Raw genomic sequence first — 280954 nt, 5'->3', positions numbered from 1 at the left:
GGGTCAAAGTCTTTTTAATGTGTGGATGGTGACAGCCAGTTTGGGGTATGGAGAGAACTTCCACAGGGCTCAGCTTTGTGGATTCATGTGTCTACAGTATAAGAAGAAAAATGACGGACCTGAAAGAGCTGTAAAAACCAGGAACTGCTCCCAGAATCACCTTGTAGGGAAAGATTTGAGGAGCTCAATTTGTTTAGTTTATCGGAGAAAAGGTTAAGAGATAATTTCAACACCATCTGTAAGTACCTGTATAGGAACAGAAACTTGGTGAGAGCTCTTTATTAGATAAAATGTACCAGGATCCAGTGATGGTGGCAGGAGAAAGATAACTCAGACCAGAAATAAGGCCCAGATTTCAGCAGTGAGGGCAATTAACAACAGGAACCACTTACCCAGAGTGACTGTGGTCTCTCTGGCATGGACAATATTTGAGTCAGGATCAGATTTTGTAACAGATCCATTGTCATTCAGGCAGGAGAGACTTAGAGGCAGACCTGTGGTGTGACTTGGTGCTGTGCAGCCAAGTTCAGGCAGTCTGAGGGCTCCTTTGGCTGCCCCTGGCTCCCAGTCCAGGTGTGTCCTCTCTCTCCCAGTGGACCTGCCTCTTTCCTGACCTCCCTTGGCCTTGGAGCTGCTTGGTGGATGGACATGGGGAGCCTCAGCCTGTTTCATGGGCTCTGCATGGGGGCTTGGTGTGGGAAGAGCTCATGCTGGAGAGGCCAGAGGAGCTGTGGCTGCCTGCAGTTTCTGGGCTGGTGATGTGCTCTCAGTACAGGACTGTGGTGGGCAGTGTCACTGAGGTACCTGTTCCCAGGCTTCTTCAGTTTGCTGGATCTTGTAACTCTTTATGAGGGGTTGTCCATCCTCTGAACCAGAGGTAGGTTGGTGTGTGGGCTGGAGAACTCCTGGCTTATCTCATGTGCCCCAGAGCTTTGGCTGGGAGGCAGGAGGTGTCATGGCCAGCCCAGGCTCTCAGTCCTTCCAGAGGCATCAGCACCACACAGGGCAGAAGTTTGTATCCACCATGGGTCAGCTTTGGTTGGAGCTGGGGTGTCACATAGTCACTTAGCACATGCAGATATCCAAAACGGTGCTCTCTAAAGGCAGCACTGAGAGAGGAGGTGGATTCCCTGTATCAGAGCATCTGCAAGGCCCAGTGCATGGCAATGGCTCCTGCTGTGTGCAAGCTGGCAGATCCTGATGGCCCTGCTATGGAGCTGGGCTGGGAAACCTCAGTCACCCACGGTTCGGATCAGGGATTCCACACAGATCCTCACTGTTGGCAGAGCTGGGAAAGACATCTGTCTGTATGTCACCCCAGAATGTGCCCTGCCATGCCTAGGGGCTGTAGGGGTGCTTGGCCAGCTCCTGAGCAGATCATAGAGGTTGATGTCTTTCAAATGACACATCTCCATCCCTGTGCTCCTGGGGGCCATGGCACATGTTTTGGCCTCATTACTAGTGGGAATTGTTCATGAGGAAGGACCTGACGATGTCCAGGTAAGAGCATGGAATGCTTCTTCACAAACCTGACCTGACGGAGGCTCCTGGCTCCAGAGTGGCTCCGGGGCATGGATGGCTCTGGGAACAGCAGCCACAGGGGCTCCCAGGGCAGCTGCATTTGTGCCATGTCAGCTGCTGGCCCAGTGACAGGGAGGGGTGAGTTATGTCTTCTCCAGCAGGGGTTTCACTGGCGGACAGCTCTACCAGCCTCCTTGGCTCTCACCTCCCCTCAGAAACCGGTTGGTTTTTGGGAGTGGAGGAGTTTCCCACCAGCTGGAGGTGGGTTCCTATCCAGCCCTGTGTGTTGGGGTCCTACGTAGCCATGGCTTTAGGGGAGGCTTTGAGACGTGCTTGGCTGCAGGCACCAGCAGAGCAGTACACTAAGGTGACTCGCAGTAATCCTGGTTCTTCCTGGGAATAAATGACCATCAGTTGGCAACCAGTGCCCTGAAATTTTGGCTGAGGGGCAGCAGTGACTGATGACTCCTTGGGACACCGTTTGGCAGACAGTCAATAGCATTAACCTGCACTGTGCTGTTGGCCTCTGCAGTACCAGAGAAAACAGGGTTTGCTCCATGCCAAGGTATCCTCACCCTGTCCTGGAACACCTCCATCACCATTTCGTGCCTCGTGCTGACAGCCCCTCTGTGCTGTGGTGCAACAGCAGTGTCCTTCCACCTGTGCTGGAGCAGGGCCTGGCACTCCAGAGGAACGGCCTGTCCTGTCCTTGACCATAAACCCATCGGGATCCCCAACTGGTGCCTCTTTAAAATTCACCATAACCCATTCTCCCTGACAAAGCCACGTTCCCCTGTGCTGTAACAGCCTGGAAGCAGCATCCAGCATAATGTCACCAGGAAATTTCACTAGACCCTTTGCATTATTTTGCCAAGTATCTACATTAAAGAAACCCTAAAAAGAGCCTTAAGTGACTCTGCAAATGTTCTCTTTCCCAGCTGATGGTGCCCTTTTGGCTAACTCACCTATATCCTGTTTCCTGGACTGCCACCCCTCAATGAAGAATTGCCAGTTTACTCTGATCCAGGTGTCCAGGCTGCCACATGTCATGCCTGGGAAAAGGCCATTCTGATTTCAGGTCTTTTTCCATCCACTGCCACATCATCAGTTGGGCTGTACTAAAAAGGACTATGGAGGCTTGCCCTCCGGTGAGGTAACACCGATGTGGCCACAAGAGTCTCTTTTGTGGGGTTTGAGGAAACAGTGACTGGAGAGGGACTTGAGGGGCTGTCAGCAGGTTGGGAGTTCAGCCCCTGGAGGTATTGGCTCAGGAGCAGGTGGCATTTGCATGTAACTGTCTATTCACCTGCCACTTGGCTTGCTCAATTTACAAGGAACATATCCAGCAGCAGCCAGGGTGTGCCTTCCAAAGGGACACAATTTCTGTGAGCTCTGGCCCTTCTGGGGCCACCCAGCATCTCCCTGGGACATGCCAGGGTGAGGTCCATGACCTGAGCGAGTGGACAGACTGTAGGGGGGTTTCTGCACAGCTGGGTGGCTCCAGGCAGCTGGAGTGAGGTGCTGGGAGCTCTGAGAGCCTGCAGAGTCTGATGGAAACTGTTTCTTCTTTCAAAATGGAAATCTGGGCATTTGTGGCAGCCTGCCCTGCTTCTCCGGAGGAATGATGGATAGGCACATCCTGGCACACTGGGGCTCCTAGCATGGCTGGGTGAGGGTGCAGGGTGGAGATCTGAGCTCCCTGGAGCCCTGTGGGACTTTCCCCTTTGAGAAATCAGCTTCTCCCAGGCCCTCCTGCTTTCCTCTCTTCACCTTCCTCTCCTCTGTACCTGTGCCTGTGTACCTGGGCTGTATGCCTGGGGGCTTGGGGCTGGCAGGCACAGGCTGAGTGCTGAACAGCCTGTTCCCATCCCGTCCCATCCCAATCCCATCCCAATCCCATCCCATCCCATCCATCCCATCCCATCCCATCCCATCCCATCCCATCCCATCCCATCCCTTCCCATTCTGTCCCATCCCATCCCATCCCATCCCTTCCCATCCCTTCCCATTCTGTCCCATCCCATCCCATCCCATCCCATCCCATCCCATCCCATCCCATCCCATCCCATCCCTTCCCATTCTGTCCCATCCCATCCCATCCCATCCCGTGCCATCCTGTACCAGCACCCAGCCCATCCCGGTCCCAGGAGAGCAGTGTTGTCCGTGCTCCAGCAGCAGCAGGCTCCCTCCCATGAGGAGGCAAGAGGAGATGGATGCAGCAGTCAGGAGCAGAGCGCCAGCTAATTACCCTTCCGAGTGTGTCTTGTAAATTAAGGGCTAATTAGAGGCAAAGTCAGTGTCATGGTTTTACACGTGTTTCTGTGGCGCTGAAGAAGGGGAGGGAGGGGGAGCATGCGGCAATCAGGCTGGAGGCAGCAAGACAGGGGCTCTGCAGGGTCCTGGCATCTTGGATTGCAGGGTGCTGTGGCCCTGGCAGCTTGTGGTGAGAGTCCTGGCAGCTCAGGGTGCAGGGCGCTGTGTCCCAGCGAGCCCCGTGTCAGCACTGCTGGCAGGCAGGATCTGCAGCCCAGGCTCACAGGTGATCCCTGCACAACATGGCAGGGAAAGGGGATTTGGGGTCCAGAGTCAGTACAGGGAAGAGATGGGTGGGAGGCACCTGCCATGCTGGTGATACGAGTGGTGGCAATGATGCTGCTGCTGACGGTGGCTGGCAGACATGACTAGTACAGAGCTGATGGCCACGTTGCCCCTCTGTTCAGCACACGACTTTGGAGGAGAGATTTGGGCTCTGGAGCTGTCCTGTCAGGCACTTGGCAGCCCTGGCTGTACCCAGATACCAGCAGTATCTGAACAGCATCCCTTGGGTTTTCATGGAAACAGCAGGGACCAAAATGTACATTTTATCTACAAACTCTGGGACTCTGCTCTTTGGGGAGGGTGGCCCAGCATGGGGAAAGGTTGCCCAGGGAGGTTGTGCCATCTCCCTCCTCCAAGATGCTCCAAACCTGGTAGACACAGTCTGGGGCCACTGACTCAGGGAGACCCTGCTTGAGCTGGGGCTGGACAGGATGATGCCAGAGCTTCCTTCCACCTCAGCCATGCTGGGGTCCCTGAGAGCCAAGTGGGGCTGGTTTCACGCAGGTGAACTGCCCTGTCTGTAGCAGCTTCCACTGGGAATCCACTCCTGCAGGTGTCCATTTGCTTCTGTGGAAGGCTAACACTTCCATACCAGTCCCATCAAACCTGTGGCTCAGTTCCTTGTAGCCTGGCTTTGTCCTGGCCATGGAGGGGTCGTTGTGCCGGGGCTGGAGCTGTGGATGTGCAGTATGGATGTGCCCATTCCACTGCCCTGCCCTGGGCCATGGCCAGGTAGGATGCAGTGGGAGTCCCAGCTCAGCTCAGCATCTGCGCCTCCGAGCGTGGAAGGAAGAGACTGTAGCTCTGGAACAGGGAAGGTGCCCCTTCACTCCACCCAAAGCTCCCAGAGCACTTCCTCTGCAGTGGCTGGAGCCAAACGCCCTGAGGGGAGCACAAAAAAGGGCTGGCAGTGGGCAGGTGCAGTAGAATCCCTCGGGGCAGTGTCCTCCTCTATGGCAGATTGCCTGCAGGCTGAGCAGGAGGGTGTGTGCTCCCCATCAGAACTGCTCTGCTGTTCTGGAAATATTAGGTTCTTGTAATCCAGAAACACTTGACCCACTTTGAATTACTGATTGAGCTTGTTCTCCGTGACAGCCTCTAATCCCAAAAACACTCCTCTCTCAGGGGTTCAGATTCCTGGGCACAGCCCTAGAGCTTTCCCGTGGGTGGGAAGAGGCATTTCCACCTGCTGTCCCCACCCTACAGATGTCTGTTCCCCTGCTTGTCCCTTTCACACCCGCTGTTTGATTTTCCACTCTCTCCCAGTGCCTCCAGCATAGCTGGATTTCCTGCCAGGGACACACAGGGAGTGAAGTTGAGGGGTGAGGGTGGGCATGCTGGCCATGGAGTGATTTTGGATTTCCCCAGGTGCCAGGGACCATAGTGAAAATCACAAACAGACTGTGAACTCCAGCTGTGGGGAAGCTGCCTGCCAGGATCCCCAGCTATGCATCTTGGGGTGCTGCAGTGCAACCCACCAACTGGGGTCCCTCTGGGAAGTGGGGAGCACTGGGCTCTTCTCTCAACACTTTTGGGGTGATGCACCAGCCCCCCTTGGGAGAGGAGAGACAGAGGGAGCCTGTCCTTATGCAGGGTGACCAGGGCAATGTGGCATCCGGTATGGGACACTTTGCTTTCTCCCAATGTGCTTCAGGGCAGCAGTGGGTCTGCTCTCAGTCCGTGCCTCTCTTGCAGGTGCTCCCCACTCGACCAGCAGCACATCCCTGCACTCCGAGCGCTCCATCAGCGGCATCAACCTGGTGGGCTTCAGCTCCAAGCCGGACGGAATGCACCAGCGCTCCTACTCTGTCTCCAGTGCAGACCAGTGGAACGAGGCTGTGGCTAACCCTGGCAACTGCCCCAACCCCTGTGAGTAGCCCTTCTGGCCCTGTGCCCTTAGCTGTGGCAGGTGGGGGCTCATGTTATCGATGGGGCAGTCCTGAGCTCTGCCAATGGCTGCAAGTCTGGAGTTTGCTCACAGGTGTCACACAGAGCCTCTGAGCCTCCTTGGGGCTGTCCCCCTTGGCGAGGGTTGGCTGGCAGTGTCCCAACCAGGGGAGAAGTTCTTGCTGAGCACAGAGAAGCTCCAGCCAAGGGACGCTGCTCCACAGCAGGATGGCTCTGACCTCTCTGCTCTGACCCCACTCCCAGCTTACCATGCCTGGGGTGTCCGCTGGTTTCCCCGTCTCTGCTCGTTATTGGCACCCGCATTTCCCAGATTTTGGGACAGTTGAACGAATAGGAGTGATTCCTGTCTCTGGAGCACACACTGAGTATGGCCCGCCCCCTCCCCCCACGCTCACTCGGTCTCTGTGATGTTTCAGGACAGTTGAGTGAATTAAAATAATTCATACATTTCCCAACGTAGCCACTTTGCCGAATTGGAAAATAAATGCTTTTGTGCTGCATTCATCACTCCTTCGTTCCTGGCTCTGCCGCCGCACTAAAAAAGCAGTTAAATGCACATCAAGAGTGGAGGAGCCATTTCCATGCCTGCTCGCCCCTTGTAGTTCTCATTAGCGCGGCAGCCGCCCCCCCGCCCGCTCCCAGGGGCTTTCGCAGTTTAAAGGAGCCTCTTTATGATCATTACCGGAGTCCGACTGTGCGGGCGCCATTTGCAGCTGAGGAGGCTCCTCATTTGTAACTGTGAAAAACTATCAATTTCAGCGCGCCTGATGCAGCGGCTCCATCATTGGCCCCATCAGCTCCCTGCTGGAAGCGAATTAATCAGACTGTTACTGCTGATGGGGCAGCGCGGGCGAGGGGAGCGGAAGGGCGCAGCGCTGAGCGGGGATGTGCCGGCAGCCCCCTCGCCTCGGACACGGGGACGGGGGGCAGCCCCTGCCGGAGGGAGCACGGTGCGAGTGGGAACCGGACACGGGGGCATCTCCTTGTCGCGGTGCCAGGAGAGAGGCTCCACCGCAGGCGGCACCGTGCCCTGCCCATGGGACCCGTGAGTGCAGGCGTTGGGAGCCTTTGTGCCCCGGTGTGCACAGCAACGGGTCTGACACCCTCTGCAGCACCACGGCGCACGTAGTACCTTGGCACAGGTGAATTCTGTGGCACAGCCCCTCTGAAGAGCAACTCCCTGCCCCAGTGCCCTCCGGCCTCAGGAGCCCTTGTGGCAGGTCTCGTCCCTCCTCCTGGCAGCCCCACGGCAGAGCTGGGGGCTGGTACGGCCGCGTGGTGCATTGGCCTGCCCTGGCCTGGCCTGAGTACCACAGGAGAGCCAGCCAGCCCCTGCTCCCCGTCCCTCTGCTCCCTGTGCCCCTGCATCCTGTCCCTCTGCCCCCTGTCCCTCTGCCCACCCTGTCCCTCTCCTCCCATCCATGGAGGAGCTGTCCATGCTTGCAGCACCCAGGCCAATCTGCCTCTTCCATGCACAGTAACTCGAGACTGACTAACAGGAGCTGAGCTGCAGGGTCTGTTGTGGCAGGACAAGAAATAGCATTTTTAAACTAAAAGCGGGTGGATTTGGACTAGATATAAGGAAGAGGTTTCTTGCTGAGAGAGTGGTGAGACACAGGCTGCCCAGAGAAGCTGTGGCTGCTCCATCCCTGGAAATGTTCAAGGCCAGGTGGGATGGGACTTGAAGCAACCTGGTTTAGTGGAAAGTGTTCCTCGTGCCCATGGCAGGGGAGTGGGACTGAATGATCTTTGATGCCTTTTAATCCAAGCCATTCTGTGATCCTCTGTTACTGCTGTGATGAGAACGGTGAGATGTCAGCTTGGTGCTAGGCTGTTTTTCCACTCTGGTTCCACTGCACTGTGCTGGACCCAGAGCCCTGTGGTCACTCCTGCCTGGCCATGCAGGCCATGTCTGTGTTAGTGCTCCACAGACAGTAACAGGGCCGGCTGTGCTGGGGGCACCCTTGGCACACAAGAGGCCACTGTCCCAGGGGTTCCAGGCAGCTCCCAGGGCTATGCCCCTGGGCTGTGCTGCCCACAGCCACAACCAGGATAAGTGGATTCTCAGCATCACAAGGAGGAGGGCATTTGCAGGGTGGACAGTGCTTCCCACATGGCTTGGAGTGCCAAGATGAGCAGCACGACCACCGCCCCACTAAGGGGCCAAGCAGTGTGAGGGGGTCCCTGCACCACACCTGAACACCAGCTCTGCCAGGGTCCAAGCTCTCTGCTGTGTTTCTAGCTCTGAATGGCCAGGCAGGTGAATATTCCTCTGCTCAGAGCAGATTTTGGTCACATGCTGAGGGTGTAGGCTGCTTTCCCAGCTCCTGAGGATAGTCTGTCTGCTCCAGCTGTGCCCTGGAGTGCGCACAGGAGACGGATGGGATCGGGATGTACGGTCATGCAAACATGCTCCAGCACATTCTGTGTCTGTCCCTTATGGAGGAGCTCTGTGACTCACTTGGGGTCCCAGGGCCGCGGGTCAGACTGGCTGGTCTGGAGATGGAGCCCAGGAGGTCTCAGGTGTGCCTGTGTGGGGTTCCCATGGTGAAACAGGGACTCGGAAGTTCTTGGGTGGATCAGAGGGGCTCATTTGCCCTGCTGGTGAAGGAGGGAGAGTGAACAATGCCTGATCATGCAGAGGCAACATGTTCCACATGCTGCCCGCACCCCTTTGCCCTCCTGACCCCATCCCACAGAGGCCCTGGAAGCCCCCAGCTCTGGTGCTGGGCAGTAAGAGCAGGAATGTGGATTGTGATCCCTTGAGGATCAGGAGGTGCCGGGCTCGAGGCAGGCTGCAGGAGCATTGTGAGGAGTGCAGAAGTGCAAGCCCTGCTCACTGAGCCTGGAGGGGGGCAGAGTGCTGGCAGCATGAGGTTCAGCCCCAGGGGCATCCTGGTGAGCAGGTGGACAGCAGAGGGAGGCTGGAGGCACCACGTGTAGCCACAGACAGGAAAGTTCAGGTCCCCTGTGACATGTGACTGGGAGCTGAAGGTGCCTCACACCTGGTCTCAGCACAGTCCTGTAACTGGATCAGTAATTTATATTTATAAAATTGGAGTCTGATTTTATTAGATTTATCTCTCTTAATTGTCAAGGGTGAGCTATTTCCCTGTGGATAAATAGCTTCAGAAACACCCTACTAGTGTGTGTCAGTGCAGGAGAAGCCGGAGTTGGGATAGATCCAGTGCTGCAGCCTCTCCCATCCCTGCGAGGGGGACACTGACTGCACCCCAGCCCCTGTCTGGGGCACGTCCTGGGCTGTTCTCCATGTCCCTGTATGCCTCTGTGCCCCTTTCCACCCCACCAGTGGTGTTTGTTAAGACAGACCAAGCCCCACGGAGCCAGCCTGACCAAACTGGGCTGAACTGGGAGAGTAGAGGCTGGGCTGGGGTGGGAAAAGGGCTTGACAGGTCCCTGCAGCCCCACTGCTGGACCTTGAGCCCTTGAGCAACACTGTGTTTCTTTTCTTAATTTCAGATGCCACACAACATGGAAATAAATGGATGGTCAGGGCTTGATCAGAAACACTGGGCTGTGGCAGAAAGGATGGCAAGCTGCCCAGGGCAGAGGAGCTGCCATCTATGCCCTAGGGGTGGGTGGACACTGGAGAGGCAGGAGTGGATTTAGGAGAGGGTTAACAGTGCAGTGAGGGCTCCTGCGCCTCGTTGCCTTCCCCGGAGTCTGCATTTTTATGCTGATTGGAAGCCTGCGCTGTGTGTGCTGCTGAAATTGAATGTCAGGCTTTTGATTTTGTTGCTGGTCTCTAATGAAATTTGACATTTAATGGTGAGTGCAGCGGCAGCGTGTGTGTGTGTGATCGGAGCTTGATTAGCGCACTCTAATTGACAGTAATTAGGCAGCTCCCTGATTGTTTCTAATTCTGCTATTAATTGTAAGGAACAGTATGATTGAGGATAAATTTGGTGCGTTGCTGCTGGGGATGCAGCTTCTTCAGCTCCGTATCGGAAGCCTATTGAGCCCATCATGCTCAGGTTCCTGAGTGCGGCAACCCCAGTCACCTCGTCTGGCAGAGCAGTGCCGGGGGGGCCAGAGCTTCTGCAGAGCTCCTGCCGATCCTGAGTCCTGGATCTGCTCCAGGGGGGCCAAGAGCACCTCCTGGGCCTGTCCCTTCCCAAAACGCTTGTGCAGCCTTGTGAGAATGCTGCTGCTGCTGAGCTGTTCCCCCAGGGACACGCACTGGGGGTGGCACGTCAGGCTGCCTCAGGGATGCCACTGTGTGTGTCCTGTCTGTGTAGATGCCAGCGCTGCCTCTGTGTGATCATCCTGCATGGATCCTGGTGCAGAGCTGGTCCAGCTGGACTCTGCCCAAGTTGCTGCCAGCCATGAGCTGGAGCGAGTGTCAGAGCAGCCCCGTGCCATGGGGCTGAGTGGGTCCTTCCCTGTCTTGTGGGGCCATGTGGGATTGAGCCAGGAGTGTACTGGGGCCAACTCCAGGACACCTGGGTGTCTCTGCAAAGAGCAGACTGTCACTGTCCCACTGTACATGACTTGCCTTATCTTTGTCCCCAGCTAATGGTACCGCTGACTCACTCAGCTCCAGCCCAAACATTTCCAGTGCCGCCAGCCCGAAGCTGGAGCCGCCTCCATCACCACATGCCAATAGGAAGAAGCATCGCAGGAAAAAGAGCACAGGGACAACTCGGCCTGATGGCCCCAGCACGGCAGCAGAAGGTAGGAGGGGTCTGGCAGCACTGCCAGCTTGGAGCACCAGCCATCCAGGGGTCCTGCTGGGTTTGGGGGGGATTTGGGGCTCAGAGTGCTCCTCATCCAAGACTTGATGGGGATCTGGTTCTCAGAGCTCTCCTTGTCCAAGCAGCTTGTGCTGAGGAAGGAAGGAGAAACCAGCCTCTCTGATCTGCCCTTCCCTCTATTTTTCATGTGCAGTGCAGGCAGGACCACCGTGTCATGCCTGTGCCTGCACAGACCCTCAGTCAGTTAAGGTTAAGGTGTGCAGACAGTTTTCACCACAAGAATCTGTTTGTGTTTTGGAGATTGGCCAAACTTTCATAATTTAAAAGACCTGTGAGGGACACCTGCCTCAAGCCAAAGGTCTTCTGGGTGACCAGCTGAAGGCATGTGCACTGCTTATCCGACACTCAAAGTACTGATGGTTTTTGTCTTGAGAAATTCTGATGTCTGGGGTTGCTGAAGAGGAATCCAAAGCTTGGCAGGAGGCTACAAGGCATGGAGAAGCATTCTAGGAAAAGCCACCCAGATTTGTCCAGGTAGAGATGAGCCTGGCAACTGCTTTCTCCAAGGCCTGCATCTGTGATTAGCCTCTGGAAAAAATGGTCCTTGGTGTGAGACTTGACTTTATCCTTTCTCATCCTATCCCACAGCACTCAGTAAGCTTTAGTAGTGAACCAAAGTAAAGATGTAATTCATATGGGAGGAGAGCTCAGTACAAGTGTAGGAAGCTGATGGCTGCTGCAAAACAAACTAGAAAATGTTAGTCTGTACCTGAAGCTGCTGTGGCTGTCCTGGCACCTCGCTTCATCACGGGCCCACCTGCAGCCCATCAGTCCAGGTGTCTCATGGCAGAACAGCTCTCCTCAAGTTCCCTCTCTTGGAAACATTGCAGTGATGATGTGCAAAGTTAGGCAGCCCTGTTGTGTTTTCTTTGCTGTTGTAATTGTCTACATCTGAAATGCACCACGTCTAGGACAGGCTTCCCCTTCACAGTGGTTGACTGAGTCACCTTAAGCATTGTTTGGGTCTGTCATACCCAGTGGTCTCAGGGATAGCAAAGCATGGTGTGGGATTCTCTTTCTTCTTAGCTCTGGGTGTGTGTTGCCTCCTCAGATGGATTGGTTTGCAGTTCTCAGCTGAGTGCCTGGCAAAAGAAGAGACTCATTCTTTGTATGAACAGTGAGATAGCAAAGGGTGGAATGACTTTGCACCCACATCTGAGACTGAGAAAGCAGGTGCTGAAGTACCATGTCCATCCTTCAGTAATACTCTCAGGAGTTGTAAAGAAGGTCCCAAAGCCGCCCTGGGTGTGATGGCTGGGTTTGTGATGCAGACATGAAGGCACTCAGCTAATCACAATGAAAACCAAAAAGTGCAGGACTGATGTGTCAGTGCTTGCAGAGGAAAAGTCTGGTCCTGTGGCTGATCAGTGCAGCTGATGGGATGCAAGAGGTGGATGCTGGGGCCTCAAGTTACACTGAGTGGAATGCAATTTTGTAGTGGAAAAGGTATTTGAACTTGGGAACACTTTTATGAAGCAGTAATATGAACTAACCACTGCTGAAAGTCTTAAAATTTGATTAGTTCCTTTTCCACAACACATGTGGGATTGGCAGAATTCCCAGCCCTCTGCTCCCAGATGCACAGACTGGAAGACTGTCACCCTCCTCCTTGGTGCCCAGGCCCAGAGTCTTTGGGTCATCCCAGTTTTTCTGTCATTTCATAGGCATATCTTTTCAGACATGCTCACTCTCACTGTCCTTCCTGGTATTGTACCATCCCTGAAAGGCGGAGTGACAGAGGTGGAGCACAAGGGCATCCAAGTATTTTCTGTTATTCCCTGCCCGGGTCCATGGCCATGGCAGTGAGCTGGGCAGAGGTCTCTGTTACCTGCGGTGATACAAGGCCTTGTCTTGGCTTGATATGGTTATTTTAGAGCCCTGTCAGTGGTTGGAGTAATGTCACTTTTTCCTACAATGTGCATTCCTTTGCTTTTATCAACATGGAACTATTTGCCAGCAAAGTGTCATTCCCAAACTTCATCCATCATTGCACAGACCTTGCACACCGCGGATCCTCCTGTTGTCAGAGCCTCTGGCACTGGCACTGGGAGCAGGAGGAATCCCTTGGCTGGGATCTGCCATGCAGCTGGTGCCAGGACATGTGGCAATGGGCAGCTGAGCTGCCCCAGTGTGAATTCAGACTTTCCAAACCCCTGTGTCCTCGAAGTGTGAATGGGTACAGCACCTGCCAGCTCAGTGCTGTGCTCGGACAGAGGTGACAGGAACCACTTGCTCCTGGCCCCATCCCAGGGCACAGCAGTGCTATGAGGTGTTGCATGGTGGGTTTCTGCCTTTTGCATTTATTTTTTAAGTAATCTCCTGTTTTAGAAAACTGATCTGATTGCAAAATTGGACTTCCAAAGGCAGGGTCAGTTCTGTTGCGCTCCCAGCTGCATCGGCAGTACCCATTGCTGTGGGTCGAGGGGCTGCTGGCAGTGTCTGTGCCAGCAGAACCCTGCTCCAAGTCCATGAGTGGCCACTTCTGCTGCACATAGAGCTTCCCAGCTCAGTCCTGCTATAGTCAGTTCCAGCAGGAAAAAGCTGTATGCTCCATTTTGGGCAGAGCGCAGCCTCTCTGTCAGGAGAGGGTCTTTGTGCATCCCTGTGCTCAGTACGAATTACAGACTCCTCTTCAGGAGTCTTACACACTCCCCTTCAGGCAGATGATCCCGTGCCTGCCATGCACCTGCTGCCAGGTCTCTTGCCTGTGGTACCTCTGTGGGTGACTTGGTCGGTCTCTCTCCTGCCCACAGCACTGGGACTTCTCCAAGAGCTGACACAGCTCTGGGTTTTATGACAGCTTGTAACCAGGACTGGCACCCCAGGGCAGAGGCAGAGGAGCAAGTGACTCTGGGACCAATGCTCAGGTGGTCACCCCTGGATTACTGTCCTGCATGAGAAGGAGCGACTGGTGCAAGCACAAGGGGGTTCTGAGCCTCCAGATGAGGTTCCATCCTGATGTCTGAATGGATGACAATCAGGTCCAGCTGTGAACCCAGGGCTGGGCATTGCCCCACGTCATGGGCATGGCTGATGATGTACCTCATGGACTGGTGTCCATAAGTATGCCTGATCCCCTCTTGAATCTTTTTTAGCTGCTCTTGAACAGTTCTAGCAGTTTTTTTCAGAGCAGGGTAATCTGAGCTTTTTGCTTTCACATGGTCAGCACAGTGAGTGTGTGAAATCACTGTGCTGGATGTGGGGCTGATGGGCCCCGTGGCAGAGCAGCAGTCCCTTTTGGCTGAGCTGCCATCCCGTGTGGTTCTCATCCCTCTGTGAAGGGTCCACTGTCCGCACAGGAGCATGGGGACAGCCCAGTGATGAGCCATGCCCTCCATCAGCTCAGGCCAGTGGAGCTGTGCCAGTGTGGGGAGCACTGCAGTGGGATCTGCCAAAACCTCCTACCTACGAGGAGCTGCGTGGGGCTGAGTGCAGTGTTGGGCTCAGTCTCTGTCACAGTGTCCCTCTGGGCAGGACAGAGTGGGAGTGCTTGGGGGAACAGGTTTGGGCAGTGCACAGACTGCCTTCACGTTCCTGTGCCCACCCCACACCTGTGAGTGGGACACAAGCGGCTCAGGTTAGCATCCTGGGAAAGCTGGTGAGGTCTGGGGATAAATTGCCATCAGTTTATCTCATTTAGGAGGTAATCAGAGCCAGGGACGTGCAGAGCAATTGAATCTTAGTTGTTCTGAAGTATCATAAATCAAACTAGCTGTTGCTTTTTTACATGGGCTCATGTTAAAGAGAGCGCAGTGTCAGGCTGCCAGGGAGCATCCACAAACTATGGCAGGCGTGGGATTGGGCTGCCGGGGATGTCACCAAACCAGGGAGTGCAGCTCGGGCTGTCAGGGAGCACCCACAGGCTGGCAAACGTGTGTCAGCCTGTCAGGGGATGAAGATGCTCATCACCACAGTGGGGTTGTGGAATCAGCCTGTAGGGACCATCAGGAAAGTCTGCGCAGATCAGAGCACAAGCAAGTGCTGTGGCCAGGAGTGACCCATCCTGCCACAGAGCAGCCTAGAGCTCCCCTGCAGCCCTGACTCCTGTGCCTGGGACTCTCAGCCCCTGTCCTGGGAGCCGGGAGGGCCCAGGAGCCACCAGCCATGACTGAGGGCAGCAGCACCTTCGCGACGCTCCCTGCACCAGCCTCCCCATGGCTGCCAGAGCTCCGGGGATAATGAACTTCTCATGTGCTTAAAGAGTGATGCAGGGTGCATGGCGAGAAGCTGACAGCCCCTTAATGTGCTTCTCAGTGGCGGCCAAACGACGCGGTTTTGTCTTTGTTTTTTAGTTTTAAAACCCACGGGAAATTGATGGCCAGTAAAGAGTTGTGTTGGGGCGATGTGCGTGATTAATGCCAACTGTCAGGGGCTGTCGGAGGCCGATCGCGGTGAGCCGGGAGCGCGGGGCTGAGCCGCGCTCACCAGATTGCTGGGGATTCCAGCTGCCATCGCTCAGCTCCCGCCTGCCCCACACAGCTTGTGTCACCCGCCCGCTTCCTTCTGCCAAGCCTCTTAATTCAGTGCTAACAAGTCACTCCTGCTCATTACAGACCCTGGAGCTCCCTGCTCCATCCTGGTGTGAGGGAGGCAGCCTGTGCTGGGCATCACCACACCACAGCCAGTCCTCCATCTCCATCAGCTCCCACGCCCTCCTTCTGTGGCTCCTAGGGGACCTTGCACAGCTCCATTGCCCTTCCAGAGACCCTCATGTGCATACCCCTGACCCCACCACAAGCCTCCACTCACACCACAAAACCTGTGCTGTCCATGCCCTCCTGTGCCCACAGTGTGACCCCCTGCCCCAGTGCCCGCACACACCCCCATGGCCCTTCTGCCACCTCCCAGCCCTGACATGCTGTGCTTACGCTCCACCTTGTATGGCATCCACCCCCATGTACACAGATATGACACTCTTTGACCCTTACATGCCCCTCTTGCACACCCCTGTCTACCTACAGTGTCCCTAAGGGGCACCTGCTCCTCCTGACACCGTGTCCTTCCCCCCCCTCCCACACACATTTGGGACCCTGCTGTATGCCCTCTGTTCTGCAGCTCTGCCCATCCCTGCCTAAGCCCTCCACTGCTGCCACCGCCCTCCCCAGTGCGGTTCCCAGTGGGGACATGCCAGCTCAGCCTGGGTCACCGCAGGATCTGGGGATGCTGGGACAGTGGATGGGTGCTGGGGGGTCTCAGCGCTGTTCCTGCTGTGCTCTCCTGGTGGCTGTCCCCGCGGAGGGGCCTGTCCCCGTTGCACTAATACAGGTTGGGAATATTGGGTTTAATGATCTGCAAAATGAGGAGGCAGCGAGCTGACATTTACGAATGGTGCTGCATCCTTCTCTTCCCAGACGCCTGCTAATTTGTTGATATCCCAAACACCTCATAATGATGTGGTACAGTGGCAGCTTGCAAACAAGCATCCTGAGGCCGAGGGCTGCTGGCTGCCCTCCTCCAGGACCCTCCTGACGGGCTTGGCAGCCAGAGAGCGGAGCAGTGGGCCAGGGTGTCCTTGCACCTCAGGTGGGACCTGCCCCTGGTTCCTGCCATGGACCCCACACACTGGAGGCATCACCTCACCTCCCTTCCTCTCTGTATGACTGCCCACTCACTGGGGCTTCTAAAGACACTTCTGCTATGGCAGCACAAAAAGAGGAGAAGGGATGGAAGCTCTGTGAAGGATGGGACCAGCCTGCCCCACTGCAGCTCCCTGTGGGGACACACTGGCCTGGGGTGACCTGCTGCACCTCAGGGAGAAGCAGGGTGTCCATAGGAAAGGCAGTGGGAAGTGCTGCTCCAAGTGGTCTCTGGGCTGAGCACTGATGTGGGGTGTGTCTGGAGCCCTTCACAGAGCAGGACCGAGCCCTGCCCTGTCCTGCACTGAAACTGAGGGGTTTTTAGCCCCCTGATGTATCCCTTCTGCGCAGAGCTGTGCTTCCCACCACTCAGAGCAGAAAGAGGGGGCTTGACACAAGTTGTGAGGGCAACACTCCAGGACACTGTTGCTCTGCTCTCCCATGTTTCATGACAGACCCACCATTCCACTGGGCACCTTGGCTTCATGGCCCCCTTGGACAGCAGGACTGTGGCCCTCCCTGGCACCTTGGTGGGCTTTTCCTTACCCTTCTCCTGTCCCTTTGGGCTGGCTTTCACCAGGGCACACAGGATGTCTCTGTTCCCTCGTTTCTGGCCAGCCCTGTGGTGTTCCTCTGCTGCCCTGAGGACATGATTCTGCCAAAGCTGGCGTGCTGGGGCAGGGACTGCTGAGTGCCTGCCCAGCACAGCAGCCTGGGGCAGTGATTCCCCCGGGCTGGTCACCTGGCTGCAGTTCCTGATGGAGCTGGGGCTCCGCTCAGCTGTCAGTGGGTTCTGGGTGGCCCCACTATCCTGGCCACTCTGCCGTGCCCTCCCTAATTCTGCTCCTATTTGGAGCCCTCTTTGCTGGGTGGCGTTGGAAGGGGGTCGTGGGGTTAACACCCATTAGCAGAGCTGACTCCCACCAAACTCTGCTCAGCGACTCTTCACAGAGCTCAGTCTTTAAAACATCATCAAAAAATCATCAAGAGAGAGAGGCAGCGTGTTCATTTCCACTGCCCACTAATTCTAATGGAGCTGGCATAATGGGCTCCCACCAGTGTGCTGAGGGGCAGCTGGGGGGCTGGGGGATGGGCTCTGCTGTCTGGTCCTGGGATAGCCCCTCACCCTGAGGTGAATGGGAAGGTCTCCCCACCACTGTCGGAGTGGCTTCCTCTGGGTCCTGAGACCTGTCGAGTCAGAACCAGCAAACTCTAGGGCTCCTCTGGGCACTGGGAAGGAGCCTGTGCCCACATGTGGGGCAGGGAAAGGATTTCTGCTGGCTCTACTTCAGCAGAGGTAGTCCAGACCCTTCTGCCCACATCATCTGCTTGGTGCTACGCGTTCATCCTGCTGGAAATGTCCCTGCCACAGTGAAACCTATACCTCTCCCCAGAAAAGGCTGAGAGTGCCCTGTACTTTCCCTAAAGCAATGACTTGAGTCTGATGCAACTTGTATGGGTGCCTTGGAAAGCTCAGGAACTGGTCCCAAACTGTCTGAAAAGCTGAGTCTGCAAAGTGTTCAAAGCTACTTTGAGTCCTTGATTCTCTTCCCAGCTCTGCAGAACCCCATGTGTGAATCCAGGGGTGTGATCCCACAGTGCCCTGCTCTGCTGCCGTAGCCAGGCTGTGCCTGGGCCTCCAAAGCAGTGCTGTCCTGTGTTGCTGCAGGGAAGAGAGGTGGGGAGTTTGCCTTAGTGTGGCAGAAAAGCCATGGTCCTTTATTAGCTCCTTCTGGGCTCTGAGAGCAACAGACCCTTTATTCAGCATGAAGCTGGAATCCAGGAGGCACAAAGAAGGAAATGAGTGGAGGTCCTGCAGCTTGCAGTGCTGGTGCCAGGGCTTTGGTCAGACTGGGACCACTGCCAGGACTGGGACCAGGCAGCCTCAGGGCTCCAGGATGTCCCTCAGCTGTGACAGTGCAAAAGTCCATCCCAGTGGGGTTGGAGCCCCCTTCCCCAGCACAGTGCCTGAGGCAGGAGGGTTATGCCCCGGGCAGGCAGGGTGGGCATTTGCTTCCACTGGGAAGCGTACAGGTGCAGGAAGGCTGGGGCTGGGATTCCTGCCTACGTGTTTGTTGGGAAGGTCCTGGGCAAACAAGAGACAGGAACAAGGAGGATGAAGCCATGTGAGCCCATAGCAGCAGTCATTGCCATGTCACAGGGACCATGGCATCCTGCTTCCTGCTCTGCAGTGACAGCAGAAGTGGCTCGGCAGCAGGGAGTGCTTGAAGTGCATCCAGTGCTTCCTGGGTCCAGGCAGCTGGCTCGGGCACTGCAGCACAGTGATGGCAGCCATGGGTGGCTCAGACCAAGGAAGAGAGAGATTTGAGAACAGCATGTTCTGATGTGTCAGGGTATCCCAGGAGTGGTCTCTGCAGATGCTCCCTTCACACGTGGGCAGTCTCAGGGAACTGCTGCTCTCTCCTGGCTGGTGGTGCTTGGCCCTGGGCAGCCACTGGTCCTGCAGCTGTGGGGGGCTGATCCTGGCTCCCCTGTGGCCTGAAGGCTCCCTGCCCTGGCTCCGGTCTGGGAGCAATCACAGAGTCTGGTTCCAGGGAACCAAGGAGGCCTGTTAGCCTGGCTGTTGTCTGGTTATTTCTTCTTCCAGTATTCAGAATTTACCAGCTGTGTATTTTCCAAGGATCTTGTTCTTGAGCTGGGATTTGGTGTCCTTGAAGCCTCCACAGCAAACATCCCTAGGGAAGGAGGGCCCTCAGAGTGGAGGCTGTGGGCTCTCTCCTGCAGCTGAGAGCTGGAGGAAGGGGCAAAGTGCTGGACAAGTGGGATGTCCTGGTTAGGCCAGTGCATCACAAGAGAGGGAAGAGTCCAGCAGTCTGACTGACTGCCTGCTCCCTTCAGTGTCAGCCTCCTGAGGGCCCAGAGTCTCCTTCCAGCAAGAGAGAGGCAGGTGCAGACAGCTTCCCCAGAGGAAGAGTCCCAGGCTGATTTAGGGTGAAATGAATGAAATATCCTCTCCTTCCTACCTGGGAAGGGAAAAACAGGAGACCCCCACATGTTGAAGTCATTCCATCCTCCACAGGCTCTGCTGGAGTGGAGACCCAGCCTTGCATTCCTGCACCAGGGCCTGAGCAGCATCAAGACAGTGGCTGCTGCTGGGATCCATGCGGGACACACCATGGAGTTCCCAGCGCTGGCAAGGGACAGCACCTTTCCAGCCTGATGTCACTGACACGTTTAACTGTGGAATGCAGGGCCCGAGGCACTCTGCACCACAGCACAGGTGCAGGAGGGCGGCTTGCCCTCAGGTTGGTGTGGGATGGACACCTGTGCATGATGGAGAGAGATGGAGTAGGGTGCTGTGCCTGATACTTATCAATGCAGGTGGTGCCTGTGAGCCTGGGAGAAAGAGCTGTGTTTTCACACCACTCCCATCAGAAATGGCTTTCCTAGGGAGACTTCCCAAGGCTGCACCATGTTCTGGGGGTATTTGTGGGCACAGCCTGGCTTCAATGGGGCCAGCTGGCGGCCACTGATGGCCTCTGCAGGTGGCCCAGCTGGTGGCCTCTGCAGCCATTCACAGCCCTGACTGTGGACTGTGGCACCTTCTCAGTCCCTGCCCTCCTGCTGCTTCCCTCCACTAAGGGACTTCTCCACCACAGAGAAGTTGGGCAGAAGAGAGGGCCCCCTCCACACTCCCCAACTCACCTCTCCACATCAGCCCCAGTGGGCACAGACCTTGCCAGGCTCAAGGCCAGTGCAGCTCTGCTTTGATGCAGACCGGGGGCCCCTCGGCCTCTGTGCTGTCTCTGGAGCTGAGCAGTTGACTCCCTGCTTTTAATAGAGAGCTGGGAAGGCACATTATGGAGATGAGGGTGTTATTTGCATAACGCTAATTAGGTAATTACAAATCATTTTGCTATGAGCTGAAGCGTGTGCTGTGACATAACGTTTATTAGTCATTCCATTCAGGCCCCGCTTAGTTAAGTCATTTACTGCACTAACTACTGAAGTTGGCAATAAAAGGTAAATGCTGGTGCTGGGTGTGAGGCTGAGGCAGGGCACCCCATGAACTGTGCCTGTGGGGGGCTGTGGGGCAGAGCCTGGGCTGGCAGGTGTTAGAGGGGCAGAACACATTCTAAGCCTTGGTGAAGAGCTGCCTGAGCCCACAGCACGGGCCCTCCTTGCATCGCCTCACTTGGTGTGTGGGGCCTGTCCCTCCAAAGCCACTCGTGGGCTGGGTCTCTTTAGGGCTGCTGGCTCTTTGGAGGGGCTGATTTCACTAATCCAGAGATTGGCAGCTTTCTCCAAGGGTGGGACATAGGGCAGAGAAAGAGGGCACAAGCAGCTTCCAGGGGTCTGGAAGCCTCCTGGGTTTCTTGGACCAGATGGCAGAGGAAAGAGGCTGCAGAGGTGCGAGCCCAGGCCCATGGAGTTGTGTGAGCAGTGGGAGGGAGGGCTGGCACGAGCTTTGGTTCCTTCCTGAGGTCACTTGCCTGTCTCAGCCCCCCAGGCTCCACTGCTGCCAGTGACCCTGCCTGTGTATGGACACAGTGCTGGCCTGCAGGAATCTGTCCGGTGGCAGGCCCCCTCTTTCTCAGCCCCTTACCATGCCACACCTTTCTCTTTCAGAAGCAGATGAGCCATTTGAGTTCATTATAGTGTCGCTGACGGGCCAGACATGGCTCTTTGAGGCCTCAACGTTGGAGGAGCGGGAGCTCTGGGTGCAGGCCATCGAGAGCCAGATCCTGGCCAGCCTGCAGGGCTGTGAGAGCAGCAAGAACAAGGTGAGAGTCTTGGCCAAGGTCTGCTTTGTTGTCATCTCTCTGGCATCTGCCACGTCCCTCCATGTCTCATGTTTCCCTCTGTCCAGTCTGGATCCTGTTTGGATCCCTCTGCTCCGAGTCAGCTGCGTCCCATCACTGGGACTGTGCAGCTCCCCCCACGTTTCCTGTCACCTCTTCCCAGCCTGGCTCCATCCACACGGAACATTCTGCATCCCACCAGGCTGGATCCTGGGCTGTTCCCTCCCTGGGCAGCTCTGCCCTTTCTCCCTGCTATGGCCCATGTCTCCTGCTCCTCTGGCGCAGCCTGGCCATGGCGTGTGGTCCCTCCAGACCCTGCTCTGTGAGCTGCTCTGCTGGACACCTGTGGGTGCCCCTGGACTGTGGTGCCAGCGGGCTCTGGGGGGTGCAGGGCACGTGCCAGCAGTGAAGGGGGTGTCGTGGGGTGTGTTCCAGGCTCGGCTGGGCAGCCAGGGCGATGCGCAGGCCATGCAGGCCGTCCGCACAGCGCGTGGGAACAGCTTCTGCGTGGACTGCGACGCTCCAAGTAAGAGATGCCACACTGAGGTTGGGGCTCACCCAGGATGGGAGGGGGCTCCAGCCACCCCCTCTCTCAGCCCAGAGAGACCTGCTTGTGGGACTGTCCTGTTCTCTCCTGCAGTGGACCTGCTCCTGCACCTGCCACGCTGGCCCATGACCCCTCGCTGGCTGGCCTGGGGTCCTGGCCTCTCTGTGCCCACTTCTCCCAGTGATACTGGGATGGGGAGAGTTCTGGTGGGTGGGTGCCTGCAGATATGGGTCTCCTGAATCACAGGAGACAGGCTGGTGAGTCTGTGCAGGTGTAACTCTCCCCTACTGATTCTGCTCCCCTCAGATCCTGACTGGGCCAGTCTGAACCTGGGTGCCCTCATGTGCATCGAGTGCTCTGGGATCCATCGCAACCTGGGCACCCACCTGTCCCGCGTGCGCTCCCTGGACCTGGATGACTGGCCTAGCGAGCTTCTCATGGTCATGACAGCCATTGGCAACGCCTTGGCCAATGCTGTCTGGGAGGGAATGGTGGAGGGCTACCCCAAGCCCACCCCTGACAGCAGTAGGTAAGGGAAATGGGGAACCCCAGGGGTGCTTCTTGGGCACTACACCAGGAGGGTTGAGGGCACCACAGGGGTTTGGGAGCAGCCATCAAGACTGGATTCCTCAAGGTGCTCCAGTGCTGGGGGTCCTGCATGCCCTCGAGGCACTGGCCAACCTCTCCCACCATCTGGTGAGTCAGCGGGGCTCCATGGTGGCCACAGCTTCATGGTGGCCACGGCTCCATGGTGGCCACAGCCATGCGGTGACTGCGGGAGCTGAGGCTCGCTGCAAAGCCGAAGGGGTTAACAGAGATGGCTTGGCAGCGTTGTGTGGGTCTCCAGGGTCTGTCCCATTCAGGCCCTTGTCTGTCCCTATCGGAGCCGCTCTGCTGTCACTCATCCCAACAAGAGCCCATTCTGTGCCTTATCAGTTCTGGCGGGTCAGGGGCCGGCGGCAGCGAGCATGCTCAGCGCGGGGCATTGATGGCCGCCCGCCAGATGCAGATGGATAGAATGGCAGCAGATAGCGGCGGGACGGCACACATCGATCCACCGGCCCGCAGCCCCGGCGGGACGGACGCGGACACAGCCTTTGTTTGCGCCAGGCGAGACGGCGGCAGCGATAAGGTGCCTCCTGCAACACTGGGCTGGCGTGTGCAGCACTAACCTTTTCCTGCCGCTGGCCATGGCCCACACACAGGCACGGGACAGGGATGGTCCCCACACTGCATGGCACAGGCATGCAGGGGGGCTCCAGCATGGAGAGACAGGTGTGGAGTCTGAGTGCAGGACGCTGCTGCGGTACAGGCATGGACATAACCACACAGGGTCTGTAGGGAGCTGTAAGGAGGGGCAGTGAGCTGAACAGGTGTCAGGCAGGTGTCCAGAGTGGGATGACAGAGCCCCAGTGACTGCTGTGGGTGCAGGGACAAAGCAAGGGGTATGTGGGACATACCTGTGTGTGACAGACACTCACTGCTCACACGGGTGGGTTTGAGGACAGTGCTGGTACTCATGTGCTTCCGCATGTGGGGCCCAGGCAGGTTGTCCCACCTGTGACAGTGACAGTGTCCTGTCTGGCAGGGAGGAGAAGGAGCGCTGGATCCGGGCCAAATACGAGCAAAAGCTCTTTCTTGCCCCACTGCCCCAGTCGGACATCCCACTGGGGCAGCAGCTGCTGCGGGCTGTGGTGGAGGATGACCTACGCCTCGTGGTGACACTCCTGGCCCATGGCACCAAGGAGGAAGTGAATGAGACCTACGGGGATGGAGATGGGCGCACAGCGCTGCATCTTTCCTGCGCCATGGCCAATGTCGTCTTCACACAGCTGCTCATCTGGGTAAGAGGGGACCTGCAGCCTCCACCATGGCACTCCTGGTGCTACCCCAGTGCTACCTCACCTTCCTGCTCCCAGGGCATGAGACACCTCTCACCCATCCTTCTGCTGTGGGTTCCCCCACGAGCCCACTGACACTGCCCTGCCTGCCCTCCTGGCTCCCTCTCCTTACCCATCACAGAGCCCCTCTGTTCCCTGCCACTCCCGTGCCTGTGGGCACGCGTCACCCGGATGCCGCTGACCGGCTGCTTCTCTCCCACACAGTACGGAGTGGATGTGAAGAGCCGGGATGCTCGGGGCCTGACACCGCTGGCCTATGCCCGGCGAGCGGGCAGCCAGGAGTGCATCGACATCCTGCTGCAGCACGGCTGCCCCAGCGACAGCGCTGCCACGCTGACCCCCAGCCTGCCCCGCCGCAACGCCAACGCCAACAACAACGCCTGCGCCGTGGCACCGGCCGAGCTCAGCGCCAGCCTCGGCTCGGTGTAGCCCTACGTGGGCTCGCGGCATGGCTGCCCTGCAGCCCTGCCAGGGACCAGGCCACAGCAGTGGGTCTGAGAGAGCACAGCCGGGCCCCCACGGTGCTCGCCCCATCGGGACTCCTGTTCCAGCCACAGGAGGCTGGGAGCTGGCCAGGAGCCACCATCCTGCTCCTCTGCACCAGTTCAGTGGACTCTCCCCATGCAGCTGGTGGGACTGTGTGGTCCCAGTGCTGTCTGCTTGCCGAGGGCTCCTGCCCCGTCGCTGGGGCGGCTCCAGTGCATCACGTCCTCATGACCGGTACATGGAGGGGGAGCTGGTTTCTCCTGACCCCCACCAGACACATCTGTAGATAAAGCAGGGTCGGGGGGCAGTTCAGGTGTGTGGCCCCACCCTGCACAGTGGTACCAGGGAGGGTGATGTCTGCACTCACTCTCCCAGACAGGTCGGTTTGGGCACTTCCCTCCTGCCCTCCCTCTGTGTCAGCATCACCACACACCCAGCTGCAGTGGGGAGGTGGGGAGCAGCAGGAGGTGCATGTTTCTCTGCTGCACCCTCGTGCTTCTCTGCTTCTGGCTGGTGCAGGAGGGATGTACTCGCTGGTACCACTCCCCATGTGCTGATGTAAGGGCAGCATCTCCCCCACGCAGTCCCCGACTTCTGGTGACCTGGAGGGAAAAGAGGATGGTCACCCCGGGATCCCCAGCTGTGTCTGTCTGTAGAGTCACTGTCCTTCCAGATTCAACCCGGAAGCCATATACAATGTCTCCATCAGAGCCTCCTGCTGGCTCCCGCTGCTGCCCAGGCGGGGCTGGTCTCCGGCTGAGCGAGGGGAGAAGAGAGGAGAGGAACATCTCTCTTTGGATTGGGGCCAAGCCTGCAGCTGAGCGCTGGGACCCCAAGGCTTTGGATGCTGCTGTGGAATGTCTGTCACTTGTGTATAAAATGTACATTGGAAATATTTATATGGACACTCTGTATATACGGTTTCTTTGCCATGAGTTCCCCTCTGTGTGTTACCTGCAGCCAAGGAGATAAAGGCCAATAAAGCAACCCACCTCCTGCCAGGCCAGCGTCTCAGTGTGCTGCCTCTGGGGCCTCTGGTGCAGCCCTGGTCTGCAGTGGGGTCTGGTGACTCTCCAGCCCAGGCTGACCAGCATTCAGCTCCTTGTCCTCTCTCTGGCTTGGGTGCTGGTATCAGCAGTCCTGTGCCACACCAGGCCTCTGGGACATGGCTCCAGAGGGATGCACAGCTCTGGTGGGTTGGGACATGGGCACAGCAGAGGGTATGCCAGATGGGACATGCTGGGGCCGACTAGTCCCTGTGCACAGGACTGTGAGTGTGAAGCTGGGGTGGGGAAGGCAGAGGTGGGCAGGGAGTGACAGGCTGTGCCAGCAAGTGAAGAGCCTGGGTGCTCAGCTGTGGCTACCAGAAGGCTGGGGGTCACGTAGTTCCATGTCATGAGCAGCCACAAGCAGTGAAAGAAGCTGTGGGTCTGCACTGCCAGCCCTGAACCCATGTGTTTCTCCCACCAGGAGTCTCCAGTGCTGCCAGTTCCTCTGGCTGCACCCCAGGCCACACCACAAACAGCAGTTCAGGACTCCTGTGTCTCCTTGTGCTGTGCCATGGTTCAGGCTCTGCTGGGCCTTGGTCCCCAAGCCTGTGTGGTGGTGCTGCAAGGAAAGCAGGTGCCAGCACACACCTCCTGCCACAGGTACCCCTCTGCCGTCCCCACCAAACCCCTGCTGCCTCCTCCCCGAGCCACTCCCATCAGCCCCTCCACTCCTTGCCGTGTGGTAGCTCTGTGCGCCCATGTCATCACGCTCATCCCAGCCCTGGTCCTGGCCCCGTCCATCCCTTGCACCTGCATCACCCCTCATTCCCATCCCCTCGTAGTGCCCGTGGGTGCCCCCTCACCGGCCCTGGCCCCAGCCTGGCGCTGGGTTTGGTTAATTTCCTGGCGACTGCATTAGCGGGAATGGAAGCCGAGGGACGGCAGCTCCTCTGGGGCCCATTAATCATCCCCCTCAGACAAGCTGCCTTGATTACAAGTGGCAAGAAATTCATTAGGGCTGCGGCTCTGACAACTTTTATCTGCGCGGCTGGATCTGACTCATTAGGCAGCCAAATTAAAGCCATGATGGGCCCTGATGAAATTCACTGCTTGTTTATCTTGTGCGATCTGATACATCTGCCCATACATCATCTCCCGCGCGGGATCCCGCCCAGCCCAGCCCTGGCACCTCCCTTCCCATCCCAGCCCTGCCCAAATCCTGGACACAGCCTGGACCCAGCTCTGGAGCCAGCCCGGGCCAGGGGCTCCCAGCAGACCCCTCACCTGCCCCTGCACTCTGCCTGTGGCATTGGAGCTGGGGTCAGGGCTGGATGCAGTGGCTGTGCCACCTTGAAGCTTTGTGAGGACAGCTCTGGAATCAGAAAATCCTACAACAATCCTGAGTTGGAAAGAACCCACAAGGATCAGTGAAGTCCACTGCTTGGGGCCACATGGTCCTGAGCAGCCTTTCATAACCCACAAGGTGCCTATGGCAGGTGCAACCCCCTCAGGGTGTCCCCAGCCCTGGCCAGGTCCTGCTGGTGGTGGCACCACTGCCAGCACACAGCCCTGCAGGGACAGATTCTATGCCCTGCTGCTGCTGCTCACCCCTTGTAAACAGGTGCTAGGGATTCCAGGGCTGCCCCTCCACTGCCACCAGCTTCTCACAGGCTCTGACATGGTCCCGAGGAGCCAAAAGAAAAGACTGTACTTGGCAGTGGGGCCAGAGGCCACCAGCAATGGCACTTGGGTTCCATCCTGCCTTGCCCCAGCCCAAGGTTACCCCAGTGCTGGAGCATATCTGGGTGCCAAGGTGGCCAATGTGGCTTCTCATGGCCCTGGGCCAGGAAAGGCTGAGGGAGGAGCTCTGTGTTTAGAGACAGGAGCTGTGTCCATGTTTAGAGACAGGAGCTGTGTCCATGTCTAGAGGCATGAGCTGTGTCCATGTTTAGGGGCAGGGTTGTGCCCATGTTTAGAGACAGGAGCTGTGTCCGTGTTTAGAGACAGGAGCTGTGTCCGTGTTTAGGGGCAGGGTTGTGCCCATGTTTAGAGACAAGAGCTGTGTCCGTGTTTAGGGGCAGGATGTGTGTGTCTGTGTTTAGGGGCAGGACTCATGTCTATGTTCAGGATGGTGCCAGGGAGGGCCCAGGCAGACCCTTTGCTCTGCCCTACACCACAGGAGTGTGCCAGGGCAGCAGCACAGGGGGACTGCCCCTGTGTAACATGGACCCGAGCAGCAGGTGACATCACCATGAGGACCCTGCCACAGGCAGCTGGCAGCGCTCACACCGTTAAGCCAAGGCAGTGGCTGCAGCAGGGGGATTGTCAGTGCCACAGAACAGGAGCCAGGGATGCAGACTCATGCCATGAGCACATCCATAGTGTGCTGTCACTCTGGAAACCAGCTGTACCTCAGGTCTGTAGCAGTTCCCAGAGAGCCTGGAGACCCAGGACAAGCCCCATGGGACACAACTCACAAAGGAAGCCCCACAGGCCCTCTCACAGCCTCAGCTGAGGTGGCACAACTTCCTGGGTGTCTGTAGGTGGGCAGCAGTAGTGTGTGGGGCAGCACTGTCCAACCCTGAGGCAGCTGGGACTACACACTGGGCACATGTGGAAGTGCTTTCACAAGCAATGGCCAGAGCAGAGATCCTGCCATTGAGCTGCACCTTTGTATGTCCAGTCAGCCTTACCTCTGGGAGAGCGTGTGGCACAGGTGTGACACAGTGTCCCAGCTCCCTTGGCCTGTGCTCACCAAGGTACAGCACCAGCATGCTCCAATTCAGCATCTGCACCCAGTGCCCCTTCATGGGTATCTGCCCTGCTGGTGGGTGCAGACAGGCACAGAGCTGGACCTCACAGAGCCCTGTAGAGATCCATCCAGCCTGGCAGGTGAGAACACTGCACAAGCTGGCAGGCTGTGCTAGGTCCAGTATAGGTGGCAAGTGGGACACTTCAACCTGGGAAGGGTTTTACAGCCCTGGTGAGCTGGGAGTCATCAGCTCTCCAGCCTCATGAAGAACTTCACAGGATCCAGTGAGCAGCAGCACAGCAGTGTGGTGACAGTCTCTCTCCCCCTCTCTCTCCTCCCCATCCCCACTACCATTATGCCCTTGGTAAGTTCTTTTAGATCTTGATCATTTTTCTTTGGCACTGAAGGGGCACCTACCATGAATTTGGACTGTGCTGCTGAGGCCATCATGGCCAGACTCACTACTGCATCTCCTCTGCAGCTGCACCCAGAACTCTGTGAGCCACTGTGGACCCAGCTGCAAAGGAACTGGGCAGTGGTCGGAGGGAGCTCATGACCCTTCCCAGGTGCCAGTCAGCAGGAGATTGTTTCTCTCCTGCCCATGTGCAGCTTGTGGAGAGGTGCTCTGTGAGTCACCAGCAGGTTAGCCAAGCATCTGAGCTAGCCCTGGAGCTGCTGGCTGATGAACAGCACCAGCACCATGTTGTGGGCCATCACATCTTCATACAAGTCCCTTGCCAGGGAATACTGAGAACCAGCTTTGTTGCACTGAATGAGTAAACATCCTGTGGGATGCAATCCCTGCTTCTTTTTCAGTTCTTTAAGAACTACTGTCCTGACTAGGCAGGTCTGGTAGGGAGAGTTCCCTTGTAAATTCTGAAACTCCCATCCTGAGGGCAAAATAAGTCTTGTTAGTATCAATGTGTGTATAAACATATATACAGACAAATGCATGTTTGTGTATATACATATATTGATGTGTCTGCATCTGTATCCACCTTTTACTGTGTGCTTGTGTCTGTGTCTCTGCCTCTGCCTGTCTGTGTGTACGTACACATGCACATACATGTGCACCAGTGTGTGTGTTTAGGTACCCACATGACAGTTCCTCCCCCGACCAGTTCCTACCCCAGGACACAGGAAACAGCCAGAAGCTGGTAGATGTGAAGTTCCAAATAGATTAAAGGAAAAAATCATACTAGGATGGTGCTTGGACACTGGCACAGGGGCCCAAAGAGGAGGGATTACCCATTCTTGGAATACTGGAAGTCAGATGGACAGCATCAACTCAACACCCTGATCTAATGGGACTAACTTTGAGCAGGTGTTGGAGCAGAGCCTTCCTGAGGTCCCATCCAGTTGCACGGCTCAGTCACCCAACCTCTGTCTTTACTGCCCAGTTGTTTGTTGTGTCCCTCTTCCTCCCACCCACCCCAGTTTGACACAACACCCAGAGCTCCAGCTTGTGGGGGCCCCTGCAGGTGTCCCTTGTGGGGAGGGGCTGCAGCTGCTTGGTGCAGTCAGTGCACCGTGATCAGTGGGGTGTGCAGTGCCAAGTGCTGCTCTTCCCGGGCCCTGCACTGAAATCAGTGCTGTGCTCTGTGCTCACGGTGCGGGGTGAGCAGTGCTGTGCACCACACTCTGTGGTTTGCTCTCCGCTGTGCAGGAGGCACTGGAGCTATCACAATGCTCAAGGTTCATGGGGAGCTCTGCTGTGCTCTGCTCAGTGCCAGGAGCACTCTGCTGCTCTGCAGCTCTCTCCAGCAGTGCTGGTGACAGCATGAGTCTGTCACCTACAGCAGCACCAGACCGAGCAGCACCTCTGCAGTGCTAGTGGGGAGTTTAACACGGCTGTTTGTAGGGTTGAAGTGTTTAAGGGCTCTGCGACTGGTCTACTGCAACAACAAAAAAACCCCCAAACCCCAAGTAACTTCCATGCAGCTGAATGCTCCAAGTCTTGGATCCACCTCAGTGGCAGCTGATGGATGAGTGTGCAGAGGAAGAGTTGCTCCATGACTTCAGGTGGGCAATGGCCTGCACGGTATGGGGAGGGTGGGTTAAGGACACAATAAACTGTTGCTGCTTGCTATGTCCTACTGGGGCAGGGCATATCAAACCAGTGTCATTCAGAAATGCCCAGTGAGAGTAAGAAGTTCTTGGACCCTAAAATAAAACTTAACTCCCTTCAATGGCACTGCCCTGCCACTGGAGCTGTGGATACTTTCCGGAGTGTTGTGGTCAGCATGCACTGCTATGCTGTGCTCGGCTGCTGTGGCACAGACCCCTCGTGTGGACACATTTGTAGTGGCAGAGTCCTGTTTGTAGCTGCAGAATGGCTTTACCCTGCCCTCCCATCCCACCTGGCCAGAGGTGTGTGCACCAGTTCCTGTGCAGGAACTGCTGGAGTCACTGCAAAAGGCTCTGTCCCCTTTGCAGCTGTGTAGCACAGGTAAATTCAGTCTCTGTCTCAGACCAACCCCCACCCAGGGAGGGAGAAGGGGGGAGCAGCTGAGATGAGGTTCTCAGGTGCAGGCAGCTCTACCCCAGCATGTTGAAAAGGGACCTGACAGTTTTCCTGATGACAGGGCAGTGGGGGCTGCAGAGGACATTTACCTCCCCTGATCCAGAGCAAATGCCAACAGGTGTTGGAACCTGAGCAGGCCAAGCCCATGCTGGGGATGCTGTGAGCAACACCCAGCCAGGCGGTTCCAGGTTGGTAGTGGAGGGACAGAGGTAGAAAGTGTCCTGCAGTGGAAGCCAGCTGTGCTCAGAACTGTCTCAGGACCTGCAGAAAACATTTCTGTGGAAAGAGGCACCCACCAAGGACATCCAGAAGTACGGCTTTGTCCGCACCGTTGCTCTGCTCTGAGCTGTCCCCACACAGGCCAGCTGGAGCCAGTGGCCAGCAGGCAGTGACAGCCACCCGTAGTGCTCTGAGGTGCCTGGGTGCTGCAGGAGGACTCAGCTGTGCAGGCTGAGCACGGGCCCCACACTCCCGTGAACAGAATGTACCTGTCAAAATCAGAAGGAACACTTTCCCCTCAGGCAGCACAGAGATGGCCCAGCCCTTACTGTGGGATCAGGGAGGGCACCCAAGAAGATGAAATTGGCTCTAGCTGTCAGGGATGTTTCCTGCTCTCCCAAGCTGTCTCTCAGGGAAGGTGACAATGGCTAGCTAGACCCTGTTTGACCCAAACTCCCCACCAAACCCCAGAGCAACTGGCACCATTGGAGAGAGCCTTTTCCCTATCCAGGAACCTTGGATGGGATTGCCATGGGTGTTGCTACCACGACATAGGTGCAGGAGCTCCCTTGTCCTATGGACTCACTGATGTTTGACAAACCAGGGCAGAGGCTGTCATGGCTGGACACCCGGAGAGCAGTGGCACCACCCAGCCCTGGCACTGCTGACTCGGTGGGGAGCTGTGCCCGTGTACAACTGCATCTTCATAGGGTTCTGGGGTCAGGGTCAGTGTCTGAGGTGGCTGGTGGCAGGACCAACATCTCATGTGATAGCTCTCAAGAGCAGAGAATTACACGCTGGCTGGCCTGGATGTGTGAGCCTCTGTCGTTGTTGCTCCTGTCCCAGGATCTGAGCACCAGGGAACCGCCTGTCCCGGTGCAGGACAGGAGCCGCAGCCGCATTGGGAATCTGGGGCAGCGCACACGTCCTCCCAGCCCGCGGTGAGATGCGAAGGCCGTCGCGGCCCCAGCCCGGCGGGAGGGCGGACCTGGAGATGCTCCCGGGCGCTTCCCGGCCCTTCCCCGCCTCTTCCCCCTCCCGTGTCTCGGCACTAACACCGCACCGGGTGCGATGGCGCCCGCAGTGCCACCGCTGCTCCCCCCAGAGCCGTCGGATCCGCGGGCCCCGGTACCGGCACTGGCCAAGCCCTGAAGCCTCCCTCCCTCCCTCCCTCCCTCCCTCCCTCTCGGGCCTCCGCGGCCGCTCCTCGGGGTCGGCCCGCTGCCCGTGCCCTTCCCATGCTTTTGTCTCTGCCCCTGCCCCTGTCCCTGTTCCCATCCCTCTTCCTTCTCTGTCTCCCTTCTCTGCCTCCTGGGGCGGGCACCGGGAGCCCCGTGACCCTGCAGCGAGGAAGAACGTGGCCTTGCTCCATAGAAAATAATTTATTGAAATCACAGCTATACATGGGCGGGTGCCCGCGGTAGCGCGGCCCCGGCCCGGCCCGGCCCGGCTCGGCCCGGCTCAGCCCGGCGCGGCGCGCGGGACCCGGGCGGCCGCACTCCCCGTGCCACGGACAGAGGGACACGCTGCTGTATGTACAGAGTTTACACGGAATAAATAAGGAACATGTACAGAGGAGGGGGAGCGGGCGCCGCGGCCTCTCCGCCGCCCGCCCCACGGTCCGGGAGCCGCGCCGTGCTCAGGGCCGGGCGCCCTGCTCGATCTGCTGGTGCTGGCTGCGCACGGCGAAGCGGTTCACGTGCACCGGGATGGGCACCACGATCTTGGGGTTGCGGACGGGCTCTCCCGAGCGGTTGCTGACATTGCCGGCCTTGATGCGTTTCCACTTGGCGCGGCGGTTCTGAAACCAGATCTTCACCTGCACCTCGCTCAGCTTCAGGGCGTGTGCGATCTGCGAGCGCTCCGTCAGGCTCAGGTACTTCTTGCAGTGGAACTCCTTCTCCAGCTCCAGCAGCTGCTCGCTGGTGAAGGCCGTCCGGCGTCGGCGGCTCTTCCCGGTCCCGGAGCCCGGCGGGGGCTGCTCGGCGGCGGGGCCGCTCTTGCCCTTGCCCTTGGTGCCCAGCGCGGTGCCGGCGGCCGCCCCGTCCAGGAATGTCTCCTCCTCGCTCTCGCCCGCCGAGCTCTCCTCCTCCCGCTCGCTGCACGGCGTTGCAGCCGACTTCACCTCCAGCTTCTCCTCGTCCGAGCTGTACGCCTTCCCGTCTGCGGGGCACACAGCGTCAGCGCCCGCCGGCGCAGCCCCTGCCCTCCCCGCCCCGTCCTTCCGCGCCCCGGGCCTCGCAGCCGCGGGGGAAGCCTCCTCCGCCCGCTCCCTCGGTGGGTGGCTGCAGCTTCTTCCGCAGTCCCGGACCCTGCCACCACCACGTCCCGCAGCCTCGGGGTGGGCAAAGTAGCGGTGCCGGTCTCCGCAGCAGCCCCGCACCGGGCCCTGCCGCGGCCAGCGCCAGCCGTTCCCGTCCGGGACCCCAGTGCCCTGCTGCCCGCAGCCTGCCGGACTCCGAGAGGCAGCACCCACCAACCCGGCGGGCACCCTGAACTCTGACCTCCCCAGCAGCTGCCCCATCCCACAGTTCAGCTGTAGCAGCATCACAGGCTTGGTCCAGCAGAGCACATCACAACCCTTCCAGGGTTTGTCCGGACCTCCACATCGGAAAGAACATCCGTAACTTGCCCTTCAGGTCAGCACTTCTGTCCCTTCCTACTGCATCAGACCATCGATGCTGTTCAGAAAGAAACCAGCCAAGAAGAGCTGAAGGACTGTCCTGGAAACAGCATCCAGAGCCAACAAAACTCTTTGCAGGGCTCTACAGGACATGGAGTGTCCAACTGCTGGCTCTCCCTTTCTAATCCCAGGACCCACCACTGGCTCCCCGTGCAGCCAGGGAATAAGGTGCTGAGACACCTGATGCTCCAGGCTCAGCTGCCTCTGGCAACATGCAGAGGGGCAGGACAGAGCCTGCAACATCACACAACAGACAGCACCTCATCCCAGGCCACTGGACAGGATGCAGTGCTTGGATTACCCCAGACACCTCTGCTATGCTGCCTGTGAGGATATTGATATGGTAGAAGGGTATGAATCTCCTCCTTGCAAGCTTCTTGTGTCCCAAACTGCCAACTGAATGATTAAACAGCCGTGGAGCAAGGGAGGACATGGGGGGAAGACATGGGGAGGAAAGACGCCTGAAAGGCAGTCACTTCCATGGTAGAAGGGCTCAAAGTGAGAAGAGATACCTGGTCACAGACAGGGATCATGAAGGGAGGACCCAGAGCTATGCACAAGCAGGAGAAGAAGCTTTTCTGTCATGTTGAGACTAGAGGGGACCTGAACATTCTTCAAGTGTGACCCAAAAGCACAAATCACTGCTGGAAGGAGATGGTCCTGAAGCACTCCCACTCAATATAATCCAACACAGAGAAGAAGCAGCAGCTCTTCAAAGTTCTAAGCAGTGTCCAGCTACTGGCACATGTGACCTGGGCCACTGGATCACTGGCCACCTCAGCTCACTTGTGGGAATCCCAGAACAGCCCTCAGAAGCCTGACAGTGCGGAGTTCAAATACACAAAGAGCTACTGCAAGAGCCTATTTACGCCCTGAAGACAATTTCTGGGATTCTGGTGACTGTGGAACCCCCACATTCCTGGTCCTGGTCCTTGCTACAGTCCTGTAGCAAGTCTGTGGCTTCCTGAGAGCAGGTAGCTGGCTTTGGAGTTCTGGATTAATTTCTCTGCTCCTCTTGCTTTGCACAGTGGAAAAGAACACCTACAACAGTGTCCTACTGCAGAAGAACAGACAGTGATTTCATTCATCATGAGGGTCAGGGATGGGGAAGAAGAGACCCCCTGTGTGCATAGTGGGTAAAGACCAGAGAATTTGTGCTGGTGGGGCTGAGGATCAGCAGTGGGTGGTGAGGAGCATTTTGGCTCTGAGCACTTTCCTGAAGAAAAGAAGAGCTTTCTCTTCTATGTACTATCTCTGTGCCTTGGAGCTCAGGGCCTGACGAGATAAGAGCTCTTATGAGGAAATCAGTGTCTTCCCCAAAAGCTCTTGTAGGCACTGTGATGACACCCCAACAGCCACACCAGCCAGCAGTGCTGATGAGGCTGTTTGCTCCTGTCAGTCCAGGCTGTGCCCCAGCAGCCTGGAAGAAGGCTCAGCTACCTCTGCAACATGATGATTTATAAAGCAGGTGCTATGTTTGGATACTCTCTTCTTAACTAGACCCCAAATTTTAAATGGTCTCTCACAATTGTGTCTTATAAAAGGGCTGGATTTGCAGTAAGAAACTTGAAACTATTTGATGGCAGAGTCTAAACCAGATGTTTTCACAAAGCAAATTGGTATATTGGCTTGTTACTCACCTACTATGTCCCCAGTGACAAAGGAATGGAGGCAGCAGATACCACATATAGTGTAGTGGATGTTCACTGAGATTTTCAAGGCCTTTGAACAGGAAATGAAGCTGTCATGAAGCAAAACATTGTGACTAAAAAATCAACGAGAAGCAGTAGATGAAGAATAGGGCTGACCCTCTGGTTTGCTCTTCACAAAGTCCCAGCTGTACATTGATCCTAGGAAAGAGACTGAAGAGGGTCCAAAGGAGGTCACAAAAATGCTCTGAGGGCTGGAGCCCATTTGACTGATCTGCTGTGAGGACAGGCTGAGAGAGTTGGGGTTGTTCTGTCTGGAGAAGAGCAGGATCCAGGAGACCTTATTATAGGCTTTTGGTACTTAAAGAGGACTTATAAGAAAGACAGAGAAAGGCTTTTAACAGGCCCTGTTGCAACAGGACATGGGGTGATAGTTTTTAGCTAAAAGAGGGTCAGTTCAGTTTAGATATATGGAATAAATATTTCACAATGAGTGTGGTGAAACAGTGGCCCTGGTTGCCCAGACAAATGGTGAACACCACATCCCCAGCAACATTCAAGGCCAAGTCAGATGAGGCTCTGAGCAACCTGATCTAGTTGAAGATGTCCCTACCCAGGGCAGAGAAGTTGGACTAAATGGCCTTTAAAAGTCCCTGCCAATCCAAATTATTCTGTGCTGCTGTGATTATGGATGTGGAAAGCATGGTGTGTGTCACAGGTGACAACGTTATTCAAGCAGAATCAGAGAAACCTGGATCAGGAATGGGTGTTGTGACAGCCTGAAGAGCCCTGTGTTGGTAAGCACACAAGGAAACAAAAGAAAATTCACCCAGGCCCCAACTGAATGTGCAGTCACTACATCAACCCAAGAGAGGGTCTCAGACCACTGCCTGGATCTCAGAGGAGACCTGCACAGCTCAGGAACAAACCTGCTCTCAGGAGAGCTGTGGAGAGCTGGGTGTCGAGTACCCTTATCCCAGGGGTCACACTCTTTGTTGCAGCTGTAGTAACAAACCAGACTCCAAGCTTTCCTACTTCTCACCACCAGTTTCCCTACACTTCTCTCCCCACTCAAGAAGGGTGGCAACAGCTGGAAGCAAGTTTGGAACCCAGTGGGTGCAGGGAGAGGCCTAAATAGTGCATTGACACATTTGACTTATCCAGCAAGCAAGTGATCTTGTGTCCATAGACACCTGCACGATGGAGAAACTAGCAGAGCCCAGGGACAGAAACAGTCACTTCAGGGTATAAGTCATTTCATGTCAGTGAAACAGAAAAAAGAAGGCCTTTATTCTTCACATGGTTCTACAGATAACAGGTCTGTGGAACACCTTGCCCTGGGATGTGGCTGATGCCAGGGTTATCCCTCCTTTCTGGTGGACTCCAGGGAGATTAAAAAAGGTCAGAGAAGACAAATTGGCCAAAGTTTACTAAATATACAGAAACAACACCTGGCTCAAGAAGCTCCTGATGTGCAGATGGTTGGATGTGAGGCAAGTGTCATTTTTGAATTGAGCTTTGCACAGATTGTGCTTTCTTGCTCTTCCCTGGACAATTACTTTTGACCAGGGCCACAGACAAGATGCTAGCACAAATTGCATTATTGACAGTTTTTGATGACTCCTTTTGACACAAATCATCTTTCTCTTCCTTAATACTGGAAAAAACCCACAGCAATCCTCCTGGGTTTCATCGGAGATAGGTGGCAAATCAAAAACCACTCTCCATCTCTTGTACAGTCAGGAGAAATATTAGGTAAAGGAGAAGGTGGACACATTTGGCCTGACAAATCCTCTCAGACCTGAGCAGCCCACAGAGTTGGGTCAACATGGCCACATTCCTCTGCAGAAGGACAAACATCCTTCATGGCTCGGGAGCAAGCACAGTGCGCAGAGGCAGCAGGGAAGGAACAGTGACAAGACACCTTCCCTTCCATCATATCAGCCAGTTGCAAAAGTAGAAGTCTTAGAGGTAGGATTTCTCGGATTCAGAAGTGTCCACTGTCTGGGACAGTTCATCTGAGTCTTTCAGGGGATGGATCGTGTTGGGCTCAGCTATGGAGAAGCCACGGAAGGAGATCAAGCACAGCGTTTGATCATCTGCAGTTTTTCTGCTCACAGACTGGGAAGATGAGGTCATATGCACAGGTGGTTTTGGCCAGGGTAGTGCTGCCCTCGAGGAGACTTTTACAACAAAAATGAGATCGTGTTGGGGTTTTGGCTCAGCACAGAGGCCAGGGAGCACCAATGCCCCAACAACCCACAAAGGCAATGGGGAGGCAGAATGTCCCCAGTGTCCTGCTGAGGGGTGAGGTTCAAGGGGTACCTGAGCAAGCAAAATGCTCTTCTGAGAGAGGAACCAGGCAGGTCAAGGGAGATACCTGGGTTTGTCCAGGAGAGACTAAAAGGAGGATGGTGAACACACAGCCAAGCACTGCAAGAAGCAGCAGAGACTTCTCAGCATGCAACCATGCCAGGAAGCCTCTGAGAAAAAGGTGGTTCTCAAGACTGGCCAGGGCAGACAGCTCAGGACAGGCCATGCCAGAGAAGCAGCAGCTGGCTGGTCTGGGTGTTCCGCAGACACCCCTTATGCCCCGCGCTGCAGCAGCAGAGGGGGAAGAGGTGAGCGCTGGATCCAGCTAAGAAACACGGAGCAACAAGTCCCCGAGGCTGATGCCGGCGCACTCGGGGAGTGGCTGCAGCGCACAAAGGGAAGGAGCTGCCCCCGCCTGCATCGAGGGGTCCCGGGACCGGAGCTGCCGCCTGCCCGCGACGTCGGGCTGGGGCGGTGCCGACGTGGCGGGCGCGGCGGGCACAGCAGCGGGCACGGCGGCCGGGACGGAAGGGAGTGGGGCTGCGGGTGGTAGCCTCGGTGAGGGGTCTGCCCCGTCGCCGTCTCCGCGGGGCGGGCTCGGCTGGGGGACGTGGAGCACCGGTAGCCGCAGCACGGCGACGCCGGGAGGCACCCGCCCCTGACGCGGCACCGTGCTGGGGGCCAGGGGCAGCCCCGCGCCGGACAGAGCGGGACCGTGTCCCGCACGGGGACCAGGATCGGAACGGGTGGGGAGGGCTGCGGCTGCCCAGCGCGCCGGGCCGTGCGGCGTCCCGTCGCCTTGAGCCTCGCTCGGCCCGGGCCGGGTGCCAGGACCTCGGAGAGCTCCGCGTCGCTCTGGTCCTGCCGGGCGGCCCATGGCCCGCCATGGAGGCTCCCCTGACGGTCCGCTCTCCCGCCCCTTCTGCCCCACGGCCCGGCCGAGGCGAGCGGAGTTTGTCTCCCAACCGCAAAAGCTGCGGGAGCTGCGAAGGCGGCCCGGGACGGCGGGAAACCGTCCCGGTCTCTCGGCTCAGCCCGACAGGATGGACAGGGAGCGCAGCCGCGGGCAGATCCAGCCGCCGTGGGCAGATCCAGCCGCCGCGGCCCGTGGCGACCCCGCCGTCCTGCCCGCCGTGCCCCGGCCCCCAGCACCCGTGGCTCCGCGACTTCTGTCCTGGCGAGCTCGGGACCCGCGGGGCAGTCCGTCCCCAGGAGCCACCGGCGAAAGCCCGGGCAGGGACCCCTCGGGGCTGCGGGCGAGGTGGGCCGGCTGCTTTCCACCGGACGGGGCGGGCCCGCGCTTCTCTTACCTGCCAGGCCGGGGAAGGGGTCCGGGAAGTGCAGCGGCGGCTCGGGCGGCCCCTTGTCGCGGCCCGGGGGCAGCTCCTCCGCCTCCAGGCCCTCGGCGCCCCGCCGGCAGCCGGCGTCGGGGGTGGCGCGCGGCGGGGGCAGCTCCTGCGGCGGGTAGAAGCCGTCGGGGGGCTCGGAGAAGCTGGGCAGGGCGGTGGTGAGCGCCACCATGGAGGGCACGGCCTGGCCCAGGCTGGCGCAGAAGGTGTTGGTGAGGCGGCCGGCGAAGGAGGCCAGCGGGGCCAGCGGCGGCAGCCCCGACTGCAGCGGAGCGTGGGACAGCGCCTGCGGCAGCACCAGCGGCCGGTACGGCATGAACATGGGATACCCGGTGTAGAGCAGGTGCCCGGAGCGCGGCGGCGGCGTCCCGATGAGTGAGTCGATGGAGAAGGCGGTCCCCTGGCCGCCGGGTCTCTGCATGGCGAGCGGGCGCCGCCGGCTCAGCCGGCACCAACTTTCCGGCGAGCTCGGGCCGCCGCCAACTCGCCGCGATCCCGCCGCCGGGACCCGTCGCCGTCGCCGCCGCCGCGGCCTCGGCCCGCGCCCGCCGCCTCCCGTGGGCTCTGGCGCCCGGCGAGAGCTGCCGCCCGGCCGCCCGCTCGCTGTGCCGGCGCGGCGGAGTGAAGCGCGCTCGGAGCCGCCCGCCCGCCCCGCCGCGGGGGGGCCGGGCCGGGCCGGCGAGGGGAGGGGGGCGGAGGGGAGGGGAGGCGGGAGGGGGTGTCGCCCTCTGCTCTCATCCATCTTCCGCACATCACGGTCGAGTTCCTCCTTCAGCGCCCGCTCCGCCGGGGCAAAGCGCCCCGCTCCCCCGGAGCGGCCGGCCCCTGGGAAGGCACCTCCCCCTCCCGCCTCATCAGCTGTTATTAATGGTGATTGATGATTAGCAATTACGGGGCCAACACAGGGGTGCTTTTGTGGGGACGGGACGGGTCGGGTCTGCGCCGCTCAGCACTGCCTTCCTCGGGCCCGGGAACAACGGACGGGGCGAGCCGGCCCCGCCCCGCTCCCGCAACGGGCCCGAGCAGGGCCGGCGCTCCGGCGGCCGAGCCTGCGGGAAGCGGCCCAGGGACGCGGCGACGGGCGGGGTCCAGTGTCCCGACGGGCCAGCCCTGGCCAGGCAGCGGCCCCGCCGCACTAGGGCTGTGCCGTGCGGTGCCGTGCTATGCCCGCAAAGCGTCCGCCGGGACTGCCTCTTTTCCGGCCCCAGAGCTTCGGTGGGCTCGGAGCGGTATCTCCGTGATGCCGGCGGGCTCGGGGAGACCGCGGGGCCACCCACAGTCGCATTCGGGGCACGGCGGGAGCGGAAACACTAGAGAAGCTCCCCCGTCCCCCCTTGCTGCTCCTCAGAGGCGCCCGCGCCGCGCCCCGCTCGGGGGTCCCGGCGCTCTGTCCCGCCGGCAGGAGCGAGCAGGCGGCGCGGAGCCGGGGGCGCAGCACAGAGTCCAGCGCTCCTTCGGCCCCGCTGCGCAGCACAGAACCCAGGGCTCGCTCCTCCTGCACACGCGTGTCACACACGTCCCCCGGGTGGCGGTCGGTGGCCCTGGTGCGCATCGCTCCGTCTGCAGAGCAAGCGAGACCCCTGTGAGCCGAAAACTCGAGCTGCGGCGACAGCTCCGCGGCTCCGCTGCGCTCTTGAGTGTTCGGGGAGCATCGCCTGCCCCTTGTGGGGAGTCTCCACGCTGAAACAGAGGACTTCTTCCCCAGCTCAGCATTTGGCATGCGCTCCTGTTTACAGGGAGCTGCTCACCTGGCCTGAAATATGCTGAGCATCAGGCAAACTAAAGCCCTGTTTTAGAAGAGCATCGGGATTGCCACATAACGCGCTTGGAAGCTGAGAAATGCCAGCACTAAAGTCGTGTCTATGTTCACTCTGACTGTATTTTCAGTGGCATAGTGACACATCAGACCTCCAGCTCTCACCTAGGGGTATTCCTCTTCCCAGGCCCCCTTTTGTTTTCCTGCCTGCGCTCTTCCTTTAACCAGGGATGCAGCACCTCTGGCTGCTTAGCTACCCAGGCTCTTTGGTGGCATTGATATCTGTGTGAACACATGGATTTCTGAACCATCACCTTCTGCTCTGTCTCTGAGGAGGTCTGGAACACCACGTTGCTGCAACCTTGAAGTGTGTGTTTTGTATGGCACATGACAGCCCAGCTGTAGACCTGGACACTTGGATCCTGTGTGTAGCATGTGAGGCAAAGTGGGTCTGTCTACCAGGCACTCAGCCTTCCTCCACTAGGGAAAGAATAGCCATGTGTTAGTGGATCTCAAGACTACACCTAAAGGGGCCCAAATCCAGGCTGTGTAAGCAGCTTCCTGACTCCTGAGCAATTACAATTTGATCACTTGTTCAAAGAACCTTTTCTATGTAACCTTCAACCCACACCTCACACTCTCAGATAGGTTAGCAAGGTATTTGAAAGCAACAGGAAACTGCTTTATTCCATGACCTTGTTGGAAAACTGAATGAGCTGGGGGTGGACTGTGTCTTCCATGAGGGAGGATGGTGGCCTGCACCACAGTAACAGGTCCTGCCTGAAGCCAATAGCACAAGCTCCATACTGACCTCTACAGATCCCTACTTATGTATCCAAGATTAAGCTTCTGCTTACCTGATCATGCAGTTGCATTATCTACAGACCCCATCTCCCTTCAAACATTGAATCTCTGTTCCATGCTTGGAGCAGCAAGGAAAGCTGCTTTCACAGAGGGATGGAAGACGGGCAGCAAGGGCTGCAGCAAGACAGAGGCTTCACTGACCAGGATGCAGTCCCACAGGACCTGAGGAAGGTGAGCAGAGCAGACCTGCTGATGGACAGCTGCATCAGCTGAGCTGGCCCTGATCGCAGAGGGCTGAACCACCACGAGGTGGGAATGTACTCACAGCCCAACAACTTACTCCACTCTGGTTTACTTTGTCTCCTGAGACTTTGTAATAAAGAAAGGTAGAAACTCATGTGCCAAATTGTAAAGCAAAGATTTAGAGAAGGACTGGTTGAAGTACTGCAGGGGAAAAAAATGTTGCAAGAAAAAATAAAGCAAAGATTGTGCTGCTGTACTCCAATGTGTACATGGAATGGGACAGAGTTCCCACACACACCTTTCTTACAGGGTGATCCAACTCAGAGTCAAGGGTCCAGGCTGCACATGATAACTCCATTGCTCCTTGGATCTTCATGGGCTTTCCCAGTTTCTGTAGCCTCTGTCTAATCTTCCACAGCTTCTTGCTATCTCTGAACTGCAGTTTCCATGGCTTCCACTTCAGGCTCAGTCCTCCACTGCTCAGTTTGCTCCCTGGACATCTCTCCCTCTCCACACACCTTCTCTGCAGGAAACCTGAAGATTCTGGTTTGTCAGGCTCCATCCCTCCCTTGCAAGGAGCCGGTGAGTTCCCTTAATGTGCCTGAAATATACACTGTCCAACGTGCCAGGTACAGCAGAAATATTAATTGTGTGTCCAACTTGTAAAGCCCCTGGTCTCATTGCACTCTCAGCTGTTGACAGAGATCTCTCAGGACTTCACTGGGTACATTATCTGACACTGAGCTAAGAAAGAGTCTGAGGAGCACATGTGCTCTCTCCTTCTGTTTTGTGGTCACTAGGTCATGGTTCCTGTTTTTCAGCCTCAGTGCGTGGTTCTGAGTCTCACCAGGCTGGACCCCAAATTCAAGTCCAGCCTCTGCAAGCAGCACCTTCAGCAATCGCAGACCAGTCTGACCCATCTTCTCTTCCATCATGCTACCATGTGAGCTGCTCCTCTGTCCTCAGTCTGCCTTTGCTTCCCACCCCCTCTCTAGTTTCTGCATTAGAACTGTTGAAGCTTCTTTCTCCTCCTTCTCCTCTTCTCTGTTCCTTGCTGCAGACACATGATCATGGATGAGTCCATTTGCCTGTTTTTCTGGGGTCAGTAGGCAAGATTGGAAAGTGTCCTGCTCAACACTTGATATGTGGGACACAGTGTCTGCTGAAGATCATACATGACCTGTCTGGCCAGCACAGAGGACCTGCCCTAACTTCAAGCTGCTCAGCATAGGCAGAGGCTTCCTAGGAGAAAACCACCAACCTCTAAAAATGTCCTTGCTTGGAACACACAAAGGGGGATCCTCAGAGGTTGGTAATTAGGAGAAGTTGATCCTGGGCTACTGGGCAGAAAAATAACAATTCAGGCCATCTCCTTTCTGAGGTGGGGAGTCTAGAGTGCATTACCAGTGCACCAGCTATTGGCCAGGTAGAGGCCAATTAATTTTTGCTGTATCTGTAGTGGGAAAAGTTTGGAGACAGGCACAGCACACTGCAACCACAACTGCAACAGTTAAAGTGTAATGACTGACTGGCAAATGAAAGCAGCTCTTCCTAATGGAAACTGCTATGCAGCCTTAACTTTATGCCTCTACCTGCTCCACTTACGATCTCTACATGGAATCTAGCACAGCGAGACTAAATCTAGTCACAGCCTCTAGGCATTCCTGCAATACAGCTGCTAAACATACTAAAAGCAAGGGTAACGTTGCAAAATTATTTACTCAAAAAGTTTTGGAAGTGGACAGATTAGTCTGGCTATGGTCATGATGATGAAGGTGGCCTTCTGCCAGGCACAGACTCTGCTATTGGACGTGCCCATGACATGGTCTATCAGACTCTGCAGCCACACACAGCCTGGAGTGCAAAGAGCTCATGTGCAAGGAGCACCCAGGGGGTCCCAGCTGGCCTTTGCACACACGGTCCCACAGGCCTTCCCTGGCTGCAGAGCTGCCCCATGTGCTTCTGTCTTCGGCTTCCGACAGCATAACCTGTCACAGCCTTCTGCAGCAGCTGAGGATATGCCTGCTCATGCCTGGGGAACACATTTCAGAAGCAGACCTGGCAGAGCCATAGCTGGAGCAGTAAGAACCCAGGATTCTCATTAACAGTAGCAAGAGCAGTCCCAGGTGCATGGGTTTGCTGTTGACAAGATCTCAGAGGAGAAATTTTTGTTTCTATAGTCCTGGACAAGGTAGGATCCTTTGATATGTCTCTTTAAGGATTATTTTGCTTAGGAGAGCCAAGCCCTCCCTCAGCCCTGGGTTTGAATCCTGCTCTGGGAAAGCTGTATTACCAAACTCTTCATCATTTATGGGGCTGCTAAGGCACAGAGTTTGGACCTCTTGCACATTTAGCCTGGAAGCAGCTGTCTCCACGTGCACTGCTCTGCCCCAGCAGTCACATGAGCAGTGTGCTCTGGATTCTGTCCTTCAGAAGACATGCATCATATGCAGATTAATATGGAGATGTGTCATGGCTCTGACAGAACTAAAGAGCCTATATGCAAAGGTGATATTTTCAGAGTACAGGATGCAGGTTTCAGAGCAAAACAGGGTTTGCAGCATCATCCACAATACAGGCAGGCACATGAATAACACTTTCTTCAGCTGGGAACATGGTCCAGGCAGAGGCACCACTGGAAACAACCCGGCTCCATTGCCTTTGTGCCCTCCCTTCAGGTATTTATCTACATTGATGAGATTCCCTGGAGCCTTGTCTTCTCCAGGCTAAAGAGTTCCAGTTCCCTCAGCCTTTCCTCATAGGAGTTGTGCTCAGGTAGTTTTTTCATGTTTAGATATTGTTGTTTTGTCACCACTCAGGTTTCTCCAGCTCCAGGTCCTTGAGGCACTTTTTCCTGGCCATTTCCTTGTCTTTTGACCATTTTTTGTGTTCTTTGCTCCCACTGCAAAGTTATATCAAATCTGCTTTTGCTGATTTGTACTAAAGCTGCTTTTGCTGATGCCTGTGCTGGTAATTCTTTAAGTGACCTGAACCAGTCCCTCACTGCAAGTGGCTGAGGGCCAACAACCCAGAGAGCACCTGTGTGCAGAAGGGGTCTTCTTCCCCAGCGTTCACCCCCAGAGCATGTTCCCATGCTCACCTGTGGAGGATGGTACCTCAGGAGCATCAGCATCTGCTGCAGCACCTCTGGATAGAAACAGAAGTGCAGGAAGCATTTGGAGTCATGTCCCCACGGGAGAAGGAGCAGAAGCCCTCAGCCCCCAGAGAGCTGCCATTGGGCAAAGCAAAGCCCCACTGTGAGCTCAGCAGAGCCCTGCACAGAGCTGGTCAGGGGGCTGTGTTGCTGTCAGGGGGTCACACCCTGGGGTGAACAAGGAGGTTCCTACTGTCCCGAGTCAGGACACTTTGGAGCCTCCTCAGAGGGGATCACAGCCAGGGCCATGGGGCAGCCCCTGAGGTTCTTCTGTGCTGGGGAGAGGATGGGATTTGGGAGTCACATCCAGCTCTGGGGTCCTTTGGAATCCCCGACCACTGCCCATCCCACAGGGTGAAACACCATCAGCACTGACAAAGAGCTGATATCTCAAAGCTAAAGCTTCTAAGAGAAGTGGGGTAAGAGCAAGTATTTAAGTAACATTATAAAAGCAGCATCACCATTTATTCCAGAATGTCTTTCTCAGAAACCAGAACAGGCAGCAGATTCAGAGCACGGAATCTGACAGAACCAGTTCAAAGTAGTGGAGCCAAAATGAAGGTAACTGAGGAGAAGACAAAGCTGTCAATGAGGTGTCAATGGAGTGAGCAGCGCTGGGAGGGGAATCTGGAGCTCATTATCCTGGGGCCATACACAGTCCCAGCGGTGACAGTGGCCTGTGGCTGCGCAGAGCAGAGAAGTGACAAGACTATGGTTCATAGATCTGTAATTAATCAGCCTGACCCCTTTGGGACTGGTCTGAGCACCGTGCAGGATGAACCCTGGGCTGGGCTGGGGCAGATCCTCCGGTAATTTAGAAAAAACCTAGAGATGAGAAATCTACATCCACCATGACAAGCTGTTTTAAGATGCAATTAACTAGAAGATTAATTGCACTTGCTATAAAAATGTGTTTCATTTCTAATTCTAATTTCTGTGTTTGCCCAGCTCCAATTTCCAGCCACTGGATCAATTTTTACCTTCAAGTGGCACTCAGAAGGCCTGGCAGTGCTGAATGGGTGCTGAGGGCACAGCAGGGTCGAGCATTGGCTGTCAGGAGGTGATGGAGAGTTCCTCAGTGCTCCGTGGGAATGGGCTCTGAGCCTCTCCCTCCCTGCAAACCTGGGACTGGAGAACAACAGCCCACACTTGCACACAGGAGCAACCATGGTGTGTCCAACCACAACCCCTCTGCAGCTCCTGCTGGAGGAGTCACTGCAGCCCATGGCCCACCCCTGGTGCTCCTCTGAACCTCTCCAACTCCTCAAACTTCCTGACACTTTGAGCCCAAAGCAGGGTGCCCCAGCAGTAGAGAACACAGAGAGCTGCAGGTGCTGGGCCCCTGCCCTGGGTGTCTGTGTGCTACAGGCATTCTGCATAATGAAAAACAAGAACACAGTAAATATTTCTGCCCTGCATTAAAACCAACAATGGGTAATATTCATATTTTACAGTGGTAATGAAATACTTTCTATTCTATCTGTAATTAAGGAGGATGCTAAACTGCTAAGTAACAATTTTTATAATGTGCAGGAGAAGAGTATACATCCAAGAGTATTTAATTGGCTAATGAGTTCACTGAACCATTTTTTTTCTTTATAACAAATCATGGCACACTGGGGAACTTAAGATTACTGGGGGGAAAAAATTCCAATGTCTTGTCAGTATTTAAATGTGTTCATATGGATATCCAAGAAACTACAGCGCAGTTAGTTCAACATACATCCCAAGGAATCACAGACAAGCAGCCAAAGGATGTCCTGGGTAAATTAGCAAAAGCTAGAACCCAATTTAATGTAATTTGAAAAGTGTGCTCAGCATTGACAGATCCAGAAGAACTGGGTGATTGAGAAGACCTACCCTACACAGGCACTTGACAGATGTATTTCTAGCTCTATTCTCTTCACATATCAATGTTATATGTTGTTAGCAATCAGTGAGAAACAGAAAACAATTGCTGATAAAATTATTGGAGTGGAAAAAAATGAATTGTTGGGATGGTAAAAGTAATAGGTGGCACTTGCACTTCGACAACTGACCTTGGTTGCTGGAAACACCAGGTACAAGAACAGCCTGGTTTGTTGCATCCAGGTATAAGGTGCAACAAAGAGGAAAGAAGAATGGGGCACAGCTGTCCTCCCTCCATCTCCAAAGGATGCACTGGGACCAGTAAAGGCCCAGGGAAAGCCAGTGTGTGTAGTAAGACCTGGGTGACATCTTCCACACAGGAATGGCAGAGCTGAACAGAATTCCAGCCCGAGTAAGGAGAGAAAGAACAGGGATATGTATAGTTTTGAATAATATGATGAAGAGGAACAGAAAACAGGTGCCCATATATTCTTAGAAAACAAGAGTTAATGGACATCAAATGAAACATGATGGTGACAGCAGAAAGATAAATAAAAGGAGGTGATCAATATACTGTGAAATTCAGCACTCCGTGCCACAAGGGCATCAGAATGTTCAAATATACACAGGTCCAAAAAGTGACTGTTCAAACTTATGGCAGAAAAGAAATCTCTCCATGACCAATAAATACAAAGATGCCTTTGACTCAAAAGTACCTGTACTGCAGATTGCAAGTGCAGGGTGGGGATGGACATGTCAGGGAAGAGCTTTTCTCTACTTGCTTTGTCCATTGCCCTTCTATAAATACCATTATGGTTTACTACTCCCCCCTGCTGTGGTCTGTCATGCTCTTTACTGAGGAACAGGAAAGATCAAGTAAGAGCTTTTCTGGTGGGTTGGTTTGAGTTGGTTTTTTCCCCCCAGTTGCCTTGGTCCCTCTGTAAAAGGTTCTCCCCTTTTCCTTCCAGCCTCACACTCCTTGAAGACAGTTATCCAGCAGTATCCTTACATGCAATGAACTTATGCCCTTTCAGTTTCCATGGGAACACAGGCAAAATTCAGTCTATGACAATTTGTGCCCAGGGTCGGCCTGTCCCTCTCAGCCACCTACCTGACCTTGGCCCTTCCATGCACACTGGAGCATCCCACCTGCAAACCTGGTGGCTCTGAGAAGAGCCCTGGAAATGCACCTGCAGACTCACACAGGCCCTTTGTTGCAACAGGTCTCCTTCTGGACCACGACACCATCCAAGAAGGACTGGCCTGTGCCAGAAGCTGAGTAGCCCACCTGTGCAGGAGCTCCCTCTACTCCTCTGCGTTTGGAAAACCCTGTGGGTTCTTCTCTTCCCACTGCACTGTTCTCATCACCCACTGCAGAGTAGCCTCAGAACTGACAAAAGCACCAGCAAGACCCAAGGAATGGCTGTAAGCCTAACAGCTACAAGCAACAACTACAAAATAAAACAAATCATTAAATTCAACTCTTCTCTCTCTTTAAGGTGGTATTATTTCAGTGGCTGAGCATGGTTTAATGATCACAGATTCCTATAGGCATAGGGACGGTGCTGGAGAGAAGGACAGGACACCTGTCCACATGTGCTGCTCTGCAGGTTGCCTTCAGACCAGGACACTGTATCAGGCTAAGGCAACCCCAGACTCTTCTGCCACCAAAAGGGACAGACCTTCCTGCTTCTGCTCCTTATCCAGCAACAGACATTATCTGGCTAAAAACTAACTCTCTGAAGTGGTGACTAGACTTTGGGAACAAGACCACTGGACTTGATCTTATAAACAGATCACCTGAGCAGACAAGCCAGCTCAGCCAGCATGAAGGAGGTGACTTCAGGCTGGGTTCCTGCTCTGGTTCAAGGCAAACGCACCATTGGTCTGTGGTGAGAGGGCGGGCCACTATCACAGTACTTTAAAAGCTTTGGTGCCCTTGCTCGCTTCATCCCTGCTTTACAGATAGTTATGGATTGTCCTCTTGAGCCAACACCTCACCTCTCTGCCCCTGGATGCCATAAAGCACATTATTAAACCTTTTTAAGATATACCATCTCTATACTGCAATAGCACCTACACACAGGCAGCCACAACTGCTTTCCCAACACCTTTTGTGTACACCTTTTGAGTACATATGTAACACATCCCTCTTGTACCCTGTTAGCATTCTTGCTGTGGTTCATCTCTGGTGCAGGTGCATCAGGAATGGCATGATGGATCTCATGGAGTGATTTTGGGCTCACCTCCCCAGAGCACAGGGCCTGGCTGTGTAAGATGCACAGAGCTATACACCCCACGTCCCTACAGAGGCAGGCAGGGACAGACAGCAGCATTAGGTCTGTCAAATGCCTTCGCCTTCAGAGCTGCATTTCCATTGTCCTAGCCATGAACAGAGGCCTTGCGGGACCAGTGCAGCAAGAGGAGGGACCCACAGTGCTGCCCTGAGTGCCTGTGCCAGCCACAGCAGTTCAGGTACTCCTTGAGCCAGAAGCAGGAATGGAGTTTGCTTATGGCAGATCTTTAAAGGGTAGCTCGTGCTTTGCTTTCTTTACAACTGTGTCTTTAAATCGCAGGATAAAACATTTCCCTTTACCTCATCTGGAGTGTGATGCAACCCCACATGGCCCCACACAGTGCTGTGTGGGTGCTGGCTGGGGGTGGCTGCTTTGTGACCAGGGGGGCAGCATTCTCAGGGAACATTCCTCCTCACCCTGCTGTGAGGTCTTCAGTGCTGCACAAGCATTGCTGTCCTGTCCTACGCTGCTGAGCCAGGTAGCACAGACACTGTACCCCCACAGGAGGATGTTATTGGGGACCTGCAGCCCCACACCCACCACACATTTCCCTCTGACAAGCAGGTGCACAGGTCCAAGAGTGCACGTCTCACCACCCATGGCACGTCACATGGGTGAGCTCCGTCAGTACAGTCTTCAAGGCAAGGCAAAAGTTGTACCCAGGTAGGTATAAAGACCAGGGTTTACTCCAAACACCTTTAGGTGCGGATTGTAAACAACTTGACTAAAGACAGCATCCCAACAAATGCCCAGGGCACCAGAGCTGCCTGGTAAATGTAGATTTTTTAGGTTTGGGACAAGGGGACTGATAGCCTACAACTAAGCCTGTGATCCATGCAGTGTACTTGGTTCTTGTCCCACACAAAATAGCCCTAATCCCCATATCTTCCTCTTAGTCCAGAGTCTGTCCTGATCAGTATGAACAAACAGAATGCTCCAAAACAGGTCCACGAGGCAGAGCACAAGGCTGACTGGGACACAGGCTGACGGCCTGGCAGGAGTGGGGTGAGGGGAAGGAGATAGATGGGAAGGCACCGACTGCATCAGTGGGGGTGAAACATCTCCACAGAGAAGCACAGCAGGACTGGAACCACAGCCCTTAGTAGAGAACGTCCTCGAAGCCGAGCAGCAGGAACTGGTGCAGGGCACTTGGCAGGTGCAGCTGGGACAGGACCAGAAGCAGCCTGCCCTCCAGGAGGGTCCTGAGGGTGCAGCGAGCCAGGTGCTGCAAGGAGCGAGGTCTGTGCTCCAGGGCAAAGAGAGACTGGTAGAAACGTGGATATTTCTACAGAGGGAAGAGAGGACCAGAAGAAGATAAAACTGAAGATACCACCCTGGGAGCAGAGGTAGAACCAATCATTTGTCTTACTACTGCGAATCCTCCCTGTCCCCAACAGTGCCATCCCTGTGTCCTGCAATTTCCCACCCAGCCCCAGCTGCCCCCACATCTCTAGAGCCTGGACATGTGTTCTCCAGCCAGCAGCAGATGTTTGTTCCCTCACCTGTACAACCTCCGCCGGAACCGCTTCCACCCAGTCCTCACTGATGCGCACGTGGGTGTAGCTGTTCACCAGGGCCTCGATGATGCGTGGGCAGGTGTGGCAGAACCGCAGCACCTGCCGGCAAGAGAGTAGGTGAACACCAACATCAGGCAAGGTCCTGAAGACCTCACTGTCACCTCCTAAAATGCTGCTCAAATCCAGACATGGTAAATCTGGACAACTCACATCCTTCCTTCTTGCTGATATACAGGAGAGCAAATTCACTGCAGGTGCAAAGGTCCAGACCATCCCTCCTGCAAAGAGGGTGAACCATCACCCAACACATGCAGCACAACTGCCTTCAGCACAACTGGATCCCCACAACCTCTCCTCAGACACAGACCAGTCCACATGGCTGGGATGATGATTTGAATCAGCCTCACTATTGCAAGTAGCTCTTAAGCACCAATGGTCTGCTTTACACCAGGCTCCTTTCCACATGTTTTGGTAGTTGGGCCATGAGCCATTCTGGGGCAGAGACTGCCACTTATTTTGTAACCAGCCAGACCATATCACACTGTGCCTCTGTTGAGGGCTGCACTGGGGTCTCAAGAATGCAGGCGTATGCCTGTTCAGCGCAGGGCTGAAGAGACACCCTGTCCTCATGTCCTAAGCTGTGTTGCACCCATGCCAGACGCTGCACAGAGCCCCAGAAAGCATCACACGTATTTGCAGCCTTTGGAGCACAGCCCACCCAGGCGCAGTCGCAGAGAGGTAGATCCCTCCAGCTTTGAGTTCCCACTCCCTATGGCCCAGGCCAGCAGTAGCTGTCACAGTCTATTCTGGCTGTACCAGGGATCCTCATTATCTGGCGTTAATAGGAGATTAATTAGTGTTAATTGTTGATTTTCCTGTATTTTCCCAAAGGGGAGAGCAATCTGCTGATCTCCGGGCTGGGTAATTATTGCACTGCTCAGGAATTAAGACAGGAAATTAACCCTTTGTCTGCTGGTGTCTTGCAAAGACAGCAGGAGTTGGAGAGTGTGCCCCTGAGAGGAAACATCTCCAGAGGAAAAGGGCCAACACATTCCAGAGCAAGTGCATATGGAAACCAGCTGAGTCCTGTCCACACAGCTTAGCAGACAGAAGCAGGAGAGTCCTGCAGGAGAGCACTTCAGGGATTCCTACACCAGTAATGTCAGTTCTCCTTCCCAGCTCCCGGGGAAGAGCAATCAGGACAGCAGGCACACTGCCATGGAACAAATCCCTCTGTGACAGGAACACCCTCGCTCACACTGGGGCCCTGATGTTCACAGTCTTTCCCTACCACCACTCTCCTGGCACTGCTGAACGCCCACACCTTGAGGAGGGAGCCAGGCCAGATGCGGACAGCTCCGTGGTTGAGCAGGGCTTGCACCACAAGCTCTGGACGATGCTCCAGCTTGTAGGCAGCTACTTGCAGGATATTGTGCAGGGCTGTGTTGCCACCGTAGTTCATGACGTTGACATTGGCACCCCGGGCCAGCAGTAGCTCTGCAATTTGAGCACTGGCATTCTTGCAGGCCAGGTGAAGTGGGTGCTGCCGGTCCCGATCCGCAGCGTTGATGCTGGCACCGCTCTCCACCAGCAGCTGGCACACCCGGTAGTAGCGGTCCATGTCCTGGGGCTGATGGTGCTGAGCACAGGCAGTGTTCAGTGGTGTTTGCCCCTCCTCATTCTCTGCCTCCAGCTCTGCCCCGTGGTGCAGAAGCAGCTGGACATGCTCTGCCAGGCCATGCCGTGCCGCCACATGTAGGGGTGTGTCGTCCTCCTCCTCCGTTCGACTGTTGGCACTGGCCCCGTGCTGCAGCAGCTGCCGGACACACCTGTGTGGGCCAAGGGGACTTGATGATCATTTCATCTCCAGCTCCCATCCTACCTCCCAGCCCCCACACCTGTACCATCTCAAAGCTTCTGCTTTTCCCAGGAGTCTAAAAATCCCAGTCTTCATGCCTTGGAGCAGTGGTTTTAAGCCATGATGACTGGTGAGAAGACAACCTGTTGCCCTAATCCAAGCTAACTGCACAGACCTCCTAATGTGTTGTCTCACCTGGTACCTGCTCATCTGTCCAGCAGATCTGCTTGGGAACGTCCTGAATGTCACAGTGTGACCATCAGCTCTGCTGTGGGTGGCGAGACAGCCACACCTGGCTCAGCTGTGTCAGCTGAAGACTTGAGCTTTCAGTGACCTGTTTGACCTCAGAGGTGACCCTGGCCCTGGCCCAAGGCCATCTCATTCAGCTGCACCCACTAGCAGGGATAAGAAGGAGCCCCTCCTACATGGGACAAGGCTTGAGGGGGAGGGAGGCCTGCTGTGTCCCCCGGGCAGAACTCACTCGATGGAGTCTGGGCTTTTGCAGAGGTGCAGGGGCCTGTAACCATCATCGGAGACAGCCTCAGGGTTGGCTCCAGAGTCGAGTAGCAGGCACACGCAGTCAGTGCTTGCAGCTGCACACGCCTCATGCAGGGCTGTCTTGCCCCCTGGGGCAAAGTCCACAGTAGCCCCCCGGAGCAGCAGGAGCCGCAGGCAGTCAGCGTAGCCCCGACTGGCTGTGATATGCAGGGGCGTGGTGAGCTCCTGCTCATAGCTCAGAGACCACAGTCCTGCAAGGAAAGAGAGGTCAGGGAGCCACATCCAGCCACGGTGCACAAAGACCTGCCCCTTCCCACAGGGTACCCAATATATGTCCTGCCTGAGAGACTTGGGTTTCCCCTCAAGGAACTGCAAGTCCCTTCCCTGCAGTCTCTGTATTTGGAGTGGCCAGCCAAAGGCAGAGAGCTGCGGAAGGCTCTCAGGTCACGCAGCCCTGCTGACAGAGAGCTCCACGGAGTAGGAGCCTGGGGCAGAGGCAGTGCTTCTCACCTCCAGCCCAGGTGTGCACATGGCATTTCTCTTGTCAGAAGCACAGGGGACAGAGGAGCTGGAGGCAGTGACATGACTGGGCTGAGCACCATTTATGAAGCACCACGAACACCAGGAACCAGGCAGCAAAACAGAGGTGTCAGAGCCCACCGCCATGCACACAGGAGGCTCAGTGAAGCCCTGAGCAGGGTGCAGACAGCAAGATTCAGCAGAGATGGGCATCTGGAGCCCAGGAGGAAAAGGGGCTGAAATGTAGCAGCTGGAACCATTGCTGAGCTGGACAACAGCCCGCCGATGCTACAGGAAAAGGGCTCCTTAAGCCAGGCTTCTTGCTGCCCCCCCAGACTGGCCTGGAGGACATGGCCCAGACTGCTTGACACATTCAGCACTGCATCCTCTCAGCTCCTTCTTACAGAAGCAGCATGTGGTCAGCTGTGTTTGCCAGTTCCAGGTTTAAGCTGAAGCATCTCGAGGACCTAACACAGGGCTCTAACAATCTGCTTGTTCAGCACAACAGGACACATCAGCCCAATGCAGGTTGCACACAGAGCTGGTCAAGAGGAGAACAAACCAGAGCTCGACTCCCCTTTGCCCCATCTGGAACCCAGCAGTTCCCAAGCACTTGCTCAACCTCTGTCAGAGGAGCCAGGTTTCCTGGATGCACCCCATGCTTCCAGAGACACACTCCCCCTTTCACAAGATGCACAGGACAACCTGGCCACATCCCTGTGCTCACTTCCATTTGCACTTCTCCATAACCCAAACAGCTCCTGTAACACATAGCTCCAACAACAGCAATGCCCCACAGCACATGCCACAAGCTGAGTCCCGCTGCTCCCACATACTCAGCCCACGGGGGTTGAACCGGTAGTTCTTCCACTCTTCCAGGTCACTGGTGTCAAACACAGCACTGGGACTCAGGTTGTTCTGAGGGTTGCTGAGGATCTTGGCCACAGTCTCCTGATCCCCAGCCAACAGAGCCTCCCAGTACACCTGGGCAGGGCCAACCACCTGGCGCGTGCGGATGGGCTCCCAGCTCTCATCATCTCTGCCTGGGATACTGCCCATGACAAGCTCCCAGACCCTTCTCAGAGCCCAGGGCAGGACTTGCTTGTGTGTCCCAGCCAGGTTCCGAGCCCATGGGCACAGACCCACCAGCACCCTGTGTACTGGCCAAGGGGCTGCCTGCCTGCCCATGGTGCTCTGCAGGGGCAGGGACATGTCACACCCCTCTTTGGCCCAGGCTGGGCACAGCTCAGGTCTCAGTTGTTCTATTCTGGGAAACCTTGTGATCAAATGCTGGGGCCAAGAGGCTGATAAAGGCTCTCCACTCATGCAGCAGTACCTCTGCAGTGCCCCACTGTGAAGGAAAAGGCCCCAAGCAGGACAGAAAAGCCTGTAGGGTAGAAATGAGGACAGGACATCACTAAGGCAACAGAGAGGGAAGCTGTCTCATGCTCAACCAGCCTGCTGTCATCCAGTGCTGCCTACACCACAACTCAATCAGCCCCCTTCTCTGTGCCCATCTCCATGCCTTCACCCACTGCCATTCCAAGCATGTCACCTTGCCTTCACCCACCCCTATGCTCCATGCACATCTCCAGCCCTGCACATCCACTTGCCAGGTCCACCTGAGCCCTTGGAACTAGGCAGGTTTTTAAACAAGCCACAGGACAGCTCTTCTTATCAAAGCCAAAGAGGTAGAAATAGTCACAAGGATGGGAAACATTGAAGCCAATTATCCTTGAGACCCCTTTCTCCTTTTCCTTGATATCCAGCTTTGCAGCTAGCCCCTGCATGACTTCCACACTCCATCCTCAGACACTCCCCCTACTTGGGCTGTGAGAGCTGTCCTGTCACCAGAGATGGTGTTTCCTCTGGCCCCACTTGGCTGTACACACCTACCCTGCCCACAGTAGAGTGTGCACTGATAACTCACTGTGTGTGTTTTGTGCTCACTGTGTTCTAGAAAACACATCAGACTGGATGGAGGACTACTGAGCGTTCAGTTTAATTTTGTGTCATGGAACTATTTGGATCATGTAGCAAAACACAAGTTAAGTGACCCTAATAGACCACCAAGCAACAATTACTAGGGGATCAGAGGAGTGTAAGACAGGGAACTTTGCCCTTCTCAGTAATGGAAATAAATGAGCAAGTTCTACACTGACAGTCTCCAGCTCATTTTGTCTCTGCAGACTTCACCTCACCTACTAAAATGTTGCCTGTGAAAGGGTAAAAAGAGGGAAGCACCTGGCAGATGTTCTCACCTGATGGGACCTGTATTTCTCCGAAGATAGAAGCAGGTATCCCATGAAATCTTGAGGTTCCCAGTCACCCACCAGGGAGGCAGAAAGCCATGTCAGTTAATTTTAGGGACACCAGACAGTTCATGCTTCCTCTGGGCTTAAAATATCAGTGGGTGTGACTTGGGAAAGACCATGTCACTAAAACCTACTTTTAAGGTCACTCATTGGGCCAGTTTTAAGAACCTGTCCCTACAGGCCAGTGAGGTACAGAGCCAAGCCTCTGGCACAAATATTTGGTTTGGTTTTTATTCTACACCCTTAGCTGATAAATTAGGCAGCACGTTTTTGCTCTGTGCTTGACGAATTCAGTTGGAGTTTTCACATCTTGGTGGCAAGAACAATTTTTGTGTGAGATGGTTTTATACAGTCTGTTCTGTTTCCTCTGGGCCACAAACCTTCACAAGCAGAGAGATGGGACATTCCTGTGTCTGCCAGCCCAATAAAGCCTGGAGTTGCAACATCCAATTCATATTTTACTGAGTTACACAAGCCTTTAGTGATTTCATCCTAAGTAGACTGTAACAATTCAAAACCTACGTTGTACAAATCTTGGAACTCAGCAAACAGTCTTCACCACCCACAAGGAGCAACACCTGCAAGCCCCCTAACCCTGTTTGTCTCTGCTGGAGTGGATCCCCACAAGACATCCAGTGACAGTCTAGATGTTCCATAGCTTGATGCCAGGACACTTGGACCACACCTCTGGAAAAGTGGCCTTCATCAACAGCTCTTCCATTCTGGCACGAGGGCCTTTTGCCATCAGCCTTCTGTGGAAGACAGTGGTGCAAGATAGTTATGACCTCTCCACACATGACACTTAAATTCTGGGAGTCTGCCTGTACCGTGTCATGGACAGCAGGGAGGACCAGGGCACATCCAGGCTGTTCAGAACATTTCTCCCTTGAACACATCAGCTGTGCTGCTTGCTGAGAAACTCACAGAGGACACTGATGAGGAGGTTAAGTAAAGGGGACCAGAGTGGGGAAGCACACGTGCTAGCCACAGGATGTGTCTGCGCAAGGTACAGTGAGGCACAGAGATGGGAGGAAACACCAAGGATGATCAGGTCCTATCTCCTGTCACTCAGGATGAGACTGCTTCCACCATCTTTCTGGCAAGGTGGATTTCTGATCCCCTTGCAAAATCCATCTCACTGAACCGATTTCTGGTGTCTCCTCACCCGTTTCACATCCATCCTAGCAGTCTCTAACTGGACAGGCCTGCTGATGTGCCTCTCCAGTAGCCTTTCCAGGGACCCTATTCTCACCATTTCCTGGTAGATCTGTCACTGACCACCTTCAACAAGCCTACTACCATTTGTTCTACAGCCTTGGAATCCTTCTTCCTCATCCAAAAGGCATTCTTGCCAAGTCCCTCTTCCACCACCCTTTCTCCACCACTGGGGATTCCTCTCAACACTTTTCTAGGGTACCTGTGCCCTTTCTCTGGGCCCCATCCTGGTCACTTCCTATCCCTCACATCCCAGCCCCACACACCCACCACGTTTCCTGCTAGTCCAGCGCAGCACATCGCCCCTGGTCTCGATGACGAGATTGATGGCTGCGCTCTTGGTGAAGTACTTCTGCACCATGGCCAGGTCTCCAGTGAAGAGCGCGTTCTGGACCAGCAGATCATGGCACTGCAGTGGCTCCAGGCGGCTGTGCTGGCAGCCCCGGCCAGCCGGGCTCAGGCCACGCTCCTGGCGCTGCCATCCGGGTCTGACGGGCTGAGGAGACTTCCAGTGGTCTGGCTGCAGCAAGTGTGGGGTGGCAGAGCTGAGGGGGAAGGTGCAGTTCATCACGGGGAACAAACTGGATGTGTCTGAGCCACACAGTAAACAAGCTGCTGCAGAAGGAGCCCTTGTCCAAGGGTTTGCCCTTTGCAGGTGGCTTCTGGGTTCCAGCTCCCCAGCATCCGGCTGGATTCAGGCACAGCCCTGACTCACCCGGTATAAATAGTCCATCTTGGCACCTTCCCATCAACACCTCCCCTTTTTCCAAGTGCTTATTTTGAGCTGCTGTGTGCAATCACCAGCACAGATTAGGCACAGGAGAGTGGTAGCAGGCAGCCTGGAATCACTGCCTATGTGCATGTTTGCCATGTCCCTGCTCTACTCTGTAGGAGTGGGAAGGGGACAGAGTTGGGGGGGGGACAACCACAGAGGAAGAGTTTGGGACAGACATGGTATCAGAAGTCATAAGGGACTCAAGACAAGGCCCTTCCCCAAAACAACTCCACAGGGACAAAAAGACCCCCCACAAGTCCCACACACTGCTCTGGGAACCAGGCCCTGCCTCACCCCTCCTTTACTGCAGGACCTGCCCAGAGTCAGGCAGAGGCCCTCAGTGGGTCCTCCCTGTGTTTTCTGTCCCATTTCTATAGCAAGACCAAAGAGCCAACAGGTCCAAGAGCTCCCAGACAGATGTAGGCACTAGGAAGGGCAGGAGATGCCACTATAAGAATTGTCACACAAGTCTGTCTCTTCTTCCAGACACACCTAGAGAGACCTCTCCAGCCTTACTCATACTCATTTCAGCTTGTCCAGCACCCCACAGAACTCATGACAAGTCTATTTGTACACCCAAGCCCAGGGCCCTTTTTTCTTCTGTCCACACCCCCATCCTAAACCCTCTCCTGACACAGGGATTTGGTCCCCTTCTGCACACACATGGCCAAAACAGAAACATCTGTTCTCTCTCAAGATAGTAAGTACAGACCTAAGAGTTATTTATTATCTTTATTCCCCCCCCCCTCCACCCCTTCCTTGTGTTTCCCTTGTGCCTCCTCCACTTCTGTTTCTTGCATTGTCTGGAGCCACTCTTTATCCAGGGCTGCCTTCAATTACCAGTCCTTCAGAGAAAGCAAACGTGCAGGGGGTAGAGGAGGCTGCAAAGGAGGGTCACAGCACAGAAGACACAAGCAGGTCTCTGAACCTGCCAGTTTAAAGACTGCCAGGTCCCTAAACAAAGCAGAGAGCCTGTGAGAGGACACCATGGCAGAAAGGAAGAAGAGAGCACAACAAATAGCCATTGTCCACTAGCCAGGTGAGGGGCTCAGTGCAACAGCCCTGACTTGGGGAACTTGGAGCACAGGAAGCCTGGATTCTCTTAGAGATGAGGAAAAGGAGAAACTAAGGAGAACTCTTAGTTCATCTCCAAACTACCTTTCTACCTCCTGCTGCTTCTGCTACTGGAATATTGCTGCCATGCTTCCTCCATGCAAGAGAGTCCATTTACACACACTTGCAGACAAGACAAAGTTTGTCTGCCTACAGAAAACAGATTTAGGGAGAGTATTAGTTACTGGTAAAGTCACTTGTGTAAGCTACAAGCCCAAAGATATAACACATGGCCCTGCCATGTCAGAGACTTCCCAGGGAACCATTTTATGCAGATACTGGCTGGTCATATACAACAGTATTATGTATTAAATCCTGCCACCTTTAGAAGGTCCTGATGGCACAGAGCAAGCCACTGGAGCCCATACTGTGTACTTAATTTTTGAGTCTTGAACTATGAGATCTTCATTATCTACTTTAAGCATTAACAAACTCTGGATTTGCTTTACTGCTGGAGTGAAGCCAAAAGCAAAGCACACACCTCTACAATATAGCAGATGAAATGAAAGAGCTATCCCAAAGAACTTGTACCCCGAGCAAGAAGGGAGAGCAGCAGCCAGACCCTGCTAGTCTGCAAAAGGTGAATGCAGTAACTGTGGAAGCTGCTGTGGTCTGGAGAGCACAGAGTCCCTCCTGCAAGCAAAGGTAGCAGAAAGACCTCACAGAGCTTCCAACCAGGCTTCAAGGAAAGAATGAGGAGCACGTGTCTGATCCTCAGGACATCACTGAGCTCATGGACAAGCAGAGCTATGAGACCTGGAGGCCAGGCTAGAGACCCTCTCATGGGTAGGGAAGGGTCTTCAAACATTTCTTGGGTCTGCTCTTGCACACCAGCACATGGGTTGGAGTGGCAACCACCCTCAGTTACCCCCTCTCTGCTGCTCAGGAGCAACTTACTGTGACAAAAAAAAAGTCATACTGAAGAGCTTTCCAGGCTTACTCACCTCTGACTCGAGCAAGCCAGCAGCTCCAGGAAGGGGCCCTGGCCAGGACACCACATGGCAGGGATTCTGAACTGCATTGCCAGAAACTGGTGGGTTTCTGATCTACCTGGAAGCGAAGTTTTAATATACAAGCTGACAGCCCACCTCTCTCTCAGCTCCTCCACAGCTGAGAGAAAGTTACAAAACTAACTTTCTCCATTCCCCACACAGATTACTACACCAGCTTCACTAGCTGCAGTATCAGAAGCCTTAACCAAAGCCAGAGTACAAGGGCTTGAATGGGCAGTACCAGCAGAGGCTTTCCCAAACAGTCAGTTTCAGGTGAGCAAGACCCAACTCTACCCACAGCGTTCTCAATTACTATTTCCTAAACCTTGCATTCCTACCTGTGGCACCTGAAACACTCTGCTCTTTTCCTGACCTTACTGCCTTACTTGTGTGGCTTCTCATCTTTCATTGCCACATTCAGTATCTGTGGCTCCACCCTCAACAGATCACCATCAACCTGGAGAAAAGGTGACCTCAGCATAGCAAGCTCCTAGTTCACCTCTAACATCCCCCTGCTTTTCAGGGCCACAGTACCTGTCAGCCACTCCCAGCCTAACTCCCACTTGCACAAGGACACAGGTTGCATAGAACAGTGGTAAGCTGAGCTTTATCCAGAAAGAAATAACCATGAACAGCTGTGCCCTCAAACCCTGGAAATGTCTGAGTCTTTCTGTTCCTCTTTAGCATCTCCAAGCCAAACACCCACACAACTACGAAGTAGAAAAGTCCACAGGGACACTGAGGGTCCACAACCCTCACCTGCAGACAGAGACAAGGATGCCAGAGCCTTCCATTGCCTATCCAGAAAAGCAGTCAGCCAGGTCACTGTGCAAGGGGAAGGAGGTACATGGGGGCTTGATCCTCACTAGCAGTTGGTCACAAGGCAATACCAAGAAAAAACACAGCTGGAACCCTGGCTAGAAGGGGCTGAACACGACCACGAGGGAGAAGACTGAATACTGCCTACGCCACCAAGGCCAGCAGGACAAGGATAAAGTACCAGGAGCCTTGTCCTGCCACACAGGATTTCTATTTTGCATGGCCTGGAAGGACAGCAGAGGGTGCCTACACAGCAATGAGAGAGAAATGGGGATAGAGGGGCCACCTTTCCATGCACAGCACTCACAGAACTTTTGCTAAAGCTGCTGTTCCATTGGCTCCCTCACACCTAGTCCCTCCAGCTCGAGCAGCTTCCACAGATGCTCAAGAGCCCTGGCTGGTCCTCAGGCTCAGAGCCAGCCTGGGGCAGGGGCTGCAGCCCTTCCATTAGACCCAGAGCATTGCAGGGGAAAGCCTTGGGGCTGCAGGGCCTGGAGCCTGCAGTGACACCAGTCTGAGGGCTCATCACAAAGTGACACAGTCCTGTCCAGAGCATGGGTGAAGGGCAGGACACCTGAGTGACAGTGCCACCACCAGGCATGCCCCACACATCCTTCTCTGAAAGGGCAACACTAGCCTGCCATGGCCCAGCTGTGACCCTTCTCCTGCCACAGAGGACACCAGGCCTGCCTTGTGAAACAAATGTCTCTGTAGGGCCAAGCCCAGCAGCCATGGTGGGAGAGAAGCATTCGGAGCCTCAGAAAGAGGTGGTGTGGGGAGGGAGCAGTGTGTGTGTAAACGAGCCTGTAACGAGTTTGTAATATGCATGTGTGGTGCGGCCTGCGCAGCGTCATCACAATGGCACAGGCACTTTCCCGCCTCATTGCCTCCCAAATGGATTTTAAATATCATTCCGAGGACACAATTATTTAAAACGCTGAACTAAACACTCACTAATGGGAAAACGGCGTGTGGCCTGCAGCAGCCATTCCTCATGGGGCCACTCTGCCCATGTCACCCTCCTCTCCAGCCCCACACTCTGCATGGGGCCAAGGGAAAGTGTTCTTGTTGGAGGCCAAGCAGGGCACCCCTGGTCTCAATCCTGAGCCCAGCTCAACACACATTGCTTTTGTGAGAACACACCCTTTGACCCCATCCTGTTGTCATTGGCCCCAGAGGGGCACTAAGAGTGGCCCAAGGGGCAACAGGTGCACCACCAGTCAGCCCCTGGGGCTCTCCGAGCTGCAGCTCCATGTCAGGGAACACCTCACCCCACTGCAGGTCTTTCAGTCTCCTCCCAGTTTGGCATCAGGCAATACAGGGTACAGAGAGAGGACGTGAGAACAGGGAGGCCTCCTAATCCCAGTTACATGGCCCTGGAAGCCTTGGTTATGACACAAGATTTACTTTCTCAATGAACTTCTGAACACCTCCCTTACCCCCAGCACCTTCCTGAGCAGGGGAGATGAGGGAAGCAGCATTATTGTTGGCTACATCCTAGATTCCAGAGTTAACAGAGCACAAAGAGAGAGAAAAAAACCAAGGAAACAAACTATTTGCAGCCATCCTTGGTGGGAAGAACATGGATGGAGACACAACTCCAAGGATGCCATGGACCCTCAGTCCTGTTACAGCACAGGCAGCACCAAGAACAACGGAGCCTCAAGGCAGCTGTGTGTGCTCACAGGGGAGTGAGTGCCTGCCTGACCTTTGATCATGACTCAATTCCCTTCCTCCAGGCAGGGATCCCAGGCCACCATGAACTGGTACGCACAGACAACTCCCTACTCCAGACTCAACAGAGAAGGGAAGGGCCACAGACCAGCTCCATTCCCACACACCAGCAGCTGAGCACAGAGAGGATGAGAGTGAGAGCCCCTTGCTGGAGCTCTGGCTGTACATCAGAGGTTCATATTTTAACAGCTTTGGCATCACCAGAGCTATCCATCACCAGCTCATTTTCCTCTTAGTGCTGATCCATTCTGGCCTCTGCTATTTGGAACATATCTAATGGTGCACTGGAGCAGCCACCTGGTAAGCATGGCTGCCAAGGGGCACAACACTGGGAGAGGAATACAGGCAGGTCTGCATGCTGTTGCCAGCCTCCATTGCCCAAAAATCTCCCTGCTCCACTCATAACAGACCAGAGGAATACTCTGCCTCATGGTCCTCCACCTTGTGAGACAAAGAGCACACACTCTTACGCCATCACTCTCTTACAGAAAGGAAAACAGAACACAGGCATTACTGCTATTTTCATGGACACTCATTCAGTTTCTCACACACTAGTACTCTTTTTGAGAGGTTCAAGAGTGGACCAAGGGGAAAAAAATGGCTTATTCTAACCCATAGACATGCAGAGGTCAATAAAAACAGACATGGGGCCAGGGATAAGCAACATGACAGCACTAAAAATCTTACTGGGAGACTTGTGAGAACACAGGCAGACCCAGACAAAGACTCACATGGAGTAAAACAGCCCCAAGACACTTTGGAAGAGAGCCTGTACAGGCTCTGAGTTAAGTTTTGGTTTTATTGCAACCATAGTGCTTCTGGATCATTCTCACAGTGTCCTGTGAATCCCGGCTGGGTGGCAGTCTACCCCCTCCTCCAAAAGCAACTTCATCCAGATCTCACTGGATCCACCAGGACAAGGGCATGGAGCTACAAGTCCAGTTTGGAAATAGCTGCGTTGAGGAGAAGTTCTCACCAAAGCTAATATATGCCAAGCACAGAGTGATCACTCAGGAAAGGAAGACCATGTATGACATCTTGTGCAGGCCTCTCAGAGCAGCTCCATGGCAATAATACTGTGAGGACACAAGCAGCAGGATATCCCTGATTACCTAGATATGAACCCACCCCAACATGAGAAATGCATAAGGGACAATCTGGGCAGAACTCACCCATTCCAAGAGCAACTTCCTCCTTTTGCCTCTCAGTCTTGGTTCATCTGCACTACCTGTCCACATCTGCGAGGAAATGCAGGGATCTGGTAAGAGGAACATGAGGCCATTCACCAACTCCATTTTCAAGCCTTTGGTGAGGGACTGGGGGACAGGTATGACACAAAGAATCCACAAATTGCAGTATCAGAGAATGAAGCCTTACTCCTCTGGGATTCACTTAGTGCTAATGCTCCACCTTCAGGAAACAGTCGATCATCTTGCCATAAATCAGCACTTTACCTGGCGGGTTGTGCGGGCACCTGCCAAGAGAGCTAGGACACCAGGTAGGGAAGTTTCGTGGTCCACAGGCAGCCTGCTCCGAGCAAAACAGCACGGGGATCCCTCCCGTGCCGCAGGAATGGATCTGACATCAGGTAGTCAGAGAGATCCATCTTCAGGTCAGGAGCAGAACTGCAGCTTCAGGCTGCTCCTCAACCTTCCCCATCCCACAGAGAACACGGCTGCACATCCCACTCCTGAGGAAATGGGAGAGTGGCTGTTCAGGGAAGCAAGCACAGACACATGACCTAGGGAGCAATAGAACAGACTGGGCAAGGAGATGGGCTGGTCACCTGTTCGATGCAAATGGAGCCTGCTAAGCATCCCACTCTAAGGTCTGCCAGACCTGTCTCTGACCACTGTACCCAGCTGAGTGACCCCACAAACCCGGCCTGGGGGCAGCACCAACACAGCAGCTCTGCCACTAGCACCAAACCCACAGCCAGACCCCACTGCACAGCCACCACAAGAGTAAGAGACATAAAAAGCAGTGCAGCCCTGTTGGACAAGGTGCTGCTCCACTCTGGTGCTCAGGTCCAGCTTGCAGATCGGGCAAGATGAAGGGAGCACTCTTCAATGCTGTCAGACAGTCAGAATGAAACAGAGCACCCCGTGCAGCCCATTCCCTCCCTTCCCTAGCCATCCACACTCCACAGCAGCAGGACAAGGGAATCCCACAACCCTGCACCTGCCACTTCTGGCTGCGGCCGTGTTAGAGCCAACCCCACTTTTAGATTACAGACAAGAGTAACTGTGCAGGCTCTAGGGCACGTCTTTCACAGAAAAGACCATCCTAGCAACTAAGGAGGAATTCTTGTAATTTATCTCTAATTTTGCTTTTGTGCAAGACCAGAAAAGTCCTAGCAAAACAGCTCAAGGTGCCACTGCCCAGCTTGTGGCTGCCTCAGATCAGTGCTCCCCGACATCAGCTGGGAGCTGCTTCAGAGCAGGCCAACAAGGTGTCACCACAGAACAAATTGAGCTTAAACCAAGGCTCATAAAGCATGTGCATAGATTCCATTTTACAAGTCCTGGCTTACTGTGATCTCCAGTGCAGCTACCTCAGCTTTTGCTTTGAACATGTATCTGTGGCTCTTGCTCATAAATCAGAGACATCTCTGCACCTGAGAAGTTCCCCTCTCTTGGCAGCAGCAGATGGGTAAACACAGCTCTCCCCTTGAATGTTCTGACTACTGCCTGTCATGCTGGCTGTCATCCCAGTGTCCTCAGGTCCTTCTCAGGATTTAACATTCCCAAACAACTCAGTGTAATTTTGTACCCTGCATTCATTACTGCCACTCAGATCTGAAATGTAGTGATAAGAATTGTTGCCAAGTCTTTAGTAAGGAAGAGCCAGACAAACAGCTCTAGCCTGTCAGGACTCCCTGACCTCACTATTCTCAGAGCTACTTTTAACCCTTTCCAACTCAACACTTCCTACAACCCAGGGAGCAGAACAAACAGACATGCACTAATCTCTTCTTGTTTAACTCTTGGGACCCGTTAGCCTGTTCAGTAATCACTTTCCTGTGGGCTGCTTTTACTCCCCCACTCCACCTCAAAACTCCCAAGTCCTCCACTGTAAGATATTCAACCAAGTGACTTGTCACTGCCATCTAGACTTTTCTGCAGAACTAAGTTGGAAGCATTTATAGTATACAATAATATATACTATATAATAATTTATCTGCATTATTTTCTCAGAAACTACCTTTTTTTGTTCTTCTCTCAGATCATTGCTAAAACCAGTGCAAAACCTGAAGGTTCTGTTTTATCTTCTGGAAGCAGCCCCTGTTGTGACATTTGTCCTATGGCTGACAGTGTCACACAGGCAGCAGTCACAACTTGGATGGGCCCTTGGGGAAAGAAAAACAAGGAAATACTCTACTCAAAAAGTCAAAGCCAGTCAGTTGACACTGGAAAATGCATTGTAGGGAGCATAGCTCCTGTGTTTGCCCTGTCCTTCTTTTCCCCTGCTAGCATGTAGTCCTGCACAGGCTGCTGTGCTACATGAACCCTTCATGTGACTAGTGCAGCCATTCTCATGTGTCAGTAGCAGTTAAAATGATAATTCATAATCAAAACAAGATATTTGGTTTGATTTTCTACATTTTCCTTTAGTACCTTTTCATTGTATTAATAATAAACCCAAAAATTATTTTATTCAAGCTTCTGTGGCACAAGGTGAGGTTTAAACACCCACTATTCTAAAAATGTTACTGAGGACAAATAAACTAAGTTTAGTTTGTTAGTCTGCAAGGAACAAATAACTCATAGTCCAAAAATCCTACATTATTGAGTCTCATTATTAGACAATTCAGGGTGAAGAAGAAAGCAACACCTGAGCCACTGTGTTGCAGAGAACACACACTGGTGTTCCATAGATCTACACTGTGCCTCTGACTTTGATCTTCAGAATACTTTTAAGTTTTGTCTGTGACCAGATATAACAGATGTATCTGTGGCTTGTTCCCCCTTCAGTCACCTGCTGGAAACCTGGTGTTGGCTCTGGCTGAGCAGAGGTGTCCCAGGTGTGAGGGTCCTGCTCACTGCTCAGTGCCTGCAGAGCTCAGTATTCACCACCTCTTGTAACACTCAAGTTCTGCCACAGCTTTGGCTATACTGAGGAACTGAACCTTTAGCAGGAAGGGCTGATCCTCACTCAAAGTCGAGCCCAAACACGCCCCACAACTACCACAGCTCACAAAACAAGATTGTTCCTCCCTCTTTATTGACTGATGGATTCTCAGGCAGATCTGTTAATTACACTGTTAAATAATAGTTAAAAACAAACCAAGGCCAAAGGAGTTTGAAGTAACTAAACCGAAGCAGAAACTGGGAAGGAAGAGGTGGGAGAAGCTGGGCTGGGGTCTCCACGTGTGCATCACTGCAGCTCGGACACCCTGACGGCCACTGCCGTGACCCCAGGCCATCAGATTCCAGGGCCTGGCTTGGATGGGACATCATCTAAATACAGAAATGGTTGCCCAAATGTAGCCAGACCAGGAGAGAAGAGCTCTGTCCAGACACAGAGGTGCAAGGCAAGTCAAGGGGAAGCGGTATTGCAGCAATCCTAGAACACAGCCAGCGAGAGCAGCAGTCCCACTCCTGCCGGCGGACGGGCCACTCGCGGTCACTGCCGGCCCCGCGGAGCGCCGGGGCTGGGGCTCCTCAGCTCACACATTGTGGGTCCGTTTGGTGAGCTGCGGGTCCTCATCCACCAGTTTGGATTTGAGATGCTCCTTGTAGGCAAGGATGTCTCCTTGCCACTTGGTGATTGTCTGCTTCTCACAAACCCAGATCTCCTGCGCGACCTGAGAGCAAGTACACAAGGAGGAGGAGGAAGAGGAGAGGTTTGCAGTGCAGCATTTTATAACCTTGCCAAAATTACAAAGTTAACAAAAAACTACTCTCTGAAGTCCAGCAAAAAAGTTTAGTAACTTTCACTTTCAACTACCAAATAAAATATCTGCAGAGAAACATCTTCCTTGTTTTGCTCTGCATAATTTATAAGAATTTTGTAACTGGAAATCCTGGACCACTCTACATTTCTGATTTTGTTCATATTAAAAAGAAAAGCCTTTCCTGCTAAGATGAGAATTGAAACAAAAGTAGTTCTTGACCTGAACTACTAGGATATAACACACTGAAAAATAAAATTATACCTGAAGTTGCAGCCAAAGCTATAGCTGACAAATCAGTACTTGACATTAGTGGGGTATTTTAAAATGGGCTATCTCAATAATTGTTTAACATGTGCAGTGATTTTTTTTCACTCATCCATCTTTTTGTCGTAAGTAAGAGCCAGGTAGCTGAAAACACCTTGTTCTGATTACACTCTCACAAAATACATGACTCTCCTTACCTGCTGGATGAGTCTGAAGTCATGGCTGACAAGCATCATTCCTCCTTCAAACTCATTGATAGCATCTGCCAGAGCATCAATGGTTTCTATATCCAGGTGGTTGGTGGGCTCATCCAGGAAGAGCATGTGGGGGTTCTGCCAGGCCAGCCAGGCGAAGCACACTCGGCACTTCTGCCCATCTGAGAGGTTCCTGATGGGGCTCACCTGCCCAACACAGACATGACTCTGGCTCGGCAGGGACCTCAGAGCCTTCCCTGCTGACCCAGAACACCTGGGTCTCACCCTGGACTCCCAGCAGCTCCATGACACAAGAGGACAAATGTTCAGTCAGCCTTACACCTACACTGAGCTTCTCCCACCCATGGAACACGGGAATTCCAGGGGCTTCTGAAGAAGAACTCTCCAGAGCAAGACCCAGCTTGTGCAAAGATGTGCAAGGACACTTCACTGGGGTCTGACTGGTGTTCACTGATTCAACCATCAAACTACTGTCAACTTCTGCACTGACAAATGGGCAAGAACAATGTAAAAATCAATGTTGAACTGCAGCAATGTGGACAACTCCCATCACACATGCACATGTGATGTGTGATATACAGGAGCATGTTATGCTTGGACTTAAGAGTACCACTGGTGACCCTCTTGTCTGAACCAAGGCGACCTCACACACAGCTGAGAATCTTCTAACTTCTTCCTGGTATTCATCTCAGAAATGAGAGATAAGCAAACTAGTTCAAGTTACAATTAAAATGTGCTTGGGGCTAGCACTACACCAACCTTGTCTTCTTTTCACCCAGATTCTGAGCAGGTCACCCGTTCCAACCCATGTACTACTGCAATCCAAGTAAAGTTCCCATGAGACACTTTTTTCACTGGTTTCAAAGGCACAGATGGAAAAAGCATTTTGATGCTATGGTGAGCTGTGCTGCATACTCTATCACACTGTCAGACATCACTGGAGGAACAGAAACACAGCAGCTCTACTCCCCTAACGAGCAAAAATCAAACCTCAACAGCTCACACTCACCTGCTGCTTCCCTGTCAGACCATATCTGCCAATGATTTTCCTCATCTCCTCCTTCTCCTTGATCTCTGGGTAGCATTTCAGCATATACTCCAGGGGTGAGAGGTCTAAGTCCAACTGCTCTTGCAAGTGCTGACAGAGAAGAAAAGTCAGCTTCAGGCTATGCAGGCCACCCACTTCGTGCCCCAAAGCACTTCATCCCTTACACCCTTCTGTTACCAAGTGAGCAGCAGAACACAAGAGCCAATAAACCCAGCCACAGGATAGTCCCTGTGATGAACTATTATGGAATAACTTTTGTTTCAGGAGCAGGAGTGCTGCTTCAGAATAGCAGTCTTGTCCACCACCAAACACAAGACAACCAGCTCTGCCATAGCAGGTGGGAGGCTGAACAGGAAGGACCACAGTCAGCAGGGTAAGGACATCAGCTGGAGCCCATTCCCTGGACAGTTCCTTCCCCCATCTCTGGGCAGCAGCAGGAGGGGCCTTAGAAGCAGAACTAGAGGAGCAAGGTTGCTCACTCTTGACAGCATTTTCCTCAGCATTCCCCATCCCTCGGGGCTGCTGGGGGAACTACCTGGTGGTATCTACCGATCTTCACATGTGAGTGCTTGCGAATCATCCCATCTGTGGGCAGCAGCTAGAAAGAGAAGATAAAATAATTTCAGCAGTAAATCTCTCCTCTTGCTGTATGTCAGAAAGACAGAATCCAGCCATCTCCACTCTGGCACTTAAGGTAAGGCAGCCTTAACACATATCTGAGAGAATAAGCCCTATATTGCAACAAGACCCCAGGATTTCCAAGGCCTGACTGGGGCACTCTGGCAAGTAAGTGCTGGTTTGTTCAAGACTATCCCAAGAATAAAGGTCCAGAGCAGGGCAGACAATGTAGGAGGCAAACCTCTCCTGTGAGCAGTTTCAGCAGTGTTGACTTTCCAGCTCCATTGGGTCCAACAAGAGCTACACGGGTATCCAGGTCAATCCCAAACTCCAGGTTATTATAGATCCATGGCTGCAAACCACAAAAATCATGACATATATTATGCCTTTCCACTACTCCCCAGAACCTCCCTGCTGCACCTGTAATGCTCTTGTCCTCAGCAGACACAGTATTAACACTGCCAAGGAGTTTGCTTCACTAGTCATACACTGTAGCCTGATCAGGAAGCTCAGCCAAATGCCTCCCACCCTCAAACAACATAGAAGCACAAATGATTTCTGTATGCACACTCTTCATACTCACCCCATCCTTGGTGTATCTGAAGCTGACATTCTGCACCATGATGACAGGAGGGGGAATTTTTCCACAGGGTGGGAAGTAGAATGACAAAGTCTGTTAACACAGAATAATCCACCTGTGAGACACACCAGAGCACGGGACAGCCCAGACATTCTGGTACAATCATACCTCACTACCAACATCAGCTGCAGACCAAGGCACCAGACTTTTTATAAGCCACTCTTTACTCACTCACAAATATATTCTGATAAGATGCATGCAAGCTCATCTGCTGCCTAACAAGTCCCTATTTCTTCCCCCTTGAAGCACATGTGGGCTTGTACTCTTCAAACAAGTATGAGTTGCTCTGAGCATCCTCCCCCATCTTCTGTGAGCCTTTGGCATTCATTTCTGTATCTGCAAAATAGCCGCACTGGTATGACAATTCCACTTCTTTCCCCCATAAAATTCCTCCTCCTCTTCCCAGTGTTCAGCATTACTCCATGCTGAGTACAAGAATCCTTGGTATTAGGAAGGGTATCTTATTCTTGCTCACAGCTCTGTCACTATTCCTGCTGTCTGCCAAAGATCATTCTACTTCTGTAGCCCATGTTTCCAATACTGATCTCTAGGTGCAATCCCATGTCTGATCCTACCTTATCATTCACAACTCTCTCTGTCAAGCCAGAAGCCATCATCTTTTGAAGGGTCTTCTCCTTGCTCTGAGCTTGCCTGGCCAGCTTCGCACTGCCATGGCCAAATCGTGCAATGTAATTCTGCAACAAAGCAGAGTCAGCAAGAGGCACAGTGACAAGGCTGAGGAGGGGCAAGACAGCCCACCTGAATGGGTGGGAAGGTGCTTATGCAGCCAGGCAAGTACCTTCATATGGGCAATCTGATCTTGCTCCCAGTGGAATCGCTTCATTTGATTTTCTTCTAGTTCCAAGCGTGTCTTTACGTACTGATCGTAATTTCCCTGGAAGGAGACCAGGGGACATCAGATGTGCCCAGAGCACAGCGGCTGTTTCTGCGAAGGCACAGGGCACTGTTTACTCACTGTGTAGTACTTGAGTTTGCGGTTGTGCATGTGGATGATGTTGGTGCAGACGCCATTCAGGAAGTCCTGGGAGTGGGATATCAGCACAAGGATCCGCTTGAACCTGTGGCACCATGTAAGTTATTAGAGACTAAGCTAGAAAAAAAATTCCTGTTTATTGCCCCTGATGGTGACAAAGGCTTCACATGCACCAGACCTCTCTTGCCTTCAATCAGATTAAGAACAAAAAGGTCACAGTCTGGGAAATGCTCTGGCAGTGAAACAGCTGCAACCAACTGCAGTGAGCAAATCCTGACCACACCCTTCACTGTGGTGAAACACTCTGCACCGTTGGACAGTCTTCACCTGTTGTCACAAAGAGCCCAGAGCTGGCTGCCCATGTGGCAGCTCCCTTCACTGCATCATGCTTCCAAGAAGTTTTAACATTTACTGCTCACTTTCCCTTGGTACAAACTCCCATCCATTAGGCACCCTGCACCTGGCTCCACTCCACTTCCACACAACAGTGAGTCAAAGCCTCCCAAAAAGAGGCTCAAAGTACTTCCCTAAACCATATGGGTTTTAAAGGAAGTATGCAAAAAGTTTAACTGACAAAACAGATGGAAAAACCTCTGCAAAGGCAACGCCCTTCTCACAATACAGTCTTTTTAATGTATACTCCAGATAGTCTGCACTTCATAACTATACCTAAGCTTTTTGCTTTACACCTTAACATTTTACCTTTTATGAAAACCAGTCACCCAACACACTAGCACAAGATGAAACCAGCACACCCAGATACTACAGTTCTGTGGAAACAGGGAAATGGTGGGCAGGAAGAGGAGCTGGAAAGCTCACACTACTGGTAGAGCACACAGTGCTGGTACACAGGCTGTCAAGGCCTGCTCCTGGCTTTCCAGGAAACATCTTTAACCTGGGAGTACAAACCAGCATTTCTTATTTCTTCAGTGACAGGGAGACAGGGGCTTGTCTTAACTTCATTACCCTTGGATCAAGAACCTCACATAGCAGCATGCAGAAGATGTAACTGCTACTGCAACACAGTTATGTACCCACAAGAACCACAGACAGCCACTCCTGCAGCACTTGCTCACATGCTGACAAGATGTTCCAGCAGAAAAGTACAACCCACAGAAGCAGCAAACTCCTCTGTGCTTACGTTTTCAGCTCTTCCTCCAACCACACACAGGCATCCAGGTCAAGGTGGTTTGTAGGCTCATCAAGCAGCAGCATGAAAGGCCGAATGAAGAGGGCTCTGAAGGACAGGAGAGATAACGGCGTAGGGTGAGTCCAGGTAACCCAAAGCCTCTCACCTCTGCTCTGAGTTCTTAGAACTGTGTCCGTGGCTCTGCAGAGTCAGGAGCAGGCAGGCATTCTTCCAGGAGGCAGCAGGCACTATACCACTCACCTGGCAAGAGCCACCCTCATTCGCCAGCCACCACTGAAGTCCTTCAGCTTCTTCCTCTGCATGGCTGGTGTGAACCCCAAGCCATGAAGGATACGTGAAGCCCGTGCTTCTGCCTTATCAGCATCCAGCTCCTCCAGACGTTCATATAACTCCAAGAGTTTCTCACATTCCGCTGAAAGAGAGCCTGCCTGTCAGCACCTCTGCCAATAAAGGACTCTCAGCTGCACCTCTGCACGGCTGGGAAAGCTCAGAGTCCTGCTCTACTTCTATTCAGCCCCCTCCATTCCCAAGCCTGAGACACTTCCTAACAAACTGCATGGATTAATTCATCCAAAGAAGTGTCATCCCACTACTGTCACTCCTATGTGTCAGCAGGGAAAAACAAGTACCAACCACAACATGCAAAATTCTGCCAAGGAACCCAAATTTTCTTTGGTGGGGAAGGAAATGGGACTCAGAGGAGCTCTACCGTCTTCGTGAGCCAGACGTTCTGCCTCTCTCTCCAGCATGGCCCTCTCTGTATCCACCTCCATCACACACTGCAGAGGGGTCTTGTCACTGGGAGGCATCTCTCGGGTCAGGTGGTAGATGTCAATATGCTCTGGGATGGGCACTTCTCGCTTCCCAATAGCTGATAAAAGCATGGATTTCCCTGTGTGCAGACAATCGCTCTACAGTTAATTGCTGGAGTCAGTGAGATACGTCGCAGTGTAACAGAAGAAATACACCCAGATCCCACTGATTCCCTCCCTTTCCAAACCCAGAAAATCCTGGGCAATTTCTTACCCAAGAGGCCAGGAGAACTGGAGACACAGCAAAGCCATCTGCCTCACTGTGACAGGCTGCCCTCCCAGCTAAGGCTCACCACCTCAAGGACAGGACTGAGACATGAAGAAGCTTTTTGGAAGCCACTGAACTTTAGCCCTTGCCCAGATTTAGACAACTTTATCTCTGTTGTACTTCTTGCTGTCTAACCAAGTCTAACAGCTGTTACCAGGATCCCAGATTCCAAAGACTTCTAACATAGAGGAAAGTAATGTACTCATCACTAGAGAACCTGTCTTTTCCTTAAGGTTAAGCCACCCAGTCACTCTGACTAGCACCTCTCCAATCACACTCATATTCTGCATCTCTCAATACACTGTCACGTTCTCCAAGGACTGCACAATTCTTCCCAGTCAGGCCAAACCACACACTCTTTACTCCTCTATATTGTGAAATTTCTTTGACCAACACCCTCAGCACTGGGTTTACTGGCACTACTAAGCAAATCCTGTAAAGAGGAATAAGACAGATTTACAGATCCCAGACATCTCACCCAACTCTCCACCGAAACAGGTTCAAATGCACAGTGCAAAGCCACAATGCAACCTCAGACTTCTATCAGCAATCCCAGCAATTTGCCTTCCTGGGTAGAGACATGGGAGAACAGGAACTGCCATGTCCTTGTCATGTCTGTCCAACAGGCCTCTTTCTGGTTTCCAGCATTTCCCACCTGCACCTGCTGCTCAGCTCCTCAGCAGCACAACACCCTCACTGAGCCCCCGTGAGCCACATCACTTCCCCCACAGCTTACCAATGCCATTGAGTCCAATCAGGCCGTAGCGTCTCCCGGAGTTCAGCTCCAGTTTGGTGTCACTCAGCAGCTCCTGTCCGTGGAAGGTCAGTGAGAGGTTGATGATGTGCACATCAGTGCTGTTAGGGTGGGACGCCAGCACTCCTGTCACAGCTCGGGCAGCAGCTTTCTTTAATTCAAAGTCCTCCAGCTCCTTTGTGAGAGCATCCACCTCTACATGCAGAGAAGACCAGAAATGTTACTGATTTACTAACACAACAGAATCCATAAGCCCCTGTGCTGACAGGCCCAGGACCACAAAAACAACTCCCAGGCCCCGTTTCTATGGAAGAATTGAGGAGGCCCAGATGCAATGACATTCAGCTTTCCAGCTTAGCAGATGGATATATATAGTCTAACAGGAACTTCCACCTGCTAAATATCTAAACACCATCTAAATGAAATAGGACCAACAGAACTAAGTGAGCCAGTTATCTGAGTGTGATGAGACTAACTGTCCCTGCAGGAAGGACTAGGACAGAAAGAGAACTTACAGAGTATTGCTTGCAAGTTTAGGAAAAGGGTTAGTAAAAAAAATTGGCTAGAAACTAAATGAAGGAAAAGGTTAGAGAAGAAGCTGCACTGGAACAGGCCCTAATAATTTTCTGTAAAGCTACTATGTTCATCTGTATGTCCCCCTCTTCCTTTTCTCCTACAATATAAGCAAATCATACAATCACAGAATCCTAAAATGGTTTGGGTTGGATCTTAAAGAGTATCTAATTCCAAACCCCCTGCCATGGGCAGGGACACGTTCCACTAGACCAGGTTGCTCCATGCCTCATCCAACCTGGCCTGGAACACTTCCAGGGATGGGGCAGCCACAGCTTCTCTGTGCAGCCTGTGCCAGGGCCTCACCACTCTCTTTCTTGTCATGCTGATCTTCTGTCGCAGCCCAACTTCACTGCTTGGGGTGACAATGCCACTGGAAGCAGCAAATGTCACTGGGGATGTCGACAGCACTGCTCACAGCAGAGACCTGACCGACACCCTGGCTGTGAGCATTCAGCACTCCTGTGAACACCACGGCAAATGTGCCTCAGCAAAGGGCTCAAAATGGACCGGCAGTGACACAGGACCCCTCCAGACAGTGCCACGAAGCAGGGACACCAGTGAGCAAACCAGGGAGTGAAGAGCAGCAAGGGAGTTTTCCCCTGATGTGTAAATAGCTCATGGGGAACTGCCAGTAAGAAACACGCCAGTATCAACCCACACAGAATCACAACATCTCCTGAGTTGGAAGGGACCCCCAAGCATGAGCCAGCCCAGCTCCTGGCCCTGCCCAGGACACCCCAGTAATGCCACCATGGCATGAGAGCACTGTCCAAACACCCCTTTAGCTCTGCCAGGCTTGGGGCCATGACCACAGTCCTGGGAGGCTGTTCCAGTGCCTGGTTTCAGTTAGATCTCAGAAAAAGGCTCTTCCCCCAGAGGGTGGTGGGCACTGAACAGGCTCCTAAGGGCAGTGGTCACAGCACCAAGGCTGCCAGAGTTCCAGGAGCATTTGGACAATACTTTCGGGCACAGGGTGGAATTGTTGGTGATGATCCCGTGCAGGGCCAGGACCTGGACTTTATGATCCTTGTGGGTCCCTTCCAACCCGGCATATTCTGTGACTCTGTGACCCGCTCTGCGGGAAGAGCCTTTCCCAGATTCCCGCTGGATCCCGGCACAGTCTCCGCGCGACCCCTGCCCGGCGCGCCCACCCCGGGCTGCACCAATAGGGAGGCGGAATACAAATGAACCGGCCCCGCGGCTGCGAAAATAAACTGCCCCTCGGCCCGCACGGCCTGGCTGTCCTTCGGGGCTGACAGCGCCCTCTGACACAGTCTCTCTCTTTGACAGACACAGTCTCTTTTGCAGACAGGCTCTCAAACTGCAAACCACGTCCGTCCCACAGAAAGAGGTGGGAAGAGGGACAGAGCAATAGCGGTAATAACAGAAAGAATTCAAACGCTTGCAGTGGCTCCTGCAGTAGGAAAGAAAACTCCAAACTACCCCACGCAGAAACAAAAAGAGAAACCAAAAAAGCCCCAGACAGGTCTGGGCATCAAGAAGCAGAAGATCGGGGCAGTGTCTGAGAGGGGGAGACACAATCAGCCCCTTTCATCTTCGCATTGCCGTGCCTCGAGCGAGGGCCACGGGCATCCTTCACACACACAGCACATGGGGAGCCCCCAGGGAGGGTCCTGCTGTCCCAGGGCAGAGCGGCCCCGACGGCAGCTGCCGCAGCCCCGGCTCGGCGCGGCCCGTGTCCGAGGTGTTTCAAAGGAAGAGGACCAATGCCCCGGTTCGCCCAGCCGGGGCACGGCCGAGCGCACACGGTCCCGCCGGGAAGGGCCCGGCCAGATCCCCCGCCCCGGGACACGAGGGGCAGACATGGGACTGGCTGTCCCCTCACCTGGCAGCGCCGTCCCGTTGGCCTCCGGGGGCCGGACCTCCTGCGGCTCCGACCCGGCATCGCCGTTCTCCTCCGGGGCCCGGCGCGGCCGCTGCCGGGCCTTGGCCGCCTCCTTCTTCTTGGCCGCTTTCTTCTTGGCCAGGTCGGAGGGCATGGCGCGCGGGGGGGGGCTGCGGCGGAGGGAGACACGCACTGTTAGGCCGCACCGACCTGGCCCCCCGTCGGGTCGCCCCGCCCCCGTTCCCCGCCCCGGCGGCCCCGCGAGCCGCCGGCCCCGGCCAGTAACACGCGGCGCCGCCGCGTCCTGTCGAGGGGGTTCGTCTGCACGCCCGCTGGGCTGCTCGCGCTGGGCTGCGCTGCCCTGCCCTGCTCTACGCTGCCCAGCCCAGCCCAGTCCGGCCCGGCCCGGCCCGGCCCTGCCGCCCGCCCGCCCCGGGCCCACCCGCACCGGCCGCTCGCGCTTTCCTTCTGTCGCAACAGCCCCGCCGCGACCGCGTGCGCGCGCCCCGCCCCTCCGGCGCCCCGGCCAATCGCAGCGCCGAGCGTCATCAGGCCCCGCCCCGCCGGCGCACCGGCCAATCGCAGCGCGGAGCGTCACCGGCGGCGGCGGGCGCTCGGCCCCGTGAGCGCAGACCGCGCGTGCGCAGTGCCGGTGGCGCCCCGCCCCCGCCATACCGCCATACCATAGAGGCGGCGCGGGCGGAGCGGCCGCCGGGCACCACCGAGAGCGGCGGAAGCGGAAGCGGAAGCGCGCGGGCGCTGCGATGCGGCGGGTGAGGTGGCAGCGGCGCAGCGCGGACGGGACGGACCCGCCCCCGGCCCCCGCGCCCCCGGCCCGGACCTGCGGGCCGTCCCAGGCGCCGCTGCCGGCCTGGGGGTGAGAGAGCCCCGCGGCAGCGCCCCCGCCCGCCATGCCCCGCGGCCGCCCCGGTAGCTCGGCCCGGCCGTAGCCGCCGTAATGCGCTTGGGCACCGTGCTGGGCGCGCTGCGGCCCGCGCTGCCGCTCCTGCTTGGCCTTTCCCTCGGCTGCAGCCTGAGCCTCCTGCGCGCCTCCTGGAGCCACGGCGCGGCCGAGGAGCGGTGCTTGGCCCCGGGCCGGCCCGCGCCGCCCGCCCCCGGGGCTCTTCCCGAGGAAGCGGAGGGAGGGCTGGGCCCGGGCCACGAGGACTTCAAGCCCCGCATTGTGCCATACTACAGAGACCCCAACAAGCCGTACAAAAAGGTGCTCAGGTAAGTTCTGAGCTTTTTGGCCCGGCTTTGCTTGAAAGAAAATAGCCATGCGTGGGTGGTGTTTGGAGTTGTAACTCTCCGCCCAAGTGAACAAGTTCAAGGTAGAATTTACTGTTAGAAATACCTCGTATAGAAACAACGTCCTGCACCAAGGTGGTGGCCAAGATTGACACCTTAAAGAGGTGCAATATGAGAGGGGTAAAGAGGCAACAAAATGCACCAGAAGATTGAGAATATTTCTTTTCAATACGGGGGGGATTCTCCCCCTCTGCCCTGCTCAGATGAGACCCCATCTGCAGTTCTGCCTCCAGCTCTGGGGCCCCAGCACAGGAAGGACATGAACCTGTTGGTGCAAGTGCAGAGGAGGCCACCAAGATGATCAGAGGGATGGATCACCTCTGCTATAAGGAAACAGTGAGAGAATTGGGATTGTCCAGCTTGGAGAAGAGAAGGCTCTGGAATAACCTGATGTGGCCTTCGAAGGGAACCTGCAGGAATCTGCAGGAAAAATGGGCAGAGACTATTTACAAGTGCCTGGAGAGACAGGAAAGAGGGCAATGTCTTCAAGCTGACAGAGGGATGGGTTAGATGTGATACTGGGAACAAATTGTTCCCTGTGAGGGTGGGCAGGCCCTGGCACAGGTTGCCCAGAGAAGCTGTGGCTGCCCCATCCCTGGAAGTGTCCAAGGAAAGTTTGGATCGGGCTTGGAGCACCCTGGGCTGGTGGGAGGTGTCGCTGCCCGTGGCAGAGGCAGAGACTGGATCAGCTTTAATATCCCTTCCAACCCAAACCACTCTGGAATTCTATGCTTCTTTTGTTACCCCTGTCTAATAGAACATGTAAAATTACTCTTCAAAAGTTTTCTAACCAGTCTATTCATTTAGAAAGTTTTGAGCAATTAATAATAGTTTATTGGCACAATATGATACATTATAATAATGTGTTATATGAAACTTCCTTGCCTGGCCATTCAGGAACCACTCTGGGAGTCACACTGGCACCACCCAGCCTGTCCCTGCTGAGGCTGGGGTCCCTTCCCAGTGGTGGCCCCAGTGCCCTTCCACAAACCACGCTCACACTGTCAGACAAGTTCCCTCAACCCCAGGTTTCCTGTAGCAGAGATTTGTTGGTTCCTTTAAGTATTTCAGTTGTGCAGCAGCATCAAAACAGCTCAGGCTGGTGCCACTGCAGAGGGACCTCGAGCAGAGCGACCCCTGGGCTGTTACACCCTCACAGTCTCTGTGCATGCTCTTCACATGCTCTCTCATGGGCCTCTTAGTCCAATGGTGACTTTTGGTCTGGGGTCTTCTTGTTGTTCACTGGGTCCTGCAGGGCTTTGGGCCCTTTGTTAGGCCAAGGCCAGTGCCCACTGCCTGCTTGTGGCCTGGGGCTCCAGGGATCTCCTGCCACCCAGGCCCCCACGTGCAGCTGGCACACCCCTGTCCTCAGCTCTAGGGACTCCTTAACAGACTTTCCTGTGGTTTAGTTGAGGATACCTCCTAAGCTGCAAGTGGTATTTTAATTGTAATTAGACTGCACAGTTTTATAGCTCACATAAATGATGTCAAATTGTAGTTGCCTTGAAGGAAGCACATGTTTTTACAAAATGGGATTTTCTCTAGTGAGTCTTCTCTCAAAGCTCTACATCTTGGCTTGACTGTTTCACCATGGGTAGAATCCAGCAAATGTTTATCCTGACTTGCCATAATTTATGGTTTTTCTCCTCCAGCTGTTTGTCATGTAGGTATGTCCTTCCTTTACAGAACTCGCTACATCCAGACAGAATTGGGATTCCATGAGAGACTATTTGTGGCTGTGCTGACCTCCAAGGCCACCCTGAACACACTGGCAGTGGCAGTGAACAAGACAGTGGCCCACCACTTCCCACGCCTGCTGTACTTCACCGGGCTGCGCAGTACCAAGGTGCCCCACGGGATGGCGCTGGTGGCCCACGGAGACGAGCGGCCCATTTGGCTCATGTATGAGACCATGAACTATATCCATCAGCATTTTGGTTCTGACTATGACTGGTTCTACATCATGCAGGATGACACCTATGCCCAGGCTGAACAGGTCAAGGCTCTGGTGACACACCTGAGCATTAACCAGGACGTGTACCTGGGGCGAGCAGAGGAGTTCATTGGAGGGGACGAGCAGGCCCGCTACTGCCACGGGGGCTTTGGCTACCTGCTGTCCCGTAGCCTGCTGCTGAAGCTCCAGCCACACCTGGACAGCTGTCGCAATGAGATCCTCAGTGTGCGGCCAGATGAGTGGCTGGGCCGTTGCATCATCGATTTCCTTGGCATCACTTGTGTTTCCCAGCTCCAGGTACTGCCCCAGCTCAGGTTTTGTGTTAGCTGAGCCTGACAAAGCCCATGCTCTTACTTGTCACTGCAGCATAGCAAAGTGGCTTTTCTGTGAGCTGCAGAGGAAGAGAGGGCTGTGTGCTATGTCAGTGTTGGGGAAGGCCCCAGAATGACAGCTGTGATACTGAGGTGGAGAACACTCACATGACTTAATTTTCAACCTGCTATCAGGGTCTGATCTGCAGGATTTTGAAGGTAGGACAAAGGCATGTGGGTACCAAGAAGAAAGTGGGGGGTAGGGTGGGAGGGACAACTCGCCCCTTTTTGTCTCAGTCAGTATGGAAAGAGGGGCAAGTGCATGTCTGGGGTGAGGGAAGGCTGCTCTGTGAACTCAGGTTCTGGCTTTTGTCTTCTTCAGGGCCAGCATTATCATACCTATGAACTGGCCAAGAATACTGAGCCAGAGAAGGAGGAAGAAGAGGAGTTCCATGCAGCTCTTGCGGTGCACCCTGTTTCTGACATGACACTGATGTACCGCCTGCACAAGCAGTTCAGCAGGATCCAGCTGGACAGAGCCTACCAGGAGATACAGGACCTCCAGGTATGTGGTGAGAAATATCTGCAAAAACTCCTTAACCAACCAGATTTCCTTCTATTTTGGTGCAGAGGAGGAAGATTGCTTCTGTTTGTGGGCCATTGTCAGCCACACCCAGGCTGCAGTCCTGTGTCTCAGAAACAGCACTTCTGACACCCAAAACTGCTGGTGTGGCACTCGTAGGTAGTGAGGTGGGCCTGGAGAGGAGCTGGTGTGGACCCCTTTGAGGACGTGGTGGGGATCAGTTTGTGCTCTCTCTTTGCACAGATGCAGATCAGGAACCTGACAGCACTGACCCCCGCAGGCGAGGCAGGCGTGACTTGGCCTGTGGGCATAAACGCCCCGTTCCTCCCCAAGTCCCGCTTTGAGGTGATCAGCTGGGACTACTTCACTGAGCAACACCTCTTCTCCTGTCCTGATGGCTCCCCCAAATGCGAGCTCTCTGGAGCCAGCAAAGCAGATGTCAGTGAAATCATCGTGTCAGCGCTGGAGCAGTTGAACCGTCGGTACCAACCCCTGCTCCGCTTCAGCAAGCGGCAGCTGCTGAACGGCTACCGGCGCTTCGACCCCACGCGGGGCATGGAGTACACGCTGGACCTGCTGCTGGAGGCTGTCACCCAGAAGGGCCACAGTCACGTTCTGGCCAAGCGAGTGAGCTTGGTGCGACCCTTAAGTAAGGTGGAAATTATTCCCATGCCGTACGTGACGGAGGCCACACGGGTGCAACTGGTGCTTCCCTTGACGGTGCAGGACCTGGATTACGTGGCAAACTTCCTGGATATGTTTGCTATGAACACACTGGATACGCGTGATAATGCCTTGCTGACTTTACTTTTTGTCTACCATCCCTATGATGCTCAGAGAGTTGGTCAGGTGGATGTTTTTGCTGGAGTCAAAGCCATGGTAGGGGAGCTGGAGAAACGCTATGCAGAAGTTAAAATCCCATGGATTAGTGTTAAAACAGAGGTGCCATCTCAAGTGAAGCTCATGGATATAGTGTCAAAGAAGCACCCTGTAGATACACTGTTCTTCTTGGCCAGTGTCTGGACAGAAATCAACATGGAGTTCCTGAACCGCTGCCGCATGAATGCCATCAACAACTGGCAGGTCTTTTTCCCTGTGCATTTCCAGGAATTCAACCCTGCACTGGTGTACCGTGGTGAGCAGACATCCTCTTCCAGCACTGACTTCCTGAGGGATGGGCATTTTGACAGACATTCCTTTGCTGAGGCCTGTTTTTATAATTCTGACTATATGACAGCGCGTACCAAGCTCGCAGCTGATATTCTGGACCGAGATGAGGTGCTGGAGAGCATGGAGGTATTTGATGTCTTCCTGCACTATTCTGGTCTGCACCTGTTCAGGGCGGTGGAGCCAGGTTTGGTGCAGAAATACGCCCTGAGGAGCTGCAACCCCCGGCTCAGTGAGGAGCTGTATCACCGCTGTGTGCTCAGCAACTTGGAAGGACTCGCTTCCCGCTCGCATTTAGCCATGGCCCTCTTTGAGCAGGAACAGGCCAACAGCACTTGAGAGATGGAAACATTAAGAGCTTCTCAGCACCTTAACACTTGGCACTTTCCATCCCCCATTCCCAGCCTTGCCATGGGTGAAGGGCATGTGAGGTCAAGGGAGGAGAAAGACTTTCCCGACCCCACTCTGAGGCACATGGGCTATGGAGAGAGGCTGTTTCTATGGAGGGGAGTTGATTTGTTTGTTTTGGGGGTTTTTAATAAATAAAATGTTCTTTCCAGGCAGACTAATGTCACTTTTAAATTTTGCAGCCTCTGGGATGACAGAAGTAAGACAAGCTATAGAGTCGACCTTACTTAAAACTGTGCAATTCTGCTGAGCAGTGCAGGGACAGAGTGAGTATGAGCTACATACTGGGACAAAGTTGCCTTGACTGTGCTACTCTAAGGGCTGTTGTTGCACCCTCCTCTGTGTTTGTGTGTTTGTGCATTCCCTTTGCCAAGAGGCATCAACACATTTGTCTAGTTTAGCTGGACAAAGTTGTTCAACACTTCACTTTGCCGTGTTTGACTCTTCCAGAGCTGCAGCGCTGTTTCAATTTAAATATTCTGGGGATGGAGACTCCACAATCCCTTCTGTCAGTATGGCCCTGTGTGTAGTAACTTTTAGAGTTGAAAAGTTCTTTCTTGTCTTTAAATGAAATTTCTTGCATTTCAGTTTGAGCCTGTTGCCTCTTGCAACGTCTCTGGATACTACTGAGCAGCAGCTGTTTGTGTCTTCCTTGTGTTCTCTCATCACTGACACACGCGTGGATGAGATTGTGCTGAGCCTGTTCTCCAGGTGAAACATCCAGCTCTTGCAATCTCCCTGTTAGGACTGACACTCTCATTACTTAACATCTCCACATCCCTTTGCTGGACTTGCTCCAGTATGTCCATGGCTGTCTTGTACTGGGGAGCCCAGACTGGACACAGCACTCCAGGTGTGGCTCACTTGTGCTGAGGAAATAGCTCATTGCCCTTGGCCTGCTGGCCACATTCCTGCTGCACAGCTCAGGATGCTGTTGTCACCTTTACTCAGAGGGAATGCTGCTGGCTTATGTTTAACTTGGTATCCATCAGGACCCCGCTAATCTTTTTACTTTTTCAGTTTTCCTGCATCATCTTTCCAGCCAATATCCCAGAAATGAAAGCCTTGATGTGAACTTGTGAGTGTGTGTGATAAGCCAGTGTGATCCCATTCATGGCTGCAGGGGCACTGCTTAAGGAGAGAGGTTGCATTTGCTATACTCATCTCATGAGGAGTATGAGGTGGAGCTCTGGTGTTGGCATCAAAAGAGATGCTGAAAAATGAGAAAAGCTTCAAAAGTATTAAAAGTCAGGAACATTGGTTCAAATTGGATAGAAGTCTCTGATTTTCTTGTTACACTTACATGGGAAGAAGCCACATCTCTGCAGTGTCTTGGGAATGTGTGTTTCTTGCTAAGCAAACATTCACAGTGAGGGCAAGGGCACCTACCTGGGAAACCCTCTGTTGTTACGGGGGTTGTTCTGCACAGGGAAGTTTTGATCCCAGTAGGAGAGGTGGTCAGACTATGTAGGGTACTATTTAAAATACTTGTTAGAGCTAACACAATAAAGAGAATAGAGTGCCTTGTCTCACATCCTTTAAATTCAGGGAACCTTAAGTGGTGCAGTGTCAAGTGGATCTCTGATCCACACCCAACATTCCCTGCAGACCCCACCTGCAGCGCAGGCTGTCCCTTGTTGGCCATTATAGCTGTTACAGGATTGCAAGAAAACATCTGTCTGTTATTCCCATTGTCAGACAGAGAGGATGTTTACCTGGGACTTCCTTGCCTCATTTTTAGACAGAAGCCAGGCCACAGGAGTGGACGAATAGCTGGTCTGGACCAAGAGTGGCCCACAGGCCTTTCTGTATAAGCTGGCTGAGGCTGTCCTGTGGGCTTTGTCCTGTGGGCTTTGTCCTGTGGGCTGTCCTGTGGGCTTTGTCCTGTGGGCAAGGGATTTGTGCAGCAAACCCTGTGATGAGCATCAGAGGCCTGTGCACACTCAGGTTAACATCCTGCCAGGTGGGATCAGGTGCCATGGCACATGCAGACAGAGTGAGAGCCCTGATGATGTTCACCTTGGGCATGGGGTGCTTGGTGTCTTGAATGCCAAAGAGATTCTGGTGCATGAAAAACAACCTCGTGGTGCCATAGAGGTTTCAGTAGGGTGTGATATCCAGGGAGAGTTCCCTGAACTGTTGTCCTTGGTCACACATCTGGAAGGACTGGCAGTGGGCACTGGGTGCTGTAGGAAGCCATGCAAGCAGAGCAGGCGGGTGATGTGCTGCATGGGGGCACGGTGGGTGTCCTGCAGCCGAGCCGAGCAAACCGGGGAGAGATGCAGGAACTGGCTGTCAGGAATCACTGCCACTGACAGCTGTAGGGGATGTGGCAGGGGGGGATGTGTGGGATGTAAAGTGCTACAGAAAAGGGTTTAAAATAACATAGGGCAAGTGAGAATCATTAGTGAGTCCTCACTAGAGAAGAAAGAGAAACAGGATAGTGAGATTTGATGGACGTAACCCAAAAATCAGGAATGGGTCATTGGCAAGTCCCTGCCTGTGTCAGGGCATGTCAGATAGTGATGCAACACCACACAGAACTTAACTTAAAATTCTTAGAGAACATCTTGTGTCTTGAGAGAAGCTGGAAGATAATTCTTTTATTTTTTAAAATCCAGCTCTCTGGGAAAGGAAAGGTAGAAATACTGACAGCAAACTACCCAGTCCATAAGCTGCAGATTCTGGTTTTTACTGGTTGACACCCTGCATTTCAATGTGAGATTAGGTGATGTGAATTGACCAGCTTGGGTTTTTTTGGTGTAATGCTGGATCAATTAATTCAATATTTAATTTGATTATTTTCTTTCCTCTTTATGGCATTTGCCTTATGACATTTTTCATTTACTTTCCCTAGGCTATTTCAGCTCTATTATAACTGGGAAAGTGAACAGGTCTGCCCAGGGTGACAGTTCTCCAACCAGTGTTGTTTGACACTTAATTGGTTATTTGGAAGCAAATGTAAGATCTCTACTGATAAAATCTGCAGATGATGTAAAAAAGCCACAAAGCAAAGATAACAGGGGAGAAGAGTAGCAGAGTAAGGCTCTTCTCATCAATTTTTGTCTTAAAGCAGTCAAGTGCAAACTTACATGCTCAGGGAAAATGAAGGCATGTCATTCCTCCAGAGAATTCTTCATGTTAAAAAAAAGTCTGTAAAGAAATTAACAATCAAAATGCAAGTAGCTTGATTTGTCAAGGACCCACTATTTTAGAGACTAAAATCCAGAGCTGTCCCAGCCCTGTAAAGCTGACAGTATAGGATTAAGACATAATGGATCTTTACAAGTAGACAGTCTGGGGGAAACAAGATGTTGGTGTGAGACAGCAAGAAGGACCCTGGTGGCACAGCCCATAGCCTTTTTTAAGGCTTGAAGGGAAGAGAAAGAGGAAAAAAAAAGGAATGTATGAGAGGTTCACAAAACTTACCTGAAGATTGGAAGAAATAATGTAAGATGCAAAACTCCTTTTGTGATAAGACAAGGGGTAATGGCTTTAAACTGAGTTTAATGGTTTTAGACTAGAAAAGGGTAGATTCATACTAGATATAAGAAAGACCATTTTTAAAATTCAGGTGGGCAGGCCCTGGCACAGGTTGCCCAGAGGAGCTGTGGCTGCCCCATCCCTGGAAGTGTCCAGGGCCAGGTTGGACAGGGCTTGGAATGACCTGATTGAATGGAGGTGTCCCTGCCCATGGTGAGGAGGAAACAGCCTTTAAAAGCACCTTCCAACCCAAACCTTTCTATGATTCTATGAACTCTAACAACTTAGACACTGATTAGAGTGTATGAGTACATGTAGTGAATGAAAACACTGGATACTAAAGAAGTTTTTGATTATCCTGGGGTAAGGGACAATACCACCAAAACTAACAGCTTTAAATTGCAACAAATAATTTCAAAGGAAAACAGGCATGTGCTTTCAGTGCTGAAGGTGAGTAGCTAGTGAAATGACAGTGGTAACATTGCCAGTGTGCTACAATGAACTTGGGTTGTGTAACAGGTCATTGGAGGACCCTGTGAAATTACTTGTCAAATGTAAGTGAACAGAATCAGTGGTCCTTCATGGCCTTAAGTTTCATGACAATATATAGTGGGTGAAAGATGCAAAAGAGAAGCCCATCAAAGGCTGTTAAGCACAAAGGCAACAGCTCTGGTACAGCAGGTCTCTGAATCAGAAACCCCTTAGAGCTAGGAGAGCCTTCAGGAAGTGAGCACTGTGATGATATTTTCTAGGCTTTCGGTGACAGAGTAAATGAGTCAAGTGTGCTTATGATTTGACTCTGTACTACTATTTTTCTGTTATTTTGGACTAGATCTTTTTCAGGGACACACTAGTTCAGCTAGAAATGATGAACAATGTGAGGATCATGACACACAGTTTGTGTACTCCAATGGTGTCATCTTTGACCTTGTACCTCTGAGGAAATGCACACCCTGTTTTGGTGTCTGTGCTTACCCAAATGCCAGGAGTGTGTACTTTAGTACTTCACTTTCTTGTACATCACTCCGTGCCCTTGGATATTTTTCTTCCTTGTCATCAGTCATAGTGAATTTCTTCCACTGCATGTCCTAGACTGGCTAATGTATCCTCTTGCCATAGTCTGTGTTGATCCCAGAAAAAGACATACAGTATATGGTACAAACACAGGAAGCTTCTGCCCCAGCTGCATTTTTAACTTTGAGATACAAGTGAAAACAGACCCTCCATCTTCTCACCTGTGACAGAACTGCCCCTGTATCCCTAACTAACAGGTTTACTTCAAAAAACACCAAACCCAGATATTATGAACTCAGATGCTGTATCTGATCATGGTGTCCATCAGTCTTCTCCAAGGACATGCAGCCCCTCTCCCCTGGGGCACCTGCCACCTCGCTTGGGCACACCTGGCAGCATTCAGGTGTGTCTGGACAGGTCCTGGGCTGGCTGCACTCAGTCACAGTTGGCAAGCTGCTGAATCTTTTCTATCCAAAGTGGTGCAGAGCCAATTCCCAGCCGTGCAGAGTGCAAGCCTGGCACTTGCAGATGGTCTAGGCTGTTTTGGAGTTGCTGTTGGTCGGATCAGAGCAGACACAATACTCTCATCACCAGGTGCACATTTCCCCTGCTACTACAGCAAGGTATTCTTGCTCAGCAGACTCCTCCATTCTTAACTCCAGCATGAAGAGATCTGTTCCAAAGACCTTGCTCTCTTCTCTTTGGCCTTGAGCATGGCCTTGTCACACATCCATCATGAAATATTTTGTACAGCACTGCAGAGCATGTCCAGGTTCAGATGCCAGTTTAGTCTCCTGCCTGAACCCCTCCATCAGGTGCTTTTGTGCTCTGCTGTCCCTGGGCTTGCCCCTCTTGAGTCGTGTACTCTGGCCAAGACAGTCAGCCTCTGACATTCCCATTCAAGTTCTTTTGTGGCTGTACTGAGCACTTACCTTCTCAGCATGCACACTGAACCGTTGCTGCTGACAGGTAACAGAAGCTAATTTTCCATTTGCAACAGTGTTTTGCTGGTACAAGTAACTGTAGGAAAAGGCTTGAAAATGTGACACATGAAGAACACTGGAAAAGCTGAATCTGTGTATAGTCCACCTTTAAAAACACCCTTTAAATCCACCTCATACTCTTTGCAATGTTTTACTTCATCTTTTAGACTTAAACCCTTTCTGAACATGTGGAGCTGGCAGGCTTGCTTGGCTCCTTGATGGAGCTCAGTTCTTTCACCACTTCCTTACAGGCTCTTGGAGCATCCCAAAGTATTCATTGTCAGTGCTCATCCTGTCCAAACTTCCCTGCTCATCCCCATGGACGGCAGGGCTCTGGCAGGTCACCCTGAGGGTTCCTTCACCTTACTGTGTCAAAGTGCACATCACAGAGATGGTTTGTGTTTGTGAAGCAGTTTTCCTTTTCCCATTGTAATTGGCACTGTACCACAGTGCTCTGCCAGGCCCAGCACCGTTATCCTCACCGTTTGGGATGACCAACGCCTTAAGACAAGGAAAATCGTGTGCGTAGCGAATCAGCTCTGGTCCAGTTCTGCATTTGAAGGATCGGATGTGTCTTTGAGGTCCCCTCATTCCGTTACTGCCGTGCCCGTCGCCGCCAGAATTCTCACCATGACCTGGTGAGGGGCCCTGTCCCCGCCGCAGCCCGTGCGAGGCCTGCTCAGTATTGGCCGGCAGCGCTGTCGAGCTCTGTGCGAGCTGGGCCGGGCACTGGGCACCGGCCGCGTACGGACACCGAGCACCGGCCGCGTACGGGCACCGGGCACCGGCCGCGTACGGGCACTGGGCACCGACCGCGTACGGACACCGAGCACTGGCCGCGTACGGGCACCGGGCACCGGCCGCGTACGGGCACCGGGCACCGACCGCGTACGGACACCGGGCACAGGTCGCGTACGGGCACCGGGCACCGGCCGCGTACGGACACCGAGCACCGGGCACCGGGCACCGGCCGCGTACGGGCACCGAGCACCAGCCACGTACGGACACCGAGCACCGGCCACGTACGGGCACCGGGCAACGGCCGCGTACGGGCACCGGGCACCGGCCGCGTACGGGCACCGGGCACCGGCCACGTACGGACACCGAGCACCGGGCACCGGCCACGTACGGACACCGAGCACCGGCCGCGTACGGGCACCGAGCACCGGGCACTGGTCGCGTACGGGCACTGGGCACTTCATGCGTACGGACACCAGGCACTGGCCGCGTACGGACACCGGGCACTGGTCGTGTACGGGCACCGAGCACCGGGCACTGGTCGCGTACGGGCACCGGGCACTGGTCGTGTACGGGCACCGAGCACCGGGCACCGGCCGCGTACGGACACCGGGCACTGGTCGTGTACGGGCACCGAGCACCGGGCACTGGTCGCGTACGGGCACCGGGCACCGGCCGCGTACGGGCACCGGGCACCGGGCACCGGCCATGTACGGACATCGAGCATCGGGCACCGGCCGTGTACGGGCACCGGCCACCGGCCGCGTACGGACACCGAGCACCGGGCACTGGTCGCGTACGGGCACCGAGCACCGGGCACTGGTCGCGTACGGGCACCGGGCACCGGCCGCGTACGGACACCGAGCACCGGGCACTGGTCGCGTACGGGCACCGGGCACCGCGGGCCGGGCTGGGCGGGGGCTGCGCCGCCGGGGCGCGCGCGGGGCCGGCAGGGGGCGCTGTGCAGCGCGCGGAGGCTGCGGCGGGGCGGGAGCAACGCGGGAGCGGCGGTGAGTGCGGGGCGGGAGCAATGCGGGAGCGGCGGTGAGTGCGGGGCGGGCGCGGCGGGCCGGGGCTGCCATGGGAACGGGGTGCTGCCGGCGGTGCGAGGCGCTGGGGGGACGCGGGGGCCGTGGCGGCGGGGCCCGGTGGTGGCAGGCGGTGGGGGCCGTGGCGGAGGCGGCCCCGCAGCCTGTCCGTCCCCGTCTCCGGCTCTCCTGAGGCGGCAGAGCCGGGGCGGCCCGCGGCGCTGAGGGGGTGCGGGCTCGGCTCCTGCCCGTCTCCGGGAGTAGCTCCGCGCCCGCCGCGCCGCCCCCGGGGGTCTGGGAGCGGGGCAGGGGCCGCGGCCGCACCGCAGCAGCGGGGCCGGGCGCTCCCGCGGCGGGACCCTCTCCTGGTGCGGCGGCCGAGCCGCGCTTTGCAGACGGTCCCTCGCCGGTGACCGCAGCGCCGCGCAGGCGCCCCCGGCCCGGACGGCCCCGACGGGAGCGGAGCATGGACGGGACGGTGAGCGCCGCCGGACCTGCCCTGGCACCTGCGGGAGCTCTGGCTTTGGGACGGCGGCGCCTGGGCCGCGCACGGACCCGGGCAGTGCCCACAGGGCTCGCCCGGCCGGGAGACCGGCGTAGTCCGGGCAGACCCGGTGGTTCCTCCTCCCGCGGAGCCGCGACTGGAACACCCGACGGCTGCGGAGCCGTTCTCTCCGTTCTTCCCCGCGGACTCGGCTTTGCGCGGTGCAGCCCCGTCCGGTGTCCCAGCTGGGGCCCCGCGGCCTCGGCCGAACAGCGGCTTTGCTGCTTCGCAGGGACTCGGCTGGCTCGGAGGGGCAGAGAAGGGAAGCCCCTGCTCATTTACCGCTCCCGAATGTGGGCAGCAGGTCCTCTCGGGAGGGTCTCCTTTAGCAGGGACTGACTTTCCCGCGGGAGACACCATCACTCACCTGGAATTGCCCATCCTGCCCTGACACGGTCCTCAGGAGAGGAGGGTCCTCTTAAACACGCTGTCCCTGGAGACTGCACACCCAGCGCTGCCCTGCGACTAACTCACCTCTGTCTCCGATGCTCCAGAACAACCAGCCTTCACACAGGAGGTGGCAGCTTTGAGAAAGTATTTCTCTTGCTGCCTCTAAGCTGCCCCTCAGTTCTATCTTCAGAGGGAGATACACCTTCAGATACTCTCTCAGGACTAACTGATCGGTGTCTGTAGGAGACTGATGCTCTGCATGGCCTTCTGGAAGATCTTGACTTCTCACACCTACAAACCATCTCACTGCTGCCAGAAGCTTGCTACTGGAGGTTCCTGCTCCCTCCCTCCTGTTCCCTGAGGCTTGAACTCTTCTCCGTTTACTGCATCGCCATGGCCTGTGGAGGGTCCCTGTGTGCAAGTTGCTTCTGGGAAAGACTGAGGTAGAATTGAATGGGAGTTTGAGGAGCAGGCAAGGTCATTCACCAGTTAGCATGACCTGGGAGAGTGTTTGTGCAGTATCTTCACCTGGTACTGTCAGCACTGCCCTTATTGGAAAGACTGGCTTCATCCTACCGCCCATCCAAGGGAGTCTACAGCTTCTGAAAAGAACCAATTCCTTGGTGTTGTCTCGGGAGCAATCAACGACCTGCTGTGTTCTATGGGGACACCAGTGGAGCCAGCCTGTCTTCCCTTGCTGAATCCCCTGACCCTTCTGTGAGGAGGAAACTTGCAGCCTGGCCTTGCCCCTGAGGCAGAGTGAGGGTGAGATTCCCAACACAGCCTTTTTTGTCAGTGCTGCAGTGATGTTCCTTTCTGTACCTCATGCACTCTCCCTTCTCACTTGCACTGCCTTCGCTGCAGTGTTTGCCTCAGCCCTGGCTCTGGTCTTGCCTGGACTCTCTCCTTCCTTGACTTCAGTTCTGTTTTAGTAGAATTCACCATGATCTTCTTTCTTCCATTTGATCTTCGCTTGTTCTGACCCTGCTAGACCCAGAACCTTGGTTCTGTCCCTGGTGCAGTTACCTGTGCTTCTGCTGCCTGGCACTGCCCAGGCTGGCACTGCAATGCTCGTTCTTCCCTTTCTTGCCTGTCTGTTCTTTCAGCAGTTGTTTCTAACTGCATGCCTAGGTATGAGCTTGCACTTGGGAATGCTGTGTGCTGGTGCTCACACCTGTTCTGCTGTAATGCTGCTTTTCTTATCAGCTACAGTACAAAGCTGTCAGGAGCAGCAGGGCTTTGTATGCGCAGGTGCAGCTGGCTCAGCTCTTCCCAAGGAGCAGGTCCTTTTGCTTCTTACCGTGTTTCATCTTCTCTGGGACCTGTCATGAGTATGCAGACACTGAAGCTGTCTGACTATACCCAAAATCTGTGGGATCATTAGTTCTCCCAGTCTGCAACACTCTCACCATCCTATGCAGGCAGCTGATGGTGCCTGCTGAAACGCTGGAGTGTTCTGGTAGCCTTTAAGGAGCTGATTTTTTTAAGGATGAATGTAAGTGTACTTGGTTGATGCTCCTGAACTGGCCTGCCTTCCCAAGGGTGACCCGAGATGTCTCATGGCAGAAACACAAGTGAGAACATCTGTGTGAGAAAATGCCCTTGCTTCTTGGATAGGCCAGGCAAATTCAGGGATCCCCTCCAATTCTACTCACTCTATTGTTCTTATCAGAGCCTTCTCCATTTGTTGACAAGTCTTCTCATGGGGAACTTGAACAGCCCACATGGATTGGCCAGTGCCTGGGAAAAACTGCTGTCCTGGCAGCCTGGACATGCTCCTGTGTGCAGGGTCTGCAGAGAAGCCCTGAACCATCGCTCCTTCCTCGCTTTTCCCCCCATTTTTTTCTCCCCAAGTTGTGCTGTTTATGAAGTGTCACATGAGTTGGTGCTGTTCTAGGAAATGTTATTTATATTGTATATTGCTTCCCTCTCACCCAGTGCGTGCTTTCTCTTTTCAGAGCTGGATCCAAATGTGTCCTCATTCTGCTCTCTTAGAGCTGTTCCTGCTTCAGGTCATTGAGAACATCTGCTAATTCAGCATGACATAATATCTGGTCTCCTGCCCCATCCACAGGATAAGTTTCTTGCTTCCTCTTGGTCTATACAGATGTGACTCCAGGTGTTGGGCTGTCTTGTCTGCTACAGGTAGGTTTCAGCTCTTTGAAAAGTGACCTGTTGTAGTTGGGAAGGATGTGTCTGTACTTTGTATTGGGGCTGGAAACTGTTTGCCTTTGGGCATATGGGAAATGTTATGTTGTGAATAAATCCTGAACTGCCAGCTTGCTGCTGCTGACCTAAACTGGTCTTTTGAATAGCCAACTACTTCTGTGATAGTTTGTGGTAGTTCTGGCAGGAAGGTGCTGATCTGGCAGAGTGGACTGGCTCAGAGCACATGATGTTGGAGGATGCATTGCTGAGAGGAGTGGTAGTAGCAGGAATTCTTTGTGGTAATTCATTACTCCATTTGCCACAAGTAAATGTGATTAGTTATAGTCAGGTGGTTATTGGTTTGTAGGGTTCCCATGCTTCTCAGAGCAGGTTTAAATTAGCTCTTCCCAGGTGGTAGACTTTATCAGTACCTGCTGATGTTGGATGACCATTTGTCATCTCCATGATAATGTGCTCAAATCTACCACTCAGATCTTTATTTTCTGCCATTAGTTCCAGTCTTGTTACTTCCACTGGTGAATATGCACCTGTATCCATCTATCTGTTTTCCCAGCCAGCACACAGCACGCCTGTAAGGGACTGTATTTTTCCCACAGCTGGATTGGTGACTCCTCACCTTTCACAGCCTGCACAGGTCACCCCACTGGTTGTATAAATTGTCTGGTAAAAGAAATGCTTTCTATTTTGCTTTGGAAATAAATTCTTGGGTTATAACTAGTTTATTCTTCTATTTTAAGACACATTAGACTTGTTATTGTCCCCTGACGTGGCCCTTTCTCCACAGTACTGCCCAGCCTGCTGCAGACTATGCTGCTCCTCTGCCTGCTTGGTTCTGGCTGAGCCAGGACAAGTCTGGCACAGAGGTACCAGCCCCCGCCTGCCAGTGGGAGCTGAGGTCACAGAGGTACCAACCCCTGTCTGCCAGTAGGAACTCAGGAGAATTTAAGGACTATGTGCGCTGAGTCAGACCAAAATTTCCCATCTCCGACTGGTATTGGATGTGTGGAAAAGGAATAGGAAGATGAGGCAAGTTGTGGAATCATTTTTTCTTGCATATACATTTTAAGTTTTTGCAGTCATCTATGGAATAAACAGTGTTAGAAAATCTCCCATATTCATAGGTCTGCTGGTTAAATGGTAAGTTATCTTCACTGGAAGGAGCTGTTCCACTTTTCTGTGCTTATGTTTTCTGTCACTGTTCTGTCCTTTTCTGTACAGCTGGGTGTTCCCTTGGATTCTGAGTCCAGGGAGGATTATAGGACCATTCACTTTGGGACATCCTTAATGGCAGTGGGTACCTGTATGCAACTCCCAGCTGTCCCTGAGGAAGGATATGTCTTTACATTTTTTTAAAAATCCATTCGTTGGTTCCAGTGTTTGAGAGATGAACTTCTGTCCTTTCCAGTATGGCCTCTGACAATCCTGTAGCCTCCTCTGTTCTGTGCTTCTGCCACAAAGACGGTGTCTGTCTGTCTGGGGCTAGAAGCATTTCTCTCTGAACAGAACTAGCACCATGACTTAACTGAAGCCTTTAGTTGGACTCATCAATTTGCCTGCTCCAAGAATGTCAGTGTCAGAGTCTAATTAACATTGTATCTTTTACCTTTTACCCTGAAATTTGGCACACTTATTCTTTGCCTGCAAATGAATTAAAACAATTACTTATTTAAAGGTAGTTTTGCTTCTTTCAAGATCCTAAACTGCAGAGAAGAAAATAAAATTTACCAGTCATATATTTTTATGTTTACAGGAACAAGTATTGCATTGAAGTGGGAAATCATGTAAACTTAATTTTTAATAAGCATGTGGCCTTTGATTTGCAAATGTGCTTTTGATGAGCCCCTCCCCTGTGAAGACAGGCTGAGTAAGCACCTCCTTCCTGGTCAAACTGAAACACAGGAGGGAAATGCATAGGCAATGGAAGCAGGAACACACATTCTGGGAAGATAGGGATACTGCCTAGGAGTGTAGGGATGGGATCAGGAAAGCTCAGGCACAGGTGGAACTAAATTTGGCAAGACATGTGAAGAAGAATAATAAGAAGGGCATCCACAGGTATGCTGCTTAGACAAGGTAGGCAAAATAAATTGTACCTCCCAATAAGTGAGATGGGGAATCCAATGACAACCAAAATGGGGAAGGCTGAAGTACTCAACAACGTTTTCCCCACTCAGTTTTCACTTGTAATGGCTCTTCCCAAAGCTCTGGAGTCCCTGAATTTCAAGATGGGGACTGGGGGAATGACGTCTTGCCCACTGTAGGAGGACATCAGGTCCTAGACCATCTGAAGAATGTGGAGATACAGATGTCCATGAGACCTGATGAAATGAGTGCAAGGGTCCTGATGAACTGGCTGATGGTGAATCCTGTCTCTCCCCAGTAATACTCATCAAAGAACATCCCATGATAGTAGAAGCAGAAGCCCTGGTGTCAGCAGCAGCTCTGAAGCCAGGTGTTGACCTGCACTGATCATGATTGTTTATGGATGCATGGATCTTAGGACTAAAAGAGACTTTTGGATCATGTGACACCCATATTTTACTGAGGACTAATGAGTTTCCATTTGTCCTTACTATGACCCTTATACCTCCCAGAAAGACAAGCTGCAGTTGGGTTAACTATTGGAAATTTCAAATGGATTATAATGCTTGTAGACCTTCTATCAGTGGAGGGTTTAGGAACTTAGACAAATATCTGTTAAGAACAGCTTTGTGAGATCAGTACTTACTTGGGGCCAGGAAGGATTTGAAGTGTTAAAGGCTGTGCCAGCCCCTTTGCTTTAGTTCTGTAAATGCCCTGTTTGTGATGGTGAGACTGTCCTGAGGGCCAGGGCTGCAGGTTGGAATGGTGTCACTGAACTGTGAGGAGAGAGATCCCTGCCATGCTCCCAACTGGCAGGTGCCATGTGGCAGAGTTTGTTTATGCCAGCTCTTGTACACTGGCTCTTGTTCTGTCTTTCTTTTTCTATCTCATTTTAAAGCTTTTTTATCACTTGGAATTTTGTGACTGTAGTTAAATGCCATCACTGTGTTCATATCTTAAATTTATGTTTAGTTCATTACTTAAATCTTTCATGGACAGCATTTTTCAGACTTCTGGACTGTACTTGGCACTGCTCTATTCAGTGTTCCAACATGGATTTCTCTAGTGATTGAAGTATACAGAGAAACTGATTCTACTGTCCTTGCTTTCTCCTCTTCATAAATCCAAGGGTTCCTTTGGCTCTTTTTGCCACAGTGTGGGACAGGTAAGTCAGTTTGAGTTGGTTTCCCCCTGTAGTTTCTACTCCTTTTCAGGTTTTCCACTTTTCAAGAGACAATCTCCGCTTTGGGGGATTTTTTCATTCTTTGTTCTAAGGTCATTCCTTGCCTTTAAACACACACTTTGAATGGATCCATCTCAGTAAGGTGGCTTGATCCAACAGTTCTATCCTGCACTCCAGTTCATTAGAAAGGACTTTGTATTCCTTTCCATGTGCTGAATGACACTGCTGCTGTTACCTGACTAGTTACTAACCCTCCTTGTAACTACATTTACTGTTTAAATTGGGCCAGAAAATTTGGGGCATTGTTGATGTTTCATAGGTTATTTGTGATGGGCAGAAAACAGCCTGAGAGTATCCAGTCATCTCTCTAGAATGGTCTTTCAAATCCCTCATGATTAATGAGAGATTCATTAGTGATTAGAAAGCTGCCCCTCACAGAAGCATCCTGTTAGTTCCCAGTAGAGCCTGGCTCTCATTCTGTGGGCTTTTTTCTTCACACACTTTCTCTTTGCTCTCTTAACACTGAACATTAAAGCTCAATATTCTTGTATGAATGGAAGTCTCCAGTCCAAGGGTATCTGTTTGTGGTTTGTAAGCACCTCCTGTGCCAGTGTTGTGCTTGGTAGTCCAGATCTGTCTTAGAAAGGAAACGAACTGCTGTGGACTGCCAGAACAGCATCCTTGGGTCTCCCTGGGACCCAGGGATGTGCATGGACCAGCTTTGGGTTCAAGGCAATGCTATGGGACATGAGGGATACCTGCTGTCATAACTTTGCTGTGGACTGTCTGTTACTTCTAGTCTTCAGCATCCTCTGAAGTAACTGGTGGTACGTGTCTTGTGGATGTTTGACACGTACATATTTTGCTGAGTGGCTCACAAGGTCAGAAACTTGGATGCTCCCTACCTAGTAACTGCTTTAAACATCTTCAGTATCTCTTGGCAAGTCCTGTGGCAGTTAGTGCCCCAGGCTGGCTATTTTGCATCAAAAAGCCTCTGTTGGTTTTGAACTTACTGTCCTCCATTTTTGTTGGTGGTCTTCTAATTCTTCTGTTACAAGATCATGTACTCCTTCTCAATGCTAGTCTTAATTCTGTAGGTTTTCCCCCTTCTCTGCAATGTAAACAATCACTCTGCTTCAGTTCCTCTTCAAAAGAGGATTATTTTGTACCTGGTCTTTCTATATCTGTATGGTTAGTAATTCTGCTTTTAGAGCACCAGCTGCAGTGTGATAAAAGCAGGAGAGAACTGCTGACTGATACTGTGTTCTGTAATGTCTGTCAGGCTCTTCCTAACTCTTTCAGATTCTGTTTTCTGAGTGAATGCTTCTGTCAAGGCTGCAGCCGTTCTCATCTGGTAATATCATTAGTGGGTGTAGATTGCACATGAAGTTAGTGGAGTCTGTTATTTGTCCAAGGAGTTGGTGTGTAATCATTCCAGTGCAGGTAAGGAGTCAGCGTGTCTTCTGTGGAGACAAACGGTTCCCATGGGTCTGTTACATTCCTATTCTGTTCTCTGCTGTGCCCCTGTTTTATTATGATTAGAATTCTTTGATAGGTCCTGTAAATAAGAGTGGACTTGTCAGCATATTGCACTTCAATGTTTTAAAAATGCCCTGGCAGCTTCTTGCTCTTCAAACTGCACATTCACATAGGACTTATCTTCCCTCTCCTTTTCTTTGCCTCCTTGAACTACTCTGTAGAGGCCTGTTCCACACATCACATCAGGACTCTCTTTGCTCTGTGCCTGCTGCACAGCCTGTTGTTCCTGTGCACAGCTGCCTTTGGTCAGAGCTGGCAGCTACAAACTTTGGCATCAGTATAGTAACATCACCTGAGTGCTTGCTGGAGCACTTGGCTTAAAGAAGGGTCAGAAGGCAGAGGAGAAGTGCTTGGCTAAGAAGTAGAGCCTTAAAAAAGGCAGGAAAATGCAGAAAAGGATAAATGATAGAGGTAGGGGTAAGGAGCTCTGGTGAACGATCAGCATTCCAGGAGTGGGCTTGGGGTTGTTTTGAGATGAAATACAGATTAGAAAACAGAAAGCAGACAGCAGCAGAGTATGCCAGAAGTGCTGGGGAAAGGAGCTGTGAGTATGGAGAGCTTTTTTTATTGAGGACAACTTAACTTCTTTTGCCTCCCTGCCACCTATTTGTGCTTCTGTTGGGAAACAAGCGAGGGAAAGGAAATGGTGGGAAGTGGTTTCAGTTTGTTTAGGAAATACTTTTTGGCTTCAGGAATAGTGTGAGGTTCAACAAGGCCAAGTGCCAGGTCCTGCCCTTGGGTCACCACAACCCCCTCCAGCAGTTGCCTAGGGTAGAGTGGCTGGAAAAATGCCCACTGGGAAAGGCCCTGGGAGTGCTGTGACAGGGGCTGAACATGAGCCCAGCTGTGCCCAGGTGGGCAGGAAGACCAAGGGCACCTGCCCTGAATGAGCCCCACTGTGGGCACAGGCCCAGGGCAGTGCCTGTCCCGGTGCTGGGCACTGGTGAGGCACCGCCTGAAATCCTGGGGTCAGTTCACAAGAAGGGGCTGGAGGGGCTGGAGCATGTCCAGGGAAGGAAATGGAGCTGGGGAAGGGGCTGGAGCAGCAGGAGCAGCTGAGGGAGCTGGGCTGGCTCAGCCTGGAGAAAAGGAGGCTCAGGGGACACCTTTTTGCTCTCTCCAACTCCCTGACAGGAGAGGGGAGCCAGGTTGGAGTCAGGCTCTGCTCCTGGGGAACAAGGGACAGGATGAAAGTAAATGGCCTCAAGTTGTCAAGAAATATTTCTTTACCAAAAGAGTTGTGAAGCCCTGGCACTGACTGCTGATGGAAGTGGTGGGGTTGCCATTCATGGAGGGATTTAAAAGACATGTAGAGATGGCACTTGGAGACATGGTTTAGTGGGTGCCTTGGCAGTGCTAGGCTAATGTTGGACTTAATGATCTTGAAGGTCTTTTCTAACCTAAATGATTCTGTCATTCTATCCTGTGATTAGTAACTGGACTGTCTTCCCCTTTAACTCTTAGGGCCCTGCACTCATTCTATAAATTGAGGTGATAGAGTGGAGAAGGGGCCCCTCTGCTACCAGAAATGCCAACCCTGCAGGCTCCCCCATTGCAGGACATACTACCCACCACTCCTTTGAGCCCAGTTGCAGGCTGTCCCTCCTTCCCCACATCAGGTATGTGGGAGCAGCAGACCTCTGCTTCAGTTGACACTCCCTCCCCAAATTGCAAATCTTGACTATCAGCACATTTTTTTCAGAAGGATGGGGATCAGGTTGTGTGAGGGAGGAGAGAATGTGAAAAGGGATCAGGTGGCACCACCAGTGCAGTGGTCACTGTGTCCTGTGGCCCAGGGAAGTACCTTGCTGCTCCTGCATGACTGTGGTGCAGATCCCACCTCCACTGGGATCCCAGGCAGCAGAACCTCTCCCCAGTGAACTGGCAGAGGCAGCCACAGAACAGTAAGTGGGGAACTACTAAGGCAGTGTCTGTGTGTCTTGGTTTGAGATAAGCAACTGCCAACCCCCCCAAGCACAGAGGGAAAAGCCTCCCTCCTAACACCAGGGAAAGGGAGGAAAAGAGAGGGGAAAGAAAAAAACACTTCAAACTGCATTTATACTAAATCTACATATATTTTTACAGAAAGAAAGAGACAATTAGAAGAGAGTACAAATATACACTCACACAAGTCTGCAACAACAAGTTCCCCACCTCAACTTCTTAACGAACACACAAATTCTACTGTCCTAACTACACATTACTAAGAAGAAGCTTATTCCCCAGGGAGACAAACCCAAGCAGAAAGGAGAGACCCAGAACAACACATTTTACTTTCCTGAGATACCCTGTGAGCCAGTGGTGGGCCTGGTCCTCTCCATCCCCCCTGGGACAGCATCGTGCGTCCTCCCAAGAGGAGGCTGAGAAGCGACTGCCTTAACCACTCCCACCCTGGTTCCTACTTCCCTGGAGATGATGCCATAATGTGGTATGGAATACAGAGTTACTGGCTAGAAGAGGTCAGCTGTTGGCTCAGCCCAGCTCAAGTCAGCTGACAGCTTCGGCCTAGTCCAGACTTCAGAGCCTGAATCTAGGCCCACCTGGGTGAACCCATAACACTGTGCTTCTGCTCAGGCCATGCTGACCCCTGGCTGTGCTGACCCCTGGCTGTGCTCACCCCCAGGCCATGCTGACCCCTGGCTGTGCTGACCCCTGGCTGTGCTCACCCCCAGGCCATGCTGACCCCTGGCTGTGCTGACCCCTGGCTGTGCTCACCCCCAGGCCATGCTGACCCCTGGCTGTGCTCACCCCTGGCTGTGCTCACCCCCAGGCCATGCTGACCCCCGGCTGTGCTGACCCCTGGCTGTGCTCACCCCCAGGCCATGCTGACCCCTGGCTGTGCTCACCCCCAGGCCGTGCTGACCCCTGACCCCAGGCTGTGCTGACCCCGGCTGTGCTGACCTGCAGTGTCCATGCTGGTCCTGGCCATGTGGACCTGCAGTGTCCATGCTGACCCTGGGTGCACAGAGCTGTTCCTGCACCGATGGCAAAGCTCAGGAACACAACAGGAATCTGCCCTGTTCCGCTGTCCAGCACTGCCACCCCGAGGCCTCCAGCACACAGAACCCACCTTTACAGATTTGTTCTAGTTAAAACTAGTAGAGAAGATAGGGGAGATATGGACACTGGCTTTGCCAGCCAGCTTTTCCTGAAGGAAACCCAAGGAGTGGAAGGAATCAGTTGTACTGCATGTTAGATCAGTGAGAGTTAATCGGAAGAGCTAGAGAACAACAGGACTTGCAGGCATACAGGGGTGTGTGGGTTGGCAATGTCATTTTAAATGTTGATATCAAAACCAGGTATTAGCAATAATCTTGATGTATTATAGCAAAATGCTTAAAACATTCTGAAAAATAGGAATGGGAGAATGATCGACCTGTTTAACTGGGGGAGGTGATTATGACTACGATCTTAAAGATGCTGAAATGCTTTGGGCACAGTGTTCACCAGTCTCCAAGAGCAGCGGCTGTCTCCTTGGCAACGGGGAGCCATGTGTCTGTTCCCATGGCAACGGACCACGGGCTGCTCAGGGAGGCTGTGCACAGTTCAGCAGTGGAGGCTCTCAGCTCTTTGTTGCTCCTACCTGGAGCAGAGGCTGTTGGCACATTCAGCTGCTCTGATCCTGCATCTGACAAGGAGGAGTGAGCTGCAATAATGTAGCACTCTTCCTGCTCCCTGTGTAAAACAGATTCATTGTGTTGTTCCATCTGAGGATTCCTTCCTCAGTCCTTAATTGCCAGCATAACGACTTCTTTGCAGCTCTCCATAAGGAAAGCAGGATCTTTACTCTCCGGAGAGGCATGAGAGAGTGTCTGATACTGATTCTTTCAAAGGATTGGACAGACAAATCTGAAAAACAGAAAACAAAGTATATGCAGGGAGTCTGCATCTCAGCAGTATTTTCTGGTGTCTGAAAGGAGAAAAGGAGAACTGTGCAGAGGCAGTGGCAGATCTGCCTGCACTAGATCCACCACATAAGAACTGCTAATACAGTGAACAAATTATATGTAGTAGGCACCACTTCTAAACCCACTGTGATGCTCTTCTAAGGGAGCAAATTTATATTTAGCAGGGACCAGAAGTAGGATGCAAGCATGGTTTGATGTTTTCATCTCTTTTTAAATATGAGGCATGGGATGCAGAAGCACTAATGGAACAGTGATCATTTCATAGTGATGAACTGGGAAAATTATTTTAGAAGTATAATCTTGCATGCAATTCTATGCATTGTATATAGGTATTACTAAGCAGTGTTTGTTATAATTTTTTTTCAACAACAGCCTGCTTCTCATTCCACTAGCTTCTTCCTAGTCCTGCATTAAAGGATAGCAAAATAGAAATGTGTTATTTACCTTCATTGTCTTACTGTTTTGCCCCCTAATACCTACCTTTTAAGGTAACAAGCATTTTCAGTTGCTGCTTCTGAACTGGCATATATGCTTCCAGGTAAGGGCACTTCAGGTGCTTTGTCCTTGCCTTGTTTATCCTCTTGTCTCCAGGCTGTGGTTCCTCCTGTGAATCAACTGCATGTTGATTGGGCAGGTTTATCGAGTTACTTGTAATGCTTAAGTCTTTCCTGAGAAGAATCATAAATCATAGAATGGTTGAGGTTAAAGGGGACCTCTGGACATCATGTGGTCCAGCCTCCTTGCTTGGAGTTGGATGAGCATGAGCAACTTGCTGAGTACCAAGTTCAGAGAACTTTGGAGTATCTGCAGGGATGGAGTGAAGTTGGTCTCTGGGCCACCTTTTTAAAGTAAAAACCCGTTTACCTGTTGGGTATGTGTAGCTTGTTTAAACATTCCCTAATCTTGTTATCCTTCCCCTAGAGCAAGTCTTCCTTGCTCCAGACTTTTTTACTTGTCTCAGAAGCCAGCGATTCCTGAAAGCCAATCTTGTCAGTAAAGAAAGAGGCAAAGAAGGCATTCAGTACTTCAACGTTTTCTGTGTTTATTCTCAGCAAGTCCCCTCCCCAGGAAGCCCACATTCTCCCATGTCTGTCCTTTGCTGCTGAGATTATTTGTAAAAGCTTTCCTGTCTGCCCTTTGTGTTCCTCACCAGATTCAACTCCAGGTGGTCTTTTGTTAACCTAATTGCATCCCTGCATGCTTGGACAGTCCCTGTTTTCCTCCTGGGTCACCTGTCCTTGCTTCTGCCTCTTGTAATGCTGGAGCTCAGTTAGGAGCTGCTTGTTAATGCCTGTGGGCCTCCTGCTCTTTTTGATTAATTGCCTGCCCGTGGGTGAACTGGTCTTGAATTTGGAGGAGGTGATCTTTGAAAGTCAACCAGATCTCCCAGAACTCTCTTTTTTCCAACATTAACTCTAAAGATTCTTCCAAGCAGACCCCCAAACAGGCCAAAGTCTGCTCTTTAGAAATCTAGGGCTGTGATCCTGTTTTCTACTCTACTCCATTTGTCTCATGTTCCTGAAATACTCCATCTCATGGTCCAGCCAAGGCTGCTCTGGACCTTCACGTTCCTGACCAGTTCTTCCATGTCCAGCAGTGCAGAACTTCTTGTCTGCTCCTCAGTCATCTTCAGTGTGCCCCCGAAGCCTCAGGGGTCACTTGTGCCCTGCTCTGTTACACGTCCCCGCAGCAGATACTGGAGTGGTCCTCCCATGAGGACCAGAGATTGTGAACTTGGGGGTTTTTCCTGCTGTCTGTGGTCTCACTACTTCTTCCTCAGCAGGTGGTCTGCAGCAGACACCCACCACAGCACGTGTTGGTGTGGTCTGCCTCCAAACTCTGCCCTACCTGTGGCCTACGGGCTTCAGCTGGTTCTCTGTCCGTCCCAAGGTGGAGCTCTGTGCGCTCCAGTTCCGCCTGGCTGTAGGGCAGCTCCTCCTCCTCGCCCCCAGCCTGCCCTTCCTAAAGAGCCTGTCTCCAGCCAGCGTAGCACTTTTATCCTGTGAGTTGTCAGTCACCTTGGAATTCAGTGCATGTTCAGGACCAAAAGGGATCAGAGAGAGAGAGCGTCGCTGAGAGTGTGTGGATAATTGGGAGCGGTGGGCTGTCACTCTGGAAGCAGACACTGCACTGTGCTGTAGGAATCAAGGGAACACATCACAGGTTCCCCAGTCTGAAGAGAGGGAGTGAGGGCTTTCTGTCCTCCAGCCACAGGCAAACGGCAGAAGGAGCATTTGACTGCTTTTGGCTCTCAGTGCTTTGTTGCAGGGAGAAACTTGACCAGTTTTATTCTGGGAGACTGCAACAAGATCAGGAGCTAAAATATTAACTATTTGAGCTATACATTCTTTACCAGCTGCCAGACAAAACAGTCATTTTCTGGGTGTTCTTCAGGGCTTAGTCTGGTTTGAAATGTCAGAAAATGGTGTCCTGCAGGCAGGAAAGAGCCTTCACAGCACTGATCCTTTGGTAGACAAATGGAGTTGAAATATAAGGGAGGATCAATGCTAAGCCTTAAAATAAGGCCATAACAAGAGGTGTGGGTCTGTAACTGATTTTTGATTGAATTATTTCTTGTGAGGAGTTGTTATTTGGTTCCTTGCAGATCTGTGGGAGAGACAAGGCATCCTGGAGTTGAGTGGCATGAGAAGTGCATGACAAAACAGGCACAGGGCAGGGTAAAATCAGTAAAAGCAACAGGCAGAGGGATGAAGAATTGGGTCTTTTTATACTCCTGTATTTGACATTTAGAGAGTTTTGGAGCAAATTTTTGCCAGTGGCATTCCAAGTGGATTTCATCTGAGTAAAAAAAGTATTTGCCGAGTTCAGAAAAGACGGACTTGCACTGGTGTGATGTGCAATGGCAGGAGCTCCAACTGGGGAAAGGAATGATTGATGTGAATAGGAGGAGGTGGAGAAACTGAAAATTAAAAAAAAGTAAGTGTTAAGACAAAATCAGCCAAGTGGAATTGTTGCTAAAGATTGGATGCAATAAGAAAGGAATCAATTATATGATAGACAAAAGAAGCTTTTCTGAAGAACAGAAATACAAGGGGTTTTTGTGTTGGAATTTTTCTTGGCCAAGATTCTGCTCCGTGTATTTCTTATGGTCGAAATACCAGTGACTAACTTTCCATTTCACAAACTTTTCACTGATTTTTTAAGTTTGTTTTATGCTTGTTTAGATTAGGTGAAAACCTTACTGGAGATTAATCTTGAAGATCTTAAGTAAAGGAATTAAAAGAATTTTTTTTCATTTACATGGTATCTCAGACTTTTAACTAATAATATAGAAAACTTTTCTCTATATAACCTTAACAGAGATTTATGTGTTATTTGGCATCATGTGTATAACTTGCATTCAGTACTGCTGTATCATATGTCCATGTAACAGCTTGGCTGTGGCTTTGGAGCACTGGAGAATCTCTTTGAAGAAGGAGCATTGCTTATTTCCTAAGAGAGAGCAGTGTACTCAAAATCCTCCACAAGTGAGTTGTTTCTATGGTTTCAAGTTGCAGGATGGGTATAAATTGATCTGAAAACAGGTGCCAAGGGTGGGGTGCACAGGGTAGGAATTTGGTGGCTGTTCCAAACAAGTGTACCCAGACAGCTGCCGTGCCAAGTCCCTGCCTGTCAAGATGACTGGTGCTCTCTGTTCCACTGTGCTCCTGCCATTTCCATCTGTTAAGTTCATCTGAGAGCTGTAAAGGTCAGAGACTACATTGTTCTTAGCTCTACCTCCTTGTACTCTCAGGCACCAAAAGCTACTGAGGCCAAAGAATGGGAAAAATTGTGACATGTGGCAGAGGACATGACGTAAGGTACAACATACAACCTCTTCTTCCTCTGATAGTTCATGGCCTCGCACAAACAAGCCCTTCTGCTGCACGAGTTTTCCACTTTTAAACTCTGTTTGTTTTGAAAAGCACTAAATGCTGTAATGATTCAACTTATGTTTCTTCTGCCTGTGTTTCTTCTACACATGTTTTAAAGCTGATTTAACAAGTAACTTGTGCCAGTGCTCATGTGCCTTGTCATGCTGATGTGCTGTCTCCTGGGTCATGTGCAGTGCATGGCTGTGCACACCGTGCCCGATGACCCCACTGCTGGGGGATGCTGCTGCTCTGAGCTGGGATCTGCAAGCCCACCATGCCTGTGCTCTGGCAGACAAACTGCTGAATTGGGCTGGAGCCAGATGCTCCCCCTGTGGCCACGCTCAGCTGCTCAGAAGGAGCCTCTGTCGAAAGCCAGAGGTGCCACCATGGTGTCTTGGTGCCACCATCTTCTGGACTCGTGGTCCTGTGATTTCATACATTTATTTCTGTACTGGGTGAATGGATGCTGAAAAGATTAGCAAACCGTTCTACCTGATGCACACAGTGCACTTCTTCCTCCTCAGGATTTATCTTCCACCACCGGCTTGAGCTTTTGCAGCTTAAATGTCCTGTCTAACATTTGAGGCCCAGTCAAGGGGGGTTTTTTATCCTCTGTCCTGGCTGGCTGTGAAACTTCTCCAAACTCTTCTTGTGTGAGGATTTAATCTACATGTCTTTTACTTCCTTCTCTTAGATCTTTGAAGATGGTAACACAATCTATGTAACAACCAACCTTGGAGTCCTTAGTAGCCAATTCCACTTGTTTTTATTATTTCTTACAACCTTTCAGTAATGTTACATACAAATTACATACAAATTCTTTTCCTATTAAGAATTTTAGGCATATGATCATGTTTTACTACATTGCCTTTAAGTCATGTTTGCCGTTTCCCACTGGCCAAAATTTTCCAAAGCCATTGATGTTTGTTGTAATTAGGTACCATTTGAAATTGACTTTGACTTTTTTGGAGTAATGTTTGTAATTCTTGCAATTATTTTGCCAAATAAAATAAGTTTTAAAGACATTTGGGCTTGTCTGGAAGTGCAGTTGTTTCATGATCACGACTATCCCTTGCTCTCGGTTCCACTGTGCTCTAAGGCTGATGTGGTTGTATTCCCCCATTAATTGTTCTACCAATTCAGCTGAAGTGAGAGCTAGAGTCAGGAGACAGTCCATGCCAAGATTTCTCTGTTTTCCTTCTTTGGTTCTGTGCTTTCTCCAGCCTCCTAGTGCTCAGTTCTTACGCAGTTTTGCATATTAATACATCTTTTGGTTCATATTTACTTTGTATTGATTTGCCTAAACTTTAGACACTTTTCAAATGATTTTCAGTGAGAATAGGACATAATTCCTAGCATTACTAATAGTAATCAAAATGGACTTTAAATTTGTTTTTCCTGACAAACAAACAGGTAATCCTGTAGGTTTTCTTAAAATACAGAAAGGCAAGAGTATTAAAGGCAAATGCATTAACTTAATCCTAAATCTGTGCAAGGCTAAAGAACAATTTTTGAAAGAAAAAATAACTGAGCTCAAGGAGGATGTGAATGGTACGAAAAAGTGACCTAAGTTTATTAACCCACTCTTTCTTAGATAACTGATTTTCTACACAGATGAATCAATGTCTTACTTGTTTAGACTTGGGTGAAGCCTTTGATACAGGGCTATCTGAAAATGGGGCTGTGACTCAGAAGACAGGTAATAGCAAAACTGTAAGGTAGGGAAGAAACTCAGTAAAGACACAAAAGATATTGCAGTTTCCTCAGGATCTGCCTTGGGATTGATGTCATTTGATATTTTCAGTAATGCCCACAGCACAAAAATAGGCAGTCTAATAATTAAATTTGCTGATGATGCAAGAGAGGCAGGTATAGTTACATGGGGAGAACTGTTTGACTCTCAAGTGCACAAACAGAACCCAGCTGGTATCTGGGGGCAGGACAGGGCACAGCTGTGTACCTGGGGGCCTGTCCCAGCACTGTGTGCAAGACGTGGGCTAATGGCAGTGATTAAGGAGGAGGAACAGCCTGGAACATGAGTCCATGTGTATGAGAATGTGAGACTGTAACTGCCAGGATGCTGTGGAAGGCAGCTGTGGGCCTAGAGAGGTTTGGTTGACTTCTGCTGATGAGAGAACTATTAATGCCACACAAGGATGTGGCCTGGAGACTGGAGGTTAACTGGGACTGACAGGAAAAAGGCTGATGGAATGATGAGAAATGGGCACTCAGTTTTAAGAGAGCAAATAACAGTTTCACTTGTTCAGTCTGACAAAAGGAGGAGCAGTGAGTGTGGGTGTGACTGCTGTGTAGAAATGCTTCAAAGCCTAAACAATAACCACAAAAAAGAGCCATTAAGGATAATATTGGGAAAATAATAAATGGAAATAGTCACATATACAAAACCTGAGAACTCATACCAGCTGTCCCCTAGGAATACTAAGATTTAAAGTGCTGTGCAATAAATTTCATAGATTCATAGAATGGATTGGGTTGAAAAAGCCCTCCCAGATCATCAAGTCCAACCCTTGGTCCAACTCCAGTCCCTTTACCAGATCATGGCACTCAGTGCCACGGCCAAGCTCAGCTGAAAACCCTCCAGGGATGGGGAATCCACCCCCTCTCTGGGCAGCCCATTCCAATCCCTGAGCACTCTCTCTGCAAAGAATTTTTTTCTGCTCTCCAACTTCAATTTCCCCTGGCAGAGCTTGAGCCCATCATGCCCCCTTGTCCTATTGCTGAGTGCCTGGGAGAAGAGACCAACCCCCAACTGGCCAGAACTTCCCTTCAGGGAGTTCCAGACAGTGCTGAGGTCACCTCTGAGCCTCCTCTTACGTTGGAAAGGGTTATATGTGACATGGTTGCTATTGATTATATATAGAATCAGAGTATTCTAGAATAGTTTGGTTTGGAAGGGACCTTAAAAATACCATCCAGTCCAACCAGTAGCCCAGGTTGCTCCAAGCCATGTCCAGCCTGGCCTTGGACACTTCCAGAGCTGGGGCAGCCACAGTTGTTCTGGACACCCCGTGCCAGGGCCTGCCCACCCTCCCAGGGAAGAACCAGCAGTTCCCCCAGCTGTTTTCTGTCAGTGAGTGTCAGCCAGTGAATCCTTTGTGATGCTCTCACCAAACACACCCCAAAGTCGTCGTTCTGACCACCAGATACCACAAAGATACTTGTACTTCTTGGACTGGGGCAGTTGGTTTGGGGGTAGTTGTTGATAGGCCTTTTCTCTGCTCTGTCAGGATTCCCCAGCAAGAATTCCTATATTTTCCTTCGCTTTTGAAAAATTGAAATCCATTTTCCCAACTGTTCTCTTTGCAGGACCAGAGTCTTCCTACTGACCTCTCTCACTCAGCATGGCCCTGCCCTGGGTCAGCAGAGGGGCACTGTGGCCCTGCCTGCAGAGCTCTCCTCTTTGCTCAGGTGTGTGAACCGTGCCCAGCTGTCCCTGCACAGGCTGTAAAGGGGGCGTGGTGAGAGGAGGAAAGTGGAGCTCAAGGCAGAGTAGGGGTGGACAGCTTACCATGAGGTCACACAGGATTGTACAGAGTTGGCTAAAATACAAGTATGCTTGATGACATGGTAATTCTGATGACTCATTATTTTGCATCCTATAGTATGACCTATACATTTCTTCATCTTCTGGCATCCCTTCTGTTGACTTTGATTACTTTTTAAATGATCAGAAGGCAAATTTGTCCCTGTCTCTACCTCGGTAACATAACGTTTGGAACCTCAGGAGACAGAGGCAAACATTTTTCTTTGCCTTCACTTATTTTTTGTTTTGCCTTTATTTCAAGTCTTCTTTCTTTCTTGATGTGTGCTGCAAATTGCTTGTGTTATTTCTTCATTGCAGATAGATTTTAGAAACAGTGGAAAGGCCTAACACAGAAAGAAGGTCTGTGGAACAGTGATGCAAGATCTGAGAGTCAAGGAGAGAGCAAAAAGCCACAGCACAAAAGCTGTACAGTACTTGGGAATCCCCAAAGGATAACTGGTAGCACTCAGCATATGCATATTCCTCATTCTTACATTGCCATAACAATCACATGTGTACTTTTTCCCAAAATAAAAAATTTAGGGGCCCTTTCTAATCAGTTTAAACTTTTTTGCATGAGATCTGTGAAATTTATCAAGGGAAGCTACTCTGGATAGAAAACAAAGGCCTATCTTTGTATTGTGAAGTTCCATACAGTTTCTGTAGGGAAGTAAGGCAGAAGGAACCTCTGAAAGTCATTGGGTTCTTTGTCCTGCCCCAAGTCAGAATTTACACCACTATATTTCTCTGGACAGATGCTTGTCTAACCTGTTTTTCAAAGATCTTTGGCAATGGAGATTCCCATCCTTGTTGGACAAACTATCCCAGAACATCTCTACTGTCACTGTTGTTCTCTTCCTTAGTATCAAACATAATCTTCCTGGGAGAAATTTCAACCCATTATTTCCTGTACTGTGTGTATGGGGAGCAGCTCTTCCCTGTATTTGCACCAGCCTTTTGGATACCTGATGACTGTTGTTTTCTCTTTGTTTTTTGTGCCTTACAGTTCTTGACACACTTACTGTTCTCCCCTGAACCATCCTGGTTTCTCCCACGTTTCCTCTGCTGTGCAGAGCCCCAGGTGCAAAAGCCAGTCTGGCTGAGACACTGACAATTAATACACAACAGGATTGCTTTGGAAGAGTTCCTCTGCATTTCTGGCAAAATGTAATTTTGCAGCCTCAGAGAAGTGTTGAGCTGGGACAGCTTGTGCCCTGGAGAGCTCAGGAGATGTGAGGAAGGAGGAGAGACAAAATGAGGAGAAAAAGAAGAATCCAGAGTATCATTGTCACTGCTTATGCTGCCACCAAGGGGATGAGAGCAGTGGGGCAGCATTCCTGCAGTTCCTGCTCTTCTCAGGATTTACCTGCTTATTTTGTGTCAGTGTACTACTGATAACTTGCATTTGGTTTATGATCTATTATATCAACAGATATTTCTTCTGAAAAAAAACCTTCTTGAGCCAGTTGTTCCCCATCTTCTGTTTAGACAGTTGTTGATTTCTATCCTGATGTGGAACCTTGCACTGTTTGTGACTGAATTGTGGTTTGAAAAAACAGGACATCCACCTTCTCAGGATTTTAATTTAAACTATCTCTGGTAGAAAACCTGTAATGCCTCCAAATTTCTAGGAAATTTAATAAACATGTTCTCTAGTTCATTGTCTGTATTGTTCATGAGAATATTGAATAATTTTCAACTCAGGAGCAAGTGGTCATTTCTTTAGACTAAGCATAGTCTCAGTCTTCAGATATTTTCTGTCTGGTCTCAGCATGTTTTTTATGCCATATTGCATTAATGCCAAAACTGTTGGGAATGTTTTAAGTTTCATTGAACAGAGTGCTGCTGATTTTAATGAAAATTGGATGAAGGAAACTATGCCTGCTCAAGGAAACCAGCACCTTCATGTACTTTTGTAACTATCCACAGATCAAAAAATTGCAAACAGCTGCAAATCTGTCTCCCTAAAATAACAACTTTGTTCTTCTCTTTTCTAACCTGACCATCTTAGTTTAACAGTCTGAAAAGCCTGAATAAGAGCACAGAAGAAAACCAAAGCACACACATGGGAGGCCAGGTGGGCTCTCGGGGCCCCAGGAGGTACTGAGGAAGGACATCACCTTTTTTCTGAACTCAGGCTGGGAATGTGACATGAACCATGAACTGGCCCCAGTGTGTGCTCAGCCTCCAAGAAGCAGTGGAGGAACACGAGCCTTATAGGGAGCCCCATGGCAGGGAGATTGGCCAGGCCAGAGCTGGCTGGGAGCTGCCAGGATACCTGCAGCAGTTGGGGAAGACTTGGGTTCAACCAGGCACTTTTTAAAAGAACATTGACTACTATTTCCTACACTTATACGAAAAAAATATGTTGGGAAAATAGAAAAGCAATTTAAAATGAAATTATATGCTGTTTCTCTTAATATGGGAGAAGACATTCTTGCACTGTAACCTTCACCCGTTTGTGCAAATGCCTGGCAAAGCAGTTTTCCTGGACGTTATTGTGGAGGGTGGAAGAATCACAGGAAATGGGTTTCATTCTCAGCTAGGTGATGTTGGGCAAGTCACTTCCATTCATTTGTACCTTATTTGCCATTTGCAAAACAAAGAAGCTGCTTCTACTGATTTATTTTCTAAAGTACTTGAAGAACTAAAATCATCCTAAGTAAGAACTGAGTTATTATTACATGGGTTTTGTGTTGTTGGGGTTTTGTTTGTTTTTTTGGGGGGGGGGTTTGTTTGTTTTTTTGGGTTTTTTTGTTGAGTTCTTTTTTTACTTAGTCTATGGCTAAAGTGAGTCTGCCATTCCTTTATTTTCCAGTGACTGGCCTTGGAATGTTATGGTCCAAGGAAATCTGTTTGTATGATGCCTGTTAAGAACAACTAGGTAGATCACAATACACATTGTATGGTTGGTGTTCGGCTGAAATTCGCGGCACTTCATAGCAGATGTCCTCGTGCTGCAGGAAGCAATCAGTACCTATCGCCGGAGATGAGGCAGCTGCGGCTCATTGTTGTATCGACAGCTGAGGGGAAAAATAAGAACAGCACAAAACCCGCAGCCGAGCGCACGCCCCGCGGGGGCACAAAGGGCTGCGGCTCCGCGGCTTCGCTCGTCCCGGGCACCGCCCGAGCGCGCCCGGAGCTGCACGGCTGTGCCCCGGCCCCGCCCCGAGCTCCCTGCCGGCGGCCCCGGCCCCGCTCCCGGCCCCGGCCCCGCTCCCGGCTCCGGCCCCGCTCCCGGCCCCGGCCCCGCTCCAGGCTCCGGCCCCGCCGGCGCTGCCGGAGGGTTGAGGCGCCGAAGGGGTTAAGTCGCTCCCGCGCGCGCGTCCCCGCGCTGACCTTCACGAGGCCGCGCCGGGCACGCACGCGCCTGACGCGGGGCCGCGCTCCGCTCGCCGCGGTCTGGGTCGCCCGGCTCGGCCCGGCCCGGCCCGGCTCGGCTGGGAGCCAGCGGCCCGGCCCGGCCCCCGCCCGCCCGCGGCGCGCCCGGGACCGCGGCCGGCGCACGCCCTGCCCGTGCCGGGCGCGCCGTTGCCATTCGGTGCGATGGTGCTGGCGGCGGAGCGCAGGGGGACGCGAGGGGGGACCGCGCGCCGCGGCCGGAGCCGCCGCCCCGGCGGTGCCAGCCCGGCCCGGAGCCGCTGCGGCCCGGCCCGAGGGCCATTTCGCGCGGGGAGCGCCGCACGGCGCCCCGCCAGCAACAGCCAGGCCGGAGCCGCTGCCCCGCCGGCCAGGGCGGCCTGTGAGGACAATGCGCGGCGTCTGCAGAGCGCAGGGAAGGGGCTCGCAAGGTGGGAGCCAACATTTCTGTGTGAGTCCAAGGTCTCAGAAACATGTCTGGTGCCCGCCCGACGCCGCCTTGCCAGCCATGCTGGCCTGTAGCATCACAGAGTCCTTTAGGCTGGAAAAGCCCCTCGTCACTCGAGTTAACCCGGCAGTACCTTGTCCACCAGACACGTAGCAGTTGGTTCCAGACTACGTGTGCCTTTAGTTCAGCTAGAACTGCAGGAAGTCGTAGCACGGAACGCTACCATGCTACTTGTCTGAGGGGCTGAGAGGGGATACAGTGCCCACCCTTTCAAAATGTCTGTGATTCCCGTATCTGTTGCCACACAGTAGCACTTGGATTGGGGTGACCCTAAAAGATCAGTGGAGGTCGCTGCCTTCCTCCCATGTGCAGAAGGCCATGTGACCTTCATGGCTTGCCCCTTCACTGCAGGCCAGTGCAGTCTCTTCTCTGCTTGCTTTTATTACTGGTTGAAGGCAGAGTTTTGTTTCAGATTTGATTCTCTTCTGTTTGCAGTCGTGCCAGAAAATTCACAGCGCCGAAACAAGAATTTCAAGCAGAGGAATAGAATAAACTCTTCTCGTAACCTGGCAACATCTTGCCCGTGGCTGTGTTGGGCAGGCTGGGCAGCCCCGGGCCGTGTGAGCCGTGGGGGCCCGGCCACCCCTGCGGGCCCGGCCACCCCTGCGGGCTCGGCCATCTCTGAGGGCTCGGCCACCCCTGCGGGCTCGGCCACCCCTGCGGGCTCGGCCATCTCTGAGGGCTCGGCCACCCCTGCGGGCCCGGCCACCCCTGCGGGCCCGGCCACCCCTGCGGGCCCGGCCACCCCTGCGGGCTCGGCCACCCCTGCGGGCTCGGCCATCTCTGAGGGCCCGGCCACCCCTGCGGGCTCGGCCACCTCTGAGGGCTCGGCCACCCCTGCGGGCTCGGCCATCTCTGCGGGCCCGGCCACCCCTGCGGGCCCGGCCACCCCTGCGGGCTCGGCCACCCCTGCGGGCTCGGCCACCCCTGCGGGCTCGGCCATCTCTGCGGGCTCGGCCACCCCTGCGGGCTCGGCCACCCCTGCGGGCTCGGCCATCTCTGAGGGCTCGGCCACCCCTGCGGGCTCGGCCATCTCTGAGGGCTCGGCCATCTCTGAGGGCTCGGCCACCCCTGCGGGCTCGGCCATCTCTGAGGGCTCGGCCATCTCTGAGGGCTCGGCCACCCCTGCGGGCTCGGCCATCTCTGAGGGCTCGGCCATCACGGGGCTGCCGCGCTCCACTCCTGGAATGGCTGCCGCGCTCACCCCGGCCCTCCGGGGCCGCACGGGGGGGGGCTGCCACTCTCTTCCCCTTCTCCTGGGCGGCCCGTGGGCTCCGTGTTCCCAGCAGCGCCCTGGAATGCCACATGCTTATCGTGCAGGGCTTTGTGTGGCAGTCGGTGAGCTGCTGATGTCTCACTGCAGCTGTGGTGTTCATAATCTGTCCGTGCCTGTCAATCCCTGGGTTCTCCAGGGGATCCATCACGGTGGTACCGGAGCATCCCGAGGGCGGTCCCAGAGAGCAGGGAGCATGGAAGGGGGTCGAGAGCTGTGCCGCCATGCTGCCCCCACCCCTCCCTCCGCTGCTCTCCCACTCTCTTTCCCCTCGCTCCCACAGGCTGTCCTTCTCTGTTCCCAGCTCCTGCCTCCCGCTGCTTCTCTCTTCTTGTCCAGAGGGGTTAGTCTCTCATGCTGGAAATGCTGCCAGCAAATGTTTCTGTGTGCTGCCTGCCAGGTCCCTGGGGAAAGGGCCTGGAAATGCAGTGCGGGAGGAGCAGTGGGAGCAAGGGAAAGCCATTGTTTCTCACTGCTCGCCTGCTGCATTTTCTAATGGGAAAACATCTCTGTGAGGTGCTGAGCTCTGTCACTGCTGGAGTTGCCCCCTCCCCCTTCCCCTTGCCCCAGAATTTCCCATCGCTGATGCAGAGGAGGAGAGGCTGCAGCAACAACATGGAAAAGCTGAGATGTGTTTTCAATTTGCTTGCTGCTTATCTCTGCTGTTTGGACAGAGAGGTTTAAAAAGCTGGATTTTCTGTCCCTGCAGAGTAAACAGACAGAGCCCGGCAGCACAAACTATTTCTGGCTTATCAGTGGAGGAATGCAGCAGCTGAGACCGAGTGCGAGTGGGCCGTCAGGAAGGCCCTGAAGGGGCCCCCTCCCCACTCCGCGCTATTAGAAGTGTGAGAGCCCAGCAGGACTCAGAGGGGAGAGTTGGAGAAAAAGGCAGAAAAGGGAAAGAAAGAGGAAGAGAAAGAGTGAGAGAGGCTGAGCAGACCCTGATGGCTACAGATGAAGTTACAGGAGGGGCTCGCAAAGCTACGAAAAGCAAACTTTTTGAGTTTCTGGTCCATGGGGTGGTGAGTCGGGAAAGTTAGTGAGCTGGCTGGCTCTGAATAGAGGGATGAGTGGAAACTGGAGGCTCTGTGCTGGGCTGGATTGGCTGCTGCTGTGTGCTCCTGGGGCGCTGGTGGCTGCCTCAGCAGGAGAACAACGGGGTCTGTGGAGCCCCCAGCATGTGCACTGATTCATTGATAATATGGGCTTGTGTCTGGGGGTATGTGTGCTGTGCTTTTTGCTGTGATTCTCCTTGAATGGCGAATAGCATGCTTCTGAGCCTGATCATGGTGCAGGATCTGCACTGGATCTAACCCAAATGGGCTTGTAGGACACTTTGTTCTGTAATCAAACTTGTGTTTTGAGAAACAATTCTGATGGAAGCCTGATGAAGCCGTGTGGTGCTGCCTCTGGTTCTTGTCTCCAGTATTGGCTCATATGTATCCTCTGGCTACTTAACAGGTGACTTTCAGGGGCTTGAGATTAGCTCTGCAGATCTGTAACGGTCTATGGGGACTCGCCCATGAGAGAATTTCAGGGTGCCATGCTTAATTAAAGCAATCCTTCAGGTCTTTAAAAACGTTCTAGCTTTTGTTTAAGAATCGGGTCTTCGATCTCCATTTAAGGGGAAACGCTAACCCTGTTTTGCTGCCATTGGAAACAATGTTCTTTAAATGACTCTTGTGTTTGAGAGCATTCACCATTTATAACATTTGGATTTCTAGCATTGATACTCATTTAACAAATGAGGCTGTTAAAGAGCCCTAAGGAATGCAGATATTGTTTGGATACTGATAGTCCGCAGTGTTTGTCTCTTGAGGATTCTGACACTTCCTGTGACATCTTTTTGAAGACATCAGGTGAGGGCTCTTGTCAGAGGTCACAGGAGTCTGTGACACTCATTTCAGGCTCTTGAGTTGTCTCCATGAATCAGGTTTATTCTACATGTGCAGGATCTTGTGCATGTCCTGTAGATCCTGGATATGGTGCGACTTTCAAGTCTAAGAACTTTGAGGCAGCTTTCTGTGTTGGTGAGAGCCACGGAGAGGTGATGTCGTGCCAGTGCACAGGACAGGCTGGGCGAGCCTGGTGGCTCTTGGGGGTGATGGAAGGTGGGTGTGCGGGTGGGAGCAGTAGTTTTGAGTTCATCAGGGTGGTTGCCCTTTGCACACCAGTAATCTCCCTTTAGTGTCAAGAAGAGCGGGAAAAATAGTTATGTGAATTTGTTTATTCCACATCTAGCTGGACTTCATGTGACAGCAGCACACAGGCCTCTTAAGCCTGGGAAATTTTGATTTATACCAGAATGAATATACCAAAACTCATTTCCATTACTTATTTGAATGCCAGGAAAGTCTGTCTTTTCTCCCCTGGGAGTTTTGTTGCTAGTGGTATCTTACTTGAACGTGTGTGTTAGGCTGGAATATCTTCATGTGTTTGTCATCTTCCTGCTCCTTGTTGCTGAGGCTTTTTGCCTGTTGCTCTGGAGCCTGAACACCTCTTGTATCACCCTCTTCTCCATTATCATCTCCCTTAGTTCTGCTTTGCTGTCTGGTTTGTTCTTTCCTTTAGTTTCTTCCTCATCTTGGGTTCATTTTGATCAAAACGTGGGCTTGGGTAGTCACTCTTCCATTATATAAAAAAGATGAAAAAAGTTGTAGTTTCATTTTATCTCTTCAGGCCCTGTATCCTACCAAATGACAGAATGTGCAATGCCAGCCATTACCTTGAGTTTACACAGTGCTGGCTCCTGCATTTTATTACCACCCAAAGTGTGTCAACATCTGAATTAATTCCTTGAAAAATCAAGCTACATAGTAAACTTCAGTGGAATTCCTTGGAGTCAGGTTCTGCTCTAATTTCAGGGACCAGCCTTCTCTTCAAATTGCTTATTTTTATTCTGTCTATGATATTATTAATTTTGTTATTGAAAATTATTTCCTTTACACCCCAAAAAATGGGAAGAAGGAAATAATGGTAGAATGTTGTGAGAAATATTTTTTTTTTGCTCTGTGGACACTTAAATGAACAGGATAATTTTGCAGTGTTTCCTAAGGGATTCACTTGATCTTTCTGGAAACGTATGTTCCTTTGCTAAGGTCACTTTGCCCTTTGCTCTTGTGCACCTGATCTTGCCTTTGTTCTTTTCTGTATTGCCAGCTTAGAAGATGTCTTCTTCCTTGTTTGTCCCAGGCCAGTAGGATCCCCCTGAAAGGTGAAATCTCTTAACGGTTCAAAATCTCAAGTGCAATGCTTCTTTCTCATCCTGCTTGAGTCCTTGATAGTTTTCTACACCTCTGGTTAGCACTTGGGTTTTAAAAAGTTTAATTGTTTTTCAGTTGTTTATTTTTACAATGGTTTACAATGTCTTCTACTGCTGTTTCATCAGGGTCTTGTACATTGTTTTTGTGGGAAGAGATTTTTTCCCCAAAGGCTTCATCCTGTATTTTGTCCTTGTTTTTCCCCTCCTCTCTATTTTTAGCATTTTATGGGTAAATGTGGGTTTAATCACCTCATTTATGCTGATTTATCTCTTTATTGATGCATTTTCTGCTATCCAGTAGTACTTTTCAAGCCTCTCTCTAGCTGTCCAGCTGGTGCTGGACTTGTTGAGCCAAGTTATTAATCTTTCTGCAAGCCATTCCTTCCCTCACTTTCCTTTATCCCATAGTTCCTCCCATAGACCTTGATGCTGGATGGATCCCTTCAAAGGATTCTGCCTTTGTCTCCCTCCCCCACACTTGTTTCTTTCTTTAGGTTTTTTCTTACTCATCCAGGTATCTGCCTGTTAGTCTTGGGAAGGGCCATGGTGCGGGTCTTGTCAAAGCCCTTGTCCAGACATCTGTGCTCTTGTGACTGCAGCCACCTTCCCTTGGTGCCCTGTGCTGGTGACCTCGCCTGTGTCATCTGCACACAAGAACCTGCTGAGGGGTTTGTTTTCTTGTCCTGTTGTTCTGACCTTTTTAATCTGCTTCTGTGTCCTTTTTCTGTTCCCACTTTATCTTCCTTCCAAAGCCAATCTTCTTGCCTGTTGTCCACCAGATACCCCTTTAAAGGTCTCTGGCCCTTTCTTAACTATCAAGTCATAGCTGTATTTACAATGTACTTGCTGTCACTTCAAATCACCTTCTTCTTCCCATAGTGATCTTGGTCTTTGTCCTCTGTGCTATGCTTAGAAAGCTCTCCATGGTGATATAAGGCCTTATCCATATTTATTTTCTGCTAATAGGTGTTATTTCATGGTTCCTGCTAATCTCTGCAGTTTAATGTTAATTACACACCAAGATTGCTAATTCATACAAACCTGTGTGTCACTATTGTGACTCCTTTGCTTATCTTCAGTCCTCTTTTTGTTTGCTTATCTACCTTTTAAATCTGGTCATAGAATTTTATGGTAAATACAGAAATGGTCTTATATGAAATGGCATTTAATACAGTGAAAAAAGGTTCTCAGAGCATACCAGCATGTAAACAAATATTTAATATAGTGATAAATAACCTGTTGCCAGTGTTAGAATGGACAAAATGACAGGTCTGATGCCCCAAAGATGGGTATGGAGTGTGTAATAGGTTTATTAGTGATTTGAAAAAGGGGATAAGCAATGAATTTCATAAACAAATTTTGCGTCTCCTGGTACATTGCTGGGTTTAAATCAACTGTCACCATTCAGGAGTAAGGCTTGGATGTCCTGTGAGCTGCCTTGCTGTGTAGCTAATAATAAATCAAGTAAACTGTTAGCCCAATTAGGAAGTGGGGCAGGGAATAATGTAAAAGCAGTTGTAAATCCATGGCGTACACATATAAGAATGTGTTCCTGATTTTGGTCATCTGTATGACTAACAGGCCAAAAGAGTGGGAACTCCGAGGTCAGTAGTAGTGGGAGGCCTCTGAAGACCTCATCAGTAAGAGAATAGAGGTTTTTTGTTTTATTTATAGTAGCTAAGTATAGAGACTGATTATGAAGGTTTTAAAATCTCTGTCACTGGAGTTTTTTAGGCACTTAAAGAAGTAAACATCCATCAAAGAGGATGGAGATACTGGTGATACTTCTTTGAGATGGGGAAGGACTGGATAACCTCAAGGAATCGTAGTTCAGTATGTTATAAAAATTATGTTTTGATACATAAACAGAATGGGAAGAAGTAAAGATATTTTCCCCAAATTAAATGGTCATCTGTTTCAAGTGGATAAAGGTGATTATTTCTTCCAGCCAGTCACAGGTTTGTAGAGATAACTACTGGGAGTAGCGAGAGCTTTGCTCATGAAAGATATCCCACTAACTTCTATATTATCATGGATATTGATACTGTCTTGTCAGAGCATGTCAGCTGACAGTGGAATGTCGAGGCAGGAGCTGCATGAACAGCTGGGGTTGGGCAGTTTGTTCCACTTCCCCACCAGAGGGCAGTTCTCTGTGTGAGGGCATCCTCTGGGAACGGGGCCTGTAACTGAGGCACTGGTTTGCTGTGTGGGTATTCCCTGTTGTGGTAAACAAGAAGATGTTTAGGGTGGGAAGGGCAGCCTGGAGAAATCGAGGGACCTTACTGCAGGCAAGGAATTTGATTGGGAATGTACTTGCAGGGCACTGTTCATGTGTACAGCATTTAACTGTGTGAGCAAACTGCCAGTAGAGACTGAAGGTTTGCCCTTTCCTAGCTCTGGAGTGATTGCAGGATGACAACAGAGAAAAGTTCACACATAATTAAGAAATGAAAATCATATTAGTTCTAGCCCAGGCTTTAGTAGAGATCAGTGTGATTTTGTGCAATATAGGCCTGTTAAACAAATTTGAGTTGCTGATTAAGAAAACTCGGGTTTGCTGATGAATGTAGGTGTACAGATGTAATTGGTCTGTGGGATGTTTGAATTGCTCTTCTCTTTTTTTAAAAGAAATACTGTAGGAATTGAAAACCAGTCACACTGGATCATTTAGCTGGGTGTCCCTGGTTGCAGGGAGCACAGAAGGCTGCATGGAACTGAAGGAACAAGGCAAAACCTTAGAGATGCTTCATACAAATTGTGTACGGTTTACAGCTCCGAAGCTTTCTGACACAAAGCTGCCCTCTGTGTAGTGCCTCTATTAGGATTTTATTTATGGACATTAGTCCAGTGATGTCTTCCTGAACCCATGTAAACATTCAGTGGTTTGTGTCAGCAATTTTTGCAGCTTATCTTACATAAGGAATTATCTGATCCTGTCAACTGTTGTCTGATTCTTATACGGGAAGAGACAATCAGATCTTGACCAGTCTCTCCTCTCTCCAGGCTGGTCTTGGTGCCGCAGAGCTCTGTTGTTCCTCCCCTTCCCAAAGCCATCCTTTTCACTGAGCCAAGGGGTGCATTCTCGTAGTTCTTCACACAAAATCCCTTCCATGCATTAGATCACAGCAATGATGTGATCACATCAATTAAAGCTGGTGGAACTCAAGGCTGATCTATAGGGTTTGTTCCAAAGAATTTTTTTTCTTGGTTGCATCCAAGTGCTCCGTTTGAGCTTGGTGGCTGATTACTCTGAGCTGTGAAGAGACACACATGAAATAGAAGGGTGGTCACTGAACTTTGTCTTGCATTACAATTCACAGTTCTGTAAATGGGATGTTTTCTAAGTTAAAGACTTTCAAATTGCTGTGAACATGATATAAAAAGAGTGGAACCTGGAACACTCAGACCTCTAGGCTGTGAGAATTTTTGGGAAATGGAGGATTGCCATACTAAATCTCTCAAAGATTCCTAGACATTAGAAAAAAAGGAATTCACGAGAGTAACATCTGTAGTTACAAGGGAGTAGAGAAGTCCTGTACAACTTTTATTTGTTGTACTTCTAAGAGTCCATTTTGAAACAACACATAGACTTGGAAAACCATTTATGCAGTCAGAAACCTGTTGCCATCAGACAATTCCAGTCTAGTCTAAATTTCTTAAGGCTTCCAGTGACCCATTCTTACCTCCAGTGACCCATTCTTACCTCCAGGCAGCATCTGATGTCTCCTCTTGCTTGTATTTACACCCTATAGAAATCATAGAATGGTGTGGGTTGGAAGGGCCCTTAAAAAAGACCATCCAGTCCCACCCCCTGCCATGGGCAGGGACACCTCCCACCAGCCCAGATTGCGCCCAGCCCTGTCCAACCTGGCGTTGAACACTCCCAGGGATGGGGCAGACACAGCTTCTCTGGGCAACCTGTGCCAGGGCCTGCACACCCTCACAGGGAAGAATTTCTTCCCAACGTCTAATCTAACCCTGTCCTCTGGCAGTGGGAAGCCATTCCCCCCTGTCCTATCACTCATGCCCTTGTAAACAGTCTCTCTCCATCTTTCTTGTAGGCTCCATTCAGTAGCTACTGTAACACCTTGACAAGGTCTATTGTCTAGCCGAGGTAGCTTCTATTTTTAGTTTAAAAAGGTGCTGTTTGTATGTGATTGTTCTCAAGATCTGTCAGCGTCTCTGTTAACAAGAAGCCAGAGGCTGTTCCCTGCGAGCTGTCGGAGCCTCCGGTGCGGTGCCAAGGTGGATGGAGCCTGTCAGGACAGGACATTGCTGGAGGTGCAGCTCAGCACTCCACCACAATGCAGCCACTCTCCACTCTGTTCAATCCCTTTCTGAGGCTTTTGTAGGTGATTTTGCTTATCTTTTCTTGACACTTTATTCCTGTCTGGTGCAGTGTATGTGCAGAGTAGTATATGGAAATGGACTTCATGGAAGTAAAAAGGAGATAGATCTGTGTGTAAGAACACAGATGTGTTGGGGAGAGACATCTAGGTTAGATGATTTCCCAGGAAGGAGGATGTATCACTGCAGCCTTCCTTATGGATACTACTTGTTTAGGACAGATTCCATCCCTCTGAGGAAGAGACAGATCAGAACCCAAAGACAAATGCACCTCCAAGATCTCTTTCAAATGTCATAATGATATTGGAAGACCTTCTTTTTTTAAATGTCAGTATTGTGAAAAAAATGATGTCCATCATTGTTTTGTCTTCTCTTACACGTACATTTGAGAGCAAAATGAGCTTTTGGTAAGGTGACGTACTGCTTGTGTGTTATTCTTTTATAAGAGTTTAGAGAAAGAAAACATTTCTATATCTTGGAGGTCTGGTGGGCTTGCAGCAGGGAGATGGCAACTGTGGAGTGAGTTATGTTTATCCATGGGTGATATTGGAGATAGAAACACAAGAACAGAGGGGAAGAAATGAGGCAGTGAAGGGAGGAGATTGGACGTACTTTTGCTGGAGCTGTCTCCTTGTTCTCATGCTTATCCTTTCTCTATATTTCTCTATTTTGATGCTTAACAAGGGGAAACTGAAGGAAGGTCAAAGATGTCAGACCAAAATTGAGAGTAGATTTGGCTTGCTGACTTTGTTCTCCAAGCCTTAAGGTGTCCTTTAGAGAAGCAGCAAAGTGTGCCTGCAGTCTGATCCATGTGGCCAGTCAGTGTCCATGAGATGGCTGTGCTCGGGATCCGGACTCTTCTGAATGACTATCAGTTGTCCCTGGCTGACTGACAGGCAGCAGCTGGCCCACTGGTCTGCCCTTTGCTGGAAGAAGGCCACAATATGTGGCTTGACAGATGACAGAGACATCTTAAATGCAGACTCAAGAGAAGCATTTTCTGGGCCATTTTTCTCCACTGACTCTGCCTGGGTCAGAGGGTGGGGGTGAGTACGTGGGAAACGGAGAGCACTGTTCCCTTCCAGCCGTTCTCAGGGCTCTGTGCTTGTGGCTGAAGATGTTTCCAGCTTTGCTCAAAGCTGCAGTTTATCCTGTTTGCTTCCTGCTGCCCTCTCCATGGCCATACCCAGCACTGGTTTCTTACATGCACATTTGTTGGATTCACCTGAATTTACCTTCCTGCACTGGTTGCTCTCATACCTCAGCATTGCTTCTCTGTCCGTACCAGTTACAGCCCGTATTGGTTCTTTGCTGATTGTTCATTCCCCTTCTTTCTCTGGTTTCCTTTATAGATACAAGCACAGAGAGCATCTAAGACTTGTGATGATCAGGGAAGACACTGAGCTGGGGGGTTTGAGGGCTACAGTGGGTTTGGGTGGTTAATTACACTTAGAATTATGTTTTATTATTATATATATAATAATTATATATTTAGAAATTATGAAAAGAGTGAGATAAGGTGCCATAAACTTTTTTACTATTATTATTTTATTTATTAACTGTGAACAAACCACTTTCTTCCCCACCCTCAGTGAACTGACTTGCATACCCTCAGGGTTGTAGGCACCCCACTTTGGAGACCACTAGTCTACTTCCTCCCAAGTACTTTCTCAGTCTGTAACTGTTGAGCCAAGTATGTCTTCCATGTCGTTAGCACACCTTTGGAAGGCAGTTCCTCAGGCTGATCCCCACAGTGTGGCAAACTCACCCCTTCGGTGGTCAGAGAGCCTGATGCTTCCACCGATCCCAGTTTTCACTGTTCTGGCAAGGGCAGTGAACAGTCAATCCCCAACTGCCCTCTCCAGGCCACACTTGATTCTGCAGAGCTCTGGCAAATGCCCCCTTAGATCACCCTGGATTGCCTATTTCCAGATGGAAAATATATTTCCTCTTGTACTTACTTTTACTTTGCTTCCATGGATGCAGTTCCATGTGTTAAGATTTTCTGTGCCGTTCTTTGTCCTTGTTTGAGCTCTGCTCTGCCATCACTGAGCTGCACAAGCCAGAACTGCACACAGCCTTCTCACATGGGCACACCATGGGCAGTGGCACACTGATACTCTCTGTTCCCTCCATTCCCATTTTTTTTCGGGAAGTGTCTGTTTAAACAAGGTCTTGCTTCTGCTGGGCAGCAGTCAGCTCAGGGCCCATTGCTTTGTATGTGATACTTGGATTGTTTTTTCCCCATTCACTTCAATATGTATTGAAATACATTTGCATCTTCCTTTTAAGTCTTCATTCTGTCTCATAAAATCCTTCTGCAGTTCTTTGAAGCTGGCCTTCATCCTTGCCAGTGCAAGTAACTTAGCCTTACCAACAAACTTTTTCATTTCCTTGCTTTTTTTCTTGCCTTTTTCATTCTTTTCTTTTTTTTTTTCCACCTAGGTTGTTAAGAATATGCTGAAAAGCAGAAGGCCCAGCAAAATTTTGCATGTGCCTTCACTTTCAGAACCAATTACTTTTACCTCATTTCTATCCTTTAATTTTTTATCAATAAGGGATGCCATTGCCTTTTGATTTCCTTTCAAGACTGTGCGGCGAGACTTGAGTTTCAAAGGACTTTTGTGTGTGTTTATTCTTAGTCACATCCTGGTTCAAATGCCTGGAGAGTGTGTGTGTCTGTATTCTTGCACATACATAGACATATAATAAACATCTTGGTAATTCTTAGAATGAAACTAAGCTCTTCTCTCTGTTGTAAATTGCATTTTATGGGTGGTGATTGTTTTACTGGTGTTTTTCCTTCATGACTGTAAACTTTTAGGATTTAGAATTGGGTTTACTCGGTGTTTGTGCCACATTAAGCTTGTGATTTGACACAAAGTGTCTCTCCAGGGCATGCTGAAGTCCACATAAATGTCAGGGCTTTAGGATGCTTACGGGGCCTGCTGGCAAACTACCACATCCATGCCGTTGGTTTTTTTATTTCAAAGGCTTGATCAGAGCCATGACCTTTTCTTAAAGGATTTGTGTTGTGTTATGAACTTACGGAGCTCTCTGCTGTAGGTGAAGGAGAAGGCTCTGAATGGGAAGTGTTTATCGCTGTGTTTCCATGTTTGCCCGTGCTCGTTCCTGGCTGCGCTGCCTGCTCGCAGTGCAGAGCCTGCAGTGGGAGCTCTCGCAGCTCTGAGCAGCGTGGGAGCTGCAGCACTTCGGGCTGCGTGTCGCTGCCATGGGGCGTTTCCTTCCAGCTGGTGGTAGAGCTTTCAGCTGGAACCTGGCCTGGATGTGTTACTGAATACGAATGTTTTCCCAAGCCTAGTATTTTTCATCCCTGTTTCCCATCTACTTTATCCCTGAATGCCTCTTTATGATGTCCAGGAAACACCAGTCACAGAGCTCATGTGCCTTGTGTTGCTGCTTAGTGCTTGTCAGGATGGTCAGAACGGGAACCTGCTGGAGCCAGTGTCTCATGATGTACAAATGCCCTGGCACTGGAGAAACAGGGACCAAAGTGGCTCTTCTTTCTGTTTCGCTTTTTCTCCAGCGCCCTGGGATGCCATCAGGAGCTCGAATGCCCCATCAGGGGGCTTCCATGGGTCCTCCAGGCCCCCCGTACGTTGGAAGCCCCTCTGTGCGACCTGGGATGCCCCAGACTGTGATGGAAACAACAAGAAAACGCACTGCACCACAGCAGGTCCAGCAGCAGCAGGTGCAGCAGCAGGTGCAGCAGCAGCAGCAAGCCACCCAGAACCGAGCTAGGAGGTGAGTGTTCCGGGAAGGAAACACAGGAGGACAATCTGAGGAGGCATAAGCGGTATCTTTTTAGATGTAGGTAAGACCTTTATGATCAAATGAGACAGAGTAGAAGATTCCTGTATTCTCAGTTTTTTAAAGCAGGAAAAACGTTTGTGAATTTCACTTTGTACTTTGTTTGTAAATGGTCTTGAACAAACTGACCTTTACTAATGTCTGGTTTTGCCATTACACTGGTTTTACCTTGCAGGTTTGTTGGGCCATAAATGTCAAGTATATTTAGCCTTTAGAGTTAATCAACAGTTCTCTTCTAATATAGTACAGTTATTGTATTATTTGTTGCCCGTTCTGTATTGTTGCTCTGATTCTGACTGGCTAACAAAATAGTTTGTAAATGAGACAAGTGGAAAAAATTTGGGTTGGTCATGTGAATACTTGTACTGTGGCCATAAAACCTGTAGTTATCCCAGGCATTCGTACATATAAAATAAAGAAATATGCACAGGAAGTAATTTCATAGAATTAGAGGGGGGTTTATGAGGAGTTATTTTTTAAATATGCCTTGTTTGTATGTTGCTGAATGCATTTTCTCTTAAATAAGTTAGCTCATTTCTTTTTGAAACTTAATGGACCTCAGCAGTCTTGAGTATTATTGAGCATGATGCACACACATGTAGGGTGCAGTCACCTGTGTGGGCTGCCTTTTGCAAAATTGTTATAGGTATATATACAGCTTCAGGCAGAGTTCTGGTGATGTCTTGGAATCCAGTTGTAGGTAAAACATGACTCTGTGACCTCAGTGCTTTGGGAGCCCTGCTCTGTCCAGGTTATAGAGCAAGCCAGAATTGGGAATACTTGTATCTGGGATGCATCTGGAAAGGACACCAATCTTGAGTATTAATACATTATGGTTAAAAAAGATTGACTACAGAGGGATGTGTGCGAGTGCAGCACGTGAGCACAAAGCGATGCATGTGTGCCTTGGAGGCCTTGCCCAGCAGCAGCCAAAATGCACATTCCACAGCACCTCCTAGGATGTTGTCCAGGAAACTGCACAAAATAATGCCCAGCCTTCAGGCACACAGGGTGGATATAACTGAAAATTGGCCCTACTGGATAATTAAGGTAAACTTTAGTCAATAATTAGTTTGAAGGGAGTACTAAAGGACCGTCTTTTTTGAAAGTTAATGACCTAACTCATAGCAGAAAGCAGTTCCCTCTCCCAGTTCTTAACTTCAGTGCTTCTGGTTTGGGGCCCAGCAGTGATCTCTACTGCCTTGAGCCCAGCTCACAGCAATGCTCCCGGGGTACTAGGGAGAGTTTCTCTGTTTCTTCTGCCATACCTTCCCTCTAGATAACATGTTGAATGTTTTCCCTTTGTTTCCACCCCCTGTAATTTCTCATTCTGGTTTTTCAGGCACACTTTTCTGGCACCTTGGGTCCAGTTCTGGGAGTAATTAACTTCTATGTGTTCTAGCCCAAATGGGCCAAGAAGGTTGTACTTGTCCTTTCTTGGCAGGTTTGACGGAGGCAAAATTCTCATTTCTGTAACAGACTCTTGAAGAACTGGTTGAGATCAAAATTGTTTTCGGATATTTGTTTGTTACTTGCTTTTTAACTGCAAGCCTGTGGGGTTGTTGCATATCCTGCTCCCTTTGAGCGGCTGGGACTTGCTTAGCCTTTACTTCCAGATTCTGTGAAGTGTTTCAGTGCAGATTTGATTTTGTGAGCTGGAGAAGGTGTTGGAGGTTCACACCATGTAACATTCCAGTCCCATTATTCCTACACTTTTAAAAGGGACATTGTGCACCTATTAAGTTGGATGTAACCATGTAGATGAATTTTCTGGCCCTGAGGAAGGATACAGTTTCCACCACCAGGCACAGAGTTCCTCAGCCTTGGCTTTTATGGGGTTGGGGCAGAGTGTCGAAGCGTCTGGTATTTCAGACCAGGCTTATTGTTCACAAACATAGGAAGAGAGTATGTCACACCAGTGGGCATGGAAACAGCTTATATGTGGACATGGCTGATGACAGACTTCCTGTATGAAGACAGTAAGGAGGGGTGTCCTTGTGACATGGCAGAGTGGCAGCAGGTGCTTTGCTTTCTTCCATTTGTCTGTCACAAGTGGAGTGATTCATCTCCTGCTTAAGGTGAAGGCTTCACAAATTACAGAGGTGAAGAATAAGGCCTGAACTCCCTCTTGGCCCTGTTAGAGAAAGCTGGGTGACATGTTTGGTGCGCACAAACAGGTCTCAGCATCTGAGGAATTCAAAACACTGTATTTGACAGTCTTCCCTACTGTATTGTTTCTCAGGCACATGCACATTTGTGTGTATGTACAGGAGCACAAGTGTGTTTTTAAAGGCATTGATATAGAAATGTGCCCTTGTATGGGTACAGACACAGTGTGTATATGCACTGCAGGCACACATCCATCTTCCCACATGTGTGTTCATAACAATGAAGGAATATGGAAACATAAGGCCCCTTACCTGTTCCGTCACTCGTACAGATACATTACGGTCAGACAAGTGTGTGTGCATAGGGAAGGGTGTGCACGTGTGGGTGTTTGCATACATCATATGAAATGCACACATATATGCATGTTTGTCTTAGCTCTCAATTTTGGGCATGATTGAACAAATGCTTGTAGTCTGTTTGAACAAGTTCCCGTACTGTTTGCAGGCACTCAGCCACGTGTGCACACACACAGGGAAGTCTGTGCATGGCACATGACTCTGTCCTGCACACTTGTCTATACCCAAAGGCAGTGTGTGCACATGCACTTGCATACATTGCCACCCTGCACCACAGAAGGTGCTGTGATCAAAGAACTTGCAGACTTCTTTCCAGGATGCATAACAGACAGTCCTGATTTGTTCTTAGCTAACTGCCTCCCCAGGCTGCTGAGGGAAGGGGTCCGAGGTCCTGGGCATGGGTGAGGCCCTTTTGCTGATGCATGCACAGCTGTGCACCAGCATGTGGAGATGTCAGGATAATTTAGCAGGTGGCCTCGTTACTCCTAGATCTGTCACCATGGTAACGTGTTTTTTTCTTTAAAAAATGTACAGTGCCAAGAGGAGGAAGATGGCTGACAAAATTCTCCCTCAGAGGGTGAGTCGCTTTCATTTCCTATTCCCTTCACAATCAGTTCAGCATCTTAGTGTAATTAGAGGGATTTTAGAAAATTCTTTCACTTTTTGTTTAAAAATCTAATTAAAAAGTAAGTAGGCAGTGGGTGAAAGTCTGGAGAGCCAGGCTGGGGCTGGGCTGGGGGCTGGGAGCGTGGAGCATCCCAGCCTGCGCGGCCTCGCGCCTGGGTTGGCCGAGCCAGCACTGCCACTTGCTGGAGGGACCGCGGTGCTGGGGCACCGAGCAACGGCGGCGCCGGGGCCTTCGGGTCTGCACCGTGCCTTTGATCCATTTTTGAGGCTGCCCAAAAGATGGTCCAGAGCACAGCTGTGTCTGAGGGGACGGGCTCAGCCTCAGGTCTCTGACCGAGTAGAGCTGCCAGGTTCCGATTTTTGTGGTTGTGTCTCAGGAGCATTGAAGTGCACTCCTGTAAACAACAGAGTTCAAGGGGTGTGTATTGTCTGGAGAGTTACTAATTCTCTTATCCCTGGGGATATGTCTAGCTTTTGGTGTCTGCCTATGCTTGATCCTCAGTGCTTAAATCTTTCACTTCCTTCTGAAGCATTGGGATTTCTCTCTGCTCCCCTTCTCTTTCATTATTCCCACACTTTTCCTTTCTTTTGCCCTCTTCAGTACAGTTTCCCAAGAACCTACTTGGTTCCAAAAAGCAAGCTTCCTTGGGCTTCAAAGCACGCACCCTTTTCACATCTTAGTCCCACTATCTTTGACTGGTGGTGCTTTTTCTGGGCTTAGATTGCCTTGGACAGGTATGCCCTTTTCCTCCACATCTTTTTCAAGTTTTCCTCTCCAAGGCTAGTGTGAGCCCAAACTTGCTGTCAGCCTCCAGAGTCTCTTCTGGAACTGTTTCACAGGTGTCTTCTACAAGCTACAAGAGGAGGTGAGCCCACTTGGGTGCTTCTGGTGTCATATTATTACTTCTCCGCTTGTCATTCCTGCCACCCTCTGAAAGCAGAGAGTCTCATAGTCAGCCATTCGGTCTCTCATGTTGCTGTCTTGAAAGGACCAAGCTACCATTACACCCAGACCTTTGAACTACTTGCAGCCTCCCTGGTATGTGTGTTGAAGCCTCATTCCTACTCTGCTGGTGGTCTGTACTTTCTTATAATGAGAGCTGAGTTTCTTGTGCTTTCAGTTTTGTCTGTCCCACACAGACTGTTTTCCCATGCAATGATATAGCTGTATGGTGAGGCCATCACTGGAAGTACATGTCCATTTCAAGGCACTTTTTATTTTATTGCTTGGGGTTGGTTGGTTGTGAGGGGGTTTTGTTTTCTTTCTTTGGTTGGTTTTTTGGCTGGTGCCTTTATGAGATGAAAAGGTCTCAGAGGTAACCAAACTTTTTTGGCAACAGAAGACCAGTGCCGCTGTTTATCAAGTCCATGATAATTCTTTCATAGGTAAAGCCTTATTTAGGTATGTAAAAAATCTCTACAGATGCTTTCAGAGCCATGCTGTCACCAAGTCTTCTTGCCTTTCAGTATCTTTGCTGGTGTCAGCCAATAGTTTTAACTGAAGGAGTCACAGGGCAACACAAACTGCTAGAGGTCTGTCTGCAGTGGGGTTTTGATCAGTGCAGCCACAGTGCTGGTATCAATGTTGCAACACTCTGTCTGGGTTAAGGTTCTCTGTTAGGTGCAGTCAGTGTGTCAGAAACCCCCTACTCTCACTGTCTGTGGGATGGGGAAGTGCTGTCCTGTCAAGTGGAGGATTTGCATTGGTGGCTGTGGAATGCATGTGAAACACAGGGCAAAACTTCCAACTGTCTGGATCTGCCTCTGGGGCATTTTGGAGCCAGTCACCATCTGTTGCCCACAGAGTTTTTGCAGACTCTTGCTTATGTTTTCTGGGAGCTGTGAAAGGGAGAGAGAAAGATATTAAATACGCTTTACTCCTGAAAACCCTTCTTATGTAGTAGTGGAAAAGGAGGTAGGTTCTCAATGTTCCTCACTGTGATAGTGACTCATGCAGTTGGCACAGGTAACCTGCTGCTGGATTTCCAAGCTCTCTGGTCAAGCCTGTGCCATAGTGCTGGAGCATATCACTGGTCAGCAGGGTCACTCAGTAGGTCAGCTATCTGAGAAGGATTTCATTTTGCAGAAATACAATCACATGAAAAATTCAACCCAGCAAGCTATTATACATGGGAAAATTGGATTAGGGAACTGCGTGAGACCTCCTGGCACATCCAGTCTGGTTCCCGCTGTCATGGAAGCCATGACACAATTGCCACCTCAAGACTAGTTAGGTTTCTTACTTCTGACATGCTTAGATCTGGCAGCTTGCTTTTTTTTCTGGTTTGCTAGGCTCAGCAAGGCAAGTGCTTTTAGCTTGACAAGAAAGAGGGATTCCCTGCTTGAAATCCTTGCAGTTCTTTGTTTTATCTATTCCAAGTTGAATTCATCTCTTTCAAACCTTTTTAATTCTACCTCTCAAGAAACCAGAACTATACATAGTATTACAGATTACCAGTATTACCAGTGGTCATTCTGTGATTGACTCACAAGTATTTCTGCTTTGTATTATTTGCAACTGATGAATTCCCATTTTAGAAGAGGAATTAGACTCTGAGGAACATGATCCTGTGCTTTGTAATGCTGTATTTCATCCCATTTCCATCATGCAGTTCTGAGCATCCTTTCCTTCTCTGTACTGTCCTCTGCCTTATGATGACAGTGCCACCCAAATTTGTCATAATTAAGTTTTGTTAGCATACTTCTCCTTTTTGTGCAGGAACTATTAATGAATGCATCTAAATAAAATCAGTTTCAGAAATGGTCCATGAGGTCCTTCCTGCTTAATGCTTTTTTCCTATGCCAGTTCTTTACCATATATTGTTCTTGTTCTAATCCATGTTTTTTGGTCTTCAGGAGTGGTTCCCTGTATGTCAAAAGCTTTTCTTAAATGCAAGTCGATTGTATCAACTGCATATCTTTTGTCTAAAATGCAATTTTAATGGCCACAAAGACTTGATTAAGCCCAGTCTGACGTTCTGTAAAGACTTGCAGTTTTTTATAGTGTAGTTAACATTAACTCCAGTTCTGTGCAGCAGGCTGTTTCCCACCCCATTTTCCTCACCTCTGGATTGTTCTCATGTTCCCATGTCAGTGAAACCCTTGTTCAGTTTTGGAGAAGTTCACAGGTATCTTCATTCATAGGTTGGGCCCTACATCTCTGGAGCTTACATGGCCTTTGTGATCCAAGTCTAGCAGTTATGCCTCAGTTTTGACCTTGGCCCACAGACTGTCTGTAGGGAACTATGACTGCACCTCAGATTGCTCCTCTTCTTTCTCCAGGCTTTGCCTCCTTGTTACTTCTGCTCAGTCTTATTTTCTCTTTGTTCTAAGTCATTACATTTTTTCCCAGGAACTGTGACTGTGTTTCACTGTTCTGTTGCTTCAGCTTCCTTGCCTACTCTTTCTGATGGAAGAACCTAAGCTGAGAACAATTCTGGCTCCAGAGCTGCATGTCTCTGCTTTTGCTGTTTAATTTGCTGAGTGGAGTGCAACTTTGAAACAGCAAGCTGATCTTCCATCAATGGCATGCTCATGGCTTAGTATTGGCTGCTGTTCTTCTCACTGGGCCCCAAATTGCTGTGAGGACTTTTAGCCTATTTGTGCTGACAGGTTTTTGCACGGCTGCCCTCCCTTTTCATCCTCTCTACTTCCATTTTCCTTTACACAATTTTTAGTCAACTTCTGCTGCTGCTGTTCACGGACCACCACGTGGGATTCTCTGCACAGATCCCATGCCATAACAGCTGTCCTGTTCTGGTTTGGTAATTTCGTGGCTGTTGTCCACCTCTCTCTCCATCTGAGCCAACCAGAGGTGAGGAACACAGGAATCTGCCATTTACTCATAAGAAAGAAAGGGCTGAGGATGTGATAATCAGTGGTAGCCTTGGATGTAGAAACTGAAATAATGAAGTCCAAGATCTTGCAGGGAATGAGAAAGGAGAGTAGCCAAGTACAGACCCTGAACTTCAGACAAGGAGAGTTTGGCTTATTCAGAGAACTGGTAGATGTGATATCTTGGGAAGCAGCTCTGAAGGGCAAAGTGACCCAGGGAAGTTGGCAGGTCTTTATGGACCTTTAAGAGCAACCTGCATTGAAATGCAGAAAAATGAGCAGATTTATGAGGAGCTCAGCACAGGGAACTCACAGTGGCAGCCCCAACATCAAAAGGCAGCATATGAGAGAGGTGGAAGCAGGGACAGGCTGCAGAGGAGAAGTTTAGAAATGTTGCATGGTTAAATAGGGAATAGTATTGGCCAAGTCAAAGCTCAGCTGTAGTTGAGATCTTCAACAGACATCAAGGACAAGAAAAACTTCCATTACATTAGTAATAGAGGCTGACCAAGGAGAATGTGTGCTCCATGCTGAGTGGGCTGGGTAATACACTAGCAACAGAGACAGCAAGTCTGAAGCACTCAAATCCTTCTTTGTCTCAGTCTGCACTAAGGATTTCTCCCATACCTGGTGACTGGTGAACACATCCAAGAGGAACAGCTGACAGTGGATGAAGATTGAGCCATGGATTACTTGAGGAAATGACTTGTACAGCTCCATGGCACCCAGCAGGCTGGAGCTGAGGGAGCTGAGGGAATTGGCCAATGTCCTTGCAAGGTCCCTCTCTCACACATAATAGTCTTGTATCCAGTCAGGGACATTTTGGTCTAGATAGGCTGACAACCAATTGGTTTGGTGATGGGGCTTAGAAGGTAGTGGTTAATGGTTGCACTTGTCTGGGAAGACAGTGACATCAGAGTACTGCAAGGACCTGTCCTGGCCAGCTGGGCAGCCCAGCATCTTTGTTGCTGGAGGAGGCAGTCCAGTGCTTGCTTACAAAACCTGCAGATGACACCAAATCACAGGGTGGGGAAACTGGTTGATATGCTTGTGGACAGGCTAGGGGAATGAGCCAACAAGAACTTAATGAAATTCAGCAACTCTCAAAGATGGAAATTCTGTGCTTGCTTAATTCTAAAGAAGCTGCCAAATCTCTATTTATTAGTGATTTTTTTTAAGAGAGCAAATTGCTGAAACTGTTTTGATGGTCCTGTGAAGAATGCAGCTTCAATTGCTCCTGCCTAGGTCTGTTTTTATTTATTGTTTTTTTTTTTTCTGAGACCTTAGAGGTGCATGACAATAGGCTGAGAGGCAGCAGAAACTCACTGCAACTTGGGCAGTTAACTCCCTGAAAGGGACTGTTTTAAAAAAAACCTCTGACAAAACAAACAAAACATATGGTAGTATCAACATGTGGGAACAGGCTGCCAAAAGATGCTGTAGGGTGTCCATCCTTGGAGGTATTCGGAGCCGGGCTGGACATGGTTCTGAGTAAACTAATGTAATTTGAACGTGTTTTGTGCAACTGTTGGCCTTCAAGGCTTGCAGGAGTTCTTTGGATCCAAATTTTTTTGTCATTACTGGTGCTTAAACAGTTGTCTACAGAAATCATGGCTTTGCCAGATATTTAATGAATCCATTGTGTATTTCAGTACTTATGCTGGTTTAAGAGTAAACCAGCAGGAGAAATGAACCTAACTCAAAAGAGGTTATAAGTCAGAGTTACAATTTACTAAAAAGATTGCAATAAATACAGTGATACAGAGAAAAATGGGTTTTAACCCACAAAAGAACAGATGTATAACCCGGCACCCTGGGCCACAAACAGAATGGTGTTTGTTAGCCCCTGTCCTGAGTGCCACATGGGCCCCCCGAGTGTACAGTTAAAGGAAAGGAAAACCTGTTAGTGAGGATGATGGTTACAGTCTGCTGGAGACTCGCAGTCCCGTTGAGGTTCTGGTCCTCCTCTGAATCCGACAAGTGGTACCAGAAGTCCCAGACCCCCAACATTATATACAGTCAGGTTTAGTTGGGAAGGCCCAGTACCTCCCCTGGGGTTGAGAGCTCCACAGTGGGTGATTTAACTCTGTGGGTCATGGGATATTTTTGGAGTCTTTGATGGTCTGGGTCTTTGCAGCTGCCTATTGAGCCAGTTCCTAATAGTCCTTTAGCAGACCTGACCCCTCAGGCTGGGTGTGAAGGTACTGATGCCTTCCTGGAGGGGAGTTACCACAGCTGAGTCCCTGGTGTGAAGACAGAAACATTCCAGTGCCTCTCAGGCTTGAAGCCTGAGGTATCAGGTGTGCCAGGTGTGGCCTGGGCAGCTGCTACAAACAATCCATTATTAACAGGTCATCAGAAATGAGATAGAGGGTGTAGAATATGCCATTTTGGTTACACCCACACAGTGATAAACTGAGTGCAGCCACTGTAACTCAGACAGGACTATTCATCAGCATAATTCCAGAGGTTCAAATGGGTCGGTCCCAGGATGTAGGTACCCTTGGTCTTGCCTGCTGTTGGAGGGATCTGTGGTGGGAGCTTCTGACACACCTTGACTAGCAAAGAAGCTGGGACTGCCTTAACACCAAAGACTTGGAGATATCAAGGAAGGCTGAGCTGCTAATAGACTTCTTTAGTAGCCAACAGGGCTCCTTCAGGTCTCCACCAGAAGAGGCTTCAAATTCCTTCAGAATTCAATATCTTACATATGGAAGAAGAGTTTACATTCAGTCAGCAGGGAAGATTTTATAATGCAGTCATGCTGAGGGGCAGTGAGGCTGACAGAGACCAATTCCTTAGGTTTGCTGGTGTCCATACTTCACCTGAGGATGCAAAGGAAAACCAAAACAACCCCTCTAGAAAACTGTCTATGGCAAAAATGCACTTTCCAGTTTCTCTGTTTTCTGATGGCAGCAATTATTACTATAACTTTTTTTTTTCAACAGGGAGGAATCAAGAGCTAATCTGTTTGCAGTAGGAGAATGCTGGAGATCTATTTTGTAATCTGCCTCTGTAGTGCTGTGAGCATGGGAGATGGCTTTGTCCTGTGCCATGGGACATCTCACTTCTGTTCCTCCTTACACCTCTGGTCTTGGATCTATCGGGGCAATGAGGGCAGCTCAAGGAAACCTCTGTCTCCAGCTTAAGCTCATGTGTTCTATCACTGACACTGATTTTTTTCCTGTCAATTCTTATCAGTATTCTCTCTGTTCTTTATGGTCTGCATACTTGTTTGTCAGCTCCAAATAGTTGTTTTAAGAAGTCTTTTGATTTTACTAGAGTGGCAAGCCTTCTTATGAAGACTCTGAAAAGAAGGAACACATATTTGATCTTCTAGGAGAGAAAAAAAGTACTTGTATATTTTTAGTGTCATACAACTAGACAATCTGAAGTCTAACCCTATCAGGAGGACTTACTGCTACTTTGTTTTGGTTTTGGTCTACAAGACAGGCCTCAGAGTATTGAAAATCTCTACTGATGAAGTATTCCCTGCACTCATTGTCAATTTTTTTAGTATTTGGCTACAGTTGCTCCTAAGAATTTTCACCTTCTGAATTGAACTTAAACAATCTTAGGGTCATTATGTTGTCACTTTGATAGGCAAAGAAATTATTTTTTCATTATGAGTAAGTAGATATGTAGTCGTAAGTGAAGCAATTGATTTGCTTCATGGAACTTTGCACTATAGAGGAGGTTTTCCTGTCTCCTAATATTCTCAATAGCTTTTCTCAGATGGTTTTTGAGTTTTCTTGAGTTTGTCAGTAGGTTTCTTCATTTATGACTCTGGTGTTCTTTTGGTAATTGGTGTATTGCCAAGCATGGCAGTAATTGTAAAATCCTTAATCTTGCTCCAAGTGGTTTTGCTCATGTATTTAAGAACTGAATGCTTGTTAGGCTACAGTAGTATTCTGGGCTATTTCTCCCTCCCCTACCATTTCCTAAATCCTTTTAAGATTTCCCTAGGAAGCAAGTGAGAGTCCCCATGCTGTAGCTATGCCATAGAATCATAGAATCACAGAATGGTTTGTGTTGGAAGGGACCTTAAAGCTCATCCCATTCCACCTCCTGCCATGGGCAGGGGCACCTTCCAGTAGACCAGGCTGCTCCAAGCCCATCCAACCTGACCCTAAACGCTTCCAGGGATGGGTCAGCCACAGTTTCTGTGGACTTTACCTCTGGGTTTTTTTGTTACACAACTACTTTTAATAATTTGTATTTTTTTTGTTTCTCTCAGTTTACCATGGTATGGATCCATATACTGTCCTCTTCTTTTCTTCCTGATTTCCCCATCCTGTGTCACATGTAGATTCTGCTCCTTATGTTCAGGTTACGTTATAAAAGCCCCAGCACCATTCCTTTTCTCTGTACCTGACATCTTTGGCTGTTGGTTGCTCATGCAGATGACTTTTTTAACTTACCTGCAGTGAGTTTGGGTCACTGTCACCAGCAGCTGTGGTCTCACCAGTGCCCCCCAGTACAGAAGCTGAGCTGCCATCCTGTTCCTGCAGCCTGTGGGGGTCCCTCTGAACAGCCCTGCTGCCCTAACTGAGATGGGCTCAGGGCCTTGGGAGGGCTGAGGGCAGGACATAACCAGCAGCTGTGGAGCCAAAGACAACGTGGAGTGCCATGGCCTTCTCTGGGACTTTGGACACAAGTGGCAGAACCAGACCTGGATTTTCCTGAGCCTTTTTCTGTTGTTGATCCACTTGCAGGAGGCTTTCTCAGTGCCTTCCCTGGCCTGCAGCTGTCACTGCCTTCCAGGCTGTTGGACTGGGGCAGCCATAGAAGCTATCCCATGATGTTGTTCATAGCCCAGAATTGTGTAGTGTTGCAGCTGTTCCCTGGTTTCTGATTCTCTCTTGGAACCCTCACACATCTGTTTTACAGACAGTTGTGGTGGGGCCCCCACACTGTGCTGCTTCTCCACAGAAATTGTGAGAGCCTCTCCCATCATACCATTCCTTCCACACCGTCCTCGCTGCCTCCACTTGCAAGTTTGCCATTCTTTTGTCACCATCAATAAAAATAAACTTCTGGAAATCAAGGTGAAAAGACTGTAATTTAATAATAGTATGTTCTTACTAATTTTTAAAAGTCTGAAAGATTTGAATTTTCACAATAGGAATAAAAATAACTCCAGTCTCGAGAAAGACACAGTCTTACTAATGTTACTAGTAATCTCTTCCAGTTATCTGTGTAATTCTAAGATAAGGTGAATCAGACATGCTTCAAAACCTTGGCTGATGAGATGATGCTGCTCTAGGTGCTTTCTGGAGTTTCTTCAAACAGATAAAGGCCAGAATGGAGAATTCAAGTATTGAAATACTCTTTACACATTTGCATTTAGAACTTTCGTAGAAGAAAAGTAGAGACTTCCATGGAGCTATGAACATTCCAGTTAGGGCAAACCATGCAAGAAGGAACATCCAGATAACTGGGGCTCAGTTACCTATGAAGAAAACCGAAAATTAATTAGGTACTACTGGTTGGGAGTGTAAGAATACCTTTGCCTTTTTGAGCTAAGGTATACCAAAACCTAAGAAAATTCTTCATTGTGATGTGGTACTGCTGGGGCTCCCCTTTAATTTTCTTGAGGAGAAATGGGGAAAGGGTATGAAATTGGAACATTGTCATCCCTTCAAATATTATTCCAACAGTAGAATGAGAAAGCAAAAGACCATAAGATTTCCCAAAACGGGCCTGAGAGAGCCTTTGGTCTAGCCAAAATCCCATCTTTGCTGTGACCATAACACATCCCTAAAGAAGAATACAAACACTGCAAGTGCAATTCTTCTCTCAAATGCTCTCCCAGCCTGCAGCCATTTGCAGTTCAAGGAATTCCATGCTGTATTGTCTTGAATTTTAAAGTGTGCTTTTTAGTGTCTTAAAACATTTAACATCAGTTTGGTTGTAGGAATAGAATAGGAAAGTGTTTCACTTTCATGTGGTAAAAGATGTAAAGGTGTGGAATAGAAATATTTATTGAAAGTTGCTACTTTTTCTACAGACTTACTAGAAATCTCATTAGATCCTGACTCTGGCACCCTGCAAACCAGCAAGGAAAGTTGTATCACCTGTGTGGTATAGGCAGTACCTTAAGGACTGTGTTGGCCTCTCCCTGCATCACCATGAGACTGGGGGTTCATGTACTGTTGAAGGTCTGAAACTGTTTTCTCAGTCCATAATTTTTAATTGACTGCAGCACACCACCATTAATTTCCTCAGGCAAGGAACTGAGGAGTCTTTCATCAGTGTGGGGCAGGATAAAAGCATTGGGTATTTTGTTGGGTCCAAAGGTTTGCACTCCCTGGGAGGAAGCATTGCCTTGCTTTCCTTTTGGCAACTCCTTGATGTTTCCAGGGTAATGTTTTGCTCTTTGCTCTTAAGTATGTTCATGTTCTTTTATTATTCTGCTGATCCTAACACTTTGAAAAAGCATAAAAGTGTTAAAAATGTAACTGTTCAGTGAAAGCTGAACAGTTTTGGGCTCTGTGGTTTAGGCTTCTCTAGTGTCAGTCTTTCTGTAAACAGCAGGTGTCCTAGCACCTCAAAACAAACAAATAGTGTAGGTTGAAAGAGACGTTAATGTGATAATCTTCATTAGTCTAAATACAGCAGGGAGGAGTTGTTCCTCTTCAGGCTGGAAAAGAAAGTGAGTAAGAAAGGGATCAAAAAACCTTGTAGGACGTATGGAGAAGGTGTGTAGGGAATGCCTGCCCACTGCTGCCCAGCTGTGCAGGGGATGGCACCAAATGAAGCTCACTGGCAGCAGGCTCCAAGTGAGCAAAAGGAGATGGTTCTTTCCATGCTGCCTGGTGAGGTTCTGGAATGCCAAGCCTTGGGCTGTTGTGGGTGCTAAAAGGCAGCAACTTCCAAACACTGTCGGAGATGTAATACTAGGAGAGATGTCTCTTGGGATGAACTCATGTCCTTGCAGAACACAGTGGACAGGTGTATACCTGCAGCCTCTCACATAGCTGTTTATGTCTTACACCAAATTTAAACTGTAGACTTCTGATTCTAAAATAGGACAGGAGTACCAACTGACTTTTAATTCCTGTAGAAGTATTCCAGCAGTTAAATGTATTAGTTACATAGGTGACAGCTAGGATGAATATTGTAGAAATATTGAAGGCAGTCCCATAGATTTATTGTAATTGCTTACAGTTCTTTTCTTTTATGGTTTGCCTGCATGAGGTATTCCAAATTAAGAACAAACTTTCATTTAAGGATCTGCTTGCCCATTTCTAAGCTCAGATCATGAGGTATTCCTCACAACCTACTTCATATTCCCTTCTCTGCTGACTTCTCTATAAAAGAGAAAATAAAAAGGGTGTTTGTCAATAGAACTAATGTAGTTTAGCTAATGTATTAAAATACTGGTAAAAGTTGGCAGGATTCTAAGTTGACACCTGATAGGGTCATGTTGAAACTTCGACGTGGAGGTCGATTTCACCTCAGCCAGGAAGATGTGCTGCAAAGGCTGGCATCCTATGTGGCAGTTTTTACATGAAATGGATAACACTTGGTTTTGAAATATCAAATTAACACCCCATCTTTTTTAGTTTGGAGAGATGCAGCACTCTTTAGTTTGAACAGGACAAATCTACTGTACTTTGGATTCCTGAGAGCAGTGGCTCCTGGGCTGCTGGTAGCTAAGCCTCACTTGAAATAACCCAGCCATGACTCAGGCCCTGTGGATCCAGCCAGGGGCTCCAGAATGCATTAGCTTCAGTTCTCTGTTCCCACTCTTCACTCTGTGCTTGTCCCATGCCCCTGCCTTGCTGTCTGGGAACTGCTGGAGGGAGAACAACTCTGGGCATGTTTGTCCAAGAGCTGGCAATGTGTCAGTATTGCTGCTCTGGAACACGGCAGATTCCTGCTGCCAGTGCTTGGATGTTCCTTGCTTCCTTCTCAGATCCGGGAGCTGGTTCCTGAGTCGCAGGCCTACATGGATCTCCTGGCCTTTGAACGCAAACTAGACCAGACCATTATGCGGAAGCGTGTGGATATTCAGGAAGCACTGAAGAGGCCAATGAAGGTACGTTGTGAAAAATTTGTAGATTGTGTTGGGAGGGGAAATAATTCTTGTATTAAATGATGGAATGGTCTTTCCAGTAAAAGTCCTGTTACAGAAATGTTTTGGAGTCGGTCAGACGAAGCTAGGGATCAGCAGCAGGGATCAGCACACATGGAAAAGTAGGAGAGAAAATGCTGGGGGTATTACCAGCTCCAGCTTCTGAAAGTCTATAATAAGGGGAGTAATAGTGTAGGGATAAATACTGATTTTGGTGCTTTGCATTAGAATGATTAAAACCAAGAAAATAAAAGATTAGAGGGGTCTGCTGAAGAGATGTATTAAATTTCTGATTCGATTTCAGTCAAAAGTTGAACTTGTGGAATAACAGAACATACAATGGGAAAAATTACTTACAGAGAAATTGTTAAAGATCCTGCAAAAATGTACAGATATTCTGTAAAAGAATTATTCATGTCAGAAAAAGAATGGATGACATTTTCTGCAGTTTCCATTAGATCAGGCCCAGCCCATCACTCTTCATGATATCACACTGAAGTGGTCTTTTGCTACATTTTCTGAGTCTATTCAATGGAATCATGGAAAAGTTGAGGTAGGAAGAAACTTGAAGCTATTGAGTTCAACCTCCTGCTCAAAGTAGGGTTGTCAAGGCCTTGTCGAGTTTTGAAAATCCATAAGGATGGAGGTTTCACAGCCTCCTCAGACAATCTGTTATGATGTTTGTGCACTCTCATTGTGCAGAATTTCTTTTCACGTCTTATTCATGTTCTTGTGACTGTATTGGGTGCTCGTGCTCTTTTATCTAATAAATCCTGTGTTACAAAGGGGTTTGTAGTTGTGTGTCTGCTGTGAAGTAAAGCTGTCTTTCTTGGCTGTACCACGGTGGTGGTGTCAGCCTAACTAGGGTCAAGATTCCATTGTGTTTGTTGCTGTACAGGTATCTGATAAGATGTAGAAGGCTTTAATTGAAAGCTGATACATGTGAAACAGAAAAAAAAACCAGTTAAGTTCCATTAACATGGCCAGACAGAGAGGATACTGAAGAGTGGATGCCTTAAATCACAAGTTCATTGTCAGAAAGTCTTGTATATAATACATTGGACTCTCAGAAGGAGTTATTTGTCATAGCTTGTTGGTATGGGTAGAACACTGTTATTTTAAACTAGCCAGGAACATGGACATGTTTAAAAGTGATTGGAGACTTGGACTTGCATCCATAAATGTGCAGGAGATTGTTTATTCTGTTGCAAAGTCTTTCACTAGGAAATTAACAGGTACACAAGTCCCAGCTGTAAGCTGTGCAATAGAGATATTCAGGGGCTGGGCTGGGGAAGAGCGTAGGAAGCACAACACTGGAGAAACTGTAGGCAGAAAATTCTGTTTTCACTGAGGGCTCAGCAAACATCTTTTAAATATCAGTTATTCAGTTACTTAACGTCTAGAGAATGATCAAACAGAAGTTTTTCAAATTAATGTATAAATAGTCCTAGCCCGTAGCAATTATGAAAGTCAAGACCTGACAAAAGAGAGGTAAATCTAAATAAATTTGGATTGTCCTGATGTTAAGTATTTTCATTTCATTATAGTTAGAGCATTGGTAACAGCCATGAAAGTTATCTCTGCATTTCCATCTCTTATCAAAGTTCTTGCGATTTTTAAGTATTTGCCTTGAAACAGTGATGACCCAACTGGGATGTTAATCCTGGGAAAAATTTGCATTTTTCTGAAGTATGTGATAATATGTAGGGAGTATGCAGGACACAGACCAGAGACTGTCATCAAGGGACTGCCACTGGTTCGCAGTGAACTGGTGTGGGACATCGAGTTCACCAGACCTGTGTATTCCTGCGGTTTCTCAGGCCAAATGATCTACTCCCAACTTCTCCATTTTTAGGTTCAAAACAAGTAGCATCAGACTACCATCGTAGTGTCTCTCTCCCTGGTTTTGTAAATTGAGATTCTTTCCTTGCTTTCAGGTTTTAAGATGACTGAGGAATTGCTATTGGATTGTTGCCAGAAGGGAATTTGCACTTTTTCTCAACCCCTTCTGGCATATTTTTATGTGTTCTGCTTTTTGTGTTATAAGGAAAATGCAAACAGCTGATCTCCTTCTTTAATCAGTCTATATTTTAAATAAGTCTTTCAGGTTCTTTGATTGTTTCTTTTCTTAGGTAAAAAATTCAGTTCTCCCAATCACTATAGAGAAAGAATGTTTCAGTGCACCTGGCTTGTTATTACCCACACTGGCTTGTTCTTATACACCTTCTCATTCTCTCCTGAAAAGTACAGATTTTATAGACTATTGTGCATACTATTTCCCATTTTATTCCTACAGAACATTTGATTTTTTTTATCTACAGTTGTTAAAGTTTTCATAGAACTGTCTACACATGTTTTTCATGTGTTGGTGAAATTTTGAACTCAGTAAATCCTGTCTAGTTCCTTTTAGTATTCATGATACTTGTGTAGTCTACCAAGTCACTGATTTTTCTGCTTTGGGTTGGCCATTGTTAAGTTTTTGGTTTTGGTGGGTTTTTTTAATTAGTTACCTAACAAATTTTGTTTCTTCTCCAAATTTTGGCATATCTGTTTGCTGCTGTCTCTGGGTGAGAGATGTCTCCATATTCCAGTTCTGTTAGGGGCACTCTCTGTGGAGCTGGATGTTGTTACTAACTTGGTTTTAGGTGGACTGTACAAGGCAAGTAGAGCCTGGATGCTGGAAGAAAGGGAGACATCTAAAATACTGAGATTTGAATAAGGATGTTATTGCAGAGGATGATCTTAGTGATGAAATGTCACACTTTGAGGAAACAGACACAGTTCCTATGTGTATATTGGAGGATATAAGGAAAGAAGGAGTTGCCAGGGCAATGGGAGGATGGAGGTAATGTCTTTGGAAACTGAAAGAAGAGGAAATGGAATAGTTGATATAAACCTGAAATATCAGAAGAGTATCTATGAAGAACTATTAAGTAAAAAAGCTGTTTATATATACAGATACAGTTCTGCAAGTGCCCCAGGTGGGGATACAATTTAGGAATGGTTCCTAAAACAGACAAGGTAATTTGAAGACTTGTGAATTTAGAAATGTGAAGTCCTTCACAAGTCTGCTACACCAAAAAAAAAAGATTCTGGGCCATTAAATATATATATAATGAAAGAGCACTTTGACAACAGAAATCCTGTGGGAAAGTATGGAGAAAGAACATGGATCCCCAGGAATATTTTTCTACCTATCTTCTTGTTCTTACCTGTGCCTATCTGTCATATTTTGGACTCATGGCACTTAGGAAAATCCTGTCCCCTGTCAGTGCATACTATTGACATTCCTTTTCCATCAGACCTTTCTGTCAGTCTCTTCTCCAGATTTGGAAAAATGTAGTAATTTTCTTGTTCCTCTTCAAGCATCAGTCTCTGCCTTTCCCATTTCCCTATGCCAGAATGTGCTCTATCATGTGCTCTCTGTAACTTCCTTCTATTCTATGTATGTGTGAAAGCTTTACAAGACTACTCCTTTCTTATGTTGCATGAAGGTTGTTTTATCTGTGTTAACTTGACAACTGTAGTCTTTTTGCCATTGTATTGTAAATAGATATTGGAGATTAGAGTCCCAAAGTCATTTTTGGCAATATCTTGTCTGGAATCAGTGCATCAGACTTAGTGGTTGGGTTTTCCACATGGTGCATGCGAGGAGGGGTCCTGAGAAATGACACAGCCAAAAGCCACTGCAGGCATTGGGAAACCTCAGGTAGCCTGTAAAAATTACAACGGGTAGGCATGATTGTATCTCTCATAGACTTGAGCACCTGGGTTAGGAATGAAGAATGGTGCCTCCCTCCACTCAGGTCTCACATCAAAGTGGAGCTGCAACCTTTACTGAGTGTGAATGCAGTTAGAGGAGGGTAAGGCAGCAGGTGTGTGTGTCTGTGTGCTCAGGTGTGTCTGCAGGAGGGCTATTACAAGGTGCTGCATGATGGTAGAATGCAAATGGGCAGAGATGTGTAGGGTGGGTAGTTTGCAGCTTGAGCTGTATTAGTGACTGTCATTCACAAATCTGAACTGATCCAGCTATGAAAGCCATTTATCTTGCAAGAAGTTTGCAGCTGAGTTTTAGAAATCTAGCTAGGTCCAGCTAGGACTTTCCATTTTGGAAGGACGTCATATCATGCTTTTCTTAAAATAATTTTTCAAATATCTAATAAGGAAGTACAGGTTGTATCACCTCTCAGGCTTGGCCCTGCAACCTCCTTTCTCCCTCCACTTAGAGTGAATTTTAGTATGTTTGTATAGCTAAGAGAGTTTTTGAAAGGAAGTTTCAGATTCAGCCCTTCAGTGTATTTTCTTACATGTAACCAAGTCCTAAATTCCAGTATAACCTGGAACAACTGGACTAAACATGCAGATTCTCTACTAAATGTGTGACTGTCACTTTTCCTGAGACTTTCTCAGGAATTGGACGTTAACTGGATGTGTCCTTTTCTTTTCTCTATGTGTATAACAGCAAAAGCGGAAATTGAGACTTTACATCTCCAACACATTCAATCCTGCAAAGTCCGACACCGAGGACTCCGATGGCAGCATTGCTTCGTGGGAATTGCGTGTGGAGGGGAAGCTCCTGGATGATGTATGACTTCCCTGTGTTTCACTGGGGCTGGCAAGGCTCTAGAGATTGTCCTGTGGGGTGGCGGGGACATCAGCTGAGACAAGACATCTCTGAATGGCAGTGTTGGCTTGTTGGTGCTGGGAGAGGCACCATGTCCAACCACAGTCAGGGATAAGGCCCTAATGGCACTGATGGGAAGGGCAGAGGGAAATGAAGCAGACTTAAGGACAGGACAGGTAGGAGGAGGTGGAGAGAAGAAGGGCTGAGATGATTGCCTTAGAGGAGATGGCAGGGTTCAGGTCACAAGAGGTGTGAAAAGTCAGGCCTGCAGTGGGCATTGCATCTTGTGAAGAGCAGGGTAACAAGGAGAAGGCAGTACTTCGTATGCCTGGGGAGGACAATACGATGTACAGATGGTGAGAGCAAGGATGGGAGAAATGTGTTATCACTATGAAGTCCTCAGAAGCCTCAGTGATGGATTTGGTTTTTCTTGGGGAAGGCTGGACTTTGCTAATAAAGGTGTCACCTATTTGAATAGACTTCACAAGCTGAGTATTTACAGACTAAACAGATGAAGAACTTGCATTCATGGAGAGGGCAAGGCTTTCAGTCTGTCTGAACATAATTGTACATGAATCAGAATCAGAATCTTCCTGGAAGATGAAGTGGTGACAAAGTGTAACATCTGGGAATTGAAGTTAGACAAATTAACTTTATACTGGAGCATATTAGAGCATATATTTTAACAAAGAGATTCTTTATTGGAAGAAAATAGCTTTTCAATTACTGGCATTTTTAAATAAAATATTATCTTCATTAAATATAAAGAAATAAATTGGAATCCCATGGACTGTATTCTATGGAAAGTCAGATTATATGGTTATAGATCTTCCAGTTTTTAATGTGGACAGTGCATGCTGTGGAGTAAACAGTGAGTATATTATTAAATGGAAAGACAAAATGTAAAAGGATTTTTTTTTTACTTAGTGTGTGATCAGTCTGTAAAATTTACTATTATCTGATAAATCAGACCAAAAAATTAGCATTCATTTAAAAAGCACAGGCTATTAAAATGAAAAGTATACAGTGGCATTGGGATTATAGAATGGTTTGGGTTTGAAAGGACCTTCAAGACCATCCAGTGCCACCCCCTGCCATGGGCAGGGACACCTTCCACCAGCCCAGGTTGCTTCAAGCCCTGTCCAACCTGGCCTGGGACACTTCCAGGGATGGGGCAGCCACAGCTGCTCTGGGCAACCTGTGCCAGGGCCTGCCCACCCTTTGAGTAAAAAATGACCAGTCTAAACCTACTGTCTTTCATTTTAAAACTGTTGCCCCTTGCCCTGTCATTACAGGCTTTAGTAAAAATTCTCTCTTCATCTTTCTTATAAGCCTCCTTCAAATACCCCTCAGAGCCTTCTCTTCTGTGGGCTGAGCAACACCAGCTCTCTTAGCCTGTCTTAGGAGAGGTGCTCCAGCCCTTGTGTAATTTTCATGGCCCTTTTCTGGACCTGGTGTCATGATTGCCATGTTCACATGACAAGCCAGTCCTTTCCATTAACATTTAGAGAGTCAGAGAAATCTTCCCTGCAGTTCTGTTCCACCACTGTAGAGATTCTTGCATCTTACCCTGTGTTTGTCAGAGGGAAAAGTCTATTAGAACGACCACATTTGTGTTCTATATGGAACTTAATCTTCAGGACACAGAGAGAGGCTGAGAAAGAAGCCCAGGACATTAGCTAATATACACAGCCTTAAACATGTCTGGTTCTTCTGCTTGTACAGCTCAGCAAACAGAAACGGAAGTTTTCGTCTTTTTTTAAGAGTTTGGTTATTGAACTGGACAAAGACCTTTATGGACCTGACAACCATCTTGTGGAGGTGAGAAGGCACACACATGTAATAGAGGCACAGATAAAACCCAGGTGCCTGTTGTCTTCATTGTTTAGGTGACCTTGCATTTGTTACCTCATTTAAGGTATTTTCAAAGTTTTCAAAATTCCATACTTCTTAAAAATGTTTGCTGATAGAATCTAGTCTGAAAACAGAGATGTAGTGATGTATGTAGTGCACATCTAAGAACAGAATGTATGAAAAGATGAAAAAATTGTGCACATTTTTCCTGTCAAGTAAAGTGTAACAGCAGAACAGATTTCTTCACTAGAGCTGAATTGAAATGATTTTGGGGCTGGGGTTTGCTTTGGTTTGGTTTTGTTGTTGCTGAGTTTCTTTTTTAAATTCCCAGATCTTCAGAGGGCTTGTGCTTGTCTTATTCTGGCATGGTGTGCTGTGCAAGATACACCTCCATGGACATCAGAGAAAAAAAGACTGACCGTCTTGTTTTTCGCTTTGTCAGTGGCACAGAACCCCCACAACCCAAGAAACGGACGGATTCCAGGTGAAGAGACCCGGGGATGTCAGTGTACGATGCACGTTACTCCTCATGTTGGACTACCAGGTCAGTGCAGCTGTCAGAACACAGTGCAAAAAAGCAAATTCATCCTGTCACACACATCAGAAAACAATATACTTGGGCTCAGAATGTCACGTGCGCCATTGAAGGTAAAAGGATACCAAAGAGACATTAATTAAAATTTAAAGGGGACACATCAAGTGAGCTTCTAATATAGTCTAGCAACATATTGGTCTTGGCACTATGATAATTAGTATTTTTATTGCCCATTTGCAGAAAGGATGTGCATTTCCTCTGACTTCTTAGAGGATAGTCAGATAGGTTGCATACAAGTTACATGTGTGGTTCTTCAAAAAATTCAGAGTGGCTTTTGCTAGTTCAGTGGTACCTGAACTAGCTGTGTGGCTGTGGCAGCCTTACCTTGGCACAGACAGTGGGGACTGCACCTGTGGAGCTCACTAATCTGACTGAAACCATCCCTGGAAGAAGTTGCTATCTTAAGGAAACTGTTAGGAGTGCACTGCTGAGAGGAGATGGGCTCTTCCTTTTCAATGACAGTTCAGACTTAGATACATTTTGATGCTACAACTTTAAGAACTTGTTCTCTGCCATCCTCTTTCCCCTCTGTGCAAATAGCATCTATTCTGGAGAAAGACACTTCTCTTCATGTTAGCAGAGAGAGAATTTTTTTTATTTTTAGGGAGCGTATGGGCTAACTGAAATACTGATATAGCCAGTAAGAATCTTTATTGTTAAGAGAAACTAATGATGTTTGTTATTCTCACCATTATTATAAATTTCTTCTTTAAAATAGATGTTCTCTTATCCTTAAATCTTGATGCATTACAAGGCTAGCTTTGGGTAAGCTGGCACCCATAAGAGTAATCCTTGCTTAATATGGCAAATACTGAACTTGAGTATGGGTACAACCTTGAAGAGGCAGCAAATTCCAAATTATCCAAGGCATTTTTTTACTAGAGCTGCAGACCAGGGTAGCTGACTTGTATCACAGAGGTCAGGAGAAGAAACATATTCCATTGGCCAGTTGTGGTTGGGTAAATGTTCTGGTACCCACCAGAATGGTGGGAACATGCCTGAAAAAACAGAGTTCCAAGACAGTTTGTTGATGTGAGGCAGCTGATCAGTCATTACAGCAGTAGAAGCATCATCCTGACCTCCTTCTCTCTCTGTGGTTAACCTCCAGTAGTTCAGAGGAAGAGCTGTTCTTTTTTTTCTCCTACTCCCTACAGTAAAATTATGCATCAGTGTTGAGAAGGAGAATTCTTTCCTGAGTCTTTGTGCAAGCTATTATTATTTAAAGCATGTGCTACTGGTAAGTCTGTGTTCATGGCAGAGATACAGTGTCCCCCTCCCTTTTCCAGAGCATCAACAGTGGGACACAGAAATGCAAACTTGTGTTTTTGCAATCTCTGCCCTTGAATGGGGTGCTGCTCTTGAAGAACAGAGTGCCCTGAGAATTAGTGCTGAAATGTCATGTCTGGGTGTCTGCTTTCCTCTCCACTGCCCCCTCCTTCTGCTCCTGTTTCAGCCCCCCCAGTTCAAGCTGGACCCGCGGCTGGCGCGGCTGCTGGGGATCCACACACAGACACGCTCGGCCATCATCCAGGCACTCTGGCAGTACATCAAAACCAACAAGCTGCAGGACTCTCATGATAAGGAATACATCAACTGTGACAAGTACTTCCAGCAGGTAACTCCTTTTTGGATACAGTAGCTCTTTAGAAGCAAGCTATAACATCCATCCACAAATTTGGGATGAGTTGGAATTGGCATGAAAATTACTGATTTTTATGATTTGCAGTATCCTCAGTACTGAATGGCTTTCAACATGCACTACAACTAATACCATTAGCACCCTTCCCATGTGCCAGTGCTGTCAAAACCCCCTGCATGGGCTGGTTCCACACTCCCACAGAAGGTGTGGCCTTTCCAGGAGAGAGGACTTCTCTATTGATTTGATGGATGTTTTTCCCCCAGTGTATCATTTTATACTAAGAAACCTGAAATAATCTGCTGATTCTGATTGCCTAATCATATGTAGACCCATTTTCTTCCCTTCTATTTCCCTGTTTATGAAGGACAGAAGACATGAAAGATAAAATTGAAAAGTTATTTTTTCTTAACTCTGCTTCAGATAATAAAATATCCTTAATGATCTCCATAATATTTTGAAAGTTGCAGGTTAAGACTTCTTGTCTTCCACAGTGACTTCTAGCCTTAACTAAGGAAGCCACTTTAAAGCATCTTCCCCTTTTCTGTAATACAATTATATTTGTTTTGTGAAGGTAATGCTCTCTGAGCTATCACTGTCTGAATTGGCTTTGTTTTCCTGCAGCTTTAGGCTTACATGATTTATTTTGAAAGTACCTGAGGGTAAGGTTTGTGACATACTTCTGTGCAGGGAAAGTACTGGCAGTTACAATAAATGAATAATGTTTTAGTAAGCAATGCAAGTAAATGTTGCAATGAAACTTGTGTCCTAGTTTTCTTTATAAGCTTTTGTTTTCTGTTATTACTTTGCCCTTACAGCAGTTCAAAGTGACCAATGCTTGAACTAAACTTAAAGGCAGCTTTGCGCATTTGAAAATACAAAGTGCAACAATATAATTGTTAGATTTATGGGTATTTTTACCACTAGAGAACCAAAGTGATTGTGATTATATAGTCACTCTCTTGTTTGTTTGGGTTTTGGATTTTTTGAGAATTACAGAATTACACATATAGTGAAAATTCCATATTAAAACCAGTAAGAATTTTTGGCAGAATGACAGCGCCATTTGTTCTGTTGATGAGATTATTTGATTTCCATTCTTTATTTATCTGTAGCCAATCTAGACTGGGTTTTGTTTGCACCAGCTTGAAGAGGAAATGGAAAAGGGGAGATGAAAAACATTTGAAAAATCATAAGTGGAATCGAAAAGGTGAACGAGGAATAATTTTGTATATTTTGGTCATTAATTAGAGTCCATCCACTAAAACTCACAGGTAGCAAACTGAAAACAAAGAAAATGAATCAAGCATAGTTAAATTTTAGGACTTCTTGCAATAGGACATTACAAATGATAAAAGTGTATATAGTTTCCAAAAGAACAAACCAAGGGATGAAAAATCTTGGGTTGTTTTAAATGCAAAGCTGGGGATGTTTGGAGAGTTTTTCTGAGGAAGAACCAGTATATGCTTTTCCTTTAGTATCCACTTTTGGTCACTACCAAGAGCAGGATAGTGTGGTAGATTTGTAGCAGATCCTTTGTCGGGCCCAGTACACACCTTCGTTTCTTCCTTTTGGCAAGCAGAAGGACCTTCTCACTTTTATTAATTCTAATTTTCAGTATAAGAGTTTCACTAGAATAAGAACTTGCTGAAGCCATCTTCTCTTCCTGTATCACATTAGAGGCTTGTTAGCTTGTAGGTCTCCCTTGTGTTAGAACTCTTCAGGAATACCATAAGACCTGGTAATTGTCTTTTCATTGTCAGAAGATGAATCAGATGAGAGAGTTGGTAAGTAGCCACTTGCTTTTCTAGAAGACTGAACCCCACACCCTGCAAGAGCTGGCTAAGCTGGAATTGTTGCATAAGAATGCAGCCCTTGCATAGATTTAAATCATGATGGGATTGATCTGAGTTCCTGTTTTCCTTAGGTTTCTGGCAAAGTTGTCCTAATTAGCTAATCTTGTTTTCAAAACTTGCCATTAGTACTTAGGAATACAAATCCCATTCATCAAATGAAACATTTTATGATGAGGTTTTTTTGTCTTTCACTCTAAGATTGAGAGATGGAGGGTAAAGGAATTGGGTTGGTAATGCCTTCCGGTCTGACAGCATTTCTGTAGACTATATAGTTTTAGTCATATAACTCCTGGTAAAAAAACATGGTCCTGTCTGGAAGTGTGTGGATCACTTAGGGGAGCAGTACACAACACACCAGTGTCTCTGGTATTCTCACTCCTTTCATTTAGATACTGGTCTTCCCATTTGCTGTGCCAGCTCCTCTGAATCATGCACTGTTGTGCTTGTTGTATCTTACAGCACAAGGCAGTACAGACTGAAAAAATACTCTTGAATGAGTTTCCTGACACACCAAAATCACTGTGCCCAGAGAGGCTTTCCGAGCCAGGGATTAAAAGTTTAGACCATTAACTCCAGTTAAGAAGGAATGTGAGAAGTTTTAGGAAAAATCCATGTAGCCTTAGTTTCCAGGCTCAAACTCTGCTCTCACTAGTCCTTGATCCCTTTTCCATTCTTAATGCTCTTGTCTTTTGGGGACCTGTGTTAGAAGTTTGACAAGGGCATTGAGCCAGTGGTGACAGCAGATTGGATGGAGCTTGGTATGCAGAGATTTTGGGGGAATTCCACAGTTATCTCTCTGAAATGTCAGCATTCACAACTGAACTAAAGAGTGAGCTGCAGTCTCAGTAGATCTTATTACTCCCTTGCTCTTTAGAAACTAGCTGGCTGAATTCCTGGATGTGGGCAAATCCAACAAAGATTTTAGAGCTGATGAAGATGATTCTTTTTCTGTTTAGAAACACTGTTTACATCAACAGGGAGATGTGAAATCCACTGTGTTACAAGTGAAAGCAAGAAAAAAGGTTCGAAGGTATTTCAAAAGCCAGAGCTGGCTTCTAGGTATTTCTGCTGTCAAACTATCTCACTTTCTTACTGAGAAAATTATGGATTTCAGAAGATACTGTATCTGGTGAACCACAGCATCTGAGTTTGTGTATCTGTCCTACAACCTGATAGTCCTTTCTTTTCAACCCTGCCTGCATCCTTTGTCTTCGGAGCTGCTGTTTGTCTCTGTTTATAGATACAATACTGCAAATAGTGTATCTCTTCCATCAAGTGAAAATAGTTATCCTAACATTTGCATAGGCCTCAACATTTTCACAAATTAACTCTACATAATGGTATGTTTTAAGGCAGATGTTAATACATAGAAAGTTTAGGGGGAGTTAAGTAATTTTAAATGGAACACCTTTGGAGAAAAGCCCCCTTCACTTGTTCTGAGCATTACAAATCCCAGTAGGAGAAAAAGGCTGTAATAATTATATTTCTGAAAACTCCAGGTGCAAGGAGTGTTTCTAGATTCATGACAATGCACTGCAATTACTCGCAGAAAATTTCCAAAACCTACAGCCTTTAATCCTTTTCAGAATGTTTTTTTTTCTGAATTCAGTACCTATTTGTGGTGTGATTTTCGGTGTTGTCCTGTGCAGGGCCAGGAGTTGGACTTGATGACCCTTGGTGGGTCCCTTCCAAACTGGGATATTCCATGAGTCCATGATTCTTTTTAGTTTCTGGACCATAGTGAAGAGACAGTAACCATGAACTGTTGTTCAGAAAGGGGCAGGTCTCTTTCAAGAGGCTGTTCCATCTTTGGTTAAAAATATGTACTACTGCATTGACTTTATTTTCCTTAATCTTAAAAAAATTGCAAATATTTTAAAATCCAGAAATAGTTTCTTGTTTTTTCTTCAGCACAAAATATTTCAGGAAACATTCCTTGGGGTGGAAATAAAAGCAAACTGTTTTTAGGCTTTCTCTGGTAAAAAAAAAAATTGTTTTCTTTACAAAGTGCTGCTGCAAACCCGCAGTGAGAGAGGGAACGTTTGCCTCTCTCCCATCAGTGATACAGTTGATCCTCATGTTGCATTAAAGTTTCCTGTGCCCTTCAGCAGCTAAACCAAAGGTGGGATACCTGAAATTGTCATCACCTGATACATGTCTGCCAGCCCAGCTGTAAGTACAGCAGCAGTTTCCAGGGATAGAAGTCACCAAAAATTTGTTCTGTGCAAGGAACCTGAATTACAACTTTCAAAATCACCTTCCTTTTGAACTGCTGCTTTCTTACTTTGTCATTTAGTTGCAGGTTAGGTTTTGGACAAACACCATTTTTTGTTTATTGTGTTCCAGATCTTTGACTGTCCACGGCTAAAGTTTTCTGAAATTCCTCAGAGACTCACTAATCTACTTCTGCCACCAGACCCAATAGTGATAAACCACATCATCAGGTAAGCTGCTCAGTCAGCTCAGCACTGTCACGTGCAAAACACTCACTAGATAAAGTATAGAAACAGCTGTAGTAGCAGGCACCAGAATTCAGTTTTTGTAACTTCCAGATGAGTACCTTGGCCTTTGTTGTGTGTTCATTCTCTGTGTCATTCTAGTCTATATAATTCTGACTTATTTTCAGTATAATGGCACTGATTCCCTAGAAGTATGCAACACAACTTTTATCTTTATTCCTACTAGAATACCACTGAGAGAGTTGGTTGGGTTTCTTTCCTAAGGGAAGGGGAGTGAGAGTTTTGAATCCACAAAAAGGTATAAAAAAGAGTTCCAAATAAGACATTGTACATGGTGGGCAATCCTATAAATCACTGAGTCCTTATGTAAAGTGTACAAGAGCATTACAATTTCAAATGCAGTGGCCAGTCTGTGCATGCTTCGTTGGGACTGGGTCAGCTGTTGGAGTGTTAGTGTCACCATCAGAATGCCAAGGAGCCAGAGATGGCCAGAGATTTACAACAAAGAATGCCCGGGTTCAGAGAAGGTTATTGGGACCAAGATACTGAGCTCTTGCATCCTTGTCAAAACAGATGTTTTTCTGGATAGCAGATGAAATACAACTTTCAGCTGTCTAGGGCACTTCAAGCAGCTGCCATATGTAAGTGACAACTGTGTGTGTGGAGGAGGGGGATGAAGAGACTGCGAGGGATTGCAGTCTTTGTGTTTAGGTATTTCAATCCTTCTCGATCTTTGTGGTCTTGGTCAAAACTCTGAGTCTGGGTTTTTAAACATTATTGTTATTTGAGTGTAGTGATTTGATTTCCTAGAGAATATTGACAAGTTTTTCTGAATATGCTTAAAATTGGATTCTTTATTTTAAATTTGTAACATATGTGCTAAAAAGTTTAAATATTACATAGGCTATAAAAATAAAATTTGCTTGATTCATTTCAATATGTCAAACAGAGTAATCAAGAAACAGATTGGCTGCTATGCAGACTGATAGCTGTGTACATGCTGTCATGAATCACCACCTAGTGACCTGTCTGATGGACCAGAAAAAAAGCTGAGGTCCTCAGAGATATGTAGTCATTGCTTAGAGAAAAATGACAAGGAACTGATGGTTATGTGTGACAGTGACTGAAGTCTGATTTACCAACTACAGGACTGAAAACTGTTTTCTTGTTAAGAAACTTCAGGCTAAAGATAAAGCAAATTCTAAGTATAAATGCCACAAATTAAATATAAATTTAGGACAGGAAGAGCCAAAGAAAGATACTGGTATTTAGCTTATGAACAGGCCTCAGGAAGATGTTACACAATTTAATGAAGACTGTGTTCATCAGTAGCTTTTATATTTGATGGTCTGGACAAAAGTTCCAGCTCAAAAATCTGTGCAATCTAATGGATGAAAGATGAGATTATATACTAGAATATACATATATAAAGATACCCTGTTCTTAAAATCTTCTCACGGCATCTGCAACAGACTTTATTGAAAATGTATCCTGGGCTGGATGGATATTTATTCTGATTCATTATGGCTGTTCTCATGATCTTGTGTTTTACTCTCCGTAGTGTTGACCCCAATGACCAGAAGAAGACAGCTTGTTATGACATAGATGTAGAAGTCGAAGACCCATTAAAAGGCCAGATGAGTAGTTTTCTTCTCTCAACAGCTAACCAACAGGAGATTACAGCGTTGGACAACAAGGTACTAGCCCAAGAGTAAAGTACCCCATTACATGTGTGCTCATTGTGTAGCTTCACGTGGGTTTGGTGTCACATGACTAAGATAGTAATGTTGTGAGACAGACATTTCTCAAGGGGATGTGCTTTTGAGGGAGAGTCGGCCACATGCAGTGGGAATACACAGGGGTGAGTGGCATTCCCATGTAGGATTTGGTCCAGGACTTGACACGGTTATCAAGGTGATAGAAGTAGAGTTTCACAGGTAGTGTGATGAATCCCCTGATGGTCGAGAACTACCTGAACCGTATGACTGTAACTTTCTATTGACAGATCATGATATCTTGCTAAATTGCTAAGGCAAAGCTGGGAGAATCTCATACTCGGGTGTGTAGTTTGTGTCCATGACTGCAGAACAGTTCTCTGCAGTAGGTTCAAATGTGGAACATGCATGTCAGGAAAATCACATGGAGAAGCTTGGTGATTTTAAGTGTTATTGCAAGAGCACATGTGCACTTCAAATAATAGTATCTGTCTTAGGGCAGTGGTGGGCTCCGCAGGCTGTACTGGGAGTTCATGTCACTGTTGGCCAGCCTCTGGAATGTGTCAGTGGCTAATTTGGCTTGGTAAGGGATAAACAAAAGTGGCTTCTCAGAGCAAGGCCCAGCTTCTGTTTGATTACCTCAAAAAAAACACCCCAAATATGTTAAACTCTGGTCTTCATGCAATTTTAAAGAAGGTCTGGAGAACACCAATCCAATGGATTCTGGTAACTGTTGCAGCATCTTTTGTTTTATGACTCTCCAGGGAGGTCCTTTTCAGCAGGGCAGTTGGTTCCCAGACTATATAAGCTTGCAAACAGCATGCGTGGGGTTATTCTGTTTCCAGTCCAGCTCTCCTTTTCCTGTGTCTTGTCTCACCTGTTTTTTGAGTACTTGCTACAGCACAGGGCAAGCTGTTGTAAGAGAAGTTGCTGCAGGCACTGCTGGGTGAATGGGCATGGGCTGCTCCTGTTACCCTCTGTGCCTTGCATTGCTGTGCTGCCACGGATCCCCTCCTGGGAACTCAGTGCATGCCAGTTGAGTTTGCTCCACACAGCAAGAGCATTTTCCCGAAGCAGGAATGATTTTAAGCTGGCAGCAGCTCCCTTCTGTTAGCATACAATGTAGTGCCCCCAGTAATGGCCTGGATGGCATAGTCATATGAAGGGAGGATTATTTGCTCCCATAGGCTTGGCCACCTTAGCTGCTTGGACAGAACAGATGAATACATTAACAAGACAGGTTTACTATCTCAAATTAGAATGCTAGAGGAACAGAGATGCAAAAGTTTGCTTCTGTGTGTGTGTGTGTGCAAATGATTCATTAACTCCTCTGGATCATACTTGTTGTTGATATCCAGGGACATTATAGGATCCTGACTTCTCTTCGGTCTTCCTTCTTCCATGCTAGTTAATTCTCATTTCTTTCATAATATTTCTGAATATATAATTAATTTTCTATAAACCTTCCATACTCCTGATTTCTCACTGTTCACACTCCTCTTTTTGCAGCCAGCATAACTTTAATAGGCTTTTAGAAGTCATGGCTGTTCATTTAACATGGACTTGGATCAGGAAATTGCTATAAACTTTATAAGGATTACAGTAGGATATTGAAGAGATGATGATGATGATAACAAGGGGAATAACTGCTTTCTTGCACTGGGCACTGTTTAAAGATATATTTATATAGCACCTTTCCTTAGAGATCCCAGACTAGGCAGATAGAGTGATTCTGTTCAGGAAATTATTACATTGTATGGTGACATGACTCAGCTCTGCGAGCCATGAGCAGTTCAATGCAGGAAGTGAAGGAGAATCCTGTACTTACTTGTATTGCAGAGGTACAAGTGAACCCAAAATGTAGTGGTAGGATTGCACTTAAGTTGCAGCTCTTTGAATTGAAAAAGCCTTAGGAAGCTGCACAAGTCTGTGGTGTAGAATTGTCACCTTTGTACATTACCAAGAATAATACAAAGATGCTAAATGGAGGTGACGTGAGGGTCACCAGAGCTTGGGAGAAATTAAGTAACATATTTTGGTGTTTTTTTACTGTCAGATTCATGAGACAATTGAGTCCATAAATCAGCTAAAAATACAACGTGATTTCATGCTGAGTTTCTCCAAAGATCCCAAAGGATACATCCAAGACCTTCTCCGGTCCCAAAGTAGGGATCTTAAGGTGAGCTAAGGTTTGAAAAAGAATGAGTAGTGGAGTCAGAATGGAAGAATTTTATATAAATGTATATTGAGTGTATAGTCCAACATCCAGGATGTATAATTGGTGGAATACTGCAACCCAGAGCACACGGTATGCAGGAAAGACAGTTGAGGTTGTATTCCACTTCCAGTGGTGCCTGGTGAGGGTGGTAGGTGGATTTGTGATGAAAAAGTAAGATCAAAGTCCAGGGCTGTGTTGATATACTCTGTAAAATCAAAGCTGTATGAAACTCAGCAGGAGCATCCTGTATTAAAAGAACACAATTTTTGGATGTTTTCTTAGTTCATAATTTAATCTTATCTAAGAAATAGGCAGGGTAAATATCAGTTGCCTTTGAGCTTGATTTTGAAATACACAAAAAATGGAATGTAAAGAAGTTCAGTTTTTTGACAGCAAAAACAAATAATTCATTCTTCATAAAGATTCATGTTTTCTGCTTTTAATTGAGGTGCCTCTAAATCAGTGGTATTAATGAATCCATTAAATTATTTTAATAAAATCATTGTGTCTTTCATCTATAAATGACTAGTTTGTTAGTCAATAGTCTTCCAAAAATCTGCTGTTAAGATTATGATAATTATTACTTGTATTGTATTCAAAAGGGGACAGGCATTTGAAAGAATTTTTAAATAAAGCAGTCTTTGGCTTGAGGAACTTACAAACAAAAGAGTTGTGGAGCTTCTCTAGCTACATACATACAAGAGTGGTTCAGAGTTCTCCCTGACTGACAAGTAGTCCCATAACAGCCTTCTGTATAATGACCTGCCTTACTGGCATCAGAGTTGTGATTGCACAGTACTGCTCTGCAGAATATGCTTATAACTTTATATTTACCTGTGATTTTGTGATGCTGGAGACTTAGTCATCAGAATTCTATTTTTTAATAGAATCATAGAATGGTTCCAACCCCCTACAGCCCCAGCGCTGGAGGTTGCACAGGGCTTGGAGCAACCTGATCTAGTGGAAGGTGTCTCTGCCCACGGCAGAGGATGGAATGAGATAAGTTTTAAGGTGCCTTCCAACACAAACCATTTGATGATTCTGTGATCTTGTTTTGGTACTAAGCACATATTGTCCATGTGCTTTGGACTTTAAGAACTGTTCTGAACATTTTTTATGTTGTTATGTAGATAAATTTTGACTCTAGGTAAATCTGAAAGTGTCTGTGTGGTAGAAGACCTGTGGTGAAAAGTGTTGCTGTTGTCACAGGTGATGACTGATGTTGTTGGAAACCCAGAGGAAGAACGCAGAGCTGAATTTTATCACGAGCCTTGGTCTCAAGAGGCTGTGAGCAGATATTTCTACTGCAAGGTACGAAAGAAATATCCACAGTGCTGGCTTGTAAATGCATCTTCTGCCACTGAACCACTGAGTCTGCTGAACTGTGCAGTGTGTCTTTTTCTTTCAGATCCAGCAGCGCCGACAGGAATTGGAACAATCTCTGGGAGTGCGTAACACATAAGTCCTGCTCACGAGATCCCATTGGCATCCTGACCACAAAACCAGTGGACTTTTCAGTGTTACCAGCTCACTGTTACACATGGACCTACTTCCTGACTGGATGAGAATGTACCGCCAACACACCAGTCAGAACACCAGCTTTAGAGTGACTCTTGAAAATCTTGCCCATGGCGGATGTCTCAAACCATTCCAGGCCAGAGGCAGCGCCGTAGAAGTGTCAGTGTGAAAGAAGACTAAAGGTTCATTCATCAATGCACATCGTTACGTTTTAGTGGGAAGTTCAGACACTACACAGCAATCCTAATGGTCTATGCTTAGAGTCATGGGTGGCACTGATGGGGGAGGTTGAGGTAGGTGTTCTAGGAGATTACATATGTAGAGAAATAAATGCAGTTCTCATTCTATGGTACCCAAGAGTCTCAAATAGTAACATATATGGAATTAGACAAGATAGTCTTTCTTATAGCTGTGGAATGCTTTACACTCCTGAAGAGAGTTTTTATTCCAGCTGGACCAGTGGAAGAAGCTATCTCACCATCTCAAAGAGGATTTTCATTCTGGAATGTGGAGCCCCTCTCAAAGAAACACATGTGGTCAGGACATCAAGCACATCCTTCCTCTTCTGCTTGTCTTGGCAGTGTAAGGTAGACTGTATAAGGTAGACCCATCACTGGATGGGTGTGGCCAATGTGCTTTACCAGGAGAAACAAGATCCTGCCTGGAATAAGAGCTTCTTAGTCATCCTTAATGTCAGTGGTAATACCAAGAGGTGAGGCATTCTGAGATAATGAAAATAACGTAAAGGTGCTTTGCTTGAACACAGCAGATATTAACAATGAGCATATGTGTAAAGTACCAGATTTCTTAAATGTTTTTCTGTGTGCCTGCAGGTTCATCACTGAAAAGAACCTCCTAATTGTTGGTGCAGAATCCAAGAAGCTTAAATTAGTGTAACATGGTAGTTTTCTTCATGATGTTAACAGAGTCCCTGGATTGGTCTCACATTTTCATCATAGGTGAACTGCCTCTTACTATGAATTATTTAGTTTCCCCATACATGGTATGCACTGGTTATGTGGGATGCTGTTGAATTATAAAGCACTATCAGCCTTAAGTAGCACAGAGAACATACCCCTTGGAAACAATCTTCTCTGTAAATGTACAACAAATTTAGACTATGGAAATTTATAGCACATTTACTTGGAAGCAGGGACATCTTCCTAAATACTTCCCCTCATTTTTGTAGTGCACAGATCAGTTGTAATTAATGGCCCAAAATGATTTCTAGTCCAAAAAGCAGCTGCCAAAATATAACTGTCCATTTGATGTGGAACTCAAAATCCTCCTCTAGGTTACTCCTTTTCACCTCCTTTATTTCCTCAGAAAAAGAATCAAAATTCACATGTGGTGTGGAAGGAAGGCAGCTCCTCTAAATAGTGCATTTTTCTGTAGTATTGCCTTCTCCCTTCTGCTGTCTTTGCCAATTTCTTTTTTCATTTAACTTAAAAGTTTCTTCTGTCCAGTCACAGAAGAGATACCCTTCTCTTCTATCCCTTTATTTAACATCTGTGCTTTCACATTAAGAGTGCCATAGCTCTTACTCTGTCCATTGTGTCCAGAGATGTCTTGGAAAATTTACTTTTGGTTGTAGTCATGTGAGAGCACTTAATGTCACAAAAAATCACTGGTGTGAGAAAAAGGTATGGCTTTACCTCTTTGCCTCTGAGGCCTTTTACTTGGGATGGCTTCATTTGAAACTCTTTTTTTTTGGTATTAAAACCACTTTTCACAGTAAAATGTGAAATCCTGCCACCTTAAACTGGTTGTAGTGAGGGGCTGGGAGGCTGACAGACAGTGATTGACTTGAAATCTTGCCTAATTTAGGACTCCACTAATTGGCCCACAAGAAAGCATTATGAGGGAAAACAGCGGGTGTCATCTGCTGCTGTGCTCCCATGTTTGTTCTGCTGCCCAGTGTGTAAGACTTCTTCCTACATGTGGCAAACAGAGCAGCTACAATCAGGGGGTGTGTTCTGTCTGCAGGAACAAGAAATGCAGAGAAAGATATGCAAGGATGTGAGAAGGCACGGGACTGAGAGATGCCTGCAGGAAATCTGGGCTTTGAGAGCCTTCCCTCTGAGGTGGCAAATATTTGTACAGAGAAATTTCAGTCTGTGCCACAGCTGACAACATACTGGAGTCCATCCTGCTTTTCAGGCCTCTCTGTAGAATTAATTGGATGGATTTGGTTCCAAGTCTCTTTCAGAGCAAACTAACAAAACTAATGTGGTGTTGGTGCCCTGTGTTCACAACTGCATCACTGAAACTGCATCTGTATTAAGCAGCAATGCTACATTGGAGTGTGTGTGTGCACAGATCAGCCGCTGCAGATGGCAGTCCAGGATCTAAATTCTTACATCACTGAGTCTCAGCAATAGCTGTCAGCTGTCTTTCCTTTGGCTAGACTGGGCTTTGATACTTTGATGCCTTTTTCCTGTGTTCAGGAGCAGTTCAGGCCTTTCAGTGAAGAGAGACAGAGAGAAAATTTGTCCTCTGTTCCAGGAGTGCATCTGGGAGCTTGTTTTTTTGCAAAACAAAGAGAAATGTTATTTGAAGAGGAATGATGGATCAATGCTGGGAGGAACTAGACAAAGCACTGCATGAGAGTATGCAAATTAAAGGCAGTAGTACTGAAGAGGCAGATAATTGTGGCAGACTGTGAAGGACACGTTCACTTCAAGTTCAGGATGGTTGTCTTTTTGTATGTACAAAAGATGATAAGAAGATACTTCGGGGTCTTCTGTTGCCACAGTACCATACAAATCTATGCATACTTAAAAAAACACATCCTGTGCTTAAAAGGAGTTCATTTATAGATGATAATATAGACTGTTAGAAAATAAAGCATGAAACCAGGAAAGGGTTCCACAGAATTCTGGAGTACCAGGAAGGAAATATATCCTGGAGCAGAATCTTGACATGGCAGGTTAGAAACTGTCTTTTTAGTCCTTTGGGCTTTTGGCCTTGAGTCAGTATTCAGATCAAGTGTTTCTTAAAGGGGAAACAAATGTTTGATTATAGAATAAAGAGAGAAGTATAACAGTGGGAAAAGCAATAAAAGAGCAGAGTGCCACTGAAGTGCCAGTAGGAGAGAGCACAAGATAATGTCTGGAGCACTGTGGGGAACAGCACAGCCCATGGGAGTCGGAGTGGTGTGTGTGTGCACAGGGAAAGAGCACATGGGAGAGCCCAGCTCAGCTGGTGTGTACCAACAGTCCTGCAAATAACGTTGAGACACGTTGTCAAAACATTTTCCACTTTTATCCACAGGGATTCGGTTGTTCAGTGTAGCAGGTTGGCAGTTGTAGTGCAGACATTGTCTCAGCTGGCAGGTTTTAAAACCACATCGTTTAGAATTTATTCTGTGGAAGCCGAGTGAAAAGATGAGTGCAGAGATCAATATTGGTGCATATCTTAGGGCTCCTAATTTTGCCAAAATGCTCATCGGGTATTTCAGGTTTGCTGGCCTGGTTTTATGTGGAGAACCCTTTTATGGCAGTGCAGACATGAGGAGGAAAAGAAAGCTCTTTTTTCCTAAAGAAAGAGGTCTCTGTCTCTAACTGCTCTGTTGTTCAGTAGGATGTGTCTGTTCTGCCACATCATGTTTGCTGAACATCCTTTCCAATCTCACTGAAGAAAGGAACTCTTTTTAAAAACTACAGCCGTGGGTTTCTGAGAGTCAGCAAATACATGTGTAAAGCTTGAGGGGAAGAGGGACTCCCTCTACTCTGTAGCCACCACGTCTTCATTGTATGATGCCAGTGATTCGTAGAAAAGCTTTTAAAAATAAATACTTTGTTTCTTTGTACGTCTTGCTCTAACCTTATGTGTCTTAACAAAGACAGGTATTGGTTTCTTTCTGCTGCTGCTGATGTGAGAGTTTGGATTTCTGTTCACTTGTGAATGCCCAGACAGACACAGACACAGATGATGCCTGAATGTCCCGCAAACAACTTTCAAAACACCATCAGCTGAGATCAGACAGACAGACAGACAGACAGATAAAGTACTTCCTTTATTAGAAGCTTCCAGGTGCACACTACAAGCGTGCACACACGCACCAGCCAAACGTTACAGCTTTTATAACTTTCCATAATTAATGTATGCGATATCTACAGCCGACCCGTGGTACATTTCCCCTGGTGCCGACCCTCAGAACCCAGAACTGCCCCTTAGAGCCCCTGCAGGGGCTCCGAGCTGACTCCCCTGTTTTCACTACAAGCTCTCATTGTCTCGGTTCCAGTTCTTGCAGGTGTTCTTCAAAACAACGTGTCCTTGATGAATGTGTGTGGAAGTGCTCAGTGACGTCTAAATACCACCTAAAATGTGAGAAACTCAGAAAAACTCAGTCGTTTTATATAACCCTATAAAAATCTACAAAATACACATCAAACTCCTTAGGCGCCACAGACACACGCACATGTGCAAGGGCAAACCCAGGTTGCAATGGGGCTTCACAACGCTATGCCACAGCTCTTTGGATCTTGCTGACAGAAACTCGGGTCTGGCTGCCCCCTCGGCAGCGCAACCGCGGCCCGGCCCCGCCATTCCCCTCAGGGGCAGCTCCCGCAGCCGCCGCTTCGGGAGCCGGCGGAGCCGCGGCCTCGCTGCCGCAGGCTCGGCAGATGCTGCTGGGGCCAGGGAAAGGCGGGTGGGAGCTGCCCGGTTACCTCCCAGCGGGAATTGTGCCGGGAGAGCGGGGGAAGGGCGGGGAGAGAGGAGATCGGCCCCGGAAAGGGCGGCGGCGGCGGCGGGGCCTGAACAACCGGCGGCCTTGGGGGAAGAGGGACAGGGCGGGGACGGGCGGCCGGGATTGGCTGGGCTGGCGCTCGCGGGCCGGGATTGGCTGGGCTGGCACACGCGGGCCGGGATTGGCTGGGCTGGCGCACGCGGGCCGGGATTGGCTGGGCTGGCGCTCGCGGGCCGGGATTGGCTGGGCTGGCGCTCGCGGGCCGGGATTGGCTGGGCTGGCGCTCGCGGGCCGGGATTGGCTGGGCTGGCGCTCGCGGGCCGGGATTGGCTGGGCTGGCGCTCGCGGGCCGGGATTGGCTGGGCTGGCGCTCGCGGGCCGGGATTGGCTGGGCTGGCGCTCGCGGGCCGGGATTGGCTGGGCTGGCACACGCGGGCCGGGATTGGCTGGGCTGGCGCACGCGGGCCGGGATTGGCTGGGCTGGCGCTCGCGGGCCGGGATTGGCTGGGCTGGCGCTCGCGGGCCGGGATTGGCTGGGCTGGCGCTCGCGGGCCGGGATTGGCTGGGCTGGCGCTCGCGGCGGGGCCGTGAGGGGTGGGGGGGGGCGATGGCCGCGGTGGGCGCGGAGGCGGCGGGGCCGGGGGAGGTTCGCGGAGCGCCGGTGAGTCGGGAAGGGAGCGCCGCCGGCCGGGCAGGGGCCCGCCGCCTCCAGCCCCCCTCGCTCTCCGAGGCGCCGGGCCAGGGCGGCGGGGAGCGGAGGGGCGGGGAAGGGCCCCGCCATGCCGGTAGCGCCCGCCCCGCCCACACTGGGGGCCGCAGAGACCGCAGCGCTCCCAATTGGGTGGCACCGCAGCTGGCCCCGCCTCCCCGCCGGCAGAACGGAACCCCATTGGGGGTGTGGCTGTCAGTCCCGGCAGGCCCCGCCCCCGGCTGGTCCCGCCTCCCCTTCGGCAGAACGGCACCCCATTGGCTGGTGTGTCTGTCAGTATCGGCAGGTCTCTACTGCGCACGCGCGGAGTCCGCCCCTCTGTCCCTCCTGCCCGGGAGCGCCATCCCGTGTTCGTTCATGGCGCTGTTTTCCCGCACCTGCCGCAGCCGGTGCCGCGGGAGCGCGCGGGGAACATCCCGCCGCCGGTGCGGCTGCTCCAGAGGCGTTCCTGGAGCGCGGCGCCGGCACCATCGCCCGCAGCGCCGCCGCCAAGATCGTGAGTGCCGGGGCCGCGGGGCAGGGGCTGGGCTGGGCTGGGCCTCAGTGGCACTCCATGCACGGACAAATACTCTGCGTGCAGCTCGGTGGGTGCTTTCCCGTCCTGGGGGAAGGCTTTGCGGCGCCTCGTTTTATTTTGCAGGCAATACAATACAATAGGAACGCAAATACATGGGAAAAGGAAAGAAGTAAAAAAGAATAAGTCCCGCCTGGCCCCCGGAGGAATCCCGAGGCTGCCGGGACACGGTCCCGGCGGGAGCAGCGCGGGCGGCGGCGCCGAGCTCGGCTCTGCCGGGCGGGGGTCCCGGGGGGCTCCGCTCCGGCCCCAGCGACAAACAGCGCAAACTGGAGCCGAGCGAGGAAGTGGCTGAGCAGCGAGAAGCCGCAAGGTCCCAGCGCTGGAAGCCCACGTGGAGCACGAGAGACTCGGCCGTGGCAAAGGAGGCGAGTTACTGTCTGGGGAAAGTAGCCTGTGATCCTTCCTGCATCAAATACTCTCAAATTTCTGCGGATTTCGGTGATTTAGAGGAGTTCTTTATTTACAGCATTGCAGTAAATGTTTCCGTAAGCGTTTCCCGTTTATATTTACCCAGAAGACTCCTTATCTACCGGCAATACAGTAGCTTTTATTGCCGTGTTTCAGAATAGCCCTGTAGGTCTCTGCAGGTGTTTGGGGTCCTCGGGGGATCCTGCAGGACCCCCTAGAACCCTGGTGGTTTCTGGGGCGTTCCTGCTGATTCCTGGGGGTCCATTTCTTTTGGGGCTCCCTTTGGGGTCCCTGTAGGTCTTTGGGGATCCCTTTAGTCCTGGGGATTGTTGCTGTTTTTCTGTGTCCCTGGAGGTCCCTGGGGTTCTTTGGAGTTCCCTGGGGCTCCCCTGAGTGCCACAAGTCCCTGTAAATCTCTGGGGTGTCTCTGGCGGTCCCTGTGAGTGTTGAGGGTCCTTGTCGGTCCAGAAGTGTTCCATGGGGGTCTCTGGGGGTCTTGGGTGTCCCTGGATGTTGGGGGACTTTGGGGTTCATTGGGGTCCTTGGAGGTCCTTGGGTGTCTCTTTAAGGTCCAGAGGGTCTTGGGGGGGTGGGGTGGGGGGGTGTCTCTGCAGATCGCTGGGGGGCCCTGGGTGTCCATGAAGGTGTTTGTAGTTCCCTGGGGGTCCCCTGATTGCCAGGAATCCCTGTAGAACCCTGAAGGATCCCTGGGCTCTCAGGAGATATCTGAGGGTCCCCGAGGTTGTGAGGAGTCCCTGAGGGGTCTTTGGGGTTCCTTGTGGGTCCATGGGTATCCCATGGGGGTCCCTGGGGGTGGTGGTGTTCTCTGGGAGTCTCTTGGGGGTTCCTGGAGGTGCTGTAAAGTCTCTGTAGATCCCTGGGTGTCCCTGAGGGTCTCCTGGGTGCCGGCAGACCCTGGAGTTCCCCGGGGTTTTCTGGGGGGTCCGTGTGGATGCCTTTGCATATCTGGGAGTGTTGGACGTACTAGGGTGTTTCCGTAGGACGCTGTAGATCTCTAGAGGCCTCTTGGGGTCCCCGTAGTTTCCTTGGGGTCCCTGTGGGTGCCTTTGGGTCCCTAAAGGTGTTGGGGGGATCCTTGTGGGGGTTCTTGTAAGTCTCTGGGTATCCCTTTATTTTCTCGAGGTTTCTGGTGGTTCCCCTGGTCCCTGGAGGTCCCTTGGGCATCCCTGGAGGTCCCGGGGTCTCTGTAGTACCCTGGCCCTCCCATGAGTGCTGGGAAGACCCTGTAGATCCCAGGGTGTCCCCGGAGGTGTTTGGGGTCTCTGGCGTTCCTTGTGGATCCACGGATGTCCCATGAGGGTTCCTGGGGATGGTGGAAGTCCCTGCGGGTCTCTTGGGGGTTCCTGGAGGTGCTGAGGGTCCGGATAGATCTCTGGGGTCCCTTTAATTCTTGGGGGTCTCTGGGACTGCTCTGCGTGCTGGGTTCCCTCTGGGTCTCTGCGGGTTCTTGGGGTCCCTTTTGTTCCCTGGGGGCCCTTGTGTGTCCCTTTGGGTCCCTGGGGTTGGTGTTCCTGGAGGTCTCTTGGGTGCCGCTGTAGATGCCTGAGGGTTCCTGGGGGTCCCTTGAGAGCCGGGAGACCCTGGAGTTCCCTGGGTGTTTCTTGGGGCCCCTGTTGTTCCCTGGGGGTTCCCGTGTGTCCCTTTGGATCTCTGGGGGTGTTGGGGGTCCTTGGGGGCTCCTGTAGGACCCTGTAGGAACTTGGAGGTCTCGGGGATCTGAGTTGCATCTTCTGGACACTGCACAATCTTATAGTGAAGGAGTGAAAGGCCAATGAGGTGTTCAGCATATTAAGCTGCATTCTTTTAAACTACAAATCAGAGTTTTCCCCTTCAGTAGATGAAGAATTTAATTTTTAGTGTATACAGGGTTTTGTTGGTGTGGGGTTTTTTATTTACCCATTTTTATTTACCTAAAGTGAAGACTGTGTTGTGAACAAACCTGGGAAGTGTGAACCAGTTAGTTCATCCAAGTGATTGATTAGTGTGACTAATTAGTTGCCATTGATTGTTCACTGAGGAAGCCACACTCCTGAGTCTGACAGATTTTGTATAACCAGGAAAACATATTATTAAGAAGTTGTGTAACAATTTCAGTTCGGTTTGAAGGAGGGTTTTTGGCCTACCTAGCTCCACTAGTAAATAAATCAATCCCAGCCATTTGACAGCAAATTAACGAGCCTGGTTGTTAAATTAGCAGCAGCTGCAGTTGCTTTCCTACAACATACCCTTGCTTTGCTGGTAGTTGGTTTTTAAGGATTCTACACTTGGAAACTTTCTCACCCTCCCTGTACCTCACCTGGCATTCCAGTCCGTTGAACTTGTAAGATGTGACTTCTGTCCTCTCCTGCTTTTTAGGGGCATTCACAGAGTTTTGCTGTTTCAGGAGGAGGCTGTTGCTGTATTTGTATGCACAGTGAGCTGCAAAAGCAGGAGCTGATGGGTCAGTCCAGCTGGAGCATTTCATTTATTGTGACATTATTTGGCCAGATCCTGTTTGGAATTCAGTGCTTTCAGCACGACAAAGGTACCATCAGATTCAGAACCAGCAGCCCACGGGACACCACAAGGTTTTCTAAAATGGAGGTGAGAGAGGGAGGGAAAAATCAAGTAATCATTGTCAGTTTTTATTTCAATGGGATGCAGTAGGATGGTGAATTGTTGTTGTCTTTTGAGCGTAGAGCTGAATTACCTTCAGCTGTTTGGTAGAACCTGTGCCCCTGACTGCTTCATATTTAGTGTTGCTGTTATTATTTATAATAATGTTGTCACGACCTGCTCCTGGGAAGGGGACGGGGGTAACCGAGTTTGTTTTTAGTCATTGCCTTTGGGGTGGATTAAAGTGAAACGACACCATATGATCGGTGTTTATTTTAACAATTCCGTACAGTGTGACATAGAAAATAACCTTAGTGGGGGGGAAAAGATGCACAGGGGAAAGAAAGACAGGAGAAGGGTCCAGAACAGCAGGGAAAAGAAGAGGTGAGAGAAGGTGAGAATGGAAAGGTTACACAGTCACCGCCCGGGGATCCAGCGTTGCATCTCAACGGGCCTGCGGTCGGCGGGGTCGAAGAACAGAACCCAAATTCCCAAAATCCCCAGTCCATTTTCTACCCTCAGCATGCCCTCTGCACCTCCCTCCGAGGCAGGGGGTTGTTTTCTGCGACCCCCCATATTCGCCGGAGGGCAGGGCAAGGGCTCTTCTTGCCTCTTCAGCACTGGAGGAAGGGATGGCCCCAACTGCCCATCAGGGCTATAATGCAAAAGTCAAAAGCCTGCCAAGTTTCTTAGAATGCATAAATCATTAACCGTCAGTCTGACAGCACCCAGCCATGTCTGCATTCAATAACAGTTTTTCTTTGTCGTTCTCCGTGAAGCTTCATTGGGGGCGGTGATTTTTATATAGTGGACAGGGAGACAGAAGAGGAAAGGAAAGGAAGGGAAGCCCCCCGTGCACGGGATTCCCCCCCTTAAGGAAAACAATTTTATTTCTCTGCTCCGTGAGTGGTAGTGGGGGGGCATTAAAGGATTTCAGTAGTTACAATTAAATTTCTTAACATTAATAACACAAATGAACATTAAAAAGTTACAAACATACAGAAATGCTGGAAATTATGCACACGTGACACTAATAAGGTTACAAACACACAAATACTTGCAAAATTACACATTAAAACATAGAGTTACTTGGGAGACAAATGCTTGAAGTTATCAGAAAGCATTGAGTTACTTGGGAGCTGGTGAAAGGCTTTCTTATATTCTCCTTTAGGCCTACATTTAGTTCTATTTGTTAAATTTAACCAAATGTGGTAGGCATTGTTTTTAAGGCAAAGACAAAAGCATGTAATGCATATTTGTTGGATTCCAAATATGCCTAAATACTTGTACTAACTCCCAGGTTACATTTGGTTGAGTTTCTCAATTGAGAGAGATATTCCAAAAGGACAAAATAAACTTGCATGTATCTTACACAATTTTACTAGCAAGTTGTTCATATGAAACAAGCAATTTCGGGAGTAGGGGAACACAAACACAATGTTTGTGGTAGGTTTTTACATATTGAAATTTGTTAGGATCAGAACATTTTCAAGACGAAGCACATGCAAACAACCCAAAAGAAAAATAACCAGCATAACTTTTCAGTCTTGCTGTTACTTCATGTTCTCATAGAACAATGAGAACCAATCATAGCAGCTGTAGAAAGTTTTATCGGTTTCATGTAGTTTTATGTGGTTTCATTTCTTCGTCTGGCAGGTTTCTGTAAAGGAACACATCTGGCCCACTGTGGACCTGTTAAACAGGTTTGTGGTGGGGCTGAGGGGACCCCAGTGTTGGACTGCTGGGGGCAGCTGCCCTCAGGGGGTGATTGATGCTATTCAGTTTCTGATTCACGGTCCTTACTGCTGTATTTTGACTATGTTCTCTGAATGGCCTTGCTTAAATTCTGTTAGTTCTTCAGAGGGATACAGGGGTTTGTTAACCTCTACCGGTCTGGGGTATTCCAAATTGATGTAATTCACAATTTTTCATTGCAAGCTTTTAATTTTTTATTTCCTCATTTTGTAATGGTGAAGCAACAGATTTATTTCCTTTTTCCCCGAACTGCTTCACGTTCATCAGTCGACTGTGGGAGTTCTTTTCCTAATTGCTCCTGTAATTCCTTTATCTGCACCTTAAAAGGGCTCGAGCACTGCAGGGATGGCCCCAACTGCCCATCAGGGGTATAATGCAAAAGTCAAAAGCCCGCAAAGTTTCTTAGAATGCATAAATCATTAACCGTTTCAGTCTCTGACACCCCTGCACCTTCATGCCCTGTGGAACTCTGGCTGGCAATATCCCAGTCTCCCTCCTAGTCTGCATTACCCAGGTACCAGGTGGGGAGCAAGGGAAAAGCAGACATTGCTGCAGCCCAGTATCCTGGCCCATGTTCGTTCTGCAGCCTGCATGTTGTGCTTACATGAGCTGCCACCAGGACAAACAGTTCAGGTACCTTTTGTCTCCTGCTCTCTTCTTTTTTTTTTTTAGAAATGTTTTCTTAACTACTAAGAGAAATTTCTGTCACCTCTGCTCTGATTGGAGAGGGAGGGAAGTGTAAGTCCTCTTCAGAGGGAATCCAGAGTATTTAATTAATTTGTTAATTTATTACGATTTACTTCATTAATCAAACCAGGGAAAATCTGAAATATATCCTCATTAAATTTAAAACCGTTTCTGCACATTGTCCCTTCTGCCTTGTCATTTCTCAGTGAGTTTCCAGGCTGACAAAACAAAACTCAGGTTAGTTAGAGACATGGTACAGAACTCTCAAGTCTAACTGTGTTCCCTCCTGACTGTTGCTGGTCCTGGTAAGCACTTTGTTAAGTTAGAAAAAATACAAGGTGCTCATAAAGAGATGTTTTGAATCCAGAAAGTATAATTTTGTAGTTCTGCACAACTGAACTGTAATTCCCACTTGTACCCTGATCTCTGGGGTTTTCTTTTTGGTGTAAGTACAAGTTAAAATCTGTGGGGCAACAACTGTGAAAACAATCAGGTTTCTGCTATTTTAGGTTTTCGTTCTATCGGTGACTGTGGGCTAAGAGAGTGAATTGGTTCATCTGGTTGAGTGTTTTAGAGTTTGTTTTGTGAGTGTATGATCCTTGCATACGTGTTGCTTCTTGTATGTGTTGACTCAAATCTCTTTTTAGGTATCGAACTCAAATTCTCTTATTAGGGCAAGTGTCGAGATTTTGAAACAATGTTGTGGTTTGAATCCTTTGCTGTTTTACGGCTGTGAAGAGCAGGAGCAAGTGAAAGATGAAGCTGATATTTCACTGTTGCCTACCATTGTAGAGCAAGTTGTTCTTCCTAAATTAACAGGTATAGGTTTGGAAAGTGGTGGGGAAGGGGTTGTGGAATCTCGTGCTTGTTTGTGCTTTCAGATTTTACTGTTTTGTAAATAAATGAATGATCAATACCTGTATTTGAGTATGTTCAAGGGGGGGTAATTCTTTACTCTCTTACAGTGATTTCAGAAAATATCTGGGATCCTTTTTCTACCACACAGACATGTAGAATGGTGGCAATTGTACAGAAACCAGTAGATGGATACCCCTCAGTGGTGAATGCAGAAAACAAAAACACACAAGTGAGTTGGGTTTTTACATAAGTTAAGGAATTTGAATATATTTTTACTATACTTAATGCTGGAAAACAGAGGAAGAAAGAGAAGTTTTCAGTTTATTTGATGCTCGGCAGCTTGGTTGTGAACAGTCAAGTATGGTGATAGATTAAGAGAAGGAACTCAGTGAAACCTCCCCAAAATAGATACTGGAGATAAAAAGATACACCAAATGTAAGACTTGTTGGTCTCCAGTTTTGCTTTAAGGGTCTGCTACAAATACTGTGTTTTCTTTCTTAAGATCTCTGCAATCTTTTCAAATGCAGTGCCTGGAAATTGGGTAGTTTTACTTTGCCTTCTGTGAGTGCAGCAACTGATGTTAAGAGTTCAGGCTTTAATGGAACCTGTCAAAGTTCAGATGTTTTCATTATTACAGGCTTCTTCCTTTAAGACTGGATGGGTGCTTAAATATGTGTGCCCTTACTGTTGGGCTCACAAATGTTCTTTATTGTTTTAAAAATCAATTTCCGATTTTTAACTACTAAGCAGTGCCTTGGACATCTAAAAATAAAATGATCTGTTTCAGATGCTTTTGAAGGCATTATTGCTAAGAATGAGGAGAACACTAGATGCTGATGTATTCATGCCCTTATATCCAAAAAAGTAAGTTTACTTTCAACTATGGTGTTAGATTTTCCTTAGCAAGTTGCTGCCTTCTGTCCACAGTTAACAGGGTTTTTCCCAGTGTGGTTCAGTGCCTGGATACAGGACATCTTTTTGTTATCCTCCTGGTAGAATTTAGCAAAGACAAGAAGGATGGAAGGGAGTATTTATGGAAATGAATTGTGTGCTGGAAACCAGCAAATTGCAGACAGAGATGTGGTCTTGGTTGCTCATTAAGAAATCTCTTTACTTTGCAGCATCTTAGAAAACAAGAACTCGGGTCCATATTTGTTTTTCCAACGTCAGTTTTGGTCCTCTGGTAAGGTGAGTAAATACATCTGGTAAATGGTCTGAGACAGTGTAGCAATAAAATACTTCTCAAATTTGTGGAAAAGGGTAGATGGAAGCTGCTGTAATCTCTAAATGAGGATCCTTAGTCTTTGGTAATGCACTGTGAGGGAGACTGTATTCTGAATAGGTTTGCAAGATATTTTAAAATATTAAATATTTTTTAAATGTTCATGTGTTTGATCAACTTTCTGGTTTCAGTAAGTCTTGAAATGCCTATTTTCAGTTATTAGGAAACTTTCTCCAGTGGTATGGGATCCTTTCAAATCAAACTCTCCAGGAGCTGTGCATAGATGGGCTGCTGAACAGGCACATTCTTATGGCTTTTCAAAACTCAGAGTATGGAGAGGACAGCATGAAGAAGGCTCAAAGTGTAAGTAAAATCAAACAATGTTTAAAATCACAGATTGCAATTAAAGGAAAATGTGGTTAAAACTTGAAGTTGCCTATGAAATCTCGGGTTTGGTATTTCAAAAGTTGTAGTGTCAGTGAAAAAGAGATTTTGTATTTTTTAACACACAAACTAAAGAAAGAAACTTCTCTGGCTTATACCTGTATTTCGTGTAGGTATTTTGTGGGTTTCAGTGTCACACTGCTTGGATTTTGGATACTTTTTTGGTAGTTCTCTCATTTTTTCACTCAGTTGGGTCTTGTCACCTCAATCTCAGCTGGCAGATTTCCCCAATCATGTTACATAGTTTGTAAGAATTTTCTTACATTGTATTTAACTTTCTTTTCCTGTTCTGCCTGGGTAATTGCTTGCTTTCCTAACAGTGGTTCAGTAATCTAAGAGGAGACAAGACTATTTCCCAGCTAGAAAACTCCTGTAGATACCTTGCTCACCTGGCTGATACAATTTACAGACACAGCATTGGTTGCTCTGATGTAGAGAAGAGAAATGCAAGGTAATTACCTTGAGTTAAAGCAATTGCAGTTCTTGTGATTTGTTTTATTTTGCCTGTACATGCAAACATGAGTAACTGTCTCCATCCTGTGGAGTGTCTTTGGAAACTAAAAGGAGACTTCCAAAATGTTACCGTGTGGTACATGGGGATATTTTTAAAGTGTCTGGACACAGCACCTCCTGGAAATACTGAAACACTGATGATACCTGTTGTACCACTGCTCAGTGTCACAGACTCTTAAGGGGCTTTGTAAAATGGAAGGAGAGGGACTTTTTATATGGGCAGATCATGTCCACTCAAGGGGCAATGGTTCTAAACTGCAAGAGGAGATATTTAGGTTGGATTTTAGGAAGACATTCTTCCCTGTCAGGGTGGTGAGGCACTGGCACAGGTTGCCCAGGGAAGCTGTGGCTGCCCCATCCTTTTAAGTGTCCAAGGTCAGGTTGGATGGGGCTCGAAGCAACCTGGGCTGTGGAAGGTGTCCCTTCCAAACAAAACCACCTTTTATTCTGCCAAATTTTGCAGCTACTGCATGTGGACTATTTCACCCTGTGAGCCCTGCTGATTCCTGCATAATGGCTTCTGAATTGCACACTGTCTTTCCTATACAGTACAAACCTTCTGATTTCATTTACACAACCAGCTGGATGAACTTTTTGGCCTTAGATCCAAGAGTCACTTTGCTTGAGTCCCATAATCAGCTTAATTAGAAGTTCAGATTAGACACATCACTGCTGGCCTGTAATGGTTTGGCAACAGCAACAGCACAGGAATAAAGAATCTTCCAGTCTTGTTATACTCTTGTGTATCAGTGTAGCAATTTGTGTGTGAAGTTCATTGAAATTTTTGAACTCTCTCTTTTGGTAGTCTGAGTCTAGGTTTGAAAGAACCTTTTTTACCAGGTGTAAGTACAAACTTGGTAAAAGTTTGTATTGGGAGAGAAACATGCAGTTAGCCTTATTTTCATGGGAAGTTCTAATTTAATTTCTGTCTTCTGTCCTGCCTTTTCCCAGCATTAAACAAATCTGCTGCTGTTGCCCTAATTAAGCAACTCTAATAAATCTGAGGCAGGAATATTTATGATATGCCTTTCATGATGTAGCCTTCTGTTGGGATATTAATCCATGTCATTGATTGTTCTACCCCTTTACTGACTTCTCCTCCCTCCTTTTAGGGAGCACATCCAGCAGGTCATAAAGCTCCTGGCGAGTACCCGAGCCCTGGATCACGCCGAGACAGTTGCAAATGATCACAATGTGAAAGAGGTAAAGATTTTAATAGAGGGAAAAGAGACTTTTCCCACAACTCATTTTGAGCTTTAAAACCATTCCTGATGTGTAATTTATGTACATATGTAAAGTTTCTTAAACTGTATAGTATTGATCTTTGTTTCAATATGAAGTGCATTCTTATAGACAGCACCCTGAAAAATAAAAATCATTGACTTCATTTAAAACAAAAATGGAATCCCAAGATTTTCATCTTTCCAGAAGCCACCTTTTTCTCCAAGTTTCTCAAAATCTTGTTTACAAGAATACTTTGTGCCCATGCTCAGTAGTCCTGTACTGCTGTTAATTGCTCCATGGTTACATGGTATGTGTATAATATACTTTGTGTAATACACTGTATGCATTTATTTATAACATCATGTTGCTTTCACACTGGGTATAAAGATGTATTGTTGCATTAAGCTTTTCATTTGCTAAAAATTACTTATTTTGACAATAAAATGATCGTACTGTTGGTCAAAGGAACTGGTAAAACATTCAACTGTGTGAAAATTGTGAGCTCAAGAGCACACATTGGAATGGAACCTGACCTTTAAGAAGCAGCTGGGCTGCACTCCAAGTGGAGCAGGTAAAAAGTGGTTTGCATTCAGAATATCAACTCAAAAGACTGTTTTTCAAAAGGGAACTCCAAACTCAATGCTGAATTATTTTAATACAGTCAAAGAATGAGAACTTGTGCTGATGGTGCACGTGTAGACGGCAGCACTTCCTGAAGTCCAGACACGTAAGTTGCTCAAATCCACTTTGTGTCCCATTTTGGGGTGGGGGGGTTGTGGTGGTTTTCAGGGTTTTGTTGGTTGGTTTTCTAATGTAATCCATGGAACCTGCTTCTTCAGATTAGTGTGGCTAAAGATGTCAAGAAGAATGAAGGTGAAAAAAGCTTGGAAGTACTTATATTTTAGTAAATATTCAAATGTTACACTTCCCACTAAATACCATATAAGAATGTTCTTTTAAAAAAACAAGGATCAAAGGTAAATGTAAAGAAACAAGAAAACATTTTTTAAAAATCTGTTGATTTATATCAGAACAGTAGTGACTTGGTCTTGGGGTCCAAGGCATGGGGCAGCTGTAACAGCCTTGGGTTAAGAACTATTTCCGTTTGTGCCCTAATTATTTTTAGGGGAACGGTTGCAATTTGCATAATGAGTGCCATTTATGCTCATGTGATGGTTTAAATGAGGATGTAAAAACATTTCACTTGTAACATGCACAGTTCCTTTGGACAGCGGACAGTGTTTTTTCTGAACTCTTGGGATTGATGGAGTACGCTCAGAAATGCCTGCTCTGAAAAGTTGTTTCAATAAACTCATCTGGTGAAGGAGTTGTTGGGGCTGCAACTCGGGAAGCTTTGTTCCTTTAGGAAGGGAGCAAAGGCAATTCCGTGGGTGCCGGCCGACTTTGCACATGTCAGCCCAAAAAGCTGCTGGTGCTGGCAGCAAACAGTCTGTGTGGGGGAGGTAAAGGCCGGGCGGCTCCTGCCTGGCACTGCTTGTGGCAGCAATTCATGGGGATGTTCTGTTCTGAAGGTCGCGTTTGAATTTTGGAGGTGGGCTCCAGGAAGAAAAGGACTTTATTTTTATTTGGAAATGTCAAAACCAGGATTTTGCTGAAGCTAAAGCAACGAGACCAAGGTAGGAATAGAGTTTTGGGGGAATTTCGGAGCTTTCCCGCCTTTCCATTTGGTTTTGGGAAGTTTCATAGCCCGGAGGAGAGGCAGGGATGATGAGTGCCAGGTGTACAGAGGCTCACAAAAGAACTCGTTAGTTTTTAAGCACTGGGCAAAGACCTCAATGTGCGTTCATTGTTCATTGTCTTATCTCAGAAGTTCTTAAGCACCTTTGGAGTTTTAGCAAAACACCGTAAACCCTTGGTAAAAAGCCCTGTCTTTTGTCAGAAGAGGGATGAAGGCATTAAAGCCAGACAAAAACAGTCGTTTGCCGCTTGGTCCCTGGGCGTGGTACCTCTAGTTCTCTGTATAGTTCTGTGTAACTTGTGAAGTGTTGTGTCTCCTGTCTTTGTCCTGGCAGAATGGGGGAAAGAGGTCTCCTTGTGTATGACTAATAGCCTAAAGCTTTTGAGATATTTTCGTAAGACAGGACTGAATGCACTTCGAATAAAGTGGTAGGTCTGCAAAAGTATCTTCTGGTGGATAAAACTTTAAAATTTTCTAGTTGTGAAACGTGTTGTTTCATTTTACCTTACACGGCTGTCGTCGCAGAGGAAGTGTTCACATATATTATTCTTAAATAATTTAACACATAAGTAGTCACAGTATGTAAAAGAGTAAGTATTCTTGAAGACATGAGAAAGTCAGCAAGCTGAGAAGCATTTAAGACACTTACACGGATTCTTTACCCGAGTTAGCCCTGGATAACATTTCAGTAGTAGCTGTCGTCCAAAGAAAATGCAGTAAAATACAAGCCAGTCGTGTTTGGAAGTGAGGTACGTTTGTGTTGGTTTGTGGGGGTCCCTGAGAGGGAGATGTGGGCCCTGTGTGCCACTGCGGGCGCTGGGGGGGGTCTCTCACAGGACAGGGGGTGCCCGATCCTCAAATAGCACTGGGAATAGCCCTGGGAATGTCACCTCCGTGTCCCTGGGCAGGGCTTGTGGAGAGCTGGGGTTTGGGGAGGGTCCTGCGGGGTGGGGATGTGACTTTTGGGGTGTTTGGGGACACCCAGGCACGGTTCGGGAAGTGGGTCCTAATGGAGGGGGTGTTTTATTTGGGGGCGTCCCAGGATTGGGTTTTGGGTGATCTGTGGAGTGCCCCCAAACAATATGTGGCATGCCCAGATCCGTGGGGTGCCCAGCACAGTCTATGGGGTGCCCACTGGAGTTATAGGATGCCCAGACCATTAAGGTGCCCAGAATGCCCATGGGGTGTCTTATTATTTAGGAGGTGCCCATTAGAGTTTTGGGGTTACCCCAAACCATATATGGGGTGCCCCAGCACATCCTGTGGGGTGCCTGAGAGAGTTGTGGGGTGCCTGTTTGAGTTATGGGGTTCCCAGCACTATGGAGTGACCATTTGAGTTACAGGGTGCCCAGACCCACGGGGTACCCCAGAAAATTTATGGGTGAGTATGGAGGGGACCCCATGGGGGGTCTGCGGGGGAACCCCACGGGTTTGTATGGGGGGGAACACTGCGGAGAAGTCTGTGGGGACTTCATGGATGGGAGAGGACGACACTTAAAGGGGCTGTGGGGAAAAACGCACGGGTGGGACTGTGATTTAAAGAAAATCTAGATATTAATGGTAAAGCAAAATTTTATTACAGCTTGCCCATGGCTGGAGTCACGCAGGGAGCTCATACCTAAACAAAGTACGTGTCTACCGTGTACAAAAATGGGGTGATTTTTATACAGGTGGTTTCAAATATCTATTACAGACAGTTATTTGTTTAACACAGATTTTCTAATATAAGAATTTTATAGAAGATAATTTAAACAAAAGCTGTTCGGACTGCCCATTTACCCAGGTTTCTGCCCTCCTGCTGTGTTGACGAGGTGTTAACAGCCTTCTCTTATCAGCTCTTTATTCAAGCAAGCCAACTGAATCCAATTCCAATCCACCTAATTCCCTTCCATCCAAACCCTTTCTACCCCACCCATTCGACCCCATCCCATCCCAATCCCATCCCACCCCATCTCATTCGACCCCACCCCACCCCATTCCATCCTATCCCAAGCCCATCCCCATTGTCCCAGCCCCACTATCCCAATCCCACTGTCCCCCGGCTGCACGGGCAGTCGGTCCCTGTGCCGCGCTCGCGCTGCCAGCGCCTGGCCGGGGGGTCCCGCGCCTTCCCCCGCATCCACATCCTCCCCCGCGCCCGGAGCCGCACCGCGGTGAGTGCGGACAGGGGACGGGACCGGGGACAGGGGCGGGACGGGGGGACAGGGGAAGAGAGAGGGGCAGTGGGTGCGATAGAGGGGACAGAGGAGATACAGGGGGTGAGAGTGGCTGGTGGGACAGAGAGGACGGGGGGACGGAAAAGTGTGATAGAGGGGAACACGGTACGGGAGGTGCAGGGGATGAAAGGCGGGAAGAGGGGGAGAGACGGGTAGAAGAGGTACGGGGGGAAGGGAAGGACGAAACACGGATGGGGGGAGACAAAGGGGTAGGATAGAGAGGCGACTGGGAGGACACGGGGGGATAGGATGGGACAGGGGTGGATAACTTAGGGGGCAGGGGGGACAGAGAGGAGAGAGGACAGAGGGACAAGGAAGGAAAGGAAAAACGGGGGGACAGGAAGGACAGGTAAATAGAGGGGAAAGGAGTAGATGGAGGAAAAGAAAATGTCCTGGGAAGGGACTAGGGATGTCCTGGGCGAGGGAAGAGTGGAGTAATGCACGGCCCTGCGGGGAGAGGGGTGTCCTGGGGAAACCGGGGTACTGAGGTTAAGGCGATCTTGGAATATGAGGACTCCTGGGAACAGAGATCATCCTGGGGACAGAAGTCACCTCAGGGCCACGGAACAGTGTGGGGGAGTAGGGACCCCTTTTGGTGTTGGACACTGGGGACAGGGGACACGGAAGACAGGGGGCTCTCCTGGACACTAAGCAATGTGTGTGTGGCTTCTCTGGTGCCGGGGGCTCTCCAGGGACCCTCAGATGTGTGTGTGGACCCTCTGGAAAAAAAGGCATCCACTTTGCCCCAACCCCGGTGCCCCCCCGTTCCGTTCCCCCCTTGCCCCGCTATCCCAGCAGTTCTCCCCTTTCCCCCCGTCTCCCCGATCCCAGCAGTGCCCCCCAGTGCCCCTGCAGGAGCTGTGCCTGGTGCCCGATCGCTTCTGTAGGGGCTGGAGAAGGACACGGGGATGGTACTGCCCCCGGGAAGCCACTTCGGGCACGGGGGGGCACCCACCTGGGGTACGGAGGGCACCCAATGTAGGGTACGGGCTACGAGGGGCAGCCAAATGTGGGCACAGGGTGTGGGGGGATACCCACCTGGAGTACGGGAGCATCAAAATGTTTGAGTATGGGGTGCTGGGGGGCCACCCAAATTATGGGGTCCCGTTGGGGTAAGAGGTTTTCGCAGATGTGATCCAAGGTCCCCTTGGTTGTGGATCCCGGCTTGGCGGTGCCCACGGGGGGGCCGGGTGCCGGTGCCGGATCTCCCCTGCTCGGGGCAACCGCGGGGCTGGCAGGGGCCATGGCCATCCCGTACCCTCTGGATGAATCCCGAGGCTGGGCGCTGGATGTGGCCGTGCCCCGGAGGGAGTTGCGGGACGCGCGGGGCCGCTGCCGCCCCACCGTGCTGTGCGTGGTCAACCCCGGGGACCCCACGGGTGGGTATGAGGGGGAAACTTGCGAGGTAACCCCATGGGAACGTATGGGGGACACTCCACGGGTGAGTACGGAGGAGACCCCATGGGGGTGTCTGCGGGGGAACCCCACGGGTTGGTATGGGAGGGGGAACACTGTGGAGAAGTCTGTGGGGACTTCGTGCATGGGAGGAGAGGACGACACTTAAAGGGGCTGTGGGGAAAAACGCACGGTGGGACTGGGGCTCTGTGGGAGTCCATGACAGGACACGGGGTGCCCCCTGGGTTCCGCCGGCTCTGTGGGGGTCCCTGAGGGGGCAGAGGTGCCCTGTGGATCGAAAGGACAAGGCAGGTGCCTCTTGTGTCACTGCGGGCTCTGTGGGGGTCCCTGAAAGGACAGGAGTGCCCCGTGTGTCACTGAGGGCTCTGTGGGGGTCCCTGAGGAGACAGGGGTGCCCCATGTGTCGCTGTGGGCTCTGTGGGGGTCCCTGAGGGGACAGGGGTGCCCCGTGTGTCTCTGTGGGTGTCCCCGAGGGGACAGGGATGCCCCGTGTGTCACTGCGGGCTCTGTGGGGGTCCCTGAGGGGACAGGGGTGCCCCGTGTGTCTCTGTGGGTGTCCCTGAGGGGACAGAGGTGCCCCGTGTGTCACTGCGGGCTCTGTGGGGGTCCCTGAGGGGACAGGGATGCCCCGTGTGTCACTGCGGGCTCTGTGGGTGTCCCTGAGGGGACAGGGGTGCCCCGTGTGTCACTGCGGGCTCTGTGGGTGTCCCTGAGGGGACAGGGGTGCCGCGTGTGTCACTGCGGGCTCTGTGGGTGTCCCTGAGGGGACAGGGGTGCCCCGTTTGTCACTGCGGGCTCTGTGGGTGTCCCTGAGGGGACAGAGGTGCCCCGTGTGTCACTGCGGGCTCTGTGGGTGTCCCTGAGGGGACAGGGATGCCCCGTGTGTCACTGCGGGCTCTCTGGGGGTCCCTGAGGGGACAGGGGTGCCCCGTGTGTCACTGTGGGCTCTGTGGGTGTCCCTGAGGAGACAGGGGTGCCTCTTGTGTCACTGAGGGCTCTGTGGGGGTCCCTGAGGGGACAGGGGTGCCCCGTGTGTCACTGCGGGCTCTCTGGGGGTCCCTGAGGGGACAGACAGGTGTCCGGTGTGTCGCAGGCGCCCCCTGGTGGTCACCGAGAGGCCGCAGGAGCCCCCAGCGGGACGCGGGGCCGGGCGGGGCCGCTCTGTTGCAGCTGGTCCCATTTTCCCGCCCGCCCGGGGGGCGGTCCCGCCGCTCCCCTCAGCCCCGCAGTCCCGCCCACCCGTGAGGGGCTCAAAAAAAGGGTTTGGAGTCGCCTCAGGTCGGATTTTTGGCATTTTCAGGAGGGAGAGTGCGTTCGGGAGCAGCGTGAGAGGCAGTACGGCACAGAGGCAGAGGGTCTGTCGGTAGAGATGCTGGGGAACACCAGAGGAGACAGAGAACTTCGTACAGGTAAAGCTGAGGGAACTTTGCAGTTTCAAATACAGGATGTCTTGAGGGAAAACGCCAAGAACAGACTGACGATCTTTGAGGGAAAAACTGAATAGAGCACATTTTGAGGTGAATTATGAGATGTCTTGAGGGGTTTTGAAGAAGGTGCCCTGAAGGGTCCCTGACGAGCCAGGGGGGTCCCCGGGGGTCCGTGATGGTGCCCTGAGGGAGGCAGGGCAGCCCCGCTGGGCCAGCTGAGCCTCCTTTCCCGCCTCAGGCAGGGCGGGGCCGCCGTTCCCGCAGCCCTCAGACAGGTCCCTGAGGCGGCCGCAGGTGAAAGGCGCTTTGAAAAGGTGGATAAAAACTTGTGAAGTCTGTCTGGGGGAGGTTGTGGGCTGTTGGACACAAAAGCTGAGTGAGGAGCATTTTGGGGGGGTGAAACACGGGTCGCTGTGCGTGTCCCTGAGTGGGAGGTGGGTGTCCCCTGCATACCCCTAAGAATCTGTGAGGGGAAAAAGGGTACCCTGAGGGGTAAACAGGCGTCTCCTGTTTGGGCCCCGCGCCCGGAGCTGCCGGGGTGAGAGGAGACAGGGGAGGGACTGTGAAGGAGACAGGGAGAGAGGGGCACAGCGAGTGTGATAGAGAGGACAGGAGGGACGGGGAAGTGCGACAGAGGGGACAGGGAATGAGAGGAAAAAAGAGGGACACAGGGTAAGGGGTGGGACACTAAAAGGAGCGGGGGCGTGCCCCGTGTGTTCCTGGGGCTCTGTGGGGGTCCATGACAGGACACGGGGTGTCCCCTGGGTTCTGCCGGCTCTGTGGTGGTCCCTGAGGGGGCAGGGGTGCCCTGTGGATCGAAGGGACAAGGCAGGTGCCTCTTGTGTCACTGCGGGCTCTGTGGGTGTCCCTGAGGGGACAGAGGTGCCTCTTGTGTCACTGCGGGCTCTGTGGGTGTCCCTGAGGGGACAGAGGTGCCTCTTGTGTCACTGCGGGCTCTGTGGGTGTCCCTGAGGGGACAGGGGTGCCCCGTGTGTCACTGCGGGCTCTGTGGGTGTCCCTGAGGGGACAGGGGTGCCCCGTGTGTCACTGCGGGCTCTGTGGGTGTCCCTGAGGGGACAGGGGTGCCCCGTGTGTCACTGCGGGCTCTGTGGGTGTCCCTGAGGGGACAGGGGTGCCCCGTGTGTCACTGCGGGCTCTGTGGGTGTCCCTGAGGGGACAGGGGTGCCCCGTGTGTCACTGCGGGCTCTGTGGGTGTCCCTGAGGGGACAGGGATGCCCCGTGTGTCACTGCGGGCTCTCTGGGGGTCCCTGAGGGGACAGGCAGGTGTCCGGTGTGTCGCTGGCGCCCCCTGGTGGTCACCGAGAGGCCGCAGGAGCCCCCAGCGGGGCCGGGCGGGGCCGCTCTGTTGCAGCTGGTCCCATTTTCCCGCCCGCCCGGGGGGCGGTCCCGCCGCTCCCCTCAGCCCCGCAGTCCCGCCCACCCGTGAGGGGCTCAAAAAAAGGGTTTGGAGTCGCCTCAGGTCGGATTTTTGGCATTTTCAGGAGGGAGAGTGCGTTCGGGAGCGGCGTGAGAGGCAGTACGGCACAGAGGCAGAGGGTCTGTCGGTAGAGATGCTGGGGAACACCAGAGGAGACAGAGAACTTCGTACAGGTAAAGCTGAGGGAACTTTGCAGTTTCAAATACAGGATGTCTTGAGGGAAAATTGAGGTAAAACGCCAAGAACAGACTGACGATCTTTGAGGGAAAAACTGAATAGAGCACATTTTGAGGTGAATTATGAGATGTCTTGACAATAACAGAGGGGTTTTGAAGAAGGTGCCCTGAAGGGTCCCTGACGAGCCAGGGGGGTCCCCGGGGGTCCGTGATGGTGCCCTGAGGGAGGCAGGGCAGCCCCGCTGGGCCAGCTGAGCCTCCTTTCCCGCCTCAGGCAGGGCGGGGCCGCCGTTCCCGCAGCCCTCAGACAGGTCCCTGAGGCGGCCGCAGGTGAAAGGCGCTTTGAAAAGGTGGATAAAAACTTGTGAAGTCTGTCTGGGGGAGGTTGTGGGCTGTTGGACACAAAAGCTGAGTGAGGAGCATTTTGGGGGGGTGAAACACGGGTCGCTGTGCGTGTCCCTGAGTAGGAGGTGGGTGTCCCCTGCATACCCCTAAGAATCTGTGAGGGGAAAAAGGGTACCCTGAGGGGTAAACAGGCGTCTCCTGTGTCCCTGAGGGGTGTGAGGGACACAGTGAGAAAAAGGTGCCCTGAAAGGTTCCCCAGGGTAGATGTTGTGCAGTTGGAAGGGTAAAAAGTTTTGAACTTCGGCATTAGACTAAAGCAGGCTGTTTCACTGGGGTTATTGAGAGGGTCAACCATGAGCTAATCTACAGGTATCAGTTTTGGGAGAAATATGAGGTAAATGTCAGGGACAAAATAAACACATTAGAGGGATGTTAGCATGGGGTGATCATTTTTGGGGGAAAATCAGAAGAACTTTAAGGAAACACATAGGCAGCATTTTTGTAGCAGAGAACTTATGAGCAGGCAAGAAGATGAAAGTATTATAAAGAAAGAGGGTGTTACTTGGCTCTGCTGAATTAGCATTCATGTAGTTGATTTCGTTGTACAAAGTAAAACTACAGGTTGGGTAAAAAAAGATTTTTATGAAAGAAAATTATAATCAGAAAAGTACTCGATGACTCCAGATAAGCGAAAACGTCACAAAAATAACTGCTAAGAGAAAATTTTTACTTTTATCAGCAAAGGCATTTATTGACAACGTTGGAGGCAAGGCAGTTCATACTGGGCAAAAACTTGCCTAGCTTGTTTATGGAAAATAAGCTTTTTTATAGTCTTAAGTCTATAGTGAACACCTTCTAATTTCCATATTAATGACTAGGCGGAGTCTTGGGCTGAGCTTTCTTTTGGCTTCGAATTTGGGTTGGGGTCTCCTGACTTCATCCCTCGGGGTGGTCTTGACGCGTCTTCATCACTGCTGGACTTTTGCCTTTCTTTGTTCGATGACAACATGGGTCTGTAAAACTCGTAAAACCTTGGCTGTAACTCTACAAAATCCTGGCTCTTTACCACCTCGTCCTATAGAGATGTCTAGGTTAGTGGAATGTGTGACTCCTAACCTTGCTACACTGGGCTCCTGACAATTTGTACTTGAACATGGTGGCTCTAGGACTTCATGCTGTTCAGTGGCCTTGCTGTGCAAACAACACTTTGCAGAGCAGAAATAGAAATTTCACAAAACTAGGGGCTTTTGGTCTCTTTTCTCTTTCAGTCCCCCCAGTGTTTCAAAGTATACAAAGTCTTTTGTTCAGTTTCAGTACTATTGGGGTTTAATATACATGTGTATTGCTGGTATCACTTACAATTTTTGTCTTTATTGCTTTATTTGCACTACAGCTACACACTGAGCAGTGCTAGCAAGAGTATTGCTGTTGCTGTAGTTATGACTGGGGGTACCAGGGACTTAAATAGCTTATGAGGCAGTGGGCAAATAGCTTATAAAAATGCTTTACCAGTGGTGGGTTTTTACTCGTTTAACTTTGGTTGAGACAGTTTCAATGCTTTCAGTATCATGTTTAATTTGCTTTAGCATGTGCTGAGGTTTTCTTAAGTGCCCCAGCATTTCTTTAAACAGGTGAATATCTGTGCTAGTTCTGCAATTCAGGTGTATCATGACACAACGTATAATCACACAAAATTCTAACATGTACACAGCTATAGCTCACATAAAATACATACACTGCTAAAATACTGAATAAAGTCTTGAGACTGTGGCTATTTCAAAACAAAAGTTTGTGTTAAAGTCATAATAGTTGCCAAAAGTTCAGCAATTTGTGTCGAGTGAAATTTGAGGGTTGTCGGTCTTACGGGTTCTGAGGTTTATTTTTTCTTAGGAGTTTTCAGGGAGGGTTTTCTTTTATCCAGACTGCTGGGAACAGGGTTAGCAACATTTGAAACAGTCTATTTCATCTTTCTTGTAGTGGGTCTCCTGAAAAATTCTTAACATACACAATCACTAAAGGTACATAAATACAGTTTGCTAACACATAATGTTATTTTATTTAATAGAATTTTAATAAATTTTCTTGATTGGTTAATTTTGCACAGGAATGTTTCTGGTCACTTAGGAAAGAGATCCGTGAAAACTAAAAGGTAACAGAAATCTCCCCCCCCGTTAGGAAATGAAAAGTCAATTTGCTGACTTTTACTTAATAGGCATCTTTTGTTTTGCTGCCGTGAGTGCCCCCAGAAACAGGACTTGGAGCCCAGTTAATGTAGGATAAGATCAAAAGGTACATTCTTTAATGGCCAGGCTTGGGGCTTTTAGGAATACATGATGACATCTTCGTGCTGCCCCCTTCTTCCTAGAACACTGATTTCCATGGGGTTTATAATATTGCCCACCCAATGCCCAGTTTACACATCTCTCAGTCCAGCCCCAGTCCCACCCCTGTGCCATCCCCCAGGATTTGGGGACTGGGGTCACTGGGACCCCCTGTTCTTCATCAGCTCTTTTTCCTCGGGCTTTGGAGTTTTTCCAGTGTTCTTAGACTCAAGGTTGTTGATTTATGTTTGGTCTTGTTTTGCAGACCTTTCTGATAGTTGTCAGCTCTTGTACCTCGAAGAGAGCCTAAATAGCTAAAAGAATTTGAGCTCCTGATCTGTGGTAGGGGTTGGGATGTATAAACAATGAACATGAGCTGTTACAAGTATGAACAATACATTTGCTACAGTTACAAATATTTCTAAAATCTATAAAAATGAAAAATCAGAAAACCCCTTTGGCATCAGTTTATTGCTCTTTGTTGTATTTTGGTTCTAGTATTTGGGTTATTTCTCAAAGATGTTTTCCATTGAAATGTAACTTGTTTTATTGTTGTGAACAGGTTTGGCTTTACTACTCAAGTTTTTAATTTTTAGTGTGTTTTTTTCATGCTCAGTTTTGCAAAGTGCTAAACTAACTTTGTATGTAGAAACTAATTAACTTTTTTGTTACTATTATAAATTTTGTATTTTTCTTTGAAATCTGACTTTTGATACAGTATCTGTTTACCAGGTTTTTGTTTGTTTCTGGAACTAGGGCTGCTATTTGCTTTTCACGGTTTTAGCAGCTTGTTTTGCTTTAGCATTGGCTTTTATGTCACTTACTTTTTGCACACTGGGTGTCCCCCACGCTCCTGGGGGGCTGTGAGGGCTACACGGACAGCGACAGGTGCCGTGAGGGCGGTGGGGGGGGCTCGGCCGTGCCGTAGCTGTGCCCTTTCCCCGCCGCTCCCCTCAGCCCTGAGGCAGGGCAGGCGAAAGGTGCTTTGAAAAGCTCCGATAAAAGCTTGTAGAGTCGCCCTGGGGCTCATTTTGGACTGTTGGAGACTAGGGAGTGTTGGCCTACAGCATCAGAGCGCAGCAGGGTGTTTCGTGACAATTCTGAGGGAAAAGCTTATTGAACTGAGGCTTCATGAGGTAACTCAGCTGCCACAGAGTTTGATAAAGCTGAGAAAACTGCAAAAGGACACTTGAGATATTTGAAAGGAAAATCATTATGTAAAGTGTCAGGCCAGAAAGAAGATCTCTGAGAGAAAAATTGACTTACTGGGCTTTTCCTGAAACGGGAACATGTGAAAAAAAAAAGAGAGTGCCTATGGGGGACAAAAAAAACATTTTTCAGAGCAATCTGGCATAACTATTAGGGACAGAATAAACATCTTGGAGGGATATAAGCGTGGGGCCATCCTATTTAAAGACAAAATCAGAAGTACTTCAGGGAAGACATTGGTAGCATTTTCATAGCAGGCATCTGCAAGTTGGCAAGCCAATTTAGGTAGGAGAAAGAATGGACATTTAAGCAGGCTGTGCTAAACTAGCATTCTGGATGTGTGCAGTTCTTTTAGTTGTAGAAACTAAACTTGCTGATGGGGTGAAGGAGACAGATTTTTCTGAAAAAAAAATTCACCATCCTAGGGAATGACTCCATAAATTAGGAATACTGTTTTACGTTCTTTCCAATCATGGAGTCAAAGTTTAACAAAGGATCTTGGACGTAATTTTCCTGTAAGAAGAGAAAAAGAATGGTAATAAGTACTTCATGCCGAGTCCAGCCACAGATTTTTCAAGCAGCAAACGGGTTAGAAGGCTGAAAAGGGAGGAAAACAAAAGAAAAGAGGATGAATCACATTAAAATTTTGGTGTGGGTTCAGGAGACAATATATAATGAAAACAAGTACTGCTCCAAGACTTAAGTCCTTGTACAGGAGTAGAGGTTAATAGAGAGACCTCAGGGCTAACCCTCTTCTCTTTATCTTGCAGAAGCTGTCGAGAAACAGATGGAGATGGACATCGAGGAAAGAGTGCAGAGGAGGATCAGCAGCATCGAGGTCAAGGGGGAGCACAAGACAGGCCTTCTGGGCAAACAACTGTCCCTGCCGTCATCGGGACAGACACACATGTTGAAGTGCAGCAGGAACCTTCAGGGTGCCCCGCTGGCTTTCATTGGGCGACCCCCCCGTAAACAGGGCTGGGTCTTTCCTTTGGTGTTTTTGGCCTTTTGCCACGGTTCTCCTTTGGCTGCCCAGGGAGAGCGGGAAACACTGTAAGGAGAGTGAGAGAGCCCTTCTCCACATCCCAGGGGCAAATGGAGGTATCCTGACTGCAGGCCACCGTGTCAGCGGAGCAGGGCTTCTTTGTTTCCCTTGGTGCCTTAGTGCCTGGTGGCGGCTGCTGGCCACGGTGACCCCCCTGTAGCCTGGGCATGTCACAGCCTGTGTTCGTTGTCCAGCCTTGAAGCCGCCCTGCGTAGTCAGGGGCTTGAGGTGTCTGGGCAGGCCAGGGCAAGTCTGAGGCCGTGTTCTCCCGCTGCTGGGTGTCAGGAATGGCTCGCCGCAGGTTGCTGCTCAGAGCTTGCTCCCTCTCCTGGGACGTTGCCCCTTTGTGTCTCTGTCTTGTCTTTGTCGGTGTGAGTGAGAGAGCGAGCGTGTCCCTTGGTCCCCCTAGAAAAGCAGGTAGCGTAGCTTAGGCTTCCCAGGAGGGAAAGAGGGGCTCTTTGTAGGAAGCTGTGGGGTGCCATCCGTACTGCACAGCAGCAGGTGGCCGCCTTAGACATGGCCTGGCTTGTGCAGAGGCCACGAGGGCCTGGCAATGTGGAGGGGCTTAACAGCTGCCAACGAGCAGAGGACATGACATGGCCCAGCTACAAAGCGTCACAGTGGACGACAGGCGCCAGCAGCCACAAAAGGTGGCAAGGCAATAAAGAAAGCCGTGCCCTGTTTTCAGGGTGGGCTGGGGTTGAGAGATGTCCATTTTCCCATCGGGGGTGAAGAACGGGATTCTCACCCTCCTTCCTGAATTGCCCTCTCTCTTCAAACAGCCAACGAAGCACCGTTAGGAGGGAGGGTGTCTGGGTTCCCCCGAGGCGGAGAGAAGGAGCCTCCGCAGGCCTGTGGGCCCAGGGCCGCCCGTAAGTCTGGGCCAGTGCCCTGGAGTCCCGGGCACTTTGCAGACTAGCAGCGTCTCGAGCCCTCTGTAGTCAGAGGTGCAGCCTCGTTGGCCAGTGCTTTGTATGCCCAGCTTCCTTTGCCCAGAGGGCCTGGCTCCCAGCAGCAGACGGGGCGTCGCCGTGACCACTCAAGGTGAGGTTTGGAGAGGTTTGTGTCAGTGGGGGGCTCTGTGGGTGGGTTTGGAGTGACTTGGAGGTCTCCCTCTGGGGATGTAGGGTCCCTGTCTGCTTCCTATGGAGGAGCTGGTGTTTCTCACACCTGCCTGTGTCCTCCTTCCTTTGCAGAAACCATGGGAGAAGAGAGCGGCGGCATCATGCGGACGGCAGTGCTGACGTGGGAAAACGCGGAGGTGGCACCAGTGGAAGTTGGAGCGTTGTGTGGAGCCGTGGGGGGGTGTGGTGGGAGTGGGCAGGTGGTGGTGGCTTGGGGAGCTCGCTCTGGGTGCCCGTTTCACTGACTTGAAGGAGTTGGAGCTTCTCGGACTCAACTGTGTTATTCTCTTTGCTTGACGGAAGCCATCCGAGAAGAAAGCAGAGCCAGGAGCGTGGGACGGCGAGGCAAAAGAGTTCAGAAGAGGATCAGCAGCGTCGAGGTCAAGAGGGAGCACAAGAAAGGCCTTCTGGGCAAATGAACCTCTTTGCCATCACGGGGTCAGGCATACACGTAGGAGTGCGGAGGGCATCTTCAGGGTGCCCCCGCTGGCTTTGCGCTGGGTGACCCCCCCTGTAAACAGGGCTGGGTCTTTCCTTTGGTAGTGTTGGCCTTTTGCCACGGTTCTCCTTTGGCTGCCCAGAAAGAGGGGGACAACCCTGTAAGGAAGAGGGAGAGTCCCCTTGGCCACACCCGATAGGAGAATGCAGGTCTCCCGACCCCAGCCCACCCTGTAAACAGGGCAGGGCTTTTTTTTTTTGCCTTGGCTCCTTTGTGCCTGCTGACGGCTGCTGGCCACTGTGACCCCCTGTAGCTGGGCCGCGTCACAGCCGCTGTTCTTTGGCCAGCCGTGAAGCCCTTGAGTGTAGTCAGGCCCTTGAGGCCTCTGTGCAGGCCAGGGCGAGTCTGAGGCTGTTGTCTCCTGCTTGTGGGCGGTAGGGATGGCTCGCTGCAGGTTGCTGCTCAGAGCTTGCTCCCTCTCCTGGGATGTTGCCCCTTTGTGTCTCTGTCTTGTCTTTGTCGGTGTGAGTGAGAGAGCGAGCGTGTCCCTTGGTCCCCCTAGAAAAGCAGGTAGCGTAGCGTAGGCTTCCCAGGAGGGAAAGAGGGGCTGTGTGCAACAACTGGGGCGTGCCCTCAAAACCCACAAACGGAGACACGGCCCAGCCTCGGCCCTTCTTTCCGAGGAGGCAGCAAAGCCTCTCGGTGACCCGCCTGTAGCCAGGGCCTGGGTCTGTGTCAGTGCTGCTGGTGACGTGCCAGCATGTGCCCGCCCTGTCTTCAGGGCTGGGGCCCTGTCCTCGCGACCTTAGGCCGTGGAGGGCATTGTTGGGGGTGCCGAGCCTAGAAGGGGCAGCCTTGTAAGCGGGGCTTTGTACGACCCCAGTGCTCGGCGGGCGGTTGGAGGGAGCCCCTGTAATCAGGTGGGTATTCCTGGCCCTGGCCGTTCCGAGGTCCAGGGCCGAGAGGTGAGCAGCTCCCTGTCCATGGAGGAAGGCCCCCAGGCCTTAGGCCGTTAGCTGTTTTTCCTGGTACTGGAATCTTATTGCTATTAGGGCAGGGGGAAGCCGAGTCCTGTGGCTCCCTGGGTGTGCACCCGCCCGTAATCGGGGTCCGGGTCTGGGAGCCTCGGTGCTCCCTCAGCTGGCAGGCTGTGCGGGGCGACCGCCCCGTTAGCGGGGAGCGGGTCTGGGTGCCCTCGAGGCGGAGAGAAGGAGCCTCCGCAGGCCTTTGGGCCCAGGGCCGCCCGTAAGTCTGGGCCAGTGCCCTGGAGTCCCGGGCACTTTGCAGACTAGCAGCGTCTCGAGCCCTCTGTAGTCAGAGGTGCAGCCTCGTTGGCCAGTGCTTTGTATGCCCAGCTTCCTTTGCCCAGAGGGCCTGGCTCCCAGCAGCAGACGGGGCGTCGCCGTGACCACTCAAGGTGAGGTTTGGAGAGGTTTGTGTCAGTGGGGGGCTCTGTGGGTGGGTTTGGAGTGACTTGGAGGTCTCCCTCTGGGGATGTAGGGTCCCTGTCTGCTTCCTATGGAGGAGCTGGTGTTTCTCACACCTGCCTGTGTCCTCCTTCCTTTGCAGAAACCATGGGAGAAGAGAGCGGCGGCATCGTGCGGACGGCAGTGCTGACGTGGGAAAACGCGGAGGTGGCACCAGTGAAAGTTGGAGCGTTGTGTGGAGCCGTGGAGGGGTGGTGGGAGTGGGGGCAGGTGGTGGTGGCTTGGGGAGCTCGCTCTGGGTGCCCGTTTCACTAACTTGAAGGAGTTGGAGCTTCTCGGACTCAACTGTGTTATTCTCTTTGCTTGACGGAAGCCATCCGAGAAGAAAGCAGAGCCAGGAGCGTGGGACGGCGAGGCAAAAGAGTTCAGAAGAGGATCAGCAGCGTCGAGGTCAAGAGGGAGCACAAGAAAGGCCTTCTGGGCAAATGAACCTCTTTGCCATCACGGGGTCAGGCATACACGTAGGAGTGCGGCGGGCACCTTCACGGTGCCCCCGCTGGCTTTGCGCTGGGTGACCCCCCCTGTAAACAGGGCTGGGTCTTTCCTTTGGTAGTGTTGGCCTTTTGCCACGGTTCTCCTTTGGCTGCCCAGAAAGAGGGGGACAACCCTGTAAGGAAGAGGGAGAGTCCCCTTGGCCACACCCGATAGGAGAATGCAGGTCTCCCGACCCCAGCCCACCCTGTAAACAGGGCAGGGCTTTTTTTTTTGCCTTGGCTCCTTTGTGCCTGCTGACGGCTGCTGGCCACTGTGACCCCCTGTAGCTGGGCCGCGTCACAGCCGCTGTTCTTTGGCCAGCCGTGAAGCCGCCCTGCGTAGTCAGGCCCTTGAGGCCTCTGTGCAGGCCAGGGCGAGTCTGAGGCCGTTGTCTCCTGCTTGTGGGCGGTAGGGATGGCTCGCCGCAGGTTGCTGCTCAGAGCTTGCTCCCTCTCCTGGGACGCTGCCCCTTTGTGTCTCTGTCTTGTCTTTGTCGGTGTGAGTGAGAGAGCGAGCGTGTCCCTTGGTCCCCCTAGAGAAGCAGGTAGCGTAGCTTAGGCTTCCCAGGAGGGAAAGAGGGGCTGTGTGCAACAACCGGGGCGTGCCCTCAAAACCCACAAACGGAGACACGGCCCAGCCTCGGCCCTTCTTTCCGAGGAGGCAGCAAAGCCTCTCGGTGACCCGCCTGTAGCCAGGGCCTGGGTCTGTGCCAGTGCTGCTGGTGACGTGCCAGCATGTGCCCGCCCTGTCTTCAGGGCTGGGGCCCTGTCCTCGCGACCTTAGGCCGTGGAGGGCATTGTTGGGGGTGCCGAGCCTAGAAGGGGCAGCCTTGTAAGCGGGGCTTTGTACGACCCCAGTGCTCGGCGGGCGGTTGGAGGGAGCCCCTGTAATCAGGTGGGTATTCCTGGCCCTGGCCGTTCCGACGTCCAGGGCCGAGAGGTGTGCAGCTCCCTGTCCGTGGAGGAAGGCCCCCAGGCCTTAGGCCGTTAGCTGTTTTTCCTGGTACTGGAATCTTATTGCTATTAGTGCAGGGGGAAGCCGAGTCCTGTGGCTCCCTGGGTGTGCACCCGCCCGTAATCTGGGTCTGGGTCTGGGAGCCTCGGTGCTCCCTCAGCTGGCAGGCTGTGCGGGGCGACCGCCCCGTTAGCGGGGAGCGGGTCTGGGTGCCCTCGAGGCGGAGAGAAGGAGCCTCCGCAGGCCTGTGGGCCCAGGGCCGCCCGTAAGTCTGGGCCAGTGCCCTGGAGTCCCGGGCACTTTGCAGACTAGCAGCGTCTCGAGCCCTCTGTAGTCAAGAGGTGCAGCCTCGTTGGCCAGTGCTTTGTATGCCCAGCTTCCTTTGCCCAGAGGGCCTGGCTCCCAGCAGCAGATGGGGCGTCGCCGTGACCACTCAAGGTGAGGTTTGGAGAGGTTTGTGTCAGTGGGGGGCTCTGTGGGTGGGTTTGGAGTGACTTGGAGGTCTCCCTCTGGGGATGTAGGGTCCCGGTTTACTTCCTACGGAGGAGCTGGTGTTTCTCACACCTGCCTGTGTCCTCCTTCCTTTGCAGAAACCATGGGAGAAGAGAGCGGAGGCATCGTGCGGACGGCAGTGCTGACGTGGGAAAACGCGGAGGTGGCACCAGTGGAAGTTGGAGCGTTGTGTGGAGCCGTGGGGGGGGGGTGGTGGGAGTGGGCAGGTGATGGTGGCTTGGGGAGCTCGCTCTGGGTGCCCGTTTCACTGACTTGAAGGAGTTGGAGCTTCTCGGACTCAACTGTGTTATTCTCTTTGCTTGACGGAAGCCATCCGAGAAGAAAGCAGAGCCAGGAGCGCGGGACGGCGAGGCAGAAGAGTTCAGAAGAGGATCAGCAGCGTCGAGGTCAAGAGGGTACAAGAAAGGCTGTCCTGACAAACTCTCCCGGCCATCACCGGGACAGGCATACACGTAGGAGTGCGGTGGGCACCTTCAGGGTGGCTTTGTGCTGGGCAACTCTCCATGTAAACGGGGTTTGGTGTTATTGGCCTTTTGCCACGGTTCTCCTTTGGCTGCCCGTAGAGAGGGGGCAACCTTTGAAGGAGGGTGAGAGTCCACTTGGCCTCACCTGATAGGCGAATGCAGTTCTCCGGACCGCAGCCCACCGTGTAAGCAGCAGGGCTTTTTTTTCTTTGCCTTGGCACCTTGAGCCTCGTGGCGGCTGCTGGCCACGGTGACCCCCCTGTAGCCTGGGCATGTCACAGCCTGTGTTCGTTGTCCAGCTTTGAAGCCGCCATGGGTAGTCAGGCACTTGAGGTGTCTGGGCAGGCCAGCGCGAGTCTGAGGCCGTGTTCTCCCGCTGCTGGGCGTCAGGAATGGCTCGCCGCAGGTTGCTGCTCAGAGCTTGCTCCCTCTCCTGGGACGTTGCCCCTTTGTGTCTCTGTCTTGTCTTTGTTGGTGTGAGTGAGAGAGCGAGCGTGTCCCTTGGTCCCCCTAGAAAAGCAGGTAGCGTAGCTTAGGCTTCCCAGGAGGGAAAGAGGGGCTCTGTGTAGCAAGCTGTGGGGTGCCATCCGTACTGCACAGCAGCAGAAGGCAATGCTCTCAGACTTGGCCTGGCTTGTGGAGGGGCTTCGAGGCTGGCCAGAGAGCAGAGGCTAGCCTCAGCCCTTCTTTCCGAGGAGGCAGCAAAGCCTCTCGGTGGCCCACCTGTAGCCTTGGTCCCTTGGTTTCTCTTGGACTCCTGTTTTGTGTCACTGGGTCCCTGAGGATGTTGGGGCTTCTTGGGGGTTTCTCTAGGACACTGTAAGTTCCTGGCGGTCCCCGGGTCTCTGGGGCTGGCAGAGTGCAGCTGTGCTCTGCAGAGAAGAAGTGGAGCACTGAGAGACTCAAGCAAATAAGAAAACCATTCCTGATGTGTAAATTATGTACATATGTAGAGTGTCTTAAGTTTAGAGCCTTTATGTTTGTTTAAATAGAAATTGTGTTCTTATAAAGAGCATCTGAAAAATAAAAATCATTGACTTCATTTGAAACAAAAATGTTATGCAAAGATTGTCATCTTTCCAGAGGCTACTTTTTCCTTTAAGTTTCCACAAATCCTGTTCTGAAAAATACTTTGTGCCCATGCTCAGTAGTCCTCTACTGCTGTCAATTGCTCCATGGTTACCTGGAATGTGTATAACTTCTTCTGTGTAATACATTGTATGCAATTATTTATAACATCACGTTGCTTTGACACTGGGTATAAAGATGTACTGTTGCAATTGGCTTTCATCAAGGTTACTTATTTTGACAATAAAATGATCATCTCGCCTCAAAGGACTGGTAAAACATTCAACTGTGTGAAAATTTTGTGAGCTCAAGAGTACGCACATTGGAATGGAACCTGACCTTTAAGAAGCAGCTGGGCTGCACTCCAAGTGGAGCAGGTAAAAAGTGGTTTGCGTTCAGAATATCAACTCAGAAGACTGTTTTTCAAAAGGGAACTCCAAACTCAATGCTGAATTCTTTACAATGACAACGTGTGCTGATGGTGCACGTGTTCATGGCAGCACTTCCTAATTTCCAAATACCTGCGATTTTCTAGTAATGGTTTCCCCCTGAACTCTGGATCTTCTTTTCTTTTGTTAGTTGATTAAATCCACTCTGTGTAGGGATTTGGTTTAGAGGGTTTTCTGCTGAGTTCTTTTTTGAGGTTTTTTTGGTTGGTTTTCTGCTGTCATGCCTTACATTAGCGTGGCTACAGATGTCAAGAACAATGAGGGCGAAAAGAATCTTGAAGCATTTATATTGTAGTAAATAGTCAAAGGCTGCACTCTCCACTAAATACCATGTAAGAATATTGTTTTCAAAAAAGCATAGAATTTCAAGGTCAATAAAGAAGAAAACTGTAGAAAATCTGTTGATTCGTTCATCTTTACACTAGTGACTTGATCTTGGGGTCCAAGGCATGGGGCAGCTGTAGCAGCCTCTGGTAAAGAGCTGTTTCCACGTGTGCCCTACTTTTTTTAGGGTAGTTATAGCAATTTGCATAATGAGTGCCATTTATGCTCATGTGATGGTTTAAATGAGGATGTAAAAACATCCCCTTTGTAACATGCACAGTTCCTTTGGACAGCGGACAGTGTTTTTTCTGAACTCTTGGGATTGATGGAGTACGCTCAGAAATGCCTGCTCTGAAAAGTTGTTTCAATAAACTCATCTGGTGAAGGAGTTGTTGGGGCTGCAACTCGGGAAGCTTTGTTCCTTTAGGAAGGGAGCAAAGGCAATTCCGTGGGTGCCGGCCGACTTTCCACATGTCAGCCAAAAAAGCTGCTGGTGCTGGCAGCAAACAGTCTGTGTGGGGGAGGTAAAGGCCGGGCGGCTCCTGACTGGCACTGCTTGTGGGAGCTTTGGCACGGGAACCTGGAGACCAGGTGAGAAGAGCCGAAATCAACCTAAAAATGGTAACGAAGAAACCAATACAAATAACATAAAATAATAAATCAAATAGGAGGTTTTGTTGGTGGCCGACGGCGGGAGTGGAAGCCGCGGCTGTAGAAAAAGCGCCGTTCCCCCCGCGCCCGTCGATCCACCGACTTCCCGCTCGGGCCCCGGGCGGCATGCGGGGGGGGGAACGAAGGCGCTCGGCTGAGCTGCAGTTCTCGGTCGTGTCCGCCAGGCGGCGCCGGCGAGGCAGACGGGGGGCGGCCGAGGGCGGGATTCGAACCGGCGTTTGGGGAGAGAGAACCGCGTCCCAGGCGGGCGCCTTGACCGCTCGGCCAGCGGGGCGGGGGCGTGGTCACGGTGGGGCGTGTGCAGCCGGTGCGGGATGGGCGCGGCCACGGGGGGTCGGCACCGCGCTTCGCGCCCTTTAACATTCAAAAAATATGACGAAAACTACATGAAAAATCTAAGAGTCCCCCCGGTGGGGTGCCGCGCCGCCGGCGGGGAGGGGGAGCGAGCAGAGGGCTGGATCCGACGAGACTGACAGGCGCGCCCGCCGGTGGGTGCCGTTCAGCCGGCGGGAAGGCGGAGCTAGCTGGGGGCTGTGCCGCCTCCGGCTTCGCCGCTCTGCCCTCTCTGCTCGCTCCCGGCATGACCCCCGCCCCTCCGCCCCCCCGCCACACGCGGCCCGAGCGGGCCCGAAGCCTCCGCGGCGCGGCCCTGGCCCGGCGCTCCGGGGAACGAGGGGGCTGCGGGCGGCGGGCCCAGCCAAGGAGCCCCTCGGGGCAGCTTAACATTGCAAGTTGCTCGGGCCTCCCCCAGCTCTCCATTTCTTCTCTGCAGAACACAGCTGGATTCTGGCTGCCCCGGGAGAAGTGGAGACCCCGAGTACCTCCCGGGGACCGCCACGATTCTCCCAGGGACTTAAAACGCTCCCCGCCCCACCGCCCCCGTCCCACTCCGAGACTTCCAGGTACCTCCATGGTCCTACAGGAACCCCCAAGGACCCCCAACGCCCCCAGGAGACCCCCCAGGGACTCCCACCATCTCCCGGAAGCCTTCTGGGACACTCGTGGACACAGAAGGAACACCAGAGACGCCAAACAGCCCCCGGGATCTACCGGGACTTCCTTTTTTTTATGGATTTGGTTTGCATACTTTCCTGTATTTTTTATTTTACAAAGCCTGCAAAATAAAACGAGGCGCCGCAAAGCCTTCTGGGTTCCACCGACGCTTCCGGGACTCATTCCTTTGTCATGTCGGTTTCCTCAAATTTTTAATTTTATTTTTAATTTTATTTCTTTTATTCCGTTTTTACCATTACGGGCCGTGCAGGGCGGGCACGCCCCCGCCTTGCTGGCCACGCCCCCGCCCCGCTGGCCGAGCGGTCAAGGCGCCCGCCTGGGACGCGGCTCTCTCTCCCCAATCGCCGGTTCGAATCCCTCCCTCGGCCGCCCCCGTCTGCCTCGCCGGCGCCGCCTGGCGGACACGGCCGGGAACTGCACCGCAGTCCAGCCCCCACCACCACGAATGCCCGCCGGGACCCGAGCGGCGAAGGCGCTGCACGGGCCGGGGAGCGGCTCTTTCTCTGCAGCCGCGCCTTCCACTCCCACCGTCGCCCAATAGCGAAAGCTCTTATTTTATTTTTCATTTTATGTCATTTTTGGTTGCTCTTTTGTCACACTTGTTAGCTTTATCTTTTTAAATTTTGATTTTTTAAATTGATTTTTTTGTACTTACATTAATTTTTCTCCTTTTTTGGAGAGTTTGCAGGCACAGAGCCTGCAGCACAGACACAGCTGAGGGCTCAGGGACACTCAGCAGGCACAGAACCTGCAGCACAGACACAGCAGAGGGCTCAGGGACACTCAGCATCCACAGAACCTGCAGCACAGACACAGCAGAGGGCTCAGGGACACTCAGCAGGCACAGAACCTGCAGCACAGACACAGCAGAGGGCTCAGGGACACTCAGCATCCACAGAACCTGCAGCACAGACACAGCTGAGGGCTCAGGGACACTCAGCAGGCACAGAACCTGCAGCACAGACACAGCAGAGGGCTCAGGGACACTCAGCAGGCACAGAACCTGCAGCACAGACACAGCAGAGGGCTCAGGGACACTCAGCCACTGCCATGGCTCTTCATGCACAGGGCACAAGCTCAGACACTCTCAGAGCAGCAGCTATTGAGGGTGAAACAGCTCATCTCTCAGACAATCTTTACTTACCCAAATCTTGAACAAAACAAACACTATCTGGGGTAAGAGTTAGCTGTGCACTCAAAATGTCTAATTTTATATGAGCTGCCTGAATCTCCCACGTCCATGCAACTGAACAGGAGACAACCATTAGTTATAGGCCATCAAGGAGATAAATCTTCATCTTTAAAATAGCATATATTTGAGCTGATTGCTAAACTAAGTGCTGTGAAAAATAAGGCCTTTCTGAGGTTACCAGGAAAACCTTACAAAAGCCAAGTTCCAATGAACAAGAAGACACAGCAAGATCTTGCCTTCTGCCTACAACACACTTCATTTTGCTGATTAACAAACCTTAGCAAGAGACCATTCTCACAGAGGCATTTCTTCTCTGCTGAATGCAGCCCAGGGATGCAGAGCCCAAGCCACCTACCCTGCCTGGGCACGCTGTGAACAGTTTGTGCAGAGACTGGGCCAGCTGGATCCTGGGATTGTTCACCATTTGCCCCACAGGATCATGTTCTTCCTTCCCAGCAAAGGCCAGCTGGGAGAATGCAGTCTGATAGCCTGGAGTATCCTCTGTGTCAATGAAGTGCTCCTTGTCAGGGGTCGTGTCATCCTCAGGCAGCTCGAAGAGGCCAAGGAGGGAGGGCCTGCAGCAAAGGAATCCTGGGGGGAGAGGGGAGGGGAACAGTGAACAGGTGAGGACAGCCTGTGCTTCACAAGAACGCTCAGATTACCTGGAACCCCTTTGCAGGGACTTGCTTAACTCCTGGCACTGTCCCTGTCCCAGGGAAGCTGCACTAGGACTGTGGGTCTGGGTCCTTTCCAGGCACAATGCAGCTGCTCATATTAACAGCATCAGCAATGCCCTCATTTTTTAGCAGCTCAAATTGCTGTGATACAAACCCAAGAATAGCAATTCTTTTCCAGATTACAGCTTTTCTCTAAGTACATTCAAAAAGAGTTCTAGTCCTGGATCCGGTTACTGTCATTCAATTTGGGCTACCTGAGCCCCCAGACTGCTGGACTGCCTTTCAGTCTCCAGAGCTTTCCCCCAGATTCCACTTTCAGGCTAAGACACTACAGCCTGTCAGGTTGTGAGTATTCTCAGGCCTCCTGACTAGGACAGTTACAAGTCAAAAGTGGGCCCAGCTTTCCAGAAGGAATGCAAGCTGACAGTAGCCTAATTCCCTTCAGTGGAGCTCTACTCAGCCAAATCCAGGCTCAAACACATCTCAAACCAGCTCTGCCATTTGCTTTGAAAACACACTTCCCTTTGTGCAGTGAAGGATGAAAAGGTATGAAAAGCCTCAAGCTCAGCCTCACCACAACAGTGGGCCTGAAGAAATGCCAAAGGAGTTTATTGGAGGGGCCTATTCTGGTGAAAGCTCCTACTTTCCAGACCTCCAACAGCATCACCAGCAGACCCTGAAGAAGTGTGGCACCTACCACGGCTTGGGGTACTCAGTGTCCATCACGGGAGGACATTCTGTTAATGTCTTGGTGATGCCAACAGCACGGATCTGCTTTTCAACTTGTCCCAGACTCTTTCTGGATTTCAGGAATCATCATTTTCTCCAAGCCCGTTTCAAACATCCTAGTATGACAGTTAGAGAAAATCTTAGAACAATTTATCACGCTATGGTGACCAAAGAAAAGCAGAAACCACACAAAGCACCAGGAAACAGAGAACACAAGACAATTTGTTTCTTAACAATTGCTGCCCTCTTACATAGATGTTTGCACATACAAACTTTTTACAAAGGATTAAAACCAGAGACAGCAATCCTTCCCTTTTATGACCCGCTCAGGAGATCAGTAACTTGAACTATCAGTGAGGAACTGTGGGCAGAAAATCAGAAATGAACCCCAAAAGGAGAGGCACCCGGGCAGTCAGATTAGCGCCAAACCTCCTTTGCCATTTCAGCCAGAGAGACAACTCTTTCCTGCTTCAAAGGCAAAAACTGCACAGCAGCCTGAAATACAACCCAAGCCAACAGAACACACTCCCTTTGGCTGTATGCTGCCAAGTATTTCCTGCAGAGCTCATGTCCCATTTCCTGTGCCATACTAGTTAATGAAGAGGAGAAAGCAACGAGAAAAAGGATGAAGTAAAACTCCAGATGAAAACAAGAGAATTGCTTCAGAGTCAGCAGCAAAATGCATTCTAACAAGGAGACAGAAAGGGCAGCCTTCATAAATGTTCCCTTTTACTGAAGGGCATTAACTTGCTGCTCCAAAGTTTGCCTAAAAACTGCTCATCTTCTCGGGCACCACAACACTGAAACGTGGAACGCTGGAAGCACCACTTCCATTTGGTTGGTGGAACACCACTGGAAGAACCCTGTAATTCTTGCTCCTCTACAGGAGGCATCAAGCAGATTTTAAAGGATTAATAACAGACCTTGTGTGATCTGTGTAGAGATAACATCACAAATTTCATCAGCATGGCCATCTGCCTGGGGATGATTTCAACAATGTGTCACAGCTTTGACAGAGGAACGTAAACCCTTCCTCATAACTTTATTCCCATGAAGGCCAAAATGACACAAAAGCATGGAATGTTTCCCAGCATGAACACAAACTGCAGAGAGCAGTGGTCAGAATGGCTGTGCTGTGTGGCAGGGCAAGTGTGTTGCTATTAGCTGGAGATTAAATGGAGACACTTTCAGACAAGTAACGACATCACACACACCAGGAAAGGAGGAGAACTACACAAGTCCTTTAGTTCCATTCCCTCAGTTTTCATGGAGTGTCACCTGCTGTGGCCACTGCCCTTTATGCCCCCTTGACTCCAGAGCATTTGGAGCAAGTCCCTGGAGCCACCAGAGTCCCACCCATGTACAGGATGCCTGATCTGTGCAACTGCACACTCTGAACCACTCGTGTCACACTGGAGCTTTTCAGAGCAAGGAACTTACTTTTGATAAGTTTTGTTGGTTTGGAACTTGGAAGTCTTTGGAATAGCAGAATGAAGACCTGTTTCCTGTACCAGTCAACTGATTCACTGGAAATTTAAAAGAACAGTTATTCAGTTCACAGTGGGCTTTGACTGGTGCTGTCACTTTACAGAAAACACAGATAAAGTTGTTCCCATCTCTTTAACTGATAAATGTGACATTTTTGCTCCTGAAGTGTTAACCTTTGGCATGACTGCACACTGCAGAACCAAAGCCCACAGAAGTCAGTTTTGAATGCAATTTGAGCTCATACTCACGGGGGCATATGCTCCATGATGCTGTTTAGCAGGTCAAAGCCTTGGGGATCACTGGCTTTCAAGGCAATCAGCTTCAGGAATCCCCCCAACACTCCAGGCTGCAAGGAAAGCAAACATGAAGCTCTAGGCAACTGTTCTTCCTAAGTGGCCCAGCAGAAAGTTGGCTCTGACCATCGAAGACACGCACCAGTGCAAAAGCATCCCTAACCTAAACCAGGATTCTGATCCTGCAGTGCAGGACAAGGAAGACACGTTGTGGCTCCTTCTCACTCACTCACTCACTCACTCACTCCCTCACTCACTCCACTCACTCACTCACTCCACTCACTCACTCACTCCCTCCACTCACTCACTCACCCACTCACTCACCCACTCACTCACCCACTCACTCACTCCACTCACTCACTCCACTCACTCACTCACTCACTCACTCCACTCACTCATTCACTCCCTCACTCACTCACTCACTCATTCACTCCCTCACTCACTCCACTCACTCACTCACTCACTCACTCACTCACACCCTCACTCACTCACTCACTCCACTCACTCACTCCACTCACTCACTCACTCACTCCCTCACTCCCCTCACTCACTCCCTCACTCACTCACTCACTCACTCACTCCACTCACTCATTCACTCCCTCACTCACTCACTCACTCACTCCACTCACTCATTCACTCACTCACTCACTCTCCTCAAGCCTGTTCTGAACACAAGCCCTGAGAGTTCTGCTGGTCCACATGTTCCACAGGAAGCAAACAAGGTAAGAAAATTCTGGGAAACTGCCACTTGCCAAAACCAAGTGCAGGAATTTTCCATCTCGGCTGACAAAAGCACAGGAGCCCAGGATTCACCTCACCCCCAGGACGGGAAAGCACCCACCGAGCTGCATGCAGAGTATTTATCCGTGCATGGAGTGCCACTGAGGCCCAGCCCAGCCCAGCCCCTGCCCCGCGGCCCCGGCACTCACGATCTTGGCGGCGGCGCTGCGGGCGATGGTGCCGGCGCCGCGCTCCAGGAACGCCTCTGGAGCAGCCGCACCGGCGGCGGGATGTTCCCCGCGCGCTCCCGCGGCACCGGCTGCGGCAGGTGCGGGAAAACAGCGCCATGAACGAACACGGGATGTGGCATCGAGCAGGAGAGGCAGCACTGGCGACAGCGCTTCGTACTCCGCGCCTGCGCAGTAGCGACGGCGCTGGGTACTCCGCGCGTGCGCAGTGGCGACAAAGTTTCGTACTCCGCGCATGCGCGGTAGCGACTACGCTCTGTACTCCGCGCATGCGCAGTAACGACTGCGCTCTGTACTCCGCGCGTGCGCAGTAGCGACTGCGAGCTGTACTCCGCGCGTGCGCAGTAGCGACAAGGTTCCGTACTCCGCGCATGCGCAAAAGCGACAAAGTTCCGTACTCCGCGCGTGCGCAGTAGCGAGGAAGCGCCGTACTCCGCGCGTGCGCAGTAGCTTCGAAGCGCCGTACTCCGCGCGTGCGCAATAGCGACAGCGCTGTGTACTCCGCGCGTGCGCAGAAGCGACAGCGCTCTGTACTCCGCGCGTGCGCAGTAGTGACTGCGACCTTTACTCCGCGCGTGCGCAGTAGCGACGAAGTTCCGTACTCCGCGCGTGCGCAGTAGCGACGGCGCTCTGTACTCCGCGCGTGCGCAGTAGCGACCGAGCCCCCTCTGCCCAAACGCCGGTTCGAATCCCGCCCTCGGCCGCCCCCTCTCCCTCGCCGACGCCGCCTGGCGGACACGGCCGGGAACTGCAGCGCACTCCAGCACCCTGCGTGGTGCCCCGCGTGTCGCCGCGGAGGGGGCAGCAGCCCTGGAGGGCTCTGCTGGTCCCGCCATGGTCTGAGGGGCGGCACCAGCCGGACTGGGTCAGCCAGGGTGGGTCTGTCACGGCCGCGCCGCTTCTCTCGCACGTACGTTCCGCCTCCTGGCACGGGACCCTGCCCCCCCCGCCCCGTCACGTATTTCCCGCCTCTCCAGCAGGGGCTTTTCCCGCCCCTCCCCTCAGCTGCGCTGCCCCGCCCACCGTGAGGGGCTCAAGGAACGGAGAGGCGAGGCGCCATTTTACGCCGATGCGGGGGGCACGGGGCGCAGAGCGGTCGTGTCGGAGAGCAGTGAGGTGTCTGTGGCGTTACTGAGGGGAGAGGTCAGGTATGGCACAGCCTCAAAGCGATGTAAAGCCAAGGGAACCGTGGGGGCAGAGCTGGGACATGTTTTGAGGGGAAAAGGCGAGGTAAAGTGTTAAGAGTCGTCCCCGGTGAGTGCGTGAGGGAGCCGCGGATTCCCGCCCCCACCCCTCCCGCCGCTCGGGGCAGGGGCGGGGGACAGAGACGGGTCCCGCCCGCCGCTCCGGGAGGCACAGGCGGGTCCCCGCCGCTCCGGGAGGGAGAAGGGGTGTCCCCCACGCTCCTGGGGGACTGTGAGGGCTACACGGACAGCGACAGGTGCCGTGAGGGCGGTGGGGGGGGCGCGGCCGTGCCGTAGCTGTGCCCTTCCCCGCCGCTCCCCTCAGCCCTGAGGCAGGGCAGGCGAAAGGTGCTTTGAAAAGCTCCGATAAAAGCTTGTAGAGTCGCCCTGGGGCTAATTTTGGGTTGTTAGAGACTAGGGAGTGTTGGACTACGGCATCAGAGCGCAGCAGGGTGTTTCGTGACAATTCTGAGGGAAAAGCAAAAAAAGAGGGTGCCTATGGGGGACAAAATAAACATTTTTCAGAGCAATCTGGCATAACTATTAGGGACAGAATAAACATCTTGGAGGGATATAAGCGTGGGGCCATCCTATTTAAAGACAAAATCAGAAGTACTTCAGGGAAGACATTGGTAGCATTTTCATAGCAGGCATCTGCAAGTTGGCAAGACAATTTAGGTAGGAGAAAGAATGGACATTTAGGCAGGCTGTGCTAAACTAGCATTCTGGATGTGTGCAGTTCTTTTAGTTGTAGAAACTAAACTTGCTGATGGGGTGAAGGAGACAGATTTTTCTGAAAAAAAAATTCACCATCCTAGGGAATGACTCCATAAATTAGGAATACTGTTTTACGTTCTTTCCAATCACGGAGTCAAAGTTTAACAAAGGATCTTGGACGTAATTTTCCTGTAAGAAGAGAAAAAGAATGGTAATAAGTACTTCACGCCGAGTCCAGCCACAGATTTTTCAAGCAGCAAACGGGTTAGAAGGCTGAAAAGGGAGGAAAACAAAAGAAAAGAGGATGAATCACATTAAAATTTTGCTGTGGGTTCAGGAGACAATATATAATGAAAACAAGTACTGCTCCAAGACTTAAGTCCTTGTACAGGAGTAGAGGTTAATAGAGAGACCTCAGGGCTAACCCTCTTCTCTTTATCTTGCAGAAGCTGTCGAGAAACAGATGGAGATGGACATCGAGGAAAGAGTGCAGAGGAGGATCAGCAGCATCGAGGTCAAGGGGGAGCACAGGACAGGCCTTCTGGGCAAACAACTGTCCCTGCCGTCATCGGGACAGACACACATGTTGAAGTGCAGCAGGAACCTTCAGGGTGCCCCGCTGGCTTTCATTGGGCGACCCCCCCGTAAACAGGGCTGGGTCTTTCCTTTGGTGTTTTTGGCCTTTTGCCACGGTTCTCCTTTGGCTGCCCAGGGAGAGCGGGAAACACTGTAAGGAGAGTGAGAGAGCCCTTCTCCACATCCCAGGGGCAAATGGAGGTATCCTGACCGCAGGCCACCGTGTCAGCGGAGCAGGGCTTCTTTGTTTCCCTTGGTGCCTTAGTGCCTGGTGGCGGCTGCTGGCCACGGTGACCCCTCTGTAGCCTGGGCATGTCACAGCCTGTGTTCGTTGTCCAGCCTTGAAGCCGCCCTGCGTAGTCAGGGGCTTGAGGTGTCTGGGCAGGCCAGGGCAAGTCTGAGGCCGTGTTCTCCCGCTGCTGGGCGTCAGGAATGGCTCGCCGCAGGTTGCTGCTCAGAGCTTGCTCCCTCTCCTGGGACGTTGCCCCTTTGTGTCTCTGTCTTGTCTTTGTCGGTGTGAGTGAGAGAGCGAGCGTGTCCCTTGGTCCCCCTAGAAAAGCAGGTAGCGTAGCTTAGGCTTCCCAGGAGGGAAAGAGGGGCTCTTTGTAGGAAGCTGTGGGGTGCCATCCGTACTGCACAGCAGCAGGAGGCCGCCTTAGTCACGGCCTGGCTTGTGCAGAGGCCACGAGGGCCTGGCAATGTGGAGGGGCTTAACAGCTGCCAACGAGCAGAGGACATGACATGGCCCAGCTACAGGGCGTCACAGTGGACGACAGGCGCCAGCAGCCACAAAAGGTGGCAAGGCAATAAAGAAAGCCGTGCCCCGTTTTCAGGGTGGGCTGGGGTTGGGAGATGTCCATTTTCCCATTGGGGCTGAAGAATGGGATTCGCACCCTCCTTCCTGGGTTGCCCTCTCTCTTCAAGCAGCCAAGGAAGCACCGTTAGGGGGGAGAGTGTCTGGGTGCCCCCGAGGCGGAGAGAAGGAGCCTCCGCAGGCCTGTGGGCCCAGGGCCGCCCGTAAGTCTGGGCCAGTGCCCTGGAGTCCCGGGCACTTTGCAGACTAGCAGCGTCTCGAGCCCTCTGTAGTCAGAGGTGCAGCCTCGTTGGCCAGTGCTTTGTATGCCCAGCTTCCTTTGCCCAGAGGGCCTGGCTCCCAGCAGCAGACGGGGTGTCGCCGTGACCACTCAAGGTGAGGTTTGGAGAGGTTTGTGTCAGTGGGGGACTCTGTGGGTGGGTTTGGAGTGACTTGGAGGTCTCCCTCTGGGGATGTAGGGTCCCGGTTTACTTCCTACGGAGGAGCTGGTGTTTCTCACACCTGCCTGTGTCCTCCTTCCTTTGCAGAAACCATGGGAGAAGAGAGCGGCGGCATCGTGCGGACGGCAGTGCTGACGTGGGAAAACGCGGAGGTGGCACCAGTGGAAGTTGGAGCGTTGTGTGGAGCCGTGGGGGGGTGTGGTGGGAGCGGGCAGGTGATGGTGGCTTGGGGAACTCGCTCTGGGTGCCCGTTTCACTGACTTGAAGGAGTTGGAGCTTCTCGGACTCAACTGTGTTATTCTCTTTGCTTGACGGAAGCCATCCGAGAAGAAAGCAGAGCCAGGAGCGTGGGACGGCGAGGCAAAAGAGTTCAGAAGAGGATCAGCAGCGTCGAGGTCAAGAGGGAGCACAAGAAAGGCCTTCTGGGCAAATGAACCTCTTTGCCATCACGGGGTCAGGCATACACGTAGGAGTGCGGAGGGCATCTTCAGGGTGCCCCCGCTGGCTTTGCGCTGGGTGACCCCCCCCCGTAAACAGGGCTGGGTCTTTCCTTTGGTAGTGTTGGCCTTTTGCCACGGTTCTCCTTTGGCTGCCCAGAAAGAGGGGGACAACCCTGTAAGGAAGAGGGAGAGTCCCCTTGGCCACACCCGATAGGAGAATGCAGGTCTCCCGACCCCAGCCCACCCTGTAAACAGGGCAGGGCTTTTTTTTTTGCCTTGGCTCCTTTGTGCCTGCTGACGGCTGCTGGCCACTGTGACCCCCTGTAGCTGGGCCGCGTCACAGCCGCTGTTCTTTGGCCAGCCATGAAGCCCTTGAGCGTAGTCAGGCCCTTGAGGCCTCTGTGCAGGCCAGGGCGAGTCTGAGGCCGTTGTCTCCTGCTTGTGGGCAGTAGGGATGGCTCGCCGCAGGTTGCTGCTCAGAGCTTGCTCCCTCTCCTGGGACGTTGCCCCTTTGTGTCTCTGTCTTGTCTTTGTCGGTGTGAGTGAGAGAGCGAGCGTGTCCCTTGGTCCCCCTAGAAAACCAGGTAGCGTAGCTTAGGCTTCCCAGGAGGGAAAGAGGGGCTGTGTGCAACAACCGGGGCGTGCCCTCAAAACCCACAAACGGAGACACGGCCCAGCCTCGGCCCTTCTTTCCGAGGAGGCAGCAAAGCCTCTCGGTGACCCGCCTGTAGCCAGGGCCTGGGTCTGTGCCAGTGCTGCTGGTGACGTGCCAGCATGTGCCCGCCCTGTCTTCAGGGCTGGGGCCCTGTCCTCGCGACCTTAGGCCGTGGAGGGCATTGTTGGGGATGCCGAGCCTAGAAGGGGCAGCCTTGTAAGCGGGGCTTTGTACGACCCCAGTGCTCGGCGGGCGGATGGAGGGAGCCCCTGTAATCAGGTGGGTATTCCTGGCCCTGGCCGTTCCGAGGTCCAGGGCCGGGAAGTGTGCAGCTCCCTGTCCGTGGAGGAAGGCCCCCAGGCCTTAGGCCGTTAGCTGTTTTTCCTGGTACTGGAATCTTACTGCTATTAGTGCAGGGGGAAGCCGAGTCCTGTGGCTCCCTGGGTGTGCACCCGCCCGTAATCGGGGTCCGGGTCTGGGAGCCTCGGTGCTCCCTCAGCTGGCAGGCTGTGCGGGGCGACCGCCCCGTTAGCGGGGAGCGGGTCTGGGTGCCCTCGAGGCGGAGAGAAGGAGCCTCCGCAGGCCTTTGGGCCCAGGGCCGCCCGTAAGTCTGGGCCAGTGCCCTGGAGTGCCGGGCACTTTGCAGACTAGCAGCGTCTCGAGCCCTCTGTAGTCAGAGGTGCAGCCTCGTTGGCCAGTGCTTTGTATGCCCAGCTTCCTTTGCCCAGAGGGCCTGGCTCCCAGCAGCAGACGGGGCGTCGCCGTGACCACTCAAGGTGAGGTTTGGAGAGGTTTGTGTCAGTGGGGGGCTCTGTGGGTGGGTTTGGAGTGACTTGGAGGTCTCCCTCTGGAGATGTAGGGTCCCGGTTTACTTCCTACGGAGGAGCTGGTGTTTCTCACACCTGCCTGTCTCCTCCTTCCTTTGCAGAAACCATGGGAGAAGAGAGCGGCGGCATCGTGCGGACGGCAGTGCTGACGTGGGAAAACGCGGAGGTGACACCAGTGGAAGTTGGAGCGTTGTGTGGAGCCGTGGGGGGGTGTGGTGGGAGTGGGCAGGTGATGGTGGCTTGGGGAGCTCGCTCTGGGTGCCCGTTTCACTGACTTGAAGGAGTTGGAGCTTCTCGGACTCAACTGTGTTATTCTCTTTGCTTGGCAGAAGCGATCCGAGAAGAAAGCAGAGCCAGGAGCGTGGGACGGCGAGGGACGGCGAGGCAAGAGTTCAGCAGAGGATCAGCAGCGTCGAGGTCAAGAGGGTACAAGAAAGGCTGTCCTGACAAACTCTCCCGGCCATCACCGGGACAGGCATACACGTAGGAGTGCGGTGGGCACCTTCTGGTTGGCTTTGTGCTGGGCAACTCTCCATGTAAACGGGGTTTGGTGTTATTGGCCTTTTGCCACGGTTCTCCTTTGGCTGCCCATAGAGAGGGGGCGACCTTTGAAGGAGGGTGAGAGTCCGCTTGGCCTCACCTGATAGGCGAATGCAGTTCTCCGGACCGCAGCCCACCGTGTAAGCAGCAGGGCTTTTTTTTCTTTGCCTTGGCACCTTGAGCCTGGTGGCGGCTGCTGGCCACGGTGACCCCCCTGTAGCCTGGGCATGTCACAGCCTGTGTTCATTGTCCAGCTTTGAAGCCGCCATGGGTAGTCAGGGGCTTGAGGTGTCTGGGCAGGCCAGGGCAAGTCTGAGGCCGTGTTCTCCCGCTGCTGGGCGTCAGGAATGGCTCGCCGCAGGTTGCTGCTCAGAGCTTGCTCCCTCTCCTGGGACGTTGCCCCTTTGTGTCTCTGTCTTGTCTTTGTCGGTGTGAGTGAGAGAGCGAGCGTGTCCCTTGGTCCCCCTAGAAAAGCAGGTAGCGTAGCTTAGGCTTCCCAGGAGGGAAAGAGGGGCTCTGTGTAGCAAGCTGTGGGGTGCCATCCGTACTGCACAGCAGCAGAAGGCAATGCTCTCAGACTTGGCCTGGCTTGTGGAGGGGCTTCGAGGCTGGCCAGAGAGCAGAGGCTAGCCTCAGCCCTTCTTTCCGAGGAGGCAGCAAAGCCTCTCGGTGGCCCAGCTGTAGCCTTGGTCCCTTGGTTTCTCTTGGACTCCTGTTCTGTGTCACTGGGTCCCTGAGGATGTTGGGGTTTCTTGGGGGTTTCCCTAGGACACTGTAAGTTCCTGGCGGTCCCCGGGTCTCTGGGGCTGGCAGAGTGCAGCCGTGCTCTGCAGAGAAGAAGTGGAGCACTGAGAGACTCAAGCAAATAAGAAAACCATTCCTGATGTGTAAATTATGTACATATGTAGAGTGTTTTAAGTTTAGAGCCTTTGTTTGTTTAAATAGAAATTGTGTTCTTATAAAGAGCATCTGAAAAATAAAAATCATTGACTTCATTTAAAACAAAAATGTTATGCAAAGATTGTCATCTTTCCAGAGGCTCCTTTTTCCTTTAAGTTTCCACAAATCCTGTTCTGAAAAATACTTTGTGCCCATGCTCAGTAGTCCTCTACTGCTGTCAATTGCTCCATGGTTACCTGGAATGTGTATAACTTCTTCTGTGTAATACATTGTATGCAATTATTTATAACATCACGTTGCTTTCACACTGGGTATAAAGATGTACTGTTGCAATTGGCTTTCATCAAGGTTACTTATTTTGACAATAAAATGATCATCTCGCTCCAAAGGAACTGGTAAAACATTCAACTGTGTGAAAATTTTGTGAGCTCAAGAGTACGCACATTGGAATGGAACCTGACCTTTAAGAAGCAGCTGGGCTGCACTCCAAGTGGAGCAGGTAAAAAGTGGTTTGCGTTCAGAATATCAACTCAGAAGACTGTTTTTCAAAAGGGAACTCCAAACTCAATGCTGAATTCTTTACAATGACAACGTGTGCTGATGGTGCACGTGTTCATGGCAGCACTTCCTAATTTCCAAATACCTGCGATTTTCTAGTAATGGTTTCCCCCTGAACTCTGGATCTTCTTTTCTTTTGTTAGTTGATTAAATCCACTCTGTGTAGGGATTTGGTTTAGAGGGTTTTCTGCTGGGTTCTTTTTTGAGGTTTTTTTGGTTGGTTTTCTGCTGTCATGCCTTACATTAGCGTGGCTACAGCTGTCAAGAACAATGAGGGCGAAAAGAATCTTGAAGCATTTATATTGCATTTATACTGCATGTAGCATTGCTGCCATACCATAGCCAAGTACAAGATGAGGGAGTAATTAATGTGTCCTCTCTGGAGTCTCCAGTTAGTGATGTTCAGAGTGTGTTGCTTGTGTTGGAAGTGAGGGCTGATTTGCACATGACGGAGCCATAACATCGTTTTGGTGATCCTTCAGACTGTCTGCAGTGTTCTCGCTTGGAAAAGTGGTGAGAGTACTGGCAATTAGAGGCAGCGGCAGACGAGTTCAGTGAAAAGCATGATTGGAGGGTGGTAAGTACTGCATCTTGGCATCTTGGGCAGTGGCACTTAGATGTGTCTGTGATTGCAGACTGCCGTGTGCATGTAGGTTGGTGAAAACCTGAAAATCACAGGACTATTCTGAGTTGGAAGGGACCCAGAAGGATCATCGACAGAGGGCGGGCTGGCTGAGTTTAGGGGATGGCGGGCTGGCTAGCTTGCACTGGAAAAAAGCAAAGGAAGCCCCGAGCCTGGAGTGGTATGCCTCCGACCTCTGCCAGGCGCAGAGGTCGCTGCTGGGTGGTGTGGAGGGGAAGGCGCGGCTGTAGAGAAAGAGACGATCCCCGACTGCGGGGGGTGGGCGGTAAGTTGGACTGCGCTACAGTTCCCGGCTGTGTCCGCCAGCTGCGCCGGCGAGGCCAAGGGGCGGCCGAGGGCGGGATTCGAACCGGCGGGGGAGCAGAGGAAGCTGCGTCCCAGGCGGGCACCTTGACCGCTCGGCCGGCGGGTGCGGGGAATGGCCAGCGGGCGCGGCAGGCGGGGCCGCCCAGCACAGCCTGTAATGGTAATAATAATAGATAAAAAAATAAAATAAAATTAAAAAAATATGAGGAAAACGGCATAAAAAATGGATGAGTCTCAGAAGCGTCGGTGGAACCCAGAAGGTTTTGCGGTGCCTCGTTTTATTTTGCAGGCTTTGTAAAATAAAAAAATAGAGGAGGCTCTGCAACCCAGATCCATGAAACAAGGAAGTTCCTGTAGACCCCTGGCGCTGTTTGGCGTCTCTGGTGTTCCTTGGGGGGGGGTCCACGAGTGTCCCATGAGAATTCCAGGGGACTGTGGGAGTCCCTGGGGTGTCTTCTGGGGGTGATGGGGTCCTTGGGGGTTCCTGTGGGACCCTGGAGGTAGCTGGAGGTCTCAGGGGGTCATTTTAAGTCACTGGGAGGACCCTGGAGGTCCTCAGGAGGTGCTGGAGGTCCCCAGGTCTCCAGGGCTGGCAGTATCCAGCTGTGCTCTACAGAGAAGAAATGGAGAGCTGGGGGAGGCCCGAACAACTTGGAATGCAAAGCTTCCCTGGGGGAGTCCTTGGCCGGGCCCACTGCCTCCACCTGGCCCAGTCTCTGCACAAACTGTTCACAGCGTGCCCAGGCAGGGTAGGTGGCTTGGGCTGTGCATCCCTGGGCTGCATTCAGCAGAGAAGAAATGCCTCTGTGAGAATGGTCTCTTGCTAAGGTTTGATAATCAGCCAAAGAAGTGTGTTGTAGGCAGAAGGCAAGATCTTGCTGTGTCTTATTCTTCATTGGAACTTGGCTTTTGTAAGGTTTTCCTGGTAACCTCAGAAAGACCTTATTTTTAACAGCATTTAGTTTAGCAATAAGCTCAAATATATGCTGTTCAAAAAATTAAAATTTATCTACTTGATGGCCTAAAACTAATGGTTGTCTCCTGTTCAGTTGCGTGGACTTGGGAGATTCAGGCAGCTCATATAAAATTAGACATTTTGAGTGCACAGCTAACTCTTACCCCATATAGTGTCTGTTTAGTTCAAGATATGGGTAAGTAAAGATTGTCTGAGAGATGAGCTGTTTCACCCTCAGTAACTGCTGCTCTGAGAGTGTCTGAGCTTGTGCCCTGTGCATGAAGAGCCATGGCAGTGGCTGAGTGTCCCTGAGCCCTCTGCTGTGTCTGTGCTGGAGGTTCTGTGCATGCTGAGTGTCCCTGAGCCCTCTGCTGTGTCTGTGCTGCAGGTTCTGTGCATGCTGAGTGTCCCTGAGCCCTCAGCTGTGTCTGTGCTGCAGGTTCTGTGCATGCTGAGTGTCCCTGAGCCCTCTGCTGTGTCTGTGCTGCAGGTTCTGTGCATGCTGAGTGTCCCTGAGCCCTCTGCTGTGTCTGTGCTGCAGGTTCTGTGCATGCTGAGCACCAGCCTGAATGCAGTGACAGTCTGGAAAAGAATTGCTTTTCTTGGGATTGTATCTCGGCAGTTTGACCTGCTAAAAAATGAGGGCATTGCTGATGCTGTTAATATGAGCAGCTGCATTGTGCCTGGAAAGGACCCAGACCCACAGTCCTAGTGCAGCTTCCCTGGGACAGGGACAGTGCCAGGAGTTAAGCAAGTCCCTGCAAAGGATGGAGTAAATCTGCTCCTTGCATCTGTAAGGAAAGACTGAGTAGTAGGGAAGGGGAGCATTTATGTGCTGTATTGAGATTTCCATCTGATCCCACGTGCAGCAGTGATGGGGTGGCTGGGTTTGGTCTGGGCCTGTGAGGATCAGCCCTAAACAACCCCACCCCACTGGAGGGCCCTGAATCCTCAAGGGAAATGTCCAGTAGGAACCAGACCAGTCGGTAGTTATTGCAGAGGAAAAACCATGCGAAAGAAAAGGTACTTCTGTTCTTCGTGGCAATCCTGTAATGCCTTGTGCAGTCTCTGTGTGCTGTTCTTGGAGTGACCACCCAGTGTGTGTCTAACAAAACCTGTTAGAAAGGTAGTCAGGGATTGGAATTGGGGTCTGATCCCTACAGACTCTTGCAAAGCCTGAAGGACTGCAGTGGTGAGTGTGCTCAGCAAAGGAGGTTTCTCAGTATCTGCTCAGATTTCCCTCAGGTCTGGGGGCCTGGTGGCCAGCTGGAGGTGGCGGGGACACACATGGGACCCCTTGAGCTTTGTGGGAGGAGCTGGGGGTTGGCACGGTGTGATTTTTTGTTCTTTGGGGTTTTTTCCTGGTTTTCTGGTTTCCTTTTTGAGCTCTGTGGTGCTAGGGAGAAAAATCTGGAAACAAATCAAACTGAAGGGATTTCCTGAGTTGCTTTGCAGAGAAGTGCCACCTTCAGAGGATGCACAAATCCACCAGGAAGTCAACGAAGGAGCTGTGGAAAGTGCAGCAGAGTGCAGGGAGCAGCCACTGTCCCAGCTCCCTGGTTTTGGGGGCATTAGTCCACCTACGGAAAGGAAAAAAGCCTCTCCGTCTTGTTTTCAGCCCTGCAGAGGAATGTTGTGTTCCAGAATTTCGGAGGGATTTGTGTGTGTCCTGTGCTGGCAGCTGCGTGTCTTGGGAGGCCATGGAGTGACATACATTGGGGGGACATGGGGGGACAAGGGGAGGACATGGGGGGAGGACACGGGGAGGACATGGGGGGACATCAGGGGGACATGGGAAGACATCAGGGGGACATGGGGGTACGTCGAGGGGACATGGGGAGGACATGAGGGAGATGGCGTGGACATGGGGGACGCAGGGGACATGGAGGAAACATGGGGGGAACATTGGGTACATGGGAAGGATATGGGGGGACATGCAGGGGACATGGGACGTCCAGGGAAGTCCGAGAGGGCCCAGGGGGGTCCAGAGGGGTCCAAAGTGTTTTGGGGGGTCCAGGAGAGTTCAAGTTGGTCCAGGAGGGTCCAGGGGTTTTCCCTGGGGGTATGAGGGGGTGGTCCATGGGGGCCCTAGGAGGATTCAAGATGGTCCAGGAATGTTCAGGAGGGTCCAGGGGGTTTTAAGGGAGTGGAAGGGGGTTTCAGAGGGGTCCAAGGGGGTCCAGGAGAGATTCGGAGGGTCCAGGGGGTTTTGGGGGGGGTCCAGGAGTGTCCAGGGGAGTCTCAGAGGTGTCCAGAAAGGTTCGAAGGGGTCCAGAAGGGTCTAAGGAGGGTCCAAGGGGTCCCAGGCAGGTTTGAGAGGGGTCCAGGGGGCTTCAGGGGGTTTGGAGGGGTCCAGGGGAGTCCAAGTGTGATTCAAGAGGGTCCAAGGCTTTTGAGAGTGTCAAGGGGGGCTGGGGGGTGGTGCAAGGTGGTCCAAGAGAGTTGAGGAAAGTCCAAGGGGGATTCAGGGGGGTCCAGGGGAGTTCAGGAGGGTCCAAAGCGATCCAGGAGAAGTCAGAGAGAAATGAGGGGGGTCTCACAGTGGATTGTGGGTCTCAGAGGAGTCACAGAGTGGTAAGGGGAGGTAGGAGTGGTCAGGGGGTGCCTGGGGAACTCAGGGACCCCCATTGCCCACAGCCCAGCAATGTCGGCCCTCGGGAACCTCCCTTGGGGACCCCGGGTGCCCGAAATGTCGTCCCTCGGGAACCCCCCCTTCGAGGAGCCCCAGCGCCCGAGGTGTCGCCCCTCGGCAACACCCCCTTGGGGAACCCCGGCGCCCGAGGTGTCGCACCTCAGCCAGCACGCCCTTGGGGAGCCTCGGCGCCCGAGGTGTCGCCCCATGGACAACCTCCTTGGGGACCCCCAGAGACCCGCCCAGGGACCACCCAGGGACCCCCAGAGACCCCAGAGATTCCCAGACACTCCCAGGGACCCCCAGGGTCCCCCAGGAAGCTACAGAGATCTCCCAGAGAACCCCCAGTTTCCCCCAGAGACCCCCCAGAGACTAGTCAGAGACCCCCAGACACCCCCAGACACCCCAGGGACCCCCCTAGACCTCCAGACACCCCCAAGGGACTCCCAGACGCCCCCACGGACCCCCAGGGACCCCCCAGAGACCCCCAGAGACTCTCAGAGACCCCCCAAGGACCCCCAGAGTGCCCACTGGGACTCCCCAGGGACCCCCCAGAGACTCCCCATAGATCACCAGGGACCGCCCAAGGACCCCCGCAGACCCCCAGACACCCCCAGAGACTCCCAGGGACCCCCAGAAACTCCCGGAGACCCCTCAGGGACCCGCAGAGACCCCTGAGGGACCCCCAGAGACTCCCAGACACCCGCCAGGAACCCTCAGATGCCCCCAGAGACCCCCAGAGATCCCCAGAGACCCCCAGACCCCTCCAGGGACCCCCAGACACTCGCAGAGACCCGCAGGGACCCCCAGGGACCCCCCAGAGACTCTCAGAGACCTCCAGGAACTCCCAGACACACGCCGAGACCCCCCAGGGACCCCCCAGAGACCCCCAGACACCTGCCAGGGACCCTCAGATGCCCCCAGAGACCCCCAGAGATCCCCAGAGACCCCCAGACCCCTCCAGGGACCCCCAGGGACCCCCAGAGACCATCCAGAGACCCCACAGGGACCCCCAAGGACCCCATAGGGACCCCCACAGATCCCCAGCGACCCCCCCTGTGACCCCCAAAGAACTCCCCTGTGGATCTCCTGGGACCCCCCAGAAACCCCCAGACACCCCCAGAGACTCCCAGAGACCCCCCAGGGACCCTCAGACACCCCCAGAGACCCCCAGAGACCCCCAGAGACCCCCAGAGACTCTCAGAGATCCCCCAGGGACCCACAGGAACCCCTCAAAGATCCACCAGAGACCCCCCAGGGACCCCCAAAGAACTCCCCTGGGGATCCCCTCGGACCCCCTAGAAATCCCCAGACACCCCCAGAGACTCCCAGAGACCCCCCAGGGACCCTCAGACACCCCCAGAGACTCCCAGAGACCCTCAGAGACGCTCAGGGACCCCCATAGACCGCCCAGAGATCACGAGATGCCCCCCAGGGACCTCCAGAGACCCCTCCAGAGATCACGAGAAACCCCTCCGAGACCCCCAGGGACCCACCTTGGGACCCCCAGAGGACCCCAGGGACCCACAGGAACCCCTCATAGATCCACCAGAGACCCCCATAGATCCCACAGAGACCTCCAGAGAACCCCAGAGACCACCAGAGATGCTCCAGAGACACCCCAGAGAACCCCACAGAGATCCCCGGTGCCCGAAATGTCGTCCCTCGGGAACCCCCCTTGGGGACCCCCGGTGCCCGAAATGTCGTCCCTCGGAGAACCCCCTTGGGGACCCCCGGTGCCCAAAATGTCGTCCCTCGGGAACCCCCTTTGGGGACCCCCGGTGCCCAAAATGTCGTCCCTCGGGGAACCCCCTTGGGGACCCCCGGTGCCCAAAATGTCGTCCCTCGGGGAACCCCCTTGGGGACCCCCGGTGCCCAAAATGTCGTCCCTCGGGAACCCCCCTTGGGGACCCCCGGTGCCCAAAATGTCGTCCCTCCGGGAACCCCCTTGGGGACCCCCGGTGCCCAAAATGTCGTCCCTCGGGGAACCCCCTTGGGGACCCCCGGTGCCCAAAACTGTCGTCCCTCGGCAATCCCCCCTTGGGGAGCCCCGGCGCCCGAGGTGTCGCCCCTCGGCAAGCACCGCTTGGAGAACCCCGGAACCGGAGTTGTCGCCCCTCGGCAAGCCCCCTTTGGGGACCCCCGGCGGGCATTGGAGGTGGTGGGGGCTGGACTACGATGCAGTTCTTGGACATGTCCGCCAGGCGGGGCAGCGCAGCTGAAGGGCCGGCGAGGGCGGGATTCGAACCCGCGTTTGGGCAGCGGTATCTGCATCGCTACTGCGCACGTGCGGATTAGAGAGCTTCGGCGGTACTGCGCAAGCGCGGAGTACGGAGCGCCGTCGGTACTGCTCATGCGCGGAGTACAGCGGGCCGTCCCAAATGCGCACGCGCGGAGTACAGAGCGCTGTCGCTTTTGCGCATGCGCGGAGTACAGAGCGCCGTCTCTACTGCGCACGCGCGGAGTACTGAGCGGTGTCGCTACTGCGCATGCGCGGAGTACGGAGCACCGTCTCTACTGCGCACGCGCGGAGTACCGAGCGGTGTCGCTATTGCGCAGGCGCGGAGTACAGAGCGCCGTCTCTACTGCGCACGCGCGGCGTACAGAGCGGTGTCGCTATTGCGCAGGCGCGGAGTTCGGAGCGCCGTCGCCAGTGCTGCCTCTCCTGCTCGATGCCACATCCCGTGTTCGTTCATGGCGCTGTTTTCCCGCACCTGCCGCAGCCGGTGCCGCGGGAGCGCGCGGGGAACATCCCGCCGCCGGTGCGGCTGCTCCAGAGGCGTTCCTGGAGCGCGGCGCCGGCACCATCGCCCGCAGCGCCGCCGCCAAGATCGTGAGTGCCGGGGCCGCGGGGCAGGGGCTGGGCTGGGCTGGGCCTCAGTGGCACTCCATGCACGGACAAATACTCTGCGTGCAGCTCGGTGGGTGCTTTCCCGTCCTGGGGGTGAGGTGAGTCCTGGGCTCCTGTGCTTTTGTCAGCCGAGATGGAAAATTCCTGCACTTGGTTTTGGCAAGTGGCAGTTTCCCAGAATTTTCTTACCTTGTTTGCTTCCTGTGGAACATGTGGACCAGCAGAACTCTCAGGGCTTGTGTTCAGAACAGGCTTGAGGAGAGTGAGTGAGTGAGTGAGGGAGTGAGTGAGTGGAGTGAGTGAGTGAGTGAGTGAGTGAGTGAGTGAATGAGTGAGTGAATGAGTCAGTGAGTGGAGTGAGTGAGTGAGTGAGGGAGTGAGGGAGTGAGTGAGTGAGGGAGTGAGTGAGTGGAGTGAGTGGAGTGAGTGGAGTGAGTGGAGTGAGTGAGTGGAGTGAGTGAGTGAGTGGAGTGAGTGAGTGAGTGAGTGAGTGGAGTGAGTGAGTGAGTGAGTGAGTGAGGGAGTGAATGAGTGAGTGAGTGAGTGAGTGAGGGAGTGAATGAGTGAGTGAGTGAGTGGAGTGAGTGAGTGAGTGGGTGAGTGAGTGGGTGAGTGAGTGAGTGGAGGGGGTGAGTGAGTGAGTGGAGGGAGTGAGTGAGTGAGTGGAGTGAGTTGGGGAGTGGAGTGAGTGAGTGAGTGAGTGAGGGAGTGAGTGAGTGGAGTGAGTGAGTGAGGGAGTGAGTGAGTGAGTGACTGAGAAGGAGCCACAACGTGTCTTCCTTGTCCTGCACTGCAGGATCAGAATCCTGGTTTAGGTTAGGGATGCTTTTGCACTGGTGCGTGTCTTCGATGGTCAGAGCCAACTTTCTGCTGGGCCACTTAGGAAGAACAGTTGCCTAGAGCTTCATGTTTGCTTTCCTTGCAGCCTGGAGTGTTGGGGGGATTCCTGAAGCTGATTGCCTTGAAAGCCAGTGATCCCCAAGGCTTTGACCTGCTAAACAGCATCATGGAGCATATGCCCCCGTGAGTATGAGCTCAAATTGCATTCAAAACTGACTTCTGTGGGCTTTGGTTCTGCAGTGTGCAGTCATGCCAAAGGTTAACACTTCAGGAGCAAAAATGTCACATTTATCAGTTAAAGAGATGGGAACAACTTTATCTGTGTTTTCTGTAAAGTGACAGCACCAGTCAAAGCCCACTGTGAACTGAATAACTGTTCTTTTAAATTTCCAGTGAATCAGTTGACTGGTACAGGAAACAGGTCTTCATTCTGCTATTCCAAAGACTTCCAAGTTCCAAACCAACAAAACTTATCAAAAGTAAGTTCCTTGCTCTGAAAAGCTCCACTGTGACACGAGTGGTTCAGAGTGTGCAGCTGCACAGATCAGGCATCCTGTACATGGGTGGGACTCTGGTGGCTCCAGGGACTTGCTCCAAATGCTCTGTAGTCAAGGGGGCATAAAGGGCAGTGGCCACAGCAGGTGACACTCCATGAAAACTGAGGGAATGGAACTAAAGGACTTGTGTAGTTCTCCTCCTTTCCTGGTGTGTGTGATGTCGTTACTTGTCTGAAAGTGTCTCCATTTAATCTCCAGCTAATAGCAACACACTTGCCCTGCCACACAGCACAGCCATTCTGACCACTGCTCTCTGCAGTTTGTGTTCATGCTGGGAAACATTCCATGCTTTTGTGTCATTTTGGCCTTCATGGGAATAAAGTTCTGAGGAAGGGTTTACGTTCCTCTGTCAAAGCTGTGACACATTGTTGAAATCATCCCCAGGCAGATGGCCATGCTGATGAAATTCGTGATGTTATCTCTACACAGATCACACAAGGTCTGTTATTAATCCTTTAAAATCTGCTTGATGCCTCCTGTAGAGGAGCAAGAATTACAGGGTTCTTCCAGTGGTGTTCCACCAACCAAATGGAAATGGTGCTTCCAGCGTTCCACGTTTCAGTGTTGTGGTGCCCGAGAAGATGAGCAGTTTTTAGGCAAACTTTGGAGCAGCAACTTAATGCCCTTCAGTAAAAGGGAACATTTATGAAGGCTGCCCTTTCTGTCTCCTTCTTAGAATGCATTTTGCTGCTGACTCTAAAGCAATTCTCTTGTTTTCATCTGGAGTTTTACTTCATCCTTTTTCTCGTTGCTTTCTCCTCTTCATTAACTAGTATGGCACAGGAAATGGGGCATGAGCTCTGCAGGAAATACTTGGCAGCATACAGCCAAAGGGAGTGTGTTCTGTTGGCTTGGGTTGTATTTCAGGCTGCTGTGCAGTTTTTGCCTTTGAAGCAGGAAAGAGTTGTCTCTCTGGCTGAAATGGCAAAGGAGGTTTGGCGCTAATCTGACTGCCCGGGTGCCTCTCCTTTTGGGGTTCATTTCTGATTTTCTGCCCACAGTTCCTCACTGATAGTTCAAGTTACTGATCTCCTGAGCGGGTCATAAAAGGGAAGGATTGCTGTCTCTGGTTTTTATCCTTTGTAACAAGTTTGTATGTGCAAACATCTATGTAAGAGGGCAGCAATTGTTAAGAAACAAATTGTCTTGTGTTCTCTGTTTCCTGGTGCTTTGTGTGGTTTCTGCTTTTCTTTGGTCACCATAGGGTGATAAATCATTCTAAGACATTTTCTCTAAATGTCACACTAACAGGTTTGGAATGGTTTTGCAGAAAATGATGATTCCTGAAATCCAGAAAGAGTCTGGGACAAGTTGAAAAGCAGATCCGTGCTGTTGGCATCACCAAGACATTAACAGAATGTCCTCCCGTGATGGACACTGAGTACCCCAAGCTGTGGTAGGTGCCACACTTCTTCAGGGTCTGCTGGTGATGCTGTTGGAGGTCTGGAAAGTAGGAGCTTTCACCAGAATAGGCCCCTCCAATAAACTCCTTTGGCATTTCTTCAGGCCCACTGTTGTGGTGAGACTCAGCTTGAGGCTTTTCATACCTTTTCATCCTTCACTGCACAAAGGGAAGTGTGTTTTCAAAGCAAATGGCAGAGCTGGTTTGAGCTGTGTTTGAGCCTGGATTTGGCTGAGTAGAGCTCCACTGAAGGGAATTAGGCTACTGTCAGCTTGCATTCCTTCTGGAAAGCTGGGCCCACTTTTGACTTGTAACTGTCCTAGTCAGGAGGCCTGAGAATACTCACAACCTGACAGGCTGTAGTGTCTTAGCCTGAAAGTGGAATCTGGGGGAAAGCTCTGGAGATTGAAAGGCAGTCCAGCAGTCTGGGGGCTCAGGTAGCCTGAACTGAATGACAGTAACCGGATCCAGGACTAGAACTCTTTTTGAATGTACTTAGAGAAAAGCTGTAATCTGGAAAAGAATTGCTATTCTTGGGTTTGTATCACAGCAATTTGAGCTGCTAAAAAATGAGGGCATTGCTGATGCTGTTAATATGAGCAGCTGCATTGTGCCTGGAAAGGACCCAGACCCACAGTCCTAGTGCAGCTTCCCTGGGACAGGGACGGTGCCAGGAGTTAAGCAAGTCCCTGCAAAGGGGTTCCAGGTAATCTGAGCATTCTTGTGAAGCACAGGCTGTCCTCACCTGTTCACTGTTCCCCTCCCCTCTCCCCCCAGGATTCCTTTGCTGCAGGCCCTCCCTCCTTGGCTTGTTTGAGCTGCCTGAGGATGGCATGACACAACCCCTGACAAGGAGCACTTCACTGGCAGAGAGGATACTCCAGGCTATCAGACTGCATTCTCTCAGCAGGATCAGCCCTAAACTACCCCACGGTACCCCTGAACCCTCAATGGACACATCCAGCACCTGAACAGAAACCCAAGTCCTTATTTATTTACAGAGGCGAAATGATTGGTAATTGCTTATGATCTGTGGAGAATTTCCTTTGGAATGATCAGAGAGTTGTATCAAGGCAGAGCGTTTCTTTTGGTTCTTTTTCTTGTGGTTTGTAATTTCCTTTCAGGCTTGAATGAGTTTTTTGTGCTCCTGTTAGAAAAGCAGCATGATTTTACCTTCCTGTTTTGGGGGGCTTTGTTTGTTTCCATTGTTATCCCTGTTAAATCAGGCCTCCTGTGAATAGCCTGCGTTGTCCTACAGGACTGCTTTGTTTATGGATCAGAGAGAGAGAAGGGAACTGACTTTTCCTTCTCTTGAATTTTTCCAAGCACAAGTGGGACATCATCTTGCTACTCCCCAAAGCACTGCAGGGATGTGGGAGTAGCTTAGTGCTGGTTCAGTTCTCTGGGAAATAACCACGTTGCAGAGGTTTAAGAATCAGTAACAATTGTATTGTCTTTTAAATGCTAGGGTCTTTTAAATGCTGGGTCCTGCAGTCCCAGCATGATGAGGGAAAGAGGAACTTGAGTTCTTTGTGAGAAACCTTCTGTTATTCCTTGTGCAGTCTTTTTTTCCTGTTCTATGAGTCACGGCTCACTCTCTCTCTAACAAAATCTGTTAGAGAGTGAGACTGCGCTTTAGAATTTGGGTCTGTTCCCTACAAAGTTTTGCAACGTCCGAAGGAGTGGAGCGCTGACTGCTGTCAGCAAAGCTGATTTGTTAATACTCTGTCAGATTTCCCTCAGCTTTGGGCAGGAAAGGCAAGGGTTTGGGTCAGGAATTGTGAAAGCAGCGCCTGTGTGCCTGTTGCTTCTTGTGTGTGTGTGGCAGGGCTGGGACAAGGGCTCGTGCAGGAACCTCCAGAGCCAGGAGGAACAGCAGCAATTTGTGGAGAAAGAAAACTCCAGGTGTTAAGTGCTGCCAAATTTGTTCTTGCCTTATCCTGTGCTCTGTAATCAGTAACAGGTGACGTGCAGAAATGTCTTGGGGACCTTGGAAAATCTTCTCTGGTCTGCTCAAAAGTGGGAAAATCCCCCTGGAAAAAAATTTACCTCCAAATAAGGCCTGAATATCTCAGGAGGTTTGACCTGGGAGAAAGGAGCTGTGGAAGAAAACCACCCTAAAAAGAGGCAATTGGCATTGTAAGGTTTTCCAGCAAATAAGGACAGAGAGGAGGGAAGTGTCTTCCAATTAATAATGATTTGACGGCTGTAGGAATGATTTTTGGATGTTTTATAGTCCCTTTTTATTCCTGCAATGACTTTTAAATTACTGCTTTAAAAAGCACCTAAATTTGAGAATTTGAATTTGAGAGGAAATGGTGCAAAATAAATGCAGGGAGAGAGTGTGGAATCGTGCTGGAATCCCAGAGTGGGCTGGGTTGGGATGGGAGGGACCTTTAGGCAGTGAGGTGGTGTGTAGTTGGCATTTATTTCTGTTTCAGTAATTGCGTTTCCCCTTACAGGGTGTGATTTTAACCCTTGCTTGGCACGACGGTTGCAGTGGAAGAAAGGAAAGGAAGCCCAGAGCCTAGAGTGGGATGCCTCAGGCCTCTGCCAGGCGCAGAGGTCGCTGCTGGGTGGTGTGGAGGGGAAAGCGCTGCTCTAGAGAAAGAGACGATCCCCGACTGGGAGAGTGCTGGACTGCAATGCAATTCTCGGCCGTGTCCGCCAGGCGGCGCCGGCGAGGCCGAGGGAGCGGCCGAGGCCGGGATTCGAACCGGCGTTTGGACAGAGGCATCTGCGCCCCAGGCGGGCGCCTTGACCGCTCGGCCAGCGGGGCGGGGGCGTGGCCAGCGGGCGCGGAAGACGGCGCCGCCCTGCACGGCCTGTAATGGTAATGATAATGGAGTCAAAAGAATCAAATAAATTAAAAAAAAAACGAGGAAAACGACACGAAAAATAGATGAGTGTGGGAAGCCTCGGTGGAACCCAGAAGGTTTTGAGGCGCCTCGTTTTATTTTGCAGGCTTTCTATTTTTTGTATTTTTTACAGGAGGCTGTGCAATCCAAATCCATGAAAAAAAGAATTCCCTGTAGATCCCTGGAGCTGTTTTGCGGCGTTCCGGGGTTCCGGGGCATGGTGGGAGACTCTGGGGGCCTCCTAGGGGTGTTGGGGGTTCTTGTGGGTTCCTGTTGGACCCTGGAGGTACCTGGAAGTCTTGGGGTGTCGTTTTAAGTCCCTGGGAGAACCGTGGCGGACCCCGGGAGGTGCTGGGTGTCCCCAGGTCTCCGGGGCCGGCAGAGTCCAGCTGTGCTCTGCAGAGAAGAAATGGAGAGCTGGGGGAGACCAGAGCAACTTGGAATGTGAAGCTGCCTCGGGGGTGTCCTTTGCAGGGCCCGCCGCCTCCAGCCCCCCTCGCTACCCGGGGCATCGGGCCAGGGCCGCGCCGCGGAGGCTGCGGGGCCGCTCAGCCCGCCTGTGGCGGGGGGGCGGAGGGGCGGAGGGGCGGGGGTCGTGCCGGGAGCGGGCAAGGAGGGGAGGCGGGAGGCGGTGCAGGCCCCGTCGCGGGTCGAGCGGGACCGGCGAGCGCGGAGACGGGAGGGAGGGCGCGGAGGTGCCGGCAGCGCCCGGCGGGTCCACATTGGCTGCCGCGGAAGCCACAGCGCTTGCCGATTAATAGCAACGACGCTGGAACGGCCTGCAAGTCGGGAGTACGGCCCCCCATTAGCGTCGTCTCGCCCGTGGCTAGCTCCCCCTCCCCACCAGGGTCGCGGCAACCCATTGGAGGGCGTGCCTGTCAGTCTTCAGGCGGCTCCCCCCCGCGGGTAGCCCCGCCTCCCCGCCGGCGACATGACATCTCATTGGCGGGAACGCCTGTCAGTCTTCGCCGACTCCCGCCCGCAGCTAGCCCCACCTCTCCGCTGGAGGAACGGTATTCTATTGGGGGCCCCGCCTGTCAGTCTCGTCGGGTCCAGCCCTCAGCTATCTCCGCCTCCCCGCCGGCAGAACGGCATCCCATTGGCGGGCGCGCCTGTCATTGTTACGCAGCTCCCGCCCGGGGCTAGCCCCGCCTCCCCGCCGGAAGAACGGCATCCTATTGGCGGGCTCCACAAACATCCTATTGGTGGGCTCCACAAAGCTCCTATTGGCTGGCTCCACAAACAAAGATCCTATTGGCGGACTCCACAATCCTACTTAGACCACTCCAGAAACATAAATGGCATTCATTATGCAAATGCCCACAACTAACCTAAAAAAAGTAGGGCACATGTGAAAATAGCTCTTAACCCAAGGCTGCTATAGCTGCCCCATGCCTCGGACCCAAGATCAAGTGACTATTGTATAGATGAATAAATCAACAGATTTTCTCCAGTGTTTTCTTTTTTATTTACCTTTAATTTCTATGCTTTTTGAAAACAATATTCTTACATGGTATTTAGTCGAGAGTGCAACCTTTGACTATTTACTACAATATAAATGCTTCAAGAGTTTTTCACCTTTATTCTTCTTCACATTTTTAGCCACAGTAACCTAAGGCACGCCACCAGAAAACCAACCAAAAAACCTCAGAAAAGAACCCAGCAGCAAAATCCTCCAACCCAAATCTTGAACCCATAACAGAAGTGAATGATTTTTATTTTTAAGATGCTGCCTATAAGTACACAATTTCCATTTAAACAAAGATCAAGGCTTTAAAGTTCAAGAAACTTTACATATGTACATAAATTACACATCAGGAATGCCAGCCTCGGAGACCTGGGGACCCCCAGCGCATCCCGGGGACCGCCAGGATCTTCCAGCGTCCTACAGAAACCCCCACATCCCCAGGGACCCAGTGACACACAACAGGAGTCCAAGAGAAACCAAGGAAGGAAGCCTGAAGCTTCAAGGTCCGCCAATCGCTGCTCGTGGCCGCGCCGGGCCCACCAATCACGGACCGCCTTTCTCCGCTCCGTCCAATGATAGCCCGCCTTTTCAATCCGGTACGATCTCGGCAAGCTCTGCCCAGTGCATCGCGGCCCGGCCCCTCAGCCTGGCCCCGCCCTGCTACTCTCCTCAGGCGCAGCTCCTGCAGCCGCGGCTTCGCTGCCGCAGGCTCGGCAGAGGCTGTTGGGGCCAGCGAAGGGCGAGTGGAAGCTCCCCAGGTTATCTCCCGGTGGGAATTGTCCCGGGAGAACGCGGGAAGGGCGGGGAGCAGAGGAGATCGCCCCCGGAAAGGCGGCGGCGGCAGCCGCGGGGTTGGAAGAACCAGCGCGCTTGGGGAAAGAGAGTCAGGGCAGGGACGGGCGGGCCGGGATTGGCTGGGCTGGTGGTGGTCCCCAGAAACTCCCAGAGACGCCTCAGGGAACCGCAGAGACCCCTGAGGGACCCCCAGAGACTCCCAGACACCCGCCAGGAACCCTCAGATGCCCCCAGAGACCCCCAGAGATCCCCAGAGACCCCCAGACCCCTCCAGGGACCCCCAGACACCCCCAGAGACCCCCCAGGAACCCCCAGAGACCCTCCAGAGACCCCCAGAGACTCTCAGAGATCCCCTAGAGACCCCACAGGGACCCCCAAGGAACCCCTAGGGACCCCCACAGATCCCCAGAGACCCCCCCTGTGACCCCCAAAGAACTCCCCTGTGGATCTCCTGGGACCCCCCAGAAACCCCCAGACACCCCCAGAGACTCCCAGACACCCCCCAGGGACCCTCAGACACCCCCAGAGACTCATAGAGACCCCCAGAGACCCCCAGAGACTCTCAGAGATCCCCCAGAGACTCTCAGAGATCCCCCAGGGACCCACAGGAACCCCTCAAAGATCCACCAGAGACCCCCCAGGGACCCCCAAAGAACTCCCCTGGGGATCCCCTCGGACCCCCCAGAAATCCCCAGACCCCCCCAGAGACCCCCCAGGGACCCTCAGACACCCCCAGAGACTCCCAGAGACCCCCAGAGACCCTCAGGGACCCCCCAGGGACCCCCATAGACCACCCAGAGATCACGAGATGCCCCCCAGGGACCTCCAGAGACCCCTCCAGAGATCACGAGAAACCCCTCCGAGACCCTCAGGGACCTCCAGAGACCCCCAGGGACCCACCTTGGGACCCCCAGAGGACCCCAGGGACCCACAGGAACCCCTCATAGATCCACCAGAGACCCCCATAGATCCCACAGAGACCTCCAGAGAACCCCAGAGACCACCAGAGATGCTCCGGAGATACCCCAGAGACCCCCACAGAGATCCCCGGTGCCCGAGGTGTCGCCCTTCGGGGAACCCCCTTGGGGACCCCCGGTGCCCGAAATGTCGTCCCTCGGGGAACCCCCTTGGGGACCCCCGGCGCCCGAGGTGTCGCCCCTTGGGGACCCCCATTTGGGGACCCCCGGTGCCCGAGGTGTCGCCCCTCGGACAACCCCCTTGGGGACCCCCGGTGCCCGAATTGCCGTCCCTCGGCCAACCTCCTTGGGGACCCCAGAGACCCCCAGAGGACCCCCCCAGGGACTCCACAGGGACCCCCAGAGACCCCAGAGATTCCCAGACACTCCCAGGGACACCCAGGGACCCCCAGGACGCTACAGAGATCTCCCAGAGAACCCCCAGTTTCCCCCAGAGACCCCCCAGAGACTGTCAGAGACCCCCAGACACCCCCAGACACCCCAGGGACCCCCCTAGACCTCCAGACACCCCCCAGGGACTCCCAGACGCCCCCACGGACCCCCAGGGCCCCCCCAGGGACCCCCCAGAGACCCCCAGAGACTCTCAGAGACCCCCCAAGGACCCCCAGAGAGCCCACTGGGACTCCTCAGGGACCCCCAGAGACTCCCCATAGATCACCAGGGACCGCCCAAGGACCCCCGCAGACCCCCAGACACCCCCAGAGACTCCCAGGGGCCCCCAGAAACTCCCAGAGATCCCTCAGGAACCCCCAGAGACTCCCAGACACCCCAGAGACTCCCAGAAACCCTCAGAGACCCCCCAGGGACCTCCAGAGATCCCAGAGACTCCAAGAGACCCCCAGAGACCCCCACGGACCCCCCAGGGACCACCAGAAAACCCCAGAGACCCCCCAGAGATCCCAGGGACCACCAGAGACCCCCCAGAGATTCTCAGAGATCTCCAGGGACTCCCAGACACCCGCCGAGACCCCCCAGGGACCCCCAGAGACCCTCCATAGATCACCAGGGACCGCCCAAGGACCCCCACAGACCCCCAGACACCCCCAGAGACTCCCAGGGGCCCCCAGAAACTCCCAGAGACCCCTCAGGGACCCCCAGAGACCCCTGAGGGACCCCCAGAGACTCCCAGACACCCGCCAGGAACCCTCAGATGCCCCCAGAGACTCCCAGAGATCCCCAGAGACCCCCAGACCCCTCCAGGGACCCCCAGACACCCCCAGAGACCCGCAGGGACCCCCAGGGACCCCCAGAGACCCCCCAGAGACTCTCAGAGACCTCCAGGGACTCCCAGACACACGCCGAGACCCCCCAGGGACACCCAGAGACCCCCAGACACCTGCCAGGGACCCCCAGATGACCCCAGAGACCCCCAGAGATCCCCAGAGACCCCCAGACCCCTCCAAGGACCCCCAGACACCCCCAGAGACCCACAGGGACCTCCAGAGACCTTCCAGAGACCCCCAGAGACTCTCAGAGATCCCCCAGGGACCCCCAAGGACCCCCTAGGGACCCCCACAGATCCCCAGAGACCCCCCCGTGACCCCCAAAGAACTCCCCTGGGGATCTCCTGGGACCCCCCAGAAACCCCCAGACACCCCCAGAGACTCCCAGAGACCCCCCAGGGACCCTCAGACACCCCCAGAGACTCATAGAGACCCCCAGAGACCCCCAGAGACTCTCAGAGATCCCCCAGGGACCCACAGGAACCCCTCAAAGATCCACCAGAGACCCCCCAGGGACCCCCAAAGAACTCCCCTGGGGATCCCCTCGAACCCCCCAGAAATCCCCAGAGACCCCCCAGGGACCACCAGAAAGCCCCAGAGACCCCCCAGAGACCCCCCAGGGACCACCAGAGACCCCCCAGAGATTCTCAGAGACCTCCAGGGACTCCCAGACACCCGCCGAGACCCCCAGAGACCCTCCATAAATCACCAGGAACCGCCCAAGGACCCCCACAGACCCCCAGACACCCCCAGAGACTCCCAGGGGCCCCCAGAAACTCCCAGAGATGCCTCAGGGACCCGCAGAGATCCCTCAGGGACCCCCAGAGACCCCCAGACACCTGCCAGGGACCCCCAGACACCCCCAGAGACCCCCAGGGACCCCCAGAGGCCCTCCAGAGACCCCCAGAGACTCTCAGAGATCCCCCAGGGACCCCCCAGGGACCCCCAAGGACACCCTAGGGACCCTCACAGATCCCCAGAGACCCCCAGAGACTCCCAGGGGCCCCCAGAAACTCCCAGAGATCCCTCAGGGACCTCCGGAGACCCCCAGACACACGCCAGGAACCCTCAGATGCCCTCAGAGACCCCCAGAGACCCCCAGACCCCTCCAGGGACCCCCAGACACCCCCAGAGACCCGCAGGGACCCCCAGAGACCCCCCAGAGACTGTCAGAGACCCCCAGACACCCCCAGACACCCCAGGGACCCCCCTAGACCTCCAGACACCCCCAGACACCCCAGGGACCCCCCTAGACCTCCAGACACCCCCCAGGGACTCCCAGACGCCCCCACGGACCCCCAGGGACCCCCCAGAGACTCCCAGAGACTCTCAGAGACCCCCCAGGGACCCCCAGAGAGCCCACTGGGACTCCCCAGGGACCCCCAGAGACTCCCCATAGATCACCAGGGACCGCCCAAGGACCCCCGCAGACCCCCAGACACCCCCAGAGACTCCCAGGGGCCCCCAGAAACTCCCAGAGACCCCTTAGGGACCCGCAGAGACCCCTCAGGGAACCCCAGAGACTCCCAGACACCCCAGAGACTCCCAGAAACCCTCAGAGACCCCCCAGGGACCTCCAGAGACCCCAGAGACTCCAAGAGACCCCCAGAGACCCCCACGGACCCCCCAGGGACCACCAGAAAGCCCCAGAGACCCCACAGAGACCCCCCCAGGGACCTCCAGAGACCCCCAGGGACCCACCTTGGGACCCCCAGAGGACCCCAGAGACCCACAGGAACCCCTCATAGATCCACCAGAGACCCCCATAGATCCCACAGAGACCTCCAGAGAACCCCAGAGACCACCAGAGATGCTCCAGAGACACCCCAGAGACCTCCACAGAGATCCCCGGTGCCCGAAATGTCGTCCCTCGGGGAACCCCCTTGGGGAGCCCCAACGCCCGAAATGCCGTCCCTCGGGGAACCCCATTGGGGACCCCCGGCGCCCGAGGTGTCGCCCCTCGGCAACCCCCCCCTTCGGGGACTTCCGGCGCCCGAAATGTCGCCCCTTGGCAACCCCCCATTTGGGGACCCCCGGTGCCCGAAATGTCGTCCCTCGGACAACCCCCTTGGGGACCCCAGAGACCCCCAGACACCCCCAGACACCCCAGGGACCCCCCTAGACCTCCAGACACCCCCCAGGGACTCCCAGACGCCCCCGGACCCACAGGGCCCCCCCAGGGACCCCCCAGAGACCCCCAGAGACTCTCAGAGACCCCCCAGGGACCCCCAGAGAGCCCACTGGGACTCCCCGGGGACCCCCAGAGACTCCCCAGGGACCACCAGAGACCCCCCAGAGATTCTCAGAGACCTCCAGGGACTCCCAGACACCCGCCGAGACCCCCCAGGGACCCCCAGAGACCCTCCATAGATCACCAGGGACCGCCCAAGGACCCCCACAGACCCCCAGACACCCCCAGAGACTCCCAGGGGCCCCCAGAAACTCCCAGAGATCACTCAGGGACCTGCAGAGACCCCTCAGGGACCCCCAGAGACTCCCAGACACCCCAGAGACTCCCAGAAACCCTCAGAGACCCCCCAGGGACCTCCAGAGATTCTCAGAGATCCCCCAGGGACCCCCCAGGGACCCCCAAGGACACCCTAGGGACCCCCACAGATCCCCAGAGACCCCCCCTGTGACCCCCAAAGAACTCCCCTGTGGATCTCCTGGGACCCCCCAGACACCCCCAGAGACTAATAGAGACCCCCAGAGACCCCCAGAGACTCTCAGAGACCCCCCAGGGACCCTCAGACACCCCCAGAGACTCATAGAGACCCACAGAGACTCTCAGAGATCCCCCAGGGACCCACAGGAACCTCTCAAAGATCCACCAGAGACCCCCCAGGGACCCCCAAAGAACTCCCCTGGGGATCCCCTCGGACCCCCCAGAAATCCCCAGAGACCCCCCAGGGACCCTCAGACACCCCAGAGACTCCCAGAGACCCCCAGAGACCCTCAGGGACCCCCCAGGGACCCCCATAGACCGCCCAGAGATGACGAGATGCTCCCCAGGGACCTCCAGAGACCCCTCCAGAGATCACGAGAAACCCCTCCGAGACCCCCAGGGACCTCCAGAGACCCCCAGGGACCCACCTTGGGACCCCCAGAGGACCCCAGGGACCCACAGGAACCCCTCATAGATCCACCAGAGACCCCCATAGATCCCACAGAGACCTCCAGAGAACCCCAGAGACCACCAGAGATGCTCCAGAGACACCCCAGAGACCCCCACAGAGATCCCCCGTGCCCGAAATGTCGTCCCTCGGGGAACCCCCTTGGGGACCCCCGGTGCCCGAAATGTCGTCCCTCGGGGAACCCCCTTGGGGACCCCCGGCGCCCGAGGTGTCGCCCCTCGGCAACGCCCCCCTTCGGGGACTTCCGGCGCCCGAAATGTCGCCCCTCGGCAACCACCCCGTGGGGAGCCCCGGTGCCCGAAATGCCGTCCCTCGGCCAACCTCCTTGGGGACCCCAGAGACCCCCAGAGGACCCCCCCAGGGACTCCACAGGGACCCCCAGAGACCCCCCAGAGATTCTCAGAGATCTCCAGGGACTCCCAGACACCCGCCGAGACCCCCCAGGGACCCCCAGAGACCCTCCATAGATCACCAGGGACCGCCCAAGGGCCCCCACAGACCCCCAGACACCCCCAGAGACTCCCAGGGGCCCCCAGAAACTCCCAGAGACACCTCAGGGACCCGCAGAGACCCCTGAGGGACCCCCAGAGACTCCCAGACACCCGCCAGGAACCCTCAGATGCCCCCAGAGACCCCCAGAGATCCCCAGAGACCCCCAGACCCCTCCAGGGACCCCCAGACACCCCCAGAGACCCGCAGGGACCCCCAGGGACCCCCAGAGACTCGCAGAGACCTCCAGGGACTCCCAGACACACGCCGAGACCCCCCAGGGACACCCAGAGACCCCCAGACACCTGCCAGGGACCCCCAGATGACCCCAGAGACCCCCAGAGATCCCCAGAGACCCCCAGACCAATCCAGGGACCCCCAGACACCCCCAGAGACCCCCAGGGACCCCCAGAGACCTTCCAGAGACCCCCAGAGACTCTCAGAGATCCCCCAGGGACCCCCTAAGGACCCCCAAGGACACCCTAGGGACCCCCACAGATCCCCAGAGACCCCCCCTGTGACCCATAAAACACTCCCCTGTGGATCTCCTGGGACCCCCCAGAAACCCCCAGACACCCCCAGAGACTCCCAGAGACCCCCCAGGGACCCTCAGACACCCCCAGAGACTCATAGAGACCCCCAGAGACCCCCAGAGACTCTCAGAGATCCCCCAGGGACCCACAGGAACCCCTCAAAGATCCACCAGAGACCCCCCAGGGACCCCCAAAGAACTCCCCTGGGGATCCCCTCGGACCCCCCAGAAGTCCCCAGAGACCCCCCAGGGACCACCAGAAAGCCCCAGAGATTCTCAGAGACCTCCAGGGACTCCCAGACACCCGCCGAGACCCCCCAGGGACCCCCAGAGACCCTCCATAGATCACCAGGGACCGCCCAAGGACCCCCACAGACCCCCAGACACCCCCAGAGACTCCCAGGGGCCCCCAGAAACTCCCAGAGACCCCTCAGGGAACCGCAGAGACCCCTGAGGGACCCCCAGAGACTCCCAGACACCCGCCAGGAACCCTCAGATGCCCCCAGAGACCCCCAGAGATCCCCAGGGACCCCCAGACCCCTCCAGGGACCCCCAGACACCCCCAGAGACCCGCAGGGACCCCCAGAGACCCCCCAGAGACTCTCAGAGACCTCCAGGGACACCCAGACACACGCCGAGACCCCTGAGGGACCCCCAGAGACCCCCAGACACCCGCCAGGGACCCTCAGATGCCCCCAGAGACCCCCAGAGATCCCCAGAGACCCCCAGACCCCTCCAGGGACCCCCAGAGACTCTCAGAGACTCTCAGAGATCCCCCAGGGACCCCCCAGGGACCCCCAAGGACACCCTAGGGACCCCCACAGATCCCCAGAGACCCCCCCTGTGACCCATAAAACACTCCCCTGTGGATCTCCTGGGACCCCCCCAGACACCCCCCAGACACCCCCAGAGACTCCCAGAGACCCCCCAGGGACCCTCAGACACCCCCAGAGACTCATAGAGACCCCCAGGGACCCCCAGAGACTCTCAGAGATCCCCCAGGGACCCACAGGAACCCCTCAAAGATCCATCAGAGACCCCCCCAAGGGACCCCCAAAGAACTCCCCTGGGGATCCCCTCGGACCCCCCAGAAATCCCCAGACCCCCCCAGAGACCCCCCAGGGACCCTCAGACACCCCCAGAGACTCCCAGAGACCCCCAGAGACCCTCAGGGACCCCCCAGGGACCCCCATAGACCACCCAGAGATCACGAGATACCCCCCAGGGACCTCCAGAGACCCCTCCAGAGATCACGAGAAACCCCTCCGAGACCCCCAGGGACCTCCAGAGACCCCCAGGGACCCACCTTGGGACCCCCAGACGACCCCAGGGATCCACAGGAACCCCTCATAGATCCACCAGAGACCCCCATAGATCCCACAGAGACCTCCAGAGAACCCCAGAGACCACCAGAGATGCTCCGGAGAAACCCCAGAGACCCCCACAGAGATCCCCGGTGCCCGAAATGTCGTCCCTCGGGGAACCCCCTTGGGGAGCCCCGGCGCCCGAGGTGTCGCCCCTCGGCAACCCCCCCCTTCGGGGACTTCCGGCGCCCGAAATGTCGCCCCTCGGACACCCGCCTTAGGGACCCCAAAACCCCCAGAGGACCCCCCCCAGGGACTCCACAGGGACCCCCAGAGACCCCAGAGATTCCCAGACACTCCCAGGGACACCCAGGGACCTCCCAGGGACCCCCAGGACGCTACAGAGATCTCCCAGAGAACCCCCAGTTTCCCCCAGAGACCCCCCCCAGAGACTGTCAGAGACCCCCAGACACCCCCAGACACCCCAGGGACCCCCCTAGACCTCCAGACACCCCCCAGGGACTCCCAGACGCCCCCACGGACCACCAGGGGCCCCCCAGGGACCCCCCAGAGACCCCCAGAGACTCTCAGAGACCCCCCAGGGACCACCAGAGAGCCCACTGGGACTCCCCAGGGACCCCCAGAGACTCCCCATAGATCACCAGGGACCGCCCAAGGACCCCCGCAGACCCCCAGACACCCCCAGAGACTTCCAGGGGCCCCCAGAAACTCCCAGAGACCCCTCAGGGACCCGCAGAGACCCCTCAGGGACCCCCAGAGATTCCCAGACACCTCAGAGACTCCCAGAGACACCAAGAGACCCCCAGAGACCCCCACGGACCCCCCAGGGACCACCAGAAAGCCCCAGAGACCCCCCAGGGACCACCAGAGACCCCCCAGAGATTCTCAGAGACCTCCAGGGACTCCCAGACACCCGCCGAGACGCCCCAGGGACCCCCAGAGACCCTCCATAGATCACCAGGGACCGCCCAAGGACCCCCACAGACCCCCAGACACCCCCAGAGACTCCCAGGGGCCCCCAGAAACACCCAGAGACCCCTCAGGGAACCGCAGAGACCCCTCAGGGACCGCCAGAGACTTCCAGACACCCGCAGGAACCCTCAGATGCCCCCAGAGACCCCCAGAGATCCCCAGAGACGCCCAGACCCCTCCAGGGACCCCCAGGGACCCCCAGAGACCCGCAGGGACCCCCAGGGAACCCCAGAGACCCCCCAGAGACTCTCAGAGACCTCCAGGGACTCCCAGACACACGCCGAGACCCCCAAGGGACCCCCAGAGACGCCCAGACACCCGCCAGGGACCCTCAGATGCCCCCAGAGACCCCCAGAGACCCCTAGGGACCCCCAGAGACCCTCCAGAGACCCCCAGAGACTCTCAGAGATCCCCCAGGGACCCCCCAGGGACCCCCAAGGACCCCCTAGGGACCCCCACAGATCCCCAGAGACCCCCCCTGTGACTCATAAAACACTCCCCTGGGGATCTCCTGGGACGCCCCAGAAACCCCCTGACACCCCCAGAGACTCCCAGAGACCCCCCAGGGACCCTCAGACACCCCCAGAGACTCATAGAGACCCCCAGAGACCCCCAGAGACTCTCAGAGATCCCCCAGGGACCCACAGGAACCTCTCAAAGATCCACCAGGGACCCCCAAAGAACTCCCCTGGGGATCCCCTCGGACCCCCCAGAAATCCCCAGAGACCCCCCAGGGACCCGCAGACATCCCCAGAGACTCCCAGAGACCCCCAGAGACCCTCAGGGACCCCCCAGGGACCCCCATAGACCGCCCAGAGATGACGAGATGCTCCCCAGGGACCTCCAGAGACCCCTCCAGAGATCACGAGAAACCCCTCCGAGACCCCCAGGGACCTCCAGAGACCCCCAGGGACCCACCTTGGGACCCCCAGAGGACCCCAGAGACCCACAGGAACCCCTCATAGATCCACCAGAGACCCCCATAGATCCCACAGAGACCTCCAGAGAACCCCAGAGACCACCAGAGATGCTCCGGAGAAACCCCAGAGACCTCCACAGAGATCCCCGGCGCCCGAGGTGTCGCCCCTCGGGGAACCCCCTTGGGGAGCCCCGGCGCCCGAAATGTCGTCCCTCGGGGAACCCCCTTGGGGAGCCCCGGTGCCCGAATTGCCGTCCCTCGGCCAACCTCCTTGGGGACCCCAGAGACCCCCAGAGGACCCCCCCAGGGACTCCACAGGGACCCCCAGAGACCCCAGAGATTCCCAGACACTCCCAGGGACACCCAGGGACCCCCAGGAAGCTACAGAGATCTTCCAGAGAACCCCCAGTTTCCCCCAGAGACCCCCCCAGAGACTGTCAGAGACCCCCAGACACCCCCAGACACCCCAGGGACCCCCCTAGACCTCCAGACACCCCCCAGGGACTTCCAGACGCCCCCACGGACCCCCAGGGACCCCGAGAGACCCCCAGAGACTCTCAGAGACCCCCCAGGGACCACCAGAGAGCCCACTGGGACTCCCCAGGGACCCCCAGAGACTCCCCATAGATCACCAGGGACCGCCCAAGGACCCCCGCAGACCCCCAGACACCCCCAGAGACTCCCAGGGGCCCCCAGAAACTCCCAGAGATCCCTCAGGGACCCGCAGAGACCCCTCAGGGACCCCCAGAGACTCCCAGACACCCCAGAGACTCCCAGAAACCCTCAGAGACCCCCCAGGGACCTCCAGAGACCCCAGAGTCTCCAGGAGACCCCCAGAGACCCCCACGGACCCCCCAGGGACCACCAGAAAGCCCCAGAGACCCCCCCAGAGACCCCCCAGGGACCACCAGAGACCCCCCAGAGATTCTCAGAGACCTCCAGGGACTCCCAGACACCCGCCGAGACCCCCCAGGGACCCCCAGAGACCCTCCATAGATCACCAGGGACCGCCCAAGGACCCCCACAGACCCCCAGACACCCCCAGAGACTCCCAGGGGCCCCCAGAAACTCCCAGAGACCCCTCAGGGACCCGCAGAGACCCCTCAGGGACCCCCAGAGACTCCCAGACACCCCAGAGACTCCCAGAAACCCTCAGAGACCCCCCAGGGACCTCCAGAGATTCTCAGAGATCCCCCAGGCACCCCCCAGGGACGCCCAAGGACACCCTAGGGACCCCCACAGATCCCCAGAGACCCCCCCTGTGACCCCCAAAGAACTCCCCTGTGGATCTCCTGGGACCCCCCAGAAACCCCCAGACACCCCCAGAGACTCCCAGAGACCCCCCAGGGACCCTCAGACACCCCCAGAGACTCATAGAGACCCCCAGAGACCCCCAGAGACTCTCAGAGATCCCCCAGGGACCCACAGGAACCTCTCAAAGATCCACCAGAGACCCCCCAGGGACCCCCAAAGAACTCCCCTGGGGATCCCCTCGGACCCCCCAGAAATCCCCAGAGACCCCCCAGGGACCCTCAGACACCCCAGAGACTCCCAGAGACCCCCAGAGACCCTCAGGGACCCCCCAGGGACCCCCATAGACCGCCCAGAGATGACGAGATGCTCCCCAGGGACCTCCAGAGACCCCTCCAGAGATCACGAGAAACCCCTCCGAGACCCCCAGGGACCTCCAGAGACCCCCAGGGACCCACCTTGGGACCCCCAGAGGACCCCAGAGACCCACAGGAACCCCTCATAGATCCACCAGAGACCCCCATAGATCCCACAGAGACCTCCAGAGAACCCCAGAGACCACCAGAGATGCTCCGGAGAAACCCCAGAGACCTCCACAGAGATCCCCGGTGCCCGAAATGTCGTCCCTCGGGGAACCCCCTTGGGGACCCCCGGTGCCCGAAATGTCGTCCCTCGGACAACCCCCTTGGGGACCCCCGGTGCCCGAATTGCCGTCCCTCGGCCAACCTCCTTGGGGACCCCAGAGACCCCCAGAGGACCCCCCCAGGGACTCCACAGGGACCCCCAGAGACCCCAGAGATTCCCAGACACTCCCAGGGACACCCAGGGACCCCCCAGGGACCCCCAGGAAGCTACAGAGATCTTCCAGAGAACCCCCAGTTTCCCCCAGAGACCCCCCCAGAGACTCCAAGAGACCCCCAGACACCCCCAGACACCCCAGGGACCCCCCTAGACCTCCAGACACCCCCCAGGGACTCCAAGACACCCCCACGGACCCCCAGGGACCCCCCAGAGACCCCCAGAGACTCTCAGAGACTCCCCAGGGACCCCCAGAGAGCCCACTGGGACTCCCCAGGGACCCCCAGAGACTCCCCATAGATCACCAGGGACCGCCCAAGGACCCCCGCAGACCCCCAGACACCCCCAGAGACTCCCAGGGGCCCCCAGAAACTCCCAGAGACCCCTCAGGGACCCGCAGAGACCCTTCAGGGAACCCCAGAGACTCCCAGACACCCCAGAGACTCCCAGAAACCCTCAGAGACCCGCCAGGGACCTCCAGAGACCCCAGAGACTCCAAGAGACCCCCAGAGACCCCCACGGACCCCCCAGGGACCACCAGAAAGCCCCAGAGACCCCACAGAGACCCTCCAGGGACCTCCAGAGACCCCCAGGGACCCACCTTGGGACCCCCAGAGGACCCCAGAGACCCACAGGAACCCCTCATAGATCCATCAGAGACCCCCATAGATCCCACAGAGACCTCCAGAGAACCCCAGAGACCACCAGAGATGCTCCAGAGACACCCCAGAGACCTCCACAGAGATCCCCGGTGCCCGAAATGTCGTCCCTCGGGGAACCCCCTTGGGGAGCCCCGACGCCCGAAATGCCGTCCCTCGGGGAACCCCCTTGGGGAGCCCCGGCGCCCGAGGTGTCGCCCCTCGGGGAACCCCCTTGGGGACCCCCGGTGCCCGAATTGCCGTCCCTCGGCCAACCTCCTTGGGGACCCCAGAGACCCCCAGAGGACCCCCCCAGGAACTCCACAGGGACCCCCAGAGACCCCAGAGATTCCCAGACACTCCCAGGGACACCCAGGGACCCCCCAGGGACCCCCAGGAAGCTACAGAGATCTTCCAGAGAACCCCCAGTTTCCCCCAGAGACCCCCCCAGAGACTGTCAGAGACCCCCAGACACCCCCAGACACCCCAGGGACCCCCCTAGACCTCCAGACACCCCCCAGGGACTCCCAGACGCCCCCACGGACCCCCAGGGACCCCCCAGAGACCCCCAGAGACTCTCAGAGACCCCCCAGGGACCCCCAGAGAGCCCACTGGGACTCCCCAGGGACCCCCGGAGACTCCCCATAGATCACCAGGGACCGCCCAAGGACCCCCGCAGACCCCCAGACACCCCCAGAGACTCCCAGGGGCCCCCAGAAACTCCCAGAGACCCCTCAGGGACCCGCAGAGACCCTTCAGGGAACCCCAGAGACTCCCAGACACCCCAGAGACTCCCAGAAACCCTCAGAGACCCGCCAGGGACCTCCAGAGACCCCAGAGACTCCAAGAGACCCCCAGAGACCCCCACGGACCCCCCAGGGACCACCAGAAAGCCCCAGAGACCCCACAGAGACCCTCCAGGGACCTCCAGAGACCCCCAGGGACCCACCTTGGGACCCCCAGAGGACCCCAGAGACCCACAGGAACCCCTCATAGATCCATCAGAGACCCCCATAGATCCCACAGAGACCTCCAGAGAACCCCAGAGACCACCAGAGATGCTCCAGAGACACCCCAGAGACCTCCACAGAGATCCCCGGTGCCCGAAATGTCGTCCCTCGGGGAACCCCCTTGGGGAGCCCCGACGCCCGAAATGCCGTCCCTCGGGGAACCCCCTTGGGGAGCCCCGGCGCCCGAGGTGTCGCCCCTCGGGGAACCCCCTTGGGGAGCCCCGGCGCCCGAGGTGTCGCCCCTCGGCAACCCCCCCCTTCGGGGACTTCCGGCGCCCGAAATGTCGCCCCTTGGCAACCCCCCATTTGGGGACCCCCGGTGCCCGAAATGTCGTCCCTCGGACAACCCCCTTGGGGACCCCCGGTGCCCGAATTGCCGTCCCTCGGCCAACCTTCTTGGGGACCCCAGAGACCCCCAGAGGACCCCCCCAGGGACTCCACAGGGACCCCCAGAGACCCCAGAGATTCCCAGACACTCCCAGGGACACCCAGGGACCCCCCAGGGACCCCCGGGACGCTACAGAGATCTCCCAGAGAACCCCCAGTTTCCCCCAGAGACCCCCCCCAGAGACTGTCAGAGACCCCCAGACACCCCCAGACACCCCAGGGACCCCCCTAGACCTCCAGACACCCCCCAGGGACTCCCAGACGCCCCCACGGACCCACAGGGCCCCCCCAGGGACCCCCCAGAGACCCCCAGAGACTCTCAGAGACCCCCCAGGGACCCCCAGAGAGCCCACTGGGACTCCCCAGGGACCCCCAGAGACTCCCCATAGATCACCAGGGACCGCCCAAGGACCCCCGCAGACCCCCAGACACCCCCAGAGACTCCCAGGGGCCCCCAGAAACTCCCAGAGATCCCTCAGGGACCCGCAGAGACCCCTCAGGGACCCCCAGAGACTCCCAGACACCCCAGAGACTCCCAGAAACCCTCAGAGACCCCCCAGGGACCTCCAGAGACCCCAGAGACTCCAAGAGACCCCCAGAGACCCCCACGGACCCCCCAGGGACCACCAGAAAGCCCCAGAGACCCCCCAGAGACCCCCCAGGGACCACCAGAGACCCCCCAGAGATTCTCAGAGACCTCCAGGGACTCCCAGACACCCGCCGAGACCCCCCAGGGACCCCCAGAGAGCCCACTGGGACTCCCCAGGGACCCCCAGAGACTCCCCATAGATCACCAGGGACCGCCCAAGGACCCCCGCAGACCCCCAGACACCCCCAGAGACTCCCAGGGGCCCCCAGAAACTCCCAGAGACCCCTCAGGGACCCGCAGAGACCCCTCAGGGAACCCCAGAGACTCCCAGACACCCCAGAGACTCCCAGAAACCCTCAGAGACCCGCCAGGGACCTCCAGAGACCCCAGAGACTCCAAGAGACCCCCAGAGACCCCCACGGACCCCCCAGGGACCACCAGAAAGCCCCAGAGACCCCACAGAGACCCTCCAGGGACCTCCAGAGACCCCCAGGGACCCACCTTGGGACCCCCAGAGGACCCCAGAGACCCACAGGAACCCCTCATAGATCCATCAGAGACCCCCATAGATCCCACAGAGACCTCCAGAGAACCCCAGAGACCACCAGAGATGCTCCAGAGACACCCCAGAGACCCCCAGAGAGATCCCCGGTGCCCGAAATGTCGTCCCTCGGGGAACCCCCTTGGGGACCCCCGGTGCCCGAAATGCCGTCCCTCGGGGAACCCCCTTGGGGACCCCCGGTGCCCGAAATGTCGTCCCTCGGGGAACCCCCTTGGGGAGCCCCGGTGCCCGAGGTGTCGCCCCTCGGGGAACCCCCTTGGGGAGCCCCGGCGCCCGAGGTGTCGCCCCTCGGCAACCCCCCCCTTCGGGGACTTCCGGCGCCCGAAATGTCGCCCCTTGGCAACCCCCCATTTGGGGACCCCCGGTGCCCGAAATGTCGTCCCTCGGACAACCCCCTTGGGGACCCCCGGTGCCCGAATTGCCGTCCCTCGGCCAACCTTCTTGGGGACCCCAGAGACCCCCAGAGGACCCCCCCAGGGACTCCACAGGGACCCCCAGAGACCCCAGAGATTCCCAGACACTCCCAGGGACACCCAGGGACCCCCCAGGGATCCCCAGGACGCTACAGAGATCTCCCAGAGAACCCCCAGTTTCCCCCAGAGACCCCCCCAGAGACTGTCAGAGACCCCCAGACACCCCCAGACAACCCAGGGACCCCCCTAGACCTCCAGACACCCCCCAGGGACTCCCAGACGCCCCCACGGACCCACAGGGCCCCCCCAGGGACCCCCCAGAGACCCCCAGAGACTCTCAGAGACCCCCCAGGGACCCCCAGAGAGCCCACTGGGACTCCCCAGGGACCCCCAGAGACTCCCCATAGATCACCAGGGACCGCCCAAGGACCCCCGCAGACCCCCAGACACCCCCAGAGACTCCCAGGGGCCCCCAGAAACTCCCAGAGATCCCTCAGGGACCCGCAGAGACCCCTCAGGGACCCCCAGAGACTCCCAGACACCCCAGAGACTCCCAGAAACCCTCAGAGACCCCCCAGGGACCTCCAGAGACCCCAGAGACTCCAAGAGACCCCCAGAGACCCCCACGGACCCCCCAGGGACCACCAGAAAGCCCCAGAGACCCCCCAGAGACCCCCCAGGGACCACCAGAGACCCCCCAGAGATTCTCAGAGACCTCCAGGGACTCCCAGACACCCGCCGAGACCCCCCAGGGACCCCCAGAGACCCTCCATAGATCACCAGGGACCGCCCAAGGACCCCCACAGACCCCCAGACACCCCCAGAGACTCCCAGGGGCCCCCAGAAACTCCCAGAGATCACTCAGGGACCCGCAGAGACCCCTCAGGGACCCCCAGAGACTCCCAGCACCCCAGAGACTCCCAGAAACCTTCAGAGACCCCCCAGGGACCTCCAGAGATTCTCAGAGATCCCCCAGGGACCCCCCAGGGACCCCCAAGGACACCCTAGGGACCCCCACAGATCCCCAGAGACCCCCCCTGTGACCCCCAAAGAACTCCCCTGTGGATCTCCTGGGACCCCCCAGACACCCCCAGAGACTCATAGAGACCCCCAGAGACCCCCAGAGACTCTCAGAGACCCCCCAGGGACCCTCAGACACCCCCAGAGACTCATAGAGACCCACAGAGACTCTCAGAGATCCCCCAGGGACCCACAGGAACCTCTCAAAGATCCACCAGAGACCCCCCAGGGACCCCCAAAGAACTCCCCTGGGGATCCCCTCGGACCCCCCAGAAATCCCCAGAGACCCCCCAGGGACCCTCAGACACCCCAGAGACTCCCAGAGACCCCCAGAGACCCTCAGGGACCCCCCAGGGACCCCCATAGACCGCCCAGAGATGACGAGATGCTCCCCAGGGACCTCCAGAGACCCCTCCAGAGATCACGAGAAACCCCTCCGAGACCCCCAGGGACCTCCAGAGACCCCCAGGGACCCACCTTGGGACCCCCAGAGGACCCCAGAGACCCACAGGAACCCCTCATAGATCCACCAGAGACCCCCATAGATCCCACAGAGACCTCCAGAGAACTCCAGAGACCACCAGAGATGCTCCGGAGAAACCCCAGAGACCTCCACAGAGATCCCCGGTGCCCGAAATGTCGTCCCTCGGGGAACCCCCTTGGGGACCCCCAGTGCCCGAAATGTCGTCCCTCGGGGAACCCCCTTGGGGAGCCCCGGTGCCCGAATTGCCGTCCCTCGGCCAACCTCCTTGGGGACCCCAGAGACCCCCAGAGGACCCCCCCAGGGACTCCACAGGGACCCCCAGAGACCCCAGAGATTCCCAGACACTCCCAGGGACACCCAGGGACCCCCCAGGGACCCCCAGGAAGCTACAGAGATCTTCCAGAGAACCTCCAGTTTCCCCCAGAGACCCCCCCAGAGACTGTCAGAGACCCCCAGACACCCCCAGACACCCCAGGGACCCCCCTAGACCTCCAGACACCCCCCAGGGACTCCCAGACGCCCCCACGGACCCACAGGGACCCCCCAGAGACCCCCCAGAGACCCCCAGAGACTCTCAGAGACCCCCAAGGGACCCCCAGAGAGCCCACTGGGACTCCCCAGGGACCCCCAGAGACTCCCCATAGATCACCAGGGACCGCCCAAGGACCCCCGCAGACCCCCAGACACCCCCAGAGACTCCCAGGGGCCCCCAGAAACTCCCAGAGATCCCTCAGGGACCCGCAGAGACCCCTCAGGGACCCCCAGAGACTCCCAGACACCTCAGAGACTCCCAGAAACCCTCAGAGACCCCCCAGGGACCTCCAGAGACCCCAGAGACTCCAAGAGACCCCCAGAGACCCCCACGGACCCCCCAGGGACCACCAGAAAGCCCCAGAGACCCCACAGAGACCCTCCAGGGACCTCCAGAGACCCCCAGGGACCCACCTTGGGACCCCCAGAGGACCCCAGAGACCCACAGGAACCCCTCATAGATCCATCAGAGACCCCCATAGATCCCACAGAGACCTCCAGAGAACCCCAGAGACCACCAGAGATGCTCCAGAGACACCCCAGAGACCCCCAGAGAGATCCCCGGTGCCCGAAATGCCGTCCCTCGGGGAACCCCCTTGGGGAGCCCCGGCGCCCGAGGTGTCGCCCCTCGGGGAACCCCCTTGGGGAGCCCCGGCGCCCGAGGTGTCGCCCCTCGGCAACCCCCCCCCTTCGGGGACTTCCGGCGCCCGAAATGTCGCCCCTTGGCAACCCCCCATTTGGGGACCCCCGGTGCCCGAAATGTCGTCCCTCGGACAACCCCCTTGGGGACCCCCGGTGCCCGAATTGCCGTCCCTCGGCCAACCTTCTTGGGGACCCCAGAGACCCCCAGAGGACCCCCCCAGGGACTCCACAGGGACCCCCAGAGACCCCAGAGATTCCCAGACACTCCCAGGGACACCCAGGGACCCCCCAGGGACCCCCGGGACGCTACAGAGATCTCCCAGAGAACCCCCAGTTTCCCCCAGAGACCCCCCCAGAGACTGTCAGAGACCCCCAGACACCCCCAGACAACCCAGGGACCCCCCTAGACCTCCAGACACCCCCCAGGGACTCCCAGACGCCCCCACGGACCCACAGGGCCCCCCCAGGGACCCCCCAGAGACCCCCAGAGACTCTCAGAGACCCCCCAGGGACCCCCAGAGAGCCCACTGGGACTCCCCAGGGACCCCCAGAGACTCCCCATAGATCACCAGGGACCGCCCAAGGACCCCCGCAGACCCCCAGACACCCCCAGAGACTCCCAGGGGCCCCCAGAAACTCCCAGAGATCCCTCAGGGACCCGCAGAGACCCCTCAGGGACCCCCAGAGACTCCCAGACACCCCAGAGACTCCCAGAAACCCTCAGAGACCCGCCAGGGACCTCCAGAGACCCCAGAGACTCCAAGAGACCCCCAGAGACCCCCACGGACCCCCCAGGGACCACCAGAAAGCCCCAGAGACCCCCCAGAGACCCCCCAGGGACCACCAGAGACCCCCCAGAGATTCTCAGAGACCTCCAGGGACTCCCAGACACCCGCCGAGACCCCCCAGGGACCCCCAGAGAGCCCACTGGGACTCCCCAGGGACCCCCAGAGACTCCCCATAGATCACCAGGGACCGCCCAAGGACCCCCGCAGACCCCCAGACACCCCCAGAGACTCCCAGGGGCCCCCAGATACTCCCAGAGACCCCTCAGGGACCCGCAGAGACCCCTCAGGGAACCCCAGAGACTCCCAGACACCCCAGAGACTCCCAGAAACCCTCAGAGACCCGCCAGGGACCTCCAGAGACCCCAGAGACTCCAAGAGACCCCCAGAGACCCCCACGGACCCCCCAGGGACCACCAGAAAGCCCCAGAGACCCCACAGAGACCCTCCAGGGACCTCCAGAGACCCCCAGGGACCCACCTTGGGACCCCCAGAGGACCCCAGAGACCCACAGGAACCCCTCATAGATCCATCAGAGACCCCCATAGATCCCACAGAGACCTCCAGAGAACCCCAGAGACCACCAGAGATGCTCCAGAGACACCCCAGAGACCCCCAGAGAGATCCCCGGTGCCCGAAATGTCGTCCCTCGGGGAACCCCCTTGGGGAGCCCCGACGCCCGAAATGCCGTCCCTCGGGGAACCCCCTTGGGGAGCCCCGGCGCCCGAGGTGTCGCCCCTCGGGGAACCCCCTTGGGGACCCCCGGTGCCCGAAATGTCGTCCCTCGGGGAACCCCCTTGGGGAGCCCCGGCGCCCGAGGTGTCGCCCCTCGGCAACCCCCCCCTTCGGGGACTTCCGGCGCCCGAAATGTCGCCCCTTGGCAACCCCCCATTTGGGGTCCCCCGGTGCCCGAGGTGTCGCCCCTCGGCAACCCCCTTGGGGAGCCCCGACGCCCGAAATGCCGTCCCTCGGGGAACCCCCTTGGGGAGCCCCGGCGCCCGAGGTGTCGCCCCTCGGGGAACCCCCTTGGGGAGCCCCGGCGCCCGAGGTGTCGCCCCTCGGCAACCCCCCCCTTCGGGGACTTCCGGCGCCCGAAATGTCGCCCCTTGGCAACCCCCCATTTGGGGACCCCCGGTGCCCGAAATGTCGTCCCTCGGACAACCCCCTTGGGGACCCCCGGTGCCCGAATTGCCGTCCCTCGGCCAACCTTCTTGGGGACCCCAGAGACCCCCAGAGGACCCCCCCAGGGACTCCACAGGGACCCCCAGAGACCCCAGAGATTCCCAGACACTCCCAGGGACACCCAGGGACCCCCCAGGGACCCCCAGGACGCTACAGAGATCTCCCAGAGAACCCCCAGTTTCCCCCAGAGACCCCCCCCAGAGACTGTCAGAGACCCCCAGACACCCCCAGACACCCCAGGGACCCCCCTAGACCTCCAGACACCCCCCAGGGACTCCCAGACGCCCCCACGGACCCACAGGGCCCCCCCAGGGACCCCCCAGAGACCCCCAGAGACTCTCAGAGACCCCCCAGGGGCCCCCAGAGAGCCCACTGGGACTCCCCAGGGACCCCCAGAGACTCCCCATAGATCACCAGGGACCGCCCAAGGACCCCCGCAGACCCCCAGACACCCCCAGAGACTCCCAGGGGCCCCCAGAAACTCCCAGAGATCCCTCAGGGACCCGCAGAGACCCCTCAGGGAACCCCAGAGACTCCCAGACACCCCAGAGACTCCCAGAAACCCTCAGAGACCCGCCAGGGACCTCCAGAGACCCCAGAGACTCCAAGAGACCCCCAGAGACCCCCACGGACCCCCCAGGGACCACCAGAAAGCCCCAGAGACCCCACAGAGACCCTCCAGGGACCTCCAGAGACCCCCAGGGACCCACCTTGGGACCCCCAGAGGACCCCAGAGACCCACAGGAACCCCTCATAGATCCATCAGAGACCCCCATAGATCCCACAGAGACCTCCAGAGAACCCCAGAGACCACCAGAGATGCTCCGGAGACACCCCAGAGACCCCCAGAGAGATCCCCGGTGCCCGAAATGTCGTCCCTCGGGGAACCCCCTTGGGGAGCCCCGACGCCCGAAATGCCGTCCCTCGGGGAACCCCCTTGGGGAGCCCCGGCGCCCGAGGTGTCGCCCCTCGGGGAACCCCCTTGGGGACCCCCGGTGCCCGAAATGTCGTCCCTCGGGGAACCCCCTTGGGGAGCCCCGGCGCCCGAGGTGTCGCCCCTCGGCAACCCCCCCCTTCGGGGACTTCCGGCGCCCGAAATGTCGCCCCTTGGCAACCCCCCATTTGGGGTCCCCCGGTGCCCGAGGTGTCGCCCCTCGGCAACCCCCTTGGGGAGCCCCGACGCCCGAAATGCCGTCCCTCGGGGAACCCCCTTGGGGAGCCCCGGCGCCCGAGGTGTCGCCCCTCGGGGAACCCCCTTGGGGAGCCCCGGCGCCCGAGGTGTCGCCCCTCGGCAACCCCCCCCTTCGGGGACTTCCGGCGCCCGAAATGTCGCCCCTTGGCAACCCCCCATTTGGGGACCCCCGGTGCCCGAAATGTCGTCCCTCGGACAACCCCCTTGGGGACCCCCGGTGCCCGAATTGCCGTCCCTCGGCCAACCTTCTTGGGGACCCCAGAGACCCCCAGAGGACCCCCCCAGGGACTCCACAGGGACCCCCAGAGACCCCAGAGATTCCCAGACACTCCCAGGGACACCCAGGGACCCCCCAGGGACCCCCAGGACGCTACAGAGATCTCCCAGAGAACCCCCAGTTTCCCCCAGAGACCCCCCCCAGAGACTGTCAGAGACCCCCAGACACCCCCAGACACCCCAGGGACCCCCCTAGACCTCCAGACACCCCCCAGGGACTCCCAGACGCCCCCACGGACCCACAGGGCCCCCCCAGGGACCCCCCAGAGACCCCCAGAGACTCTCAGAGACCCCCAGGGGCCCCCAGAGAGCCCACTGGGACTCCCCAGGGACCCCCAGAGACTCCCCATAGATCACCAGGGACCGCCCAAGGACCCCCGCAGACCCCCAGACACCCCCAGAGACTCCCAGGGGCCCCCAGAAACTCCCAGAGACCCCTCAGGGACCCGCAGAGACCCCTCAGGGAACCCCAGAGACTCCCAGACACCCCAGAGACTCCCAGAAACCCTCAGAGACCCGCCAGGGACCTCCAGAGACCCCAGAGACTCCAAGAGACCCCCAGAGACCCCCACGGACCCCCCAGGGACCACCAGAAAGCCCCAGAGACCCCACAGAGACCCTCCAGGGACCTCCAGAGACCCCCAGGGACCCACCTTGGGACCCCCAGAGGACCCCAGAGACCCACAGGAACCCCTCATAGATCCATCAGAGACCCCCATAGATCCCACAGAGACCTCCAGAGAACCCCAGAGACCACCAGAGATGCTCCAGAGACACCCCAGAGACCCCCAGAGAGATCCCCGGTGCCCGAAATGTCGTCCCTCGGGGAACCCCCTTGGGGAGCCCCGACGCCCGAAATGCCGTCCCTCGGGGAACCCCCTTGGGGAGCCCCGGCGCCCGAGGTGTCGCCCCTCGGGGAACCCCCTTGGGGACCCCCGGTGCCCGAAATGTCGTCCCTCGGGGAACCCCCTTGGGGAGCCCCGGCGCCCGAGGTGTCGCCCCTCGGCAACCCCCCCCTTCGGGGACTTCCGGCGCCCGAAATGTCGCCCCTTGGCAACCCCCCATTTGGGGTCCCCCGGTGCCCGAGGTGTCGCCCCTCGGCAACCCCCTTGGGGAGCCCCGACGCCCGAAATGCCGTCCCTCGGGGAACCCCCTTGGGGAGCCCCGGCGCCCGAGGTGTCGCCCCTCGGGGAACCCCCTTGGGGAGCCCCGGCGCCCGAGGTGTCGCCCCTCGGCAACCCCCCCCTTCGGGGACTTCCGGCGCCCGAAATGTCGCCCCTTGGCAACCCCCCATTTGGGGACCCCCGGTGCCCGAAATGTCGTCCCTCGGACAACCCCCTTGGGGACCCCCGGTGCCCGAATTGCCGTCCCTCGGCCAACCTTCTTGGGGACCCCAGAGACCCCCAGAGGACCCCCCCAGGGACTCCACAGGGACCCCCAGAGACCCCAGAGATTCCCAGACACTCCCAGGGACACCCAGGGACCCCCCAGGGATCCCCAGGACGCTACAGAGATCTCCCAGAGAACCCCCAGTTTCCCCCAGACACCCCCCCAGAGACCCCCCAGAGACTGTCAGAGACCCCCAGACAACCCCAGACACCCCAGGGACCCCCCTAGACCTCCAGACACCCCCCAGGGACTCGCAGACGCCCCCACGGACCACCAGGGCCCCCCCAGGGACCCCCCAGAGACCCCCAGAGACTCTCAGAGACCCCCCAAGGACCCCCAGAGAGCCCACTGGGACTCCTCAGGGACCCCCAGAGACTCCCCATAGATCACCAGGGACTGCCCAAGGACCCCCGCAGACCCCCAGACACCCCCAGAGACTCCCAGGGGCCCCCAGAAACTCCCAGAGACCCCTCAGGGAACCGCAGAGACCCCTGAGGGACCCCCAGAGACTCCCAGACACCTCAGAGACTCCCAGAAACTCTCAGAGACCCCCCAGGGACCTCCAGAGATCCACCAGAGACACCAAGAGACCCCCAGAGACCCCCATGGACCCCCCAGGGACCACCAGAAAGCCCCAGAGACCCCCCCAGAGACTCCCCAGGGACCACCAGAGACCCCCCCAGAGATTCTCAGAGACCTCCAGGGACTCCCAGACACCCGCCGAGACCCCCCAGGGACCCCCAGAGACCCTCCATAGATCACCAGGGACCACCCAAGGACCCCCACAGACCCCCAGACACCCCCAGAGACTCCCAGCGGCCCCCAGAAACACCCAGAGACCCCTCAGGGACCCGCAGAGACCTTTCAGGGACCCCCAGAGACTTCCAGACACCCGCAGGAACCCTCAGATGCCCCCAGAGACCCCCAGAGATCCCCAGAGACGCCCAGACCCCTCCAGGGACCCCCAGACACCACCAGAGACCCGCAGGGACCCCCAGGGACCCCCAGAGACCCCCCAGAGACTCTCAGAGACCTCCAGGGACTCCCAGACACACGCCGAGACCCCCAAGGGACCCCGAGAGACGCCCAGACACCCGCCAGGGACCCTCAGATGCCCCCAGAGACCCCCAGACACCCCCAGAGACCCCCAAGGACACCCTAGGGACCCCCACAGATCCCCAGAGACCCCCCCTGTGACTCATAAAACACTCCCCTGGGGATCTCCTGGGACCCCCCAGAAACCCCCAGACACCCCCAGAGACTCCCAGAGACCCCCCAGGGACCCTCAGACACCCCCAGAGACTCATAGAGACCCCCAGAGACCCCCAGAGACTCTCAGAGATCCCCCAGGGACCCACAGGAACCTCTCAAAGATCCACCAGAGACCCCCCAGGGACCCCCAAAGAACTCCCCTGGGGATCCCCTCGGACCCCCCAGAAATCCCCAGAGACCCCCCAGGGACCCTCAGACACCCCCAGAGACTCCCAGAGACCCCCAGAGACCCTCAGGGACCCCCCAGGGACCCCCATAGACCGCCCAGAGATCACGAGATACCCCCCAGGGACCTCCAGAGACCCCTCCAGAGATCACGAGAAACCCCTCCGAGACCCCCAGGGACCTCCAGAGACCCCCAGGGACCCACCTTGGGACCCCCAGAGGACCCCAGAGACCCACAGGAACCCCTCATAGATCCACCAGAGACCCCCATAGATCCCACAGAGACTTCCAGAGAACCCCAGAGACCACCAGAGATGCTCCAGAGACACCCCAGAGACCTCCACAGAGATCCCCGGTGCCCGAAATGTCGTCCCTCGGGGAACCCCCTTGGGGAGCCCCGACGCCCGAGGTGTCGCCCCTCGGGGAACCCCCTTGGGGACCCCCGGTGCCCGAATTGCCGTCCCTCGGGGAACCCCCTTGGGGAGCCCCGGCGCCCGAGGTGTCGCCCCTCGGCAACCCCCCCCTTCGGGGACCCCCGGTGCCCGAAATGTCGTCCCTCGGACAACCCCCTTGGGGACCCCCGGTGCCCGAATTGCCGTCCCTCGGCCAACCTTCTTGGGGACCCCAGAGACCCCCAGAGGACCCCCCCCGGGGACTCCACAGGGACCCCCAGAGACCCCAGAGATTCCCAGACACTCCCAGGGACACCCAGGGACCCCCCAGGGACCCCCAGGACGCTACAGAGATCTCCCAGAGAACCCCCAGTTTCCCCCAGAGACCCCCCCAGAGACTGTCAGAGACCCCCAGAGACCCCCAGACACCCCAGGGACCCCCTAGACCTCCAGACACCCCCCAGGGACTCCCAGACGCCCCCACGGACCCCCAGGGCCCCCCCAGGGACCCCCCAGAGACCCCCAGAGACTCTCAGAGACCCCCCAGGGACCCCCAGAGAGCCCACTGGGACTCCCCAGGGACCCCCAGAGACTCCCCATAGATCACCAGGGACCGCCCAAGGACCCCCGCAGACCCCCAGACACCCCCAGAGACCCCCACGGACCCCCCAGGGACCACCAGAGACCCCCCAGAGATTCTCAGAGACCTCCAGGGACTCCCAGACACCCGCCGAGACCCCCAGGGACCCCCAGAGACCCTCCATAGATCACCAGGGACCGCCCAAGGGCCCCGCAGACCCCCAGACACCCCCAGAGACTTCCAGGGGCCCCCAGAAACTCCCAGAGATCCCTCAGGGACCCGCAGAGACCCCTCAGGGACCCCCAGAGACTCCCAGACACCCCAGAGACTCCCAGAAACCCTCAGAGACCCGCCAGGGACCTCCAGAGACCCCAGAGACTCCAAGAGACCCCCAGAGACCCCCACGGACCCCCCAGGGACCACCAGAAAGCCCCAGAGACCCACAGGGACCACCAGAGACCCCCCAGAGATTCTCAGAGACCTCCAGGGACTCCCAGACACCCGCCGACACCCCGCAGGGACCCCCAGAGACCCTCCATAGATCACCAGGGACCGCCCAAGGACCCCCACAGACCCCCAGACACCCCCAGAGACTCCCAGGGGCCCCCAGAAACACCCAGAGACCCCTCAGGGAACCGCAGAGACCCCTGACACCCCCCAGAGACTTCCAGACACCCACAGGAACCCTCAGATGCCCCAAGAGACCCCCAGAGATCCCCAGAGATGCCCAGACCCCTCCAGGGACCCCCAGACACCCCCAGAGACCCGCAGGGACCCCCAGGGACCCCCAGAGACCCCCCAGAGACTCTCAGAGACCTCCCGGGACTCCCAGACACACGCCGAGACCCCCCAGGGACCCCCAGACACCTGCCAGGGACCCTCAGATGCCCCCAGAGACCCCCAGAGATCCCCAGAGACCCCCAGACCCCTCCAGGGACCCCCAGAGACCCTCCAGAGACCCCCAGAGACCCCCAGGGACCCCCAGAGACGCTCCAGAGACCCCCAGAGACTCTCAGAGATCCCCCAGAGACTCCCCAGGGACCCCCAAGGACCCCCTAGGGACCCCCACAGATCCCCAGAGACCCCCCCTGTGACCCCCAAAGAACTCCCCTGGGGATCTCCTGGGACCCCCCAGAAACCCCCAGAGACTCCCAGAGACCCCCCAGGGACCCTCAGACACCCCCAGAAACTCAGAGAGACCCCCAGAGACCCCCAGAGACTCTCAGAGATCCCCCAGGGACCCACAGGAACCCCTCATTTCCCTCTCTCAGGTGGAGCAGGAACGAGCCTTTGACCCGGAGCGCCCCTTCTTGTTGTTCCAGCCTTGGCCCTGAGGGACTGAACACCCCCTGGAGCCTGTGCAGGGGCTGCTGCCCATCGGCCTCTGCCTGCAGGAGGGTGGAGAGGCTGGAAATTTGAGGGGGTACAATAAAAAAGAAATGGTGAAAATAGAATAGAAAAGCGATGAAAAACACGTTAAATACAAAGCAAATAAAAAAAACTTAAAAATGAAACTGAAAAAAGAAAAAAGAAATCAGAACAAAAAAAAAAAAGATAAAGCAGAATTCTAAATAAAACTCTAGGAATTAAAAATCAATTAAAAAATACAATAAAAAGAAAAAACGAGAAAAATAAAATATAAATAGAATTCATAGAAAATAAAATCTTTATGAATTAACAGAAAATAGAATTATTAGGAAATAAAACCAGAGAACCAAACTAGCGAAAGGGTCCCCGCGGGTTCCGCGCCCCGCGCGGGCCGGACTCGCCGCTGCTGCCCCCTGGTGGTGAGCACGAGGTAGTGCGCGTGCGCCGCGACTCGCGGGTGACATCTGCTGACCGAAACGAGTCACTGCAACAGGGAACTTTGCGCAGTACCCTGTGATTCTTCCTGCATCAAATACTCTCAAATTTCTGTGGATTTCGGTGATTCAGAGGAGTTCTTTATTTACAGCATTGCAGCAAATGTTCTCTTAAGCGTTTCCCGTCTTATATTTACTCAGGAGACTCCTTATCAACCGGCAACACAGTAGCTTTTATTGCCGTGTTTCAAAATAGCCCTCTAGGTCCCTGGGGGTTGTTTGGGGTCCTCGGTGCATCCTGCAGGACCCCCTAGAACCCTGGTAGTCTCAGAGGGTTCTCTGCTGATTCCTGGGGGTCCCTGGAGGACTCTGGGTGTCCTTGTGGGTCCAGGGGTGTCCCGTGAGGGTCCCTGGGGATGGTGGGAGTTCCGTGGGGGGTCTCTTGGGTGTCCCTGGGAGTGCTGGGGGTCCCCAAAGACCTCTGGGGGTGTCCCTGGCGATCCCTTTTCTTCTGGGGCTCCCTTTGGGGTCCGTGTAGGTATTTGAAGATCTTTTTAGTTACGGGGGTCTCTGGGGCTTCTGTGTGTGCCTTCAGGGTCCCTTGAGGTATTTGTATTTCCCTGGGGGTCCCCTGATTGCCCGGAATCCCTGTAGAACCCTGAAGGATCCCTGGGTTCTCAGGAGATCTCTGAGGGTCCCCGAGTTTGTGAGGAGTCCCTGAGGGGTCCCCGGGGTTCCTTGTGGGTCTGTGGGTGTCCCATGAGGGTCCTTGGGGGTGTTGGTGTTCCCTGGAGGTCTCGGGGGTTCCTGGAGAAGCTGGGAAGTCCCTGTAGATCCCTGGGTGTCCCTGAGGGTCCCTGGGCATGTTTGGGATCCCTGGGGTCCCCTGGGTGTTTCTGGGAGTGCTGGGGGTCCCCAAACATCTCTGGGGGTGTCTCTGGTGATAGCCTTTATTCTGGGGCTCCCTTTGGGGTCCCCGTAGGTCTCTGGGGATTCCTTTACGCCTGGGTGTGTCTGGTGGTTCTGGACGTCCCTGTAGTTCCCTGGAGCTCCCCTGAGTGCCACGAGTCCTGTAAATATCTGGGGTGTCTCTGGCAGTCCCTGTGAGTGTTGAGGGTCCCTGGGGATCCTTGTGGGTTCAGGAGTGTCCCACGGGGGTCTCTGGTGGTCTTGGGTATTCCTGGATGTTGGGGAGCATTGGGGTCCTTGGAGGTCCTTGAGTATCTCTTTGGGATCCAGGGGGTCATGGGGGGGGGGTGGTGTTCTGCAGATCCCTGGGAGGCCCTGGGTGTCCCTTGGGGGTCCCTGGAGGTCCATGAGGGTGTTTGTAGTTCCCTGGGGGTCCCCTGATTGCCAGGAATCCCTGTAGAACCCTGAAGGATCTCTGGGTTCTCAGGAGATGCCTGAGGGTCCCCGAGTTTGTGAGGAGTCCCTGAGGGGTCTTTGGAGGACTCTGGGCATCCTTGTGGGTCCACGGGTGTCTCATGAGGGTCCCTGGGGATGGTGGGAGTCCCTGGGGGTCTCTTGGGTGTCCCTGGAGGTGCTGAAGGTCCCCACAGATCTTTGGGGTCCCTTTAATTCTTGGGGGTCTGTGGGACTGCTCTGGGTGCTGGGTTCCCTCTGGGTCTCTGTGGGTTCTTGGGGTCCCTGTTGTTCCCTGGGGGCCCCTGTGTGTCCCTTTGGGACCCTGGAGGTGATGGTGTTCCCTGGGGGTTTCTTGGGTGCCCCTGTAGATGCCTGGGGGTCTCCTGAGAACTGGGAGACCCTGGAGTTCCCTGGGTGTTTCTTGGGGTCCCTGTTGTTCCCTGGGGATTCCCGTGTGTCCCTTTGGATCTCTGGGGGTGTTGGGGGTCCTTGGGGGTTCCTGTAGGACCCTTTAGGTACCTGGAGGTCTCGGGGATCTGAGTTGCATCTTCTGGACACTGCACAAGTCTTATAGTGAAGGAGTGAAAGGCCAATGAGGTGTTCAGCACATTAAGCTGCATTCTTTTAAACTACAAATCAGAGTTTTCCCCTTCAGTAGATGAAGAATTTAATTTTTAGTGTATACAGGGTTTTGTTGGTGTGGGGTTTTTTAATTTACCCATTGTAATCTGCTTGTCAGGTACACAAAAGGTCGGGAATGAACCACACAATTGCAACGAGAAATCATTTGTAATCAACAGCTTGCACTTTACATGTCTTCGAAATTGGTCTGTGCCCCTTGCAGTGTTACAGCCTCTGACAGTGAATCACGTTAGCAGAGGAAGAAGTGCTTTGTGTGATCTGTAGTTTCCCTCTCCCTGCAGCCTTTCCAGCAGCTTTTCTTCAGGGCCCGCTCTGTTCTGTGTGCCATCAACTCGTGTGACAATCTGTGGGAGGGGCCGGTGCGATGCGCTCAGCACAGTCTGGCAAATGAATTTCAACCATCGGCCCTGCTGTCGATGGAGGGGGGGGAAGTGACAAACGAAGGTTGGAGAAAGTGTCTGTGCTGTATCTCCCATACATGGGCTCTACTTGCACTGTCTTTAATATCTCAATGGTCTGCAATAGACAGGCTTTTGGGTGTAAATTTACTGTTCATCCATTGCCCTGCAGGTTGGACTCCATGACAGAAATGCACAAGGCTCATCGGCAGCAATGTGAGAAACATCAGCAAAGCCGAGAGGACTCTGCCAAGGCAATGAAAGATTAGAAGAGTCTTTGGGGGTACTGGTGAACAGCATAAGTTTTTGCAGGAAATGCGAGGGAATGTCCAAGACTTGCTTGAGTGTTTCAGAGAAAAGGTAAGGATGCAAAAACATTCATCTCTTTAAAAAAACGAGTCTCGTAGTACCTGCCAAAGAGCACATTTTCCTCTGTTTTCAAACCCTGAGAACATACTACTCTTCTAAAGGTTTGGTCATTCCAGGATTGAAAAGAACTTCTCATCATGCTGAGCTGGTTGTCAGAAACTTCACAGTGTACGAGGTCAGTGACTTTAGATTGCCTAAAAACTTGCAGATTTTCTGTCTAGAGGACTTTGGTAGATACTCTGGCATTTCAAGTTTACTCAGATGCTGCTTTTTACTTTTGTTGGATGTCAGGTTAGCAAAAATAAGGGCTGAACTATGATCTTGTTAGTTTCTGGAATGTTTTGTGTACACAGTGACAGACTTTTGTCTTCTGTATTGTTATAGACTTCCTTCTGCCAGGCGTCACTTGGTATTACTCTGCTCTGAGGGAGAAGATTGTAAAAGTAAAGTGGCTGTTCAGAGACACCCAGACTTGAAAATATCCTTCTTTCATGTGTATGTCCAACTCAAAAACATAATTAGTTTTTTCTCAAGATTTTCACAATGGTTGGATTACTTACTTTGTGGTAAATGTTGTAGGAGCTCCTGAATATATTACCCATTTCTGTATTTATATATATATATATTAGGCACACACAGGAGGGGTGGAATTCAGTTGGCAGTACATGGGCTGTTTCTCTGTTGTCTTCTGACTTGAATACAGTAGCACAGTAGCTTCTAAATATAGAACCTGTCGGAATGACCAAGCAGTTTAAGCTGCTGTTTGCCCAGCTCGGTGGGTGTGGGAGGGGAACAGAAAAGCATTCTGGGTGTTAATGGGGTAGATATTAATTGTCCAGTGTCCCTGGAATTGGGAGAGACCAGTCTGCAGTCCTGTAAAGTGAAGACTGTGTTGTGAACAAACCTGGGAAGTGTGAACCAGTTAGTTCATCCAAGTGATTGATTAGTGTGACTAATTAGTTGCCATTGATTGTTCACTGAGGAAGCCACACTCCTGAGTCTGACAGATTTTGTATAACCAGGAAAACATATTATTAAGAAGTTGTGTAACAATTTCAGTTCGGTTTGAAGGAGGGTTTTTGGCCTACCTAGCTCCACTAGTAAATAAATCAATCCCAGCCATTTGACAGCAAATTAACAAGCCTGGTTGTTAAATTAGCAGCAGCTGCAGTTGCTTTCCTACAACATACCCTTGCTTTGCTGGTAGTTGGTTTTTAAGGATTCTACACTTGGAAACTTTCTCACCCTCCCTGTACCTCACCTGGCATTCCAGTCCGTTGAACTTGTAAGATGTGACTTCTGTCATCTCCTGCTTTTTAGGGGCATTCACAGAGTTTTGCTGTTTCAGGAGGAGGCTGTTGCTGTATTTGTATGCACAGTGAGCTGCAAAAGCAGGAGCTGATGGGTCAGTCCAGCTGGAGCATTTCATTTATTGTGACATTATTTGGCCAGATCCTGTTTGGAATTCAGTGCTTTCAGCACGACAAAGGTACCATCAGATTCAGAACCAGCAGCCCACGGGACACCACAAGGTTTTCTAAAATGGAGGTGGGAGGAGGAGGGAAAAATCAAGTAATCATTGTCAGTTTTTATTTCAATGGGATGCAGTAGGATGGTGAATTGTTGTTGTCTTTTGAGCGTAGAGCTGAATTGCCTTCAGCTGTTTGGTAAAACCTGTGCCCCTGACTGCTTCATATTTAGTGTTGCTGTTATTATTTATAATATATATAATTATAATATATACATAAGCATATAAAATGTGTATGTATACGTGTAATAATATGTGTATATATGTATGTATATATACATATATGAACACATATCTTTAAATATGGTATTTTGAAGGTGTTCTGAATATTAGAATCACTTTGCCCATTGGTGAGGCACAGCAGAGAGTGTCATGCACAGCTGTTAATGCAGAGTTGATTAACAAGCACTGGTAAGGTCAAATCCTCTGTGATATCTTTTTTTCCCCCTAACTAAGAATATGGAGCAGAAGATGCTTGCATGACTTCCTTCAGGAGCAATTACTGTCAAAATTATGCTTTCTGAGAAGGCCAGTGAGTGGTAAGGTGTTTGTGCATTTGGAATGCAGGAATGTGCAGTGGATACAGAAAGACTGAATTGTTCCGAGCCTACTTTGGCAGCACAAGTGATGAACTGTCACTTTACCTCCAAAAGCAGATTATCAAAACACACTCTGTGTCCAAGATGTGGGCTGTAGGTTAAAATTCCCCCTGTGATCTAAATGTTTAGGGAGCTTTCTGCTTTCCTCTTACACTGCTTACAGTGAAAGTGGACAAAAAACCTCTGAAAAACACTGAATTTAAGGTATTGACTAAATAAAACAGGGAATGAGGCCTGTAACTTTATAGTAGTCAGTGAAATTGTCAGCAACTCAATAACCACAGTATTGATTAAAGGCTTCTAATTCTTGTGTTTTACTTTTGAGTGGATTCATATGTCTGAATACATCACTGTTTGGGTTTTTTGTTTGACAATTAGAGAATACCACTAGGGATGCTTTGAAAAAAGTCTCATTAAACTTTTCAGTGCTAGAATTTTCTTTACATATTTAAGAGAAGCAGCTGTATTTATATGGTAAACTACAGTAAAACTGGTATTTTTTAATTATTATTTCTGTTTTCAAAATTGTCTTAAATTCTGAATATAGACGTCCAGTGCTGGCATATCTTTCTCTGTGCTTTTTTCTCCAAAAGAAAGGTGTACATGTACATATTTTAGGTTGGTGTAGAGTAGCTTCAGTTTTAGTCCCTGGAGCCCAGCTGATCCCACAAAGAGCTAATACTTCTTTCCAGCTGATATCTCCTCTGCTGTGTATATCAGTCTCAGCAAGCTGAAATGGCTCTGTAGCCATAATCTCAGAATCTTGTATTTTACTGAAGGAAGTTTGTTAATAGCTGCTGAGTTGCATGCTAAGTTACATCAGGAAACAATTCCTGATTATCTTTTGTTTTGAATAAAACTGTAATTCTGGATGGTTGGCAGCAGTGAAATCTGTGAGCTAAAAGGCTGGCAGACTGTGGAGTGATGAGCATTCCTCTCAGGTAAGAGGGATATGGCCCAAGTGTTCATGCCAAAAGAACTTGCCTTTCCAAATGAAGAGATGGTGAAAAGCTCTGGTTTGCATTTGAATATTTATAATGGTCTAATTTTAACTTGTCCCAGGAAATGAATTTTTGCAACAGTGACTAGTGAACCTGCTATTTAATGGCAGGACTGTTCTAGTATTACCTATTTTTGTCAGAGTTGCTGCTAAAATTTAGTCCACAAAAAAAAAAAAAGTGACAGGTCTGACCTGACTTAACCTGTGTATCATTTAAGGTTATACTTAATGCATAAGTTGCACCAATTGTATTGTTTTAGTTATAGTGATTGTCTAGAGAAACATTTGACTGATTTGAGTTCCAGTTGGCATAACATGGTTATGCAGGACTTGGTTCAATTTCAGTAATAATATTTCAGCATATGCTAATAAGAGTTAGAGCAAAACAATAGCTGCTGGTTTCAGGAGGATGGATTCATGGGTGATTTTTTCAGTGTATACAGTGGGGTTATTTTCTCATTTAAGTATAGAATACTTCTACTTTCTTGTTTAAAGATTGAGGAAACTGTGGGGTCTGAGAATTGTAAACCCTTATAGAACATGTAACGCACTTGGTAGAGAAAGCAAAAGAACTGGAAAGACTTATTGCACACTCTGAAATGGTTGTCTTGCTGTGCAGGCTCAGTCAGTCTACAGAAGTTGCTTTCAGAATGCTCTTGTTCTGGTTGACAGCTGCCAACATTAAATGCTGCACTTCCCACACTTTGGCAGTGCAGATGGTGCAGACGAGGCAAAGGAAAGAGTTTGTGCTGCTGGAGCAGCCACAGCGTTCTGCTTTGCCATAGGAGGCACCCAGAGGCTGGGCAGCCCAAGGGGTCGGTGTTACGGAGTGTGTTGTGTTTATACAGTTCCCTCTGATTCTGCTTTGCCATAGGAGGCACCCAGAGGCTGGGCAGCCCAAGGGGTCGGTGTTACGGAGTGTGTTGTGTTTATACAGTTCCCTCTGATTCTGCTTTGCCATAGGAGGCACCCCCGAGGCTGGGCAGCCCAAGGGGTCGGTGTTACGGAGTGTGTTGTGTTTATACAGTTCCCTCTGATTCTGCTTTGCCATAGGAGGCACCCAGAGGCTGGGCAGCCCAAGGGGTCGGTGTTACGGAGTGTGTTGTGTTTATACAGTTCCCTCTGATTCTGCTTTGCCATAGGAGGCACCCCCGAGGCTGGGCAGCCCAAGGGGTCGGTGTTACGGAGTGTGTTGTGTTTATACAGTTCCCTCTGATTCTGCTTTGCCACAGGAGGCACCCAGAGGCTGGGCAGCCCAAGGGGTCGGTGTTACGGAGTGTGTTGTGTTTATACAGTTCCCTCTGATTCTGCTTTGCCATAGGAGGCACCCCCGAGGCTGGGCAGCCCAAGGGGTCGGTGTTACTGAGTGTGTTGTGTTTTTACAGGTGCCTCTGATTGACGCCCCTGAGCCCGCCATGCACCAGCTGTACAAACACGAGCTGCCCGCCTTGTCCAAAGACGACAAGATGATGTTAAAGATGAATCTTCGGAGTTTTCAAGCCATTCAAGTCAGGCCATCTTGAAGGTTTTTATTATTCCTTAAACAACCTTGTTTACTTAGTATGATCTAATTGAAATGTAAATCTTTAACATGTGACTGTTTTAAAAGTCTCTCCTTACTCTTGGAATAGGTAGCAGCATGTTTAGATGAAAGTTCTGTAATCTGTTTTGTTTTAAACTCCAAACCACTCTAACTCTGACTTCATCTCTCCTCTCTGTTTCTCTTAACTATATTTTCTCTTTCCTAGCACTGAATGTATATGCATGGTGTCAGTGGAAATAGTGGTAGCATTTGAGCCCCCATTTTCATCTTATGTCAGGCCTTTTTTAAAAATTTATTTTAACCTCCTTGAATCTATAAATGTCATTTAATGTCTGCAGTTAACTCTGTACAAAGTCATGAAGCACTGGACTACACTTCTGTCTAATGCTCTGTTTTGTAGCCAGCATGAGTATTTCATTTCAGACACTTGACTGGTAAAGCTAAAGAACTGGAAGACTAATCAGACTAATACAAAGAGACCCTGTATAAAATGCACTTTAAGATTAGCCAAACTCCTGCTTACTGTGAGTTTCTGAATGGGTATTCTTACTGAGGAGGTTTCTTGTAGTGGTAACTCTTCAGTATGTGAAACTCGTGAGAGTTACAAATGTTAACTTGGGTGGCAATAGATGTGGTTTTAGGTAGGCCTTTTGGTAGGGCTCTGTTTAGCAGGTGGTCCTACGTAGATTAGGAGGGGCAGGTGTCACCTGACTTGAGCAACCAAAGAAATGTTTCATTCCAGGTACTGGGATATAAGTACAGTAGAGTAGGAGGAGTTCTCCCAGTCCCTCCTGGCTGCTGGTCTGGGCCAGATGTGTTGTGTTGCTGTCCTGGGCCAGCCCCAGCACCACCTGCTGCTGCTGGGATCTCACGAGAGTGAAATGTTTGTGCTTCATTTTCTCCCTGCTTGGGTCTGTCCCTCGGGGGATTGAGTTCTCTTGGGTGATTTGTAGCTAGAATGGTGGGATTTCTGTGTTCAACTGGGAGTGGGGAGTTACTGTTTGTTTCTGACTTGTGTAGATGTGTGTTATATTGTAGTTTACTTTTAATTTTCTCTTTTCTGTATAAATACATAAACTTGTTTTAAGTTTCCATTTTTTCCCCTTTTCTCAGTGGGGCGAGGTATATTCTGACTCGGTGTTGGGCAGTTGGCATTTTGCCAGCTCAACCTACCACAGTTTCCCAGATGAGGTTTTATTCAGTACATTAAAAATAAAGAAGACAGGTAAAATATCCTAGTAATTGGAGCCCTCCTTATGCTTTGGAGAGCTTCCCATTTTTAAAAATGGCTTTCTTGTCTGTCCTATTTGCTGATGTAAAATCCTATAATAGAAGCCATTTCCTATTCTGTCACAGTGGGTCCAGAAATGAAATCTTGGTAATACCATTAGCTAGAATTTACCAAGGATGATAAAGTGTTGGGGTGGCAGAGTTGGTTGTTCCTTTACCAGAGTGGTTTGCAGGCACATTCTTTGAGGCCTGTATGTGAAACCCCAGAAATCATGTGCAGGCCTTGCAGTTTTACCGTGAAAGTGCTGTTGTGAGAACTAGAAACTGAATGTACTAGAAATGTTGTTCCTAGAAGCTTCGATTGGATTCTTTTAGACTGAAATTTAATGGGGGTGTGGGAATAGTTTCATGGCCAGGGTTGGGCTTTACAGACAGCTCTTACATAGTATGTGGTAGTTTTGAGAAGGCTCTCAGTAGTTTTGGTATAGAATTGGAACACTGACATAGATGGTCATTAGTACCTGTAATGATGAATTGGTAAATAGATTTAGTCAGAACATGTGAATTTACTCCTGAAGTTTGGATAGGCTGTTTTTTAAATGTTAATGTGTCAGTGGGTGGACTTGAGCACTGGCTGGCATTCCATCCAGTGTTTAAAATTTACCTGGGAAGAAGGAACTGGAAACACTCTTGCCAGCTGGCTGCTGATTTAACTGTGTTTTCTATAACCAGGGACATCTGGAAAGATAACCACAGCTTGAAGAGGAGCGAAGATGATTTATCTTCCTGTAGACTTTCATGTGTTTTAAACTTCAGGCAATCTAAAGCATATGAACTTAGAAACTCAATGAAACTCTGAAATGTTGTGTTCTTACTCCAGTCACTCTTCCCTGCCTTTCTGTTAATTTTCTTTTCAAAAGATGCATGGTGAATATGTAAGGAGAACTTTTTGTCTTAGAAGAGTCAATCTAAGCAATTTCCATTAAAACTGTTTACTTTTGTGTAATTTGGCACTGTTGTGAGATGGACAAGAGTGAGGTCTGGTGAAAACTATTTGACATTTAAGGGGAAGTTTTCCCAAACTCCACTGCTTTCTGTTTTAACATCTGCACTTGATGAATTCAGGCTTCTGTTTTTTTTTTTTTTTTGAAAACTTTGACTTTTTACTTCAATTTACACTTAGCTTAAAAGTAGGTAACAGGCTCTTATGAAACTGCCTCCAGCACATTTATGGAATCACAAGTAGGCATTTTAATTTTCATCGATGTAATTTTACAGGTAAAGCACTGATGGCACCAAATCTTGATCCTTTTGGGCGAGACAGAGCGATCTATCAAGAACAAGTCAAGCATCGAACTGCAGAAAGAGAGGCTGGAAGGTAAGAGGATGAGATTTCTTGTCCTTTGAGGAGTCTTTGCCTGCTTACATGATGATACAACTGTCCTGTGTGACATACTGACACTTCTGCTGGTATGCTGGGCAGAGGTGTTCTTATACATCCCAACTTACCATGCAAGTGTACAAAACAAGGCACAATTGCAGGATACTGGTTTAATATCACTAAAATAAGCTTACCTGGTCTCTGCTGGTTTATTTTCCTTCTATTGTTTGAGGCAGCAATGTAGTGGAGTATTTGAGGTGGTGACATAGTGTCAGTTCTTTCAGCCTGACTTTCCTTGAATTAAAAGCTAGGACAAGCTTGGGTGCGTGCATTCATTGTTTAGGTGGGAAGAAAGAAGTGAGAGCTGGTTTATCTTTTTCAGAGCTCGCTGTAGACAAGCAAGAGAGCAAACTGGGAAGATGGCAGATCACCTTGAAGGCCTTTCCAGCGATGATGAGGAAACGTCAACAGATATCACAAACTTCAACTTGGAGCGAGGTTAGAAAAGCTACTTAGGCTTTATCATGAAGTGGTTCGGGTTGGAAGAAACCTTAAAGCTCCTCTAGTTCCAAACCCCTGCCATGGGCAGGGACACCTCCCACTATCCCAGATTGTTCCAAGTCGCATCCAAACTGACCTTGGACACTTCCAGCAGTGAGTCAGCCACAGCTTCTCTGGGCACCTGTGCCAGGGCCTCCCACCCTCACAGGGAAGAATTTGTTCCCAGTATCCCATCTAACCCTGCTCGCTGTCAGTGAGAAGCCATTTCCCCTTGTCCTGTCACTACATGCTCTTCTAAATAGTCTGTATCCATCTTTCTTGTGGACTCCCTTCAAGTACTGTAAGGCCACAGTTAGGTCAGCCTGAAGCCTTCTCTTCTCCAGACTGAGCAATCCCAATTCTCACAGCCTTACAGAACAAAATACCGAGTCTTTGGCAGGAAAAAAAAGAATAAGATTCAAATGTAATCCTGTCTCTATATGTCATCATATTTTAGAGAAAGTTTAGGAGCTGTTCATTCCTGAGACTGAAGTGTGACCAGAACAGTCTCTTTCACCAGCTTGGTGCAGCTTGCAGCCAACTGAATGCTCCATTTTAGTGTGATTCTTTTTATTTAATGTAGATGTTATTTCACTGGTAGGCAGTAGTCTCTGGGACCTTCAGTAAGTCTTCCTTCTAGTGTGTAACAAGGTTTATTGTTCTTGAAATGCCTGTTTGTGTTGCCTGGGAAATTTTGAAAACTTTAGTGCTTTAGAAACTTTTTTTGGTTACTTGGAAGTATTTTGTGGAGTTTTGCATGAGATTCTAGCAATGCAATGACAGAAATTTTGTAGAGTCTTGTTACAGCCTGGCAAAGTTTGCTGATGATAGAAAACAATGTTGAATACAAACATTGCAGAAAAAATCTTGTGGCACAATTACCATTCTCTTTGATTAAAGAGTTTAACCAGATTAGAAGAAAGGAGGAGGAGGAGAGCAGCAAGCATCAGATACATAGAATTTCTTGTGTTGCATTTGAGGAGGGACTGAGCAGTTCTGATTGCTTCAAGGCGAAGAATATGAGATGATATGAGTACTGGGGATCATAAAATTAAGTGATAGGAGAGGTTTAAAATAAAAAGGTCACTTCCCACAGAGAAGGTAATAAATGTCAAAGTCATTGCTGTAGGTAGCTGTAGAGACTGAAAATATGAACAGATTAGAAAGCAGTTAGATGAACTGTCTAGTTGTCAGCTCCTTTGGAAGTGCAGTTTTCACCTCTTTAGTTGCTGGCTGATTTACTGAAATTGTGGGTGCAGGGAGAGCTTCTTGATAAACAGAGCAACTGTTTAGAGTTGTTAGGTGCTATAATTATCTTTGCTAAATTAAATTATCTAGATTAAAACTCAGTGTGGCTAAATTCCTCTTGGTAATTTGGCACTTCCATGTGTGCAAAAGCGTTTTGTAGGAGTTTCTTCAGTTTCTCAGTAGGTACAGTATTTTTAAAACCTTTTGTTAATCATTCATAATGGTCATGTTAGTCCAGAAACAGCAGTGAGCTCTGTGGAACAGAGGGGTGCACTTGGGACCTGCCAGCTTTATATTTATTGTCTTTTCTTGATCCCAATATGAACAGTGTGGTTATATGACAAAGTCTCCTGTTCCCTCAGCTCTTTCTCTACCTGCCGTGTGTACCAGTTGTGTTCGTTATGTACAGGTTGCTGCTGTAACTGAACAACTGTTGCTGCAGCAAATATGACTGATCAAAATGAAACTAACCCTGGGAAGTAGAAAAGATGAAAGGAAAATTATATGTAGAGAAAAAGGTCTGGACCGTAAATCAGAACTGTAAATAAAAGAAAAACAGTAAAGAAGGTGCTAAGGGATTATGATCATTGCCCAGTGCTAACAGGCATGTTCTGGGCAGGAGTTTAGCACGGTGTCTGCTCTGTCTGAGCTGCCATTTCCGTTGTCTTATCTGAGATGCCTTCCTGTGTTTGCATTTGGCTCATCAAAGATGTAAGATAATTTGGATTAGAAGGGACCTGGAGATGAGCTGTTCAAAGCTCCCATGCACGAGGCCAGCATGGAAGTTCAGTCCACTCTGAATACAGAACAATTCATCATCACTCGGGCATCTGGTAAATGAAGATCATTTAATGAAGTATTTGAAGTAAGACAGTCTGTTGGAGAGTACTCATGTGCTCATGGTTCTATTGCTTTGTGTATTTGAGGCAGAAGTAACAACTTTTAAAGGTGGTGTTTCTTGGTTTGGTTTATAGGAGTTAGCTTATGTCAGGGAGCATCAAAGAATGTCTTGAAAGAGGTATTACAGGAAATAAGTAATTAACTTCTTGCTTCTTTTCTCCCCTGCCAGATCGTATATTGAAAGAATCCAGCAAAGTTTTTGATGATGTTTTGGAAAGCTTTTACTCAATTGATTGTATTAAGTCACAGTTTGAAGCTTGGTGCTCCAAGTACTTTGCTTCTTATAAGGATGCTTATGTTGGCCTCTGCTTACCAAAGCTGTTAACCCTTTAATCAGACTTAAGCTGCTTATCTGGACTCCTCTGGAGGTGAGGTCCTCTTCAGGTAGCTTCTGCTGAAGGTGTGTTCTTGGGCTGAAGTTTAAAACAGGCACCTCTCTTGGGGCAGAGCTTTTGTGGAGTTTGTGGACTTCCAGCAGGCCAGAGTTCAATTCAGCACATACCACTGTCAGCCAGAAAGGTCCAACAACATAAATAAATGTGTCCTGGCCCATGGCAGTGAGTTGGAACTAGGTGATCTTTAAGATCCCTTCCAACCTGAAGCGTTCTGTGGTTCTGTGGAAATGCATTTAGGCTCTACAATACTTCAGAGAAAATTGTGACTAGATATGCTGTGTCTTCAGAAGTTGAACTAAGAAGCCTGTTCTTATGTTGAGTTGCAACCGAAGTCTCTAGGTTATATATCTTCCTTTCTGTCACCTTGTCAGGACCCGCTCCTGGGAAGGGAGACAGGGGTAACCTGGATCACAACATTTTAAAGATAAAGAACATGCAAACAACCCAAAAGAAAAATAACCAGCATAACTTTTCAGTCTTGCTGTTACTTCATGTTCTCAAAGGACAATGAGAACCAGTCATAGCAGCTGTAGAAGCCTTTATCGGTTTCATTTTTTCTGCTGGCAGACGTCTGCAAAAAAGGACACATCTGGCCGCTGTGGACTGGTTAAACAGGTTTGTGGTGGGGCTGAGGGGACCACAGTGTTGGACTGCTGGGGGCAGCTGCCCTCAGGGGGTGATTGATGCTATTCAGTTTCTGATTCACGGTCCTTACTGCTGTATTTTGACTATGTTCTCTGAATGGCCTTGCTTAAATTCTGTTAGTTCTTCAGAGGGATACAGGGGTTTGTTAACATCAACCGGTCTGGGGTATTCCTAATTGATGTAATTCACAGTTTTTCATTGCAAGCTTTTAATTTTTTATTTCCTCATTTTGTAATGTTGAAGCAACAGATTTATTTTCTTTTCCCCCGAACTGCTTCACGTTCATCAGTCGACTGTGGGAGTTCTTTTCCTAATTGCTCCTGTAATTCCTTTATCTGCACCTTAAAAGGGCTCGAGCACTGCAGGGATGGCCCCAACTGCCCATCAGGGGTATAATGCAAAAGTCAAAAGCCCGCAAAGTTTCTTAGAATGCATAAATCATTAACCGTTTCAGTCTCTGACACCCCTGCACCTTCATGCCCTGTGGAACTCTGGCTGGCAATATCCCAGTCTCCCTCCTAGTCTGCATTACCCAGTTACCAGGTGGGGAGCGAGGGAAAAGCAGACATTGCTGCAGCCCAGTATCCTGGCCCATGTTCGTTCTGCAGCCTGCATGTTGTGCTTACATGAGCTGCCACCAGGACAAACAGTTCAGGTACCTTTTGACTCCTGCTCTCTTCTTTTTTTTTTTTTCAGAAGTGTTTTCTTAACTACTAAGAGAAATTTTTTAAAAGGGAGTTTTCTGTCACCTCTGCTCTGATTGGAGAGGGAGGGAAGTGTAAGTCCTCTTCAGAGGGAATCCAGAGTATTTAATTAATTTGTTAATTTATTATGATTTACTTCATTAATCAAACCAGGGAACATCTGAAATATATCCTCATTAAATTTAAAACCGTTTCTGCACATTGTCCCTTCTGCCTTGTCATTTCTCAGTGAGTTTCCAGGCTGACAAAACAAAACTCAGGTTAGTTAGAGACATGGTACAGAATTCTCAAGTCTAACTGTGTTCCCTCCTGACTGTTGCTGGTCCTGGTAAGCACTTTGTTAAGTTAGAAAAAATACAAGGTGCTCATAAAGAGATGTTTTGAATCCAGAAAGTATAATTTTGTAGTTCTGCACAACTGAACTGTAATTCCCACTTGTACCCTGATCTCTGGGGTTTTCTTTTTGGTGTAAGTACAAGTTAAAATCTGTGGGGCAACAACTGTGAAAACAATCAGGTTTCTGCTATTTTAGGTTTTCATTCTATCGGTGACTGTGGGCTAAGAGAGTGAATTGGTTCATCTGGTTGAGTGTTTTAGAGTTTGTTTTGTGAGTGTATGATCCTTGCATACGTGTTGCTTCTTGTATGTGTTGACTCAAATCTCTTTTTAGGTATCGAACTCAAATTCTCTTATTAGGGCAAGTGTCGAGATTTTGAAACAATGTTGTGGTTTGAATCCTTTGCTGTTTTACGGCTGTGAAGAGCAGGAGCAAGTGAAAGATGATGCTGAGATTTCACTGTTGCCTACCATTGTAGAGCGAGTTGTTCTTCCTAAATTAACAGGTATAGGTTTGGAAAATGGTGGGGAAGGGGTTGTGGAATCTCGTGCTTGTTTGTGCTTTCAGATTTTACTGTTTTGTAAATAAATGAATGATCAATACCTGTATTTGAGTATGTTCAAGGGGGGGTAATTCTTTACTCTCTTACAGTGATTTCAGAAAATATCTGGGATCCTTTTTCTACCACACAGACATGTAGAATGGTGGCAATTGTACAGAAACCAGTAGATGGATACCCCTCAGTGGTGAATGCAGAAAACAAAAACACACAAGTGAGTTGGGTTTTTACATAAGTTAAGGAATTTGAATATATTTTTACTATACTTAATGCTGGAAAACAGAGGAAGAAAGAGAAGTTTTCAGTTTATTTGATGCTCGGCAGCTTGGTTGTGAACAGTCAAGTATGGTGATAGATTAAGAGAAGGAACTCAGTGAAACCTCCCCAAAATAGATACTGGAGATAAAAAGATACACCAAATGTAAGACTTGTTGGTCTCCAGTTTTGCTTTAAGGGTCTGCTACAAATACTGTGTTTTCTTTCTTAAGATCTCTGCAATCTTTTCAAATGCAGTGCCTGGAAATTGGGTAGTTTTACTTTGCCTTCTGTGAGTGCAGCAACTGATGTTAAGAGTTCAGGCTTTAATGGAACCTGTCAAAGTTCAGATGTTTTCATTATTACAGGCTTCTTCCTTTAAGACTGGATGGGTGCTTAAATATGTGTGCCCTTCATGTTGGGCTCACAAATGTTCTTTATTGTTTTAAAAATCAATTTCCGATTTTTAACTACTAAGCAGTGCCTTGGACATCTAAAAATAAAATGATCTGTTTCAGATGCTTTTGAAGGCATTATTGCTAAGAATGAGGAGAACACTAGATGCTGATGTATTCATGCCCTTCTATCCAAAAAAGTAAGTTTACTTTCAACTATGGTGTTAGATTTTCCTTAGCAAGTTGCTGCCTTCTGTCCACAGTTAACAGGGTTTTTCCCAGTGTGGTTCAGTGCCTGGATACAGGACATCTTTTTGTTATCCTCCTGGTAGAATTTAGCAAAGACAAGAAGGATGGAAGGGAGTATTTATGGAAATGAATTGTGTGCTGGAAACCAGCAAATTGCAGACAGAGATGTGGTCTTGGTTGCTCATTAAGAAATCTCTTTACTTTGCAGCATCTTAGAAAACAAGAACTCGGGTCCATATTTGTTTTTCCAACGTCAGTTTTGGTCCTCTGGTAAGGTGAGTAAATACATCTGGTAAATGGTCTGAGACAGTGTAGCAATAAAATACTTCTCAAATTTGTGGAAAAGGGTAGATGGAAGCTGCTGTAATCTCTAAATGAGGATCCTTAGTCTTTGGTAATGCACTGTGAGGGAGACTGTATTCTGAATAGGTTTGCAAGATATTTTAAAATATTAAATATTTTTTAAATGTTCATGTGTTTGATCAACTTTCTGGTTTCAGTAAGTCTTGAAATGCCTATTTTCAGTTATTAGGAAACTTTCTCCAGTGGTATGGGATCCTTTCAAATCAAACTCTCCAGGAGCTGTGCATAGATGGGCTGCTGAACAGGCACATTCTTATGGCTTTTCAAAACTCAGAGTATGGAGAGGACAGCATGAAGAAGGCTCAAAGTGTAAGTAAAATCAAACAATGTTTAAAATCACCGATTGCAATTAAAGGAAAATGTGGTTAAAACTTGAAGTTGCCTATGAAATCTCGGGTTTGGTATTTCAAAAGTTGTAGTGTCAGTGAAAAAGGGATTTTGTATTTTTTAACACACAAACTAAAGAAAGAAACTTCTCTGGCTTATACCTGTATTTCGTGTAGGTATTTTGTGGGTTTCAGTGTCACACTGCTTGGATTTCGGATACTTTTTTGGTAGTTCTCTCATTTTTTCACTCAGTTGGGTCTTGTCACCTCAGTCTCAGCTGGCAGATTTCCCCAATCATGTTACATAGTTTGTAAGAATTTTCTTACATTGTATTTAACTTTCTTTTCCTGTTCTGCCTGGGTAATTGCTTGCTTTCCTAACAGTGGTTCAGTAATCTAAGAGGAGACAAGACTATTTCCCAGCTAGAAAACTCCTGTAGATACCTTGCTCACCTGGCTGATACAATTTACAGACACAGCATTGGTTGCTCTGATGTAGAGAAGAGAAATGCAAGGTAATTACCTTGAGTTAAAGCAATTGCAGTTCTTGTCATTTGTTTTATTTTGCCTGTACATGCAAACATGAGTAACTGTCTCCATCCTGTGGAGTGTCTTTGGAAACTTCTTTAAAAGGAGACTTCCAAAATGTTACTGTGTGGTACATGGGGATATATTTAAAGTGTCTGGACACAGCACCTCCTGGAAATACTGAAACACTGATGATACCTGTTGTACCACTGCTCAGTGTCACAGACTCTTAAGGGGGTTTGTAAAATGGAAGGAGAGGGACTTTTTATATGGGCAGATCATGTCCACTCAAGGGGCAATGGTTCTAAACTGCAAGAGGAGATATTTAGGTTGGATTTTAGGAAGACATTCTTCCCTGTGAGGGTGGTGAGGCACTGGCACAGGTTGCCCAGGGAAGCTGTGGCTGCCCCATCCTTTTAAGTGTCCAAGGTCAGGTTGGATGGGGCTCGAAGCAACCTGGGCTGTGGAAGGTGTCCCTTCCAAACAAAACCACCTTTTATTCTGCCAAATTTTGCAGCTACTGCATGTGGACTATTTCACCCTGTGAGCCCTGCTGATTCCTGCATAATGGCTTCTGAATTGCACACTGTCTTTCCTATACTGTACAAACCTTCTGATTTCATTTACACAACCAGCTGGATGAACTTTTTGACCTTAGATCCAAGAGTCACTTTGCTTGAGTCCCATAATGAGCTTAATTAGAAGTTCAGATTAGACACATCACTGCTGGCCTGTAATGGTTTGGCAACAGCACAGGAATAAAGAATCTTCCAGTCTTGTTATACTCTTGTGTATCAGTGTAGCAATTTGTGTGTGAAGTTCATTGAAATTTTTGAACTCTCTCTTTTGGTAGTCTGAGTCTAGGTTTGAAAGAACCTTTTTTACCAGGTGTAAGTACAAACTTGGTAAAAGTTTGTATTGGGAGAGAAACATGCAGTTAGCCTTATTTTCATGGGAAGTTCTAATTTAATTTCTGTCTTCTGTCCTGCCTTTTCCCAGCATTAAACAAATCTGCTGCTGTTGCCCTAATTAAGCAACTCTAATAAATCTGAGGCAGGAATATTTATGATATGCCTTTCATGATGTAGCCTTCTGTTGGGATATTAATCCATGTCATTGATTGTTCTACCCCTTTACTGACTTCTCCTCCCTCCTTTTAGGGAGCACATCCAGCAGGTCATAAAGCTCCTGGCGAGTACCCGAGCCCTGGATCACGCCGAGACAGTTGCAAATGATCACAATGTGAAAGAGGTAAAGATTTTAATAGAGGGAAAAGAGACTTTTCCCACAACTCATTTTGAGCTTTAAAACCATTCCTGATGTGTAATTTATGTACATATGTAAAGTTTCTTAAACTGTATAGTATTGATCTTTGTTTCAATATGAAGTGCATTCTTATAGACAGCACCCTGAAAAATAAAAATCATTGACTTCATTTAAAACAAAAATGGAATCCCAAGATTTTCATCTTTCCAGAAGCCACCTTTTTCTCCAAGTTTCTCAAAATCTTGTTTACAAGAATACTTTGTGCCCATGATCAGTAGTCCTGTACTGCTGTTAATTGCTCCATGGTTACATGGCATGTGTATAATATACTTTGTGTAATACACTGTATGCATTTATTTATAACATCATGTTGCTTTCACACTGGGTATAAAGTTGTATTGTTGCATTAAGCTTTTCATTTGCTAAAAATTACTTATTTTGACAATAAAATGATCGTACTGTTGGTCAAAGGAACTGGTAAAACATTCAACTGTGTGAAAATTGTGAGCTCAAAAGTACACACATTGGAATGGAACCTGACCTTTAAGAAGCAGCTGGGCTGCACTCCAAGTGGAGCAGGTAAAAAGTGGTTTGCATTCAGAATATCAACTCAGAAGACTGTTTTTCAAAAGGGAACTCCAAACTCAATGCTGAATTATTTTAATACAGTCAAAGAATGAGAACTTGTGCTGATGGTGCACGTGTAGACGGCAGCACTTCCTGAAGTCCAGACATGTGTAAGTTGCTCAAATCCACTTTGTGTCCCATTTTGGGGTGGGGGGGTTGTGGTGGTTTTCAGGGTTTTGTTGGTTGGTTTTCTAATGTAATCCATGGAACCTGCTTCTTCAGATTAGTGTGGCTGAAGATGTCAAGAAGAATGAAGGTGAAAAAAGCTTGGAAGTACTTATATTTTAGTAAATATTCAAATGTTACACTTCCCACTAAATACCATATAAGAATGTTCTTTTAAAAAAACAAGGATCAAAGGTAAATGTAAAGAAACAAGAAAACATTTTTTAAAAATCTGTTGATTTATATCAGAACAGTAGTGACTTGGTCTTGGGGTCCAAGGCATGGGGCAGCTGTAACAGCCTTGGGTTAAGAACTATTTCCGTTTGTGCCCTAATTATTTTTAGGGGAACGGTTGCAATTTGCATAATGAGTGCCATTTATGCTCATGTGATGGTTTAAATGAGGATGTAAAAACATCCCATTTGTAACATGCACAGTTCCTTTGGACAGCGGACAGTGTTTTTTCTGAACTCTTGGGATTGATGGAGTACGCTCAGAAATGCCTGCTCTGAAAAGTTGTTTCAATAAACTCATCTGGTGAAGGAGTTGTTGGGGCTGCAACTCGGGAAGCTTTGTTCCTTTAGGAAGGGAGCAAAGGCAATTCCGTGGGTGCCGGCCGACTTTGCACATGTCAGCCCAAAAAGCTGCTGGTGCTGGCAGCAAACAGTCTGTGTGGGGGAGGTAAAGGCCGGGCGGCTCCTGCCTGGCACTGCTTGTGGCAGCAATTCATGGGGATGTTCTGTTCTGAAGGTCGCGTTTGAATTTTGGAGGTGGGCTCCAGGAAGAAAAGGACTTTATTTTTATTTGGAAATGTCAAAACCAGGATTTTGCTGAAGCTAAAGCAACGAGACCAAGGTAGGAATAGAATTTTGGGGGAATTTCGGAGCTTTCCTGCCATTCCATTTGGTTTTGGGAAGTTTCATAGCCCGGAGGAGAGGCAGGGATGATGAGTGCCAGGTGTACAGAGGCTCACAAAAGAACTCGTTAGTTTTTAAGCACTGGGCAAAGACCTCAACGTGCGTTCATTGTTCATTGTCTTATCTCAGAAGTTCTTAAGCACCTTTGGAGTTTTAGCAAAACACCGTAAACCCTTGGTAAAAAGCCCTGTCTTTTGTCAGAAGAGGGATGAAGGCATTAAAGCCAGACAAAAACAGTCGTTTGCCGCTTGGTCCCTGGGCGTGGTACCTCTAGTTCTCTGTATAGTTCTGTGTAACTTGTGAAGTGTTGTGTCTCCTGTCTTTGTCCTGGCAGAATGGGGGAAAGAGGTCTCCTTGTGTATGACTAATAGCCTAAAGCTTTTGAGATATTTTCGTAAGACAGGACTGAATGCACTTCGAATAAAGTGGTAGGTCTGCAAAAGTATCTTCTGGTGGATAAAACTTTAAAATTTTCTAGTTGTGAAACGTGTTGTTTCATTTTACCTTACACAGCTGTCGTCGCAGAGGAAGTGTTCACATATATTATTCTTAAATAATTTAACACATAAGTAGTCACAGTATGTAAAAGAGTAAGTATTCTTGAAGACATGAGAAAGTCAGCAAGCTGAGAAGCATTTAAGACACTTACACGGATTCTTTACCCGAGTTAGGCCTGGATAACATTTCAGTAGTAGCTGTCGTCCAAAGAAAATGCAGTAAAATACAAGCCAGTCGTGTTTGGAAGTGAGGTACGTTTGTGTTGGTTTGTGGGGGTCCCTGAGAGGGAGATGTGGGCCCTGTGTGCCACTGCGGGCGCTGGGGGGGTCTCTCACAGGACAGGGGGTGCCCGATCCTCAAATAGCACTGGGAATAGCCCTGGGAATGTCACCTCCGTGTCCCTGGGCAGGGCTTGTGGAGAGCTGGGGTTTGGGGAGGGTCCTGCGGGGTGGGGATGTGACTTTTGGGGTGTTTGGGGACACCCAGGCACGGTTCGGGAAGTGGGTCCTAATGGAGGGGGTGTTGGATTTGGGGGCGTCCCAGGATTGGGTTTTGGGTGATCTGTGGAGTGCCCCCAAACAATATGTGGGATGCCCAGATCCGTGGGGTGCCCAGCACAGTCTATGGGGTGCCCACTGGAGTTATAGGATGCCCAGACCATTAAGGTGCCCAGAATGCCCATGGGGTGTCTTATTATTTATGAGGTGCCCATTAGAGTTTTGGGGTTACCCCAAACCATATATGGGGTGCCCAGACCCTTGGGGTGCCCCAGCACATCCTGTGGGGTGCCTGAGAGAGTTGTGGGGTGCCTGTTTGAGTTATGGGGTTCCCAGCACTATGGAGTGACCATTTGAGTTACAGGGTGCCCAGACCCACGGGGTACCCGAGAAAATTTATGGGTGAGTATGGAGGGGACCCCATGGGGGGTCTGCGGGGGAACCCCACGGGTTTGTATGGGGGGGAACACTGCGGAGAAGTCTGTGGGGACTTCATGGATGGGAGAGGACGACACTTAAAGGGGCTGTGGGGAAAAACACACGGGTGGGACTGTGATTTAAAGAAAATCTAGATATTAATGGTAAAGCAAAATTTTATTACAGCTTGCCCATGGCTGGAGTCACGCAGGGAGCTCATACCTAAACAAAGTACGTGTCTACCGTGTACAAAAATGGGGTGATTTTTATACAGGTGGTTTCAAATATCTATTACAGACAGTTATTGGTTTAACACAGATTTTCTAATATAAGAATTTTATAGAAGATAATTTAAACAAAAGCTGTTCGGACTGCCCATTTACCCAGGTTTCTGCCCTCCTGCTGTGTTGACGAGGTGTTAACAGCCTTCTCTTATCAGCTCTTTATTCAAGCAAGCCAACTGAATCCAATTCCAATCCACCTAATTCCCTTCCATCCAAACCCTTTCTACCCCACCCATTCGACCCCATCCCATCCCAATCCCATCCCACCCCATCTCATTCGACCCCACCCCACCCCATTCCATCCTATCCCAAGCCCATCCCCATTGTCCCAGCCCCACTATCCCAATCCCACTGTCCCCCGGCTGCACGGGCAGTCGGTCCCTGTGCCGCGCTCGCGCTGCCAGCGCCTGGCCGGGGGTCCCGCGCCTTCCCCCGCATCCACATCCTCCCCCGCGCCCGGAGCCGCACCGCGGTGAGTGCGGACAGGGAACGGGACCGGGGACAGGGGCGGGACGGGGGCACAGGGGAAGAGAGAGGGGCAGTGGGTGCGATAGAGGGGACAGAGGAGATACAAGGGGTGAGAGTGGCTGGTGGGACAGAGGACGGAGGGACGGAAAAGTGTGATAGAGGGGAACACGGTACGGGAGGTGCAGGGGATGAAAGGCGGGAAGAGGGGGAGAGACGGGTAGAAGAGGTACGGGGGGAAGGGAAGGACGAAACACGGATGGGGGGAGACAAAGGGGTAGGATAGAGAGGCGACTGGGAGGACACGGGGGGATAGGATGGGACAGGGGTGGATAACTTAGGGGGCAGGGGGGACAGAGAGGAGAGAAGACAGAGGGACAAGGAAGGAAAGGAAAAACGGGGGGACAGGAAGGACAGGTAAATAGAGGGGAAAAGAGTAGATGGAGGAAAAGAAAATGTCCTGGGAAGGGACTAGGGCTGTCCTGGGCGAGGGAAGAGTGGAGTAATGCACGGCCCTGCGGGGAGAGGGGTGTCCTGGGGAAACCGGGGTACTGAGGTTAAGGCGATCTTGGAATATGAGGACTCCTGGGAACAGGGGTCATCCTGGGGACAGAAGTCACCTCAGGGCCACGGAACAGTGTGGGGGAGTAGGGACCCCTATTGGTGTTGGACACTGGGGACAGGGGACACGGGGGACAGGGGATACGGAGGACAGGGGGCTCTCCTGGACACTGGACAATGTGTGTGTGGCTTCTCTGGTGCCGGGGGCTCTCCAGGGACCCTCAGATGTGTGTGTGGACCCTCTGGAAAAAAAGGCATCCACTTTGCCCCAACCCCGGTGCCCCCCCGTTCCGTTCCCCCCTTGCCCCGCTATCCCAGCAGTTCTCCCCTTTCCCCCCGTCTACCCGATCCCAGCAGTGCCCCCCAGTGCCCCTGCAGGAGCTGTGCCTGGTGCCCGATCGCTTCTGTAGGGGCTGGAGAAGGACACGGGGATGGTACTGCCCCCGGGAAGCCACTTCGGGCACGGGGGGGCACCCACCTGGGGTACGGAGGGCACCCAATGTAGGGTACGGGGTATGAGGGGCAGCCAAATGTGGGCACAGGGTGTGGGGGGATACCCACCTGGAGTACGGGAGCATCAAAATGTTTGAGTATGGGGTGCTGGGGGGCCACCCAAATTATGGGGTCCCGTTGGGGTAAGAGGTTTTCGCAGATGTGATCCAAGGTCCCCTTGGTTGTGGATCCCGGCTTGGCGCTGCCCACGGGGGGTCCGGGTGCCGGTGCCGGATCTCCCCTGCTCGGGGCAACCGCGGGGCTGGCAGGAGCCATGGCCATCCCGTACCCTCTGGATGAATCCCGAGGCTGGGCGCTGGATGTGGCCGTGCCCCGGAGGGAGTTGCGGGACGCGCGGGGCCGCTGCCGCCCCACCGTGCTGTGCGTGGTCAACCCCGGGGACCCCACGGGTGGGTATGAGGGGGAAACTTGCGAGGTAACCCCATGGGAACGTATGGGGGACACTCCACGGGTGAGTACGGAGGAGACCCCATGGGGGTGTCTGCGGGGGAACCCCACGGGTTGGTATGGGAGGGGGAACACTGTGGAGAAGTCTGTGGGGACTTCGTGCATGGGAGGAGAGGACGACACTTAAAGGGGCTGCGGGGAAAAACGCACGGTGGGACTGGGGCTCTGTGGGGGTCCATGACAGGACAGGGGGTGCCCCCTGGGTTCCGCCGGCTCTGTGGGGGTCCCTGAGGGGGCAGAGGTGCCCTGTGGATCGAAGGGACAAGGCAGGTGCCTCTTGTGTCACTGCGGGCTCTGTGGGTGTCCCTGAGGGGACAGGGGTGCCCCGTGTGTCACTGAGGGCTCTGTGGGGGTCCCTGAGGGGACAGGGGTGCCCCGTGTGTCTCTGTGGGTGTCCCTGAGGGGACAGGGATGCCCCGTGTGTCACTGCGGGCTCTGTGGGGGTCCCTGAGGGGACAGGGGTGCCCCGTGTGTCACTGCGGGCTCTGTGGGGGTCCCTGAGGGGACAGGGGTGCCCCGTGTGTCTCTGTGGGTGTCCCTGAGGGGACAGGGGTGCCCCGTGTGTCACTGCGGGCTCTGTGGGAGTCCCTGAGGGGACAGGGGTGCCCCGTGTGTCACTGCGGGCTCTGTGGGTGTCCCTGAGGGGACAGGGGTGCCCCGTGTGTCACTGCGGGCTCTGTGGGTGTCCCTGAGGAGACAGGGGTGCCCCGTGTGTCACTGTGGGCTCTGTGGGGGTCCCTGAGGGGACAGGGGTGCCCCGTGTGTCTCTGTGGGTGTCCCTGAGGGGACAGGGATGCCCCGTTTGTCACTGCGGACTCTGTGGGTGTCCCTGAGGGGACAGGGATGCCCCGTGTGTCACTGCGGGCTCTCTGTGGGTGTCCCTGAGGGGACAGGGGTGCCCCGTGTGTCACTGAGGGCTCTGTGGGTGTCCCTGAGGGGACAGGGGTGCCCCGTATGTCTCTGTGGGTGTCCCTGAGGGGACAGGGATGCCCCGTTTGTCACTGCGGACTCTGTGGGTGTCCCTGAGGGGACAGGGATGCCCCGTGTGTCACTGCGGGCTCTCTGGGGGGGTCCCTGAGGGGACAGGGGTGCCCCGTGTGTCACTGAGGGCTCTGTGGGTGTCCCTGAGGAGACAGGGGTGCCTCTTGTGTCACTGAGGGCTCTGTGGGTGTCCCTGAGGGGACAGGGGTGCCCCGTGTGTCTCTGGGGGTGTCCCTGAGGGGACGGGGGTGCCCCGTGTGTCTCTGTGGGTGTCCCTGAGGGGACGGGGGTGCCCCGTGTGTCACTGCGGGCTCTGTGGGTGTCCCTGAGGGGACAGGGATGCCCCGTGTGTCACTGCGGGCTCTCTGGGGGTCCCTGAGGGGACAGGGGTGCCCCATGTGTCACTGAGGGCTCTGTGGGGGTCCCTGAGGGGACAGGGGTGCTTCGTGTGTCTCTGTGGGTGTCCCTGAGGGGATAGGGGTGCCCCGTGTGTCACTGCGGGCTCTGGGGGGGTCCCTGAGGGGACAGGGATGCCCCGTGTGTCACTGCGGGCTCTGTGGGGGTCCCTGAGGGGACAGGGATGCCCCGTGTGTCACTGCGGGCTCTGTGGGTGTCCCTGAGGGGACAGGGGTGCCCCGTGTGTCACTGCGGGCTCTGTGGGTGTCCCTGAGGGGACAGGGGTGCCCCGTGTGTCACTGCGGGCTCTGTGGGTGTCCCTGAGGAGACAGGGGTGCCCCGTGTGTCACTGTGGGCTCTGTGGGGGTCCCTGAGGGGACAGGGGTGCCCCGTGTGTCTCTGTGGGTGTCCCTGAGGGGACAGAGGTGCCCCGTGTGTCACTGCGGGCTCTGTGGGTGTCCCTGAGGGGACAGGGGTGCCCCGTGTGTCACTGCGGGCTCTGTGGGTGTCCCTGAGGGGACAGGGGTGCCGCGTGTGTCACTGCGGGCTCTGTGGGTGTCCCTGAGGGGACAGGGGTGCCCCGTTTGTCACTGCGGGCTCTGTGGGTGTCCCTGAGGGGACAGGGGTGCCCCGTGTGTCACTGCGGGCTCTGTGGGTGTCCCTGAGGGGACAGGGATGCCCCGTGTGTCACTGCGGGCGCTCTGGGGGTCCCTGAGGGGACAGGCAGGTGTCCGGTGTGTCGCAGGCGCCCCCTGGTGGTCACCGAGAGGCCGCAGGAGCCCCCAGCGGGACGCGGGGCCGGGCGGGGCCGCTCTGTTGCAGCTGGTCCCATTTTCCCGCCCGCCCGGGGGGCGGTCCCGCCGCTCCCCTCAGCCCCGCAGTCCCGCCCACCCGTGAGGGGCTCAAAAAAAGGGTTTGGAGTCGCCTCAGGTCGGATTTTTGGCATTTTCAGGAGGGAGAGTGCGTTCGGGAGCGGCGTGAGAGGCAGTACGGCACAGAGGCAGAGGGTCTGTCGGTAGAGATGCTGGGGAACGCCAGAGGAGACAGAGAACTTCGTACAGGTAAAGCTGAGGGAACTTCGCAGCTACAAATACAGGATGTCTTGAGGTAAAACGCCAAGAACAGACTGACCATCTTTGAGGGAAAAACTGAATAGAGCACATTTTGAGGTGAATTATGAGATGTCTTGACAATAACAGAGGGGTTTTGAAGAAGGTGCCCTGAAGGGTCCCTGAGGAGCCAGGGGGGTCCCCGGGGGTCCGTGATGGTGCCCTGAGGGAGGCAGGGCGGCCCCGCTGGGCCAGCTGAGCCTCCTTTCCCGCCTCAGGCAGGGCGGGGCCGCCGTTCCCGCAGCCCTCAGACAGGTCCCTGAGGCGGCCGCAGGTGAAAGGCGCTTTGAAAAGGTGGATAAAAACTTGTGAAGTCTGTCTGGGGGAGATTGTGGGCTGTTGGACACAAAAGCTGAGTGAGGAGCATTTTGGGGGGGTGAAACACGGGTCGCTGTGCGTGTCCCTGAGTGGGAGGTGGGTGTCCCCTGCATACCCCTAAGAATCTGTGAGGGGAAAAAGGATACCCTGAGGGGTAAACAGGCGTCTCCTGTTTGGGCCCCGCGCCCGGAGCTGCCGGGGTGAGAGGAGACAGGGGAGGGACTGGGAAGGAGACAGGGAGAGAGAGGGGCACAGCGAGTGTGATAGAGGGGACAGGAGGTACGGGGGAATGCGACAGAGGGGACAGGGAATGAGAGGAAAAAAAAGGGACACAGGGTAAGGGGTGGGACACTAAAAGGAGCGGGGGCGTGCCCCGTGTGTTCCTGGGGCTCTGTGGGGGTCCATGACAGGACAGGGGGTGTCCCCTGGGTTCCGCCGGATCTGTGGTGGTCCCTGAGGGGGCCGGGGTGCCCTGTGGATCGAAGGGACAAGGCAGGTGCCTCTTGTGTCACTGAGGGCTCTGTGGGTGTCCCTGAGGGGACAGGGGTGCCCCGTGTGTCACTGAGGGCTCTGTGGGGGTCCCTCAGGGGACAGGGGTGCCCCGTGTGTCACTGCGGGCTCTGTGGGTGTCCCTGAGGGGACAGGGGTGCCCCGTGTGTCACTGCGGGCTCTGTGGGTGTCCCTCAGGGGACAGGGATGCCCCGTGTGTCACTGCGGGCTCTGTGGGTGTCCCTGAGGGGACAGGGGTGCCCCGTGTGTCTCTGTGGGTGTCCCTGAGGGGACAGGGGTGCCCCGTGTGTCTCTGTGGGTGTCCCTGAGGGGACGGGGGTGCCCCGTGTGTCTCTGTGGGTGTCCCTGAGGGGACGGGGGTGCCCCGTGTGTCTCTGTGGGTGTCCCTGAGGGGACGGGGGTGCCCCGTGTGTCTCTGTGGGTGTCCCTGAGGGGACAGGGGTGCCCCGTGTGTCTCTGTAGGTGTCCCTGAGGGGACAGGGGTGCCCCGTGTGTCTCTGTGGGTGTCCCTGAGGGGACAGGGGTGCCCCGTGTGTCACTGCGGGCTCTGTGGGGGTCCCTCAGGGGACAGGCAGGTGTCCGGTGTGTCGCAGGCGCCCCCTGGTGGTCACCGAGAGGCCGCAGGAGCCCCCAGCGGGACGCGGGGCCGGGCGGGGCCGCTCTGTTGCAGCTGGTCCCATTTTCCCGCCCGCCCGGGGGGCGGTCCCGCCGCTCCCCTCAGCCCCGCAGTCCCGCCCACCCGTGAGGGGCTCAAAAAAGGGGTTTGGAGTCGCCTCAGGTCGGATTTTTGGCATTTTCAGGAGGGAGAGTGCGTTCAGGAGCAGCGTGAGAGGCAGTACGGCACAGAGGCAAAGGGTCTGTCGGTAGAGATGCTGGGGAACGCCAGAGGAGACAGAGAACTTCGTACAGGTAAAGCTGAGGGAACTTTGCAGTTTCAAATACAGGATGTCTTGAGGTAAAACGCCAAGAACAGACTGACGATCTTTGAGGGAAAAACTGAATAGAGCACATTTTGAGGTGAATTATGAGATGTCTTGACAATAACAGAGGGGTTTTGAAGAAGGTGCCCTGAAGGGTCCCTGAGGAGCCAGGGGGGTCCCCGGGGGTCCGTGATGGTGCCCTGAGGGAGGCAGGGCAGCCCCGCTGGGACAGCTGAGCCTCCTTTCCCGCCTCAGGCAGGGCGGGGCCGCCGTTCCCGCAGCCCTCAGACAGGTCCCTGAGGCGGCCGCAGGTGAAAGGCGCTTTGAAAAGGTGGATAAAAACTTGTGAAGTCTGTCTGGGGGAGGTTGTGGGCTGTTGGACACAAAAGCTGAGTGAGGAGCATTTTGGGGGGGTGAAACACGGGTCGCTGTGCGTGTCCCTGAGTGGTGGGAGGTGGGTGTCCCCTGCATACCCCTAAGAATCTGTGAGGGGAAAAAGGGTACCCTGAGGGGTAAACAGGCGTCTCCTGTGTCCCTGAGGGGTGTGAGGGACACAGTGAGAAAAAGGTGCCCTGAAAGGTTCCCCAGGGTAGATGTTGTGCAGTTGGAAGGGTAAAAAGTTTTGAACTTCGGCATTAGACTAAAGCAGGCTGTTTCACTGGGGTTATTGAGAGGGTCAACCATGAGCTAATCTACAGGTATCAGTTTTGGGAGAAATATGAGGTAAATGTCAGGGACAAAATAAACACATTAGAGGGATGTTAGCATGGGGTGATCATTTTTGGGGGAAAATCAGAAGAACTTTAAGGAAACACATAGGCAGCATTTTTGTAGCAGAGAACTTATGAGCAGGCAAGAAGATTAAAGTATTAAAAAGAAAGAGGGTGTTACTTGGCTCTGCTGAATTAGCATTCATGTAGTTGATTTCGTTGTACAAAGTAAAACTACAGGTTGGGTAAAAAAAGATTTTTATGAAAGAAAA

General features: G+C 52.1%; 8 protein-coding genes and 2 long non-coding RNA genes across 19 annotated transcripts in view; 7 read left to right on the top strand and 3 right to left on the bottom strand.

Moving 5' to 3' along the window:
- Window positions 1-25079, top strand: part of AGAP3 (ArfGAP with GTPase domain, ankyrin repeat and PH domain 3) — a 109581-nt gene extending 84502 nt beyond the window's left edge. For both annotated transcript variants that reach the window (XM_071559584.1, XM_071559582.1), the window contains exons 12-18: window positions 5815-5988; window positions 10561-10722; window positions 20969-21123; window positions 21577-21667; window positions 21995-22217; window positions 23277-23532; window positions 23794-25079. In XM_071559584.1, coding sequence (XP_071415685.1) covers window positions 5815-5988; window positions 10561-10722; window positions 20969-21123; window positions 21577-21667; window positions 21995-22217; window positions 23277-23532; window positions 23794-24018 — 1286 coding nt within the window. In that variant the 3' untranslated portion in view covers window positions 24019-25079. The remainder of the gene's footprint in view (window positions 1-5814; window positions 5989-10560; window positions 10723-20968; window positions 21124-21576; window positions 21668-21994; window positions 22218-23276; window positions 23533-23793) is intronic.
- A 7119-nt stretch (window positions 25080-32198) lies between these two features.
- Window positions 32199-39295, bottom strand: GBX1 (gastrulation brain homeobox 1). Its single transcript, XM_071560199.1, is given in 4 exon segments — window positions 32199-32722; window positions 38515-39180; window positions 39183-39250; window positions 39252-39295. Coding segments are annotated over 4 exon segments (1302 nt in total).
- A 10388-nt stretch (window positions 39296-49683) lies between these two features.
- On the bottom strand, window positions 49684-57145 carry ASB10 (ankyrin repeat and SOCS box containing 10). The gene is made up of 5 exons (XM_071560267.1): window positions 56848-57145; window positions 52512-52779; window positions 51497-52001; window positions 50158-50271; window positions 49684-49940 (listed from the first exon to the last, which is right to left on the bottom strand). Exons 1-5 carry the CDS (start codon window positions 57143-57145, stop codon window positions 49755-49757), a joined length of 1371 nt encoding a protein of 456 aa, XP_071416368.1. The 3' UTR covers window positions 49684-49754.
- A 9071-nt stretch (window positions 57146-66216) lies between these two features.
- On the bottom strand, window positions 66217-76603 carry ABCF2 (ATP binding cassette subfamily F member 2). Its single transcript, XM_071560649.1, has 15 exons — window positions 76541-76603; window positions 76093-76262; window positions 73653-73865; window positions 72546-72728; window positions 72077-72248; window positions 71828-71923; window positions 70669-70771; window positions 70492-70587; window positions 70268-70387; window positions 69636-69725; window positions 69294-69404; window positions 68970-69032; window positions 68396-68524; window positions 67369-67572; window positions 66217-66817 (listed from the first exon to the last, which is right to left on the bottom strand). Exons 2-15 carry the CDS (start codon window positions 76244-76246, stop codon window positions 66680-66682), a joined length of 1872 nt encoding a protein of 623 aa, XP_071416750.1. The 5' UTR covers window positions 76247-76262; window positions 76541-76603; the 3' UTR covers window positions 66217-66679.
- Window positions 76604-76815: 212 nt separating this feature from the next.
- Window positions 76816-81978, top strand: CHPF2 (chondroitin polymerizing factor 2). 2 transcript variants are annotated; one of them, XM_071560713.1, is made up of 4 exons: window positions 76816-77322; window positions 79087-79651; window positions 80048-80230; window positions 80492-81978. In XM_071560713.1, exons 1-4 carry the CDS (start codon window positions 77051-77053, stop codon window positions 81752-81754), a joined length of 2283 nt encoding a protein of 760 aa, XP_071416814.1. In that variant the 5' UTR covers window positions 76816-77050; the 3' UTR covers window positions 81755-81978. The 2 variants fall into 2 exon arrangements, with proteins under 2 accessions (XP_071416814.1, XP_071416815.1); XM_071560714.1 differs by having other exon boundaries at window positions 77267-77322; window positions 79053-79651.
- A 7049-nt stretch (window positions 81979-89027) lies between these two features.
- SMARCD3 (SWI/SNF related BAF chromatin remodeling complex subunit D3) lies at window positions 89028-162176 on the top strand. 7 transcript variants are annotated; one of them, XM_071560049.1, is made up of 14 exons: window positions 89028-89051; window positions 91962-92148; window positions 124601-124818; window positions 127884-127926; window positions 139732-139854; window positions 144353-144475; window positions 146240-146335; window positions 146811-146912; window positions 148417-148578; window positions 152802-152899; window positions 154476-154611; window positions 156686-156808; window positions 158057-158158; window positions 158256-162176. In XM_071560049.1, the coding sequence occupies exons 3-14, from the start codon at window positions 124610-124612 to the stop codon at window positions 158307-158309; spliced, it is 1371 nt and encodes a 456-aa protein (XP_071416150.1). In that variant the 5' UTR covers window positions 89028-89051; window positions 91962-92148; window positions 124601-124609; the 3' UTR covers window positions 158310-162176. The 7 variants fall into 7 exon arrangements, with proteins under 7 accessions (XP_071416150.1, XP_071416149.1, XP_071416148.1 ...); XM_071560048.1 differs by lacking the exon at window positions 89028-89051 and adding an exon at window positions 89058-89085; XM_071560047.1 differs by lacking the exon at window positions 89028-89051 and adding an exon at window positions 89174-90768.
- A 1489-nt stretch (window positions 162177-163665) lies between these two features.
- Window positions 163666-174529, top strand: LOC139674351 (uncharacterized). Its single transcript, XM_071560574.1, has 11 exons — window positions 163666-164192; window positions 164463-164709; window positions 167261-167356; window positions 169025-169071; window positions 170484-170629; window positions 170776-170897; window positions 171457-171533; window positions 171791-171857; window positions 172108-172254; window positions 172656-172786; window positions 173961-174529. Exons 1-11 carry the CDS (start codon window positions 163666-163668, stop codon window positions 174106-174108), a joined length of 1755 nt encoding a protein of 584 aa, XP_071416675.1. The 3' UTR covers window positions 174109-174529.
- A 964-nt stretch (window positions 174530-175493) lies between these two features.
- Window positions 175494-187607, top strand: LOC139673954 (uncharacterized). The gene is made up of 5 exons (XR_011698245.1): window positions 175494-176520; window positions 177354-177398; window positions 180704-180812; window positions 182333-182441; window positions 187090-187607. It is a non-coding gene; the product is annotated as an uncharacterized lncRNA (long non-coding RNA).
- A 29941-nt stretch (window positions 187608-217548) lies between these two features.
- Window positions 217549-219633, top strand: LOC139674052 (uncharacterized). Of its 2 annotated transcripts, none has more exons than XR_011698260.1 (3): window positions 217549-217754; window positions 217965-218050; window positions 219399-219633. It is a non-coding gene; the product is annotated as an uncharacterized lncRNA (long non-coding RNA). The 2 variants fall into 2 exon arrangements; XR_011698259.1 differs by having other exon boundaries at window positions 217550-217754; window positions 219380-219633.
- Window positions 219634-254362: 34729 nt separating this feature from the next.
- LOC139674109 (PAX3- and PAX7-binding protein 1-like) lies at window positions 254363-279903 on the top strand. The gene is given in 19 exon segments (XM_071560258.1): window positions 254363-254531; window positions 258869-259008; window positions 261535-261634; window positions 262020-262135; window positions 264495-264644; window positions 264647-264693; window positions 266766-266807; window positions 266809-266911; window positions 267058-267179; window positions 267739-267815; window positions 268073-268139; window positions 268390-268536; window positions 268938-269068; window positions 270242-270332; window positions 271017-271082; window positions 271890-271994; window positions 272362-272805; window positions 273655-273699; window positions 279853-279903. Coding segments are annotated over 13 exon segments (1206 nt in total). The 5' UTR covers window positions 254363-254531; window positions 258869-259008; window positions 261535-261545; the 3' UTR covers window positions 271041-271082; window positions 271890-271994; window positions 272362-272805; window positions 273655-273699; window positions 279853-279903.
- The last annotated feature ends 1051 nt before the right edge of the window (window positions 279904-280954 follow it).

Source organism: Pithys albifrons, chromosome 7 (assembly GCF_047495875.1).
Source record: "Pithys albifrons albifrons isolate INPA30051 chromosome 7, PitAlb_v1, whole genome shotgun sequence".
In the NCBI taxonomy this organism is placed as follows: domain Eukaryota; kingdom Metazoa; phylum Chordata; class Aves; order Passeriformes; family Thamnophilidae; genus Pithys; species Pithys albifrons.
The sequence above is the reverse complement of the archived record's forward strand: the minus strand, read 5'-3'. Positions and strand labels throughout refer to the sequence as shown.

Bases quoted from the DNA above. Each gene is read 5' to 3' on its own strand.
- ABCF2 (XM_071560649.1), bottom strand. From the start codon at position 76,246: ATGCCCTCCGACCTGGCCAAGAAGAAAGCGGCCAAGAAGAAGGAGGCG. The intron at 69,033-69,293 runs GTTTGCCTCCTA...TTCTCTTTCTAG, and splicing joins TGAAACTGCTCACAGGAGAG to CTGCTGCCCACAGATGGGAT. The intron at 66,818-67,368 runs GTAAGGAGAGTC...ACTTGCTCTCAG, and splicing joins ACTTCAGACTCATCCAGCAG to GTCGCGCAGGAGATCTGGGT.
- LOC139674351 (XM_071560574.1), top strand. From the start codon at position 163,666: ATGGCCGCGGTGGGCGCGGAGGCGGCGGGGCCGGGGGAGGTTCGCGGA. The intron at 164,193-164,462 runs GTGCGGCTGCTC...GAAGTAAAAAAG, and splicing joins CGGGGAACATCCCGCCGCCG to AATAAGTCCCGCCTGGCCCC. The intron at 171,534-171,790 runs GTAAGTTTACTT...TTTACTTTGCAG, and splicing joins ATGCCCTTATATCCAAAAAA to CATCTTAGAAAACAAGAACT.
- SMARCD3 (XM_071560045.1), top strand. From the start codon at position 111,850: ATGGTGCTGGCGGCGGAGCGCAGGGGGACGCGAGGGGGGACCGCGCGC. The intron at 139,855-144,352 runs GTACGTTGTGAA...TGTGTATAACAG, and splicing joins CACTGAAGAGGCCAATGAAG to CAAAAGCGGAAATTGAGACT. The intron at 158,159-158,255 runs GTACGAAAGAAA...TTTTTCTTTCAG, and splicing joins GCAGATATTTCTACTGCAAG to ATCCAGCAGCGCCGACAGGA.
- CHPF2 (XM_071560713.1), top strand. From the start codon at position 77,051: ATGCGCTTGGGCACCGTGCTGGGCGCGCTGCGGCCCGCGCTGCCGCTC. The intron at 79,652-80,047 runs GTACTGCCCCAG...TGTCTTCTTCAG, and splicing joins CTTGTGTTTCCCAGCTCCAG to GGCCAGCATTATCATACCTA. The intron at 80,231-80,491 runs GTATGTGGTGAG...CTCTTTGCACAG, and splicing joins AGGAGATACAGGACCTCCAG to ATGCAGATCAGGAACCTGAC.
- ASB10 (XM_071560267.1), bottom strand. From the start codon at position 57,145: ATGAACTGCACCTTCCCCCTCAGCTCTGCCACCCCACACTTGCTGCAG. The intron at 52,002-52,511 runs GTGAGTTCTGCC...TGGCCCACACAG, and splicing joins AAAAGCCCAGACTCCATCGA to GTGTGTCCGGCAGCTGCTGC. The intron at 50,272-51,496 runs GTGTGGGCGTTC...TCTTGCCGGCAG, and splicing joins GGCCTGGCTCCCTCCTCAAG to GTGCTGCGGTTCTGCCACAC.